Source organism: Dermacentor silvarum, chromosome 5, assembly GCF_013339745.2.
Source record: "Dermacentor silvarum isolate Dsil-2018 chromosome 5, BIME_Dsil_1.4, whole genome shotgun sequence".
Taxonomy (NCBI): Eukaryota; Metazoa; Arthropoda; class Arachnida; order Ixodida; family Ixodidae; genus Dermacentor; species Dermacentor silvarum.
Window position 1 is genome coordinate 170826756 of NC_051158.1, and position 288358 is coordinate 171115113.

At 46.9% G+C, this 288358-nt stretch overlaps 3 protein-coding genes across 5 annotated transcripts in view; 1 reads left to right on the forward strand and 2 right to left on the reverse strand.

The window, feature by feature from the left end:
• Window positions 1-25685: 25685 nt before the first annotated feature.
• LOC119453900 (TATA-binding protein-associated factor 172-like) lies at window positions 25686-221308 on the reverse strand. The gene is made up of 39 exons (XM_049667068.1): window positions 220610-221308; window positions 189935-190058; window positions 177753-177873; window positions 175144-175299; window positions 173268-173497; window positions 168723-169004; window positions 167521-167685; window positions 162878-162973; window positions 154032-154262; window positions 153690-153830; window positions 150750-150880; window positions 147364-147586; window positions 145542-145646; window positions 140094-140201; window positions 138811-138858; window positions 137699-137895; window positions 131746-131923; window positions 126039-126211; window positions 124072-124165; window positions 120347-120423; window positions 112923-113040; window positions 103982-104176; window positions 99290-99406; window positions 79960-80128; window positions 77839-77969; window positions 77103-77304; window positions 75539-75687; window positions 73893-74051; window positions 70568-70705; window positions 65070-65221; window positions 62924-63065; window positions 53683-53890; window positions 51911-52041; window positions 51109-51225; window positions 47616-47764; window positions 42492-42623; window positions 39952-40159; window positions 38372-38463; window positions 25686-28641 (listed from the first exon to the last, which is right to left on the reverse strand). Exons 1-39 carry the CDS (start codon window positions 220618-220620, stop codon window positions 28362-28364), a joined length of 5880 nt encoding a protein of 1959 aa, XP_049523025.1. The 5' UTR covers window positions 220621-221308; the 3' UTR covers window positions 25686-28361.
• Window positions 221309-227594: 6286 nt separating this feature from the next.
• On the forward strand, window positions 227595-257306 carry LOC119453901 (nucleolar protein 12). Its single transcript, XM_037715949.2, has 5 exons — window positions 227595-227764; window positions 230138-230243; window positions 246350-246395; window positions 253670-253871; window positions 257060-257306. Exons 1-5 carry the CDS (start codon window positions 227697-227699, stop codon window positions 257205-257207), a joined length of 570 nt encoding a protein of 189 aa, XP_037571877.1. The 5' UTR covers window positions 227595-227696; the 3' UTR covers window positions 257208-257306.
• An 18235-nt stretch (window positions 257307-275541) lies between these two features.
• Window positions 275542-288358, reverse strand: part of LOC119453904 (thioredoxin-like protein 4A) — a 13398-nt gene continuing 581 nt past the window's right edge. For all 3 annotated transcript variants that reach the window (XM_037715950.2, XM_049667066.1, XM_049667067.1), the window contains exons 2-3: window positions 279178-279355; window positions 275542-277625 (exon numbers count right to left, since the gene is read on the reverse strand). In XM_037715950.2, coding sequence (XP_037571878.1) covers window positions 277350-277625; window positions 279178-279330 — 429 coding nt within the window. In that variant the 5' untranslated portion in view covers window positions 279331-279355 and the 3' untranslated portion in view covers window positions 275542-277349. The remainder of the gene's footprint in view (window positions 277626-279177; window positions 279356-288358) is intronic.

The window sequence follows — 288358 nt, forward strand, 5'->3', positions numbered from 1 at the left end:
GCAAACTAACTATCGCCAAGTTAAAGAAAAGCGAGAAACAGTAACAAATTAACAACCCGATATTTGTAACTGAATCACGCTTATACTGACTCGTCTCACGATGGAACAACGCGGCTCATATGAGCAGATATGTGTGTTTTATTCTACGTCTTTCACATACCGTTTATCAACGGTATGTGAAATGCACGTGAATGACATGTGTCTCAGCATTGTTTTTCTTTCCAGTAAGTAATGCTGCGTCGCTCTAAAGAGAGAGAGGAGACCGATCCTCAGGTCACGTGGTTGCAAAAGTCACGTGACCAAGTAGGCTAGGCACTTAGGTATTTCTCTGCCTAAAATATAGGGAACGCCTAGGTACAACTGGTGCTCTTAAATATTCGAAAATGGCATAACTGTGGCTGCTGTGAAGGGATCGGTACTATAAACGCATCACTGTTTTGATGATCCAAATATAATCTCACTATCAGGGAGGGAGCAGTCTACCTGACTGGAGCAGTATTTTTTTCATATTTGGGGTGTTGCGGAGCGCAGCGTAGCAACACCCCAACGACCGCCGCTTCGCGTCGGCGCCCGGCACCACGGCTTCCGCCGTGGCACCAGGGTTCAAACGCGAGCAGTATCCGCTTGTGCAAGAGCGGACGCTTGCATCGTCGGCCGCCGGACGACTAATAAGTCTTGATACAAAATGCAAAAAAAACAAGTTTCAAAGTTGAAAAAAAAAGTAGTCAAAAGTAAGATTCGAACCCACCCCCAGAACCATCTGAACGCGTCGCCTTATACCGCTCGGCCATCTTGACAGCACGAGCCTTTCAGCAGACACAGCATCCCACAGGAAATCAGTTTACGACATTTGTGGCATTACGGTATTTTTAGAAGCAATCGTTTTCAGTTGTGGTTATGTGCGACAGGAGTGTTGCGGAACAATAACAGCCATTCTTATTGCTCCGTGGCCTACACTGCAGCATGCAAAGAGCGATTTTGTCGGCACGTCGTGCCACCATCGTCGTGCCACGTCGTGCATACAACTTGTCTTGTCACAAAATTTGCAGCAATGCATCACGACGCGCGAAGTAGACAAAGCGGTCCTAAGCGTAGCGCTTTTACAGCTGTCCAACTCAGTGCGCAAGGCAAGAGTGACGGCGGCGAACGTGGGCGACAGCATGCGAAGCTCTAGGTACAGCGTACCCTAGGGCGGCGTTGCCTTTGTTTTCCCTGTTCCTTGAAGCGGAGAATTCCCTGGAAAATGGCGTTTCGAGGATACTTTCAACTGACCAATGAAAACGAGGATCAGTCTCCTGTGGATACGGCCTCCGGGTAATGCTAGCGGCTCACGAGAAAAACATTATAATAATTTAAACATTCATTGGGGATGGAAACATCGCAACGTGCATGCAGATCATAAATACATACGTATAATTAACTTAGTAACCGAAGTGAGGCCAAGCCCGATTCACTCTAAATCAGAATCAATAGCAGTCATGCGCAGCAGAGCTTTTACTAGGACTCGGAACAAAAAAAAAAGAAGCTGCAGTTTCGCCGGCAAGGCGAAGCAGTATTAGCGATAGCGAAACATAAGCCAACGACACGAAGGAACATTCTTCCCGTCTAAACCCGTGTACGAGCCGCACCCCCCCGCCCCCAACTTGAAAGCTTATATATATATATATATATATATATATATATATATATATATATATATATATATATATATATATATATATATATATGTATAATTTGTTTTCAAGTTGGGAGGCAGGGGGTGTGGCTCGTATATATATATATATATATATATATATATATATATATATATATATATTATCCAACCGAGAAGCAATCGCGTTCAGCGCTGATTCCGATCGCGCTCCACTGCGAATTTTCTCGCGCAGCGTACTTTCGCGCGTCGCAACTATAAAATAAAAAAGTCTGTTACAACTTAGGACAGCAAGGCGCCCCGCCCTGATCACTGAAGCGCAGTAGCCGATTGCCACCGCGGGTAAAGAAATAGTCCTGCTAACGCGACTCGGCCCAGCTCGAAGCGCGGGCTGCCATGTCCTCCGTCGCCGGGGTCACCGGCCGTCCGGCTCATGACGTCAGTCTAGAATGCGCGCCCATTGGTGGATGCTCATGTGCATCCGCCTTTGCGGGGCAAATGCCGCTGCCTTCTAAAGTTGTACACGAATATATATGGCGAGAGGAGGCGATCGCGGAGGTTTACGGCGAATTTCATACTCGTAGTTGCAGAAACGAGGAGAAAATAGCCCGGTCCCATGTAAGGCTCGTGAAAATTGCGGCAAAAAAGTGCGGCCCTCACACGAGTCTGTACGTTGGTGTGATGAGGAAACGACAACAACAAACTCGCCGGTTTCCAGTTGGGCCCAGGATCCTTTAATAATGACACGGCAGACGGGAGCTTGCTACACGAAACACAGACTTTAACAGACACGCTAGCACGATACAGACTATTTACATACAGACGATTTACATGTACGTGGACTAGAGCTCGCGAATCGTTTGTCCTATATAAACATGTGCCTAGCACTCATGCGCCACCACTCGCCCGTGTGCCTCGTCGCTGCGGTGCCCGTGACGGTGGTTTTGGCGGTGGAGCGTCGTTGTGGCTACGTCGCTGCTGTCGCGCCGCACCTTGTCGCGACGTGGCAGCAGGAAGAAAACAGCAGGCCGGTAGAACACCAGGCCACTGCTGTAGCTGGCCAGTAACGCCTGGCCTGTAACGCCTCGGCCGCTATAACGTCGGGCTCGGTCGGCGGACAGGTAGCTCAGGCGCCCCGGTGGCCAGCAGGAAGCACTGCACCAGGCCGCTATCACAGCAGGCCGCTGGTACACAGGAGAGCAGAGCCACGAGCGGGATCTACGACCAGGTCCGCACGGTAGCAGGACGCCCGGTCGCCAGTCCTCGGGCTCGCTCAGCAGGCTGGTAGCTCAGGCATCCCGGTCCAAGCAGGAAGCACTGCACCAGGCCGCTATAACAGCAGGCCGCTGGCGCGCAGGAAAGCCCAGCCACGAACTGGATCCCCGACCAGGTCCGCACGGTAGCTGGACACCCGGTCGCCGGTACCCGAGCCTGGAGCCGCCGTTTTTTGAGCTTGCGTTCGAAGCTGCCCCTCGCTCTCACGCTCTGCGTGCTCTCGTCGCTTCTTCGTTCGTGGCACGTGTCGTCATCTTCCATTGTCATCATCACCAATCCTCTTCTTGGTGCTGCCATACAATCACCATCACTTCAAGTTGGCTTTTCACGCACTTTGTTTTGGCACCGCCACACGCCACTATCCACATCATCACAGTTGGTTATATCACCTATATGAATTGTAGCAACATTTACTTACTAGTTAAAATAGCAAACATCGTACAATGCACGCACCATGCAAACCTGTAATTATATCGCTGGATGACCACGAGCAGTCGCTATCGATCACAACGCTGGCATTATGAAGAACGTTGGCAGCGGGGGCGAACGGTTCGTACAGCCATGCGATTCACCATGACTCCGAAAATTAGATTCATCATCATCGTCATCGGCTTATTTTTATGTCCACTACAGGACGGCCTCTGTCAGCGATCTCCAATTACCCCTGTCTCTTAACTTAGGCTATGCGATCTCCAACACTTGGGGCGCGGAAAAGCAGCCTAAGAAGGAAGACAGCGCGCATGAAGTTAGCAGCCATCCCTGCTCGCCCTTTATCATTGCACCCCCCTAATGATTACCAACAACTGGATACAGAACGCGGGCCGCGTAAGCCTCAACCGCGCACAGTCATTCGCAGCTGCGGCAGGGCTAAATGAGAAGACGCCTGCTCTCGTCCCCATGCGCGCATTTGATCACGTGACCTCCCACTAACCCGAATATTGAGCGCGTGGGAAGACAATGTCCATCAAGCCGCCATCCTTTTCGGCTCACCGTTACGGACTTTTTCTCGTACCCCTGCAGTGTATGGGTCGCTCACTCATATGACTTTTGGACTTTATACGGAATATCACGGCGACGACGACAGTGAAAATTTACCTGGAGTGTCGATACAATTAATTGCGGTCGCTATAAAAGGAGAAATAGAAAACATGCGTCGAGCACGGTTCTACCGTGACTGCGGGCGTTGCAATGTGCACCGGTGTGGTAGGAGGACGGCAATTTAATGTTTGTGATCGGTGTGCGGGGCCGATATTCGAAATGCGTGGGCGTTTCGATGCTTGTGTTCGGCGTGCGGGGCCGAAAAGCGCGGGAGTGAGCGTCGCTGGTGCGCGTGGTCGGTGCGCGTGCCGGGAGAGACATCTGGAACAACGGGGCAGCGAAGCTGACAGAACGGGCAGTGCAGCGAGATGGAGCGGACCGAACGCCGGCTCACGTCCCGGCATCCCGGTCCTGGACTGCAAACCGGGCGCCGCCCCGGCTTCTACCATCGTCGCGGGTCCTGCTGAGCTGAGCCACGTCTCGGCTCGCACGACCGCTGCCGTGCTGCCGGGCTCGGGCTACGTCCCAGAGCCCTGGTCCTGTTCTCCAAACCGGGCGTCGTCCCTGCTTTCACCCCACTGCTGTGCTGGGCTTCGTCCTGGCTTGTCACCCAGCGCTGTGCTGCCGAGCTCGGGCTACGACCCAGAGCTAACGCTCCGGAACCGGGCTACGTCCTGGAGCCACCCGGAACTTCAACCGCTGCCCGTACTCACCGCCGTCAGAGCAAAGTCCGCCGAGCCGTCATCACGAGGCCGGACTCCTGATTAGCATTGTGAGTGCTCGAGCGTGACAGTTACCCAAGTTTATCTGTATAGTTTATGTGTTATCGTATTCGTCCCATGTGCCGTTCGTGTCATAAAGACATCTCTATGTGCCTCTGGTTGCCTTCTTGTGCGTCTGGCTGACCTGCGCCCACAACATAATCATCACAATTTTGGCGAGCCTGCCAGGATCGGCTTTAACATCTTGCCGACAGCTAGACGCAGGGGGGGAGATCATGGATATTGAGAGACTATACGCGATCGGCAAGCACATGGGCTTAGCTGGCGCCGCTCTTCGCGAGTGGATTGACGCGGAACGCGCGACAGAAAGAGGCGTCCGCGCGCAAGTTCGTGAAGATGAGCGCGTGATCATGGAGCTCAAGGAAAGACGGTTGCAAGTCGAGGAACGCGTTTTACAGCTGAAGCTCAAGCTTCAAGAACAGGCAACCAGTTGGAGCGTGCGAGATAGTGGACTACCGGTGAGTGGCCTCAAACTAATTGAGAAAGAAAGGAAACGCGTCGAGACTTCGATTAGCAGAACTTGCTGCAGCTAAACAAGCTTACGAAGGGAGGACGCAGCTCCAAGAGGAAAAACTCAAGATGCTGCCAGAAGAGCTGCATTCATTGAAAATGAAAGAGACTGAGGCTGAGACCAAGATGGAGAGTAGGCGCGTTTTCGTAGCAGAACTGCATGACATGAGAAAGATGCCAGAAGTTGGCAGATCAGATAGCGGCCGTGGCATCGTAGTGGAGAAGCGCACCACTGAGGAGCCCTTGATGCAGGGTGACGAGGATAACAGGATGGTTGACACCCCGATCAAGGTGTGCGTGAACAAGGAGCAGAGCACAGCAGAGAAAGACGTAGCTTCACCTCAGAACAACAGTGAGTCTGACATCGAAAATGATACCAGGGATCGCCAGGCAACACACATAATGATGCATTTAGATTCCAAGAAACAGAGCAATGAGAAAGCCAGCAGATACCCGAAGCGTCCCAGATGTAAGGCAACGTGTAAGGGCAGGAAGAACTTGCACAGAACGCGTAAGGGCAGGAAGATGTGGGCGACAATGAGAAAGTCGAAGAAGCCAGAGTTCTACCAAAGCCATTTCAAGCCGTACGAGCAAGCTATAGCCGTAGGAAAGAGAAGGAAACAGGCTGGAAGTAGGCAAGCGTGGGAGCTCCGAAAAAGGCGGAAAAAATAGTGCATATGCAACGGGTAGGATAAAAAGGAATAATATTTAGGAATGCCCTCGGACAATTGAATTATCAGTTACAAATGTGTGTTGTGAACAAGTGTATAGATGTAGAGTGTTTGGGACAATGAACTAGCGAACATCAACAGTTGAGTGCAGTGCATTATGTGGTGTGAAGTGAAATTACCAGACCACAAGAAATAACTCCGCACTCTGTGTTGTGTGTTACGCATATTTAGTCGACGCGTCCTACCTCACCTCCGCGTCGTTCTTGAACAGGGGGGAAGTGTGGTAGGAGGACGGCAATTTAATGTTTGTGATCGGTGTGCGGGGCCGATATTCGAAATGCGCGGGCGTTTCGATGCTGTGTTCGGCGTGCGGGGCCGAAAAGCGCGGGAGTGAGTGTCGCTGGTGCGCGTGGTCGGTGCGCGTGCCGGGAGAGACCATCTGGAACGACGGGGCAGCGAAGCTGACAGAACGGGCAGTGCAGCGAGATGGAGCGGACCGAACGCCGGCCCACGTCCCGGCATCCCGGTCCTGGACTGCAAACCGGGCGCCGCCCCGGCTTCTACCATCGTCGCGGGTCCTGCTGAGCTGAGCCACGTCTCGGCTCGCACGACCGCTGCCGTGCTGCCGGGCTCGGGCTACGTCCCAGAGCCCTGGTCCTGTTCTCCAAACCGGGCGTCGTCCCTGCTTGCACCCCACTGCTGTGCTGGGCTTCGTCCTGGTTTGTCACCCAGCGCTGTGCTGCCGAGCTCGGGCTACGACCCAGAGCTAACGCTCCGGAACCGGGCTACGTTCTGGAGTCACCCGGAACTTCAGCCGCCGCCCGTACTCACCGCCGTCAGAGCAAAGTCCGCCGAGCCGTCGTCACGAGGCCGGGCTCCTGATTAGCATTGTGAATGCTCGAGCGTGACAAATACCCAAGTTTATCTGTATAGTTTACGTGTTATCGTATTCGTCCCATGTGCCGTTCGTGTCCTAAAGACATCTCTTTGTGTCTCTGGTTGCCTTCTTGTGCGTCTGGCTGACCTGCGCCCACAACATAATCATCACAACCGGCTACAAACGCAGCATGAGCACCAACGACAAAACCAACAGTGGGCACCTCGCTTATCGCTACTTCGCCAGAACCCGTCTGACGCTGAAAAGGAAGATTGTTTTCCACCTTATGGGCAACTATACGTGCCCCCATTGCCTCGCAACATGCGCCCCCAACACCACACGTGGAGACGTAAAGCAAGGGCACAACACATGAACCAAAGTTACTCCAACGACAAGGAGGCAGTCTTCCCCGACGCAGCCCGTTATCGAGACAGGAAGAGTTTCGTGGCGGCAGTTACTAGCCACCGAGGTAACCACCTCACGAGCGTCACCGTGAACACGGCATATGCCGAAGCGGCAGAGGAAGCGGCCACATCACTGGCCCTCACACAAACCAAGGCTACATACGTGATCTGCGATTCGCACATGGCAATTCGCAATTTTGCAAATAGGCGCATATCGCAAGAGGCGTATCATACTCAAGCGACATCCCATACATCAGGGAGAGGCCGACGTCGATAACCGAAGGCACTTTCTATGGATCCCGGCACACACTGGACTGAGCACCCCCAACGAAGCGGCTCACCGCGTTGCTCGAGGCCTCACTCACCGAGCATCATCGGAGGAAGAGCCCCCGCGGGGTACTGCAAACGTCTGGGCATGGGAGGATCGTTTGACCAGGTTCCGCGACATCACGACAGAGAGTTACAGAGACGCGTATACCCATTCCCTCACGCTAGGTTAGACAGGGCGCAAGCAGTACACTACAGGCAATTACAAACTGATTCTTACGTAAACCCAAGACTCATGCACGCCATGTATCCAGACGTACCCTACAAAGAGATGCACATCCTGTGGCGAGGTTGCCACACTTAATCACATGTTATGGGAATGTCAGGACATAACAAACAATTCGGGCAGTGCGGACACCTCCGTCTCCCACCGCCAGCCTCCGCTCGCGTTGGAAGACCGCACTGCTCAGCTCGAACCTGACAGTACAGCTCTGGGCCGTCCAGCGAGCCGAGGAAGCCACTTCGAGACAAGGTCTCGGAACCGCGTCCGCGGCGGGTGCCCAGACCCACTAAAAATACGCCGGACTCAAATCTTGTCGATTTGACAATAAAGTTTACGTTCTTCTTCTTTCCACCTTATAAGAACCAGCGGATTAAACATAACACTAGGCGCGCGGGGAGACTGCGCACGCGAAGGGACCAGCTATCTCGGATGGCCCAAGCTTGGACTCGGCGCAGATGAACTCTAAAATAAAGCGCGTGACACGCGTACGCATGGCAGAGGCAGGAAAAGTAGGAGTTCAGGACCCGTGTTCTCGACGCCGCTATCAAGAAGGTTCCTCAGCTCAAGTGTTTCCATCAGCGAGTGACATGTACCGCCAGAGGTTCTATGAAGTACTTGACACAGTGCTGTCTTCGTTAAACAACAGATATCCACCTTATATGTGGCAGCATAAGTCCCACATTGAGCAGCTTGCCATAGGAAAGGAAGACGAAGCATTATAACATAGTTCTACGGTGACGACCTTGAACCAGGACGTCTGATTTTGCACAGAAATATGCTGATTGGCATTTTAAGCCAGCAAAGGTCGGCATCATTGCACACATTCGAGGACGTCGTGCACATGTTTACGGGGGGCAAGGGCGAACACCGGCAAAACATTTTGCCAGAAATGGCCAAGCTAAAAAAAATTGCGATACTGGTCTCGTCGACCACATCCGAGAGGTCCTTTTCTTGCCTTCGGCGACTGAAAATGCACTTGCGGTCGACGACTAGACAAGCCCGTTTGAACCATCTGGCAATTTTACGCACCCACAAAGAACTCTCCCGCAAAATCAAGTTGAATAAGATCGCTGACGACTTCATTTCCAGATCAAGAGCCCGAACGAACACTTTTGTAGCGTTAGCTACACTGGCCTAGCCAAGCCCGTTTCGCGCGGCACATCAAGAGCCGTGCTGCGCATGCGCAAGGATCAGTGATGTCACACGGCTTGCGCACCGGAGCCACCGGAGCCGGCACCTCTCGCGCACTCCGCCGCCGCCGCGCGCGACTCACCGCCGCCGGTCTGCGCATTCCAGAGGAGTGACGTCGTAGCCGTGGTAGACGCACTGGCGCCGGCGCGCGCTCGCTGTGCAGTCGCCGTCTGACACTGCGCTGGAGGCGCTGCGCTTCTGACTGGCGTTTGCCACTGTGGTATAGCCATGGAGAAGGAGAGCGCAAATGCTGCTCAACAGCGCAGAAGAACGGAGAAGCTTGATTCATCGGATCCCGAAGTAGTTGCCTGGCAATTAGCGGTTGAGCGTAGGAGACAACCAGGAAAGCTAAGAATAATCAGCTGAAGCTTTGCTAACGCTACGTATATCCTGGCATAGCCGAGCTAAGCCACTGCAACTTTTTTTCAATGATGTTGAAATCATCGCATCAGACAACGAACTGATGTATTTAATAGGAGAGAGAAAGGCACCAACTTACAAGCCAAAGTAAACCACCTGGCTTAGAAAACAACGCAAAACGTTATACAAGGGAACAAAAATGGGGTACATAACAGCGTAAGCAGAGTGAGGCCATTTAGGTAAGAAAAGACGCGTGGTTGGCAATTTGTAAAACTCCCTAGTCTATCTGTGCATTTTCCCTATTAATTTTTATTCGTCATATGCTGCATTTGCCGCTCAATAACACAACCCTCGCTGTAACTATATTTGCTATCAAGTCCTTTTGCCGCAATTGAGATATCACTGTATTATTTATTTGTTTGTTAATATTGTTACGAATAGTTGTGAAGAAATGGTTTTATTTTACAGGAGATGGGCGATGATCGGATCGTGATCGTAGCGCAGTCCGGCCTCTCGAGCTCTTCGTTCTCTTCGTCGTCTCTTCTCTCTTTTTGTGCCTGCCTTTCGTATCCGTTACATTTCCCCGCAAGCAGACAAAGCGCGTGGGGCGAGTCAGGATGGGGAAGCAGAGTAGAAAGGCTTCAGGCGAGCAATGTGAGTCAGCTGAGTTTTGCTTGATCGCCGACCATTGCACAGGAGGCGAGCTATTACGTAAGTGAGTTCGCTCAGGAGGTCCACAACTACAAATGGGCCTGAATATTCTGACAAGAGCTTCTGGCACAATCCACGCTTGCGTTGCGGTGTCCAAAGAAGGACCAAGTCACATTTTTCGAACGATACTTGTACGTGACGGTCGTCGTATCGCTCTTTCGAACGACTTTGCGAGGCCAGAGTACGAAGACGAGCTATTCGACGGGCTTCTTCGGTGAGACACAAAGTCTTCGATACAGAATCGTCATTGTGCAGAACGAAGGAGAAGAAAGTGTCCAGAGGGCTTCGCGGTAACCTTGCATACAGGAGATAAAAAGGCTTATAGTTCGTGGTTTCGTGTTTTGCCGTGTTATATGCGTAAGTGATGAAGGGTAGCACGTCGTCCCAGTTCTTGTGATTGGAGGAGACGTACATGGCAAGCATGTTGGTCAGCGTTCTTTTTATCATTTCAAAGAGGCCATTGGTCTGTGGATGATACGGCGTGGAATGCCGGAACTGTGAAGTGCACAAACGAAGTAACTCTTCAATGGCATCAGCAGTGAACTGGCGACCGCGGTCGCTGATGATGACACGTGGTGGGCCATGACGAAGGACCACGGAACGCAGCAGGAAGACCGCCACGCAAGCAGCGGTGGAAGAGGGTGGCTGCAGTTTCGGCATACCGTGTAAGGTGGTCGACGCAGACAATTATCCAACGGTTCTTGTTGTTGGATAACGGTAATGGACCCAAAAGGTCAATGCCTACTTGCTCGAACGGCGTACTAGGCGGTGTCAATGGCCGAAGGGGACCCGGGGCTGCGGTGGTCGGTCGCTTTGACGTTGGCACGTTTCACAACTAGCGACATAGCGCTTGGTTGTTTCGTACATCTTGGGCCAGTAAAAGCGCTCCTGTGTGCGGTGTAGCGTTCGTACGAAGCCGAAATGTCCGGATGTCGCATCGTCATGCATGGCGCGTAGAACGTCGGAGCGGAGACTCTCAGGGACAACAAGCAGAAAATGCGCTCCATGCCCGGAGTAATTAGTTTTGTAGAGCAACTCATCACGGACAGTAAAGCGACCACTGCCTTGAGAAGTACGGGCGGCAACAAAAAGCGGATCGAGGGTAAGATCATTCCGTTGTTCTCGCTGAAAGTCTGCCGCATCAGGGAACGTACAAGTAACAGCAGCAAGGCAGTCGTCAAAATTCTCAGCATCGCAGTCGGTAGTTGCAAGAGGAATCCGAGAGAGGCAGTCTACGTCAGCGTGACGACGGCCACTCTTGTACGACACCACAAAGTCGTATTCCTGGAGGCGCAGCGCCCGACGTGCGAGGCGACCAGAGGGATCACGCAAACCGACCAGCCAGCATAAAGAATGATGGTCGGTGATAATCTTGAATGGTCTACCGTAAAGATAACACCGAAACTTCTGTACAGCGAAAACAGCTGCCAGGCATTCGTGTTCCGTAACCGTATAATTGCGTTCAGATTTGCTCAGGCAACGGCTGGCATATGCGACAACATGTTCTGCGCCACTGTGACGTTGTACAAGCACCGCGCCTATCCCGATTCTACTAGCATCAGTGTGAACTTCAGTCAGGCAAGATGGATCGAAGTGACGCAAGAGGGGTGCTGACGTTAGTATAAACTTCAATTGAGAGAATGAAGCGTCACACTCTGGTGTCCAATGGAAGGCCGCATCTTGTCGCAAAATACTTGTCAATGGGTAAACGATGTCGGCAAACCGGGGAACAAAATGACGGAAATACGATCATAGCGAAGTTCTCGTGCTGACTGTGGTGGCTTCAAGGCGCTCACCCCTTCAATCTTACGAGGATCGGGTCTGACGCCATCCTTGTCGACTAAGTGTCCCAGGACCAGTGTTTGGCGTTCGCCAAACCTGCATTTTTTTTTTTTTTTTTTAGTTTAGAACCAGTCCAGCTTTTTCGAGGCAGGCTGAGGCGTTCGTTGTGTTCTTCAAACGTGCGGCCAAATATTACAACATCATCGAGGTAACGCATGCATATCTCCCACTTTAGACCACGTAGTACTGTGTCCATGAATCTTTCGAAGGTGGCAGGAGCATTGCAAAGGCCAAAAGGCATAACATTAAATTCGAATAGGCCATCTGGAGTCACGAAAGCGGTCTTTTCTTTGGGCAGGGTCCATAGGTATTTGCCAATACCCCGATCCCAAATCAAGTGTTGAGAAGTACGAAGCAGCGTGTAAGCAATCAATGACGTCATTGAGTCGTGGTAGCGGATAGACATTCTTCTTTGTCACTGCGTTTAGACGTCTGTAATCTGCGCAGACTCTCCAGGAGCCATCTTTCTTCCTGATCAGGATTACTGGGGCTGCCCATGGGCTAGACGACTCTTGAACGACACCTTTGTTCATCATCTCCTTGACTTGCTCTGCAATAACTTTGCGCTCGGAGGATGACACTCAGTAGGGATTCTGGCGTATGGCGTCTGCTGAGTCGGTATCTATTCGGTGACGAGCGCGGGACGACGGTAAAAGAAGGGGTGCATCTCCATGCGTGAAGTCGAATGCAGCCTCATGCCTGGCAAGGACCTGTACCAGTGCTTGCCGTTCCGATGTACAGAGAGCCTTGCTGATCATGCCAAGCATTAACTCTTCAGAATGGCGATTATCGCAAGGAGAGCAAGCTGTAGAGACGTCCGCAGTTAGTGCCGCTATTGAGCTACATGCGGCTTCATCGAATAGAGCGATTTTCATACCGCGAGGGAGGACAACTGGCGTGGATGAACAGTTCAGCGCCCACAATGTGGCGACTCCTTTCGTCATGCACACGACAGAGCAGGGCACAAGTATACTTTTTTTAACACAGTTTATGCGGAGAGGCCTAACTACAAGGTCAACACAATCAGCGTCAACAGTATTTGCAAAAACACGAACGGGCGTCAGGCACCATGATGGTGCAATCACTTCATCAAGAACATTGAGCGTGTCTGTGTCCCTGTCTTCACCACGCGAGCTTTGTTCAGGACGTGCTGATATAAATAACTTGTTTAACGATATTTCGATCGCCACAACCACAGTCCACGGAAGCACCGCATTGTTTAAGAAAATCGATACCAAGAATAACATCGTGTGAACAACGAGAAAGAACAAGGAATTCCGACACAAACACTTTCCCAGCCAACAAAACACTCACAGCACAAACACCAAGAGGATGAAGCCACTCGCCGCCTACTCCACGAAAGGTAATACCGTCGTTCCAAGAAAACACAACTTTGTGGCCTAGACGGTTTTATTGCGATAGCAATTATATGGACACTTCAACCGGATTTCTGCCGTCGGCGTCGCCGTCGCCGTGAGGTTCCGTATAGATTCCAGGGGCGATGAAATCGTCGCCGCGCGCCGTATGCGCTAGCGAAAGCGCGCGGGGGACGCGCGCTATCACGGAGGGCGAACTTCCCCGCTCGCTATCACGGAGAGCGAACGCTCGGCTACGGTGGCTAGAAGGGTTTGCTTTCCGCCGAGCTACGGTGGCTAGCCTCCGTAGCTCGGCAGAAAGCAAACGCGACCGTCGCGTGGGGGTATGGGAGGGAGGGAGGCGGGGCGGCGCTGTGCTCCGGCACCAAATAGGGTGCCTCGATGCCAGCGCCGGCGGCGCTGGGCATCGAGGCACCCTAGCACCAAAGGCGTATCTTGCCACTCAATCTCCCACGCGAAAGCAACAAAGCGGGAAGAGGGGGGGAGGGGGGGCAGCTTCTCCTCTGCCAACATTTTCTCCTTGGCAGTTTGCCCGGCGGTGCCCGTCGCCCGCACCGTCTTTATCTCCACACGGCTCTGACCTTTGCATGCGTTGTGCATTCGCCGCTCAGTTTCCGTCGAAGCGATAGACCGCGCGAACCTGCGCTTGCTGCCAGCGTTTTGACAGTCGTTGGCTGCGGTCATTCAGTGTGATCTATTCATGTTTGCTTGTGCGCGCTGACACCACGATTGTTAATTCAGTTAGTAAGCCAATGTCTCCAAGTTTATGCCGCCGATAAAGCTATCCCTACTCCGAATAGCTCTCTACTAATTTGCTATCGCAATCGATGCTTCGCCTTTCGGGCGAAACTGCGACTTTTTTTTGAAAGCGAGGCTCATCACAGACACAGTTGCTCCAGTATCAACTAACGCCATGGTCGGTATTCCGTCAATTAACACATTCACTTTGTTTTTGTGCATCACAAAGACCGTCCGGCGACCTCACCTCCATTGGCCGCGGATGCTAGTTTCCCGGCGGTGGTGAGGAAGAACGGCGCCGAGGGGACGGAGAGCGACGGAGACGGTTATTTGGTGGCGTCAAACTGCGCTCAGATGCTGGCGAATCGCTGCGTCTGGTCGCGCGCAAGAAGAGGTCCATTGGAAGCAAATCAGTCGTCCGCAAGTCATATGAAGTACGGGTTCCGGGTGGCGAGAACATCGGTGGTGTCCTTCGTGACTGACGGCCTTGGCGACAATACCGAGCAATATGGCCCGTGGAACCGCAGTTGTAGCACACGGGAGGGTCGCGGTTGACAGCATCTTCCTCGAAGCGAATGCTAGCCTGCTGCGGGCGGCGAGAAAGTTCGTTGTCATGTGAATAATGTGTGTCTGCTGCTCGCTGAAATCCATTATATCGATTGTAAGCCAGGTCGTGGTAGTAGGGCCGGTGCTGTTCTTGGCGCGGCAAAGAAGTCACAGGGCTTCGGGGGTAAAAACGCGGCAGTTCTCGTTGTGGCTGAGTGTCATAAGTAGGGACTCTGTCGTAGAGACGTGGCTGCTGTCGGGGCGCGAGTTCATAATCCTCAATGCCCCTTGCCGCAAGACACGGGGAGAAGGATGCCACGTTTGGCTCGAAATCTGGTGGTAAGCGGAAGCTATGAGTGCCTGGGTGTGTCACTTGCCCGTGCAGGCTGAGTTCTTCCCGAACTATTTGTCGGATCGTTGCTGCAAGATCGAGGGGCTGGTTGCTCTCTACGCTTGCAACTGTCGTCACATTGGCTAGCCTGCCAAACTTCGGCCTGATGCGCCTCGTCTTCAGTTGCTCGAAAGTGCGACAGTGCCGAATGATGTCGGCGACGGAAGCCAGGGTGTCTTTTGCGATGAGGAAACTGTAAACATCCTAAGCAGTTCCTTTTAGGATGTGCCCGACTTTGTCTTCCTCAGACATTCCAGAATCTACCATACTACACAGTTTTATTACTGTCTCAATTGTAGGTCGTGCAGGTTTCGCCTGGCACTTGCGCGCGTGCAGTAGCGTCTGTTCTGCCCTTTTCTTTTTCGTCGCGGAGTCGCCGAATCGCTCTTTGATTTCAGAAACAAATCTGCCCCATGTCGTTAACGTTTCCTCGTGATTGTCGAACCACATCAACGCAGTATCCGTTAGAAAGAACTCGACGTTCGATACCTGAGAAGCGCTGTTCCACTTGTTGGCGGCACTCACCCGGTGATAATGGATGAGCTATTCCTCGACGTCTTCGTCCCGTCTTCCGGCGAAGGGACGCGCATCTCTCAGTTGCTGAACGGAACTGGTCGGCGCAGCAATTGGAATAGGCCGTTGTTCGTCTGCGTCGTAGGACATGTTCAACTCCGGTGTATTCGGTGGGAGTCCAGCAAGGCGACGGCTCCGTCGAAGAACTTGTGGTTCAGCCTCCGTCTTCGGGTGTCGATTACCCCGCACCTTCCACCACAACTGTTACGAAGAGTTGTGAAGAAATGGTTTTATTTTACAGATGGGCGATGATCAGAGCGTGATCGTAGCGCAGTCCGGCCTCTCGAACTCTTCGTTCTCTTCGTCTTCTCTCTTTTTGTGCTTGCCTTTCGTATCCGTTACAATATGTTTATTTATTTGGGCACCTGATAATTTTTACTAGATAATCCTTTATTCATCCTCCGGAAAATAAACGAAACCAGTGGCATAAGGCATACTTTGACAAGTAATGAAACTATTGCGTTATGGAAGCACATTATACTTATGCTAATAATTCGCTTATGCTAAGAATCCGCTTGTCGCATGGCTTAGCCAACAGACGCCAGGCTCTTGGCGGTGCGAGGGGACTCAGGCTATAAAACTGAATTGTCTACTACTCTGAGGTCTTGCAAGTACTCACGTCAGTGAACAATCTTTTGAGGTCGCACGAAGTTTCCAGTGTAACATTCCAGTGTATTAAAGGTAACACACACACACACACACACACACACACACACACACATATATATATATATATATATATATATATATATATCCATACATAGATGGTGTTCGGAAAGCTGGTCAGGACCCAGCCCCCGGAAAAATGAAAACTTTCTGCCTATGGTCGAAGCAACGTTGCGCGTTCCCTCCTGGTAAGGCCACACTCTGGAAGTGGCCTGGGACCGTTGCTGTTGGCCACTCTGGCATCCGGGTGGACGGTTGCGAGCAGTTTTTTCAGGCGCTGCCTCGAAAAATCCGAGGAAGCGACTGCTTGTGTGAGCGGCACTTCAGGATGGTGGGCGGTTTTGGCGAGGGTGTCCGCTGCCTCATTACCGGCTATTCCCACATGGAAAGGCAGCCAGTGAAACGAGATGGTGACCGCCGCGGCAGCCAATGTCGAGAACTTCTAGCTGAGCTGGGCCCCCGTAAGTCCTGAGCGGCGGTGGTTGGTTAGGCTCTGGAGCGCTGGCTTTGAGTTGTAGAGCACTGCCACCGGTTGCCCAGGAGCACGACCTACTGAACTCCAGACCTGCACAGATCACCGTGCTCCAGCACGGCTGGTCTAGTTTACCCCTTTTGCCGCTAGGGACAGAACGTACGAGCAGAGTGGTGCTAGCTATAACCTGTTCGCTGTCGTCTGCTTCTGCGATCTGTACCAGCGCTCATGCCGCTATTTAGGCAGCCACAAAGCGTTTACATGTTTGTAAATGCATAAATTCATGAAAATAAAAAAGAAAACAAAATTTGCGAATGATTGCTTCTCATTTCAATCACGAGGTACAGTAGGAAGAGCGGTGCAAAGAAAGGAAAACGAGTACAGCCGGCAGACGATAACATTTCCTCCCATTGCCTTCGCAGTACCGGAAAAAAAATCTGATTACCAGAAGTAGAGTGACCTAGTTCTAGTACACGCTACCAGAAGATTCATAGGATAAAATATAGTACAATAGAGTAATAAAGGAATACAATAATAAATAACTTGATGTATTGATATGAACAAGGATATTTAAAAGAATCATGCAGACGATATGTATACGCAGACCACACACAAACTGCGTGAATCTGCAGACGCTGCAGAAGGCATGGAACTTCAGCCATAGCTAAATGCAGCTTGCTTGAGTTAATTACAGATGGGATAACGTAAACGATCACATTGTGATATAGTGCTGTGAGCGGTTATGCAAGTCAGAACAAAGCAAGGGATCTAGCATTAGTTTTCACAGTTTAATAAAAGCTTCGCGATGCATATTTGACGGGCCGAACAAACACGTAAACAATCACTCGATTGGTTAATTTTTATTTGTGGTATGGAGCGCCACGACATTTCTGCATAATGGCAAACCTAGAAAGAATTAGTACACAATTTGTGCACTTTTTATATGTTATTACATAGCAGTACAATGAGCACACTAAAACAATTTTGACATACAAGCTGTTGTCTTCGCAAGAAATTGTCACATGTGCTAGCAGTTCACCACAGCAGAAGAGCAGGTGCAGACAGACATTCGAACGCCGCCCAGCCGCCCGCCGAGTAGCAGACGAACAGGTTATAAAAGCGCCACCTATGGCCACCGGTTGACGCAAGAGCTCCCATAGAAGCAAGATATTTGTGCAGGTCTGGAGTTCCAGTAGGTCATGCCCAGGAGGGTCCTCAGCCAGGACATTGGCGGCTAGGTGGAGCCCCGCTAGTTCTGCCGCGGTGGAGCTCGCTGCGAAGGGGATCCGACATTGTCTGTTGACCGCCCTAGCCGGGATGGTGCAAGCTGCAGCGGCCGATCCATTCGCCAGGACTGATCCATCTGTGTAGACCAGCAGACTTCCTCCCAGATCCTCGTGCAGTTTGCAGGCTGCAGCCTGTTGCAGTGCTGCAGCTGTTGCCTGTCGTTTGTGCACTCCGTTGAGCGAGAGGTGGACGTCCGCTGGTCGAAGGTGTGGTGGAGGAAGCACGATTGTCACACGGGGGTCCCTGATCACCTGCTCGTACAGCAGGCACAGACCTCCCATCCCTGAGGTCGGCTGGATGCGGAGTCTAGCCAGCAGGTTTCCGCCATCTGGAGCACGGTGAACGCGGTCAATGTGTCCCAGGGCACGTTCGAGCATCCTCAGCGAGAGCGGCCATTCTCCAGCCTCTGCCAGTGTTGCAGTGACCGGTGAGCGCTTTGGAAGCCCCAGGATGCTCCTAATAGCACCTCTGTGCAGACACTCCAGCTGCTCTCTCCTGGCCGCTGTGAGGTTGACCAATGGAAGGGCATACAATAGCACGGACTTTGCTGCGGCCCGTTTCAGCCGCAGCGCCCACTTTGTTTTGCAGCCACGGCCATGTTGCTGCAGCTTGTGCTGACAGCTCCCTGCACCCGGCGCACCTTGGTAGTGGCGTCTTTGGCTGCAGGAATCCACGTGAGCCGGTGGTCAATGGCGAGCCCCAGGTAAGTGACCATTTGCTTCCAAGGTAGGGCACGGCCAGCAATCTTCAGCTGCTTTGTGTAGCATCGAGCTGAGGCCAGTGAATGAATTAGCATGGCCTCAGTCTTGGCTGTGGAGACGTTGAGGCCTATGCTACCAAGGAATGCGGTCAGCATCTAGTGTCCGTTGTAGCGAGCACTGAATGGATGGCATGGACTTCCTCGGCCCCCGGGTCCAGAGTGACACGTTGTCGGCATAAATAGAGCAGCGAACAGGGAACCGTGGGTCAACCGGGAGAGATGCGGGAAGGCCCGCGAGAGCCATGTTGAAAAGGAAAGGGCTGAGCCCCTGTCCCTGTGGGACACCAGTCGTGATATCCCTGGGCTCGCTAAGTTCCTGTCCAACGCGCACCCGGAAGGTTCTGCAGGTCAGGAATGCGGAAATGAAGCATCGGAGGCAGCCGCTCAGGCCGAGGCGGTCTAGGCAGGCCTCGATGACCGCGTGTGCAAGTCCGTCAAAGGCACTCTTGACGTCCAGAAGCACCAACATTGCCACGTCGTCCATGGCTTTGGCATCCTCCAGGGTGGCCACCACATCGGAGATGGAGTCTGCCGTGCAGCGTTGGCACCTGAGGCCTGTCTGCTGCTCCGGGAAGTACTGTAGTTGGGCCGCAATCCACTCTAGGCTTGCTATTGCCACCCTTTCCATCGCCTTGCAGGCGGGCAGAAGTGAGGGACACCGGCCTATATGAGGATAGGGCCACGATAGGGCCATGGCAGGCTTCCGGGATTTTAAGATTGGTGTCACCACTGCAACCAGCCAGCTCTCCAGGAGGACACCGATGTCCCAGATGGTGTGAAACACACGAGGAGCATCAGCCAAGTTGCGCAGCATTCGGAACGTGATTCTGTCAGCTCCCGAAGCACTGCGTCACCTGGTTCGCTGCACAGTGCATGTATTTGTGCAGCCACCCAGTCCGTGTGGTGGCGGAAGGATGGGATTGATCGGGCGGCTGGCTCTGGAGGTGGTGCCTGCAGGGCTGGGGGTCTGGCCGCGAACTGGTCCGCCAGAAGCTTGGCCAGGTTGCCCGCGCTGATACCCATGTCGACCGCCACGGACAGTACCTGGCGATGTGCACGGGGCACGAACAGGAGTGACGTTAGGAGGTACCAGGCTTGTGGTCCATTGGGAGAGCTCTGGTTGATGGAACAGCAAATGCCCTGCCAGCTCCGATCTCGGCGTCGCCGAGCATGACGCCTGCAGATGGCGTCTACACGGCGGATTGCTGTCCAGTGTTCCGGTCGAGAGGTGCGCGGTTTTTCACGCTATGAGAGCGAGAGAGATGCATTCACGGAGCGGGTCGGCTGGAACACGTCAGCATTGGAACGCAGTGTCGGTGTTGCAAGCTGCGCTATGCAACGCGCAGTGACGGCCGTAAGTCCGAGACGCGCGAAAAGAAATTATCATTATCATGAGTAATAAGATAAAAAGTTCGCGCGCACTTCCGGGAAATGCTGGGCTACGATCGCCCAGCTTCGCTGTTTCAAGCGTTGTGAAGCCGAGTGAAAGATTAAGCGTTTCTTTTTTTTTTTTGTTAATCAGGAAAATTTGACCTCAAGCCACCTCCTGAATTGTAATGACAATGTGAACAGAGCACTGAAGGTACACGTTGAACTGGTGGGGCTGGATGCGTGGGGGGGGGGGTTAACTCGGCCTCAGAGGGGGGTTACAACACCCGAAACCCCTCACCCCCCCCCCGCCGTCGGTGCACCACTGGTAAATATTCTATTTCCGAATCGAATTATTCGAACGCTCGCTATTCGATTCAATTCAGTGGCATTTGAGTACTCACACACCTCTAATATTTGTATCCGAAATGGCGCATTGACATTGGGACAGGATTCGGATGTCCTATGGACGAAGCGTTTCCACTGGGTAGTAGTAGACTTCAACCATCAATCTCATGCCCAGTATCAAAATGGTTATAAGCTTGCCATTTCATTTTGGCATGCAAACATTCACATAATTTAGTTGCATTAATTCACCCTCCTTCCTAGAAGTACAAAACACAGCGTCATATTTATCCCTTCTATAAAAATCCAATTCAAAGTAAATTTATTGCTGGCTTATTTGTGTAGTTTTCGTCATTATCTGTTTATTTTTAACATATCTTGTGTTATCCTTGTGTAGAAGCTTGTCAGTACACCATTTATTTCCGAGTATTCTTAATTACTTGCATTTTGCAGATTCATGTTTTCATGTGTACTGTGTTTGCGTTCCTTTACTCAATATTGCTGAAATAAATTCTTGTCTGCTATGTTATTGTTCTTGGCTGTCCAGAAATATGACTGATATTGCAGAAACATTACACAAGATTTATTTACGACACTTCCTTTCCTGTGAATTATTACAAGTGGAATTTGACAAACTATAAAGTTCTACTTCCTCAATAACACTTGGCATGACTGTTGCAGCTTCAAGCGTAATGAAAATGTATTTAAATAATACTGACATAAGGTGACACAATAACGTCAGGCGCTCGTCGTCACAACATGGAACCAGCTGCGCAAGCACCTGCATGAAACCACTCGATGGCGCTCGCAACGTTACTGGTCGCAAAAACAAAAAAAAATGTGGTTGATCCCTCTTATATAGGAATCGGTATAGAACACGAAAGTGAAACGTGTCTTCACAGAAGTAGTGTAATGTTTATTGCACATTGATATATAATGTCTATTGGTGTTTTGTGGCTAAAGCGCCCTTAGGCGTTGATGCACCCATGCTGACGCCTGGTGGCACGTCTCCTCCATCACGACTACCAACGTCGATGACCATGAGCAACCGTCGTGCATATGGAAGCTTCACTACGCTGCACACGCTAACACAACGCGAAAGACGAAGCACGTAACTGACACACTAATACAACGCGCAAGACAAAGCACGTAACTGAATCGTCACCGAGTCAAATCAGCGCGTACAGCGCGTCGTAATTGCAGCCTCCGCGATCAACTTCAGAAACATTTTCAGAGCTAATTGCGGAGGCCACGCTCCGCTGTGCTGAGTACGGTGAACGCCACCTATGTGGCGTTGGTAGTGCTTCTTGATGCCAGCGTCCCTTCGAATGCTGGCATCGAGGCGTCGTAGTGCTGAGACCACCGAAGCGTTCACTGTCGGTGCGCGTTAGTGTCATAATGCAGTACTTCTCTTTTCTGCTCGTAGGCGGCGGCACCGCCCCGAGCAAGAGCGCGGGTACACGGAGGAGTGTTAGATATATAAGGCGCGTCTGTGTAGCTCTCTGCAAATGCGTTTGTGGCGCAATGGGTTAAACGCTCGGCGATCTATCGTCGCGGACCGAGAGGTCGTGGGTTCGATTTCCAAATTTTGCATGTTTGTGGAACTTTTTCTTCTGGTTTCTTTCTTTGTATTATGTTCGTGTACATTGTAAGCTGACGTATTTCCGTGACGGAAATACGTCAGTGAAGTCTTGGTGGACCCCGGCATAAAACACTTTCGTGTTAAAATGAAGTCAAGGCCTCCAAAACTCGGCGGTGAGCGGCAGCCATTTCAAAGGCTGGTGTGTTTCACCGATTCCACTAGGTGCACTGAGAGCCAAAGTGGGCTGCAGAGGCCTATGGGAGTGTCCACTCTTACCATTTACTATATTACTCTATGGACAAAGTTGGTACCCACAGAGGCGGACCCAGCCGACGTGGCGGCATTCTGCAAATTGCGGCGTTCAGGCGCTGTTGTGCGTGCGACCCCCGCATCAGGCCCGATGTTGGGTAAAAATCGTACATAGTAACCATCTCTGCCACCACATCAGCCGGGGCAGCCCATCCACGGCGCTCCTTTTATACTGAAAGGCTCGCTTGGGTGGCATCGAGCATGAAGGGCTCTGCGGCGCATGCGACATGGGGCACTGCGCGGGTCTCCATATCGAACATAGCGAATATTCGAAAAATGAAATGGTAAGTATTTGATTTTCAAATTGAATTCAGGGTGTCTACCAAGTTGACATTTTCAGATTCCCTGAGTTTTCCAGGTTTTCCCTGAGTGATTTTGCTAAATTCCCTGAGTGAAACGGAACTGTCTTTTACATCAAGATGGGCTGACACCATGTTGCCTGATGCTGTCACTCTTTAGTAAGCATGTTAAAAAAATGCGAAGCATCAATTGCGATAGCAAATTAGTAGAGAGCTTTACGGAGTAAGGATAGTAGCTTTATCGATCAGCTGTATAAACTGCAGCAGCAGTTTATACATGCAGCAGCACCAGCAATGCGCCGAACTGTTGTCGACGCCGTCGGCGTTTTGCCCGCGTTCGCACCGAACGCGCACGGCGCTGGTGACTGTTGCCTGTGCCTCTGGGGGCGGCTCGGAAGTTTTCGACGAGATCCGAACGGGACACTTGTCGAGCAGCGTCCGAAGTCTTTACCACCTTCTCGCCTCACCACATTTTTATATAAATACGCATTTGGGGGCGCAGCTAAACGTCGCCTCCCCTCCCTCCCTCCATTACCACAGCTTTCGTTCCCTTTCAATTAAATTACAGCTAATTTAGGGACGGGCGAATAGTGGATTTGAGGTTCGAAGCGAGTATTGATTTGGTCAAATAATTTCGAATCGAATAGTTTGAACAGTATATATTACATATTACAGTAAAACCTAGTTAATTCGAATTTCACGGGATGGAAAAAAATATGTCCGAATTATCAGGGTATGCCGAAAACAATAAGCAAATGCTTACTACGTCAGCACGATTTTATTAGTATAATGTATGAGCAGTGTTGGGCTGCTGAGCACGAGGTCGCGGGATCGAATCCCGGCCACGGCGGCCGCATTTCGATGGGGGCGAAATGCGAAAACACCCGTGTACTTAGATTTAGGTGCACGTTAAAGAACCCCAGGTGGTCCAAATTTCCGGAGTCCCCCACTACGGCGTGCCTCATAATCAGAACTGGTTTTGGCACGTAAAACCCCATAATTTAATTTTTAATGTATGAGCAAATCCTTTCGCTATTTAGCACAAAAGCAGTGCGGAAGCTGCAATTCTCGTCATCTCGTGATTGATTAGCTCTCGCAGCGGCGATTGAGGCCTCGCGACTTCCTTCGCAGCACGTCTGCGGCGCGCGCCATCATTTCCGACACGCTTTGCACTACCGCGCGCACATCCCGATAATTTTTTCGCCAGTAAGCTCACAGCCAACGTATCGCACGTCCATCGTGATGTAGCCGGTGCGCTTCATCCTCGACAGCTTTGCCCCGAGTCAAACCGAAACAACTGCTTGTCGCAACCGCGGCCGCTATCGACACGATTATGAACGGCGACTTTGCCCACGATAGCGGCAAAAACGCCTGCGTCATGCCGCGAGCGGCAACGCATCATGACGCGCACGGCAAAAGCGGCAGGAATCGGGGGTTTTACGGCTTGCCGAGGGTGCCGAGAGCGACGAGGGTGACGTCACGGAGCCAATGGCAACCGGACCTCCGCCGCTCCGCGCCGGGTTATCAATCGACGATTGTCGTCTCTCGCGGTTCTATAGAGGGATTTCTGGACGCTGTCCGATCGCGCCCTTTTCGCTCACGGTGATTCCGCGTTCCGAGAGCGCGCGAGATCATATCGCGCTGCCGCGCGGCGAGACGCGATTGCCACGGTGGACTTCGCGGCAAGGCGCTGACGCGCGGCAACTTGCCGCTAGCGTGTCCGTACCCGGCCGACGCACGCACCGAGTCAGAACGAAACTACCGTTCACTGCAACAACTTCAGACGAAATCGCGGTCGCTATCTATGCGATCATGGATGGCCACCAGCAGTAGCGCACCCAGTATCTCTGCCGGGGGGGGGGGGGGGGGGGGGTTGACAGCTTGTCAATACCATCTAAACAGCACTAATTTCGATCTCTTCACGGGAAATTAATTGTAAAAAAAAATGCGCTTTTTGCGAGTGTGCAGACGATTGCGCGTCTTACATCTTAGTTGCAGCACTCAAATGCGTAAGGAAAGAAAAGGGGTTAAACAAAAGGGGGGGGGGGGGGTTAAGTCGGCCTCAGGGGGGGGGGGGGTTGCAACCCCCGAATCCCCCCCCTCCCCCCCTTCGTTGCGCCACTGGCCACTAGGCAGCTCTTTAGGCACGCGGCCGACGTGCGCATTGAGTCAAAACGAAACTAAACGAAACCGCTGCGAAAGAAACCGCGGCAGCTATCGACGCGATGATGGGTGGCGACTATGAAATCCCGCGGCCAACGCGTTGTTATGCGCGGCGGTAAACGCAATAAAGGCACAAATAGGCACGAAGCGTTGCGTCGTTGCTGTCATTCACGTACGATTTCCGCTGCTGACTAAGGCCATGCGGACTCCGCCGCTTCGTTTCGGTTGTGCGCTAGCGCCGTTTCTGCTCTTCTGCGTCGCACACTTCAGGCTCTTTAATGCAAAAACATATAGCCTTCGAGATTTATGGTTGATGTATGGTAGCCATGACGTGACGCAAAGCCTCCGAGATTTGCAGCGACCGTCCGTGGCTTTTGGCTGCCTATTCGGGACCGCTGAATAATTCGAAAATATTGAATCCATGAATTCGAATCGAAGCGAATAACGAACATAGAATTATTCAATGAAATATTTGACAATACCCTATATTCGCCCATCCCTAGAGTAATTTTCCCTGATAGAGGCACAAATTCCCTGAGCTTTCCCCGAGTATTTCCAGAATATTCAAAATCCCTGAGAATTCCCTGTTTTCCCGGTTTTCCCGGTTGGTAGACACCCTGGAATTATTCGAACATTCACTGTTTAATTCGATTCGGTGATACGAGTATTCGCACACCCCTAATTGTTTCCCGATAGACAGTGTCCATGGCATAGCCCCCACATGGAGTTTGTAATTACTCTGAATGTTCAAAAGTCGCCCTCGACCTCAAGTTTTCAATGAATTCAAGAACATTTTTTTCAAGGACTTCAAGGTGGTGTACGAACCATAGTTGGCTTGTGCAGACAATTTCGTCATTACGTGAAAGCCTCTTGAGATAAGCAAGAGTTTTCCAGTACGCAAAGTACTCAGCTCTGTCGGTGCATTTAAAATGAACACACACACACAGCCATTGTGAATGACATTTCATTTAGCCCGTAAAGAGACAAAAATCACAGTGAAATGGACATCATCAGAAGTTTACTTCCACCCACGAACTTGTATGTGCCGGCAATGAACTTGCTCACCATGCATACATACACATCGGCAATGCTCTCTTCTCCTCTCATGCACTGCACTTCCCTAGGGAAAAAAAAAATACTGGACAAATCGTCCTCGTAGCTTCACAAAGCCCAGATGGAAATGAAGCCTCGCACATCACTAAGTGGCACAACCCATCACGCATCTTGTTTCTAAAGTGTGACCAATTTCTATTTAACAAAAGAGAGACCACCGCAAGTGCCCTTGCGACTTATGAAGAACACTCACGGATGGAAAAATGTTTCACACAAGACGTGGCACAGACTACGTGTGCGAGGACACGGGCAAAGAACACGGTACAGGCATATGGCGTCCTACATGAAAAGACTCGACAACCACAAACAATCACACACAATCACACCACATACGAAAATGAGTATACATAGCCAGTTGAACTCACTGGCGGCCTTTTGGCAAAGTAGGCAGACAAGGGCTTTGCTGAGAGAACAAACACCCCGGTGTGTCCCACAGAGAGAAATGCATGTCAACTTGAACAATGTTCCTTTTTTTTTCCCATTTCTGGGTCTATCATTGGTCGGTGAAATGAGCTCATGTGTTGCACACAGCTGCCCAGAAGGTGAGGGCCTTTTCTTGATGTGGTTGTTTATATTGACGCATGTACTTGTTTATCTTTCTCGGGTGACCGCGTTTCACCACCTAACAAATGTTATCGCTCAGCGCAGGATGCGCCTACATGTATCGGAAGTGTACATATATATTACTATATGTGCTGTGTTCTTGTGTTTACTGCTTTAAATATGGTACGGCAGTTGATACAGTACTCAAAATGTTAAACCTAAGTTACATTACAGGCAGCTTAACGTGGAAGAGAGGAAATAAAACTAGCGCATTTGTTTAAAAAAATGTATTGAAATAAATACATAACTTAATACATTATAAAGCTATTTGCGAGCACTGGCATACACTTTTAGAACAGGTTTTACTACAAGTTGACTTTGGTAGACAATGAAGATATACAATGAGAAATTAAGATTCGAATTGTTACCTTTCACCCTTATATCTACTGCAATAAAAAAAAAAGAAAGCCTAGGCTCTATGTGAGACTCCAGCAACTTTTAGTGCTCATCTACACACATACTTTCCATTATAAGAACCTCAGTTGTTCAGCGTCCAGGTAAAGCAAGTACAGAGGTCAAGCTCTCCGAAAACCTAACCTTGTGGCAGACAATTCAGATCTCACCTTCTGATAAACAGCCCAGTCACTGCATCACTATGCAATAAGTGATCCAGATATCTGAATTGTCAGCTGACCATGCACACATGTAACCACCAATGCACTCAAGCTTCCCAGTTTAAGCATAACTTCAATTAAGTTTAGGCACAAGCTTCTCTGCAGTAAAATACCTTTGGCCTCCCAAGTAGCTGCATTCGAGTCTTGCTTCAGTGAAATGCAGCCCCAAGGAAACATGACCATGACAATGCAGAGATGTGAACCACTGACAAAGCTTTCCACGCTGTAACCTTGGTAAACTATTGCTGGACGACGAAACCATTCTAGTTGGTTACAAAGTGATACAAGCCAACAGGCACAACAGTTGCATGACATGGCAAGGACATGCAACAAACCTACCTGCTGACCACACATGCGAATTCGACAAGACATGAAAGTGCCCAGAGGGCTCGTTTTCGCATTGACATGACACTTGGCACTGCCTTTGTGCAAGTACGACAATCCCCGGCACTCACTTGTACGTACCACAATCGATGCGCATTAGGACAAACACAAGAATACATTAGGCAGGCATCCCTAATGCATACATACATTGGCAATCGGTATTGTTAATTACAAAGGGTATCGTCATTCTGGAGGCAATAAGAGAAGAAGCACATTCTGAATGTCACCACAGTTTATCCAACAAAAAGTCTGTGTTAAACCTCTGACCCGCGGAATGCAATGTCACGATTTGATGATGACGACGAATGCGAAAGTGCCGTGTCCTCTTGCACAGACTTCGCATCTTCCCGTTTATTGCCAGACGTGGTCATTAAATGCACCAACTTAGCTGGGAAAACCCGGAACAGACAGGCACAAACAGGTGATAAAGCTCACCAAGCCTTGCTTAGATGCACATGGCAACCCCACCATTCCACCCGGCACTTATTACTCAATGACCAATGTCGTAAGTTCACGCAAGTTTGCAACAAAGTCACGACAGGCCGTCTTCCACTGCTGCTCAGTTCAATAGGTGTGGCCACGAGACCATTGTAAAATCACAACAGATAGTCAACTGAAACTGTTAACACCACAAGACCACAGCGAAGCCACAAAAGGCAATGCACTGTGTTGCTTGCCTTGCAATATGGCCATCATAATCTACTAATGTATAATATGCATCGTCACTACACTGCAGACTTGTCTGACAGCGACGTACAGCAAACTGGGCAATCGCCACAACGCAGCCTGCAAATGGTTCAGCCATGGCCGCACGCAAATGTGTCCGCCAGGAGCCCCCCCTCGATCCCTCACGAATGTCTTTAGCAATTACTGTACAGCAACTGAATCCACACATGTGTCACACCTTCAATCACTTCGGCTTCAGCGTGCTGAGGAAGTTTCCCAGGTCGTACTCGGAGTCGTACTTGGAGGAGTCCCACAGCTCGGGGAGGCTTTCGAGCACCCCTTTCATACCGACACGCGATGGGCCCGCGGAAGAGTTCTGCGCGGTGTCCAGCATTGTGTCGGCCTTGGCACCGTCCGAGCCTAGCGTGAACAAGTCGAGCAGCTGGTCAGTGCCCATGGTGTTGAGGCTGCTATTCTCTTGCGTGATCACCGTGTTGGCAATGGTCAGCTTGAACTTCTGCAGCCTGCAATATACGACCCAACAAACAAGTTTTATTACTAGACCGTTTAAGCGTGTCTGTAAATGTATTGCCATTCAAGACATTCAATCGAACCTCAACATAATGAACAAGATAATACAAATTCTTGTATATGACAACCAAGTAAATATTATTACAAAATACAATACCAAGTATTCGTAGAATCGAATAGTAGATATTCGATTTGATAATCAAATTATTCGAATGTTCACTATTCAATTCGGTGATATTCAAGTATTCGCACAGCCCTAATATCGAACGCTGAGCTGTGCCATGCCCCTGCAAGTGCACTTCTCCTAATGAAAAAGTGATCAGTTCTCGCACTCTCAGCAATATTTAATGCTGATGAAATTGAAATGGTATATTTTTGCCAGATGTCATCAAACAAGACATCAAATCAACAGGGCAGTACATGCGATGGAGGAAAAATGAGCAGGCTGCATGTTTTAGTTTTGCTTGCTGCAGATATGTATGGCTCGTGCGAACTGCGGCCGTCCGTTGTCACCAAGTCGGTTGCCAAACTGCTTCAAGAATGCAAAGGGCCTTCTGGTCCAACACGCACTTCACAAGAAAGTGTGGATGACACTTGGTCTTTTCATCGCGTGGCTCAGGGCACACTGAACTAGATGCCTGTGCCACCAAGTTTGTCTTCTGGTAGACAAGGGCTTTCTGCGAACAGCGTTCCAGAGTTCTGCAAACAGTCAAGTCCAATTTGAGCCAATCCCCTCCTTGGACGGACATTCGCATTAAAGTTTGGATTTAACAAAACTACTGCACGCCACATGCACACTTTATGGAAGGACCATTGCAGCAGCAGCACGCAAGACTCATACGATTCGTGGGCTCACACACAGTCCACACTAAACCTGTGGAACGAGTTCCATTCATGCCCGCAGGGTGATCATGAGCAAAAAAAATTGGCTGAGGTTTAACTCTTGTAAACCTAGTTATCACGAGCGAAAGGTCTGTTTGACTTGGCTTTGCTAAGACTATGCGCACAGTGTTTCATTAATGCATGCTTTTGCGCTTGGTACCGTATTTACTTGAATCTAGGCCGACACCGATTCTAAGCCGACCTCCGAAAAGTTCGAAGCCAGAAAAAAATTACCTCGAATGTAGGTGGAACAAAAAAGTGAGGACAGCATTCGCAAAATGAAACAGCATTTATTAAATATGAACATGCCGAGCTCATTCTACGTCACCATCGCTGCTAGCCTCGTCGCTATCTTCCATCTTCAAACAGTGCACTATTTTCAGTACCATCAAGCGCATTAGAGATGCACTTTTTTTAAGGAGCGCACGATCAATGTTTGCTATCCTCGTTGCAGCGCATGCAAAAAGCATCTTTCGTGGCCCCCTCCGACGACAGATGTTTTTCTTATCGATGCCAACATCCCACCAGGCTTGAACGTTTGACACTGCCTCTACGGCACGCACAACTACCGTATTTACTCGATTCTAACGCGCCCTCGATTGTAACACGCACCCATTTTCCGTGACGACAAAAGGTCCTTTACAGTACCGCGCACCTCATGCTTTCAAACAGAAATACAACTTTCTGTCATTTGGAAAAACAGATTTCCTACAGATGCACTGAAGTTGCGTAGAATAAAAAAAGTCGCAGTTTCGCCTGAAGGGCGAAGCATCGAATGCAATAGCAAATTAGTAGAAGTAAGGATGGCAGTTTTATCGGCCGTATAAACTTGCAAACATTCGCTTAATAAATAAATTAACAAGAACGGTGTCACGCGCGCACAAGCAAACATGAACACATTTCGCTCATTGACCACGGAAACGAACTGTCAAAACTCTGGAGTGACGACGCGCAGCGAGACCTTCGTGCTAGCATGCCTCTCGCTTCAACGCGAGCTATAAGCGGCGAAAACACGACCAACGCCTCCTAAACAAACAATGCCTGGAACGTCGCTCTTTTTCCCATAGAGAGCTCCCTGCCGCGTGTTGTGACCAGGCGCCGTGCGAGAGCGCTCGCCTCTGTACTGCTTGGCCACGTGACACCATGGGCGTAGCCAATGGCGTAGCCGGGAGCAGCCGGCAGCGCGCTGTCCGCCAGCGGAGAGCGCGAGCTTCCGCCGGCGTCCCTCGAAAAAAAAAAAAAAACGCCGGGGTAGGTTTCAGCGCCGCCGACACCTCGCGGAAATTTGCAGCTCTGCAGCAAATTGTTGTACTTAAACAAACTGACCAGCGACAAAAAGCCCCGTCAGGTGACTCGCATGATCACAGAACAGCTATAAAGAAACCAATTGAGTGTCATCGTCTGCATATAGATAGCAGCAGTGACACCGCGCGGTTGGCAAGGCGTCGTCTGCTCGCGACAAGCCAGCCGCTCGGCTCCCGGCGGTCGTACCCTCGCATGTTTACAAGGATCGCCCGTCAGAGGCGCTCGCCTCCGTACCGGTGGGGGAGAGAAAAATCCGAGGGTAGGGCAGCTAGTTCGCAGCTCACGTTCCAGGCATAGTTTTTATAGGAGGCGTTGACACGACGCGCCGCGGACTTTCCCCGTCACAGATTGCGCTCAAGATAGTGCCAAGGCGATCGTATCGTCGCAGATTACGTCCTGCTTAGGTCCACTGAAACCGTTCCGCATTGCTTTAGTGGCGAAAATCCTCTCCTTCTGTTTGCACCAGTCCCGCACGCAAGTTTCACATTCTCCGAACACCCGTGATGCTGCCCAATTTCTGTCCGTCTCCACACGTACTTTCACTTTTATTTTAAATGCAGCATCATGATGAACTCGGTACTTCATACTGATAAGAGCAGACACAGAGAATGTGAAGACAGACAGTAGACTATTGCCTAAGCACGTGTACTGCAGCACACGGAGGAAGCTACGGTAGCTAGGCTCTATGCGGGTGCGAGGCGGCCATTTTGAAATGCCGACGGCTATATGATAACGCAGATGTAGGGTCGTGTTAAAAGTGCGCGTTAGATTCGAGTAAATACGGTATTCGTTAGAATGTGGCACTATAGTGGCATCGCCTGTTTGATGCCATTACGATAAGGCCATGCCGCGCGCCGATGCTACATCATACCAATACGACACAGGTTAAAATGGCGACGTCCCTCGTGTACTTCAGTTCGCTACTGGCGCGGCTAGTAGCAGCTGCGATACTGACTTTTCTAGACGGCGCCCTAACTATGCTCCATATTTACCAGTTTCTATTAAAAACTGGCACGTTTTTTAAATCCTCGAATCTAAGCCGACCCTAGAGTTTCGTATATGATTATTTTTAAAAAACTATCGGCCTAGATTCGAATAAATACGGTAAGCTTCTCTATAACGTGCTAATCTGGCCTCCCTTTGCTCCGGTGTTTCAGCAGCCAACTTTGCCTTTGCTTGAGATTTCACAGCCTGCCGTCTAGCTCATATCTACTGGATGACTGGATTCAGCATGTCGCTTGCGCTGAAGCACACGCACAGACAGTCCAGCCGGTGTGCCACGGCAAGACTGAACGACCAAGCGACGACGAAGCAGTCGTTAAAAACTCTCGCATAGTCACGTGGTACCGCAGCGGAGAGGCTGCGAGCGAGCGCAGCTGCGACGCCTCTTCGCAGTGGATGACGTGGCGTGACGTCACACCTGCCACACTTGCGCTCCAGCGGCTCAAGGTCATTGCGACGCGATGAATGACCTTGCGAGACATGGATGGCGCAGTAGAGCTTTCACTCTAAAATGCACTGCAATGTGCAGCGTGCTGAACAAAATCTAAGTGACTTTCGAATGTGCCAGAGTCTAACCAGTGTTGGCAGTCACAAACGCAGTGGCCGGAGGGGAAAGGCAGTGAACAAATAAATTGCGAAACGGAGTGCACGGCATGCAAGAATTGGCAGGTGGACTTGAGGTGGACAACGAATGAGGACAACTGGTTCCAACAAGAAATTGGCTGCAAAACTCACACTCAACACAACTGTCCCATTGTTGATCCATTGCCGATGCATGATGATCAGCTGTTTGGCGTATTGTAACAGACACACAGCCAGGCATGTTCACGCACAATGCAGTACAAGTTCGCTGATGGCAGCATGACACACATCCATACAGGCTGGTTTGCTTCTGCTCTGTGCCCATTTCTACCTTAACCAGAATGGAAATTCGCAACAAGTACTTCAATGCATGCAACAATTCCGAGTCACACGGGCTTTGAGGGTTAGCGATGCGATCAGTACATCAAAGACCACTCTGCAGTGCGAGTGACATGCAACATTTGTGTGCAAAAAATAAGTAAGCTATAGTGCAATCGAAACATTCTTCAGTAATCAAATTGGTTAATTCCCACTTCTCAAGCTCTCCGAGAACAGTTTGAGACATATGGAGGTTTCAGATAGGCTTCAGATATGCATACTTAATATTTTGAATTATTGATGTATCGAGCTATTTCACAATCCCCTTCGAGTTTGATATACTAATAACTAAGCACTAATACTAAGAACTAATACAGTAAAAGCTCGTTAATTCGCACCACGTTAATTCGAATTTTCGAATAATTCAAACTAAGTGGCACAGTCCGGCCATGCTCCATGGAGCCCCATGTATTGAAAAGCTAGTTATTTCGAATACTAATCCGGCCCGCCACGGATAATTCAAACTGCGCGCCGCCGTAGCCAGCTCACAGTCTCTGCTCTTAAGCGACAGATGGCGCGACATACACTGTCATCATCGCGTGTTTTTAGGGGGCAGCACTTGCGTTTATTCGCAAATGCTCTGGCGCATCGTCATGGACAACGGGATACGCAGTGCGTTCGGTGGCAACCCCGAGATTGGCCATTCTCTCCGTCGCCAGTGCAATCACAACGTCTAAGCCTATGAGTTCGCCGTTGCTCTCTTTTGTGCTGTACGCGTCCGTCGTAGACCGACACTGCTCGCATGCCGCTATGTCATCATGTGGAAAGTACCGTGCTAAAACGTTGAAGGACAAAGTGGAAATTCTGCGGGAAGTGGATGCAGGGAAACACAGTAAGAACGAAATTGCCAAAAAGCACGATATACCGAGAAGCACGCTGTCGACCTACATCCGCAATAAGAAGACAATTGAGGACTCCTACGCGGCTCAAACTTTCGCCAAGGATCGGAAAAGAACTCGTACAGCTAAGCACCCGGACCTGGAGGCAGCGTTGGTCATATGGATCAAGGAAAAACGGAGCCATTTAGTGGCCCCATCATCGTAGCGAAAGCGGCTGATATCGCGCAACGTCTGAACGTCTCCGACTTCGCCGCTTCGGACGGATGGTTTCACCGCTTCAGGGACAGACACGACCTCATTTTCCGCAGTGTGTGCGGCGAAGCCAAAGCCGTGGACACGGAAACCTGCACCGTGTGGCGGAATGGTGCGCTACTAGACCACCTCAACAGGTACGCACTGTCCGATATATTTAATGCTGACGAGACCGCCTTGTTTTTTAAACTCTTACAAGACAAAACAATCACCTACAAGGGGACGTGTGCGCAGGCGGCAAACGTTGCAAAGAGCGGGTGACGGTGTTGCTCGGGGCCAATATGACTAGAACAGAGAAGCTCCCCCTATTTGTGATAGGGAAGTCGCAGAAACCACGATGTTTTAAGAACATCCGCACGCTGCCGGCCAACTATGCAGCAAATAAGAAGGCCTGGATGACGGGCGAGCTTTTCAAGCAGTGGCTGAGGAAACTGGACCGAAAATTTGAGCTCGGCAAGAGGCAGATTCTTCTCCTCGTCGACAACTGCTCGGCGTACAAGGTGGAAGTCCAGTTGAGAGCCATTGAGCTGGCTCTTCTTCCGGCTAACACCACTGTGGCTCTTCAGTCTATGGATCAGGGCGTTATAGAAGTTTTGAAAAGCTTTTATAGACGCCACGTTTACGAGAAGTTGCTCCTGTGCTCCGATAATGAGAAAAGCTACACCGTGACTCTGCTCACAGCCCTGCACATGCTTGTGCGTGCGTGAAATCAGGTAACCACAGAAACAATAGCAAATTGTTTCCGGCACTGTAGTTTTGGAGCCCTTATTAAGGCAGACGCTAATCAAGTTGAAGAGGACGTCCGCGCTCCGGCTCATGTACGGGAGGTGCTCGGCGATGTGGACTTCAGCGACTACGTGAATGTCGACAGCTGTGCGGCGGTCTGCGGTGCCGTGAAATCATCGCCCAAGTCATCGGCGAAGACAAAAACCCAGCCCTGGACGATGACGATGCGAATGATGATGATGATGTTGGTGAAACAGTGGTACAACCTTCGATGGCTCAAGTGATGGACGGACTGAATCACGCCCAGCGTTTCTTCAGTTTCGAAGAAGACGATGCTTTCCGGCTCATTTGAGCTCTGGAAGATAAAGCAGCAGCAATCGCTTTTAGAGGCAAAAAGCAAGAAACCATTACGGACTTTTTTTGCAAATAAATGTACCCAGAGGTGCTCTACCTTTTTTTTTGTCATCAGATGTGGCTTTTTTTTAATCACTTTCGATTAGTTCAAATTTCACTTTCGTTAGTTCGAACTCGTTAAGTGTCCCCGTGAAATTCGAATTAATGAGCTTTTACTTATACCGGAATCTGGGGATTCTTAGATTTTGGAGTATCCTTCACAGCAGCCGAAACAGTAGGCTAGCAGACGACAAGGCGCAGAAAGCAGATGCCGCAGCGCATGGGTTTGGAAAACCTGAGACGGCACCGGAATATTTTTAAAAACGCCGGGAGGGGACCCCCCCCTTTTTTTTCTTCTATTGCAGAGGCAACAACATATCAGGTTTTGCAAGTGCATGCTCCACTCACACAAGTGTCACCTAGCAACGGACTCTTCCTTCTTTCCCCCTTTTTTGTGCGCACTCTTCTCCTTTCTTTCGCGCTTCTATCTGCGGCTGTACCAGCTATGCGCACGAAGAAATGCAACTTCCGCGCTTGCGGGGACACCACACGGTTGCACTTTCCGGACGGTGTCGTTTACATGCGCTTGCACTTTATGGTAGTTCAGGTGTACGCTCCATCGAGACAGTCGTGGTGTCCACGGCGAGGAATGTGAAAAGCAAAACAAAAAGAAGCATTATGCTTTTCAGCATCGGCATCTCTCTTGCGCACGCCACTCTACATATGGTGCTACGGCAGTGTGAGGTGGCAGAATTTATGGAAAATAGGAACAGTAAGTGTGCTTGTGCGGGCCGAGAGCCAACAGCGACGTTTTCCTGGATAGCTCATACGGTGACAACTGATAAATTGATGGGTTAATGGGCGAAATGGTTATTTTGGGAGTTTCACTACAACGACCTTTCAGAATAACAAACAATTTGCTGCAGTACCCTGAAGATCATTATATCGAGATTTCACTGTAGTGAGGTACGACTGTATTAGAATCCCGAAGACTTGGATAAGGCCACAGCAACACTGGTAGTGACATCTTGTAGTGTTTTGTTCAATTTCAGCACACTGGGAAATGTTCTTGTATGATTTTTCACCCTCTACAGCGCTTTTATCCCTAAGCTTACAACCGCTCTCAGATCGCCGACACACGGAATCACTGAAGTTTTTGCATTGCATTATTAACTCCTCTTGCCATATATCTTCAGATAATTATCTAACTCCTGCAAAACCATCTCGTACTAGAAGTTACCATCGCCTAAACATCACGCCTTATTTTGCCCGCACGGACACTTTTAAATACAGTTTATTTCCCCATGCAATTGAATACTGGAATTGTTTGCCTGGTACTACTCGTTCTCTTCCTTTAAACTTATTCTTAGCAGCCATTGAATAGTTTTGGTTTGTACTGTTCGTATTGCCTTTATTGTTTATTATTTATCATTCCTCTGCTTTTCACACCCACTCCTGCCATAGCCCGATAGGGCTGCAGTATGTACAAATAAAATAAATAAAGTAAGACATGATTGTTCTCACTGAAGGAAAAGAAAAAACAATAAATGTTAACAACTATGCTGCTGCTGACACCTTTACACAAACAGCTAGGTAGCACATAGTTCGTCACTGCAGTACAGTAAAACCAGTTTATAACAAATGCATTACCGTATTTACTTAAGCCTAACGCACAATTTTTGTGGGGATAAGACAGGTCCAGAAATTGCATGTGCGTTACAATAGAGTACGATCCCAAATTTGCGTTCCATATCACCATCGGTATTTTAAAGTGGCCGCCTTGTACACACTTCGAGCTTAGCTGCCGTATCGTCCTCCATGCACTGTAGTAGGTGTGCTTGGGCATTAGTCTACCGTCTGTAGTCCTGTTTTCTGCATTTGCTCTGTCAGCATGGAAGAGCCAACTGTGAAGACATGCCGAGTTCATCATGATGCCACATATAAAAGTAAAGTGATCATGTGTTGTGGAGACGGACAGAAATCAGGCCGCATCACGGGCGTCCGGAGTTCCCAAAACTTGCATACAGGACTGGCGCAAACAGAAGGAAAGGATTTTCGCTAGCAAAGCAATACTGAAGGGTTTCAATGGACCGAAGCAGGGCTAGAGCTGCTCGCAGAATATGTGCGGACCCTATCTTGAAACCAATCTGCGACGATGACAGAGTCCGCCGTGATCTGTGTTTGCACCACTTATAGTTCGCGTTGACACAAGAGGCAGCACGATTCCTCACTCCAGCGCTTTGACAGCACGCTTCCGCAGTCATCGAGTGAGATGTGTTCATGTTTGCTTGTGCGCACGTGACACCATGTTCGTTAATTTAATTAGGAAGCAAATACAGCAGAACCTCATAGATATGTTCCTGCTACGTATGTTTTCCTGGTGCCAACGTTCACAATTGAGAACACAAAAAAAATGGCCCAATTGAGTTACGCAAATTTTTTTACCGGTTCATACGTTCCCGGAAAACATAATTTTCCGCACCAACGTTCAGTACATCGCCAAACTGCGATCGTATGATACGTTTTCCGGCTGCTGGATAGCATGTAAACAAGAAAATGTGTCGGGCGCGCGTGATCGAGGACAGTAGCCGCCCGCTGCTACTGTCCTCTTTCATACTCGCCCACCCGTCTCGCATAAAAACGCAGGTGCATACTTAGTTTCCAATTCCGGTACACACAAATCTCCTCTTGGGTCATCGCACACCACATTCACAGCTATCACCACCAACCCTGTTGGTTGGTGGTGATATCTATTTTACAGGGCATGGGGCGTAGTTCCATTGGAAGCGTACTGCACACTTCCAGTATGCGGTAACCCAAACGCAGAGGTGCTTTCTTTCTTCGGGTCAGATTAGGAGTGAACTGAACCGAATTCTGGATACATCAAAACATGTTTTGCATCAAGCAATAACTTTGCGATAGCACTTCGACGGTGAGAAATTTTCACCAAGAAAAGCTACTGACTGTATAGTACTCAGCGACCCCCACACGGCAATTGGCCCGCATGGTGGCCAGCGCTTCCTTGCGCCATCCGTGGACACTGGGGACGCCTGAGCTGATGCACTGTGGTGTATTATGAAAGCAAGAGCCTTTGTTACTCATTGTGACTGCATCTGGCCTCCCAGTGATCACCCAGCACTCGCAAGTGGAAAAAAAAAGTGCCGGCTGCCATGTGAAGCAATTGCTGCATCTGAATCGCCAAGTATCGCCTGGCGTGCATGCTTTCTTTCCTTGTGTCACCCAAATGCATCCATGCCTTGTAACCATGACTCCTCGCAGTCGAACGAATATGGCGCTTTCTCCAACCACCGAGCTCCCTGAAGCCATCTCACTATCCCTGCTTAGTGCATGCCTCCCCACTCACCCCATGATCTTCTCTTCGAGGGTGCCCCTGGTGATCAGTCGGTAGACATTCACCACTTTCTTTTGGCCAATGCGATGGGCACGATCCATGGCCTGAAAGAAGGGGACACTGGAATGTCAGCAGCTGGACTACAGCACAATCAACACTGATCTTCGTTTCTTGTGACCAAACCTGTTGACATGCTTAAGAAGCTCCAGCTCGGAAGGCTAGCTACCTACATAAACTATATGGCAGCTAAGAAATTGTTTCTCTCGGCAACCAATGCATCGAACTTGATGAAGTTTGTTGCACTTAAAAAAGAAAAGTTAACATCCAGTGGGAAGAGTATTTTCAATTTATCCTGTCAATGCTTTTTTTCAAATTCTTGAAAATTGCAAAATTAGAAAATCTCAAATATTGAGTTTACAACTCTGCAACTAAGCAATAAAAGACAACATCACGATTCTGTAAACTGCACCTCCTAATAGATCTAAAGCGAACAAAATACACAGCGTACAATAAACTTTCGGTTAATTCGATCGTGACCGAAGGCCACTGTCCCGGTGCACCGATGCACAGTGTCCATGCATTTTAAGCACCTACACTTTTGTAATTTCGATTGTAATACTAGCCTTGGCCAGATAATTCGAACATGACCAGTCAGCAGCCTGACCTCTATAATGACCCCAATCCTTTAGTGGAATTGTCTGTATCGGCGGAGCTTAGGGGACACCGAATGCGTTGAACACGTGTCATATCCCACTGAAAATGCCTATTTCCGGCCTGCCCTAGGAAGATTTTCGATCAACAGTGGTAGCTCGCAATGTCTCTTTACGGTATTTACTAGGGGCTGTTGAATGTTGAATCGAATCAAGAAAAAGAAGCAGAATATCGAATAGAATTGAATATAAGAAATTTTTAAACAAAATTTAATGCTTAACATTTTTGGCAATAAAACATGGTGCTGGCACATGCTTGGGAGTTTCCCAGCATTGCATAACAAGAATGTAGCAAGCTATTAGCAACACAGGAAGGAAACACCAAATTAGCAGGCCTGCACAGCTCAGTTCTAGTATACGAAGGTCTGGAAAATCTGTTTTTTGCTGAATCTAGTGCTTTTTTTCTTCCTCTGAAACTAATGAATTAGTGAAGTTCTTTTGTACTACAGTTGGACTTGTGTTTTGCAGCAATCTTTATATTCATTGCATAGGAAGTTATGCTTTCCAGTTTTCCTCCAAAATACAGAAGGGCTATCCCAACTTTAGGCCAGGTGTAAGGCCCATCTGTGCGATAATTTCGCAAAGACCAGCCATCACGCGACTCGATCACCACTCCACACGTAGTCGGTGCTGATGGTAAAGAGCAGGCGCTCTACGTGCGGTTGCATTGTCAGATTCAGCGTGATTTGCCACTGGTAAAAGATTCTGAAATCTGGAAGGTCACAACAAGTTCACGTGCCTCACTTTCTATGTTACTGAAAGCAAATTCGTGCCTTTTCTACAGAGCAGATGTTTCGTGCAATTGTATGCCTCTGTATTAAGCATGACAATGGGGCAACTACTGAGCATTGGAAGAACACTGTATAAGTGCAAAGGGGGCACCTGTAGGTCCTTCATCGGGTTCCAGTCGTGCTCAACGAAGATGACGGTGTCGGCGCCAGTCAGGTTGAGTCCCAGCCCACCGACCTGAGTGGTCAGCAGCAGCACGTCGATGGAGGGGTCTGCGTTGAAGCGCTGGACCAGCGCCTGTCGCTGGCCCGGGGCCACGCTGCCGTCTAGGCGGAGGTAGCTGACACTGCTCATGTGTGCCCTGCAAAGAAGACAACACGTGATCCAAGAGTGGCACTGTGACGCTGTATTGTACGCACGCTGGGAAGTAGGAGGCTTCTTGGAGAGCCAGGCCCAGTACAGATATTTTTGGCTTGTTTCTATTCTTTTCTTATCAACTACCATTGATGATCGGCCAACCTTGGTGATAACACAGGCACAGCTGAACATACCGCTGAACAGACCAAACATGAAAACACAATGGCACTGAAATACAGTGGAACCTCACTGATATGATCCCGTTTCATACGATTTCTCGGCAGCAACATTCACAATTGAGAACACAAAACAATGACACAACACAGTTAAACTTCTTTTTTACCGGCCGCTACGTTCCCGGAAATCACAATCTTTAAGAACCAACGTTCAGTTTATCGCCAAACTGTGATCGCATGATACATTTTCCATCCACTAGTTCCCACTTAAACAAAAAAAAGGCACAAGGTGCGCGTAATTGATTAAAGTATCCGTGTGCCGCAGCAGCTTCCCTGCAATATTCGCACACCCGTCTTGCATGAAAATGCCGGTGTGCACTCAGATTCCACTTCTGGCACCAGCAAATCTCCTCCTCGTTGCACATTGCATTCACCGCTATCGCTGCCAATCCTGATGCATCACCCATCTGTTTCACAGTGCGTGGGGCGTAATGCCGTTAGGAGAATACTGCACGCTTTTCATAGGCGATAAACCAAATGTGCCGCCGTTCCCTGCTGCAGGTGGCATGAAGTGAGCGTCATGTTTCGATGAGGCTGCATCGTATTTTGGCGTCGCTCACTGCTCGATTTCGTTTGGTTTCCCATTTCTCCCCAGCTCGATGCACGTAGGAGCCACAACGATTCGCATCAAGTGAGCACATCAAACTTCCCACCAATGTGCTTCGCCCGAAGAAGCTGCTGACCCAGGCCAAATACGCAGAGCTTGCCGAAGCCGCAAAAATGACAAATGTGTGTTTTGGGTGGTCTGGGCCTCACCAGCTCAGTGTGCATCGGTCTCTCATGTTACGGTTCGTGCAATGCTTTGCATTACCTAGGTGCCAACTGCAGTTGAGTCTGCCAGATTTTTTTACTGACTTTGGATTGTGTGATTTCCCAGTTAGTAAGTTATTCCTCACAATTTTCTCTAAAACAAACAAGGTTCTACTCTATTACCCAGCTAAGGCCTCCCCAAATCAATGGTTCAGTAAGAAAACACTTGGCCAATGAAAATATATGGGCACCAACCTGGACCTCCATTTGGAATTGAATTCAGGAAACAAAAAAATTCAGTGCATCCTACATTTCCGGAGGAATTGGCATAATGCAAGGCTTTCTCCAATTTTTTAACGTTAAAGCTAGGGTTATGCAAAAATAACGCTAATGAAATAAACGTTCGTACAAAACAATTAAATTCTCTATAGCCAACTTTACTACTTCACTTTTTATTTATTTATTTATTTATTCCTCACAGGCCCTGAAGAGCATTGGGTGAGGGGGGCATATCAATAGAAATACAGTGCAAAATAATTCTTAGTATCTGCCTATTCAAGTATATCCCCATTGGCTCAAGTTGTTGTCTGCACGGCAAGGCAGCAGCCGGAAAGAGGGGAAGCAAGCTCACCTTTAAAATCGGATTAACTGGACCAATTTACCGGGAGTTCATTTTATCATGCACAGCCATTCAATTGGCTGATGGCAACATTAATTATGAGGCAATCAATAAACTGTTTCGTGGTGTACCCACACCTGGGCACTTTTATGATTTCATCATAAAATGCCGTATTTTTAGAGCTCGTTAATGATTGCTACATAGATAAATATTTTAAGAGTTTTCATATGTGTACAGTTCAGGGCAAAACCACTTTCAGAAAGGACAGATAGAGTCACCGAGTGATTTTTTATGGCCCAATTTTTACGACCCGTCGATTATAAGGACTTACCCATGCAGCAGTGGTTTAAAACTAACGTATAGCAGTAACTGAATCCTAAGCAATTGCTAAATGAATATTTCATTAACAAACCTCAGAATATTTCTGCTTGACTGTGGCACGGACCGGTGTCGCTGCAAATAAAGAGCGGAGTGCCTGTTCATAGTAACCCTACATAACAAAGTCAGAGAACCTGTATTGAACACTCAACACCTTGAAAAAAACAAACTAGTTTTAGTATCTTCCACCTAATTTTAGTATTTTTAGGCTTTCAGCGTGGCGCTCTTCAATTTCCAAGGTTGGCAAGCCCGTGCTCGCCAAAGACTAAAATTATCCGAGATGCTGTGATATTGGTAACAACATTGACAAGTAAACAGTGTTGTCCACCATCCTTTGGCGGCCTTGCACTCACATGAGCAGGTCCTTCTCGACGATGTCGAGCATGCCCTTGAGCTGGCAGAAGATGAGGGCCCGGTGGGCGTGCACCACGCTCTCCTGCTCGGGCTGGGCGGCTGTCCCAATGCCACAGTCCAGCAACAGTTGCCTGCAACACACAGGAGGACACATTGCTGGGCTGCTGCTCATTGAATGGGGGCCGCTGCACCTTTTGATGAATATGCCTTTCGATGAACAGTTTTACCATTTAAGCCCAGCATTGCTTTGACTTGTTCCTGTTATACCTTTCATTATCACCCAGTTTGCGCACTTGCCTTACTTCAGTTCTTCTTTTTTTTTTTTTTGTCAATTATAACGTGGTTGTTTGAGTTGTACAAATATGGTGCGCAAGGTGAATTTGCTCACAAGTGAGTGCTGAAAGTGCATCGACCACGACGTACACCAATGTCAACATCAATATGGTGAACATTTTCATGGAATTTACGGCTTGCCAAGCGTGCTGTGACAATTGAATCAGACACGTGGGAGTACGGCTAGCCGTAAAGCTAAAGATGCATTGCAACAGCTGTGTTGAACTTCGCTTAAGGTGCAGCTTGCAACGAGTTGTTAGTGCCACTAGCAACTGCAACCTGTTCGAGACCAACATTCGCGTGGCGCCTGGTATGCAGAGTACGGGAAATGGACAAACGGGGCCAAGCAACAAACCCGCGATAACAAAATCCCGAGGCAATGAAACATTTCTGAATCCCGGGCGAATGCCCATAGGAGTCAATATCTCACTACAACAAAACTTTTTTTGACAGCAATACCACATTAACGAAATTGTCAGCAACGGCAGTCCACATATCATTCACTCACGTAAGGATAACAGTGTCCAAAAATTGCTACAATGCATTGGTTGTACCCTTAAATTTGTGTAAACTACAGCCACAGCACGCTTGCGTGGCCGCCCCTTAAAAAAAAAAAAAAAAAGCCGTGAAGTTGTTGCACCTGGCAACAGGCGGCAGCAACGATGATGATGATCAAGGCTTATCTATTGCAATGGGTGAGTACTGCGTAGTGTCCTGTTAGGAAATGTAATATTTAAAAGAAAAAGACGACAAAATAAAGCAGAAGTGACCTCGCAGCAGGCACTTTTACATCCTGTGTGGCATCGTGGCATGGGCTAACGGGGAGCAGAGTTGCCTGCATGGCATGCTGATCCATAATTGCACATTAGCCAAATCAACATTCACATGTGAAGGCGCCGATCATGCTTTGACAAATTTTATGCTTAGTCAGGTTTTGTGCTTTGTGTACCATGCCCAAATTGGTGTGTGCGGTTTGTACTAGGGTGTGTCGGCTGTGAGAGTGGCGATCGGACCGTCTGCTTTGCCAGCCTGCCAGCCTGCCAAGCCTCCAGCCAAAGAGCACAAATTTCTCACACTGCAAGTATTGCACAAGTTGAAAAGGGCAGGAAGAAGATCGCCGACGAATTCAGAATTGCATGCAGCAAGCTTGCTGTCTACTATTTTGAAGAACAAGGCCTCCATCCTCGGTGTGGTTGGAAATGGTTAGAGCCCCTAACTTTATGCGGTGGAAAATTTGAAATTCTGCAAATCAAGATAGAGAAAGCTGCAAGATTCCGCAGAAACATTGAACAGACATAAAGTACATGTAACAGCCGCCATGTTGGATTTTCCGCTGGCTTGGCCGGGCTTGGCTTCCAGTGCCCCCCTGTATAGCCTTCAAAATTAGTAGCTTCTTGCAGTGTGAGGCCATGCCCGCTCTTTCTTGGCCGACAAAACGTTCCAAAAAGCGGCACTTGCTTTCTTTTTTTTTTTTTTCGGTCAGCTCAGCACTATCGTCATAATCACTTAGGCGGAATCCGTTTTTTTTTTTTTTTTTTAAGGTTCGGTTGCGCCGTACGCTGTGTGCAGGTGAAAGCTTGCGAGGGTCAGCCGGCAAGCGCAATTTAATCTCGTGCACGCGACAGAGTAAGGCGGCCGGAGGCGCGCGGACTTCGTTCGCTCACAGGGCATGGGGAGAAGGCGATGGAGATGGTGGGGAGTTGCGTTCAGCTCTTGCGGCTGCTGCCGACGGAGCTGCCGCGCTGGCACCGTATTTTGAAAGCGATCTGCGATGGGTACAAAGGGCGTGCGCCGAGTGCCAGTAGCTTCGATGCGCTGGTTTTTTTTTTCTTTTTTGCAACCTTCACGTTGAAGCAAGAGAATAGACAGCGCGAAGGTCAATTTGCCCACGGTCATCGAGCGAGATCTGTTCATGTAACCTGTGCGCGTGTGACACCGTGCTTATTTAGTTACTAAGTGCATATTTACAACTTTATACGGTCGATAAAACTAACATCCTTACTTCATATCGCTGTCTATTAATTTGCAATCGCAATCGATGCTCCGCCTTTTGAACGAAACTACAAAATTTTTCGTAAGCCGCTCTAAGCCTTCAATTTTTTTTCTATCGGGGGGGGGGGGGGGAGTTTTTTGGACTGTTCGGTTTTTCGGACTGCTAGATTTTTCGGACTACTTTTCAATCCCCGCGAAGTCCGGAAAATCGGTTGGCTACTGTAGTGCATCTTCTGAAAACTGCGAGAAACAGCGTTTCGCTGCTGCCTCAAAAAGCAACTTAGAAAAAATCGCATTTCCACTAAGAAACACCAATTCCGTGATTTTTCGCGGATTTCGCCGAAAGCTAGGGCCTCTAGAAATGGTTGACGAGGTGGAGCTCGGAAACCTGTGCTTGGTGTTTTTCCCACCAAACTGCACTTTTGTGCTGAAACCACTCGATCAAGGCGTCCTTCGCAGCATCAAGCGCGCCTACGGAGAGAGGCTGATTCAGCGTCTGCTCCCGAACCTCCAGGTCGGGCGTCCCCAGTGACGTGCACTTGTTCGTGGGGCTTGAGACGGTGGCCACCGCATGGGTTGCGACGCGCTCGGCCCTGACTGAAAATTGTTTTAAGCGTGACGGCTTCATTGCCACTCGCCGGGCATCGTGCGCTGATCCAGCGGCAGCGGAGGAAGATTTGCCCAAAGGTGTACTCGATAACAATGCCACCATTGCTGACCAACGCATGGGGGCAAACTTTGTGTCATGGAAAACCAAGTTCCAGATGGCCTTCGTGTTGACGAGTTCATTTGCGTGGATGAAGACATTGTTGTGCACGAGGAGATGACCGACGAGGCCATCATAAGTAACGTGTGCGAAGCCGACGATGCAGAGAACCACCAAGGACCAAAACATTAAGAGAAAGAAGACAAGAAACCAGCAAGCTGCGTTAGATGCCTTTGACACAATTCGTTCATTTTTCAGCAAACCTGACGACGATGTGGCAATGGACCACTTCTTGCAGTGTGAAGGCACAGCTGTCAAGTTGCTGTGACGCAATGTTCGGCAAAGTAAGCCTACCAACTTTTGGCCATAAATTTTAGTTTTGCAAGCAATTTCCTAGTTTTTTCAGTCTCATGCTCGCACCAACGAAATTCCCACGAAAGCGAATTTTTTCGCTTTTCCCGGCAATTTTGTTCTTGTGGCTTTCGACCGTTTTGTCCAGTGCCGGCTAAACCCAGCAGCAACAAAAGCCTGCACTGGACATTTGGCAAAATGTGCCAATGTAGTCAAGAACAATACAACCTCCACGAAGTTCCCAATTTTGGTTACCCAGGGAACAGTGCAGTGTCCTTTGATGGAAGTTGGCACCCTAGGGGACATGCAGCTGCCTGCAATATGAGCAAAGGGGTGCCATGCGTGTACAGCAGCGCCGACACACAAGAATTTTTTTCAATAAATACCAGCAATTGACCGGGTGTTTACTTGGCCAATTCTTCGTGTGTGGTTGCATCCGTGCACTGTTAGGACCCCTTCCACCACGGGCACCACGTTGCAGCACTGTGATCGAGATTTTTTTCTGAGTGGTATGTGACAGATTATGTTGTACTGTCAAATTTCTGTCTTGTATTTCACGTGGATGTGACCCTGAATATGCCGATTGAAAATTGTGGCATTCATGCCAAAACAACACCTTGTCCAAGGGTGGACAGACAGAAGTTGATTTATTTCGGTGCTCCTTTTCACTTCACGGCCTCAGACACACAACCATGGTCTGTGATGGTGACAGCTGGTCATACATCGCCATCAATGAAGCAAAAATGTATGGCTTCATACATGTGGAAAAAGAGGACTGTTCAAACCATGTACAGAAGGGGTTGCACGGCGGAACCTTGTGGAAAAAGGGGAGAGCAGAGTGGCAAAGGCTGGCAACCAAGCTGACAAGCTATTCGGGTTGGGCTCTCAAGTCCCATTCAGGAAATGTGGACCACATGCAAACTGCAGTATGGGCTACATACTACAATGAAATCTCTACTGACGAGAAGCCCCACCACAGCCTTTGTCCCCGTGGCCCTGATTCGTAGTGAAAATACAATGCAGCCATTGCACGGGACGAGTTTCCATCAAAGTGCAAGTCCAGTTTATCAGTGTCTGTCAGATAAAAAGGTTCTACAGAGAGCAATGACCCAGAATGGAAATAGCACACTGCATTCGGTCATCTTGAACTTGGCACAAAAAGACAAATGTGTCATTTTTTGCTGTTTGAGACAGCTGTGCAGAGGCTGTTATGCGTTGCAACCTCGGAAACCAAGAGTCTTGTTCACTTATACTGCCCGAGCTACAGTTACAGCAAGCATGAGAAAGCAGCCAGAGAGTAGTCAAGAAAGCTAACCGCCGGACAAGCAGCAAGCGTGCGTCCTCAGCAACATTCCAGGCACCCGCAAAAGCCTGCTTCAGATACTCCCCAGATACTCCCCAAGCATACTCCCCAGGGGTTTTGTAAGCTATTGCAATTATTATTTTCCAATTTTGCAGCTTCAAATGTACGCCTTTATTTGTGTTGCCTTCTCGTGTCTTTGTTTCCTGTCTGTGCTACAACTCGCTCGTTTCAGATTGAAACATATATTTTCTTCTCCAGTTTTTTTAGTTCACGGCGTTTCTCTCAAATATAATTTTCCAAGTCTCAAAATTTTGTGATCCATACCGAGTCCCTGCTAGTGATTAAATTCTCATCCTTTTTTACCTGAATACTGGCGAGTCAGAGAGCGCATGAAAACCATGACATAGTGTCCTATTTCATATAACATAACGTCCTGACCTGAGCGAGCGCAGCTTGGCGGCATGGTTGATATCCGAGAGGCAAGACTCGGACTGCTGGAGACCGGCCATGATGCGGCCGTACTCGGGGTGCTGAGGGTTCAACACCAGCTTCGGGTGGTTGCACACCTTGCGCAGGTACTGTAGAGCCTGCAACACACACACACATGGTCGTTTTATTCCACAGACACCCACGCATGCATCAACAACGTTTTGCCTGGAAAAAAAGAAATGCATTTTTTTGTTTCTCTGTTACCCTTTCTCAACACATGAAGCATTAAAGAGGCTTCATTCTTTAGCAATATATCTTTCCCTGTTTTGTAATAAACCTTTTAGTTGTGAGCACATTATCATGAAATTACTCTCTGGCTGCTGCGTCTTCTCTTCTTGCAGTGGTCATCATTGAGTTGCCAAATATAGTAAAGGCGACTATGAGAAAAATCTCAACACTTCAACAGTATGCAGTGGAACCTCGATTGGCAGAATCACAGACACACTTCACTCAAGAGAAACGAGCTGCGCACCTCGCTGTCAACATCAAGCTGCTGCAAACAAAGGCAAGATAGAATGCTAGTGAAAAAATTCACCGACGATTACAATGCTCCCTAATGGGAACTTTGAGCGCAGCTCTAAACATGTTTTCATTTCGCGTGACAATATTTTGTATTACGATTATATAGGTACACGGCTTATATTAAGAAGAGAACGCTGTGAGTAGCGTGCTTTGCGGTTTCCATACAGATGATGCACGCTACTCTGGCGCGATATCGTAGCCATAGTCGCCGCACAGCCCATCTTGCGTGGCACTACGCCTTCTTCGCACGCTTTCGTTCCACCGACGGCGAGAGCTGCCCTTCGTCGCAGCGACATCGTGCCACCAGTGTCAGCACCGACAACACCCAAGGGAGTGTCACATCTAGCCTTACTCGTAGCCGCTCGCCATCGCCTCTTGCAGGAGCAATTATCCTCATCACACACGCTGGTACCGTGAACTACCTCAGCAATTGAAGCCACGGACGAGTGTAGCCCTCCCCACCTCATGTCACCCAAAGGAACGCCCACTTTCCTCCTCGCGCGCTTCATATCCCACTGCATTCCACGTTCGCTTTCATCTTTCGTTGTGCTCGTTCACTCGGTTGCCGAGGCATGCCAACGCTCACCGCAGGAACGGGCGCCTAAGAGCTGTGCTCTAAAAGGCACTCCGCAGACTTCAAGGCAAGTAAGCACTGGGTGACTAGTTTTATGCGCCGCGCTGAATTTTCTTTACGTCGGCACACGTCGGCACACGTCGATATCACAGAAGCTGCCAGAAAGCTACGAAGAGCTGATTGTGCCTTTCATGAGGCAGAAAGTCGGTCAACTTTCAGCTGGGGCAGATCAGCCATGCTGATCAAATGCCAGTATATCTGGACATGCCCTCGGCACTAATGGTGCAGCAGAAAGCCTCCAGGCAAGTTTCCGTGAGGTCAAGTGAACATGAGAAGATGCAGGTCACCCTAATGTTGTCTTGCACAGCAGGCGGTTGCAAGCTACCATCAAACGTGGTGTTTGGCAGGTAGTGGAGTGCTGGCGTCGGCGTTGTCCAAGTGCAGCAGATGAAAGATGAGGTTCGAGTGTAATACGAGTAAATGAATTAAAATGGAATGAAGATATGTTTCGTCTGGTAACATGTCTCCACGAACTGCAAGAGCTATGCGCACTGCTGGCATCAGGGCATGCAGCAAGCAGACGACACAACAAATGTGCAAGCAGGCGTGGGAGCACAGCCAAGCATAGGCAAGCACGGCTGCATTCCTATACCAGCAGACAGACCCAAGTTTGGCACCGCCGCTCACCCACTCCATCAGTTGACTTGACTCTTCCACATCTTTCTCCCATGTGTAGTGCCATCTAGTGAATGCGCTGTGAACCGCCATGCACTGTTTCTAGGTCAGTGCCTTCCAGAGGAGTGGAGGTGGCGCTCCTGTCTAGTCTGGCCAGCAGAGCATGCCCGACTTTCAGGGCACCTGTGTCCTGTGCAGCTTTGCCACACATCAAGCTAGAGAAATCTTCGAGGCCTTGAGCATTAGCAACGAAACTGATAAATGTGTGAGTACACCTTCAATGGCCTCGCAAGTAAAGGCAAAAGTGTATCTCAAGCGGCAAAGGAATTCGTTTGAGTGACAACTGCGCCTTCTGGTTCTTTTAGTAGGTTTCTGCACAAGCATGTATGTTGCTGCTTTAGAGTGCAGCTCTTACGTGCCCGTTCCTGCGGCGAGTGCTGGCGTCGGCGTTGTCCAAGTGCAGCAGATGAAAGATGAGGTTCGAGTGTAATACGAGTAAATGAATTAAAATGGAATGAAGATATGTTTCGTCTGGTAACATGTCTCCACGAACTGCAAGAGCTATGCGCACTGCTGGCATCAGGGCATGCAGCAAGCAGACGACACAACAAATGTGCAAGCAGGCGTGGGAGCACAGCCAAGCATAGGCAAGCACGGCTGCATTCCTATACCAGCAGACAGACCCAAGTTTGGCACCGCCGCTCACCCACTCCATCAGTTGACTTGACTCTTCCACATCTTTCTCCCATGTGTAGTGCCATCTAGTGAATGCGCTGTGAACCGCCATGCACTGTTTCTAGGTCAGTGCCTTCCAGAGGAGTGGAGGTGGCGCTCCTGTCTAGACGCACCTTAAGGCGACATTCACATCTAACCTCCACCCCCCGCCTTTTGTGTTAATTTTTTTAAATTCTCAGTGCAGGTTATATGCATAAAAATAAGATACTGTCTCACCTGCCAAGGTTTCTTAGTTGCTACAATTTGCGCTGCTGCTTAAAATCTGAATCGCCGGAAACGTGGTGCTGCTGCTGCCATATTGAAACAGTAGCTGTATCTATCAGCCTCGCATAAAACGCAAGGGAGTGACAAGGGGGCCAAGGACTCGGGAAAAAAAAAAGAAAACTTCCCCTCATTCGAATAAATACGGTACTTTCGGATATAACAGACCATTCATGTCATTAGTTTGAACTGCACATACTATTCCAGCAACAAATTCCACTGCAGTATGACTGCAATTTGAGCGAGGGGGAACAGACTCGCCACGCATTCCCATAATTCTCGATACGATATGCTTCTCTTTACATGCGCTACTCAAAGACACATTTTCCATCTCAAGCCAACCCTGTTTGGTGCACTTGATCTAATACAATGTGCTTCTGTTGCATCCATGTAAATGCAGCTAGTTTAGTAAAGGGTTTAATTTGCCGTTGAATACACACAAAAGTTTGCGGAACCGCGGCTGCTCATTGTTTTATCCGATATATTGTTAAAACCAGTGTTGTTATAAGAGGGTTTGACTGTACCGCGAAATACAAATAAAAGCAAGCAAGATGACTCGACGAGTGTGCCTTTCCCTGCCTTTATTTTAATTACGCACTCATTTTCTCGAACATAAACATGAACATAGCATTCGAGACAACACGTGGACGTGACATGGAAAAGTGCGTCACCCACCTGAAACACATGAGCGGTGGCATGCGAGTTGACCGGCTGGTCCTCGGCAGCCCCTGCGACCGAGTCGTCCACCGACTTCTTGGCTCGGCTTCTGGCAAAATCCTCGTACAGTTGCACCTGTGGTAACACAAGCCTAGTGTTGGCAACTTCAACAGGAAACTAACGAGAAACACTAAATCAGCTTAGACTGACAAAGTACTCTTTCATTAATTTCCTGGTATGAATTTAAAAAAAGAAAAAATTAAGGCCACATTTTCACTATTCAAATTTTATAGTGAAAGCCCGGGCACTGGTATGTCAGTGCAACATCACAGTTCTAAGTATTTCTTTTTTTTTTTTCTCTCTTATTTGAGCTGTTGTGGGACAGTATAAATTCTCAGAGCTCGCAAAATTCAGTCTTTGGCTGCTTCTGAATACAATGTGGGTGAACTTTACCAATAAATTTACCAAGACGACATCAAAATCAATGACGTCATGATTGGCAGGTGCAAGATGTTCAAGGCAGTGTTGCCAGCTAGACTTTCATTTTTGTATCTTTTCTGGCTCATCAAGCCTCCTGCTCATGGTAAGCTCATCAAGCTCATGGTAAGAGTGCAAATCAAGAGTCTTGTGCTGAGCTAGCTAACAAGCACCACTATACATTGAGGGACACTGATTAATGACTCGCATACCAGAAAGGTCACGTTGCACCACTTGTTCACTGCCCCCCCCCCCCTTCCTTCTTCAGTAAGAGCGGCCTTCTTTAGTATTGTAGACACCTATACCAATACCGCTCCTCTCGTCAGTGTTAGCGAATACGTGCCTGTAGAGGACTCAGCTCGCAGTAGTAGTCCTGGATGATCTTGGGGGGCAGATCTTGCAAGACGTCGTCCTTGACCCTACGCAGCAGGAATGGCAGAACTTGACGGTGCAGGCTCTCCATGGCCAGCACTCCTGCATGGGCCATGATTCAAAACGGTTTGTCAGTCGAGCAATGGGAGCTTCGACAAAAAACAATCGGCTCTCGCAAAAATAAATGTGCACGAAAAAATATATAAGAAGAAGCAATAATGTTCTAACACAACCAATGCACCAACGGGACAACTCATATATACAGTGAACCTCGTTAATACAATCCCGTTCCAAGCGATTTCCCGGCTCCAAAGTTCGCGATCGAGAAAACAAAAAATTACCATCGAGAACACAAAAAAATTACTCGATACAGTCAATCCCAGATATATCCAACTCAGATATATAGAATTAATGTCTATATCGAACAGTTGTAAAATCCCCTTGAAAATATCATGCAAAAGTGCAGCGATGTACTGCATACATCAAATTCCTGTTCACTGCCACATTCGATATATTGAACACTGAGCCGTACCGCTCCCCTGCAAGTGTGCTTCGCCTAATGGAGACGCAATCACTCTCGCATAGTCAGAAATATCTATAGCTGAAAATTTTGAAATGGCACTGCTTTGGCAGATGCCATCAAACAAAAGATTGAATCTGAAGGGCAGTACAGGCCACGGAGTAAAAATGAGCAGGTTTAGTTCGCTGCGCATATCGATGGCTCGTGCGAACTGTGGCCGTTCGTTATCGGCAAGAGAAGATTGTTACTGCGCATCAAGAATGCGATAGGCCTCCCAATCTGATATGTGCTCCACTCAATCTTTTCAATGAGTGGCGCCTGGCATGGGACGCCGAACTAGAGATGCTACGCCGCCGTGTTTGTCTTCTTGTAGACAGGGGGTTTCCGTAAATGGCATATCACTAGGTCTGTGCGAATAGTGATTTTTGAGACCAAATCAAATACGAATCGAATAGAGGCCAGAAGTGAATCAAATCGAATAGTTTTTGAATAATGAACAGCTTTCATCACAGTTAATATAAAGCGCTCGTGTGTCCACCTTCACTGTGTCATTGCCTGTAGTGCGCGCTATATATTTCACCATGAATAAAACAATGTTCACATAGTAGTATTCTTAATGTTGGCAAGTTTGTCATTACATAGTACATAATGAAGTGTTGTTTATCATCAGAAAGTACAAACGATCACTGTATAGCCACTAAAGTATGGCTACCAAAGCGACGTAGCCTGCTCCACTAAGCAATTTCTCATGTTTCATGTTTATTCTATGCCCCCACGGGAGCAAAAATTTACCGTTTGATTTACCATTTGTTTGTTTGATTGGGTGCAGTTGACGTTTTGAAATATTCTAAAAGTATTCGACAGACATTCGCATTTACAAAAAGTGACCATTCGATTCGAAGACCGAATCGAATACAACAAAATTTGATTCGTTATTCGTAAGTTTCGAACATTCGCACACCCCTACATTTCGGGATTCTGCGAGCCGCCAAAACAAATCCGACCCCAACCTCGAACTGTTTAGATTTTTACATTTCAGTTTGAATTGAACAAAACCACCGCATGCCATATGCACGCTTCACAGAGAGACCCCCTTTGCTACAGCGGCACACAAGACTCATCACTTTGCGAACGCGTTTCCTTCGTGCTCACTCGCAGTTCTAAGAGTGCTCCGTCCATCTAAACTGTCCCAGTGCCCCCCCTCGAAGTGGTCAGAGACGCACCGGCCTCCTGTTCTCGGGAGGAGGACTTGGCGTCCCGTGACTGCAGAATGGGCCGGCTGAAGCGCTGCGCAAACTGGCGCTCGGTGCCCAGGAACCCTGGCATGAGGAAGTCGAACAGGGACCACAGGTCGAGCACCTGGTTCTGGATGGGGGTGCCTGTCAGGATGAGCCGGTGGTTGGCCTGCAGCTGCTTTAGGGCCCGCGCCAGCTGCACAAAGAAAAAACAAACAGAGTCACACATGCACATGTGTGGGCAATGTTAAGACAAACATGCCAGAAGCAGCTCAACTTTGCTCATTGGACTGATGTCTACCTCGTGAGGCCTCCCTTCATTAGACCGCAGTGAACATTTTTGCCTACTACAAATTCATTTCAGTTTCTTGCTTTGTCAGGACGATCAACTCTTGCGTCCCCCGATGTTTTCCTTGCATGGCCTTCACATCTCCTGTATAATGGCTTCTCCACTGGCACGTTCAGCGACAGAAGTCGGTTTAGTTGCACATTAGTATGAGAGATGGCACTGTGGTCCTATGACATGGAGGCACAGAGGAACGTTTTTGTTCTTCGTCAGCTTGGGAACAACATTCGGACTGCCCGTCTGCCGGCACGCTTTGTGGGACCGTGCCGCGATAGGTTTCAGAGCCATGACACTGGGATAAGCGAACAAACATGCCTCCATTCGCCGGACTACACCCGGGAACAACTAGGTGTAGGTAAGTGGCCGGGACAAACATTGCTCACTCAATATCGTTGCCCCATGGTGACACGAACTTCCTCGATTCCTCAGCGTGTTCCATCAGCATGCTACAATCATTGTGTATCGGCTAGCTGGCTCACTGTTTGAAAGGTGCAATAACTAGCCTTTTGTGTTTGCACCACTGCTGTGTTGTCTTTCCTTTGTTCCACAGAGAGCTTGAGAGCCCACAGCTTTTACCAAGTCCCTTGTTGCCATATTGTGCAGCAAAGTGCAACTAATTCATGTATGCTCTAAGATTACCAACTTAACAGGTCCTCTTGCACGGTCAACCTCCAGCTGGTTTGGCTGAAGCACATATCCATAACTCTTGCAGAAAATGAGTAGCCGATTCAAAGGCTACCACTTTTATTGTGAGGAAGCAATGTAACAGATGACGACAACTGGTTTTTGACATTGTTTCCAAGGAAGTCTAACACATTCATGTCCCTGAAACACAAATTAAAATGTAAAGTAAAAAGTGCACCTTAAATTTGAATGAAAAGGAATATTAAAACACTCATTTGGATGAAATGCTCTGCCAGCTCCAGGCCATTTTTCATCAGGTCACGCGGCTTATTAACCATTTTTTTGAGAAGGCAATCTGCTAGGTTGTCAGAATTTAAAGCTGGCCTGGTTCTATCAACCAGCCTGTTGACTCAGGTCTAGCCACTTGGTGGTAGCAACATTGAATCATATGCAGTCTTCTCTCACTCTTGCCTCAATGCCAGCTGGCCACCAGGAACTTGTGCAAGTGCTGTTGGCCCAACAGAGACCGTTAACTGAGACCATTACCCATTGCTAACTAATGCATTGCAGATATTGCATTAAGTAGAGTTAGCCCCAGCAATCTATGGCGAGAAGTCAACATCATCATAGTTATGCCTATGTAGTACAGTCAAACCCGCATACATATATCGAACTCGCAAAAAAAATGGAATTAGTTCGATATATCAAGCAATTCGATATTTTTTTATATTTTTTTATTTACACGATACTGCAGACCTCATTGGTCGAAGCAGGATGGGCAAAAATAAAACAGAATATTCGGAACGCCAAGAAACAATACTGCAAGTCAATAAAATACGGGGTTAGTCACTAACAGCAGACAGGCAGAATATGGAAAACATGAATAGGACACAATTTATACAATGTTGGCAATGGCATTTACAAAATTTTCATTTTGAAACAGATCTTCTGTAATTCCATTCCGTGATTGTTCGCGGGATATATGAATATGTATATTGGTTTGTCCGAGCAAAGTAGGGGGCTAAGGTGAAATTATGTTTGTGGCGGGTTTTCCGTGCAACTGAGGGCGTGACGTAAGGGTCTGGAGAAATTCCAAATTTCCTATGAAGAAGTGAATGAAGAAAGCTTAATCGAGAAATTTTTCGTCTTATGTGGAGGGGCTGAATTTGGTTAGCTACCATTAGAGCAGATGGAGAGTCGGTACTTCGAAATTTGTTGTAGATGAAACACACTGCACGTCTCTGCACTTTTTCCAGTTCTGCAATGTCTTTTTTGGTACAGTATAGACCACTTATAATGTAACCGCTTATAGTGCAGGACCGGATATCATCATCATCATCAGCCTATATTTTATGTCCACTGCAGGACGAAGGCCTCTCCCTGCGATCTCCAATTACCCCTGTCTTGTGCTAGCGTATTCCAACTTGCGCCTGCAAATTTCCTAACTTCATCATCCCATCTGGTTTTCTGCCGACCTCGACTGCGCTTCTCTTGGTATCCATTGTGTAACCCTAATGGTCCACCGGTTATCCATCCTACGCATTACATGGCCTGCCCAGCTCCATTTCTTCCGCTTAATGTCAACTAGAATGTCGGCTATCCCCGTTTGTTCTCTGATCCACACCGCTCTCTATCCGCACTATATCCACACTAACCGCACTATATCCAGACCGGATATAGTGCAGTCTTTTCAGACTCCCATTAATTTTCCCATAGCACTCCATGTATACACGTATCGCTTATAGTGCAGTTGCGGGAAACAAAATACCGGTTACAGTGTGGCTGCCTGGGAGTACGGAAGTCAGCGGAGACGGCGAACGCTCGCCTCAAACGGGCGCCCCAAGGAGTGCTCGAGGAAGAAAGAGAGACGAAGTGGAGGAGAAGGGCACGTGGTGCTAACGAACAGCCAGTGAGGCTGAAACCAGAATCTTGAGTACGAGTCGTGAAATGTCACGGCGCGCATAGTGAGCGAGGGCCACGAAACTGCCAACGCCGGCCAACGCTCGCTCCACGATAACGGCAGTAAACGAAACTTCAGGGAGCGGGCAGCGCTGGCACATCATGTCGAAGGGCGCACGCGGAGACCGTGGAATGTGAGGGAGGAAGGCGGCAGGGAAGTGGATTTCGCCTCGGCAACTCTGCCGCTTCGGTGGTTCCCCTCGCCCTCCCTCGTAGCTCCCTCACTTTCGACTGTCACCGTGCGCGCCCCCCGGCCGGCCCGGCGCCAGCTCCCCGAAGTTTCGTTTTCTGCCGTTATCGGGAAGCGGGCATTTGCCGGCGTGGGCAGTTTCGTTGGCCGGCCTGGGACGGCGCCGCTGCTTCCCTCTGCGCCATAGCCGCAGCGTGCAAGGTCAACACGTGACTAGAAAGTAGAGGAAGCATAAAGGAGAAAGAAGGGTTCACTGCCATTTTCTACGCGTGGCTACGGTAGCGTGGCTGAGACGTCGGCGTGTATACACGCATGTTCCGGCACAACGCAGAATCGGCGACCTTGCCATTTGAAAGAGGGTGAAATTTCCGCCGCGTTTTTGTTTTGTTTTGTTTGCGCGCAACATTGAGGGGTCTCTCCTAAGCTTTTACTCTATGGCGGTGCTGGAGCAATGCCGGTCGGAGGCGCCGCCGCGTGATTTGGTTCGAATTTACGAAATTCGACTGTAAATTGAATGCAAACGTTCTAGCCGCATTCCTCGACTGTTGCGTACGCGTGCCGGCTCGGTGCACATGTTTTGCATATGTGCGGGCCTTGAAAATTGTTGCTTTGGTTATAGTGCGGTACCGCTTATAGGGCGGATGTTCGCGACTCCGGCGTAGTTATAAGCGGTCTTCACTGTATGTGGATCCCAGACTATTTCTGCATATTCGAGTTTCGGCCTCATGAGAGATAGATATGCCAATTTCTTAATGTTGCTTGGCGTTCCTTTAAGTTTATGCCTCAAGAGGCCTAGGTTTCGTTTTGCAGATGACGTGATATAATTAATGTGGTTGGTCCAACTAAGCTGGGAATTAATCATAACACCTAAGTACTTATAACATGTAACATTAGAAATAGGTCTGTTTTCAAGAAAATAGTCAACTTTTGGTGGCATTTTCTTTCTTGTTATTCGCATGGATACCGTTTTTTCTGTATTAAGAACCATTCCCCATTTGTCGCACCAGTTCATGACATCATTTAGTGCAGTATGAAGTAAGGCTTGATCAGAAGGCGAGTAGATCGGTTTATAAAGCAAGCAGTCATCAGCAAACAGACTAATAGCAACACTGGGATCTATAGCAGAAACTATATCGTTCACATACACTAAAAAAAGTAAGGGGCCAAGTACACATTTAAAGAATTTGACAATGTACAAAACGCACCTTATTAAAAGTGTTCTTAATTTCCTAAATACGTGTGCGGCGGGCATATTAGCGCGAGAAATAGTTGCCGATCTTCTTCTGCTTTTTTCATTTTTAAAGTATTGTTGCGCATACACTTTTCAAGATTGTCCAGTGACTCGGAAAAGCCAAACCCACATCCTTCTATGTATGCACAGTGGCGGCCAACAACGCTCGGTGCATGAAGAGCATCGAACACGTGGGCGGGTCGGAACTGGTTGGGTCCTCGCAGTTACTGTCGCTGGCAAGATCCCTAGCCAGATCGGCAATGTCTTCGTCAGCGAGCTCTCCGGTGGTCGCAACATGGTCATCGACGGTGACGAAGTCTCGCTGCAGTTCCATCACAAACGGCACCCGGGAACTCAGACAGCTGGCTAAACAAATAATCAAGTTCTTTAATTGGTTCATCGCAATTTTCAGATGAGCTTGCGCCAGCCTAGCTGGAAACACCAAGTCCACAATGACGGAAGCAATTCTGGATTGTTTCTTTTTTGACGTCATTCCATGTTGCATTCAGCATTGTTATTGCCCCCAGGAGGTCAATTTTCAACTCCCGGCCAGCGCGAAGGTTTAGCAAAATCCGTTGCACAAGGCGCTTTCTATAGCCTGCCTTCAGTTCACGAATGACGCCTTGGTCTAAGGGCTGCAGCACTGAGGTTGTGTTCGGCGGCAGGAAACGAAGCTCAATATTTCCGACGCTTACCTTGCAATGATGCGCAGAGCAATTATCAACGAGTAGCAGATTTATCTGCCTTCACTTACTAGGTCATCGTCCCAGGACTTAAGCCAGGTGCCAAAAAGTTCGCTTGTCATCCAAGCTTTCCCGTTGGACCTGTAGATCACCGGAACAGAAAGTGCGTTCTTTAGGCACCGCGGTGATTTGCTCTTTCCGATCACGACAGGCCGAAGCTTGGTCGATCCATTGACGTTGGCGGCGAGCAACACCGATATTCTGGCTTTATTAACTTTCCCGCCGTGGGACTTGTCATCGCAACACGCCAGCGTTTTGTTCGGCAGCATTTGCCAGAACAAAGCAGTCTCGTCGGCATTAAATATGTCATGGGGATGGTACCTTGTCGTGATGTCACTCCAATTCTCTTCAATCCACTTCTGCACGCTGCTGATGTCCACCGCGCAGCTTTCACCGGTGACAGCCCGGCCGACAATGCTGTGACGCTCTTTAAAACGCTGCAGCCAACCTGAGCAGCCTTTGAAGTCGGGTCTGTTCAGAAGGAAAGCAAAATCCTTCGCTTTTTGTTCAATTATGGGGCCAGAAATCGGGATGTTTCGCGACCTAACATCCATGAACCACTTGTACACTGCTGCCTCCACGTCTTCATAAGCAGCCGTGCGTACTCGTTGGGCGCCGGCAGCATCTGGTCACTTGTCCGCCTTAGCCCTAACGTCGGCCTTATTTTCCAGTATCGTACTCGGCGTACTTGTTGGGATGCTGTATGCTACAGCGACATCCGACTTCTTTTTTCCGTGTTCAACTCTTCTGATGATTTCCAGCTTTGTGGATATTGGAAGGATCTGCCGTGTCACGGTCCCATCTCTTACGGAGCGGACGGGCGCTGCGTTCCGAGGACGCGACTATGCACACAATCTTGAAACTTCACGAGTTTCAAGGCGCACGTAGCGCACGTGGCCGTGAGTGCGCCTCTCCGATTATCAGGCCCTGACAGTCCCGGACTGCTTGGGACTGCTGTGCTGCATTCGATTTTGCTCAGACAGCTTCCGAAGCTCCACCCACTTGTCCGAGCATTGTCAGAAGCGCATTCGTTTTTTCACGGACCAGAAGTTCTGGACTGCCCGCGGACTGTTGGAGCTGTCAGCAGATGTTTGCTCGGACAAGCGCAAGTAGCTAGCAGACGACGGCTGTTTTAAAAAGATGCGCGCGGTGTTTGACGCCATGTTGTGAAAGATTCCGTGTGCTTCTGCGTACTTTGCACGCTCCAGACGGCAACTACTGTGCAATGAGTTATCGCTTCTGTTTCATCGGTGCTTTGTGTGCCATCATGCAAGTTTTTTACGAGCTGTCTAATTGTTGTAGCTTTAGTCTTCGTGTTTTTTAAAAAAAGAAGCACAGTGATCAGGCGCACATGCTTGCTTTTCTTAATGTGTTTCACGAAATCTGTCATGCTCATTGCTATATACGTATGCAGTAACCAGGTAAATTTTGCTTTTCAGGCAAGTGAAACTAGCGTACGTGCAAGGAATCATATATTGCATGCGGCTATTTCACGCCGGTAGCTGGGGTGGTATACTATAGGAGCTTTGAGGATTGCTGTTGACATATATGTTGATCCTTTCTGCTACCAAGTTCGAGCGTTTGATTTTTGACGTGCAGGATTAGCAGACGGTGTACACGCACTTTCTCATGCATCGTGCCTTTAATTAGCAGACGGTCTCGCGAGCTTTGAGGATGTAAGCGGGTGCTTTCTGCATGAATAGCAACGTGGCACAACCATGATTTCGGAGTCTTTCCACAGCAATTTGAGGGCCAATAAATATATTTCACCACAGCCACGATTTTGCTTACGTCTGTGTGGGAATTCCACCTAAATTTCTCAGGCAATGAGCTAGCTAGCACGACGTAATAAACTGCGCTTTGCAAAAACATTCTACGCACTCAGGCTACGATTACACTATGCTAGCTTCATGGTTATGTCGGCGACGTACGCCTCTGAGACTGCACCATTTTGGAGGCCACGCTAATAAAAACGCTGGGTAGGGGGCTATCTACGAGTAGCAAAGACCAGACGACGGTAGCCAGGAGAGTGACTTCCGGTCGCGGTGCTTCGACCGAAATCTCAGACAGTCTCCGACAGCCGGATCACGTGACTTTGACGCGCTCTTCTGTCAGGGCTAGTCAGACCGGAAGCCGTGGACGGTGTGCGAACAGTCCAGGACTGCATAATCGAAGAGGCCCAGTGAGAGTGAGAGAGAGTAGTCGAACCACTTTTTCTAGGGCGTGGCTGTCCGAGGGAGCGAAAGCAGCGGCGCACGCATACAGTTGGGCTAAACCACTTTGTCTGGAGGGTGGAGAGGGGTAATGTCGGCTCGCCCGATACGGCACTCGCCTCGCGGGAAAGCCAACTTCTGGGGTAGTTTTGCGCTGCTTGACGTTCGATATATCGATAGCGGCTGCTATTTTTGTTCGATGTAACAGTAATTTTTGCTATATATTCTCATTGTAACATTACGGTGTTCAAAAATGTTCGATATATGGGGTAATTCGATGTAAACGGGTTCGATATAGTCGGGTTCAACTATATACGAGGTGCATTTAATAAGAATACATTAATTTTTTTTTCTTTTTAAATTTCCTGTGGCACACCGCACTATTCTACTCCTTCAGCTGGTTCACTTGAACACACAGCCATTGCTTACAGGAGAAATAAAAATTAATGACTGAGTAATCAATAAAATCTTGCTAATTAAGTTTTAAGCTAATCACTTTAAGGGACTAACTGCAATTTGCAAGATTGAGCCCATGAGTTTGCAAGCCCTATGCACTTTAAAAACCTCAAGTAATTCACTGGCTTCAATTCCCCAATTGCAAGATGTGACCTCAAGTGATTAGCCGACAAAGTAATTCATAATATAGTAAACCCTCATTACAATGAATCCACCTAACTCAAATTATTGCTTTATTTGAAATTTCTCCCAGTCCTGGCCTAAATGCATGCATTTTAAACCACATTACAGTCAACGACCAATTTCCCGGACGCCCGATAATTCGGACGCAAAAAAACTTTGCCGTTCGATCTTCCGGACTTTTTGCCATGACTGCAGGACCGAAATGGCATTAATAGGAGCCACCATCGCCGCCATTTTTATTATCTCGCCTCCTCGAACCGAAGCTCTCGCATGCAGATCCGCTGACAACCGTAGCCACCAACGTGGCAACGCTAGGCCTAGCTTCTTCGACGTTCGCTCCCAAGCTTCTTTCTGTTCTGTTTTTATCGAAACAATTCGCCGCTATTAGCAATGGAGCTGATTCCGCCTTATGCAATCCTCGCCAATGTCTTGGAAGCTTGGAAAGCGTGGTGCGTAGTACAATGCTGGTTCCCAGAAGTCAGCTTCGCCTCAATACAGAAGTGTTATGCAATGAAGCATATGCAAAGTGCTACGGTGGAGCATACCAAGAGTGGGAATAGGCAATCGTGATGAGACACAGTATGTATTCGTTAATTACACATGCGTGCACCCGCCGTGTCCCATCACAAAATGAGCACTTGAAGCATGACAATACGCTGCTGCTTCGCTCAGAGCGAACTGTCAAGGGGCACATGAGCAGTCATGGCAGCACTCTGTGCCTTTCGCATCGAGCAAAGCATTCCGCACCGGGAAAGCAAGCAACCCTCTCCGTTGCCAGCTACGCCAGCTGTGCACCCTTCCCCTCCATGCTGCACCAGCGGCGAGCAAATGCGTACTCATGGCGAGCGCTCAACGCCTTTTTACACCTCAGCCCCGTGAATAAAATGACAGTAGAAACATTTCCCCTCTCCTGGCCTCTCCTCTCAAAATTGAAATTGAGCCACGTGACACCCGTATTCCACTTCCCCATAGCTGTGCTACTTCAGTTGTACTTTTTTTTAACATATCGAATGTTTTAGCCATCCCATTTACTTCCTTATAACAAGGGTTTACTGTAGGTTGGCAATTATTTGAGCACATACTGCGTTTTCTCAGGCCATCAATGTCTACCTCCTCAAGCAATCGCCTAATATTTACAGCTACTAAGAGAAGGGACTTATGAAAAGGCAATGATCAGAAAGCATGGCGCACAACTGACAGCTGCCACATATCAAGCGCATTATACAAAATTGAAGGTGAGTAAGGCCACAGCTAAAAAAAAAGGACTTGTCCCGTCACACACACCTTAGTTCGTCCATTCTTGATGATGTGCCCCTCGTCAAGGATGCAGTAGTTCCACCGGATGGTGCCAAAAAAGTCAATGTCGTTGCGCACTATGTCGTACGAGGCCACCACCAGGTTGTGCTTGCGTGCCTTCTCCTGCAGCCTAAGAGGGAACCAGATGCAACACTGTATTAACAATATCCAACACATACCATTAGAGTTCATACAGGCTCAAGCTTCAGACCTACACAGTGATCCATTAAGTGTCCCATAAACTTTCGTGCCCAATGCATACTGTTGGGCACAAAAGTTTATGGAACACTTATTGGATCCTGTGGGGTCTCACACGTGCTCTAGGGACAAAGGAACGACAACACAGTACTGCAAACAATCAAAAGGGCGTTTATTGCACCTTTCATGCACTAATGCACGCTAGTCGAATTACTACCCATAGAACATTCACATGGGCGCGCAACAAATCAAGGAAGTATGACGCACCGCGACCAGATAGCTAGCGAATACGTTCGCCCCATGCTATGACACCATCGCCTAGTCATTCACGTGTACGGTCACGTGAACAGTGGTGAGTTCGAGTGATCCGTGTTTGTCCATACCGCTGTCCTGCTCCTAAGCCTTCTCGGGATGGTCCCGCGAAGCGGGCCGGCGCACGCGCGAACAGCCCGTGCGTGCTGCTCGCCGACCCCTAAGCCAAGAGGAAGCGCCTTCGTCCTTTTGCGCACAAGTAACCCAGCCGCTAAGTGGCGTTAGCGCGCAGCACTAGCGCCATCTCTCGTAGTACGCTGCCACCATAACGCCACGTGGGGAAGCCGGATTACAGGAGACGGGAACCATGCGGCGAAAACAACACCGGGGATGCGTGAGAGACGCGCATCCCCACAATCCTTTTGTAGGTTTGAAACTTGCAGCTCGAGGCTATATGCCGAAGCTGTGCAAGAATTCAGCTTTTTTACAAATCCTTGCCCCGTAAGCTTTTGTGGATTACTGTACACATAATAAAAAAACAAAAAGTAATTCTCTCAGCTTTCTTTTCTGAACTCTCTTGATACTTCTTACGGAAAAAAAGGCTTGCCAGCTTAGAAAACAAAGGCTGAGATTCCCTTTTTTATGCTTTAAAGGTACATCATTTACAGTAGAATCTTGTTCATGTATTTTGGAAAAAAACACAGGTAGAAAGATACTAACCAGAAAAACATACAATCCGAAGTCACTAAAAAATTTGGCAAACAACGCAAAGTGTTGCGCCAAGCACGAGATGCCAAGGCACGCTAAAACATGCAGTGTCATTTCTTGCGGCTTCAGCAAGCTTACATTTGCATTCCTCGAATTCGGCTTGGGTCAGCAGCTCATTTGGACGGCCCATTTCGGCAGGAAGCTTTGATGTGCCTACTCAGCGATTATTGTGGCACAAGATGCCAACTTTTACGAAGTTGGTTTAGCCTGAACAAACTGAGACGCGTACTGTCATTTTCCTATTAAGTAGTGTTTCAACTTTTAAGACGGTGATGGGAAACCAAAATGAAGTTAAGCTGGAGGACGATACCAGAAGACGATACCACCAGGGAGAAACAAGACGCTCACTTTGCATTTGGGTTATCACCTATTAAAGTGTGCCGTACGCTTCCAACGGCACCACATGTGAAACACTTGTGAAATAAGTGAAGATGCCTATCGTAATAGGGTCGGTGGCCATAGCTGTGAATGCGAAGTGACGACTCGCAAGAAGATTAGCAGCTGGTATCAAAACAGGAAACAGAGTGTGTGCTGGCATTTTTACGTCACACGCGTGGACAAATACTGCGGGGAAGCTGCCGTAACGGGTGCCTACTGCTCTTGATCACACAGACCATGCGCCTCTTCTTGTTCACATGGGATCTAATGGCTGGAAAAATATCATACAATCGCAGTTTGGTGATGTACTGAACAATCGCGTTTCCTGGGACCGTACTAACCGCTGAAAAAGAAGCATAACTATATTGGGTCATTTTTCGGGTCCTTGATCACAACGGTTGCTATAGATATGTGTGTAGACTAGGTTCTTTCCGACAAATTCACCACAGCATTCTTGACCAGTCACTGACTGCCAAAGACTACAACATGTGTGGTGCCCCTGTCAAAAGTAATGAGGCACTCGCAGAGGCAGGTGTACCTCGCACGCTCCATGGGGGGACCCGTGTAGTGCAGTGGCTGCAGGTACTTGCTGTCGACAAACTTCTCCACCTCGTACACCCAGTGACCCGTCAGCGTTGGTGGGCACACCACCAGCGAGGGCAGGGGCTTGGCATCAGCACGCTGCGTCTCCTGCAATGACGGACGGCAAGAACACGGCTCAACAACAATGGCGGCACACATGGCTCTTGGCAAGCTAGACCCATACTTGCTTCAAGGGACACCAAAGGAAAATATCAAGAGGAAGTTGCAGCTCGGGCTCAAGTTTGAGGCCACCTATTCAGATTTAAAACGCAGAAATGCAGTTCCGAGATAGCCCCTCGATCGAGTATTGCAAAATTTGTAGCACTTATGAGAAGTGGCTAAAATATAGCAACTGCAAGAAGAATTTTGACTTGGGGCCTCAATGGTTTTAATAAATATATTGCGGAAAACTGGCAAGTTTGAAAATATAGACACAAAAAGTTTACAAATTTATAGCTCTGCACCAAAAAGAGATATGACAGTTCTGTAAACTACATTCATTGGAGAATCTAAAGTGGACAAATTTGGTATAAATTACAGTTTACACGAGTTTGTTACAATGCTTACCAAAGTTTTGCAATAGTTCTATTCATTAATTAGTAATATATTTCACAAGAGCGTATAATATATCAATTTTGTCTGCTTTAGTTGTACAGCACAGACCACTTAAAAGGTAACCGCTTATAGCACGGGAATGGTTATAGCACAAGCTTTCCTGACCACCGGCACTCCTCCTGTAGAACTCAATGTACAGTAGAACGCCACTGATGCGTTCATTGTTCACACATTTTCCCAGGTATAATGTCGCTAAGGGACGATCCCAGCAAAAGGCTCATAGACACCTATGTATTAGAATCCTCTCTGACATGTCCTTGTCCCCGCGAAGTTTCTGTGCAATACGTTGCAACTTTGGTGCATAATTACAAAAAAATATATACTTATCAACTGTACAGGCTAAAGCTAATAAAACTTTATACAGCTATTTTACTGATAAAATTAATTTTCTAAGTTGGAAGTAAAAATTACCTTGCAGTAAATAGCTTGCATTATTACACATGTATCAAGGTTATCAAAAAAAAAAAAAAAAAGTTTAGCCTGTAGTTGAGTTTTTATTAGAAAGGATGATACCAAGTTTGTTTAAATTCGTTCATGGAAACACCCCTCAAAACTTCTGTACTCAAAGTTTTGCAAAAGTTGAAAATTTTATCTATTGATTTAATGAAAAAAGAGGCATTTTAGAATGAAGCTCAGCTTTTGCTGAGAACAATGAAACCAAATTTATTGAAATCGGTACAGGGAAACATGAGGCACCTCCATTAGCTTTCTTTCTTTATAAAAATGGGCAAATTCCCTGCTCGTATGTCACAGCGTTGGTTTTCAAGGTGCAAAAACGGCATCTGCACGGCAACACTTGACACGTTTTAGGGTATGCACACGAGACCGACGTCAAGTTCAACACGAATCGTAAGCTCAGGATGCAGTCCCACGTCGTTTGCAATTCTAAGTGTTGCAAATGTGCTGTCTTTGCTAATGCTGACATTATAAATGCACCTAGTCTCAAACCGGGGTGTAGACTGCAAGAACCTGTGGCTACGCGGAGAGTCGGGCGAGCAAGCGCAGGTGCACCGTCTACGGCCCTGGTCATTGTGTCCTGAACAAGACACACTGAGCCCCAATGCGGTCCCATGTATATGATCCCGCGGGCACCGTGCCCACGGGTCCGTAAATATATAGAGGTTGCTTAACTTATACACGTTTGTTTATTAATTTTTTTTTTCTTGCAAATTATTTTTCCCTGGGCACATAATTAACTTGAAAAGACTTAAGTTGAGAAAGTTCTGTAGCAAGTTTTAAAGTGTTCGACGTAAAATAGAAGCCAGATTAGATATAAGTGCAGTCAAAGTTGCGGCAATATATACGGATCTTCCTGTTAAACTTGTGCTACAGTGCTTAAGAAGAAATTTTTTAAAGAAATTAAGGGGAACATCAGCGCATGTTCCACTGTTGTGACTATATTCTCGGTTTAATTACTATAATCGACCGGTAACAGCTGCTCCTGCGCCATCTATTGCAACGAAGGACAGCGTCATTGAGATTTTTCCCTGGCCGTTGCTTATGTACAAAAATGTAAACAAGGTTCTTGAATGACAAGGATTCATCAAAATAATTGTCCTCAACTTGTTCATTTCATGGCCTTTACGTTCTTCATATCAGCTACATGCACTGCTTTGCTGGTTTCGAACTGATATAGTTCTAAAGCTGGTGTGATATTTTCTTTACTTAGTAAATAGACAAAAAATGTTCGCCGCATATCTGCTTGCTTCGCTTCAAATGACGTCGAAAGGTGATAGTCTTATGCCGCCCCTGATACGTTACACCCTTTCTTCTCCCCCTCCCCTCTCACTCCTCCCATGATGGATGCAATGGAGGTTTTGCTGAATTCAATAAAAATTTCCCGCGTTCGCCCTGCTCTGGTGCCATCTGTTGGGAGCTTTTATTAATGTTGGCTTAAAGCCGGCTTCAGTCGTCTTGTTTTTAACGCGTAGCGCCTCTTCGACACTATATTAACACGTTGATATTTTTAATTTGAAGCGTTTCCTTTTTCATTTCTTTCTGTCTTTCTCTTTCTCTCTATCTGTGTCTCCATTTCTTTCTCTCTCTCTTTTTTAAATGTCTCTCTCTCTTTCTCATTTTCTCTTTTCCTCGCCCATAGCGAGTTCTGTTATAATCGTTGGTACAACGCAATCATATGATTCCCATAAATGCATGTACTACAAAGGTGGGTGTACAATCTAGTGGTTATGACGCTTGCCTTCGGACCGTGGGTACCCAGGTTCGGAACCCGCCTCGCCAAAAAAAGTTTATTTTATTTATTTATAACTCCCGCTCTCTGTCTGTCTCTCTTTCTCTCTCTGCACCTCCTCTCCTCATGCTTGGTTTTGGCCGGGTGGTTGAATCGAGTGACAGACAGACAAAGTTTTTCGCGTTTAGGTAGCCTAAGAAAGATTATCGTCTTTAAAAACGCGGAAGCATTGATATCAGTTATTCCTGCCACAATTTTCGGGATATGCGAATACAGTAAAACCTCGATAATTCGAAGGTCGCCGGACCGCGAAAATTCTTCGAATTAAGCGGATTTTCGAATTAACCGAAATGAATAATAAAAAAAAGAAAACAAGCAAGAACTTGCAGCAAAAAGAAATCACCTTTATTTTCCATGTCCAAGAAAAATTACTCAATGTAATTACCGATGCGGGATTACTTGGCGCGCTGGTTCGCCGCCCCTAGTGCCATGCTCTCCAGCTGGCTCAAAAAACGTAGCATACAAATATCACCCGCACTGCACTCAACAAAGTTGCGGACGATGTTCACGGAATCGATAACTGCTGCGGAAGCGGGCGTGGTGGTGCTTGACTCCAAAAATTTGGACTTGCTGGATATTCCGGACTTCAAAAATGCACCGTCAGGGTTCCCATTGAGTTCATGCATTTTCGCACCCAATTTTTCGGACGAATTGAGACCCCAAAGTTCGATTTTGCGGACTAAATCGCTCTTTCCGAGCCGCGCTACCCAATCTTTGAGGCCGCCATGTTGGATTTTGCACTGGCTTGGATTCCAGTGGCTCGCTGTGTAGCCTCCAAGATTGGAACGCGCGCTATCAATAGAGAGCTAGCGCAATCCTCCAGTCTCGGAGGCCATGCCCGCTCTTCCTTGGCTGACAAAACGCTCTAGAGTACTGCTCTTTTTCGTTTTTCTTAGTAATGCGCTCAGCACTATCGTTGTAACCATTTATTGTGGGATGTTTTTTTATTGCGACACCAATTATATGGACAATTCAAGCGGATTTTCGCCGTCGGCGTCGCCGCCCTGAGGTTCCATACAAAGTCCAAGGGCGATAAAATCAGCGCCGCGCGCCCGCCGTATGTGCTCTTCTACTCTTTTAACTGCGTACTTAGTGCCGGAGCGGTTTCTCGCGCGCACCGTATCTTGAAAGCGATCTCCAGACGGCTCTGACCTTTTGTATGCGATGTGCTCTCGCCGCTCAGTTTCCGTTGAAGCGATAGACCGCACGAACCTTCGCGGCCGCGCTCGTTCGTGCGCGCTGACACCACGCTTGTTAATTCAGTGAGTTTTTTTTTTTTTTTTCTCAAGTTTCGGTTCCTATTTTGAACGTGGCGTGTACACTGAGCAGGTGTCTCGGAGACCCATGTCTCAGTGATCGGCGCTACTTCCTGTACCTTCGCGAGAGCGAAGCGGTGCGAAGCTCGTTTCTTGGATCTTCGTGGCGAACTCCGTTGGCGGAGATCGCCAACGCGGTGACGTTCGTGTCGACTGTACACGGAGACGACGTCATTGCTGCGCAAATACAAGCAGGTCGATCCCCTCCAAGCGTAGTATGAGGCAGGGCATTATTAGAGATTTTTTTAAGCCGCACTAATAACTTTTTTTTTTTGGCCGAACGAGTTTTCCGGACTATTTTTCAGTCCCCTCGGGCTCAGAAAATCGGTTGGCGACTGTACAGAGAGCCCCAACCTAACCGCCGCACGTTGCTACTAGCCGGAAACTTCGAATTATCCGAATAGAGCCGCGCAGGCCATTCAAATTATCCGGTAGAATTTGCATTGAGAATGACGGGACCGCTCAAATTCTTCGAATTAACCGAGTTCAAATTATCGAGGTTTTACTGTATATATATTGTTGGCTTCTTATGATATGATAATAAAAATCGGGCCCCTCGGCTCCCTTTCTTCTCGTTCATTACATAACGAGGGCTCGCATTCGGCAACATTGATGCCTTTAGGTAGCATATGTGGGTTTATTGACCAGTTGCCATCACCCAAAAAGATCACGTGCTCGTGACGCCTGCGGCAGAAAGGATGTTCCACATCCGCCGCCATGGTTTGTGAGTGGTGGCTAACACTCCAGAAAGTGGATGGGAAAACGGCTCCTCGGTAGCTCAATGTTAAGAGCATCGCACGCGTAATGTGAAGACGTGGGATCGTTCCCAACCTGCGGACAGTTGTTTATTCATCCATTTTCATTTCCATTAATTTATCATTTCTTTAATTCAATTAGTAATTATAAGAAATTTTCCCTATGCTGTCCTTGGTGTCATTGTTGGCTTCTTATGATATGATTTATAAATATCTTGATTTCTATGTACCTAGGTAACTCATAGCTTGCTACATTCTTGTTGGGCAATGTTAAGAAACTACCAAGCATTTGTAGCACCGTATTTTCTTGGCCTAAATTTGTAAGCATTAAATTTTATGAAAAATTTTCCGATATTCAATATCAGGCATTTTTTTATTCGATTCAAAATCTACGGCGTAATCATAATCAGATCGTGGTTTTGGCACACAATTTAATTTTTTAATGACATTACTTAAACTGCACGAAATTGCCAAGTGTACAAAGTCCAGCGGCCAGCAGAGAGTGCAGCGCCCTCCATACCTTGTACAGCTGCTCCCTCTTGTGGTGGTCCGAGGCGAGTATGCAGATAGACTGGAGCGTTTTGCCCAGGCCCATGTCGTCACACAGGATGCCGTGTAGGCTGTATTTGTTCAGGAATGCCAACCAGTTCACGCCCTCCTGGAAAAGACATGGCAAAAGAGAGGCCAAGAGCTTAGCACTGCAAGAGCGAGACCACACTAGGTAATTAGCGGCCGTTAAGTGCTTTTGCAGAGGGAATTTTCCTTTTTGTAATAAATAGGTGGCGGCCATGCCACACCTTTCTCGCCAACCTTCCAGCAACAGCAACAGCAGAGTAATGAAAAAGAGAATTGGACATAACATCAAAAAGAGGAAGAAATACAAACGAACATTGTTTAATGAACTCTCATCTGACACAAAAGTATTACCTTCACTACATCCTATGTTTGTCCTAAGCATATATTTGTTACCTGGTAATATTAGTGACAAACATTTTATATTTGCTTTGTTATATAGTATCCATAACGTTCTGTAATGAAAAATTTACTCGAGCTCTAACGCAAAATATGAACAAAGTGTTATTTGTTTATTTATTATTTATTAGTGGACCGAAGCAGGAGGTAATCTGCGACAATCCACTTCGGCGATATGATTGCCTTGCCCTCATCTTGAAAGCAATCTGCGGCAGGGAAAGTCCACTGCAAGCCGTGTTTTCGTCGCTTATAGGCCCCATGAAGCGAGAGGCATGCTCGCACGAAGGTCAATTCGCTCGCCGCGCTTCGTCACCCCAGTGTTTTGACGAGTTTCCGCGGTCAATGAGCGAGATATGTTCACGTTTGCTAGTACGCGTGTGACACCGTGCTTGTTAACTTAGTTAGTAAGCGAATGTTTGCAAGTTTATACGGCCAATAAAACTGTTATCATTACTTCGTATAGCTGTCTACTAATATGCTATCACAATCAATGCTTTGCCTTTCGGGTGGAACTGAACAGCAACTTCTTTTTATTCATGGCAACTTTAGTGCATCGGGAGTGAATCGTTGTTTTTCCAAATGAAAGTTGTATGAAAGCATGAGGTTCGGGGTCCTGTAAAGGTGTCGTTCTTTTTCTTTTTTTTTTGGTCATAGAAAACGGGTGCGCGTTACAATCGAGGGCACGTTAGAATCGAGTAAATACGGTACTTCTCACTGATTTGCATGAGAAAGCCCTATAACTTGTCATCTTTGCTTGCTTTACGCTAAGATTGCCGACAACGTTCTCCCGCGAAGGTCCCTTGCGAGAACGACACCCCTGAGGGGCTCCTGCAAGGACAATGTTGAGGCAGTCTGCCCTACCGCGTCATCTCTGCGATCGTCACCGTCACTGTCGCCGTCACTAAATGATGCAAGCATGTTTGTGACAATCGCCTCATCGGTTAGCAACACTTCGTTTCCAAATTTATGGCAGTGCGTTTTCTTTTCACCTGCACATCGTGCATTGTCGATGATCAGCGGGTGGATCAGCCATCTTCTGTTTCGGCGGTGAGTCAAACGAGGCTGAGAAACCACGTGGCCAAGAGCGACTTCGACGCAACCAACAAAGACGAGCACGAGTGACTTAATCCGTTGGCAGAACTGTGCAGAATGAGGGGTGAGCAAGCAATCTGGGAGCCGCACAGTTGGTACGGTCCATTTGTGTTTCGGAGGGTAGCGTGGCATAGAGCTATGTTCGGAGAGGTGGAAGCGAAACGGGAGAGAGTTGCGCGAGGCTGGGATTTCAGACAAGGTTCTATTGTATGAGCAATACACGGCCGTTGGGGTGGCCTGGAAGGTGCAGCGGCTCAAATTTCTCTTTTTCTTTTTTTTCTTTTCAAGGATTTTGCATTCCATTACCTTCCCACAAGGACCCCCAGCAGCCAGACTTCATTATAACCAATAATGCGGCATGGGGGCATTGTAGTAAGCAGGTTATTCCACCACAGAAAACATACAAAACTTGACGGTGCAGCAGCTTCTCAGTGTTATCACCGATACACTGTTAAAACCGGTATGGTACATGGAATCATGGTTGCGCTGTTGTTTGGCTGAGAAGCTCTTCTGGAAGCCGTCCAGTACGGCTTCCTTATACTTCAGAATTCTTAATAATGTTGACGGTGGTATTCCGAATTGCCTTGCGATTTCAGACTTCTGCCGGTCGACTTTTTCCACCTTACGTATCTCACGTAACTGAACTTTCTGCTCAGACACTTTCGTGCGGGAACCGGCGGTGCCATTTTCACTTGTCAGCCACAAAAAGCACATGCGATGCACGTACAGGAAGTCACGCGTTCACACAGATTTCAGCGGACGACGCACACGCACAACAAGGAGTGCCACAGAAGAACAAAGAAAAAAAGTAGTGCATCTTGGTTCTGGCATTGAACAAGGTGCACACTGAGCGTGCGGAAGCTTAGCGGAGGGCTACATGGATTAAACATTTGTCTGTTGCACACTATTCCAAAGCACCGCTCGTCTCTGATAATGCGCGAGACTGGGGAAAGGGGGAGGAGGGAGGATCGCACGCATTGTGCATGTAGCAGACAGAGTTGTTTCTCTTACTTCACAAAGGAAAAGGGGAGAAAGGCACTTGGCTGGCGTGCCCACGTGGTGCACAGAGCATTCGGCGCGGGAAAGATGCCGACGCCGTCTGTGCTGCTGCAAATGTCGCTCGCTCGGCGTGGAAAGGGTCGCTCGGCACAAAAGGCGCCAAGCGTGGAGGAAAAAAGGCTGCAGCCACTTCACCGGCGACGGGGAAAGTCACTCGCCCACTCTGAGCACCGCCATGAGTATGCATGCACAATTTGCCAGTTCGCTCTAAGCGGAGCAAGCTATCGACATGTTTAGAGTAATCCGGTTTAAAATGCATACATTTGGGTCGGGACTGCGTGACACTTAGATAAAAAAATATTTCGAATAAAGCAACTTTGTTGTAACGAGGGTTTACTGTAGGCCTAAAATATTATTACAGCAATTTACTAAAATTAATAATTTGTTCACAGGCTCACCATGCGTTCTTACTATAAAGAGATTTACAAGCTATAACTTCAGGCCCCAATCTGACTAGAGTATTCATTCTTCTAGCACTGCAAAACTGATCATTCAACATTAGTTTTCTATGACAGTGTCCTTCATGACAACCAGCATTTCAGAAAGCTTATCTCCAAAAACTAGTCCCCAATAAAGACACACATTTCTCAACATCTTAAAAACAACCTGTTGCACCAACAAATCATTTGCATATTTGAAATGAGCATTTCACAATACTTAAGTAATGCACGTTCGACAAAACTGTACCCTGTTTTCAAGTGGTGTATGTAAATCGGCCTTGCCTGTTGGTACGAGCGCAGCTGTGCGTTGATGGGCACGCTCAGCTCGTAGTTGTCCGCGTGCCGTGCGTTCATGAGCTGCTCCAAGAAATGGCGCTCACTTGCTCGGCGCTCGCGCAGCTCAGCTGACAGGGGTCCTCCTGCCTCGTCAATGGCGCCACTCTGCAACCAGAGCAAGCAATGCCAAGTGCTACATTTCCAAACTGTTACTGACGCTTTACCTGAGGATTTTAATAAGGGTGTGTGAATATTTCAAATTTCTAACACAAATCAATAATTCTCGATATCTTATTCATACAGTCGAACCCACTTATAACGATCCCAAATATAACCATCTGTCGGTTGTAACGACCACATTTCAGTGCACTAACGATTCTCCGACCCTGCCTACTGAAACTGCTTCCAGATGTAACAAACGTTTTTTACATCGCCGTACTGTTACAACGAACGCTTTGAACCCTGTCACGGTAAAAAGAGGGGGCACTCCAAGTACCAAAGCATAAAAGTGGCACCAAACCGGGCTCACAGCAGCGCGCGCACCCCGCTCTAGTCCAACCGCAGCAATAAGACAGCCTTCGAGATGAGCTAACGACCGCCACACGTGGATTTCGGAAGCCACGAAGGTCACTTGCTTTCAAGGCACGCCGCCACGGGAGAACGGGTACAGCATAAACAGCAAGGCACGGGCATGCACTGGTGCGTGCGCCGGATGCCATGATGGCGACACTCTCATTTCTGCGCAATTTTCTCCCTGTGGCACCTTGTGCATCAGGGCTATTTCAATGATTTCAAACGACCAATGTCCTTCTACTATGTGAACAACGGCCACTCAAGCGTTCCTGTCATTACTGTCGATATTCACGCGAACCAAGTCGGCGCCACGCAATGACGCAAAGCATTGGCAGCTACTATGCCGTTATCATATCACGGTTAGGTGACGCTTCGTTTACGCATTGCCGATTGCTGATAACGTTTCGCTGTGACGTTCTACCTTTCGAACATTGCATCTTATCCACTGAAGCGACATAGATAAGGTTACTTAACGGCTCTTGTCTGGCTGACGCGCAGCCATGATGCCAAGACCACAACGTCCAAGACCTTCGCAGAATGGAGGCATGCCGCATTAGTTTTCGAAGTTTACATCCCGGCTAACTAGAACGCTTCAATCTCTTATGCAGAATACGGTCATGTCCCGCTGGTAGTAAAATATATTGCAAGCTTTCGAATAATAGATGGCAGCTGCGCTTGCAGTTTGAAAGTGACAGGTAATCGGAACTGCCACTTGCCGCAGATTACCTCCAAGATATGGCAAGTGGCCTGCGTATCGACAGCCATGGGCAGCCACCGCAAGAGCAGAGGAGGAGATGCGTGCGCTAGCAGGAGAGAGCCGACAGGCGCGCATGTCGCATTAAAAGAGCTGACAACCTTAAAATTTGAAAAACACGACAACGGAAGCAAAAGAATACCAAGTGCTCAGTGAAAATGCTAAAAACTATTTCATTATTCAATATGTTGACTGTTCATTAAGGATTCACAAACTTTATTTTGACCATTATTTTCTACCGAAATCATTTGTGCACTGTGAATGCCATCAGAACGAGAAGCACTTGCAGCTTGCAAAAGCGTTCATTGTACGTGTAGAGACTCACATCGAGGGGCATCAGGCGAACCAAGGCGGCAAAGCAGTGGGTGGCCATGAGCCGGACGGCCTCATTCTGGTCGCTCATTCGCCCCAGGACAGGCACCACCAGGAACACCAGGTACGGCACAATTCCCAGGGAGAGGCCCTCGATGACACCTGGCGGGGTTACGGGTCAAGGACAACAGCAGCACACAGGCTAGGGAATACACGGTTTTAGCGAGTCTCATGTACTCCAGCATGGCATTTGAATAATACTGGGTTACTAGAGACTGGTAGGGACGTCTTGTGATGCTTTGTCTAGCCGCAATGCCTCATAGACACATTTTTGTGTTGCGAGAGCATTATTGTTGGGAAAAAAAAGACGACTTAAGAAGAAAACGAGTTCATGATTACGCCGCTGCCGAAAATTTACACCAGCAGTGGCATAGAACACACATGGTTACTGCAGTGGCACCTCTGTGTTTGTCTGGCTAAGCTCCGAGACACAAAGTGGCACCATCAACCTGGCTTCCGGTAATCCGCAATGGTAAGAGTTTTGCGGACAGAACGCCACCACGGCAGGTCTTAAACGCTATTATCTGCATGTACCCAATGTCACATAAATAGGAGTGCCAAGGTGTGTACCTGCCTTTTCATGCTAAACCACCACTGGCTGATATCTCAAATTTCCGACAGGAATATCAATTTTCATGAAGTTTAGTTCAGTATCTCGCTGCTGGCAGACATTACTTGCCAGCAACGGCCATGATGAATTTGAAGCGGTTTTCATCTGATGCAATACTACTAAACGCTTTTCAATTCTGCTGCAACAAAACTGTTATCTGTCTTAAATTTTAGCGAAGATCAGCTAGCGTGTAGCAGGTAATGTCATGCACACGTGGCACTCCTATTTATGCAAAACTCAGTATGTGGATGATATTCAAGTGCCTGCTACAAAAAAAAAGGGATAATGGATTGGGAAGAAAACTCTGCAGGAACAAAGTAGACCTAGTGCAGGTAATAGTGATCGCCAGAAAACAATTTATGGGTTAATTGTGAAAGCTACCATTACCGTATTTACCCACTACTAAGACACACTTTTCTTTCAAGGGAAACAGGGCCCACAAACTGTTCATGCCTTATAAGTGAATACGAAAATGATGCTGCATTTGCAGCATTGTCAGCAACCTAACGTCAAAGCAGAGTTTACCACCTATCATCATCACAAGTTATGGACAGAACACAGACTGAAACTGGTAGTGATGCATTAACTGGCAAAGTCGGTGAGTGTGGACCTGCAGCTTGTTTACAGCGACTGCAAGTTTTTTCAAGAAATGAAGAATACCAAGTACAATACATTGATAGTGACAAAAAGTTGTTAGACAACTACTACAATGGACGTTACATGCGAAGAAATTTTTTTATGCAGATAAATTGTGCACCCCCCCCCCTTTTTTTTCGCACTACAAAAATTGACGACATGCCACTTGTTGGGTGAATAAAATTTGGGTGACCATCTGCTTCTAGGGCATCTCAGAGCCGGGTAAATACAATGCACCCATAAACACTGCTCCAATTTAAAGAAAGGATACAGGCAATGGCTTCAACAGCTCCCCGCCGCTGGACGTCATCATCGGATGCCCCGAGTTTGGCCAAAACTTTGTCGACCACAGTCGCCATGGTGGGCACTGTCCGCACTCGGGCCATCATGCCAAAGCAACGGGATGCAAGGTGACGCACCACTGGAGACGGGTGGTCCAGGGCCGCACACAGCGGTGGCAGTGTGGCATCCAACTGCAGAAAGAAGCGCCTGCTGCATGATGCTGCAACCTCTCCTCCCGCTAAGATACACGCAACCACACTGATTTATACATTCAATTGTTACTTCTCTGGAGTATTTCGCCCGCATATCATGTTCCTGCTGTTGTGGTTCCTTTAATAATTATGTGTAATGCTTCTATCTTTATGTTATCTCTATGTTATTATCTTTGTGTTCACTTGCACTTTGTGTGCCCCTCCCCTCTGTAATGTATTTATACCCTGAGGCTCCTGAAAATAAATAAATAAATAGCACAATCATTGATACAATAGCCTGGCATCATTCTTCCCATCAGGAAGGCGACTGGCATTTAATCATTGTAACTTCACACAGTTTATTGCATGTCCCAACATGTTCAACCGGATGGTTCCAGAGATTCAAGCACAACTGTTTTTTCCAGACAAAAGAAAGTTCTGCTTACATTTTAAGTGACTAGGAATTGCTTTTTCAGAAAGAAAAAGCTGGACAAAACTCAAAGGCACGTCATTCAGGTGTGTGTGTGTGCTCACCTTGGAGTAGAGCCCTGGGTGCAGGTGTGGCCCAATCACTTCCAGGGCCTGCAGAGCTGTGGTCAGCTCCTGCGTCTCGGCCAGTGCTGCCTCGCTCGAGGGTTCAGCTACGCCGTTGCGCACAACACCATCTGGGAAGGCATCGGGTGCATACAGGTGGTTGCTCGCTAGGCTTGTTGGTACAACAGCATCATGTGGCAAAACAGCACGAGAACGGGACCACAGACATTGCTAGGGGCACATCAAACCTCAATTCAACAAAGTCGTACTTGCAGCAAAAAAAAAAAAAAAAAATGATACCGCAAATCTCATTTAGTCTAGGTTTTTAAGCGTCCACAGTAAAAATTACTTCGCAACAGCCATCTGACCTTGAGGCACAACGTTGGCGCAGGCAAAAAGCTGATTTCGCACAGCAATAAGCCCTTTTGGCACGGTGTCGAAGGTACACCTCTACGCCGCATGGTCTCAGTATTAACCCAATGCAACGCATGTGACTCTGGAATTGTTGTCGTGTCTGCTTTATTGTGTAGCTACATAGCACAGGGTCTTGTTACAAGGTGACAAGGTAACAGTGTGACTGAAAAATCTGCTGTTGCTCCCAGCCTTGCAGTTGTCACAATCACTTCAACATATCCTACAGTCGTCGACCGATAATTCAGGCTTGACTGGGACTGCCAAAATGTCTGAATTATCAGAAGTCCAAAATACCGGATTCGCATAAATAAGTGACTACCATATGTATTCGATTATAAAGCGGTCATGATTATAAGGTGAGGATGTAATTGGGGGGACCCAAGAAAAAAGAACTCGAGTATGCACACCAATGTAAGACGATACAGAGTAGCCGACAGATCATCGAGACTCAGTGGGGATCGCCTGAAATACTGAATTACTAACATAGCCAAAATGCAAATTGGCGACCACGAAATGGGAGTGAAGGGAGCTTCAGCATGCGGAATGCAGGTTTTATGCAAATTTTAAATTTAGATGTGGCTTCACGGCAGGACGAATTCCTCCTTATGGTTGGCTTTACAGCACCACAGTGCGCGCTGCCGTAAAGCCACACCGTAAGCTGAAATTCGCGCAAAAGGCAGGGGGTGACTTCGAGGCTGAAAATTCTGGGAAAAAACCTCGCCTCATATTCCAATAAATGCAGTAGCTTATGTTCGTGCGTTGGGCCGGTATAACGTAACACTATTCCAATCTGTTTTTGTTCCGAATCGGCCATTAGCCCTCCGTGATAGGTCAAAACGGCTCCAGCTCTGCCCCATATGGGTGGCCGCTACACTCATGTGGGTAGAGCTGGAGCCGTTTTGACCTATCACGGAGGTCTAATGGCCGATTTGGAATAAAAACAAATTGAAATAGTGTTACGTTATACTGGCCTTGGAGTCTAAATTATCAGACGGAGCGCTGCAGAGTGTCTGAAATTTCGGTTGTAGTCTATGAGGCTAGTGGCGGTACCGCGGGGCCGTCCAAGTAACTAAGCATGTCTGAATTATCAGTGTCCGAATAATCGGTTGTTGACTGTATTTTTAAAAAACTAAGCTCAACGAAGATTTTGATGCAGTTGCTCTTTAACAAATGTTTTAACACAAAGAAGAAACCGACCAATCACGTTGTGCACCCTGCACTTTTTCGCTAGGGTGTCTGCTTAGCAAGCTATGGATGAAGTCTAAAATGCCAGCGCAATGCTGGCACTGTTTACATTTAGGTACTCATTGCACAGCATGCTGGGCCCATGGTTCACATAATAAGCTTCAGCTACAATGAACAGTGGTTGAACAAGAAGTCACTCAGGGTGGTACCAACATTTGAACAAGCTGACTCGACATGATCGAGACAAGTTGCCTTGCTTGGGCTTGGAAGTTGGCTCTAGCCCGACACATCCTTTGTTACACCACTGTTGAATAATTTGTCTCCATTTTCAACTGACACGATGCACGCACAAAGAAAATGCAAGTGATCAAAAGCCACGCTTACGAAATTGGGAAACAAATAAAATAAGGAACTAACAAAACCACGATGCCTATGCCCTTTAGCCATTCGTTTTGTGTTGTGCAAAATGTAGATTTGATGCCACCAACCCGCCCAAAAGTGCGTGCTGCACTCAAGTCTCACCCGAGGACGCTGCCGCGTTAGCAGTGCTGCCCCTCCGGAGTAGTGGCTCCACGGTGGCCTCCCAGAGGCTGGGTAGTCGGTCGGGCAGGGACGCCCCAAAGTGCTCGGTCGCCAAGGACAAAACCTGGGCAGCGCCTTTTCGCTGTATCTCGTTCTGCCGCTGAACATTCTGTGTCCAAACAAGAAAGAAGACTTTGATGTCTCATGAGTGAAATAAACCTAAATACATGAAAGTGAGAAGAACAAGCACCAACAGAGGAGGCATGGCATGTTAAAACTAGGCACAGGCGAATATTCGAAGTTTCTACTACCGGTCGAATGTTGCACACTAATTATTCGTATTCAAGAATGAATTAAATTCGGTATTTTCAAATATCAAAGCTAACAAATATTTCCCAACAACAGACAGTTGACGCCGGGTTACTGTTCTGCGTCTGCTAAACAAAGCGTAGATAATTATTGGAAGTGAAGCAACGACAAAAGATTAAAGAAACAAAATGGGAAATGCAAGCTTAGCTTTACTGCTTTGCGGAGGAAGCCAACGTGACGACCTGTGATTTTAGCTTGTCGTCATTTAGTGCTTCTTGAAGCTAGTCGTGTAGCAGTTTTATTTTTTAAGCTACAACCACTGGCGTTTTTTTTTTGCAATGATCCTGTTTAGCATGCGTCTGGCAAATCAGTTCGGCGCAGTGCAGCAAGATGGAGGAAGTATCATGAAGGGGAAAAATTGTCATCCACCCTAATGTGGCACGAAGCTACCAAAGACCAGAAGGAATGTTTCCTGAACTGTGAAGCGTCCTTTTCAGAGAAACGTTTCCTTTGTAGCTTCGTGCCACATTCAGGTGGATGACAATTTTTCCCTTTCATGAGGTGTCTGCGGCACATGAATCGTTCTGCAGTTTGCTTTTTTTTTTTCCCTTCAACCTTTGATCTTTTTCAACAGTTATTTATTTGGAGTGTTTGTAAAGCTAGTCATACAGCAGCCACTCATTCTTAGAAAGCTCAATAAAGCGTTTCCATTTCAATAAAGCTTTTCCATTCTATTCCATTGTTTGAAATTGGGCTCTAAAGATGTCAAGACAGCTATTCGTTCAGTTCTTTTAACGACAATTAGTGATCTTGTGCTTAAAAGTGATCCTAATTGTGTGTGATAGCTGTCTTCCTTGCACTAGCCAGTACAAGTGTGGTACCTAATTATACTGAAATAAATATTCCTGCTGTAAATATGTGCACCTGCGTTTGGCTATACGATATTTGATTCAATATTCAACACTTACTATTCATATTAAATTCGTAATCAAGAAAGCTTATTTGCCCTTGTCTTGTCAAAACCAATAAAAATAAAAGGCGGATTGAGCCATGCCAGACTGCAGGCCCTCAGGAAGACACCACAATGGAGAAAATGTTCTTGACACCACATGAAAGTGCAAAGAACCTTTGAAAGATAACCCACGCATATATATACTGTGTGTCGTGTAGCCGGCCCAACGACATGGAGTGAGCACGCTACACCACTGACGTCTCCATGCCGATCACAACCTTGATTCTGGAGAACGTAACATATACAAGAGCGCCGTGGCGCCATCTGCCGCATGTGACCTGCGTCACGTCAGCAGTGCCATCTGTTGCGAAGGCATGACACTACATCTAGCGCTCCCTCAACAAGAGAACGCAGGTTATATGCATACAACAAAAAAAAAACGTCACTGCTTGTGGCGGCCAACTAAATTATTGCGCTAACAAATTGATAGTAAAGTCACTGGTGGCTATTGCCTAATAAAGTCACTGCAATCAGTAATTTCATTGCACATAATCCCTGAACTCTGCTGGCGGTCTTCGCTCCTGTGTAGAACGGCGGAGCCCCGACTCTTCTGGCTGACGAGTTTCCCCAATTCGTCACCACGATCAGCACACAATCCAGAGGTCATGGTTCCAGCTAGTGGACTCACTGGTCCTGTAGGTGGGTTTGGCGTGCAAAAAGGCAGTGGCGACACCAGCGATTCTGGAGACTGCGCGTCATCAGGCATAGATGTTCTTTGGAATGTGGTGCTCTGTGTTCCTGTGGACGTTGTCCAAGTTCTGGCATTGCCTACCTGCATGTCTTGAGCCCCTAACTTTATGCGGTGGAAAATGTGAAATTCTGCAAGTCAAGATAGAGGAATCTGCAAAATTCCGCATCAATATTGAACGGACATAAGGTAACAGTTTATTTATTTAAAAACTCCAAACATGCTTGCATACTTAAAACTGAAAGAAGCTGTTGTGGCTGAGCATCGGACGATGGTTCGTACTCTCTTCACTGAGAGAATGGCGCTTGTGGGACACGTCACCATAGCTACTGAATGATCTTTCTGCATCTGTTAACAGAGTTGATCGGCATTGACAGGTATTTAAGGGCAATGGAAGAAAGCGTTGGAGTGAGCTGTTCCATCCCTGCCCAGAAAGCCAGAACGCCTGGATTTTCTTGTTTAGAAAGAAACGGCGCTAAGTCCCTGTCACTAGACTTGAGTTCTTGAGCAGACTTGCCATTCAGCAGCTAGCGCTGGCGACTCTTTCCCAAGTCCAGGCACACCTGCAAACTCTGACCTCTTCTCTGAAAGACTCCCGACTTGCAGAGGATCCCAGCACCTCACACTCCTGAAGAACTTCCAAACGTCAGATTTCTCCAAATATACTAGTGCTTTGCTAGCTGCTTTACTCATTGCAGCCTTCATTTTGTTTGCAATCTGATATGCCTCGTCATGTGCAATGTTTTCTTTCTTCAGTTGTTTCAAAATCTTCCTGTGCAGCTGCTTCCAAATATCCCCAGAGTACAAAGTATTGTACGCTTTATGACAGGCTACACACTAACTCTCAGCTGCTTTCAGCAGGCTGGCAACTTTTTTACCAAATACTGCAATGCATAGCATGCTGTACTTAAGCTCAGTTGAGTGCTCCTTCAAAAGTTCCAGAAGATAATCAACGCATGCGCAGGCAGGTAGGTAGATACCTGCCTACGATGTTTACTGTATGGGCTACACATGTAATGTGAACAGCACCTTCGCACAGTGGCTTTATGCACTCATTAAATGACTTCACCATATAAGCAGCGTTATCGCTTACAAAGCCTGTTACGTCCTCGAATTCCATTCCGTACTTTATCAGTGTTCTCGTTACAATGCGGCCTATCACAGATGAGTTCTCTTCATCCAGGAATCTAACTTCCACAAGTACAGGTTGTAGCGAAGCACTCGCGCTTCTGGCTGACTGGACGAACAACACGTTCACAACCGATTTTGATCGTCATCGGTGGTTTCATCGCTAATTACCGACACCGTGGTACCTTGAAACATAGCTTGCAAAGCTGTTTCGTGCTTCTCAAACAATTCTGGAAGTCAGCGGTGGAGCGCATCAGATCCAGGCACCGAACCGCTGTTCCAAACGTGTGTCTGCAGAAACGTTCTCAGTTTCGGATTGTCCACCTTCTCTAGGGGAATATTCGCAGATATTAACACATCCAGGAATTTGAGCACAATGTCATGCCTCGCCAGCGGTGATTGCGGATTCCAGCGTTTGCAGCCGGCTTTGCTTTCTCGGCGTTCCTGAACCCCCAGCGCCGCCTTTTGATGATTCCGCACCACTTTTTCGCTTGGAAGAGTCTCTTGCTTCTGCATTCTTATGATGGTTGCTCTCGATGTGCTCATCAATAGTTTACTTGCACCGATGGTCAACTGCTCTCGCACAAACTCGGCAAAAAAGGACTCCTGCATCTTCGTAAAAGCTGGCGTTCTTGTATTCTCGAGCACATTCTTTGGCTGTCTTCTTGCTCAAATGAGATCCTAGGGGAGCCATCTTGATTACCAACTCGAAACACAAAGCAAACGGTAAAATAACGCACTTTCTGTTGAAGCAAACCTTGGATGGATTGATGACTACGGCTACGGCTGAGCCTTCTGATTTGGGTGGCAGCTGCGCCACCTAGCCAATTTTTTTATAAGGAGGGAATATTTTAATATGAAAGTAAATTTCTTCATCAATAAAAGGTGCCAAGGCAATAGAAACTCTTTTACTATTATTTACTAAGAAAATAATACTTTTACGTCACCTCTGGCAGCTTTCACTTGATCTGTCATTTTAATATGCGTAGCACCATCTTGTGAAAATTGCGAGAAACAGCATTTCACTGCTGCTTCAAAAAGCAACATTTTTTTTTAATTCACATTTCCGCGAAAAAACATGAATTCCGTTATTTTTCGCGGAATCGCGGACAACGCACGTCTGTGTCCATGTCCCCCCGCAAAGATTCTTGTCTCACCATTGCTTCTTGTACAGCTTCGTGGGGCACAGCAGACAATTGAGAGGCGTTCCATGTCCGGGCATCCTCGAGGTGGAATGACCAACATCCTATGCGCTTCAGGATTTTGAGGGGAGCACCAAAACTGGAGGTGCCTTTCATTCCAGGTAGAGGACGTTTGACACGCACGCTGCCACCCACTTTGAATTTGGGCTCCCCGGTTGCTCTTCACTTGTCTAAATACGCCTTGTTTCTTTGTTGGTAGTCGTATACACGGCGCCGAAGTCTACGCAGTTCCTGGGCAGGGTGGGTGTCAAAGTCTGCGGTTGGCTGGCCGATGACATCTAATGATGTCCCCATGTGGCATCCATGGAGCAACACTGCTGGGGACAGACCAGTGGCGCTGTGGGAGGTGGCGCGGTAAATACCCAGGTATTTCGTAACGGTGGCCTTGATGAGTCACTGCTCCAGTAGAGAGAGTTGTACCTATATACGATTTAAGGAATCTGTTGAACCTTTCCACCGCACCATTGGCTTGAGGGTGGTAAACTGCAGAGAAGAAGTGTTTAATACCCCTGTCCTCTAGCAAACACTCGAATTCACTTGACATAAACTGTCAGCCGTGATCCGAGACCAGTTCTGTAGGGTAAACCTCTCATGCAAAGACACCAAGGAGGCAGTTGATCACCGTGAGGGAAGTGATGTGACTGCAGAATGCTATCTCCGGCCATCTGGAGAAGTAGTCCACCACCACGATGACAAATCGACAGTCAGTTGATGCACGTTCAAAGGGCCCCACGATGTAGCAAGCTGAGGATGGCACTGCTCGGTCATGTCCAGGATGGTACAGGCTCGGTCGTGTCCATTATGGGGGCGCATCTATTCCAAAGCCTGTTCAGCCACGAAGTACAGCTGACCAATTCCCACCTCACGCTGCTGGACTTCTCGCGCAGAAAAATTCCCGTTCTCGGGGCATTTCACGCTCAAGTCTGGTACAAAGGGAAAGCAGCCATGATAACATCTCATGTTACGCCATGTGGGACATCTCTCCTCAGCCTGAATGCGGTTCAAGCCCTCAACCTTCGCATTATAGGAAAAGAATTGCGCTGCCTGCACATGTCCACGGAGTGACATGAAGAAGTTCCCGACATGAGCCCCGGTTTTCAACCTCGAAGTGCCACACCAAAAGCAGCGCCAGGCCTTCCCAAATTTGGTATGCCGCCAATACTATGGATCTTGTTTGGCCATTTGTTTTTGCCTGGCTTGGGACTTCTCAAAGGGGTGCAACATAAGGTCACTATGAAAAACTTGGTCACACCGGTCTCGCAGAAGCTAATGCCCCTACCATTTTCTGTCAGCCAGCTGGTCTCTGACGAGATCAAGAAGCTACTTACAGCAGATGTTATCGAGAGAATTAACGCCTCCGAGTGGGTCTCTCAAATCGTAGTCGCTCGCAATGCAGACGGTAGCATTCGACTGTGCGTCGATCTACAATAGCCTAACAGAGCTGTAGTAGCACACAGTTTTTTCTTGCCTCCGATGGAGGAACTGCTCCATGCCCTCATGCCCACGCTGCTTCTCCAAGGTGGACCTAGCATTGGCCTACTATCAAGTTGTGCTCCACCCAGAAAGCAGAGACCTAACTGTGTTCATCACGCATGAAGGCCTTTTCAGGTTCAAGAGGGTCTGCTTCGGATTGGTGTCAGAACCGTCTGCATTCCAGCAGATCATGACGAAGATTCTTGAAGGCTGCAAAGGAGTCTTGTGCTACTTGGACGACATAATCATTTTTAGGAAAACTGAGAGCGAACACACACAGAACCTGAAGCAAGTCCTCGAACGAATAGCGGAAGCTGGGCTCAAGCTCAACGAGAAATGTGTCTTCAAAACATCGGAGCTGTTTTTCTTAGGACATCGGGCCAACGCAGAGGGTATAGCACCGCTCAAGACCCTGGTTGACGCAATCATTAAAGGGACACTAAAGGCAAATACTAAGTCAACATGGACTGTTTAAATACCTTTCCAGAAACCTAGAAACGCTCGTCTTGTGCAAAGAAATGACTTAGTTTATGAAAAAATTGCATCTGACGGGTTCAAATACCTTTATTGCAATTCAAATCTCCCGTCACGCCATCTGAGGAGTGGTGACCTTGCATACACCATTACCACCCTTTGCTGCCGTCGGTGAGTGAAATGGCGCCCGACAGAGGGCGGTACACTGCACTGCTGCAGCTCCTTTTGGTCAAGCGGCGTGGACCATTCGGGCATCCCGCGACGTCACATGGAAGTGGGCTTCTCTGCTAGTTGCAGTTAGTGCGAGGTTCACAAGCCAGAAAAACCAGAGCAGCACTACACAATAACAGAACAACTGAAACATGAAAGCTCAAGCGGTGCAGAGTCGAGTGAAAACGAAACCTTTCGACCGCCCGTGTCGTCGTTAACGGTGTAATATCAGTTAGTTCTTTTTTCTAAAAATGAAATAGAACTGGTTAAGTAGTATATTTTCTTTCTTCTTATAATACAATACATAGATGTTTTTATAACTAGTGGTTCAGCAATAGCGACAGAATTTAAATGAGGAGTGCCTTCGTCATCGGGCGAGTACTTGAATGTCCCGGGGGAGTCTTCTAATCGTGTCCTGCATTTACCTCAATTTCTCAATTACTAGGTATCTGTTTGCAATAATATTGACACCTTAGAGATACTAGAGCACTAATTCATCAATTTAGCTTGACTTAGTACAGTAGAACCCCGCTGTTACGTTCCCGGGTGCTGCGTTTTCCCGGCTGTTACGTCGTTTTCGGCCGGTCCCGGCACAGCTCCCATAGAACCCAATGCATTGGTAACCCCGCTGTTACGTTGCAACTGTGGGACCGTTCCCGCATCATACGTTGCGAACTGCCACACCGCGCCGGCCCGAGCGGCCATTTTGACTTTTCATGTTGCTTGGCTTGGTTGCTTGACGATGGCATTGGCCGCCCAAAGTGCTGGGGGCGACATTTCTTGCCAGCAAAAGTATGGCCTTTGATATCCGCTTTTGCTATCTAAAGATAGTGTCTATGACGCGTTGCGGCCCTAAAATTGGTTTTGGCTCATAGATGTTCCGTATAAAGTCCAAGGGCGATAACGCCGTCGCCGCGCGCCGTACGCTTTCTTTCGCGCGCGAGACGCATACGTCGGCTCCCCTCGCACGCTTTCACTCGCACATACAGCATACGTCGCCGCGCGCCGTATGCTGTATGTGCGAGTGAAAGCGTGCGAGGGAAGCCGCGCGGCCGTATTCTGAATGTGCGAGTGAAAGCGTGCGAGGGGAGCCGACGACCGCGTCTCGCGCGCGAAAGAAAAGCAGGGAGGAGGCGCGCCTCCTTCCGTTGCGCTCGAGCCACCAGCGAGGGAGCGAGGGGGGGGTATCGGGCAGCGTTGTGCTCTGGCATCGCGGCGGCGCGCACGCGGTCTCGCGGGCCTTATCTTGAAAGCGATCTGCGTGGGGGCAGATTCTACGCAGTGTAGGTGCGTCGGCGGCTCGTGGCTTTGTGCGTGCTGCGTGTTCTCGGCGCTCAGTTTGGGATGAAGCGATAGACAACAGCACGAAGGTCACTTCGCTCGCTTCTGCAGCGGCGCTTAACTGCGCGTGTCCGCACTCATCGAGTGTGATGTGTTCATGTTTGCCTGTGGGCGATGACACCATGTTTGTTAATTAGTTAATAACCGAATGTTTACAAGTTTATACAGATGATAAAACTACTATTCTTACTTTGTATAGCTCATCACAATCGATACTTCGGCTGTCGGGCAAAACTACTTTTTGTCACACGTAAGAATTAAAATAATATTGTGTGCAGTTCAACACTACTCCCATTTCTCAATTTTTCCTGTTTCCTGGATCTTGCGTTTCCCGCCTCTTACGTTTTTTTTTTTTTTACGGTCCCGTGAAAAACGTAACAGCGGGGTTCTACTGTATTTGCCTTTAGTGTCCCTTTAAGGCTCCTGCGTCTACAGATGCAGCCACGCTATGCTCTTTTTTAGGGCTAGTTGAATACTATGCCAAGTTCGTCCTACGACTGGTAGATGAGGTAGAGCCAATGCGCCGCCTACTACGCAAAGACATCACGTTCGACTGGGACGACGCCGCTAAAGAAAGTTTCACGAAGATACAGAGACTCCTAGCATCCCACCCTCGTCGTATATATATATATATATATATTGTCACGAGCCTCGAGAAGTAGTCTTGAAGGTTTTATGAACGGTATAGCAGCTGGCTCTTGGAAACCGCGACCATCGGGGCTGCCTCGAGCAGGGAAGGGGCGCACGCGGTCTTCTTTGTTCTCTTGGGCTCGACCCACTCTTGCCCTCGACCCAATACCTACAGGTGGCAATATCCCCCCTTCCGAACAAAAGCATCGCCTCGATGCTAAAAAAGAATAGGCGTAGAAGACAAAGAAGAAGAAGGCAGGCAAAGAGAAAGTACACAAAAAAAGTAAACGTCACGCCGACACAGTCAATGAACGAAGAAACAAGCTCCCGAAGATAAATGAAAAGTAGAAACAAAGAAGGGAATGAGAGGAAAAAAAACTACAAAAAGAAAAAAAAATGGTTATGGACGCGCAATGTACGGCTTCATGCGCACGACATAAACTATGTCTGAGCTCGATTGTCTTTGTGTCCTACTCCGTGTCTGCGATGTGTCTGGAACAACTTCGTAGTTTATGTCACTGACGCGGCGCAGCACTTCCTACGGACTGAAATACAGGCTCAGCAGCTTTTCAGAGGCCACGACGGCGAACGGGCGTCCACACCCAAACTTGGTCCCCGGGGTTGTAGGACACATCCCTGTGGCGGGTGTTGTAGCGTCGTGCGTCTGCCTGCTGCTGCTGGCTGATATGCAGCCGCACGAGCTGCCCAGCTTCCTCAGCACACTCTTCAAATTCCTCGGCGTCAGTTGTCAATAGGTCAGCGTCTTGACACGGCAGCGTAGCGTCCACCATCGTCTGGACTTCGCGACCGTAGAGAAGGCGAAACGGCGTGAAGCGCGTCGTCTCTTGCATGGCGGTGTTATACGCGAAGGTCACGTAAGGCAAGATCCGATCCCATGTTTTGTGTTGGACGTCGATGTACATTGTGAGCATATCTGTGACCGTCTTATTCAGTCGCGTCCACTGGTCTGCGGATGGTACGCGGTCGTCTTGTGATGCCTGGTGTTGCTTAATTCAAAAACTTCGTCCATAAGCTGCGTTGTGAATGCTGTCCCTCTGTCTGTTATTACAGTGGAGGGAGCACCGTGACGCAAGACGATGTGGCGCATGAAGAATTGCGCTACCTCTGAGGCCGTGGCTCGTGGGATCGCCTGCGTTTCAGCATAGCGTGTTAAATAATCCGTCGCCACGATCACCCATTTGTTGCCGTCGGCAGACAGAGGAAACGGTCCGAGAATGTACATGCCGACTTGGTCGAAAGGCGTGTGAGATGCTTCAATTGGCTGGAGTAAGCCAGCCGGTTTAACGGATGGTGTCTCGCGGAGCCGGCATTCACTACAGCCTTTAACGTACTGTTTGACGCTTCCCGAAAGCCCGGGCCAATAGTACATTTCGCTTACTCTAGCGAGTGTTCTTGAAAAGCCTAAATGGCCAGATGTCGCTTCGTCATGGCAAGCGAAGAGGACGTCGTCGCGCATGTCCCTTGGAACCACCAGGAGGTAAGCACGGCTGGTCGAATAAGCATTCTTCTTATACAGCGCGTTGTCTCGCAGAAAGAAGGACGTCAGCGAGCGGGACAGACGGCGTGGTATGGTTGTGTCGTGGCCCTCTAAATGATCGATGATCGGTCGAATCTCAGCGTTGTCACGCTGCCGTCTGCTCAAGTCCGACGAACTAATGGCGCCCAAGAAGCCGTCATCATCCTCTGTTTCCTGACTGGCAGGATCAATGGGTGCGCGGGACAGCGTGTCAGCGTCTTCATGCTTACGGCCAGACTTATAAATGATGGTCATGTCAAATTCCTGTAGCCGCAAGCTCCACCGTGCCAGTCGTCCGGAAGGGTCGCACATGCTTGCCAACCAACAGAGGGCATGGTGGTCCGTCACTACTTTGAAGGGACGACCATAGAGATAGGTGGCGAAACTTGATGATCGCCCACACGACGAGGCACTCTTTCTCCGTAGTCGAATAATTCGCCTCGGCACGGGACAGGGAGCGGCTGGCATATAACTCTTTCCACTCCATCTTGAAGCTGGACGAGCAGTGCGCCAAGGCCAATGCTAGTGGCGTCGGTATGCACCTCAGTATCAGCATCATCGTCAAAATGTGCAAGAACGGGTGCTGACTGCTGGCGCTGTCGTAATTCAGCAGAAGCCGCCTGTTGCTCATTATGCCACACAAATGGCACATCGTGTCTTGTAAGGCGTGTCAGGGGTTCCGCTATCTTCCAAAAGCCTTTAATAAACCAGCGACAGTAGGCGCACAAACGCGGAAAGCGCCCGACGGCCTTCTTATCAGCAGGAGCTGGAACCGAGGCCACAGCGGCAAGCTTGTCTGAATCGGGTCGGTCCCCTTTGGCGTTTACTACATGCCCGAGGAACTTGAGCTCTCCATAACCAAAGTGGCACTTTTCGGGCTTAAGTGTGAGATCTGCCGATCAGATGGCTTCTAGCACACTCCGTAGGCGGTGAAGATGCTGCTCGAACGTTTCAGAGAAGATGACCACATCATCCAGGTACGCAAGACAGGCCTGCCACTTCAGTCCAGTAAGGACAGTGTCCATCATTCGCTAGAAAGTAGCCGGGGCTGAACACAAGCCAAAAGGAAGCACTCAAAATTCATAGAGACCATCTAGAATCACAAAGGCTGTTTTCTCGCGGTCGCTTTCGTCTACCTCGATTTGTCAGTACCCGCATTTTAAATCGAGAGAAGAAAAATAGTGGGCACGCCATAGTCTATCTAACGAGTCGGCGATACGTGGCAGCGGGTACACGTCCTATTTAGTCACGTTGTTGAGCTTGCGGTAGTCGACACAGAAGCGTAGCGTTCCACCTTTCTTTTTGACAAGAACGACCGCAGACGACCATGGGCTGTTGGAAGGTTCGATGACGCCATCTTCAAGCATCTCCCGAACTTGCGTACGTATGGCTTCGCGTTCTTTTGCCGACACGCGGTAAGGCTGCTGGTGTATCGGGCGTGCGTCTTCTTACGTGATGATCCTGTGTTTAGTGATGAAGTCTGGCATACCTTGGAAGAATGTGCGAAGCAGGTCCTGAATTCAAGTAAGAGCTTTCGCAGTGCTGTCTGGCTCTCGGTGGACAGTTCAGAATTGATGTAGAGATGGCCCAGAAACGTGTCTGCTGTCTCCACTACTTCTGACGTGAAACAGTTAACGTTTGCTACTGCGTCTGCAAACACTAACGAAGTGCCGCGGAACAGGTGTCAGTGCTCGTAGCTAAAGTTGGTAACAAGCAATTGCGAATGACCAGCACGAATCTGTATAACACTTTCGAGCCACACAAACACCTTGCTTCAGTAGGTGTTCCAAGTTACTTTCGGTCACCGCTTCGCCATCGCGTAAGCCACAGCATCTGACGTCGACGAGGACACTGGCTCGTGGAGGAAGCGTTACACTGTCTGCCGAAACACGAAGTACGTCGTCGCGCCGTTGGCCGTCTTGCACGTCGATTGCTCGTTCGGCAGAGAAAGTGATACGACGCTCTTGCAGATCGATAATCGCGCTGTACTCCTGCAGGAAGTCAACCCCAAGAATAACGTCGCGAGAGCAATCACGTAAGACAAGGCAGCTCGCTACGAATGTAGATCCTTGAATCTCCACTCTAGTCGTGCAGGCGCCCAGCGGAGTAACGACGTGGCCGCCAGCCGTCTGAATCTGCGAGTTATGCCAGGGCGTGATCACTTTCTTCAGCTGCGTTGCTATTTTCCCCCTAAGTATCGTGTAGTCTGCGTCGGTGTCCACTAAAGCACTAACGGCATAACCGTCAACAGTCACTGGTATATCGAGCGAAAGCCGGTCGTCCCGTTCAGCTGCAGGTGATGGCGGATCGGTATCTTTCCGCAACTGCATCCGTCGGAGGTCTTCAGCGCTTCGACCGTCAGCGACCTCGCCCCCAAAGATCGTCTCAGTTAGTTTTCCCGGCAGGAACTGGTCGACCGCTCAGGAGAATAGCGCTGGAGCAGAGGTGAAACTTGTCTCGGAGACGGCGATCGCGACTGCCGCCTGGCAGGCGGTGGCAAGCACTGCTGAGAGAGGTACTCCTGAATGTCTCGGAGTCGCTGGCCGTATCGGGGCGGCAGCGAGTATGCGGAAAAGCCGCGAATCCTAAAGCACCGGTATGGGCACTGGCGATACAAGTGGTCAGCTTCACAGCAGTGGAAACACAGAGGCCAATGATCGGGTATGCACCAAACATCCGACTTCCGAGGGGGCGGCCGTCTGTCATCGACGTAGTGAACCGCTTGCTCTGAACGATGGGCAAATGGAGCGGCATGAACAACCGGCGGCAGTGCATACCCAGCGTCGTAGTATGATATCCGCTGCGCCGACTGAATTGACATCGTAGGAGGAGCACGAACGAACAGCAGCGGAGAGGGAGCAGGGCCCTTCAGGGCTTCCACGTAGGTCGCACGGTGGTATTCAGGAGGTACTGCCGCAGCGTTAGCAGGAGGCAAGGTGTCACAGAGCGCCTGGTGCAGTTCGTCCTTGATAATGCTCGCTATGGAGCTTACCGTAGGGCGCGGTGTTACAGCGCCCTTTTGCAACTCTTCACGCACTACAGAGCGGATGAGTTCTCGCAGACAGTCACCATTACTTCCTATGGCCGTGAAAATGTCAGCAGCAGACATGCTGTTCGCTTGCCGCTCATAAAGGTTCGAGCAATGCAGAAGCATCTTTTCCATGGTCACGGCCTTGGACAAGAACTCCGCAACCGTCTTCGGAGGGCTCCATGCGAGGCCAGCAGAGAGTTGCTCCTTGACCCCGCGCATCAGATGACGTAACTTCTTCTCCTCCGTCATTCTTGGATCCGCTCGTCGGAAGAGGCGAGTCATGTCTTCGACGTACGTGGTCACAGTTTCGTTTGGCAACTGGACACGGGCCTGAAGCGCACATTCCGCTCGTTCGTGTCGATCAGCACTGGTGTATGTCTCCAAAAGCTGACGACAAAGCTCGCGCCACGACGTCAGTTACTCCTCGCGTTTCTGAAACCACGTACGCATGCCATCCTCCAGGTAGAAGTAGACGTGTCTGAGTTTTTCCGTGTCGTTCCATTCATTCACGGAGGCCACGCGCTCGAAGTCGACCATCCAGTCTTCAACGTCTTCAAACAATGTGCCATGAAACGTCTTCGGGATCCGTGGGCTCTCAAGTGTATAACAGTTCGACATCATGCTTCCCGTACCGGTTGGGGCGGTTTGAAGGGAAGCGCTTGTCATACCGGTTGATGTGGTGGGAACCGTAGAGTCGACGACTTCTGAGGACAATCCCCTGATCCTGCGGCTGGCCCGACGCACGGGAGTGTCGACAGGCAGTGGATTCGTAGCGCGGATCCTTGGAGGGGTCTGCAACATCCGTGAGGACACTTACCCACTACCTCCACCAGTTTGTCACGAGCCTCGAGAAGTAGTCTTGAAGGTTTTATAAACCGTATAGCAGCTGGCTCTTGGAAACCGCAACCGTCGGGGCTGCCTCGAGCAGGGAAGAGGCGCGCGCGGTCTTCTTTGTTCTCTTGGGCTCGACCCACTCTTGCCCTCGACCCACTACCTACAGGTGGCAATATATATATACACACACACGAGCACTAAGGCGCCATCTGTCGCATGTGACCTGCGTCACGTCGGCAGTGCCATCTGTTGCGAAGGCACGACACTACACTGTGTAATCTCCTATAACAAGTCTCTTAGGACAGCCAAAAATCATTGGGTATTTTGAAATATTGATGTATCAAAAAACATGTAAATTCGCATTAAAAAAATGAATCTGACAAGAGGAATCAGCAACATTTGAAAGCAGTACATCCACAAATGTGTATATGCAGATGACAAGGTCTCCACAAAATAGAATGAGAGCGTGGCTCCATATGTAAAAAAGTCATCTTCGCCTGGTGCGCGCACAGCTCGTACAGGCCTCAGATCTGTAACACTACGCGAGTGTGTGGCTGGCTGCACTTTAAACACCATATCGAGAGTCACCGACAGCGAGATTACGTGGCACAATTCTGTGCCTGTTCCACCTGCAGCAGCATGAAACGCGACTCTGTAGAGCTACAGTGATCACAACACAGTGATGCTTCAGCAAGTGCCAACTGTGCCCCATGCCGCAATGTGCTTCTTCAGAGTGTACCTAATGCGCCTGGAGTGGTCGGACCCGTTACATCTAAATGCACTAAAGTGGCAGTCAGTAAAGTGCGCAACGAGCCCTTACATTGTTCACATATCTGAGATCGATGTAAGTTTCAGGTGGCGTTTAAGTGAACCTGCCTTTCATAGGCGATTTTTCTTTTGAATCCTTCACTATTGTCGCCATTGTGAACAATGCAATGGGTGCGATCTCAACTTCGCGGTTTGTAGTACCATCATGCTGTGCCAACGGTGCCAATTTGATTATTTTTCATTTCGGGAAGCTGACATTACTATGGGCAATGGCGATAGGGCTGCCACGGATTTGTAAATCAGCTGTCTAGGAATATTTTCTACAGATGTTGGTGCACCAAAATTTTCATAGCTTCGCAAGTCGAAAATGTGTGCGATACTTTGCATTACAAGTTGGTTATTTTCACATGCTACTATTACAGTAGACTTCCATTAGTTCGACTGCGGTAAACTCGATCTTTTGGTTACTTCGATCCTGACCGAAGGTTCTGGCCGACGCCCATAGATTTCCATGGGCCAAAAATCTTGCTATTTCGATCCTAAAATTAGAATTCACCAGATAATTCAAGCCTGAAAGGTCTGGAAGGGGTGCTCGCTAAGTGTCCACATAGTGGACTGTCCATTTCGGTGGCTGATGAACTGATGATTCAATGGGACGGGGGTACGAAAAAGGAGGAGGCAGCTGCCTACACCCAGTCTCCTTATCATTTGAGCAGCTCAAGCCAATCAGTGCCGGCCAAAGTGGACAATCCACCAGGTGGACATTTACAGAATAACCCCCAGCAAGCATGCCCCTGAACCCAATGGTGACCCTAATTGTGACCCCTTTAATCGCAGCGTGTGTCTTGGCCGGGCTTAGGAAGACAGTGAATGCGTCCAACACACACCATCCCTTGCCAAAAATGCCTATTTTCAGCCTGCCATAGGAAAACTTCCAAGCGAAAATGGTAGCTCAATGATTAATTACAGTGCAGTCAACAACCGATATTTCACACTACCTATACTTCGTTCCATACATAGCAGTCAACGCTGTGGAAGCTACGCAAGACAAGAAAAGCTAAAGAAAAGTTATCACTGTGCATGTTCAGTGCATGCTTCGCTGCGTGCCAACAGCGTTCGCTCGCACGAGCATGCACGTGCGGCTCCTCGTGACGGGTTGCAAATAAAAGAAACTGAAAAGAACAAAAATAAACATGATCTAAAATGATCTAAAACAACGCATTAGCAGCCGTCTACCACAGTGTGTTTGTTTCTAAAGATAAAAACTTGTTTCATTCAATACTGAGCCTACATAAAAACAGTTGCACACAATTGCGGTCAAAAAACATCGAACTGTATCCAAGTGCAAATGAAGCCACTGCAAGAAGTCTCTCTAGCTTCCACAGCACTGACTGCTATGTATGGAACGAAGTATAGGGGCCGTGAAAATGTCAGAAAAAATGAATGCATGCCTTTTACTGCCCACAAAGCCTCAAATCGCCACAGGCATGCCCAAAAAGACCTCCGAAGGCCTGCCTGCATACTTATTAGGCGTATCAGTGCCTGTCCTGTAAAAGGAGACAGCGAGTGCAAACGTGTGTTATCAACAAATACATACTGTGTCCCCTGCCAGTTGCCCCTTTCTACTCTTGATAGACTTCACCCCGTAACGGGGCTTTATTGCGGCAAAGCTGACTTTAGGTAACCAGCATTATGCAACGCAACGTGCTTTCCACGCTTCGAAGCCGTCAACAAGGATTGTAAAGGCGGAGTCAATGCCATTGCTGACAGTGGCGAAACCCTTCAAATGAGAAGTGTGGCACCAAACAGCAGCAAGCTTGGTGGCGAACATCAACACAGAGATGCCTAGCATTGCTGCGGTGATGGCTACGGCTGCCAGCGGATCGTTGCGGGAGAGCCCCACTTTGAGGCTGCGAGATAATCAAAATGGCAGCAGTGGTCGCTTCGAGTAATGCTGTTTCGGACCTGTAGTCACACCAGAAAAGTACCGAAAATAATAGACTGCAATCGCACACTCTCTGAGAGTTACGACAATGGACATAATGTGTAAATAAGCCTACTTTGCGAATGTAAAGTTGGTATGTTTCATGAATTGGGGGCATGCTGCATTTTTCTTAATAAATATTTGAGTGCAAGTTTGATTTCTACTTTGTTTAGGAGCTCTAATTTTATTTCTACCTTAATTTTCTACTTTGCACATAGAAAGTGTGTGTGTGTTTGACTGGGTTCTAATCAGGCAAGTACTGCCAAATGAATCAGCAATGTTTTCCGGGGTATTTTTTTTTTTTTTGTGCATGTTGTTTATTGCCAAATGACCCGCTGGATAATTCGACCAGTTTTGTCGGACCCCTCAAGGTTATTTTTAAATATTCGGTATTTTGAAATTTGTGGCACTGATATATCTATACATCAAAGCAATCTATGTTTGGCTAGGAATTTTTCACATTTTCATTCATCGGAAAAAAATTTTTAATAGAGTCGAATCGCGATAATTTAAACGTTCCCAAAATTTTGTTCCAATCAAATTGAGTTTGAATTAAAGTAAGCTCATTGAACAGAGGACGAATGTGCAGCACTGCGTTAGGCAGTTATGTGCAACTGAGCTAACCTCCAAGTGGCGACTTCCAGAAATGAGCTTCACGGCAGTGTGGTGCGAGCTGCAGCAATTAGGCGCAAATGGGGCAGTTGTTCCATCAATGTGTAATGGTGACTTACCGGTACAGACAGACAATGAGGTTAGAGAAAGCATAGGGAATGTTGACTGCGATGTTTAACCGAAATGTAGAAATAATAAGGGAAATGAAAGCGGACAAAAAGTTAACCAAACCCACACCATCTGCGCTATGTGCACAGTACTCTACCCATTAACCTTTTGTTGCCTGTTGCTGCGCTTTAGCGACATACTGAATCCGAGCTCATAAATCCAAATGAGACAACACTTCAGAGACGTAAGGCGCCAGCAGCACGTGGGCAAACAGCGCTGTGAATGGCAGCAGTAAGGGCACTGGTTTGTGAAGCGGACGACGGGGCGAAAGCACACACTGTGCTTCCAGTGATTTCGCACTGCGGTTTCTAAGGCCTGACGTACTGGAAAAAGCATTTTCTTGTGTTTGCTCTTCAGAAAGGTCACCGCTTGTACAAGGCTAGTGACATTCGTGGCATGAGGTAGCACATAAAGAATAAAACTAGTGCCAATAGCGATGCAAATGCGCCCCACAAACAGAGCTGCCTGTACAAGCTAGCTATCATGGCACAATCTCGCTGGGAAGTTGCTAGAGTGTACAAGATGAGCTCGAAGAGTGTTAGCCAGCGCCGCTGACGTGAAAATCCTGAAATAGTCAGCACTGAACTTGTATCCCCACAACTTCTATCACCACATAGTAATGCTTTGCTGCATTACGTAGTCTGGTAATCTGGAACCACCTTAACGTCTCTTGAATATCTTCGATTGATAGGCATGGTCTGATACTGACGTAAACATTTCTTTCTGTGCGCCAGTCTAGCATGTTCAAGAAAGAAAGAAAAAATTACACAAATCCAACATACACCTTCGAATCTATGTGAAGTGATGCTTTCTTCGTGAAGTGGTTAATCAAATGCTATGAAATTGGCCCCATTCATTCTAAGGGAACTGGCGTGCACGAATGTGATCTAGTGCACCTGTGCTACGCAATGTAACATACCGTATTTACTCGAATCCAGGCCAACTCCGATTCTAAGCCGACTCCCCAAAGTCAGAAAAAAAAAAAACTTACCTTGAATGTAGGCCGAACAAAAAAGTGGGCACAGCGTTCACAAAATCAGAACAGCATTTATTGAATATGAACATGCCGAGCTCATTCTACGTCATCATCACTGCTAGCCTTGTCAATATCTTCCTTAGAGCTGTCATCTTCAAAACAGTGCACTATATTCAGTACCATCAAGCGCATTAGAGCTGCACTTTTTGAAGCTGCGCACAATCAAAGTTCCTGGGTAAATGCCATCCTCGTTGTGGCGCACGCAAAAAGCATCGCCCGTGGCCCCTCCAATGATGAACATTTTTTTAAAATCGTTTTTCTTATCGATGCCGAAGTCCAGCCCGGCTTGAACGTTTGACGATGCCTCTACGGCTAGCACAACTATTCGTTAGAAAGCGGCACTATAGTGGCATCACCTGTTTGGTGCCATTACACTAACGCCAGGCCACGCACCGATACCACACCATACCGATACTACTGATACGGCACGGGTCAAAATGGCGACGTCGCTCGTGTACTGCAGTTAGCTACTGGGGTGGCTAGTAGCGGCTGCGATACTCACTTTTCTACATGGTGCTAACTATACACCATTTTTATCAGTTTCAGTTAAAAACTGGCGCGTTTTTCCATCTAAGCCGACCCTGGAGTTTCGTATATGATTATTTGAAAAAAACTATCAGCCTAGATTCGAATAAATACAATAAATACAATACGTGACGATCATCTCAATGAGCTAGTTGGCACTGGCACGATAGAGGCATAATTCAACCAAGTGTGACACGTTTCAGCAAGACAGCAGCAGCAGTCAGGAAAGTCAGGGAGGAGTCGCAAGAAACTTTCGCTTTAAAAGGGCAACCCATCGTGCACAACCGAACACCAGCTAAAGCCTCACCACTTTTGACACACTCACAGTGGAAAACGGGACATTCGATGCCAGACACTGCAACACAAACCTCATCCTCCGCACTGTTGGAGTCATCCGCGCTCTCAATCGACTGCGCAGCCTGCAGGGATCCCTTGCGACCGCCCGACACCGAACCTGAGCGCCGCACCGGCGCCCTCTCCGCAGACTGGACAAGAAGGGAAGGCGTCTGTTACACATAACGGCACTTTCACAACCAAAGGGGAAGGCAAAGAGCCTCTTCGAATCGCTCCTCTTGCATCACTGATTAGGCTTAGCACAGCATCTGTTTTCATTCTGATAAGAGAACTCGGTGTCACTCTTGTCCCAATGCCCGGTGCAATCATTTCCTCTTGCTATCACCATGTCGGTTTCACAGTTTCTGTGTCCACGTTTTCAATTTATTTCTGACCTCCAATTTCTTCAGCTTTGTTAACGAAGCACTTTTTCATTAGATACATTTCAGTCCTTTTGCGATACCTTGAGGATCACCCAATCACGTGCTAATGCTGAGATCAAGGCCTGGCCATAGTTTGGCTTTGAGATCCCACTTCAATCAATGTGAACAGCTTTTTTGAATGACAAGTAGTGGTGCAAGATAGCACTTTGACAGATCAGTGAAATTATCCATGGACTATTGGACTGATGAGAGATTGATAAAAGCTGGCCGCAAGCACATGAGGATGTGCTATCCAAATCAGCTCAATTGCACTACAATGACTTGGATTATTTTTATCTCCGCCACTTGTAGAGGGCATAGATCCAATTTCACCTGTTAAAGGCTTTTTGTACACATCCCCAAACGTCCTGTGATCTTTCAACTTGACTAGGTGATTTGATCTGATGTTGCACATGTGACATGGATGTTGTTTCTCTTTGTTTACAGTCTTCTTTTGATGGGTCCTTAACTGATTTTACCTACTTTCACTGTGTGTCAGCTTACATTCCTTTTTTGCAAGAAATAAATTTCCTTGGAGCTCAGCTTTGACCCTGTCCATGCCATCCTTGTCTTTGCTTGGCTGCGCAAGTGTAGGTCCGAAACCCAAAATAAAACATTCGCAAGCACCTCAGAAAATAAAAAAAGACAGCATGTGCATCTTAACACTCAAGATTCACAGTAGCACCACTATACTCATTTCTATGGCAACACTGAGCAGTGAAATATGCACAAGCATACCTGCCAACCTGCGAACAATAAAATTCGTAAAACACCGCGGTCGCAACATTGTAAGGAGGAAAGATGCCCGATTTTTTTTTAATAAAGCTTGCTCTGAACACATGCCATTTAAGGGACACTTATATTAATGATCATTAACCTTTAGATACATACACAGCCGCATAATTGCAACAGCAGAGATTGACAAGAAAAAAATTGTTTTTAGATTACGATGACTTTTTTTAGATCTTATGTTGCCGATTTCGCCTACTCCAGGCAATTGTCCGCATAAACTTGCTCGAAACAATTACAGTAGAACCCTGCTGATACGTTTTTCACGGGACCGTAAAAAAAAAAAAAACGCAAGAACCGGGAAACTCAAGAGCCGGAAAAAAGGAAAAATTGAGAAATGCGAGCAGTGCTGCACTGCACACAATATTATTTAAATTCTTATGTGTGAAAAAAAGTCGTAGTTTCGCCCGACAGCCGAAGTATCGATTGAGATAGCAAATTAGTAGACAGCTATACAAAGTAAGAATAGTAGTTTTATCATCCGTATAAAACTTGTAAACATTAGCTTATTACCAATATTAACAAGCATGGTGTCAGCGCCCACAGGCAAACATGAACACATCACACTCGATGAGAGCGGACACACGCTGTCAAACTCTGGCGTGAGGAATTTAAGCGCCGCTGCAGAAGCGAGTGAAGTGACCTTCGCGATGTTGTCTATCGCTTCAATGAAAACTGAGCGCTGAGAACACACAGCACACACAAGGCTACGAGCCGCCGATGCACCTACAGTGCAGACTCTGCCCCCAACGTAGATCGCTTTCAAGATACGGCCCGCGCGACCGCGCGCCGCCACGCAGTACGCAGTTGATGCCAGAGCACAACGCTGCCCGCTATCCCTCACCCCTCGCTCCCTCGCCAGTGCCTCGAGCGCAACGGAAGAAGGCGCACTTCGTCCCTGCTTTTTTTTATTTCGCGCGAGAGATTTAGACGCGGTCATCGGCTCCCCTCGCATGCTTTCACTCGCACATACAGCATAAGGTGCGTGGAGACGGCGTTATCGCCCTTGGACTTTATACGGAACATCTATGAGTCAAAACGAATTTTAGGGCCGCAACGCGTCACAGACATCATCTTTAGATAGCAAATACGGATCTCAAGGGACATACTTTTGCTGGCGGAAACCAAAAATACATCATAAGTGCCGGGGGCGACACGCCCCCACACTTTGGGCAGCCAATGCCATTGTCAAGCAACCAAGCCAAGCGACGTGAAAAGTCAAAATGGCCGCTTGCGCCGGCCCGGGGTGGCAGTTCGCAACGTATGATGCGGGAACAGTCCCACAGTTGCGACGTTTACCAGCAGGGTTACCAATGCATTGGGTTCTATGGGAGCTGTGCAGGGACCGGCCAAAAACGACGTAACAGCCGGGAAAACGCAGCACCCGGGAACATAATAGCGGGATTCTACTGTACTCCCTGGCATCGTTTACCACCAGAAGGCTTCCAATACACAATTCAAAGGCCGTCGAGTAAAGTGTTTTCTTGAACAGAATTTATTTTTCGTAAGACTCTCGATACAACACTCATAAAATTGTATAAGAAGCCGAGATTCATAAACTTTACGAAAAATTCTGGAGGATTGGCAGATATGCACAAGCATAAACACACTTTAGAAGTCGCATAAAATACAACAGACCCCTGCTGATATAGTTTCCTGGTGACACGTTCACTTTAACATGCACTAGATATGGCACTCACTAGTTAAAGAGAAAATACAGTAAAACCTTGTTCATACGTTTCAGAAAAAAATGCGAGGAAGAAACGTACTAAATAAAAGAACGTACAATCAGAAGTCACTCAAGATTTTAAAGAGAAAATACAGTAAAACCTTGTTTATACGTTTCAGAAAAATGCGAGGAAGAAACGTACTAAATAAAAGAATGTACGATCAGAAGTCACTCAAAATTTTCAAGAGAAAATACAGTAAAACGTTGTTCACACGTTTCAGAAAAAAGTGCGAGGAAGAAACGTACCAAACAAAAGAATGTACGATCAGAAGTCACTAAAAATTTGACAGACTCAAAAGTAGTTAACATCAACGTAATGTGAAGCGTTCCGCGAATCACTACAGCATCAGACGCCGACGTAAAGAGAGTTTGTGGGGTTTGAGTGGCACCGAAACGCACATTGTCATTTTTACGGCTCTGGCAAGCTCCTTGAATTCGGCCTGGGTCAGCAGCTTCTTAGAGCGGGGCATTTTGGCAGGCAGTTTTCACGTGCCCACTCGGCGCAAATCATTGCGGCACGAGACACGGACACACGTCGGGCTGGTAGGACCTAAGCGGACCGATACACACATTGTCGTTTGCCTAATTGCATAGTGTTTTGAAGCTGCAACTGGAAATATAAATGAAATCCAGCTGGAGGGCAGCACCTGAATACGATGCCTACGATGCAGCCAGAGCGACAGATGACGCTCCCTTTGCACCGCATGCAGCAGGAAATGGCAAGCTTAGGTTATCACCTATTTAAAATGCGCAGTATGCTTCCAACAGCACTACGACCCACGTGCTGTGAGACAGATAGGTGAAGACGTTTATCGCATTACGGTTGGCTGCAACAGCAGTGAATGCAGTGTGTGACACCCTGGGAGGAGATCTGCCGGTACTGAAATAAGAAACTTGAGTGCGCGACAGCGTTTTCCCGTGAGAAGAGCGGGCAAGTATTGCGAAGAAGCTGCTGCGGCGGGCGGCTACTATTCTCGATCAGGCGCACCTCTCGCCTTTTCTTGTTTACACGGGATCTAGCGGCCAGAAAACGTACGATACGATCGCAGTTTGGTGATCTACTAAACATTGGTGCTGAAAGATTGTGATTTCCGGGAACGTATGAACCGGTAAACAATAAGCGCAACTGTATTGGGTCATTGCTTGTGTTCTCAATTGTGAGCATTGGCGCAGGGAAATTGTACAAAACGGGATGTATCGGCAAGGTTCTACGGTGTTCGGCTGTCGCTTTTTTTCCCACTGAACACATGGCGCCACTTACAGAAAAGTTGCACTGAGCAGTGGTCACATTTTTTTTCTTTTTTAGGAGTTCATTAGGTAAATTGAGACGAGTAATAGATAGCCACACTTGTCATGCATACGGCGTACTTGAAATATTCAGACAAATAAGACCTCAATAAATTAATTTCAAATTCGGGCTGAAATCGTTCAGCACTTCAAGCAGCTTTTTGCGCAGTGTGCCATAAACACTCGGCGCTTTATGTAGGGCAATACGAAAGACCAGCATTCGTGCAACATGATGCAAGCAAATTTATAGCAGCAGCATCAGGCGAGGTTCTGCGCATGCCTCAGCGTAGCAGAGAACATGCCATACTTTAAGAGCGTTTAGCTCTTAAAGGGACTGACAACCGATTTTTAAGGACCTAGTTTTTTATGGCGTAACAAAAAGCTCACCCTTGGCCATGTTTGCACTTGCAGCGGTTACTTCCAAAAGCGCGTAACGATCTAAAAGCGCGTAACAATAATGAAAAACAAGCTGGCCAGTCCAACCAAGTCCCACCACTTGCCTTCTGCATGTTGGCCAGGGTGAGAATCGGTGCCGTTGATGGTGTCGCCGATGGGGTGCCTGGTGCTGCAGCAGGTGTGACACTGGGGTCCAAGCAGAGGTACGTGAGCAGGTTGCGCACAATCTTGCCATTCGGGCACGGGTTACGATCCACACAGCTGCCCATCAGGTGCACCAGGCTGTCTGCCGACTCACCCTGCACCACAACAGAGGCGGCAGAACGTCAGTCTACACCATCTAGTGCACAGCGAAATACTTAGTCGCTAGATCATCGCAACAAAATTTTGACTATGAAGAAGAGCCTACTTTCAGACGGTGCTGATATAGACCAGCCTTTGTGCAAATGTGTACAGCTTGAGCAGATGGAGACAGAGCAAGGAACGAGACAAGTCGCTGCATTGCCCGTCTCGTCACTTGCTCCGTCTCCATCTGCTCGCGCCCTACGCACCTACAATTTCGCACAAACTAGCCCACACAAATCATCCGAGGCCCGTGCAATCTCCTACACTTAAAATACTGAGTGAACACGTCAAAAAAGCTAGCGAAAATAGACATTTCTGATAGTGGGACGGCAAGAAAACTTGCTGTTACCACTCACCATATATTTCCCAAAATCCAGAATGGTGAAAACTTTCACTATGGCTACTTCACATGACCTTCAAGATCCAACGCTGTGGACCTAGAGTTCCCTACAAAAATTACTAGAGGGAATACTGGTGCTGCAGTGATTCAGCTGCCACGTATTGATGCATGACACATGGATTCGTCTAATCTTTATGCTTGTAGCTTCAGACTTCTCAATTTTCAAGAAAGCGTAGATTTATAAATGCAGCCAGGCATTTCAGTCTCTGCGCACATGCATAATTATTATGATCTGTTGCAATTGCAACATTTGATTGAATATGATTAATCTGCAAAGGTTCAGAGCCATTTCCAGCCGGAACAAATAAGTTTGGGAAAATCCTTGACCTGCCCATCATAAAAACCGAATAATGCCCTGCACTCTTTACATTATGCTGCAATACTTCACGTGCATGTGAAATCCATGTGCTCGCATAAAAACCCACTATACATATGACTGCTCTGTAATCTGAGCCAGTTTTACAGGCTAGAATACTTTGCTGAGTATTCTGGCCCGAGTCTCAGTAATTTCTAAACATTTCCCGAGTAGAAAAAGTGAAGGACCTGGGGGTGTCTGTTGACAAGCAACTATTCAGTCACTGATGTCAAGTCACAGTCACTGATAAGCAAGTGCACTTTCAGCAGCCAGCAAGCAGTGTTGCTATTGTGTTTGTAATGTTACTCCTAAATTAGATTTTTATTGCGATAGCAATTATATGGACACTCCAGGTGCATTTCTGCCGTTGTCGTCGCCATGAGGTTCCGTATAAAGTCCACGGGCAATAAAAAGGTCACCGCGCGCCATACGCTGTTATGTGCGAGGGAAAGCATGCGAAAGTGAGCTGGCAATCACGACTCGCGCACGCAAGGGCGGGAAGCTTTTGTCCACGCCGTTGTGTGCGCCGTTCTGCTCTGCGAGCACCCACCCACGTGGCTGTATCTTGAAAGCTATCTGCGGTGGGGGCAGAGTCCACCCTCCTTGTGTTTTTGCAGCTAAGGTCAGGTTGGTGCGAGTGCCGACACGAAGCTCAATTCGCTCGCTGCTGCTACTGTGCTGACTCACTCCAGCGTTTTGACAGCGAGCTTGCGCGGCCATCGAGTGAGATGCGTTCATGTTTGCTTGCGGGCGCGTGACACCATGCTTCTTAATTTAGTTAATGCTTACAAGTTTGTACGGCCAATAAATCTACTACCCTTACCTTGTATAACTGTCCGCTAATTTGCTATCGCAATCGATGCTTCGCCTTTTATGTGAAACTGCGACTCTTTTTTCCAATGCTATTAGCATTCTATCTATATAGCCACTTAATGCTAGCCCAATGGCCCCAGTTGTTCAACAGCTTAGGCCACTAGATATGTGCTCATGGTCATGGTGGTCCTCCCATTGTCATCATTTCAGCTTTATTACCTGACTCTCCATGTTGTCGGGGTCACGCCTTTTATGATAACTGAGTGGGCCAAATTGTCCACCGGGTCTCTAGCTTGTAGCAAGCTTGCTCTCTAGCAAGTAAGTGCTCGTGGTCAGGATGCTTGCGCATCGTTGCATCGTCATCATTCTAGTTCCATCATCCGACTCTCGCCATGATGTCATCATCATGCCATTGTCGTCATAGTTATCATGCATTCATTGTCATATACCGTCATGATCCTCCCACTGTCATCACCACCTTTCACGCTGACCCAGTGAATCAAGTTGTCTAGCAGCTTGGCTACTACCGTATTTAATCGAATATAGCCCCCCTTTTTTCCAGAAATGTTATACCCCTGATTAGCTGTTGATCTACATTCGTGATCAAAGCTAGCAAAAGTACTGAGCTAATGGAGTTTCACTGTGGTACAGGGCCCCCACCAGAGCCGTGAACGTCAAGGCCGCAAACCAGAATGCTCTGGCATGCATGTCGGTACCATACGTCGAAGCTGCAGTCGCGCAACACATAAATAATGCAAATAGAAAATTTGCACCAGTTAAAAGTCCAACAAAAGCAGTTGCGCAATTGATAAGTCACAACAACGTTTCTGGTTAAAGAAACACACTTGTTTATTGGTAGTCTGGTTGTTTTTCCCACTGCGTCGCCTTTTTGCAATCATTTCTATGTGACGGTTCGAATTTGCTGTTGCGCGGCCGTGTGACGATGTCACGTCGGCAGAGCTACACCTCCGTCTTAGAGTGTCAAGTGGTACTTTTTGCCGAGAACTCCAACAACTGCGCCGCTCAGTGCAAGTTCATCGTGAATGAAAAGCTGATTAGGGATTGGAGGAAGCAGTGGAACCGACTTCTCGCGTGCGATGGGTGTCGGCGTGCTTTTCGTGGCCCAGCAACCGGGAGGCATCTCAAGAAAGAACTGAGGCTTCGTGTGGAAGACAACTTCCCTGAAAGTTCTGACGAGGATGTGGCTCGTGGCAGCAACTAACAAGTGGCCGAGCCGAGCTTATTGTAAAAAAAGGTGTGTCATGTTCCAATTTTTTAGTTGCTCAAAAGATACGGGTCGCCCTATATTCGAATAATTTTTTTTAGTTTCTCAGAGAGCACAATATATAGGGGTCGACCTATATTCTTCCTCGACCTATTTTCAAGTAAATACGGCAGGTATTTAGTAGGGATGAGCGAATATTCGGTATTTTCTAATATTCGATCGAATCATTCTCTATTCGTTATTCGCTTCGAATCAAATTCAGGTATTCGATATTTTCAAATTATTCAACGCTCCCAAATAGGCAGCCAGAAGCCACGGAGGGCCGGTACAAAAACACATCTCGGAGGCTATGCTTTAAGTTATGGCTGCCATACATCAACTGTAAATCTCGAAGGCTATACGTTTTTGCATTAAAGAGCCGAAAATGTGCGACGCAAAAGAGCAGAGACAGCGCTAACGTCCAACCGAAACGAGGCGGCAGAGTCTGCATCGCCATAGTCATCAGCCGAAATCATACGTGATTTACAGCAAACAGCAATTAGGAACGCTTGGTGCATAGGTATCTGTGCCTTTATTGTGTTTACCGCTGCGCATCACCACACGTTGGCCGCGGGATTTTATAGTCGCCATCCATAATCGCATCGATAGTGGCCGTGGTTGCTTCCACAGAGGTTGCGGCAAAAAGTAGTTTTGTTTTGGCTCAATACGCACGACGGAGGCGTGCCTAAAAAGCTGTGTAGTCGCCATCTATGATCACATAGATAGCGACTGTGATTTTGTCTGCAGTTGTTCCAGCAAATGGTAGTTTTGTTCTTAAGGCACGCGTCGGCCGCGTGCCTTAAGCACCGCAAAGTCACCATTCATAATCGCGTCGATAGCAGCCGCGGTTTCCTCTGCAGCAGTTACGTCAAACAGTTGCTTCGGTTTGGCTCGGTGCAAAGCTATCGAGGAGGAAGAGCACCAGCTACATCGCGATAGACGTGCGATCTATTGGCGATCAGCTTACTGGCGAAAAAATAATCGGGATGTGCATGCGGTAGTGCAAAACGTGTCACAAATGATGGCGCGCGCCGCAGCTGTGCTGCGAAGGAAGTCGCGAGGCATCAATCGCCGCTGCAAGAGCCAATCAGTCACAAGATGACGAGAATTGCAGCTTCCGCGCTGCTTTTGTGCAAAATAGCAAAAGGATTTACTCATCGATTCCACTAATAAGAAGGTGTTAACAAAGTAAGCATTTGCTTATTGTTTTTTGGATACCTTGATTCGGTTCATTTGGAGATTTTTTTTCCGTCACGTGAAATTCGAATTAATTACGTTTTACTGTAATATGTGATATATACCATAAAAACCCACCTATAATACGAACCTGCATATAATACGAGGTGTTATTTGGGGATAGCAATAACAAAAAAAAATGTTTTCATCCTCACATAATGTGAGCGAGGAAAACTCACAGAAAGCATTTACAGTCGGTCGAATCTCATTAATTCGAACACGCTTAATTTGAACTTCCGGCTTATTCGAACTGACGCTGTGGTCCCGTCAAAGTTATGTGTATTCCTATGGGCGAAAATGCCCGGTTCAAATGCAAAAGCATTTGCGACGGTTAATTGGAACATACGGCACACCGACAATGCCCTCCAGCAGCGCGCCAAATCACGCGGTGGTGCCTCCGACCGGCATTGCTCCGACACCGCCATAGAGCAAAAGCTTAGGAGAGACCCCTTAACGCCACACGGAGAAAAAGAAAACGAAAAAAACGCGGCAGCAATTTTCCTCTCAAATGGCAAGGTCGCCGTTTCACCGTCCCGCCCGGACACGCGTGTAAGAGTCGATGTCTCAGTCAACGCTGCGGCGCAGAGAGAAGCAACGGCGGAAGCCCAGTCTGGCCAACTTCCCGGTAACAGCAGAAAACGAAACTTCGGGGAGAGGGCTAAGCTGGCGCCGGGCCCGCAGGAGCGGCAGCGCCAGCACGGCGGTGGGCACGTACGGAGACAGTCGAAGGCGGGGGAGCTACGAGGGAGTTGAGAAGGATGGCGAGGGGAGCCACTGCCACTGAAGCGACGGCATTGCCAAGGCCAAATGCGCTTCTCTGCCACTTCAGGGAGCGAGCGTCGCCATGCCGGCGCCGCCCGCTCCATGAAGTTTTGTTTCCTGCAGTTATCGGGAAGCGGGCGTTGGCCCATGTGGGCAGTTTCATGGACCTCGCTCGATACGTGCTTGCACGCCGCATTTCAGGAATCGCACCGTTCGTACATCGTGCACGAACACTTCAAAAATAAGTCACTTTTAATTCGAACAAATTTTCAGGCCCCTTCGAGTTCGAATGATCGATATTCAACTGTACTTGCATTGCAGTTAACGTTTAGTCTTCGTCCGTTTCACTGGCACTGTCTCCCGATTGCACCTTGTCGGAGATATCTTCCCACAGAAAGTCATCTTCAGTGCCATCAAGTGCATTGGCAATGCCGCATTTTTTAAAAGAACGACTGACGAGCTCGTCGGGGATGCTGCCCGTGCATCCGCAATCCAGCAACAAAGCACAGCAAGAGAGGCCCGTTTCAGCCATCCGGTAGCCGTTGCTTCCGGGTCTCCCAACCTCATCCACTCTTGGTAGCAGCACTTGATCCGGTCTTTAAAAGGCTTATTAATGCAAACGTCCAGCGGTTGAAACTGGAATGTCATCCCAGCCCTCGGTGACGCTGCCCTCGGTGACACCGAAGTGACGCCCTGCGGCGGAATTTTCGATGGCCTCGGCAGCTAATATAACTTTTCTTTTAAATGCAGCTGGGTACTGCTTTCGCGGTCCCAACATCGTGCGAGATAGACTAGCGAACGTGCCAATTCTTAGCGTGGTCAAAATGGCACCCATTCAAAGCAGCAGCAGCCGACCAACGCCACTGCAAGATGATGCATACTCCGCTATGAGTCTTGATGATAGCAGTGAGCAACAACGAAAACGAAACTGCAAATTGTAGGCTGAAAACTTTGGCATCCATATATAATACGAGGCAGAAATTTTACATGGTAAAATTTAGAAAAAAAACCTCGTAATATATGCGGGTTTTTACAGTACTATTCGAACTATTCAATTTGAAATTATTCGACGAAATCACTATTTGCTTCGAACCTCAAAATCACTATTCGCCCATCCCTAGTATTTAGTCGTAGTTGTGATGCCATCTTGGTAGTTTCATTTTTGTCCTTCCAGCTTCGTCATCCGACTCTGTTTATGTCGTCGTCATGCCATCGTAGTCTTGTCAACGTCATCATGCCATCATCATCATACCACTGGGATGCCATGATCGTCATTGCATCGTCATTCTAGCTTAGCCAGCAGACTCTCTCATGTCATCATTGTCACAGTCATTGCCGTGCCTTGTCATACCATCGTGATGGAGCCGTGGTTGTTCCATCGTACTAATTTAAGCTCTGTTACCCAACTCTTGTCATGCCGCCATCGTGGTCATGCCTTCATGGTCACACACTCTTCCCATCGTACCTGCGCCATCATCGTCTTACCACCTTTGTTTTTCTTTCGATGTAATTCCTTCTTCATTCTATCGTCGTCATGCCGTCTACTCACTGCCAACCTTAGCAAGCGAGTACCAAAGAAGCAAAGTGGGCCAATACCGGGGGGAACAGTGCATGCACTCATAACCAAGGCAATGGAAGTCCCAGAATGACCACTTAAGATTTTAAATATACGAGTCTTTTTCAATACGGTGAGCTGCTACATTGCTTCAATGCTAATCGCATTACCACTGACAGTCATTGTGAGATTACGTTTTTTTTTTTTTTCCTTTTTAACTACTGATTGTTAACACTGTTTCTAGATCGCCACCTGGTTACAAAAATGAAACGCTAGACAGCAATGCTGCACCATTTTGCAATGCCCCAATTTTGGATATAACAGAGTTGTAAAACGACAGACCTTTCTCGTCCAAATACTAGTGTCTGTTGTAACGCATGCCAATTGTGTTGAAGGGCATAGTAGTATGGGAATTGCAAACAGAAAAGCACTGTGCATATATCACGTGGCGGCAGTCGTGTTTAGAAAGTGGCCAAGTGCCTCGCATGGTGCAATAACAACAGAAATGTCAAACTTTGTGCACCTTCCCTCTCAGAAGAGCCCTGCTTCTTTTTAGCAAGAGAGACAAGCTTTGGCGCAGAAATGTCTCTGCATAAGGATACGCTGCCATGTGACCTTGGTAAATTATTCAACGCAGAGCATGAAATAGCACCACTGTGCCATACAGCAATAAGAGAAAGAGAACAAAAATGTAAGTCACAGTTTTGCCTCTAAAGGCAATCATCGATTGCAATAGCTAAATTATTAGACAGCTACACGAAGCAAGGTCAGTATTCTTATCGGCCTTATAAACTGCTAAACATCAGCTTGCTAACTAAATTAACAAGCATGGTGTCGTATGTGCACAGGCCCACATGAACGCATCTTACTCTATGACCACGGACATTCGCTGTCAAAATGCTGGCACGATGAAGGGCGGCAGCAGCGGCGATCCAATTCCCCTGTGTATTGCCTCTCGCTTCAACGCGAGCTAGGTGCACAAGGACACAGTGCACGCGAAGCCATCAGGCTTCTCGGGACACCTACCCTTGCAGCCAACACAGATTACCTCGAAGATAGAGCAAGAGCGGCCGCACTCATCCACACCCCATATGCGCAGCAGTGGCCAGAACAGACGCGAAGATGTGCTCTTCCCCACTTCTAGCACACGCACATCATCCCCCTTCCCACCTTGAGCTCGTAGGACACCGCCGCACCAAGCTGCCATCCTTCTCAGTTCACCCTCGCACGCTTGCCCTTGGAACTACTCCACACGGTAGTGCAAGTGCATTCTTATTGCACTTGCACTTTACACAGAAAGTCCCGGAAACATCAACGCTGACGGCGGAAATTTGCCTGGAGTGTCCCATATATAATTGTTATCACAATAAAAAAAAATGTCACAGTTTCGCCCTAAGGGCGAAGCAATGAATGCGATAGCAACACAGCAATGTCATACGAAGTAAGGTGAGCGGCTTTGGTAGCAACAACACGCAGAACTGTTGTCGACGCCATCGGCGTTTTGCCCGCGTTAGCTCAAAATGCGTGCGGCGTTGGTGACTGTTGCTGGAGCCTCTGATATAAATAGGCACTTGGTGCCGCAGCTAAACGTCGCCTCCCTTCCCTGCCCCTCCCCCACGGCCTCTCGCTCGTCGGAAGAAGGCGCGTTTGCTCTACATACATGGTGATTGTGAAGGAGAACAGAGACGCCTACTTCTGCAGCCCTTAAGCGAGCACGGCGCAGAACGCGCGTTTGTTCTCCGCCGTGCGTTCACTCCCCGTGAAAGACGCGCCCCTCGCGCCCTTTCACTCGCACATACAGCGTTCGGCGCCCGGCGACGATTTCATCTCCAAATGACGTCATACGGAACCTCACGGCGACGGCGACGGCGACGGCGACGGCGACAGCGACGGCGACGGCGACGGCGACGCCGACGGCAGAAATCTGCTTTTGAGTGTCCATATAATTGCTATCGCAATAATAAAAAAAAAGAACATAGCTTGCAACCTTGATATGACCCAGTCCCTCTGCTCCAGTATGGGAGATGACTTGGAAAGAAAGTTGCTTGTGGATGCTAGTCAAGCCAGAAAGAGAGAGTGTCAATGCTGGCAGTGAAGCTCACCTCCTGGCAGCATGGGACATATAGATTTTTCCTGCCCCCTCTAATAATGAACCAATTTGAAAAAATTCTTGCGGTAAAACGGTCTCTACAACTTCCAGTGTATAACCAAAATTTGCAATGGCACCTGGTGAGGCGAGACCCTTCAGGATACCAGTACCCCACACGGAGCCAACCAAGGCAGCTCGTGCGGTGCCAGCAGCTGGCCGTGCGCACCTGTAGCAGGGGGCTCTCCTCCCGGCGGATGGACTCCATCAGGGGACGGATGACCGGGTTGAGCTTCTCCGGCAACTGGTCCAGCCGCACCAGGAAAGTGGCCAGCGAAGACTGCACCCTGGAACGCAAGGACACCGACACTGTGTGGGCACACTCCTCAACATCCAAACACACTTAATGCAGAAGATTCAAAGTACGAGTCTGTGCAGCGGTGTTACAGGGTATACAATGAAACTCCCCTTTCGTACACTTCAAAGTGTAAGAAAAAACAAGACGGGACAGGATAGGATGCCAACTTTCAACTAACCTCTAACTAAACTAGCTCACTAATGCCATGTTCACATGGTTGTTTTTTAATGCTCTAAAGAGCTCAAAAAAAGTTGTTCGGATGGTCAAAACGGGGCGGTATAGCTGCATTTGGAGAGTCCTTTTTTATCACCTAACTCCAGACTAGAGTGTCGAGAGGCGCTCTCAGTACTGCTTTCGCGGCGGAGTAAAAAAATTTGGTGGCCTTACGGTCGCATGACCCCACCCGTTCGTGCGATTGCACTGGCAAAGGGGGACTCTAGCTCCATTCTCTGCAATGACGACGATCACCGGTGACGATTATTATTGGTGGCCAATTACAGTTGCATTACCGAAGTTCCCCTTAGCTTTCATTTGATTCCCTCTCACTGCTCCAAAAAAATCAGCCATTTGTTTGTTAGGCGCAGGATACATTACTAGACTAGCTTCAGTACTCGGCGGTGTTGCGCAGAACCGCCACCTGCCGGCACCTTCATGGCGCTGCAGTCGCACCCAGCTTCACTTCCCCACTAGCCGGCTACGCGGACTGGCCGGACGAAACACGGGGTGCAGCGTTGGTATATTCTGTGGTTGGTTGTTGATGGCGGATTTCAGGAAGCTTGTCATCCACGAAACTGTAGCCTTAGCCGCATTTGTTAAGGATATTAGCAGACGATGCCAACGTGCTGCGTTCCTGACTGCAACAAGCGGCTATCGAACGATGTCGACAGTTTGCCGTGCCACTTCTTGTGTGCTCTCAGCAATGAGACACTTCGCTCGGCGTTGAACAGAGCGATTCCTCGTGCCAACCGGGAACTCTCTGCGAAATCCATGGTGTGTAATTTACACTTTCATAAGCAGGACATCTTAAAGTGTTTGTGCATATTATCAACGGACAGACAGTTGAGGTGCCACAAGACAAGTGGACACTTGCCGAGGGTGCGGTGCCGAAAGTGTTCCCTAACATCCCCTCGTATCTGTCGAACCAACCGGGGGGGGGGAAAAAAAACACGAACGAAGAGAGATGTTTGGTGACCTGTTCTGCACCATCTTAGAAGAGCTGTCAGAGAATACGCTGAGTCATGTTGGGTGCCCCTTGCGCTTTCGGGAACTGTGTGCACGCATCATTAAATTTTTAACAGCGGAGCTGTTTAAACTTTTTGCTTCCCGCATAGTGTTCGCAAAAACTCGCCTTGCGATGACGTGACTGTGCACAGCTGCGCCTCGCATCACCTTGCGTTACCCAATCAATAGCTCATCGATAATTGATCAATACACAATAAACTCGGGAAAATGCTAGGGCTGACTTGGTAGTGCTTAGTCTAGCCCAAATAGGTGGCCAATACCTTGCGATAGCAAATCAATAGCCAATCGATAATCGCCAAATAATCAATAAATTCCGGGAAATGTCGGGGATGACTTGGTAGTGCTTAGCCTAGCCCAAATGCGTGGCCACTACCTTGCGATAGCAAATCAATAGCTAATCGATAATCGATCAATAATCAATAAATTCTGGGAAATGCTGGGGATGACTTGGTAGTGCTTAGCCTAGCCCAAAAGCTAGGACTAGCTAGGTGCCCATCAGCTCCGCTGTCTCTTTAGCGTTACGCCTCCAGTGCAAGCTACGCCAATTTTTTTTACTTCGTTTTCTTGAATAAAGCATGCTTTTTTTATTACGTCATCTTTGTTTAAGGGGAGATGCTCCTCAGAAATATTTCTTTTTAAATAATGATGCTGGGCGAATGAAAAGTCTACCACTTGTAGAGCTTGATCTCTTCATTCGAAATCTACTTTTAGTTTTAGGACATCAAGATGCTTTCATGTCCTAAGTTCCATCCATAAGTGAGAAGCAGTGCATGTTTGTGCAGCTGCTGGACATAGCAGTTAGCATGATAGAGCAGTGCAAAATTATTTTTCCTATCCCTAACACTCCAGTGAGTGCTAATAAGCAAGATAATGTGATTCCCTTTACAGGCAACATGTTAAGATAATTTCGTATCTGGTGCTTCATATTCAGTGGCTGGTGCCCGAGTACATTAAAAATTTTCATCCTTAAAAAAATAAAGTGATTGCATTATATCCTAGATAAGTGCATTCTACGTATCCTAAAAATTACGCCCATCAAATGTGGTCTTGATTGGAACACAATAAGTACATAAAATGTTGTGCACAAACACTTTGTTTTGCCCAAAATATGAAGTTGAGAAAAATGCTATTGAAAGTTATAAAAGCTGTTTACTTCTGTTAATTATTATTATTACTTCCCGGGGAGATTGTAATGCGGCAAAGCTAACCTTGGAGAGAAAAGGCTTAGGCCCACCACCTTGCACGAGCCCAATGGCGTGCGACACCGCGGTTTGACGCATCGCGCGCTTGAAAATGTGTCATATCTGTGCCTTTTCTTGCCACCTCGAGTGCTTTAACCGAGTTTATTATACTTTTCCCGATCATTTCTGGCTCTGATTTCATCATATGTGAAATAGGAGAGATCAATGTTGCTGAAACAACTAAAAACACAAAACCTGTTTCTTGAATGAAAATCGCCGTTTTTTGACCCGCCTCTCCCCTTAAGGGAGGAGGCTGCCCTCAAAACCCAACTTTTTTTATTTTTCAAAATGTCCGGATGAAACTTCCAGGGTATGTTCACACCACTAAAATTAGAGGAGCCGCAATGTTTGATGGTGCTGTGTTACTCAGTTGCAGAGTTACAGGGGTCTAACAAGGTGGTTCAATGCATTCCTGAGGAAAAGCCAGGAGAAATCCCAAGACACAGTAGGAAGCTGAAATTCTGTGTCATGGTCCCTTGATAGATAAACCAGGGTGTAACAAAGTCGTTTTTCTTAATTTCCACCTTCAAAACATTTTAACACTACTTTGAATTTCATATTGCCAGCAAAGTTGACAGTCGTTAGAAATGAACCAGTTATAATAATTTCACAACACTATTTTTGAAAAAAAAAAAAAGAAATTGTCAGGCCCTGGCAAATTCATTCAAGAACAGAATAAAGTAAACAGCACACAAATCTAACAAGCCGTTCTTGAGATATCGTTTTCCTCAGCACCACTACCAGCAAAAAAATCCATTCTAAGAAAATGGGCCTTGAAAGCTTTGCATTATAAGGCCCCTGAGCAGCAGCTGGAGTACTGTGGCACTAATTAAATTACCGCTCAAAGGCAATGCTTGCTTCTGTACGAATTGCTTGGAAACGCATATGCCTGTTTAGCCTATATAATTTGCACTTCTGAAAAAAATATTTAAAATGCTTTGACACGTAATCATAAGCGTGCAGATGGAGCATTTATTGCCATTTATTCCCTGAACAGTCTAGACCGTCTAGCTCAGCAATGTTCATCAAAGAAGGTTCTGCATTAGGAGAAAAAATTGGAAGAGCAGATACAACAGCGGTGCACATCACCCTATGCATGATGTTCAATGCAGTTCACTAACAGCAAACCTATCCTGAATCATGTGCATTCGTTTTCTGTACTTCCACTTGCGCGTACAGCAAACCCTCGTTAGAATGAAGCAAACAGTAAAAGTCCAGTTTTTCGAACTCCCTAGTGGCTGTGGAAACGTCCCGAAATATCGGGCAGTCCAAAAAAATGAATGCACGCCTTTTACTGCCTCCAAGGGCTCGAATAGCCACGGGCACATCCAAAATAGCTCTGAAGGCCTGCCAAAATGAGATTAAATTATGAGGTTTTATGTGCCAAAACCACAATCTGATTATGAGGCACGCTGTAGTGGGGGACTCCGGAAAATTTGGACCACCTGGGGTTCTTTAACGTGCACCTAAATCTAAGTACACGGGTGTTTTCGCATTTCGACCCCATCAAAATGCACCCGCCGTAGCCGGGATTCGATCCTGCGACCTCATGCTTAGCAGCCCTACACCATAGCCACAAAGCAACCACGGTGGGTGAAGGCCTGCCAGTGCATTTATTAAGCGTATCGGTGCTCGTACTGTGATAGGAGACGGCAGGTGCATGCTTTTATAATTAAAAAATACAGTATTTACTCGCATAATGAACGCACTTTTTTTTTCCAAAAAATAAGTGGTCAAATTTCAAGCCATTTTTTTTCTGCAGCCACCTCTAAAAAGTCGCAGTTTCGCACGAAAGGCAAACCATCGATTGCGATAGCAAATTCATAGACAGCTATACAAAGTAAGGATAATAGTTTTATCGGCCATATAAACTTGCAAACATTCCCTATGTAAATTAACAAGCACAGTGTCAGCACGCACAGGCAAACATGAACACATCACACTCGATGACCGTGCTCACTCGCCATCAAAACGCTGGCATGAGGAAGCACGGCAACAGTGAACGAAGCGACCTTTGTGCTGCATATCACTAGAACGCAAACTGAGCGGCAAGAACAAGCACGCACAAAGGTATAATCGGCCGTCGCACTGCTAGACTCAGCCCCCGACGCAGATCACTTTCAAGATAAGGCGTGCGCGGTTGCGCAATGCACAGTTGCTGTGCCGTCCCACTCTCTCCCCTCCACCCGGTGCCAAGCGCATGACAGAGTACGGCGCATTTCCTCCCCACTTTCCCTCGAACGCGGGAGATTGAGGCGCGATCGTCTGCGCCAACGGCAAAAATGCACCTGGAGTGTCCATATACAGTCGAGCTCGACTATATCGAACCCGTTTATATCAAATTACCCCGTATATCGAACAATTTCTAAACGCGGTAAATTGACATTGAGAATATATAGCAAAAGTTACTGTTACATCGAACGAAAATAGCAACGACAACCGATATATCAAACTCCATGTGCCTCAAAAGTGCCCCAGCAAATTGGCTTTCCCTTGCGGTGGCGGGAAAAACTGCCGACGCCACCCTAGAAAAAGTGGTTTAGACCCAGCTGTGCACGGGCGAACATCCCCCTGCAAAAAATTATCCTGGCCTGCTCGCAGCACTTACAGCCAATCAGAGGCCGTCGTGCTTTCTCCGAGACGCGGAGGCGGTACAAGTGAGCGCCACTTTTTCTTTCTTTATGCTTGTGTGCCTGCTGCTGCCTCTTTTCCTTGAGTCCTCATTCAGCGTGATCCGTGCTTCAGCAACATCGAGCTGCGTTTTTTTCCCCCAAACACTACGTCTGTCCTGCAACCACTGGATCAAGGCGCTATACGCGCACTGAAAGCCGGCTATCGGAAGCGCCTGGTGGAGAGGCTGCTGCAGAACCTTCGTGTCGGCAGGGAGCTTAAGATCGACTTGCTCGGAGCTCTTTCTATGCTGAGTAGATCGTGGGCAGATGTCACGAAGGAGACAATCCAGAACAGCTTTAGGCATGCCGGCTTCCGCATGCCTGGTGATAACACCCCAAATTCCGATGACAGCACTGAAGACACCGCAGGTGTTTCCACCGAAGTTTGGAGCGAGCTGGCAGAGTTCCCGGGTGCTATCGACGGATCGACATTCGACGAGTTCGTCAGTGTTCGTTCCAAAGTAGGGCACGCAAGTAAGCCACCATATTAATAAAGTACTTTTCTTATTGGTATGTGCCTTTGCGTCATCAAATCCTATAGCAGGCCTATAACGAATTATGCCATATATCGAACTAATAAACGTTTTTTGGCGAGTTCGATATACCCGGGTCTGACTGTATTTGCTATTGCAATTAAATATTCGGCATCTGATACGGCATCCGATACAATCGTACCTGCCGGACGCTATATCGGATGCCGAATCGCACCGTCTCTCCTCTCCTACTTCACGGCAGCAAGTTCAGGGTGCATTTTTTATTCGAGGAAAAGATAAAACACACTTCTTGATTGCAAAAGTGGGGGGGTACGTTGATTATGCGAGTAAATACGGTACATACCATATCCCATGATAAATGCTCCTTCCCACTCTTGGTATGCTTACTTTGCATATGCTTCACTGTGTAACACTGCTGTATTGTGGTGAAGCTGACTTTAGGGACCGGCATTACGCAACGCGTCATGCTTTCCGATCTTCGAAGCCACTGGCAAGGATTACAAAGGCGGGGTTGGCACCATTGCTAATAGCGGTGAATTGTTACAATGAAAAACACGATACCGAGCAGCAAGAAGCTTGGTAGTGAACATCGAAGTAGCTAGGCCTAGCGTTGCCGCAGTGGTGTATCTTGGAGGCTTTGCCAGAATTGTGAGGTCGCATCAACATCACGATCATCACATCCTATCTCAGCGCATGGCCCGCTCACTCTCGCCATTCTGTTTGTTTAGTTGGCATTCCAGATAGCGCTCTGCTGGCTCCAAGAAGTCTTTCTCGTGAAGTTATCCACAGGCCACGTCAAATAACACCAACAGTCCCCTCCCTCGCAGTCCGACTCCGAATAAGTCGCGAGTCACAGTCCGAATTACCCAGACTCCGCTACTGAAGAGCCTGATCTGCCAACAAGATCAGATGTGGACATCATTGATGACCTGCTAGGCTGCGGCGTGCCAATTCCTGCCGCCGTTACATTTGAAGACTTTGCAAACGTCAACAGCATGGTGTTGTGTGCCGAACTGAACGATGAAAAAATATTTGAGGAAGTTCTCCCACCGTCAAACAGCGACTAACTCGGATGATGATGTGCCGTGCGGATCTGACTCGAGCCATTGCAGTCACTGCATCAGCGTACGGCGACAACAGAAAACCAGCAGAAATATAAGCGTACGTGGTTGCAGATAAGCGGAAGTGTGTGCAGCAACGAATCGACCACTTCTTTCTAGCACAGGGGCATTAAAACGTAAATAAAATTATTTTTTAGGGCACATTCGTTTTTTCGGACATTCGATAGTTCGGACTTATTTACGTTCCCCGTGAAGACCGAATTATCGGTCGTTGATATAGACTCTATGGCGTACGTGACGGTGCCGCGAAGGAGTCTGAAATATCGGGCATGTCCGAAAAAACGGCCGTGCGGAAAATCGTCGTAGGCTGTACAAGCGGTAATTACATAAAAGTGACTATACTATAAAAGCTAATGAAGTAGAGCTGAAATAGCACAACTGCTCTGTGGAAGTCTGGTGGCACACGGCGCATTTTCGATCGCAATTGAGCTTGATCAAGATAAAAAAAAAAAAAAAAAAGGTAGGAACAGAAAGGAATGGATGGTCGAGCATCATGCCATTTATGCCATCAGTACACTTGCTTACCTGGTAGTTAATGAGATCTGGTCCTTCTGCATCTGCTGAGCTGTGCGCAGCAGAAACTTGCGCTTCTCCTCGAGATTCTGCATCCACACACACAACATTTCTTGTCAGCAAGTGCCCTCTCGAAACATTGAGCCACTTCCCCGTGCCTCCCACATGTCTAAGACCCTTCTTATGCTAAGCCCCGCATAGTCGTGACCTCATCCAGGAACAAAACAACGCAAGGCTACAGCAGAAACCCCACAAGTTCCTCACGAACAAAGCTTCATAGCCTAAGAAACATTTGTTCCGTAACCACGGATCGAACTTGGGACCAGTACCTTAACAGGTGGAAGACAGTACCAATGTATGCACACCCTTGGCCCTTTAACTGGCACACCTTTCACCCATTAACTTGGTCATTTTTCCTGTCCTCGCCTATTCCTATGGGTAGCCAGCTATCGATGGCTGTAAATTTTCATTTTGCTGCTTTTCGAGCATTCACGGACAGCTAGCACCATATAGCGGGTTATTTAGCAGGTATTTAGTCAGTTTTGGTTATCAGTTTGTTTTTTTCCAGCACGTGTGGATCTTTAATGCAGCTCCAAAGAAGGGGCGTGTGGCCAGTGTGATGAGGGCCCGTAGTTTCAAAAAATGGAGTACGCGCCACACGCCACTCATGCACGGAAGCATCACATTTCGACCAATTATAATGCATCTGCAATAAAGGTTTTGGATTTTGGAAGCAGCACTGACTTCATTCGTCAGATTTCACACCGTAGTTTCGCTTTCTTCGCCGAACCGCTTTAAAGCTGCCATGTACCGGTATAAAGATATCCTGCATGTTCTAAAGGTCACAGTTCTTGTCTGCAAGGTGTTAAAATCCTTCGGTCGGGATCATTTGCCGACGGCCGTGCAAGGAGCAGAGTTTCGCGTGAAACGACCGCTGGGAGTCGACTTCAACATAGCACTAGGGCAAGTCACTAGGGTTAATGTTTTCTTTTATATCTCAAGAAAAGTTTACATAGGAAGATGATACAGTAAAACCTCGATAATTCGAACTCGGTTAATTCGAAATTTCGGTTAATTCGAAGAACTTGAGCGGTCCCGTCATTCTCAATGCAAATTCAACCGGATAATTTGAATGGCCCGCGTGACTCTATTCGGATAACTCGAAGTTTCCGGCTGGTAGCAATGTGCGGCGGTTAGGTTAGGGCGCTCCGTACAGTCGCCAACCAATTTTCCGAGCTCGTGGGGACTGAAAAATAGTCCGAAAAACTCCTTAGGCCGAAAAAAAAAAGAAAATTATTAGTGCGGCTTAAAAAAAACTAATGATGCCCTGCCTCATACTACGCTTGGAGGGGATCGACTTCCTTGGATTTGCGCAGCAGTGACATTGTCTCCGTGTACAGTTGACACGAACGTCACCGCGTTGGCGATTTCCGCCAACGGAGTTCACCATGGAGATCCAAGAAACAAGCTTCGCACTGCTTAGCTCTAACGAAGGCACAGGAGGTAGCGCCGATCACTGAGACATGGGTCTCCGAGACACCTGTTCAATGTACACGCCGCGTTCAAAATAGTAACCGAAACTTTAGGGATAAAAAAAAAAAAAACTCACTGAATTAACAAGCGTGGAGTCAGTGCGCACGAGCGCTGCCGCCGCAGCGAGCGAAGGTCCGTGCGGTCTATCGCTTCTACGGAAACTGAGCGGCGAAAACACAGAGCATACAAAGGTCAGGGCCGTCTGGAGATCGCTTTCAAGATACGGTGCGCGCGAGAACCCGCTCCGGCGCTAAGTACGCAGTTGTTAGAAGAGTAGAAGTCGCCCTGCCCCCCCCCACGGCCTTTCGCGCGAGGGAGGAAGTCGCGATCATGCTCCGCCGTGCGTTCGCGCTCCATGAAAGCGCGCGTCCCCCACGCGCTGTCACTCGCACATACGACGGACGTGCGGCAATAAAAAAACATCCCACGATAAATGGTTAAAACGATAGTGCAGAGCGCATATACTAGAAAGGAAAAAAAAAAAAGTGCAGTACTCTGGAGCGTTTTGTCAGCCAAGGAAGAGCGGCCATGGCCTCCGAGACGGAAGGATGGCGCGAGCTCTCTATTGATAGCGCGCGCCTTCCAATCTTGGAGGCTATACAGCGAGCCACTGGAATCCAAGCCAGTGCAAAATCCAACATCGCGGCCTCCAAGATTGGGTAGTGTGGCTCGGAAAGAGCGATTTTTATTCCGGGAAATCGAACTTTGGGGTCTCAATTCGTCCGAAAAATTGGGTGCGAAAATGCATGAACTCATGGGAACCCTGACGGTGCATTTTTGAAGTCTGGTATACCCAGCAAGTCCAAATTTTTGAAGTCAAACACCCCCACGCCCGCTTTCGCGGCAGTTATCGATTCCGTGAACATCGTCCGCAACTTTGTTGAGTGCAGTGTGGGTGATATTTGTATGCTACGTGCTGTGAGCCAGCTGGAGAGCATGGCACTAGGGGCGGCGAACTACCGCGCCAAGTAATCCCGCATCGGTAATTACTTCGAGTAATCTTTCTCGGACATGGAAAATAAAGATGGTTTCTTTTTGCGGCAAGTTCTTGCTTGTTTTCTTTTTTTTTTTATTAATTTCGGTTAATTCGAAAAGCCGCTTAATTCGAAGAATTTTCCTGGTCCGTCGACCTTCGAATTATCGAGGTTTTACTGTATTTGCTGGAATATTGCACAGGTCCTTTGCGATGAAAATTTATCTTCCGACATTTTTAAAAGGTGTTTCTGTGTGAAGCAACAATTACATTTTTTATATAACTAAAAATCATATAACATAATTCTCGTTTAGATAATTCTCTTGCAATTTTTTTTTATAAACGTGTTGTTTGGGATAGCACTGTCGGAAATAAAAGTTCTTTCTCTTCAATTTGATACTATACACTTCAGTATCACCATGAGCTGTGATAGGAAAAAAATTATTTACTGGACAGCCCAAAAACTGCAGTTTTTCCCGCAGGCAGGAAAGCGTTAAAGGATGAGACATTTAAATGCCCAAAATAACTTTTCTTTTGTATCAAGCCTGCATCGCGCACCAACTCCCATAAAGAGTTGATAGTTCGCCTTAAATTTGCAAGACTAATGGACAATACACATAATCAATGAAAAGAAAAAATATTTAGCGCAACATTTTTTCCTGCAATACAGGGAGCAACAACAGGCAGAACACTGGAAGTGGGCCTCAGCAAAAGCCACATATGGCTTTGTTTGGAACTTATACAGACAGCTCTCGTCATACGTGAACACTTTGCATTACGCGCGTGACATCACTGCAGCCGGAGACGCTGCATCGGTCTGTCTCATCCGACCGTGCTCTCAAAAGAAAGCGAGTTGCGCACCGAAAATTTTTTTCCTCATCCTGGGTTTCTACTCTATATCAACAATTCATACTTGCTGCCTGTCACTCGGTGCTGGCCGAGGACATTTAGCCAGGAACTCCATAATCAATATTCAAACTTGGCAAGAAAAATTTTTTTTACTGGTGTGTTGCCTGTAGGCAAAGCTTATTTATAAAGGGTTAAAACAAGTTTTTGCCCCGAGATCTTGAAATTATAGAAACTGCGCAACAACATCACTTCACAAAATCATTAGAAAATATCTGTGTTCAACAGATGTTGGGAAACGAAAAAAGTTTGTCATGTCACAGATTTGGCCAAATCGAGCGTTTCTGTATCAAAGTGCACAAACGGAATGCAATGGGAGTCTCACCTCGAGAACCTTCGGCTTGACGCGTACCTCCTGCACCAGCCCATGGAACACTGTGGTCACCAGCTCTATCACTTGGTCCACTGTCAGCACAACGCTGAAAGAAAGACAAGAAATGAAGGTGTTTCAGGGTGACTAGTGAATCCCAAAGGTACAATCAAACTCTCATTAATTCAAACTGGTTTGGAACACAAGGACTTCTTTCTGGCATGCCAAAATCAGTTCTGATCATGAGGCACACCGTAGTGAAAGGCTCCGGATTAATTTTCCCCACCAGGGGTTGTTTAACGTGCACTACAACGCAAGCACACGGGCTTTTTTGCATTTCGCCTCCATCGAAATGCAGCTGCTACGGCCGGGATTCGATCCCTCAATCTCGTGCTCAGCAGCATAACACCTTAGCTGACTGAACCACCGCGGCGGGGATAAACACAAGGACGCCTTCTGATACAGTTGAGCAGGACCCAGCTGAAAGACACGTTGCCTAACTGTTTCCCTACCATGGGGAAAATAGGTGTTTTTTGTAGGTTACGCCAGATTTTTTTTTTTTCTGGAAGAACTGCTGCACTCAATATCTTACGTAATACATAAACAAAAAGCAGAATGAATACACTTTTCATGCATAAAAGTTTTATTAATGTCACTAAATGGTATGTCATTAAACAGATATAACTTACCAAAATCAAAATTGTGGGATAAAATTTAACAAAGCTTGTAAAGACATGCTTGTATCTACTAAGAAAAAAATGTAACAAAAATTGTAAGGTATACAAAATGTATTGCCATATAATAGCCACTATCTTCCAAAAAATCTAAATTTTTCAGTGAACAGGTATTCCGCTACAAAAATTTAACTGCAAGCACTACAGTTGGGCATGCCGGGCTGCGGCCCCAGATGTTCCAGGCTGGTTTGTGTCCTCGTCGCTTTGAGTCCGACGCAAAGACCGCGTCCTCCGACTTGCTGGTGCTCAATGCATTGATAAGATCAGTCACAGAGGCAGCGGAATCGCGATATCTGAGATCTCTCAAAGCGAGCGTGCCGCTTCTGGAGCTGGAGATTTTTGTGTTTAGCTTTAAGGATCGCAAAACTTTGAAGCGCATTTAAAAATCGCCACCTGGCGGGAAAAAAGCAAAGTGCTTAGAAAACAAAAATATAGTTCTCCTCCTCATGTTTTGTGGCGCAGTGTGTCTGTGAGCGGTGCGGAAAGTCTCGAAAGCAGCGTTTCAAGCCATCGACAGCGGGCTAACGATGATCAATTGGCACGGTAGGGAAAGAGTTAACCAAGTTCAAATCAACGAATGTTGGTTGCAGCGATAGCTATTGCGACAAAATTTCCCAATCAAATGAAGCACATGACAATACCACAGTCATAATCAGTCTAAGTGCATGTCCGCTAAAAGAAGACATTCACTCATCATTTACAGAGGAACGGGACTGCACCATGATCACAATTACGATCATCATTAGCCTATTTCATGGCTTTCACAGTGAAACTTCATTACTATGAACACCAAATTAACAAATGTTTCGGAAATCTCTTGCTGACTACTTATAGTTCCAATGCAAAAATATTTCAGTACTATGAAATTCGGAATACGAAACTTTCAGAATAATGATCGTTATATTCAGTTTCTAGGTCATGTTAACAACACTTCAATACTACGAACTAACATTACAAAAATCTGGGGATTCTGAAATTACGGTGCATTCTTCACGGCAGCCGAAACATTAGGCTAGCAGATGACGAGGCGCAAAAAAGGACGTCATGGCGGATGGGTTCGGAAAACCTAACGCACTTCTCTCGCATTTACTACTAAATTGCCAGTGAATTTTTCATTTTTTTTAGTGAACTCAGTTATTGTCGCAATACCTTTGAGACAAATTTATACCGGAATACCGGACACGCTAAACCCTTCTAACGACTGAACAAGTTGTTGTGTCAACACAAGCAGCCAGTGAAGTCGCTCACTTTGCGGGGAATCCCGCACCCAGGGGCAACTGGAAGTGTCGCAGAAGCGCAATGAAGTCCCGCGCGTCCTGCTGCAGGCGAGTGAAGCTGCTGGCCATCTCGTCAAAGTAGAGCGTCTCCCCAAGGCACTCCAGCACACGGTCACGTACCGATGTTGGGCACAGGTGGTCCTCCTGGGAATTGGAATTATGGTTGTACGGTCCTTTTTGCAGAAGAGTTCCTCGCAATATACACTCAATGCAAGGGTGATGCCAATACACGCATTGGAATGCCTTAGGGTTGGCATCGTTCTGTACAAGAAATTACAATCATAAAGCAAGTACAGTTAAACCTCAACCAATATCTCTCGGCTACATTCGCAGGAATTTTTCTAAAGCCCCACCCCATTTGAAGTTACTGCTCTACAAAACACTAATTAGACCGAAGCTAGAGTATGCGTCATCTGTCTGGGACCCTGGTCAAAAAACATTAGCAGACATCATTGAGTCAGTTCAGAACAGGACAGCACGTTCCATCCTATCAAACTATTCTCGCACAGCTAGCGTTTCTTCAGTGAAGTCAAACCTTGGTCTTGTTAATTTGCAGCTTCGAAGAAAGATTTCCCGTCTCTGCCTTTTTCAAAAAATCCTTTATCAAAATAACTCACTTAAACAAGAATTCATTTCTGAACCTTCGTACATGTCGTCGCGTTTTGATCATCGGTTTAAAGTGTTCATTCCTTTCTGTCGCACAAATGTTTTCTCCGATTCATTTCTGCCAAAAACCAGTGCCGAGTGGAACCGCCTTCCCCCCTCCATCACCTGCATCGAGCAGGCATCATCTTTCAAGATTGCAATAACTGATCATATTTTGAGTTATCACTCTAAATACTACTAATTGTTTGACCATGTTGTTTTGTTATCGTTTATTGTACCCACCCCCTCTGTAACGCCCTTCTGAGCCCTGAGGGTACTGTAAATAAATAAATAAATAAATAAATAAATAAATAAATAAATAAATAAATAAATAAAAGAACTTCAATATCACAAAATTATTGATACAACAAAGTAGTGAACTTTTCATAACTTCTAATCCATAGAACACCATGTATTTCGAACCTTGATATAACGAAGTATGTTGATACACGATTTCAATGTAACGAACATTCACTGCCACTGCGAAGAAATTTTCAGACAATAAATTGAGACTGCCGATGGCACAGATGGTCAAAAGATTGAATTACATGCAGCTGCCTGCGAACGCACCTCTCAAAATCGCACACTGCATGACAGAGAGCGACCACTGAAGTGCAGCAGCATCGCAACAATACCTTCCCATCGTCATGTTCCATATAAAGGCCAAGTGCCACAAGATCCTATCACTCTTTCCACACTGTAAGTGCAAGGGAAGGCACCCAAGAGAGAAACCGAAGGGGAAAGGAATGGAGGTTCACCAGAGGGGAAGGTCAAATTTGGTACCCTACGCTTGGGGGAGTGACAGGAGTAGAGAGAGGGGGAGAGAGAAAGTGTGATAGTGACCGACTGTGAAGGCGCCCAACGGTGAGCCCAAAAGGACGATACAGTAAAACCTCATTGCAATAGACACTCGAGGGACCCAGGAAACATGTCTCTTGTAACCAAGTTCTCTTGTAACCAAAAATTCTAAAACTACTAAGGAGTCGGACTAGATCACTTTATTACCATATTTATTTGATTAAAGGCAGTAACGATTATAAGGCGAGGGGGCCAGTTGGAGGACCCAAGAAAAAACTTAAGTATGCACACTAATGTAAGGCGATACGGAGTAGCCGACGGATTATTCAGACTCAGCAGGGGTTCTCGTAAATACTGAATGGCATTGCGGCACGCGCTGCCATGAAGCCACACTATACAGCCAAATTCGTGCTACAGTGAAGCCACACCTAAAGGCAAAATTCGCGTATAAGGCGGGGGGTGACTTCGAGGCTGAAAATTCTGGGAAAGAGCCTCAGACTATATTTGAATAAATATGGTACACATCAGCATCAAAGTGTGTTTAAACACATCTACAGGAAATTGCTCAGAATGGCTAAGTCACTCATAGTAGTTTTGTTTTTTAGAGACAACAGTTTATTGCCTTCCTTCCCAACTTCTTGAGGTAAAGCGCTTCACTTTGCAAGCCTTCCTGTCGCTCAAAAAACCGTTCAGTTCCGTGCCACCTAGTAAGTCCACGAGCGGAGAATGGAAGGCAGGGGGATGCGAACAGCGGATAGAGCGATAACGGCACGAAGCAGAAAGCAAGCGAAGATCGAGGTTCAAAGTCCCAACATGGCAAAGTTTCACAGCAAGATAACCGGACTGGTCGCACATCCGCCCACATCTGCTCGGCGCTGTTCCACTCCCTGCCTCACTACCTGCCTCATAGAAACATAGCGATGGCTCCAGAGCCCGACTACCGGCGTACAAAGTGACCAGTGCCGCAGACGCTCCGACGGAAATCCAACTCAATGGTACTCTCTCGCAGAATCGGTGTGGGAGTGTAACAGCTATTTTAAAAGCATAACGACAGAATGTTCAGTGCAATTTGTAGCCACAATCATGCAAGAAATGACATCCGGCTGCGGAACAAAACAGAATTGAACCAAGGGAATGAAAATTGCAGCGCATACCGGTTGATACGCCATCGGCCCCGTTGCGCGAGCTTGTCTGCGTTGTGTCTCTTCTAAATACAGTCGAACCAGTTTATAACGAACGGAAAAACGAGAGTGACGCCGTCGTGGCATACGATATCTCATCGGCGCATGCGCCTGCGCACGCTTCCACCCTGGAGATGTGCCTTGAAAACGCGTGACCACGCACTTTCAGCGCCTTGTCTGTCGTACTCACTTTGTCCCGTTCTAGTGCTGTTTGTTCCCATTTTAACGCGTGAACTGCTTCACGGCTTCCGAAATCTGCACCAGGCGGTCGCTCACTCATCTCGAAAGCCGTATCATCACCGCAGTTGGACTGGAGCCGTGCACGCGCTGCCGTGCGCCCAGTTTGGTCGCGCTTCTGTGCTTAGGCACTTTGCGTATGCCCTCTTTTTACCATGACCGGGTTCGAAGCGTTCGTTGTAGCAGTACGGCGATTTGAAAAACATTCGTTATATCTGGAAGCAGTTTCCATAGGGAGGGTCGGAAAATCGTAAATGCACTAAAATGTGGTCGTTATAAGCGATATATCGTTATGTCTGGGATCGTTACAAGTGGGTTCGACTGTAGTGAAGAATTTACTCTGGGACCTTAAAAAGTTTTCCTTAGTAACCGAGTGTCTCTTGTAACCATGTCTCTTGTAAACAATGTTGTTAACATGGCAAACATGGGAAAACCAACCAAACCATTTTCAAATGTCTCTTGTAGCCGTGTCTCTTATAACCGAGTGTCTCTTCTAGCCGTGTCTCTTGTAGCCGTGTCTCTTGTAGCTGTGTCTCATGTAGCCATGTCTCTTGTAATGAGATTTTACTGTAACTTGATCAGGGATGGAAGCGGCCAAGAGTGTTTTGGAGTAGCTCTGGGAGCAGCAAATTTGTTAGATTGGGAAATCATACGTAACGGGATCAGGCAATCACTTTCGTAGATAGTTTCGCATGATTCGGCAAAGAAAGTGTTCCCAACAAGTGTTTCTGGCGCTGCCCTAAGCTCGCTATCAGCGCTATCGAGGGGTTGGTTGCCGGGACGTGCCGAATCTCGTGAAAGCAAAACTATTTCCAAAAGTAATTGCCCGAGAATCATATTTGAGCCGTCGAGATTGTTTGAGGCTTAAGTACTTCTTAAAAGACTGCACAGTTATTATATGGAGGTTTAACTGTATTTGTTTGCACTTAGAGTGCCGGGCAACTTGCAGCAACTTCATTATTCATTTTCGTATTTAGCATTTCTCTAGTGTAAAAAGCTTTCCCTGCATAATTACTGCATGCCCCAACTACGCATCAATTTTCAAGGGAGAAAATGCAAAATATGCGAATAAGTACAGTACAGTCAAACCTCCATATACAGTGGAATCTCGATGATACGAATCTCACGGGGTCACGAAAAATATTCGTATTAGCCGAAATTCGTATCATCGAAACACAATTAAAACTAGCTAAATTAAAGAGTCGGAGGTGAACTCACTCAGGCACACGCACGTAAAAAGCATTTACAGTATACATTACTTATAACGTAACTGTTTATAGTGCAGAACTGGCTACAACGCGGCCTTTTCCGACTCCCGTTTACCCTCCCATAGAACTCCATGTAATGTATACACATACCGCTTACAGTGCAGCCGCGTGAGACGAAATACCGGTTATAATGCGGCGGCTTCCGCTGGAAAATCTCGCCGACAAGGGCAGCAGCGAGCACGCTTCTCAACGAGGTGCGCTCACCGACGGGAGAGGAGATCAACGAGGGCGATGCGGAGGAGGAGCACGAGACGTGAAGCACGAGTCCAAGGGCAATAAAATCGTTGCTGCATGCCGTATGTGCGAGTGAAAGCGCGCCTTTTTTCGCCTTCCCGCACGGAGAGCGAACGCACAACGGAGAGCAAACGCGACTTCCATCACGGCCGGGGCGCGCCAGTCGAGCCCGGCCCTGCTTCCGTCGCACGAAAGGCCGGCGGGGTATGGGAGGGAGGGAGGGAGGGAGGGAGGGAGGGAGGGGGGGAGGAGGGGGGGGGCGACGCTGTGCTGTGGGGCACCAAATGCGTATCTTGCAACCGGGCGCAAGGGTAACTGGCGACACAATCTCCCACGCGAAAGGAGCAAAGCGGGAAGGCAGCGCAGGAGGGAGGGGGCTTCTACTCTGCCAACAAATGCGTTCTTGTACTTTGCGCCTGTGCCGGCTGTCGGGGTTGTTGCGCGCACTGTATCTTGAAAGCAATCTCCACGCGGCTCTGACCTTTGTATGCGCTGTGCTTACGCCGCTCAGTTTCCGTTGAAGCGACAGATCGCACTTCCCCATGCCTGCGTGGGGAAAAGCGCAAAAGCAAGAAAAGCGCCACCGCGTCAAACTCTTCGCGTCCAGTCGCGGCCTCCGCGCTGTCTGGCGCCGCGTCCGCGCCTCCGCACCAAAAGAGAAAGGGAGAAAGTGCATAACTGCGCGCTGTTCTCTTTCGCGGCCATCGGCGGGTCGGCGTTTATTCGTATCAACCGACGCGGGTCGAAAATCGATTCGTAACAACCGTTCTCTAGCACATTGCAAAGTAATGGGGCTCGGCCGGGACCACAGAAAAATTCGTATCATCCGGAAATTCGTATTAGCCGTGATGTATCATCGAGATTCCACTGTAACAAACATGGATATGACAAAGTAAATGTAAAATGTTTCTCGTCTATATCAGTGTGTAGCAGATATATGTTTGCAACGAATATATGACAAAGGTATTCTTGTTTCAGATCCAACTTCATTACGGTGAAGTTGAACTATACAGTCATTTTGGACTGATTAAGGACCCCGATAACACCCGAAAAATCAGGTAGTCCAAACACTGAATGCATGCCTTTTACTGCCTTCGAAAACTCGAATCACTGCAGCCATGTCTGAAATAGCTCTGAAGGCTTGCCAGTAAGGGTGTGCAAATACCGGTGGAGATTTAGTAGAATAGTAGCACTGAACAGTAGACCGTATTTTGTTTGCCTTCCCTCTCATTACTTTTGCACTGGTCCGTCGCTACCGCCACTGCCTGCCGCTTACCCACCTCCCACCGAGGAGCGTGCATGAACCAGTACTGACCGGGTGCAGGGTGACCCAGTGTGCCATGACGGCAGCGGTCATCATGCGCTGCAGGGCACTCTTGGAGGCCAGGTGGAAGAGCACCAGCCGGGCAAAGCTCTCCACGGGGCTCTCCACGGGCGGCACCTCCAAGCCGGGCATCGGGCGAGTCACAAAACCAGACAGCAGGCCAAGCAGCCTGCACAACGACAAAACATGACGGGAAGAACTTTAACCATCATTGACAGAAAACTGGTCATCAACGCTGGTGTACACACAGTCGAACACCTCTACAACAAATGCTGCTACAACGAAACAACCTGTATAATGAAGGACTGATTACGTCCCAGCCAAATTTCTACCTTTAATGTATATTATGCATTCGACCTTTCATGTGTATTATGCATGCCTCTACCACACAACGAATATGGCTGTACAAAGAAGGAATTCAGGCATCCCTGACTGCCGATTTGTTTCTATACAGTGCTGTCGCCACTGCCCTATGCAGACATCACCAAGGTGTGCGCACAGCATTAATGGCAGCACTAGCGATGCACGTGACGAGCGTGCCCATACGCTGCTTGCTGCAACACATCAGTGGATGTGATGGCCGACAAATACAGTAGAACCTCGTTCATACGTTTTCAAAAGATACGCGAAAAATAAACGTACGATCCGGGAAAACGTACGATCCGAATCCAGTAAAAATTGAAGCTGACAAGCCCATATTGAGGTACAAAGGCAGAAAACATTTATTTCTTGCAAAACATAGTTACAGCCGAATCTCGTTAATTCGAACTGATGCTGTGGTCCTGTCAAAGTTATGTGTATTCCAAGGGGCGAGAACGCTCGGTAATTCGAACGCGAAAGCATTTGCGACTGTTAATTCGAACATAACCGCGCACCGACAATGCTCTCAGCAGCACGCCAAATCACGTGGAGGCGCCTCCTACTGGCAACGCTCCAACACTGCTATAAAGCAAAAGCTTAGGAGAGACCCCTCAACGCCGCGCGGAGAAATAAAAAATTAAGAAAAAAAATACTGCGGCAAAAATTTCCTCTCTCAAATGGTAAGGTCGCCATTTCAGCGTCGCGCCGGAACACGCATGTACGCGCCGACGTCTCAGCCAACGCAGCGGCTGCAGCGCAGAGGGAAGCAATGTGGAGGCCCAGTCCGGCCAACGAAAATGCCCACACCGGCCAACGCTCGCTTCAACGGCAGAAAACGAAACCACTGAAACGAAACTTAGGGGAGCGGGTTAAGCTGGCGCCGGGTCGGCGGGCATGCACGGACAGTCGAAGGTGAGGGAGCTATGAGGGAGTTAAGAGGGAGGGCGAGGGGAGCCACCGAAGCGACGGAGTTGCCGAGGCTAAATGCGCTTGCTTCCCTGCCGCCCTCCTCCCTCACCTTCGACGCAGTCTCCGCACGCGCGCATCGCCGAGCCGGCACGGCCCGCTCCCTGAAGTTTCGTTCGCTGCCATTATCGGCATGCGAGAGAGAGAGACTGTGGTTGTGAAGAGGAAGAGGCGCTATTGGGATGCGAGCGTTGGCCTGCATGGGCAGTTTCGTGGCCCTCGCTTGCGCGCCGCGATATTTAACGACTAGCACCGTTCGTATGTAGCGCTATGGTGCACAAATATGTCAAAGATAAGTCCTTCCTTTAATTCGAACAAATTTTCGGGCCCCTTCTAGTTAATTATCGAGATTCGACTGTATTTTCTGCTGGTGCGTCACACCCTTGGACAGGAACAACTCCTTTTGCGCACATTGCAGACCCAGGTGCCTTGTCCGCCACCACCTCTGCTACGATCTCGGTGAGTCGTAGCGTCCCGCCATTCGCATGTTTTTGCCGCTTAGTAGTTCGCGTTGAAGCGAGGAGCGAGGTAGCGCAAAGGTCAATTCGCTCGCCGCTGCTGCCGCGCTTCGTCACTTAGGACGAACGAGCACTGCAGAGAAGCTGCGCGGCGGCTGTCTGCGACTTAGCGCTTCACAAGCCTATGAGAGCGACCTTTTTGCACACCTGAATGATAATTTTTCACTGCAAAACGTATCATACGACCGCAGTTTGCCGCAAGGCTGAACGTTACTGCCGAATAAGCATATTTTCCGGGAATTTATTACCCGAATTACACATTCCTCTATGGGGTTATGTTCATTTTTCGCAATTGCGAACGTAGGAGCCGGGAAATCGTATTAAGCGGGAAGGTAACAGCGAGGTTCTACAGTATGTCGCAGATGATATGACATGATGATGTATTCGTAAGTGGCAATCGATGACATCATGAAGCCTCCATCACCAATCTTTGAAGCCATCTAGGGCGAAAGGACACGAATATCAATTAAGCAATAGGGATGAAAATACTGTAAACGAAAGAAGAATATTGATGGAAAAGGAGGCGATAGCGGCATTCAATGATCCGCAGCTTTACTTTGCGTAGCTCCTGCGTTTCGCCGCGGAGCATGCTGCGAACCTAGCTGCAATAGGTTTGGCTGCAGTCGCACATTCTGTCCAGCAGAGTGTGCCCAAAAAGAAATTAGCAACTTATTTCACCAATTCACTCTTGAATTTATGTTAAATAAAGGTTTTCGTTTGTTGAATGTACTTAGCCTGCTCTATGGAGAGTGGTACAGTGTGCGATCTCTACAACCAAGTGACCTGTATAACGAAGTATATCTCAGAGGACTCAAGCACTTCGTTATAAAGGCGACTGATTGTATATGCATCGACTCGTGCCGTAGGATAGGAGAGACATGGCCGGAGACAAAGTGTGCAAAACAAGCACATTTTCTATGGGCACCTTCGCACTTGTCTTTTTCCTTTAACTTCATTTAGTCAAGGTTTTCCACCACTTTAGACAAGGATGACATAAAAGGACACGAAGAGCTTTCGGTGCAGTTTCCACAATTTGGCTATTGTAAAGGTTTTGAGCACCTTAACACTTTCGTGACCGCGGGAAAATCGGTAGTTTTCGGGTAGTCTGGCTATTATTTTTTTTCCTGCCACAGGAAATGATTGATGTTGAAGTGTATGGTATCAAATTGTAGAAGAAGAAATTATCTTTTCAACGGTATTAATTTCAAACAGCATATTTATTAAAAATACTACGAAAAAAATTATCAAAACAAAAAAATCGCATCAAGAACGAGAAAGATCGATAAAAACATCAATGCTGCTTTGCACAAAAAAATTATTTAAAAAAATCGAAATATACATTTTCAAGAAAAGGGATATATGAAATCAGCCTGCAAATATAAGCTCTGTATCTACAAAAGTTCTTGAGGCACACGGGTACACACAGCACTTCGGAGCGCGATTCCAAGGTGCACTCCCGGCCGTCTTCGTGGACAAAACTCGACTCTCTGCGCGTCCGCCGGTAAATTATCCCGTCCGAACGACGTTTACATCTTGCAGATAAGAACTGTGACCTTTAGAACACGCCGGAAATCCTTACGTCAATACGCGGCAGCGATAACACGGTCCGAGAAGAAAGCAAAACTGAACGGCGGATACCCGTCGATGTTCCGGGGCGGTTTGCCGCACTTTCTTCGTCCGTAATGAAATCCGACAAATCGAAGTCGTCTTCCGAGTCTGTGCTGCTGCGATCATCCGCAAATTCGAGCCCAGATGCGTCGGAAACCGTCGAAACTCGCCGTTTCCATGGAGCGGACGCGCGCGACGTAGATGCCAAACGACGAGCGCTCGTCACCCCGACTATGCAGGCGCTTTAAAAATCCCCGCGCGGTGGAAAAGAGAAACACAAAACCGAAACCGATAAAATAGTCTCTCTTTTAACCCGCTCGATGGCGCTAGCTGTCCGGAGCGCTCGGAGAGGCGCGAAAATTCAACTTGTACCATCGACAACATACTGTCGACGGGAATAGGCGCGGTCACGAAAGTGTTAATCGGGATGGGTTCACTACAGCAGAGTGCTCTTCTATGCATACCTGCCAACTTGTGAACAATAAAGGATAAAGAAAAGGGGGTGAGAGGAGGGGGGAATTAAATTTTTGAAGTTTACTTTGCCCTGAACACACCTTTTGTGAGATACGTATGCATCTCATTAGCGATTATTTGTATTTAGACACTGCACACAAGCAAGCAACAAACTTGGGAACGCTGACATTGACAAGCAGCAAATTTGAGGTTTACAGTGATTTTTGCAGCAACATTGCAGTTACAGATTTTGCCTGCTGTATAAACTTGTCTAAATAAACTTGCTTGATACTTATATTGAATAAACTTGCTTTGGTATCCTTTCGCAATCAGAAATTTTCTAAGAACACCTTTGTATATGGTACAAGAGAAACTTTTCTGTGAACAAAATTTTTCATACAATTTGATGCTTCATTTATAAAATAGTAAACGAGCCCAAATTTATGAACTTAACAATATATTAGGATGAGTTGGTAGGTATGACTATGGCCTCTGCATCTCATTTTGCATTCAATAAAACAAACAGAAGACCTAATGTACACGTGCAGTGCTCTAGCTTACCCTATTTATTTGGCAGTCACAATTATAAGGCAAAGGTACCAGATGGGGAAACTGAGAAAAAAACCTCAAGTATGCACAGTAATACAGTCGAATCTTGATAATTCGAACACACTTAATTCGAACTTCCGGTTTATTCGAACTGACGCTGTGGTCTCGTCAAAGTTATGTGTATTCCAATGGGCAAAAAAAGCCCGGTAATTTGAACGCGAAAGCATTTGCAACGGTTCATTCGAATATACTGCACACCGACAATGCTCTCGGCAGCGTGCCAAATCACGTGGCAACGCCTCCGGCTGGCATTGCTCCGACACCGCCATAGAGCAAAAGCTTAGGCGAGACCCCTCAACACCGTGCGGAGAAAAGAAAAGAGAAAGAGAAAAAAAAAGAAAAAGGCAAGGTGTCTGTTTCTGCATCATGCCGGAACACACTTGTATGTGCCGACTAAGCCGGCGCCAGGCCCGGCGGGAGCGGCGGCGCCAGCACGGCGGCGGGCGCACACAGGGACAGTCGAAGGTGAGGGATCTACGAGGGAGTTCGAGGGATCTACGAGGGAGTTCAAAAAAAAAAACACCTCGCTTTATATTCAAATAAACATGGTAATTAAGCAAGGCCATCTTAATTAAGGAAGCGACTCACTTGGCAGCCGTGCAGCGGCACTGCAGGACCAGCGCAAGGGAAGCCACTGAAGCCACTGCCACCAAAGTGACGGGGTTGCCTAGGCCAAATCCGATTCCCTGCCGCGCTCCTCCCTTACCTTCGACGGTCCCCGCGCACGCCGGCGCCCTGCCAGCGCCGCCCGCTCCCTGAAGTTTCGTTTTCTGCCGTTATCGGGAAGCGGGCATTTGCTGGCGTGAGCAGTTTCGTGGTCCGTGTTCGCTATGCGCTTGCGCACCACGATATTTCACGACTCGCACCGTTCGTACGTCATGCAATTATTTTTGAATACTTCAAAATAAGTCCTTCTTTTAATTCGAACAAATTTTCGGGCCCCTTCGAGTTCGAATTATCGAGATTTGACTGTATGAGGCGATATAGAGTAGCCGAAGAACTATTCAGTCTCGGCAAGGATTGCCTGGAATACCAAATAAGTGGAAGCCGCCAGAATAATTGGTGTGAGTTATAAGCGAATTTTTCCTTGTGATGCGACTTCACAGCAGCCCAAATTTCAGTTCATCGTGCAGCTTTGCAGCAGCACACGCATGTAACTATCACCCTGCCATTCTTGGTAATATTTTTCGAATTCTCCGAACAGGTTATAGTACACAATAAAATTGCATGCTGTCAAGAATCTAAATCACCGGAAATGTGACACTGCTGTCCCCAAACTGAAACAGCAGCTGAATCTATCAGCCTCGCACCTAAGGTGGGAAGGTGACTTTGAGGCTAACGATTCTGGGGAAAAAAAAAAAACACCTCGCTTTATATTCAAATAAACATGGTAATTAAGCAAGGCCATCTTAATTAAGGAAGCGACTCACTTGGCAGCCATGCAGCGGCACTGCAGGACCAGGCGCTCCCGTTCCACGGGGCTCTCGTTCAGCGATTCTGCACCCGCCAGGTACACCTCCCCCCCACCCAACACTGGGGTCACACCGGGACCACCTTCGGTCGAACATGGCGGTAGTAGTGGCCCACAGCCCCCGACACTGCCGGGACGCCGCATCCTCTTGTCAGGCTGCACAGGCAGCGTTCGACCATCTTCTTGACACTTTGTCCCAGGGTCACCGAGAAAACTGGATACATGCTAAACTATCTATCGAAAGGTACACAGCTCTAAACTAGCTCTTCTGGGCTTGTGTTGGGCATAGAAAGGATCTTTGGTGCGTACTGAACGTGTCACAGTTCTTACAATGTACTTGCTTGTTTAGAACCTAGGTTTTTGTTGTTCTCTAGTTTTTTAAGCAAGTGGATGCACTGAATTGAATTCTGGGGTTTTACGTTCCAAAATCACGATTTCATTATGAGGCACGCCGTAGTGGGGGAGACTCGGGACTAATTTTTACCATCAGGAGATCTTTAACGTGTCCCTAATGCACGGGACACAGGCGTTCTTACATTTCACCCCTATCAAAATGCGGCCGCCACGGCCGGGATTTGATCCTGCAACCTCGTGCTTAGCAGCGCAAATGATAGCCGCTAAGCGATCGCAGTGGGTGCACGTGGACGCACGTCATATCATGTCTGTGTATAAGACTTCACCCTTCTTGCCAATAAAAATTAAGCTGAAAGTCCGTGCTTGTGTGTCTTGTCTCTGTCATGTTCCCCTCACTTGTGCGCAAAAACCTACCATGATCGAGACACACTGGGAGCTTTCCTTTTTTGCCACAGATGAGAGACTACTTCACTTTAGATTGTAGCACTCTATTCACTCAACTTTAAGTTGTTTTCATGAGAAATATGGTACAGTAAAAGCAAAAATGTAAGTTATTAGTGAAATGCGCAGCCTCACCTTTTATTTGAACACTGCCCGTTACCTGAAGCATGCAGGCAAGGCGATGAGAACCACAAACTTGTTATCACGAACCCCGTGCATACAATAACAAGCTCGGTATGCCATCAATATGCAACGCCACACACATGCTTCACGTACCTTGAGGTTAGGTGGAAGAACCAGCCACTGCAGGGCCACGACATCAACCTGCGCGTGTCGAGCAGACAGGAAAACAAAGTCAGAGCCCAACCAAGCTGGGCCATTTATTCGCTCAATCTGGAACAAGTGGACCACTTACCACAACCAAGCAGTGTCCTTATAGAGCCACTAAATGTGCCAACAAAAGAATTCACTACTAGAGCAAACTCCGCAACCATACATTTAAGTTTCTTAGAAGGGTGAAGGTTTGGGCTAGTTGGTTTTCCATGAGGCTACGTGGTGTAGCGCGAAGCAGGACGAGGACAAGCGCTTACTGCCAACTGAAATTTCATTGTCCAATGCAAGGTATTATATAGGAAAGAGCAGAAGGAAAAATGACATAGAAACAAGATACCATCAATGCCAACTGTACGCGCTGGCGTTGCCCAAGAATGCCAACTCCTTTCGTGATAAGGCCAGGGATGGCTTACTAATGCACGGGCAATCTTCACGTGCCATGCAGGCTGATTCAACAATGATGCGCGTGTGCTCAGACATGTACTTAAAGATTACTTTTGATTTATCGAACACAGATTTAATGCGCTGCAATGGAGGGCTAAAAAATTATGTTATCTATGTAATGCAATGTTCTGTAAATAAATGCAAGGTCCAAAAGGTAGAACGTCACTGCGAGCCATTATCAGCAATCAGCAAAGCATAAAAAAAGCGCCGCAAAACCATGATTTCCTGATAACGGCCTAGTAACCGCTGAACCTTGGCAACATTGCATGGCAGCAGTGCGTAGTGCAGCGTTTTCGCCGAATTGGGCTGCATGAATATCGACAGTAAGGACATAGACAGTCCTTCCAAATCGCTGAAATAGGCGTAATGCACAAGGTGCCACTGAGAGTGCCGCTGCCATGGCATCCAATATCGCACCAACACACGCCATTCTGTACACCTCCTCCCTCCTTAAAGATATAACAGCGAGACTTCTGGAACGAGGGCACAAACCAAGGAGTACAGACAAGGACAAGCGCTGTCCTTGCCTGTGCTCTTCGGTGTTTGTCCTCGTTCAAGAAGTCTAGCTGTTACATCTTAATCATGCAGGTTACTGACCAATGCCAAAAAACAAAGCTTGATGCTTCGAGCACAGAAACGGGAATGTCCGATTTAGTTTTTTGATGCCAGTCAGTGACCTGCTGTATTAATGAAGCCAACTGCACATAGCTACTGCCCCAAAGGATAAGAAAACAGAAAACAAGTTCACGAGATCAGTGAGCAAACACAGGACATTCAGCTACCTGCAGGTGAGCTGGGTGCATGAGCAGGCAGAGCCAGGAGCTCAGGTAGGGGCAGGCAGTGGTCAGCAGGGGACCCAGAGGGGCACCACGCACCACCTTCTCCCACACCTGCAAAGTCAGGTCGGACGAGCATTGGGAACACCGCATCACAGGGACAAGGGACTCCCGGTGGGAACTGGAGAGCAGGGGAGAGGTATTCTGTAAGTGTCCACCTAGTGGACGTGTCCATTTAGTCTGCTGCTGAAGTGCTGATTGACTGAGGGCATCTGTCCCTTTCTGATGCGTGCCCCAGCCCAGCGAATCAGAACTTCAGCCGCAGACGAAATGAACATGTCCACTAAGTAAGCAATTACAGACTACCCCTCCAGGCTAACCTCTGGTGAGATACCACAGTGCTTAAGAGACGACAATCCACAAAACAATATTGTCTGTGTGTAAACCCATTTAACAGACGTGCACAAATGACAAGAGATTGTGTGCAAAAGGACATTTACACACTCACAATGCTCAACCAACTCACACAACTACTTGTGCTAACAGTACTGTCATCAACCTATTTTACATCCAGTACAGAATGAAATCCTCTTCCACGTATTACCACAGCGTTGTCTCGGAAAACTCTATCCTATGTTGCCTAACCTACCAACCTTCTGACACCACCTAAACCTCTGCCATCACTGACTGCATCTTTTTTGTCCCTCGAAACTTACAAAAGGTCTCGGATGGCATGGCTAAAGGCAATCACTTTTCCAGACAAAGGCGGCGGCACCCAAGGTGACATCCACATGCACAACCACATGGAGTTAAACCTCAATACAGTCAGCGAACAATTATTCGGACACCGGTAATTTGGACGGGGCAGCAGCAATGCCACTAGCCCCATAAACCTAATGTACAAGAACAACCAAAATTTTGGACACCTTGCAGCACGTCGTGCGATAATTTGAACTCCCACTACACGACCGTGTGCTAATATAGTCACCGAGTCAAGCAAAATATGGCTATTTTTGAGACGTTGCTGGCCGCCAGAGCTCAGAGAACCCAAAACTAGCAATGCCTAATCAATCCAGTCACTGCCAATGAGAATTCGGTATATGCATTGAGTGTAGTTTCGTCTATCCATAGCGACAGCACGATAGTGGTCGAGATACGGGCTGCAATGTAGCTAGTGATGATCTCCACTCGATTCTATGCCACTCTTATATTCTTATAAATTCTTATATTCTTATATAGACTATTCGTGGATGGCCGATCCCATTGATAACGCGTGCAGAGCATTGCTATTAGCACTTGTCACGTACGTTATTTATTTCGAGAAATCCTCGGCGCACGCAAGCACACACAGTCTGTGTTCAGTCCAGCCACACCACACGCGGCTTGTTCCACCGACTACTTCCCTCACTCATTTCGCCATCACACACTCCCGCCACGCTGACCGCACACACACATTCGAGAATACAGCACATTTTTTTTTGGCCACTTGTACATGAAATAAAGTCACGCTGACCGCACACACACATTCGAGAATACAGCACATTTTTTTGGGGCCACTTGTATATGAAATAAAGTCACTTATTTTTGGCTGAATCTGGTATTTCGGACTCTCGATAACTAGGACGTTTTGGAGGAGTCCGAATATCGGTCAGTGACTGTATAACGAACTTCAATACAGTCGAACCCACTTATAACAATATTCAAGTACCATGAAAATTCCGTTGTTATAACTGATAATTGTTATAAAAAGGTTGCGTGAAAAAAAAAAAATATAGGCGAACGGCAAAGCTGTTGTGAGAAAACTACAATGGCAGGGAGGCCAGTGACCCTCCCCACCACCTTCATCCATCCGGCTATTGATTGTGTTGACTCGTTTAACTGTTTAACTCTGCTTTCTGCGCACTCTGATTGCGTGTAAGCAGTCGCCGCTGTTGGCGTTGAAGAATGGCACTGCTATAGTATTGCCTCGTTAATTAGGATTTCAAGGGACCGAAAAAATGTCCAAATTAAACGAATATTGAATTATCGAGGGACCAAGAAAACAAACAAATGCTTTCTACGTCAACACGCTTTTATTTAGGGAATGAATCAGCAGAATCCTGTTTCTATTTTGCACAAAAGCAGGGCGGAAGCTGCAGTTCTCGTCATCTCGTAACTGTTCAGCGCTAGCAGCGGCGAAGGCCTCGCCACTTCTGTAACAGCTCGGCCGCGGCATGCGTCTTCCGAGAGACGTTTTTCACTACCGCGCGCACATCCCGATTATTTTTTCGCCCGTTGCGATGTACACGGTGCTCTTCATCCTCGACAGCTATGCACCGAGTAAAAACGAAACTATTGTTTGCCGCGGCCGCTTTCGACGCAATCATGGACGGCGACCTTGCGGTTCTGAAGGCGCGCGGCCGATGCACGCACCGAGTCAAAACGAAACTACCGTTTGCTGCAACTGCAGACGAAACCGCGGTTGCTATCGACACCATCATGAATGGCGACTACGCAGTTTTCTTTAGGCACGCGGCTGATGTGCGTACCGAGTCAAAACAAAACTTCTGTTTGCCGCAACCACTGCGGACGAAATCGCGGCCACTATCGACGCGATTATGGATGGTGACTATGCAGTCATAAAAACACGCGGCCAACGCGGTACTATACGCAGCAGTAAACACAAGAATAAAGATTTTAAAAGCATAAAGCATTCCGGCATTGCTGTCATTCCAGTACGATTTTCACTGATGACTATGGCAATGCCGCTTTGGCTCTTTTGCGACGCTGATTTGCGACGCTGATTTGCGACGCTACGCCAGCCCAGCGCAGTTGGCTCGGTCCATTCGTGTTTCGGAGAGTGGCGCGGCGTAGAGCTATGGGCGCAGCCCATTCGTGTTCGGAGCTATGGGAGGGCAACAGGACAGAAGCGGGCGAGGCTGGCGATGCGGAGAAGGTGGAAAACAGCGCACAGCGGCATGCAACGGCTCAAATTTCTGTAATTTTTCTTTTCAAGAAGTTCACATTGCATTCCCTTTTGGCACGGACACCCAGTAGCCAGACTTCATCATTATAATCGATAATGCGGCATGGGGGCATTGTAGTAAGCGGGTTATTTCACCACAGAAAACATACAAAAGTTGACGGTGCAGCAGCTCCTCCCTGTTACAACCGATATACAGTTAAACCTGGATATAACGAAATTGACAAATTCTCAAAAAACTTAGTTTAAAGAGGATTTCGTTATATGCAGGTTCAGCACAAAAATTCGAAAAAGAAACGCTTACCGTATGTACTATAGCTCAAGATTTACTCCCAATACACTACAGTTGCGATGAACAATAAAGTCCCAGTTTCGCTCGAAAGGCGAAGCATCGATTGCGACAGGAAATTGGCAGACAGCTATAGGAAGTAAGGATAGTACAGTCAAACCTTGTTAATAGGTACCCGTTTAATGCGTAATTGCGGTTTAAACGTAGTCGCGAATATTCCCCCACCCAGCCCCCATTCAACCTCATGTATTGGCTAACCGCTTAAGCCTTAGTCGCTCATTGCCAACCAAACGATTAGTGCGTACTATTTTTCTTGTTCTACACGCACAGGCACAAAATCAGCAAAATCTCATGTGCGCAAACGTTCGATTCTCGAGTTGCGACGCCCGGACGACAGTCGCCAGCGCTAGTGAACTTCCAACTTGGCCACCATGACGTATTTCCTGCTCGTACAGCTGTTGCCGATTGCCGCGCACAAAAGCATGGCCTTTGAGATAAGTTCCCGGTAACGCGGAGAAGCTGTCAGTAGGGGGTGCGAATTCGCTGTCGCCGTCGGAGTAGTAACCGCGCAGAAGCACATTTTATGGCAAAGCGCATTTGTGCCGTCACCGTGGACGTCGCTTTGGGGTTCCGTGTAAAGACCAAACACGGCAACATCGTCGCCAAGCGCCGTACGCTGTGTGTACGTTGGAGTGAGCTGTGCACGCTGTACGCTGGAGTCAGCCGACTCAATCACGCGCACGCGAGGGAGAAGGAGGGGGGGTGGGGGGGGGGGGGGGGGGGGGGGGGGGGGCGGCAGCGCGCTTCCGCGCTTGGTACGGCGGGGGAGGCGTTTACTTTGACGGCGGCCGCCGTATCTTGAAAGCGATCTGCGATGTGGAAAAAGTGTGCGCCCGCGCGGGCTTATCTTCAAAGCGAACTGCAGACAAGGTCAATATCTTGCGTTTCTTCATCGAAGCACTCATCCTTGGAATGTCACACCAGGTACTGGATGCGTGGATGCGGGTCGTTTCGCACAAGCGCGAGGCGTCGGAAACGAAGAGCGAGCGACACGATAGCGTCGTAGCGTCGTATAGGGTCGCCTAATGTCAGGTTAGTGAAGTGAAGTGCAGAGACTTGCGCAGTAACCAGAGTGTGGCGCTGCCAGCACGTTGAAAATAAAAAACTTTTTTTTTTCTTCGGCAACATCAACAGGTAAAGGAGAGAGTGCCAGCCAGCTTGGCGGGCTAGGCCAGCTGCAGCACGCGGCGGGATCAGGTTTGAATGAAGGGAGGGGGAAAGGTAACGCCTGCAGCGGCAAGATCGCCGGGTCGAGGGATGCAGGCCCGCCTCGCGCACGCTCGCACATGTGCGCTTGCTCTCACCTCGCAGTCGCCGTGAATTCAAGCGCGCCAAGCGCGACGCCGCCGCTTCGCATTCCGTCGCGGCGGAGAAGGTGCTTCCGGTTGCTGCTCGCGCAAAAATGACAAAACTTGGGGTGAAATTTCTAGGTTGTCGACGGCGAAAATTCGTTATTTCGAGGGGGTCTCCCGCAGCCACTTCGTTACGTAGAGGTCTGAAATACATGTGCTTCTATGAAGTAACGGCGGGGAATAGAAAAACTTCGTTATATCCAGGAATTCGTTATATGGAGGTTCGTTATATGGAGGTTCTTTATAAGCAGGTTTAACTGTATTGTTAAAAAGAAAGGTATTGTTATAAGTGGGTTCGACTGTATACAGTAAAATCTCGGCGATACGAATCTCGCAGGGTCGCATGAAATATTCGTATCATCAAGACATACACAAAATTTTCTTAAATGGATATTTTTAGAAGAAAAGATTTTTAAGTAACGCCTTTGCTTGCCGTGAAGCGTAAGAAATCGAGGCTGACTGACTTCTGGAAATAAAACTTCCGGTAAGCATAAGCTAAGCTTGCTGACTGTCATAAATATGCAGTGAAATTGCGGTAATGCAAACCGCTTCATTGTGGCGGTGCATGTGCGGCAAAATGATTGTTTCGCAATCGGCCGGGCATGCGCGTTGAGTTAGGCGTCGCCCGCAATGTGCGAAAAATGCTGTAACAGCGGCGCAAAATGCATTCTCTCGTGAAGTTGACACTTTATTGACCACCTTCAGTGAGGAACGTTGCAACAGGTGCAACTGTGCCTCGGAAAACCTGCTCGAGGGCAAGCCCACGGTTGGTGCAAAAGCTCATCGTGTACCTGGTAGATGAGATCGAGGACGTCAGATGACGTCTCCAGCAGGCAACGCTGGTACAGCAGACGCAACATACACGGCAACAGACCCGGGATCCACTCGCTCAGCGGCTGCAAGACAGAGAGACCAAGCAACCTCAATGGACTTAAAAGCGGCCTTCCACATTCTCAGTCCCACCTTCTCTAGCATTCTGTCCTGAGTAATTTTGTCCCAAGGCAATTTACTGGCTACACACGAATAAAGGTTAGCATTTTGAGGCTAATCTTGCCCCCAAACAATAACCGTCATCTACCTTGCGTGCCTTTCATTTTCCTTAACGCTGTGCATACGGTACTTCCAGGTCACGAACAACATGAACAATGTCAGCACGACACAGCCTTCTTGACAGAAAAGTAGCGGGCGCAGAATTTTCAAAAAAGAAAATGCAAGCAAGACAGATGACAGTTATTATTGGAGACAAGATACTGCCATAACGGTGTAAGGTTTTTTTAAAATGCATTTACATCACATCTGACATTTCTTCCCATATTACAACTAGGGCTGTGCGAATGTTCGAATATCGTCGAATCGAGTAGTGAACATACAAATCATATTTGCACGGGAATATGTGCAAATCAAATACAGTAAAACCTCGTTGATACGATCCCGTTACGTATGATTTACCAGCGCCAACGTTTGCGATCGAGAACACAAAAAATCACCTAATTGTATCACGCTTTTTTTTTTTTTACCTGGTCATACGTTTCCGGTAAACACAATCTTTTGGCACCACCGTTCGATACTTCATTAAACTGTGACCGTATGATATGTTTTCCATCTGCTAGATGCCATTCAGATCTTTTTACGCTTTCACTTTTAATTTGTGGTCACCATCTGATGACAGCTGCAGGTATCAAGTATGGTACCCAAGAATTACAGCGCCACACGACGCACATAAATCTCCGACGCCATGAGCCACGATAATTCATTGCTCTCGATACGATTTGCACCGCATGCACTAGAGCCCATAACTGCGCTGTTATAGCCCCGACCTCCTTGCAATATTTTTATAAGTTCTCTGTGATAGGATACTATCCACCATAAATTTGCTGGGAATTTGTAAAATCATCTTTACAGCTTAAGCTTTAAAAAACCACAACATATTGAAATTTGCAATTTAAGGAATGTTTGCTCTCCAAGCACACCTTCATTATATAAGGGTTTGACTGATACAGAATGAACACAAGCAAACAATGAAACAAGTTGCAGTTTCACTTCAAAGCCGAAGCATCACTTGCAATAGCAAATTATCAGACGGCTATACAAGTAAGGATAGTAGTTTTATTGGCCATACAAACTTGTAAACGTTCACTCACTAAGTCAATTAACGAGCATGGTATTGCATGTGCACAGGCAAACGTGAACACATCTCACTCGATGACAGCGTACACTTGCTGTCAAAACACTGGCACGAGGAAAAGCAGCAGCAGCGACGAGCCAATTCCCCTTTGTACTGCCTCTCGGTTCAACGCGAACTAGGTGCACGACGCATACTAAGTGATCGGACCACGGCTCACCTAGACTCTGAACCCATCGCAGATCGCTTTCAAGATTGGGACCGTGCTCAGCCGTGCCATACACAGCCATCGGCAGAGTAGAACACTGGTGACTTTCTCACTAAGCTGCCAACACTGACCTGTAGCTGCCAGAGCTGTATAATTTTAACAATTTCGCAGACTCAACTGTAGTCGACACCTATGTAATGTGAAGAATTACAAGCGAATTACGGTGGCTTGCATGTGGGAAATGCTTAAAGAGAACAAAAAAAGCGAGGTAGCTGCAACCCACCAGTGGCGCGCTTTTGTCCGAGCAGAGGATGAGGAGTGAACGCAGCACCGACAGTCGCACGGCGACCGCATTGTGACCCAGAAAGGGCCACAATCGAGGCACCCACTGGGCCAAGGGCACACCATCACCGGCAACGCAGCTGTTGTTTGTGCTCGCCGTGTCGTCCGCGCTGTTCACCAACTTCTGCTGCTCGCCGTCGTGTAAGCAGCCGACAGCGTCGGTCCTGCACGTGACGAGCAAATCAACCACAAATGGTGTTAACACTCCTGCCAACCTCAGAATTCAAAAACCATGGCAGTGGAAGTCAAAAAATACTAAATATCATTAATTATTCAATATGCTGACTGTGAATATACTAAAGATTTGAAAACTTTATTCTGTAGGGATGTTGTGTACGCTGCTACACAGCGACAATGATCCACACCGCAGACAAGTAGATGATTTATGAAGTTCATTAATGCAATATTCACGTAATGGCTGTAGAAGATTCAGTCCTACCCAAGGTGGCAGTGACATCAAGTGATGGTGCCAATGTAGTTCCAGGAAATCGGGCCACAAGAAATCACTCAGCAACTGTATTTAATTTCTTTTTTTTTTTCATTGGTTTTACCCTAAACTATACCTAAATAAAAAATTGTTAAATATTCGTGTCAATATAGCAATCGTAAACTAGCACTAAACAACTGTGGCATATTACAATACAATCGTAAAATTTGGCACCTATAAATTAACCTACCGAGTTCTATAAAACCCTAAAAAGACTTATCAAAATTTGACATCCACCCAATCACAGCATTAATTGGGTTGCTTATTCTTTACTAAGCGCAAGGTTCTTAAATCAATTAAAATTAACCCTAGTTTAAAAATTCAAGTGCGAAACTACTGAATGAGGATGGTATCAAGTTCACTGTTGACACCCACTGCAGTGCTGTGTCGTGCCCCTCCTGAAACGCTAAAATATTTGAATAACTGGCATGCTTGTCTAGCGCACATTTCCCGTGTTTCAAAGATTGAATTTTAAGCTCTGCCTGGTTATCGCACATTTCTTTAGTTTCTCCGTTCTAGAAGCTGTCCGATGGTGTTTGGGCAAGATAAGGCCATCTGTTTACTAGAGGTCTGTGAATACCGAAGAGAATTTTGTATCGAAAATCGAGTCTCATCAAGAAAGAAAAAGCCAAGTATCGGATCAAATATCTCGAATATCAGAAAATTTTCCATAAAATTTATTGCGCACAAATTTTGACCAAGAAAACACGGTGCTGCAGATGCATGCGGGTCTCCTAGCATTGCGTAAGAAGAATGTAGCAAGCTATCAGTAACAAAGGTACATAGAAATCAAGATACATATATACTGTAGTCTACTCATAAAAAAGGGAACACCATATTAGTATGCCAGTACTTGATTACGGCTCGGTTCTAGTATACAAAGGTCTGGAAAATATTTTTTTTATTGCAATAGCAATTATATGAACATTCAAGGCACATTTCTGCCGTCGTCGTCGCCATGAGGCTCCCGTATGAAGTCCAAGGGCGATAAAATCGTTGCCGGGTGCGCCGTATGCTGCATGTGCGAGTGAAAGCGTGCGAGAGTGAGCCGGTAATGGCGGCTCAATCTTACGCACCCAAGGCAGGGGAGCGGGGAAGAAGCGCGCTGTTTTCAGTCACGCGCAACACTCCGGGGGAGGGTAGGGAGGCGGAGCGGGGGGGGTTCTACTCCGGACCACTGCATCGTGAAAGCCATCTGCATCGGGGACACAGTCCGTTGTGCACGGTGTTTTCGTGGCTTAGTTCGCATTGATGCGAGAGGCAGTACAAAGGTCAGTTCGCTCACTGCCGGGCTTCCTCACTTAAGCGTTTTGATCGTGAGTTTCCGTGGTCATCGAGTGAGATGTGTTCACGTTTGCTTGTGCGTGCATGACACGATGCTTGTTCATTTAGTTAGCGTGCCTATGTTCGCAAGTTGATACAGCCGATAAAGCTACTATTCTTACTTCGTATAGCTCTCCACTAGTGTGCTATCTCAATCGATGCTTTGCCTTTCAGGCAAAATTGCCAACTTTTTTTATCAATATAATTTCTATTTAGCAGAATCAAGTGCTTTTTTTCTCTCTGAAACTAATGCATTAGTCACAGTCTATTGTACTGAATACCAATGAGGTTCTCAGTTTAATAGTGAACCTGTGTTTTGCAGTAATCTTTTATTCATTGCACCGAAAGTTTTGCTTTCCAGTTTTCCTCCAATATACAGAAGGGCTATGGCAACTTTACAGCAGGTGGGTTATTGTAAGGCCAATCTGCACAATAGACAAAATGGCCGTGCATCCCGTTACTCAACAAACCGCTCCACACGTAACCGGCGCCGACGATAAAGAGCAAGTGTCATCCGCACAGTTTCATTGTCAGGTTCACCGTGATTTACCACGTGAATGATTCTGAAATCTGGAGGGTCACGCTAAGTTCGTGCGACACTCACTCCTCCTCCCTCACTTACTTCTCCTTAATCTAATTTTTCTGCAATAATTAACAAAAATAGTTTTTATTAAAACATCCCCCCTTAACATGTGTTGATATACCTAAGCGCTTTTTCTTTCAATGAGCAAAGTGGCTCCTTACTGAAACGACCACAAACTGGCTGAATTTGAATGACTGCAAAGGGTTAACTTGGGAGTTGTGGAAGCTAGAACACACCGTATTGCTAATTCTACAACACAATCCAGTTTAGACAGCGCACAATTTTCCTGGCCAAAGAAAAAAAGAATAGAAGTCAACTGCACAACATTTCAAGTGCATGTGGAAAGCGTTCTTCCTGCTTTCTGCAAGCACAACAGGGTGCTTCTTATCATGCGCATAACCATGAATTACTTTTTATGTAGACCCTTTTTATGCCAGAAACAGCTGCTGCCTCTACCAGAAAAAAAAAAAGAAAGATGCACGACACATCTGTGATGGAACCTGCTCTCCAATTAGCCTCGTAAGCCCCACATGGCTGACGTCAATTGCGGATGTGATGCAACAACCAGCCTTCACTAGCTGCACAGTCTCGCCAGGCTGATTAAACTGTGCAACAGTGGGTAATCAATGACTGCTCTCAACTTTTAGAATGCAAGTTATGGGGGAATAACACAGCTACGCTGTCTTATGCCTCTATTTGACACGGTAAGATTTGGCAATGGTAAAAGCCATGCAGTGCACCCTGTGCCTCTTAACACACATATCCATGCCGGGACAATGACCCACATGTCCAGATGTACATGCCGAGTTCAATACTCTATTCGAACATAAACATCAGTAAATGCTTCTGGAAATAAAGACGTTGGATTCAAGGCAAGGCGCGAGATCGATGCTGAGAATTTTCTAATAAACACAGTACAGGGAGGCTTGCTCACCCTTTAGTTGGCCGAACTGAGGCGGAGTGCGAGAGCAGTGCGGCCAGCAGCATGAGAATGCTGCTCGTTGAGGAGGTCAGGTCGTCCAGCTCAAGCAGGGCGTCCCACAGTGTCCGCACCACCCGTGGAACCTGGGGGAAGGGGGGGACCATCGCAGGACGACCGTCTCGGTCAGGGAATATTTTTCCCGGTAGAACGGCTCAGGCATGCTGCTAGTGGTTGCCACTTGCTAATTATTCAATTAATCACAGCACACTGGGAGGTGTGCTGTGACACTGTATTGCCTCCAAGATTGGCTCACATTACAAGAAACATTAAAACCCTCGCTAGGGCATGTACTCAAACGCACACATTGTTTATCTTTTTCCTGTGACCATTGCGCATTGGTTATCAACTGCTACAAATTTATTACATGGCACAGGGCGTGCCCGAGAAATTTTTCGAATGCTGTCACAAATTCTATAGTGGAAGACTCTTGTCTAATGATCAGACTCTGTGCACGACATGAATAGTGGTATACACTCTGGAACATATGTGAGCACCAGAGATTGTGTTGGAAGGTATGATGATGATCCATGCACAAATAGCGGAAGTGCTTGACCTGTACATCATATTTCAACAACTAATGGCTGTGTTTACCGTAATCATTGTGCTTGAGTTCTGGGCACAATATTGTGACACAAGGATGAAAGTAACAGTAAAATCTATTTACAGGTGATATTACAAGAGACAGGCAGCGCAGGCAAGTCCCTAACGCTGTTGTCTTCCAACACCAGCTCGTGCCCTTCTTCTTCCACCTTGTTCCCAGCGTTGTAACAATATCACCCAATGAAGAGTTAGTTGTAACTCCCAGCTGTGCCACTATTCTTTGTCATCTCTTTAGCGAGATGTCGTACAGTCATACAGTGAAACCTTCTTTAAAGGGCCCCTCACCAATCCTGGCCATTTTGAGCTGACAAGCGCTGCACATATAACGCACGCTAACGATCGTGTCTGCGAAGTATTACATCCTTACGCGCCAAGAGCTTAAATTTCAAACCAAACGCCGCTTGCCCTTTACCTCGCGGGCGCCGCACTCCCAGACGGAGAGCCGACGTCTATCACACAAGTGCACCTACGCAGTGCTGTGACGTCACTCATAGTAACACACGATTTCGAAAATTGTTCAAGGCTACATCATTTATTTGTTTAATCTGTTGCTTCAACAGAAGAACTAAAGTTCAGAGAAATGATAAAACATACAAACTGAACATCTGCGAGTCTTCGTTCTACTTCGCAAGAGAGATGCACTTCCGTTTCATCTGCTTGTTCCCACGCTTGCGCGCAGACGAAACTGTCATTTTCTACTGTGTTCCCCAGTGCTGTGATCACGTTCTTTCATCCTCTTGCACCTGCCTCAGTGCTCGTGTTTGTGGTACTGACTTATACCGCTAGTCAGGCGTTCTTGCGCAGAGCGTGCAAAACGAGTCAAATACAACAGCACACATGTGGGACCCTCACCGAATGTGCACTACTCAGCACAAATGCGAGAAAGAGGAAAAAAAAAAGAAGGCGGGGCACCTCACGCCATCCACCAGGTCCGGTATGGGAAAACACGCGCAAGGAATTTAGCTTACGAAGGCTAGACAGGGCAAGAGGAGAGAGTGTCTGCGTGGCCGGTGACGCTCAACGCCTGAAAATAGGGGTTCTCCGCACTTCAAGTATTTTTGTCTCTGCTATTAGTGAACTAATTTGAAAACTTCTTGGGGTGGAACATTCCTCAGAGGGCAGGTAACAATTTAGGTAGCAAGACCCGACATTTATTCAAGCGCTGCGAGGGTACAGCCATCGTGTTTCTTACCGTATTACCTAGAGGGAAAACTGGTGCCACCGCCTCTGCGAGTGTCCCAACAGGTGCACAAGGCTTGTGTTGAGTGAAGCTTGGCATAAAGAATGGATATGGCTTTAAAGATAAAGTGTTATAAACAACATCTGCATAGAAGGTTCTCATTCAGCCATATTACATTTTTCAATAAAGTCCACTCACCTGCAGTGTATAATCAAGCGATGTAAAGCAAGAACAACAGACGACAAACTGACGCAAAGCGAGAGCAGACCTTGTCATCAGTCCTCCAACTTTAGTGGCCCACTGATATTCGCTGAACTTTCATCCACAGTAAAGCCTTGTTATAAACAAATTGAAGGGGGAGGCCAAATAATTTCATTCTGTCCAATAATTCCACATAATGCGGTATCAATCTCTATGGGGATTTCAAGGGGAATTTCACTTCCTTCATTATATCCATTATTTTGTTATATCCAGTTTCCCTATAAAGAGGTTTGATTGCAATTGTACATACAAGCACAAACCCTCATAACTGAATAAAACATGCCCTTGTGCAATATTAAAGAAAATACAGCTTTTTACGAGCCTATTCAGCATAAAATGAACCACTGTAACAGACGGAACAGGTGTGCCTTCAAGGTGCCCTGGTTCTCCGAGAATGATGCCAATCCGAAGCAACCCCATCCCAGCATTTCCATTCATAGAACAGCGCCTCAGCGATACTTTTCCCTCTAGGTAATATTGCATGAAACTGTATGGGTGCAGTGTTTCACAAGGTGCCATCATCAAGCACGTACAAGGTGCCACGTGGTGGCGCTAAGCCAATTGAAAGCAAGAGCGTAGCACAACCACATTCAATTCCTTATTAGCCCCGTCGCCGTGACTAAACTGTCTCCTCACTGTGTCTAAAACAATGCTAAATACATAGAGTAAAAAATGAGTTTAGGCGGGCTGGTGCTCTTGTGTAGAAGCAGTGATGAATGCTCTTCTATAATTGTACTGCTGTGCTTTCGCTTTCGCTGTTCCCAAGAGCACTTGAGACTCCAGAAATGCTAGCAACAACTCCTACATTCCTCCATAAAATGTTCACACAAAAAGGGGTCGAGAGAACTGACCTCGTGTGGCAAAGTCTTGACCAAGTCCTCGGTGACCGGCACCAGCGCAGCGGCCGCAACGGCACTCACATCGTCATTCTGGTCCTGGAGCCCTTGAAACACGGGCTCAAAAACGGCTGGGATCAGCACAGATGTCAGGTCCTACAGGCAAGGAGACCCCCATCTGATTCCATGGTTGCTCCAAGGCAATTTGAATGCATATGTTTAGACTCAATTATTGAATTGCAAGAGTGTGTAATCGGTCATCTATTCAGTTGCAGATTAAGTTCACAGTCCCATATATTCATGGCACTGACCCTCAAAGGGTTAACTATTTCACTTTAGTGACAGACCCCCACACACCTTGCGTACGGCCAGCAGGTACTTGATGCCCAGCAGGCCGCCATGTCGAGCCTCCCATTCGGGTCGCTGTAGCAGCTGCAGCAGCACCCGCAGCACACCCCAGACGCCCACCCCTGCGGAGGAGTTAGCTGCACCGTCCGAGTCAGAGTTGCAGTCCCACTTGTCGCTCGTCATCAGGTTTAGAACGTGGCCCAGGGTCTGGGCACAGGTCTCGCGGACTGGTGCCACAACCTACGATGGCAGAAGGCGGGGAGAATGCACAAACAGCCACTTTACACCAGAGTCACACGGGCGCATTTCAAAGGCCCGCATTTCAAAGGCCCCCAAATACTGTCAAACTTGAACAACTTGTGCTGCTGCCAGAGAGCAGTTTTCAACGGCCACCGAGAGTTTCACTTGTGTCACATTACGCACAAGTGCCGCGATGGTCAGCATACCAAACCCGCAAAAAACCAACAAAAAAAGAACAAACTGATTGTTTGTTTGTAGCAATATAGGCGCATATATAAATTATTTTTAACTCAATGCCGACAGATAATGCCAACAGTTTTTAGAGATTGTACTGGCAACAGACATTTCTTCTTCCTGATGGTTAGAAAACACTGCTACGAGAAGGTGGACAAAGCACCACTAAAAGCACCACTAAATTTCAAGGGAGTTCCCTGAAACTCTGCCAACTCGATTGACTTTTGACTTGATGGTTGTCACATGCACCCACGTAGCAGCACCCAATTTGCCACTGAAGTCAAAACGCTATCGGTCCGAATGCCTTCAACGTGCCAGTGTGACACCGGTGTTGCCCAACTCGAATGTCCTTCCTGCTCGTGCATACCTGGCGACCTCTTAACAACATTCACATAAATCCGCCCCCCCCCCACATACGGGGGTGGAGGGGCAAAATAGCATGCATTTATTACCAAAGCTTGTCCTCGGCCAGTGCACTCAAATTTTTGAGGGATACATACACACTTTATTAACAATGATTTACCTTTAGATACAGCATGCACGAACTGCAGCAAACTTGGAAGTGCAGAGAGCGACAAGCACCTCATGTCAGAAGAAATTTAGGCATGCAGACACAAGAGGGACACAGACACTACACATTGTTTGTCACCCGCTTCCCTCCTCCTGTGTCTGCACACCTAACATGAATCTCTACTCAATTAGCTCGACTTTCTCTCGTGCTAAGCAACCCTCTGTTTTTAAAATACAGTGACTTTTTCTGCAGCCTTGGTATTGCCGATTTCATCTATTTGTCGTAAAACTTGCTTGAATAAACGTGCTGTAAGCAAGTACACCTCTTGCACCATGAAAACCCTTTCAAGGGTGTGCTACACTTGAGTCCTGTTTGCAGTGCCAAATGTTCGGCTGCATTCAGCATAACTATGAGGAAATGGCACGATCCCCAGCATTATCACTATGATCACGTGGAACCTCAGCAACCTGTCCACAGCTTATACTGCTTCATTTTTATACCCGTAATTTTGAATGCTTTTGCATCTGGAATTTTTTAATGATCTGCCCATCGCACAAGTAAGCCTACTTCTTTTTGAGGTATTTAGCAGCAAAAACAAATTTCAAGTTTGTGCTTGCTGCTACTTTACTCGCACTAAAATTGCACAACCAGATCACGCTTTCCTGTCGAGACCAGATCACAAAACACACTACATCAGGGGTTCTCAAGCATGTTCGTTCCAAGGAACCCTGCTAAGCTCCATGAAGCGCCAAGGAACGCCCCCCCCCCCCCCCAATTTAACCGAAGTAAACTGTCCTAATTAATCGAACGTCGAATTATCCAGGGTACCAAGAAAACAATAAATGAATGCTTACTACGTCAACACACTTTTATTTACTGAATGAATTAGCAAATCTTGTTTCTATTTTGCACAAGAGCAGTGGCAGCACCCGCCACGGTGGCTCAGTTAGCTAAGGTGTTGTGCGGCTGAGCACGAGGTCACGGGATCAAATCCCGGCCACGGCGGCCGCATTTCGATGGAGGTGAAATGCAAAAACTCCCGTGTGCTTGCGTTGTAGTGCACGTTAAAGAACCCCAGGTGGTCAAAATTAATCCGGAGCCCTCCACTACGGCATGCCTTATAATCAGAACTGGTTTTGGCACGTACAACCCTAGAGAGAAGAAGAGCAGTGCGGAAGTTGAAATTCTCTTCATCTCACGACTGATCAGAGCTAGCAGCTAGCCTCTCGACATCCTTCACAGGGCGGCCGTGGCGCGGGTCTTCACCTGAGGCACGCTTTTCAATACCGCGCGCACATGCCGATTATTTTTTCGCTAGTGAGCTGGTCGCCAACAAATTGTCCGCCCATCGCGATGTAGCCGGTGCTCTTCATCTTCAACAACTTTGCACTGAGTCAAAGCGAAACTACTGCTTGCCGCAACCGCTGCGGACAAAACCACGGCCATTATCGATGCGATCATGGATGGCAACCTTGTGTTTCAGAAGGCAGGCAGCCGACGCATGCACCAAGTCAAAACAAAACTACCATTTGCTGCAACAAGTGCGCACGAAACCGCGGTCGCTATCGACGCGGCCATGGATGGTGACTACTACAGTGTATTAGAAAGCCTTCTAGTACACTGTACGGCTACGCAGTTGTGAAGGCACGCAGCCTACGCGCGCACCTAGTCAAAACGAAACTACTGTTCGCCGCAACCACTGCGGACGAAACTGTGGTGGCTATCGACGCGATCGCCTACGCACTTATGAAGGCACGCAGCTAGCCGCCAACGTAGCGTTACGCGCGGCGATTAACGCAAAAATAAAGGCTTTGAGGGCACAATTAGGCACGAAGAGTTCCAGTGTTGCTGTCAGTCACGTATCGCGTACAATTGCCGTTGTGGGGATGCGCGACTCTCGCGCGTCTCCTGTAATCCGGCTTCACTGCGTAGCTAGGCCCGGCAGCGGTCGTGGTGGTTGCGGCGCATTGCGGGAGATGGCGCGAGTGTCGCGATACTAACGCCACCGAACAGCGGGGTGATTTGGGAGAAAAAGGTCGGAGGCGCTCTCTCTTTGGATTGGGATCGGCGGCCAACACGCACGAACGCTTCGCGCGACCGTCGCGCGAGGCTAAGAGCGGGACACCGGTATGGACGAACACGGATCGTTCGAGCGCGCCACCGTTCGCGTGACCGTACACGTGAACGACTAGGCGATGGTGTCATAGCATGGCGCGAACGTATTCGCTCGCTATTGGGTCGCGGTGAGTCGGACTTCCTTGATTTGTCGCGCGCCCGTGTGAATGTTCAATTGGTAGTAATTCGGCTAGTGTGCATTAGTGTATGAAAGGCGCAATAAATGCCCTTTGATTGTTTGCACTACTGTGTTGTCGTTCCTTTGTCCCAAGAGCCTGTGTGAGACCCCACATCTGGCTGCCCAACGTGGACCTCTTGGGGCATCGGACGATAATTTTAACAGCTTTGCTCGGTTTGAGATGTTTCAACCGAAGCGTAGTCCTAGCGTGGATTTTGATCGCTAGTGTCGGCGGTGAGCTTTCTTGAGCGAGGCGACGGTTGCTGTAGCGTGTTTGAACTTTTCAACATGCTAAGCCTTTTCGCGAGTGTTTTGAAGTACACTCGTCGGTACGAGAGCCACGTGGTCTGCATCCTGGGAGAGCGAGGCCTAGCGCCCGCGGAGCATTGGCAAGCCTGAAGCGAGTCAGTACGGAAGCCTCGTGGGTGGTCCGAATTTCTTATTTAAATAGCTTCTTCCATCTCTTTCACTTTGGAAGTCGCGGCTCAGGGAGCCGGGTGGCCGCAGGCCACGGGTGCCGCTACGGGCTGACTGGTATTGCGGCCTGGCACCGGGCGCTCTGACACCGTCTGGGACGGTGGGCGCCGTCAAATCGGATGCTGTGTGCACCGAGTGGGGTAGGACCACCTCACAGAGCTAACGTCTCCTCGCGGCTGCCTGTTCTTGTGGCCATTTTGGGTGATGTTTTTTTGGGGGGGGATGCCGGTTGTTGTCATTGTAGCGACGCATTAGGCCTAAGGCTTTACAAAGCCGCCTGTCGCACGTTGAAGGACACAATCTGGCGGACCGTGGTGTTGAGGTGTCGCACTTTGCTTCCCTCATTCTAGTTAGCCTCGCACGAATTGAAATTACTCGTTCGACTCAAGAAAGCAAGCTTTGTTCACGTGAACTTAGCATCTGGAATGCCGTCCGAAATTTCGCTAGCCGAATTGAACATCGTACCACGTGGGCGATGCGTATGCCGAATTCCTCTCCCTTGCACTACTTTAGTGTTTGTCGAGTGCGTTGAATGTACACAGCGTGAGCGGAGTCACCCCTTGTTTGCTGTCACCTGCACATCGTCAGCACTACTGCCCCGGACTACAATCGAGCTACCCCAGGCTTTGGAGATGCCTGTGGTCAATTCGGCGCAGCGACTTCGGCGGCCGCCAATGTCCGGCTCGCAACCCTCGGCAGCTGGGAAAAGAGCCGGCAGTCACCAACGGCTACTGCAGCTCTCGTCAGCAGGGCGCGAGCGACGCTTGCTCGTGCCGACTTCTGCGTCGCCGTTTCCGGAGTCCTGTGCTGGAGTCATGCCATCAAATCTGCAGAGCTGGTGCTGTGACCAACGGACGCCAGCGGTGTACCCCAGAGACCATGTCGGCGCGCACGTTGTGGATAACGCGTGGACATTTACTCGGCGGCGCCACTGTCACATGTACTAACTTTTGTTCGCGACGAGCGGGTTGATAGGCCTTGTGACATGTTTTGCCGGCGTATGTGTAGTGATTTAAGGTTGGGGGGATGTGGGGATGCGCGACTCTCGCGCGTCCCCTGATGTTGTTTTCCCCGCATGTCTCCTGTAGTCCGACTTCTCTGCGTGGATAAGCCCGGCGGTGGTTGCGGCGCGTTGCGAGAGATGGCGCTAGTGTCGCAATGCTAACGCCACCGAACGGCGGGGTCACTTGGGAGAAAAAGGTCGGAAGCGCTCTCTCTTTGGATTGGGATCGGCGGCCAACACGCACGAACGCTTCACGCGACCGTCGCGCGAGGCTAAGAGCGGGACACCGGTATGGACGAACACGGATCGTTCGAGCGCGCCACCGTTCGCGTGACCGTACACGTGAACGACTAGGCGATGGTGTCATAGCATGAGTCGGACTTCCTCGATTTGTCGCGCGCCCGTGTGAATGTTCAATTGGTAGTAATTCGGCTAGTGTGCATTAGTGTATGAAAGGCGCAATAAATGCCCTTTGATTGTTTGCACTACTGTGTTGTCGTTCCTTTGTCCCAAGAGCCCGTGCGAGACCCCACACCGTTGAGGACCATAGCGATGTGGACTGCGCCGCTTCGTTTTTAGACGCTAGCGCCGTTTTTGCTCTCTTGCGGCGCGCATTTGTGGTGCTCCGCGCATTAATTTTTTTATTCTTCCGAAGTATTCGTCAGTGCGCACGCTATCAGCACCTACCCTATCTACAAACGGGAGAAATGCGCATGGTGGTAAGTTACGGCCTCTGAGATTCAAGTGCGAAGGCTTAGGCGCACTGCCAATGGCTGTCCGTTTTTGGAGGTTGGGTGGCTACAAGCTGCTTGCAGATTTATTGCGCAGTTTGCGCGTTGCCGTTACGCACTGTGATGTGCTTTTTGACACTCGGGCATGGGTAATAGAGGTTCTGTGGATCGAGCACACCTTTTATTCGCCGTTTTAGCCACTTATTTGGCAAGCGCGGGACCACGGAAAATTTATCAGTGGCTACCGGAACCCCGAGCAGGGGCATGCGGAACCCACTTTGAGAACCCATGCACTACATCAACGTTTGCCTAGCTCTGTACAAGTCTTTCGTGTTGCCAATGGTGGTACAGCCAGATCATGTCTTTGCAAAAAGCTCATCTGACCAAAGGAAAGGTGCAAACAGCCCAAAAATTATTTATGTATCTCCTTTACTAACCAGACAAGCAAGGATTACAAGATCATTGAGATTCGTACGTTATAACATTATAATTATTTTTTGTAGTCCTCTCCCACCATCAAGCCACGCCCTTATGACTAGGATAGAAGCTTGATATGGTTGGTTCAACATTATGGATTGCAAAGCAGGGCAAAAGACATGAACGAAAGGAATGTGCCCATGTGCATCTTGCCTATCATCCATGTCTTTTGCACTGCATTGACATCCTTAACGCTTTCCCTACCATGGGGAAAATAGGTGTTTTTTGTAGGTTACAGCAGATTTTTTATTTTATTTTTTTGAAGGAACTTCTGCACTCAATATTTTACGTAATACATAAACAAAAAGCAGAATGAATGCAGTGTTCCAGCATAAAAGTTTTATTAACGAGATATATGTAATAAAAAAAGAAATAAATTGCCAAAATTAAGATTGTGGGAAAAAATTGAACAAAGTTTGTAAAGACACGCTTGTATCTACTAAGAAAAAAATCTAACGATAATTATGAGATATACAAAATGTATTGCCATCAAATAGTCACTATCTACGAAAAAATAAAAATTATCATTGAACAGGTATTCCGCTACAAAAATTTAACTGCAAGCACCACAGTTGGGCGTGCCGTGCTGTGGCCGCCGATGCTCCGGGCTGGTTTGCGTCAGCGTCATTTTCAGACTCAAAGCCTAACGAAAAGTCAAAGTCATCCGCCTCGCTGCTGCTCGATCCATCGATAAGGTCAGTTGCAGACGCAGCGCAATCGCGAGATCTGCAATCTTCTGAAGCGCATGTACTGCTTCCGGAAACGGACATTTTTGCATTCTGCTTTGACGATTGCAAAACTTTGGAGCGCGTTTAAAGATCACCGCCTGGCGGGAAAAAGCCAACTGCTTAGAAAACAAAAATCTAGTTGTCCTCCTTCACGTCCGATTGTGCAGTGTCTCCATTAGCGGCGCGGAAGGTCTCGAAAGCGGCGTTTCAAACCATCGAAAGCGGGCTCAAGATGCCGCATGGGCACAGTACGGAAAGAGTTAATGCTCTTATGGCTCCCGCCAGAGGAACGGTGCAAGTCATAACACAGAGATGCAGGGTCGTGACCCCAGTGAGGCACTCACAACAGAGTCACTGCCCTAGACTTGCCTGTCCTCAATCAAATTTCTGCTAGCCAGACAACTTGAAACACCCTCCTTTTCATTTAGCTGCCATATTTTGGCTACACAGAGGTACAGTGAAAGCTCGTTAATTCGCACCTCATTAATTCGAACTTTCGGGTTAATTCGAACTGATGGTCATGGTCCGGCCACAATATATAGGCGTCTATGGGTTAACCAACTCGTTAGTTCACGCGCGCATCGGCTCCTCTATCGATAATTCGAACTGCGCGCCGCTGCGTGGTGGTATTTTATACTGCCGCCGCAAGCTTTCAAGGCTCAACGATAGATGGTGCAAGCGCAGCGGCGTCACTGTCGTCATTGCGCTCGCTCTTCGCATCGTGTGATGGTTCGTGCCGGACGTGTCTGCGTAGTCTCTGTGTCCTTTGTGTGCCGCACATTCAGTCGCTAGGCCTCGTGTACGTCAGAGCTACGAAGTCGTTCGGTGCCGTGTCGCTACGATGTGACGCTGCTCACGGCCTTGCAAATGTTGGTGCGGGCCTGGGATCAGGTCACGGCAACAACTGTTGCCAATTGCTTCCGCCACAGTGGCTTTTGTGTGACCAATAGCTTGCGAGCCCGACGAGCGCGAGGCCGTGGTCATTCCTGCCGGATTGCGGGATGCGCTGAAGGACGTGACCTTCGACGACTACGTCGATGCAGATCCCTGTGCAGCGGTCTGCGGCACAATCACCGACGATGATATCATCGCGCAGGTGACTGGTGGAGAAGCGCCCGTCGTCGATGTAGGTGCAGATGACGAAGAAGATGATGCACCCACGCGGCCCTCAGCTTTGGAACTAATGGAGGCTATGCGTGTCGCGCGTCTATTCTTCAGCTTCGAGGAAGACGCAGAGGATGCTTTCTGCCATGTTCGCGCGTTGGAAAACAAGGCTATGGCGATCGCATTCAAAGAAGAGAAACAGACAGTGATCACGGATTATTTTCGCAAGTAAATATTTTGAGTGATTTTCCAACAACCCCGGTCTCAATTCCTGCTGTTTTTTCAATGAATTTCGTTAGTTCGAATTTCGGTTTAATTCGAACTCATTGGGCGTCCCCGCAAAATTCGAATTAACGAGCTTTTACTGTATAACTCAAAAACACTCAAGGCCAAAGAATGAGTGTTGTTTGAACAAGACCAACGCATCATACACTACTGCCAGCGACCTACATCCAGCAGCACTAACTGCAATGTGATGATGACACGCCTCGTTGAGGTGCAGCGCTCAAAATAAAGCACAGCCTCATTTATACATTCCTGGTTTGCACAATTACCCAGTTTACATTATCTGTGCAGATACGCATTCTGAAGTGGTATTCTCGGTCGATAACCTCCGGGGTCACCTTCAGCACATTCAGGAATCACATTTAGCAACTACGTTCAAAGATGACTTTCAGGTATCGCATTTCAAGATAAACTTCAGAAATCGCATTCGGGTATCATTTTCGGGGATCTGCCCAGATGCCTGAACATCTACACAAAACAGCACTGCTCAGCACTGTGCAATGAACTCTGTTGCTTTTAGGACCCAACGCATCTTGTGCCAAATCACATGAATTCTCACAAAACGTAACAATATTGATAGCATCCTCGATACTGACTGACCAAGAATATTCCCAGATTATGCCCAGAATGTTGACAAGAATAAGCCCAGATCATTTCTGAGGATCACTGGGATCAGGATTATTTGCTACTTCAGGAGATATATTTTTTCCTCGCATTTGCGTCGCCTAAAGGTGAACACACATACTAGCAGAAGTGAGGCCTCGGGACTCACCTGGTCGGACACAAAGTCCCCAAACTTGTCCAGAGCGAGGACACAGAGCAATCGCAGAGACAGGTCTTCCAGGAACAGCTGGTTGGAGGTTTCCATCTGCACAGAGGGGTCAGGTAAATCAGCAAGCGGAAAACAATCTGAATCACATTCCTCCAGGGTTTACAGGACAGGTCAGCCAAGTACCGTACTTTCCGGTGTATAAGACGCATTTTTTTTTCTGAATTTTTCGTGTGCGTCTTATAGAACGGTGCGTGACTTATCTACGTTTTTTTTTTTTTTTCTGGGAAAACCGCCGTCAAAATCGGATTCGATGTTATGGTCACGCGAAGCGTGCTGGTTGACGTAATTGCTACGTGTTCTGTGCGCGCTATTGAGGTGCCGGGCTCTTCTCGTGATCGAGCTCCCGAGCGCCGTGCGAGAAGGACGGAGCAGCAACACAAGCAGCAGCAGGCCAACCGGGAATCGGCCGACCCCAAATTCGACGCATCTGCAGATTGCTGTCAAGATACGGCGCGCGCCGCTGCGCGAACTACGCGGTTGTTACCAGAGTACAAACCGCGCCTCCCCCCCTCCCTCCCGTGCTGCCTTCTCGCTTTCCTCCCTTGTGCGCGATTCGGCTTACCATCGGACGCTTTCACTCGCACATACAGCGCATGGCGCACGAGGACGATGTTATCGCCCTTTATCGCCCATGGACTTTGTACGGAACATCGCGGCAACCACGACAGCAGAAATGCGCCTGGAGCGGAAATATATGGCACCCATACGCTTGGGCGTCACCCGCCCTGCGTTCACGAAAAGAAACGTCACGATTTTTTTTTTTTAATCGCTTAGTGAACAAAGAGGTGCGACTTATACACCGGTGCGACTTATATACGTTTTTTTCCGGAAAAGCTGACAGTTTGAGGAGGCTGCGTTTTATACAAAGGTGCGACTTATAGACCGGAAAATACAGTATGTGGATACACTCACACACACTTACTCACCAATACCACAACCTACTCCTGAATTCCATAGACGTTCCTGCTCCATCACAGCTGTTCTAGTTTACCCCGTTTTTCCACTGGGGGCAGGACGCGTGAGCGACATGGTGCTAGTTAGAACCTGTTCACTGTTACCCACTTCCGCGGTTTGTTTCAGCACTCGTGCCATGGTTTCAGCAGGAACAAAGCGCTTTTGTTGTGTCATCATCATCATCACCATCAGCTTATATTTATGTCCACTGCAGGATGAAGGCCTGCAGTGGACATAAATATAGGCGCCAAACCCTTAAAGGTTATATGGACGGCAGCGCTCTTGGCACTGTGCAAAGATAGTAAGCTTGACACAGTGCCAGAAACACTTGCCGGGGATGTGTTCGGTGCCGAGTCATGCAAAATTTCCCGAAAGTGAAACTATCGCCAAAAGTGATCACCTGAGAATACCACTCAAGGAACCCAGGAATACCACCCTCCTCCTCAGATGACAATGATGAGTGAAGAGAACTCGTTTTCAAATTGTCATTTCTTGAATAAAGGTACCACGTTTTTTTTTTATCTCGCACTATATTCACGGCCTTATTATTTTTTTAATTCGTGAGGCTGGAAGGTTGACCCTCAGGTTACAATTGCGGTCATACTACATTCGAGTAAATATGGTACTAGCACAGATGTGCAGTTCAGGGCAAGACAGTGTCATAACATTTTAAACTACTCTACAATTTTTATATTCAACATCACATGCACACTGCCATATAGCACCACACAGTGTGCTGTTGAAATAATTTAATAATACGAAATAGAAAGTCTAAACTAAAAATCTCAGACTGTCGTGCCCTCAAACACATCTCGGGGATTACAATAAAACAAGCAGGATAAAAATCCGTCCAGTCGTTATAATGCTATGCTTTCTGCCGTCAAGATGGCAGACACAAAAAAACAGTATTGAGAAAATGGGCCTCAAAGTTTTGGAAGCAGTTGACCCGTACTAAATTATGTCAGGACTATAATACTACTTGCTGTCTTTGTCAGTAAACAAACTTTTGGGCCTGTTTCTCATTTGGCGAAGTTTGGGCGTCTCTTTAATTCCCCACAGATGCCTTTGAGCAGCGCTTAGGCGTGCAAGAGCACCCGGCTGTATGTCAACATAGAACATGTTGAATGGTTGCATAATTTTTTTTTTTTTTTTTTTGTCCAGACCCGAAGCGTCTCCGCAGGCAGCCTAAATAGTGTGGTATTGGTTTGGCGAAGCTTCGCGGTCATCTCTGGTAGCTACTTACGTCGAAGCATTAATTTTCAGATGCAAAAAAACCACACCCACTACAAAACTGACGCCGCACTCTGTGGTCCTGCCACATCAACGTCGGTTTCACACAAGCTATGCCGCAGATGCTGTTGCATGCTGTTTGCTTTTTTAAGAGCTCCCCACTGCCGGTGCTTTTCATGACAGCGTCATCCCACCGCGGGTGACACTATCAGCCGTGGGGCTGGAGTGGATGCAAAAGCGTGGCTGGCTTCGCTTCATCCCGCCAATGTGCAGATATTGTCGGCACTGCATAAAACCGTATCTTTCTTCACTGACTATCAATTTCAACAAAATGAAGTTCTTTGTAATTCAAATTTGCTTTCTTCAATTGCCCGATAATTTGTAAAATGTTGTGGCCAATTTCCGTGTAAGAAAAGTCGATTGGCGACTGCACTTATTGGCATAAAATGTCAAACTTTCATACAATGAAATTTTTATATAAAGTAAATTGCCGATTTCATCAACATCATTATATCAATGTTTAACTGTATTAATTGTTTCCATGAACCATAGACCAGTAGAATAAGTTGCCAGCAGACGTGGTTGGCCGCAAGACTGTCAATTCATCTTGTGATGCTTTGTACCCTCTGGAACGATGCCAAGAATGGTGCTGCAGGTAATATTAAATAAAATTCGTCGGCCCTTCCACTCCGTGAAGACGGTTAACCAGCGAAGCTGAAATGCGCGGCCCCGGTGTTTATCACTGGGTTAATTCCAACGGTTCATTAAAGTATTTCTCAATTATAAGGTTACACACACGTTCCGCTGCGACGGAGATCGACGTCATTGAGGGTATATGTCCCCAGCCCGCTGTTGCCGCTTATGTTCGATGTCTCAAGTTTGCTCGGCAGCGTGGTTCAAATTGCTTCAAAATTAAATCTGTCCGTTACGTAACACAATGAATGGCTCATACCCTCTTAAGCAATGGCTCATACCCACGTAAATGCAGCCTCCCGATTATAACAGACAAGAAGTGAAATTCTACGCTGGAATGATTAGCGGCAACGCAGCCAGCTGTGGAAGCAGACGACGACGCTCGAGCCAATGCTGATGATGATAGTTCTCTGTACACCGGCAATTTCGCTTAGACACATCATCATCATCAGCAGCCTATATTAATGTCCACTGCCGCACGAAGGCCTCTCCCTGTGATCTCCAATTACCCCTGTCATGCGCTAGCTGATACCAACTTGCGCCTGCAAATTTCTTGACTTCATCAACCCACCTAGTTTTCTGCCATCCTCGACTGCGCTTCCCTTCTCTTGGTATCCAATCTAACTCTAATAGTCCACCGGTTATCCATCCTACGCATTACATGGCCTGCCCAGCTCCATTTATTCCGCTTAAATGTTAACCAGAATATCGGCTATCCCCATTTGTTCTCTGATCCACACCGCTCTCTTCCCGTCTCTTAACGTTAGCCTAACATTTTTCGTTCCATCGCTTGTTGTGCGGTCCTTAGCTTGTTCTCGAGCTTTTTATTAAAGCTTCGCTTTCATTTTTTAAAGAACGCTTAACCTTGCACTCGGCTGGGCAACGCTTGAAACAGCGAAGCTGGGCGATCATAGCGCAGCATTTTCCGCAAGTGCGCGCGAACTTTTCGTCTTATTACTCATGATGATGATAATTTATTTTCGCACGTCTCGGACTTATGGCCGTGACTGCGCGTTGCATAGTGCAGCTTGCAACGCTGACACCGCATTGCAATGCCGACAACGCATTCCAGCAGACCCGCTCCGTGAATGCGTCTCTCTCTCTCGCTCTCACAGCGAGCAAAACCTCTTCACCTCGCAGAGCACGAGCGTGCGAACGCGCCAGCTGTGGACGAAGACGACGACGCTCGAACGCAATCATATGGTTCGCATAAATGCCTCCTCTGCAAGCATGGCTATATAGCCTAGTGGTTACAACAGTCGCCTTGGGACCGGGGGTACGCGAGTTCAAATCCTGCCTCAGCAAGAAAGCTTATTTTCTTTTATTTCTTCATATTTTTTTCATACGAACCACAAATTTACGGCTGGCTTAAACAGCTTCGCTGTTAAAAGTGAGCCGCACTGTACATGCTGCTTGCAGGACACAACCAGTAACACTGCACAAACATAGAACAGCATTTTTGTGTCACGTACTGACCTTTTTATGGATTCTACATATGGCAGCACTTAATAAAGAACAATCTGTGATTGCTAGGATCTGTGACTGCTGTGACTGCCCCTGCAGCCATCTTCACGCTGTTGTAGAGCACACTGCCGATAAGCCGTTGCATGTAGCTATGCCTATGGCAAATTGTTGCCCCAATGCCAGCAGCTTGGCCTAATTAGGACACGCACAGATGGCCAGGAAGAAAGAAACAAAGAGGGCACCTGTGCAGCGGGTGTGCTGAAGGAGCGTCCTCCTCCGCGGCCGTGCAGCCGGACCACCTCGCGCAGTGCCGTGGCCGCACCGTGCCTGATTTCCCAGGCGGCGCTGAACAGGTCCTGGCAGAGGGCCTCCACAAAGGCCTCCAGGGGCCACTCGCCCGAACACTGCTGCAGCAGACACACCACTGTCGAGTCAGCTCAACAGAGACACAACTAAAGTAGGGCCGTGCAAACCCTTTGTGCTTGTATATATTGAGGAGCACTGCCTTACAGCATAGTAAAAAAAAAGGAAAAAATAAGCATGAATTAGGGGTGTGCAAATATCAAAACTTTCAAATACGAATTGAATACAAGTACATAGCTTCGCATATTGAATAATGGATTGCACACGCTAAGGTTCAGCTGTGTGCCATTGTATATTATGTAAGATTGTTTCAACGCTGTATGCGTCGACTCAGGTTTCCTTACTTGATGTGCGTTGTAGAATCAGCACATCGTTATTTCTTTTTAGGGGCGAAGCTCCTTATAGCGGCACCCGTTCCGTCCCCGTCGTAGTAGTAGTAGTATTGTGTAACCAGTCTGAGAAAAATGAGAAAAAAATTCCGAAGTTGTGTCCGTAGCGCGGAATCGAACCAGGGACCCCTCGCTTCCGAGCGCGCGGCATTAGCCCACTACGCCAAGAAGCGGACATGGACAAACGCACCACGATGGCTATAAATACCCAACATTAACGAAAGGCCGCGTTTCTAGCGCGTTTCTAACGCGTTTGTGCTAGCGCGTTACGGTCCGTGTAAGAAGCTGGTGTAAGACGCTGTGGCCTCTCCACCTTACCTTCAACGCGTTTCGAACGCGCTGCCCAAAGCGGTGGCAAGTCAAGTTCAAGTCGAGGAGCGTTTATGAATACGGGGGGTATACTCTCTCAGCAGTCATGTGATGGCGTCGGCAAACGCGGTGCACGTTCCGGCATGTGTAAATGGCTGCGTAAGACGCTGTGGCCGCTCCCCCTTACTAGAGAGTACTGCACGTTTCTAACGCGTTTGTGCTAGCGTCCCCTTAAGCGGGAGATCCGATGATTCCCTCCGGAGCTTCGCCCACTCATCATCATTCACCTCGTGGATCTGCTGTCATTTTTTTATATTTGGCCAGCAATGTAACAGCAAGTCACAACCAGTGGCGCGGTAGAATCGTGCACATACGGCACTTGCCTCTTCCCAGAGGTTCTCGCCCACACTGCCATCGGATGGTGCCTCTTCCTTGATGGCCGTAGAGTTGGCAGCACCTCCTCCGCAGACCCTCTTCGACAGGCAGGGCCCATCCTTGACGAGACTCGCACGTCGCTTGGGGCCACGGAACAGGCCCGGCGAGGGACACGGCAGCGGGGGAGCGGGGATGTGGCCAATCACCGACCCCACCATGCTGGAGGGCATCGGGTGCGGTGGCAATGATGTCACCGGGCTAGGAGGAACGCCACATTCTGGATAATATCCCTGCAAGTATTTGTTAACCGATGAATTTGTGAACACATATATTCGTAACTTAACCAGCAGCATTTATGTCCTGCAGTGGACATAAATATAGGCTGATGATGATCATGAAGGGCAAGGACAGAAACGAACAACACAACACTAGCATCAACCTTCGCTTGAAGATTGATGCTTGATCTTCATTTAGATATTGAATTGTGAAGCAGACTCATCCGATAACATCCGTAAAGTAAGTTACAAGTATAAAAAGACATGAACACCCGAAGAAAAAGAAAAGACACTGACGCATAGACTGCTTTCCAAGACGCAGAACACACCTTTCTTCAGGAATTCACTTTGTCACAGCACACAGTTTTGCATGACAGCATTGTTTGCCGCCAGTTACCGAAGCCAGCATGTCACATTTGCTGACACATTGTTGCAATGTTCCGGTCGATTGGTGCAACGCGCCGGTCACTTGTTGCAACGTACAAGCTGGCTGCACGGCTAAATTTACGTGACCGCCACATTCAAACGCACCGTAAGAGGCAGGAACATTACAGATAGGTAACACATAAAGGAGAGCATAATACATAGAAGTCAATGGTATTTAGGTCAGGACAGCAAAAACAAGACGTAGCAGCCAGGAAAACGCAGCAGCATGGAATGTATCAACGGGGTTCCACTATTAGGAATCTTTCCTGCCAAAAATAAATTTATTTTTTCTTGATTTTCCTTATGTTTTGATGATACACATTCTGGGTGTTATTAATATTTCACGCGACCCCGTGAAATTGGTATCCCCGAGATTTTACTGTATTGTGTGTTCCACAACAGCGACCGGTTTTTTAAAGTCAGTTTTGCCATAATACATCTCTGTTATGCAGTAAAGCCTACAAACAGCACGAAGGCTGTTAAGGTATCGTGTCCAACTGCACCGCACAGGCAATTTGCAGCCCAATTTCCTTTAAAAAAAAAAGGTACGTGTTAGCATCAGATAAATAACGTAATCAGACATTGCGAGCTACGGTTATTGCTTGAAAATCTTCCTAGGGCAGGCCAAAAATACGCATTTTTAACGGGACAGGACGTTTGTTCAACGCATTTACTGTCCCCTACATTGCCACTAAACTGTCACTGAACGGGTCACTATCGGGGTCATCATAGGGGCCAGGTGCATGCGTGCTGACTGGTCACGTTTGAATTATCTGGGGAAGACCAATTATACGTTCGAAATAACTCATGTTTGCGCCCACAGAAATGCATAGGCGCCAGCCCGGACGTTCGGCCTAGATCGAATTAACCGAAAAATCAAATTAACTGGAGTCAAATTAAGGAAAGTCTACTGTACTGTGTGTTGCAGAATAGGCGGCGTCCAAAAGATGGCAGCATGATGCACCACCTTCAAGCTCCCGGCAAATTGTCTATCTCGCGCGAGAGTTTCACTTTTGGATTTGACAACTGTATGACGGCTTGGCAAAATAATGTGTGTGGCTGCAAAATGCACGAGCTCACGCAGCACAAGACGGATGTTTTATATACCTTGGAATAAGGAGCAACGGATATTATGGGTTGTTGCTATCCGTTGGCTAGAGAAGGCTCTGCTCCAAACATTCTGAGCGGTAAAACATTAACTGTAATCATTTTGCATGACAGCGTTTTGCTGTTCAGAATTGTTCTCTTGTTGCAGAGGAACCGAGCTGCAATAGTAACAATGTCGACTACCGTATTTACACGATTGTAGGTCGACCCATTTTTTCAAATTTGGCAATCCAATGTTGGGGGTTTCGACTTAGAATCGAAACCGAACCGTGTACCGCTAGTAACGGCAAGAGAAACGAGAAATCAGGGGTGCTACGGCGTGGTTACAACTTTGCACCTACGTTTTTATGGTTACGGTAGAAGCGTAGCGTAATAATTTACTGTATTGCATACATTTTGATTGCGCGCACCACGAGCGCACGGCTCTTGTGGGAGCATCGATCATGGAAGAGCCGCCGTTTAGGGGGTATTGGTGGATGGCGGAAGAGCCACCGTTTGGGGGGCATTGGTAGCTGGCGGAAGAGCCGCCGTTAGGGGGGTATTGGTAGTTGGCGGAAGAGCCGTCGTTTGGGGGGTATTAGTAGTTGGCGGAAGAGCTTTTCTTTGAGATACGATTGTTTTCGATGGCCGTGTGCATCTGTCATTTCTTCTGTAGTGCTGAATCGTCGCGCCTGTCATGAGTGCCAAGAACTTTCAGCGCTCGTTCTCAGCAGCGTTCAAACGGGCTGCTATCCTCCATGTTGAGGAAACTAACAACTGCGCAGCGGGACGCAAGTCTGGAGTCAGTGAACGTGTGTTGCGGCAGTGGCGGCTTCAGCGCGAGAAAATTTGGCCTCTCTGGCTAATGTGTGCGGGTGGGTCCTCTCTGCGTGGGGGGCTGTACCGCGCGATGTCGTGGTGCAGTCGTTCACAAAGTGTGGACTCGCACTTGATGACGACGTGCTGTGGGACCGCAGCAGCTATGACTGCAGCAGTACCAGTGAGGTCAACTCTAGTGACGATGAGTAGTCTTAGCAACCCCATCAATAAATTTCCCTTGTGTGAAATGCACTCGCGTGGTTTTTCTCCCCCCCCCCCCCCAATTTCTTTTTGAGACATGCAATTTTGGGGGGGTCGACCTACATTCGAGTCGACTTACAATCGTGTAAATACGGTATGTGCTGCAGCTGATTTCGGGCACAACGATGGCAGCACAGCCTGGTTTTTTCGCATTCTTTTAAAAGGTTCGTCTGGCTGCAAACAGATTTTCGAAGTTGCGATCGCGTCGCTATGCTATAAATATGATTTTCTCCTGTTCCTGTAGTGACAACAATTACTCTCACGTGGCGTGGTCACAGTCTTGCGGCCAAGACCTTTAACGGACTTAGTTGAGTACAACAGTGCTCACAAATACAATGTGTACAGAAGACACTACAATAATGAACTATATTTCATTCACTTATCTTCCCCCCCCTGCCCCCCCCCAATAGTATTGAACCTACATATTGCTCGGCTTACGCACAGCAATGCCGAAGCTGCCTGCAGCTGGCCGTCAGGCAATCCAAGCAGGCGCTGCTGCTTATGGGTTTAGACACCACCTATTATACCGAGCACATGCCTGGCATTTTAGTTTTTTATCCTTGCAAACTGCAGTGTAAGTCTTGTTAAAAATTCTCAGCCAACAGTGAACTCTGATTACCAAAGTTTACTCTGTTGCAGTGAATAGCATCAACAGCACATACTGCCACATGCCTGTTTTACTTTGTGCTGGCATTCACCTTCAGTGGATTATTGCTGTTGTTAAAGTCTCTAGGCGTAAGATGTGCTAACAGCATCTGAAATTTCTCGAACATTGTCTTCAATGCTATAGCAAAGGAAGCATGTTTGATCAGACTATGCACACACTGCAAATACTGCTGTACCTTCTGAACGTATATGGGCATCAGCAATTACTGTGGAGTGTGCACACCTATAAACAATGTGAGCACATGTGCTTAGATTTGAAAACTCAAAACTGCGCTCGCCACTGCCGTCCCAATTTTCGTGTTGCTCAACTTCCTGGGCAAAAGCTTTCTCAATTAAATGTTTGTGGGGGCGCTAGACTCTCTCACGTCCCCTGATGTTGTTTTCCCCGCATGGCTCTTGCGTCTCCTGAAACCCGGCCACCCTACATCGTATGTGCAGCGTTGCTGGTAGCACAAATGTACGAGATGGCACGTGATCCACTGCTAACGCTACCCGACAACAGGGATACTCGGGCAAGCAAGTAAGTAGCCTCCCCTTTTTAGTTACTGGAACTCGGCACACGCAGACAGACCAGGAATGCACTAGACAGGAGGCTCCGCAAGATTGTTTCGTGGATGCCTTCTCATTTGCTCATTCGCGAGACTTCACCTGCAAACCACTTTGGCGTTGATGTATGGCATGGGGCAAATATAATCTCTCTATATGCTTGCACGGTGAGTCAGACTTCCCTGATTCGTCAGCGCCCACCAACATGTTTCCATTTCTTGTAATTTGGCAAGCTTGCTCATTTTATAAAATGTGCGATAAATGCCCTCTTGTTTCACTGTGTTGTTGTTCTTTTGTCCCAAGGGCACGCATGAGATCCCACAAGTTACATTGTTAATTAACACTTATGGTAGTCTTCATTTCTCACCATTACTGCAATGTGACAATACTGATTGTTGTACTCAAATTTCGATGGTTGTCCTTGGCTCGCATAGTTTTTCACTAACACTGACAAAAACTTGGCAATGGCCTCACCGATGTGGTGTTACACTCCAGCTTGACATATGGTGGGGACGCAGCATTGGTGCCATCCGGTGTCGTCCCTATCCGCAGCCCCGCTCCTCCGCTGCTGCAGTTGAGGCTGAGATCCTCAGCAGAGAAGAGCTCGGAGGTGTCGAGGCCAATGTGCTCGGCCATCTCGAGGCCCAAACGCCGGTTGAGCAGGCGTCGCTGCTGCAGCAACACTTCCTTGGAGTGCGAGCCGCCTGCCAAGGAGGGCGGCACACATAACTGGGTTACAGGACCAAACACAATGCTCGAGCAGCATTCTGAATTAAACAGGCAACTTAGAGCTGACTGCTATTTCTTTCTTCAAATACATGTGAAACATACAAATGCTCTCATTACATTCAAACACTGCAGCAATTTTAAAGACATTTGTTGCAGTTAAGGGAGAAAACAAAATTCTATCAAGTGTAGAAAGCGGAGTTCTCATTTGGGGACGCAAATTTCTTACAAGCGTAACTGAAAATCCGCAAATATAAAAAAAAAACACAAGATTGAAGCATAGAGTTAACAAATCTGCAACTGTGCAACAAAAAGACACATCATATTTTGTGGGGATGTGTGTCTCTCATGCGCCCCCTAATGTTGCTTTCCCCGCATGGCTCCCGTCTCCTGTAATCCGGTTTCGCCGCGTGGCTTTACGGCGGCAAAGGTCAGTGTGGTTGCGGCGTATTGCGAGAGATGGCGCGAGTATCGCACTGATAATGGCACCTAATTGCAGCAATGCTTGGCCTCAAAAGGAAGAAGGCGGTGCCTCTTAGACGTGGGATCGGTGAGCGATGCGGATGTTCCGCGGGTGTGCTGATCCACGCTTCGAGAGACCGTCTCACGAGGCTAGGAGCAGGACACGGTAATGGACGAACTCGGATCATTCAAACGCGCCACCTTTCGTGTGACCATACACGTGAACGACTAGGCATTGGTGTCTAGCATGCAGGCGAACATATTGCTCGCTATCCAGTCGCAGTGAATTGGACTTCCTCGATTTGTCGCGTGCCCATGTGAGTGTTCTATGGGTAGTAATTCGGCTAGCATGCATTAGTGTATGAAAGATGCAATAAATTCCCTTTTGATTGTTTGCACTACTGTGTTCCTTTGTCCCAAGAGTACGTCTGGAGACCCGACACCGTATATATTTAGGTATATGTATATGCCACATTGCTATATGACATGCGGTATAAGCGGGTTACATTGCCACATGGGGAAACGGAAAACGGGGAAACGCGGGCAGTGTCGGCAGCAGCTCTGCGCGTTGCCTCGTTGGTGCTGCTACAATTTATTTCACTCTCTATCTCGCTCTCATTTTCTCTTTCCCTCTCCCAAGCATTGTGCGCGCCACGCACATGCTCTCCTTCCCTCTCCTTAACGTCCCATGTCAAGGCAACATGTGCACGGCACAGAGAGAAGGCGAGGCACACGCCGCTCCGCGAGGTGGTTGCTAGGCAACGCAGTGACGTCATAGCTCAGCGAGATTTTGCAACAGCAGACGCCACTTCTTACAGTTAGCTAGAACAGCTTCACTGTGAAAAAAAGTGCAAGAAAGAAAGCAGCAGACGACAAACAACACTTGCCTGCAAACATGTGCCTGCACTGCGTTATTCACCGTACACTGCTTTTCTGTTGAGCTTGCCTTTTTTTCCCGTAAAGAACACGTCAGCCAACTAAACAGTATCACACGTCTGCTTGGGCAGAGAAATGCTTTTGCTCAGCGTGGACAACCAAGCATTCGTCCAGCACACTTCTTCCCATGTCCTACCCATATTTGTTGCTGATTATATCACAATGCTTACGCTCTTCACGGAGGAGAGACCCACGCGGCACAGCTGAACCATCTGGGTGCACTCACCGAGAAGGTCGTCATCGAGGTCAAACTCCGAACCCTCGGATGCGAGGAGGTCACCGCCATGCTTCAGAACTTGGTGGAGGTCAAAGTTCTCAAAACGCATCCAGTGTGATGGAGACTTCGCATTCCCTGCTCCAGGCTTTGCAGGCTCGCCGTCTGCTGCGTGTACAACAAGTAGGACAAATTAATAAAGCACTCCAAATGAGGGCCATGAAATGCCTCTCAAAAAACGCTACGTGACTACCCTCTAAGACCCTTGTTTACCGGAAGCACTCTGGATACGAGGGCACAGGCTCGATTAAGCATGAGCAACAACAGATAACACTTGCATGTTAACAGAAGTGGCTACTCTTGGGCATGTTGGTAATATACAGTATAACCTTGTTGATACGAACCCGTTGTTTACCATTTCCTGGCACCAAGGTTCCCGATCAAGTACACAGAAAATGACCCGATGCCCAGTTTACCAGTAGATACTTTCCCGGAAAACATGATTTTTCGGCAACGACGCTCAGTACATCGACGAACTGCGATCGTACGATACGTTTTTCGGCCACTAGATCCTATGTAGACAAGAAAAAATGACTTGTCCCTCATCTGTGTCGCGCTACACATATGTAAAAAATGTAGCATGTTGTACTGCAGTGACCTTATCAGTGTTGTGTATGTGCGTGGACTGTTTGACAACTCTCGAGACATGTGAATGAAGAATGAAGAAACAGAAGAAGGCGAGCCAGGGACAGCTTGCGCTTTTGGCAGCGTTCAAAAAAAAACAAGGAACAAGAGAAAACGGAAGAAGTGAGGCGGGTGCCAAACGGGCAGAGGGGGCTCGAGACTTGAAAGACGCAGGACCAGTGCGCTGTTCCGGGAGCTCTTGCCACGGTACCTGAGGTGGTCGTGAGGACAACGCTCCTGCCTGTCGGTGCAGACGCGGAGTGGCGCATGGTGTGACGCCGTTTGGAGCAGGCCTGGCTGTTGCCTGCTCGTAGCTACCTGTTGGAGCAGCTTCAGGCTGTGTCCGGCTCGTGGCCTAACCGAGGCCTTTGCTCGAGGCCTAACCGAGGCCTCTGCTTTGAGGCCGCCTCTTGCTCGAGGTGGCACGTGAAGTTGTGGCGGTGGAGGCCACCCGCCAGACACTCGTTCGAGTGCTCTGGCCACGGTAATGCAGCCGTGGGCAGTCGCCTGCCTCATCTTATGACCAGTGCCGTCATCCTGCCTTGGCTCGCCTCCCACGAGGGTCGTCGTGCCTTGGCTTGCCTCCAACGGGAATAATCACGACAGCTCAGACAATCTACCGCCGATCGACGAGACCATCAGGACTGAAGCTGTAAGACGTACTCGCTTTTTTCCTTGAACGTTGCGCGTAGGACTTAGTGTAGACAAGCGTGTTTTATGAACCTTTGCTCTGTATTCTGTGTTTAGTACTTGTCTTGTTTCAGTTATGTTAGATAAATGTTCGTTTACATCCGTTCGTGCGTCTCTGACGTTCATTACCGCCTGACTGCACACAGACATACGTGGCGAACTATTCCATCACACATGTATACAGGATGCCGTAGCCAATGGAGCCTAGGTTTCAAACACTGTCAGTGCACACTATAGCGGGGCCAAAGTAAAAGCACATTGTAGGCCACTCTATAAATCAATTTACACTATTTTAGGAGCGAAGCTCCTTATAGCGGCACCCGTTCCGTCCCCGTCGTCGTAGTAGTAGTGTGTAACCAGTCTGAGAAAAATGAGAAAAAAATTCCGAAGTTGTGTCCGTAGCGCGGAATCGAACCAGGGACCCCTCGCTTCCGAGCGCACGGCGTTAGCCCACTACGCCACGAAGCGCACATAGACACACGCACCACGATGGCAATAAATACCCAACATTAACGAAAGGCCGCGTTTCTAGCGCGTTTCTAACGCTTTTGTGCTAGCGCGTTACGGCCCGTGTAAGAAGCTGGTGTAAGACGCTGTGGCCTCTCCGCCTTACCTTCAACGCGTTTCGAACACGCTACCCAAGGCGGTGGCAAGTCTAGTTCAAGTCGAGGAGCGTTTATGAATACGGGGGGTATACTCTCTCAGCAGTCATGTGATGGCGTCGGCAAACGCGGTGCACGTTCCGGCATGTGTAAATGGCTGCGTAAGATGCTGTGGCCGCTCCCCCTTACTAGAGAGTACTGCACGTTTCTAACGCGTTTGTGCTAGCGTCCCCTTAAGCGGGAGATCCGATGATTCCCTCCGGAGCTTCGCCCACTCATCATCATTCACCCCGTGGATATGCTGTGATTTTTTTTGTCTTATGTATGTACAACTCCATAATTATACAAAATTAAATAATCACTTTTGAAAGCATTAAATGTGGTGAAAAACTTCCACTGAGAAAGTTGGAGAGCATATAGGAATTGTCAGAAGAAAAAAGTTACTTTTATAAATACTGCAATGTGCATGCTCTCAGCATTTACAAACCGAAATGCAGTCAAAACACAAATCATAAGAAATCAAGCTTCACACATGCTTGCACATTTGTGATCCCAGGTCAGAGCCCCCAATCATCTGGGTAACGACAGTTCCACGATCGCAGCGCTCTCAGACAGACGATGAAATGGATGCAAAATGAGCCTCACCTTGTTCCTCCTTAGACAATCCTGGAGGGTCCCACTGAGGCACATGGGATATGATGGCCTCCACAGCTTGGCTTGCTGCTATGCGCGTGTCCCATGATGAACTGTGCAGGTACTTGCGGACCTGCATCAGAACATCACAGGGAGATGGATGTTAGGACTTGCTGATAAGACATCCACACACGATTAGAGTGCGTTAAACCCAAAGATGGACCAAAACGACACAACCGTAATACTTCAGGCACTTTGTGCATGTGTGTCCAGATGCACAGAACAGAAACACGATGAACCTACGAGCATAAGCAAAATAATTGCGCTGCTTTCTGTAGGCAGGCATGCATAAGAGCCTTCGCCTATACATGACCCTACTGCTATAACTTGCTTCCAACAGTAGCGGGTGTTGGGGCTAGTGGAATAGCAATGGCGAGAAGCAGCAATGCATAGTTTTAGGACACGGTACACAATGGGAAATGTTTGTTTTTCCGTTGCACTGCCTCCTAAAACTATGCAGGGACACCGATTTCAGCAGTAGCGACCGTCATCCCTTCACACCGTTTTTGCCTTCATACCTCTCTGCTTTTGTTTTTCTTTCGCTTCTGCTTCCAGCACAAATATTTCAATTTGAATTGAGTCTCCTTCATTTACATGCAATCCACATTGCCCATTCAGCTCATGTGTAGCATGCACATCGTAATATTTATAAAAGTAACTTTTTTTTCTTCCACACTTAACTGTAACTATTACCACACTACTTCTGGCATTACTACTAACTACATCTGACCTCAATGCTTGCAAATACTAAGGCCCAAGTGAATGGCTCCATGTATAGACCGCAAAAGTGACTCAAGCCTTCCCCCATATGTCAAAATGCCAATTCATGTTTGTATCCTGTATGAGTGCTGACCCATTTTCATGCTCCAATTTGTGCCCCACATGTCACAATACATGATCCTATAGTGGCTTCAAGGTGCACAGTAGAATTCCTCGGCAGAATGCATGTACGAGTGCCGACTCATTTTCATGTCTCAATTTGTGCCCCACGTGTCGCAATACACGATCCTATAGTGGCTTCAAGGTGCACAGTAGAATTCCTCGGCAGAATGCATGTACGAGTGCCGACTCATTTTCATGTCTCAATTTGTGCCCCACGTGTCACAATACACGATCCTATGGTGGCTTCAATGTGCACAGTAGAATTCCTCGGCAGAATGCATGTACGAGTGCCGACTCATTTTCATGTCTCAATTTGTGCCCCACGTCACAATACACGATCCTATAGTGGCTTCAAGGTGCACAGTAGAATTCCTCGGCAGAATGCATGTACGAGTGCCGACTCATTTTCATGTCTCAATTTGTGCCCCACGTGTCACAATACACGATCCTATGGTGGCTTCAATGTGCACAGTAGAATTCCTCGGCAGAATGCATGTACGAGTTCCGACTCATTTTCATGTCTCAATTTGTGCCCCACGTCACAATACACGATCCTATGGTGGCTTCAATGTGCACAGTAGAATTCCTCGGCAGAATGCATGTACGAGTGCCGACTCATTTTCATGTCTCAATTTGTGCCCCACGTGTCGCAATACACGATCCTATAGTGGCTTCAAGGTGCACAGTAGAATTCCTCGGCAGAATGCATGTACGAGTGCCGACTCATTTTCATGTCTCAATTTGTGCCCCACGTGTCACAATACACGATCCTATGGTGGCTTCAATGTGCACAGTAGAATTCCTCGGCAGAATGCATGTACGAGTGCCGACTCATTTTCATGTCTCAATTTGTGCCCCACGTCACAATACACGATCCTATGGTGGCTTCAATGTGCACAGTAGAATTCCTCGGCAGAATGCATGTACGAGTGCCGACTCATTTTCATGTCTCAATTTGTGCCCCACGTGTCACAATACACGATCCTATGGTGGCTTCAATGTGCACAGTAGAATTCCTCGGCAGAATGCATGTACGAGTGCCGACTCATTTTCAAGTCTCAATTTGTGCCCCACGTGTCACAATACACGATCCTATAGTGGCTTCAATGTGCACAGTAGAATTCCTCGGCAGAATGCATGTACGAGTGCCGACTCAATTTCATGTCTCAATTTGTGCCCCACGTGTCACAATACACGATCCTATGGTGGCTTCAATGTGCACAGTAGAATTCCTCGGCAGAATGCATGTACGAGTGCCGACTCATTTTCATGTCTCAATTTGTGCCCCACGTGTCACAATACACGATCCTACGGTGGCTTCAAGGTGCACAGTAGAATTCCTCGGCAGAATGCATGTACACGAGTGCCGACTCATTTTCATGTCTCAATTTGTGCCCCACGTGTCACAATACACGATCCTATGGTGGCTTCAAGGTGCACAGTAGAATTCCTCGGCAGAATGCATGTACGAGTGCCGACTCATTTTCATGTCTCAATTTGTGCCCCACGTGTCACAATACACGATCCTATGGTGGCTTCAAGGTGCACAGTAGAATTCCTCGGCAGAATGCATGTACGAGTGCCGACTCATTTTCATGTCTCAATTTGTGCCCCACGTGTCACAATACACGATCCTGTGGTGGCTTCAAGGTGCACAGTAGAATTCCTCGGCAGAATGCATGTACGAGTGCCGACTCATTTTCATGTCTCAATTTGTGCCCCACGTGTCACAATACACGATCCTATGGTGGCTTCAAGGTGCACAGTAGAATTCCTCGGCAGAATGCATGTACGAGTGCCGACTCATTTTCATGTCTCAATTTGTGCCCCACGTGTCACAATACACGATCCTATGGTGGCTTCAAGGTGCACAGTAGAATTCCTCGGCAGAATGCATGTACGAGTGCCGACTCATTTTCATGTCTCAATTTGTGCCCCACGTGTCACAATACACGATCCTATGGTGGCTTCAAGGTGCACAGTAGAATTCCTCGGCAGAATGCATGTACGAGTGCCGACTCATTTTCATGTCTCAATTTGTGCCCCACGTGTCACAATACACGATCCTATGGTGGCTTCAAGGTGCACAGTAGAATTCCTCGGCAGAATGCATGTACGAGTGCCGACTCATTTTCATGTCTCAATTTGTGCCCCACGTGTCACAATACACGATCCTATGGTGGCTTCAAGGTGCACAGTAGAATTCCTCGGCAGAATGCATGTACGAGTGCCGACTCATTTTCATGTCTCAATTTGTGCCCCACGTGTCACAATACACGATCCTATGGTGGCTTCAAGGTGCACAGTAGAATTCCTCGGCAGAATGCATGTACGAGTGCCGAGTCATTTTCATGTCTCAATTTGTGCCCCATGTGCCACAATACACGATCCTATAGTGGCTTCAATGTGCACAGTGGAATTCCTCGGCAGAACGCATGTACGAGTGCCGACTGATTTTCATGTCTCAATTTGTGCCCCACGTGTCACAATACACGATCCTATGGTGGCTTCAAGGTGCACAGTAGAATTCCTCGGCAGAATGCATGTACGAGTGCCGACTCATTTTCATGTCTCAATTTGTGCCCCACGTGTCACAATACACGATCCTATGGTGGCTTCAAGGTGCACAGTAGAATTCCTCGGCAGAATGCATGTACGAGTGCCGACTCATTTTCATGTCTCAATTTGTGCCCCACGTGTCACAATACACGATCCTGTGGTGGCTTCAAGGTGCACAGTAGAATTCCTCGGCAGAATGCATGTACGAGTGCCGACTCATTTTCATGTCTCAATTTGTGCCCCACGTGTCACAATACACGATCCTATGGTGGCTTCAAGGTGCACAGTAGAATTCCTCGGCAGAATGCATGTACGAGTGCCGACTCATTTTCATGTCTCAATTTGTGCCCCACGTGTCACAATACACGATCCTATGGTGGCTTCAAGGTGCACAGTAGAATTCCTCGGCAGAATGCATGTACGAGTGCCGACTCATTTTCATGTCTCAATTTGTGCCCCACGTGTCACAATACACGATCCTATGGTGGCTTCAAGGTGCACAGTAGAATTCCTCGGCAGAATGCATGTACGAGTGCCGACTCATTTTCATGTCTCAATTTGTGCCCCACGTGTCACAATACACGATCCTATGGTGGCTTCAAGGTGCACAGTAGAATTCCTCGGCAGAATGCATGTACGAGTGCCGACTCATTTTCATGTCTCAATTTGTGCCCCACGTGTCACAATACACGATCCTATGGTGGCTTCAAGGTGCACAGTAGAATTCCTCGGCAGAATGCATGTACGAGTGCCGACTCATTTTCATGTCTCAATTTGTGCCCCACGTGTCACAATACACGATCCTATGGTGGCTTCAAGGTGCACAGTAGAATTCCTCGGCAGAATGCATGTACGAGTGCCGACTCATTTTCATGTCTCAATTTGTGCCCCATGTGCCACAATACACGATCCTATAGTGGCTTCAATGTGCACAGTGGAATTCCTCGGCAGAACGCATGTACGAGTGCCGACTGATTTTCATGTCTCAATTTCTGCCCCACGTGTCACAATACACGATCCTATGGTGGCTTCAAGGTGCACAGTAGAATTCCTCGGCAGAATGCACTCATTATGTAAAGGAATTGAGATGAATTCTGGGGTTTTACGTGCCAAACCTTGATTTGATTACTAGGCATGCCGTAGTGGGGGACTCCGGAATAATTTTGACCAACAAGGGGATATTTAACACGCCCCCAATGCACGGGACGCTGGCGTTTTTGCATTTCGCCCCTATCGAAGTGCGGTCATGGTGGCCGGGATTTGATCCCACAACCTCATGCTTATCAGTGCAATACCATAGCCGCTAAGCCATCGCGGCGGGTATGTAACAGAACAAGAGCAGCTGTACCAGGTCTGCTATGACAAAAAAAAAAGAAAGGAAAAAAAATAGCGCAGTTTATCCCATTCTTGGCAGAAAGAAGATGATTGGCATGAGCCAAGATGTGATGTTGTTTTCCCCACATGGCTCTTGCATCTCCTGAAATCCGGCTTGCCCGCATAGCTAAGCGCCACCGGCAGTCGGTGTAGCTGCAGAATAGTGCAATGAATGGTGCAAGTGTTGTGCTTCTAGCCGCTTGCTCTTGGGCTTGGGGTCCGCAGAGTGCGCAGACTTGTTGCGCACCCGTCCACACGCTCTGCAAGACCTTCTCGCAAGGCTTCAAAGCAGGGCACCAGGGTGAACAAACTAGATTGTTCGAACGCGCCACCGTTTGTGTGACTGTACATGCGAACGATTAGGCATTGGCGTATTAGCATGGGAGCAAACATATTCGCTCCACATCCTGTTGCGGTGAGTTGGACTTCCTCGATTAGTCCACACCCATTGGCATGTTCTATTGGTAGTAACTCAGCTAGCTGGCATTGGTGCATGAAAGGTGCAATAAATGCCCTTGTGATGGTCTGCACTACTGCGTTGTCATTCCTTTGTCACAAGAGGCATGTTTGGAGACCCCATACAATGTGGCAATGTTTGTAAAGCATTTGATCATAACAACACAGAGAGAGAGAGAAAACATTTATTTGGATCATCTAGGTCATTGATTTAGAGGACGAGTGGGTGGTGTCCTCATTCCAGGACCCCACTGGCCATGGCTGCTCGACATACTTGCTGGACGAGAGCTTCTTGTCCCGCCAGGGTATCGCCGGTCAGCTGTACCTCCCACCACTCAAATGACGTGCTAGGCGTCTTTAAGTGTTGAGGTTTGCCCCCGCACCCTATCAAAGGCATACTACACAACTTAGACTGTTAGCAAAATGGCAAGTAACTTCTGCATCTTTTTCTACAGATGTTCGTGGATGGCCTACAAGCTTCTCTGATGCTCACTGTAAGTGTCTGCAGAGTTGCGAACCTTATAAATTGAAAAATACCATTTGAGGAAAAATACTTTCGAAAATTTGACTACTCAAGGTGCTGAATGTTTATTGAAGGTTCGTTCTGTAGGCATGCTCTAAACAGTAAGAATTATCTCTGACAAAATTGTTTGCACAAGTTCTGCACCATGCACACAGGAGGAAGACAATGAAAAACTACTTATCACAGACACAGCTGTATCATTTCGTTATCAATGAGGATAACAGATGGCTGGCTAATGCAGCTTTGATTCTTCCTTTTTTTTTACAGATAACACCTCCATAATTTCTTATGGGCCACTTGGTCTTGGTGCCAGTAGTAAGTACTAGCACTTTCTCAAATTCTGGTATGCACAGCTCCAGCAGTGCGGTTGAGCAGCATACTGACATCATATGTTATCATAACTGATATGACTTCGACTGAAATGATGCTGTAGCACCCCACCCACCACAAAGTATCTGCTAGTGTCATTGTGAAGGCTACAAGTCACTGCAAGCGAATGGACCAGAAGTCTAACAATACTTGGAACAATTCATGGTGATAGTCTCCCGTCTGCTACCCGCAAGCTAAGACAATGCTCACAAGGTGAAGACGTAGGCAAGTAGGCAACATGGAGGGGAAGTTAGCCACCTGACAGTGATTAACTTCTTTCTGGCTACCAATGAACAAAATTGCCATATTCTCCGCATGAAAAAATAGTCAAAGTGGGGCTCTCAAGCATGCACTCATACGCCTCAAAGTACACCTGTCGAAGGTGCGCTCATGGGAAGAATGAACTGCAGTATTGTTGCATTGAGGGCAGTTAGGCATCCATCACTCAAAGAATGTAGCGCTGACAAGGTTAGAGGTCAATAAAGAATGAAAATGAACAAAAAGATGTACAAAAGGTCAACGCTAGCTCTGAACTGTCATTTATCAGCTCTGCCCTTTCTGCCGAGTATTGCAGTCTTGTTTCCATTTGAGAAAGCCAGAAATAAACACACACTTTTGCTCCAGACAGATGCTTCCCACTATGACTGTCAACAAATCTGCTCATCCAAGGCACTAATACCAAACAGCAAGCAACATTAAACATCAACGCCTGAAAGTTATTATTATGCAAACACTGGTCATCAAAGGTTCCTAATGACATGAAAAGAGACAGCTGGCATGTTTGTGCCTTTGTGGTAGCAACAAAACCTTCACAATAGCTTGCATGACTTCACTCGACAAATGTACACTGTCAGGAGACATCTTTCATGGCTCAAAAGTCAGTTTGCCTATGCTTGTAACTTGAGCTTGTGATGAAATTTCACTGATTCATTTTAACAACCAAAGCAGTGCACAGGCTAAGGAATATGCTGTAGTAGAGAGCTGTGGATAACTTTTGACCACCAGGGGTTCCTTCAAGTGGACCCCCCCAAGCTCCTGTACACGAAGGTTTCAGAGCTCTGTCCATGACGTCGTGCTGATCAGTCAACATCACAGTCCCCGAGCCACAGTGGCAGTTATTTGCAACAAGGCACATGTTGTAACGCGTCACAGACAGTCGCTGTCTCGCAATAAGTGCCATGCGCAACTTTGTGCACAGAGCAACAGGAAACCAAATTAATTTTGGCATTTTTAATAAACTGTAAAGTATGTGCAAAAATTTGTGCACCAGACCAAAATATCCCCATGGAGTTTACTGACATGATAGCACTACAGAGATGATGCACTACTTGACAATTCATGTGTCACACTTGAAGCAGCCGAGTGGACAGGCACTCGGCAAATCAAGATGTGCTTGCAACTCCAATGACGTTCAGCAAAGCTATACATATAACATTCATGCAATAGAAGGGGCTCCCTGTGCCTGTGTCTAAACCAACTGTGGTGCGACCTGTCTTTCGAGCCACAAGATGCACCACTCAGTTTCATACTTGGCATAGCAATGCTGTGGGAGCTATGCAAACAGTGTTATCACAGAGCTTTCGCTCTCTGTAGTTGTTTTTGATTCAGAACACTTTTTACAGAATAACTACCTCAAAAGTTACAACTACAACTTGTGGATCGGATCTAAGGCCATGTAAATTATGTGCCATTTGTTCACTTTTGTGCTTCCAAAATGCAATGTACCATGTTTTGTTTGCAAGCAGTGAGATGGCCGCTGGTCACAGAAACGCGTTACTCCACTTGTTCAGCCGTAAGAAGCCTCAGATCCACGACACCTTCCATGTAATAATTACGTCTTCATGTCGCTGCCTACCATGCACGAAACGGAGTATAAATACCAGAATTATAATGCCTGCCCTCAAAAATGTGGAACACTGTTGGTCCTTCCCTCACTTGCATGACAGTAAGGAAAGGTTGAAAGGTGAACGCATTGATGTGCCCTCTAGGCCGTTACAACCACATTCGCACAGTAGAAAGGGTCACACGCTATGGCCAGAAGAGGGGAAACAAAGGTCTCGGTCCTCTCATCCGTGGAACCAATTAGCTACAACACAGCCAGAACTGCAATGTTTACAGAGCATACGCTCTGAAAGATTCTGTTTAATCACTTCATGGACCTCAATTGGGTAGTGCTAACACCATACAGTGGACTCTAAATAAACAAAACTCGCTTAAATGTAAATGCCAGGTAAAAAGAATGAGGGCGCCAACTTTGGTTGGCTGTCCGCAGGCACAATATTAACAAACCTTGGCTTCTTTATATGAACTAAATGGAACCGGAAGCATAACCAACACCTACCTCATTGGCTATTATAGCCCGCACAAAAGAGCAGCAGTCCAACAACCACGTCAAATAGTGATGCTAAGCCATCAAGCAAATCGAATCCATAAAGCATCTGTGCTGCTGAGGCCTCAACAGCTGCTCTGCGCCATTCACATTGCCCGATATCTGTGTGCCTTCGTGCCTAGACAAGAAGTGATCTCTCAGGAGAAAGGCAGCAGTATGCAAACAGAAAAAATTTAGCCACACTGCTACAACTTCTGCATTCACAGCGCAGGAATCCGAGTGAGAATGTGAGGAACAAGGGCATCACTTGTCACCTGCTGCAACAAGGCCGTTAAAATATTATCGTGAATGTTCACGGTGAAGAACATGATTTTAGTGACGACGCAGATATTACTGTTCTACGGCGTAATCATTTTTAGGTTTTCCAGAATGTTTAAACATCGCCTGTTGCTGATAACATAATTGTAGTCCTGGCACTGGATTATTTAGAGAGTCGGACTTTACTTGCACAAGAAATAAAGACATACTCAATTAGTCAAAATTATTCACTAATTAACTTCTTTATTACTTTATGGCACATATTGCAATTTACGAATTGTAGCAGGTATTGTTTCAAGGCATATCCACTTGAAATGGATGTCCAGAATAACACAAGTTTCGAGATATGCACCATCAAGCTTAACCATAAATTCACTGGGGTTCCGTGCTTTTTTAGTGTGCGTCAATAAATGTGCATGTGCTCCTGAATTTGATGCAAAATTGCTTAATTCTATGCAAAATCTTATACGTCTCATCACTTGGATATGCATTTTCAGTAGATTAGTTATCAGTAGGCACCATTTTCAATATCAGTAGCCTCTCAGGTAGGTAATAAGGGTTTCTCAAAGATTTGCCACTGGGCGACCCGCGTCGGCCATGTGTACGCTCACACCGCCCTCTCTTTGTCGTCGTCCCAAGCACTTGCGTGCCTAGTTTCCTTCGACTCCCCCGGCGTGGCGGTCCCATCACGCATGTCTAGTTTCCTCCGGCTCCCCGAGGTGGCAGTAGTCTTCCACACAAATGTATGCCACCGATCAAGACTACCGATCAAAATAAAAGTGTGTGTGCATGTGTCTTTCTTCAGGATGACCGCCGTCACCACTCAAGAGAAATAAAATTAGCTCATACTTTTGATCTAAATTTTGTGTCACCTCGTATGTCGTCTGCTAAACTGCTTCGCTAGTAATCCACTTTCACAGCAGTGGAAGGGCACGCGATTTTTAAAAAAATTAAATGCCCTTTTATGCACTGAAGCACAAAATTAACTGAAATGCCCATGTATTTTGTCCCACACTTCTGGAAACATCTTAAAACTGGTGTCATCCTGAAGTTTCATTTCAAGTGGATGCGTCTTGCAAACTCACTGGCTACAATTTGTAAATTGCATTATGTGCCATAAACTAATTAACTATGAAGTGATCAGTGATATTTCTATTAAATAATTCAATATGTATTTCGATTTCTTGCGCACGTAATGTCTGCCTCTTCGAATAATCCAGCTCAAGGACAATTATGCTATCTGCCATAGGCAATTTTCAAAAATTCCATGAAACTTGGGAATGATCACCACAAGTGTGCGTTAGGACCAGATGGAAAAAGACGCAGTTGAATATCTACAACAGTATTTGGAACACAAAGGCTTTTTGCGACTTTAATCCTCTAAGTGTTACTGACGTACTGGTACATTTTATAGAGTTTCTGTCCTGCCATGGTCACTGTCGTCCGACAGGAATGTCATGACTATCCCAAGAAAGCCTTTGCCATTATCCTTGTCAATTTCTTCTTTCTGCATAACCAAAAATAAACCGTTGTGTTTGTCCTATAATATCCAAGAAAGAAACCCGACGTTGAGGGTGTGTCACCTCCGAGAAAATCTGACACTGAAAAGGTTAAAATGTGCTATGAAATACACTGGGGTTTTCACCAAACACTTTCCCAAAAATGTCCCTCTGACAGTTCAGGATGATCTTAACTAAAATGCCAAGGCAATATTTTTTGCAGATTTTTGAGCTTAATATCTGAAAACTGGTGCTAGCCTTAGGATTTTCGAAAAATATTCGTATTAGCCGAAATTCGTATCATTGAAACACATTTAAAACTAGCTAAATTAAAGAGTCAGAGGTGAACTCACTCAGGCACACCTATATAAAAAGCATTTACAGTATAGACCACTTATAACGCAACTGTTTATAGTGCAGAACTGGCTACAACGCGGCCTTTTCCGACTCCCATTTACCCTCCCATAGAACTCCATGTATATGCATACCGCTTACATTGCAGCCGCGCAAAACGAAATACCGGTTATAATGTGGCTTCCGCGGGAAAATCTCACTGACAAGGGCGGTAGCGAGCACGCTTCTCAACGAGGTGAGCCCACCGATGAGAGAGGAGATCAACGAGGGCGATGCGGAGGAAGAGCATGAGACGTGGAGCAACAGTCCAAGGGCAATAAAATCGTCGCCGCGCACCGTATTTGCGAGTGAAAGCGTGCGGGGGGGGGGGGGGGGGGGAGGGGACGCGCGCCTTCGCGGAGAGCGAACGCACAGCGTAGAGCAAACGCGACTTCCGTCGCGTGAAAGGCCGTGGGGGTATGGGAGGGAGGAAGGAGGGGCGACGTTGTGCTGCTGCACCAAATGCGTATCTTGGAACCGGGCGCAAGGGTAACTGGCGACGCAATCTCCCACGCGAAAGGAGCAAAGCGAGAAGGCAGCGCGGAAGGGAGGAGGAGGGGGGGGGCGGCGGCTTCTATCTGCCAACAAATGCGTTCTTGTATTTTGCGCCTGTGCCAGCTGTCGGTGTTGTCGCGCGCACCATATGTTGAAACCGATCTCCACACGGCTCTGACCTTTGTATGCGCTGTGCTTACGCCGCTCAGTTTCCGTTGAATCGGCAGACCGCACGAACCTTCACTCGCTGCAGCGGCCGCGCTTGCACAAAAGCAACAAAAGCGCCACCGCTTCAAACTCTTCGCGCCCAGTCGCAGCCTCCACGATGTCCGGCGCCGTGTCCGCGCCTCCGTACCAAAAAAGAAAGGGAAAGTGCGTAACTGCGCGCTGTTCTCTTTCGATGATTCACTACTCCTTGGCCTCAAATACACCATTTCAACATGGGCCCTAAAATGAAGAGTTAAATGACAATTCGCATCTTTTGGGCAATTAGCAAAACTCTTTGAACTCAATTTTTCTTGCTGCTAATTTCCACCTAGCCATTTAGCCTATATGCAAAAGCGGTAGAGGCCTAGGCATGACAGCTCTCTTTTTTTTAAGTGTTCCCGTAACAAAAAACACCTCGCATGTCTTTCTTTCATATGCGATGCACTATTTTTTGGTTGTGAATGCATGCAGCGAGAAACGACTTTGTAGCCTCCATAGCATCGCCTGCCATGAATAAAATGGAGTATAAGTTCACCACGACCGCGCTAGGTAACAATTTGCATAACAATGCAACTGTGCCGAGAATTCCATTCTTCCTTGTTTAATTTTTTCAAAACTGAAATTCCACAAAATTCCAGGTTTTACACAATCTCAGCTCCTCCCTGGAAATGGGCGCCTCCTAATAGAGCAACAAATAGAACAAACAGTGCGCGCCCCCCGAGACACAAACCTTGGCCAGCAGGTTGTGCAGCTCATGTGGGTGGAGCTTCTGAACCTCGCCCAACTGGACTGCGGCCGCTCGCCGTGTCACAGGTGAGGAGCCCGTGTCCAGGAGGAGAAACAGACGGTCGAGCCTGCACAGAGAAGAGCAAGTGTTAAACCACACTGCCTTTGAAAGTTGCACTGCATCTGCATGACCAACACTTACTCCACAGCATCAAGGAAGTTGCGCTGGTTGTAATATATACAAGGCGATGTCAAACACACGCAAACCGCACCACAATTTCAAGCACCGGTCACTCCGATCAGCCATTTTGCCCATCGCTAACCCCTTAAATACACTGTAACATTTATATGCCACCTGAATTGTTTTAAATATTCTTTTCTTTCTTCAATCCAGGAAGCTGTAGAACAACTGCACACGGCACAACTTACCAAATGAAGCATTTGTTAAAGAGCTACTCTTGCCACATTTCCATGTGCGGGTATTGGTGTGCTGCTGCTTTGCTGTTGTATTTTCATCTAACACTGCACTTGATATTTTATTCTGTACACACTCCTGCTCCTGCTATGTCTTGAAAAAGGACATTATTATGTGCAAATCAAATAAAAAAATATATTTAATAAACTGATGATAACACTTGTGGTTAAGTCGTCACACGTAGCAGTGGTCCCTTGCAACAGACATTAAGATTCATTAACGCTGACCAACACAACAGTGCTAAAACTGTGCATCAGTTCTGATCCACCCTGGTTAAAACATTGACTGTGGCCAGTTTCATACAACAATGAAAGCAGCTAGTCACTAATACACAAAGAAAATTTTCAGTCACCTATTTCGTATGCCCACTGGCAAAAAAGCCATCGTGATGTAAGGGGACATCTTGCTTCCAGTTGTTTGACAAAGAATTTTTACATAAATAACACGCTACCTCGGTTAGCCCAATGCAACAGAACAGGTCTTGAGGCTGTGTATTCACCATTTTTTTAATAAGCAGTGGAAATGTGATGGCAACCGCCACAAACCATTTTATGCATACAATACTAGCCATTATATGCATAAATGTACAAGGGCAAAAGTTCGTACCCTTCAGAGATCTTTACCAGGCTCTAGAAATGCTATCACATTAGTCGCTACAAATGCTGTTGGACTAGCTAAGCAACTAGAAACCAAAATGGAGCAGTTTCTTTCAACAAGAAATTCATTCGACAGTTGAGCCCAAGCTTTCTTGGTCTAAGCAACCTTTAATATTTACATGAGTGCCAGATGTATCCCTCTTTTTTTTTTTTTTTTTTTTTTTCAGTAGTTGCAATGAGAATGAGGGCAAAAGCATGGTTCTGTGCACAAAGTGACAGCAGAGGGTAGGCAGCAAGTCTGACACCTAGTATGTAAACAAGCAGCTGACAAAAATGGCCCTGAGCCTTACTGGCACCTTTGCCCGTGTTTCAGAACCTGCCTGAACAGCTGTACCGGTGGCTGGTCGAGCCAAAATGCGTACTTTCAAGCAAGCTAAGTAAACCATGTAAATTACATTACATTTTTTTATTTTATTTGCGTTACTGCCAGCCTCAGTGAGACCAAAGCAGGTGAGCGTTATATTGCACGATTTTACACAAAGAAACAAACAGCTAATGCTGCATGATACAGTAGAAAAAAGGTACATTAAGTATTGCAAAAATCACCAATGGCAATTCAAAGTACACCTGGCCACAAAATATTACGGACCATGGAAACTGAGAAAAAGCTGAATATCTCTCTGCAGCCTCACAATGCAGCCAGATGTTTCCGTTTTGAGCTTCGACTGGAATATTCTAACATTGTTGTATACAGATTTGCTGACGTAAACTTTTGTGGCCGGGTGTACAATACTTTTGGTTAGTATAAGAACACCAGTATTACTAAAAATTATACAAACAATACCAAATAAATGACCCATGCAGAATTACAGTTGTAAGGACAACAGAATACAAGTGGCTTAGTTGCAACTTGAGATGCATAACTATTATGCACAAGAAACACAAATGCGAGTGTGTTAAGTGGCACCTTTTGTGTCCGATGCTCTTGAAGATTATTGAATGATGAAAGTGACGGAGAGAAAACTATTTCTAGTGTGAGAAGGCTCCATTATATGACCCCACGTTCACTGAGCGGGCTGTTCACTTCTTTTTGCATCTGTATGAATTTGTGATGCATAATAGGCATCACAAAGGACACACAAAGGACAAGCAGCTGCTATTTATTTACATATTTATTTACTTTACCCTCGAGGTACATAGGTACAGTACAGAGGGGAGAGGCAATAAGATATGTAAATATCAAATGAAACAGGCAAATTAAAAATTAAGATGGTAACATGAGGTTAAACGATCAGCACCAATATGTAATACAGAGAAATACACCAACTATTGAAAAATACATGCAAAAATACAAAAAGCAATATTGCACAATGGTTACAGACCACCTATCAAAAAAGGGCACATACTGTATGTCTTAAATGTATGGGGGTGACTGATGCTCGTTGGAGACCCTGGATATTTCAGTCACAAGCGAGAATAATGCGAGTGTGCAACCGCGTTACTTTTGGGTATGCCGATCTTTCAAGGATGACTAAGATGCACAGATATAAAAGACGTGGAACGGGTCCACAAAGGAAACAGGTATTGGCTATGATGGCACATCTTGCGGCAAAGGCATGTACAAGAGTGTTCTTTGCAATGGCGAGTAAAGGAAGCTGCAGTAATGGTTGTAGGAAAGTTTTACCCCTGGATGTACAATTATAGTAGGACAAGATGACATGGCCTGCACAGTTTTGTGCGGAGAAGAGGGTGGATACACAGACTGGTGCAAACACGAAAATTGCAGGTGTAGTAAAAAGACAGCCAAATTTGCTGGCAAAGTTCAGTATGTAGTATGCAGGAGAGGCACTCAACATGCCCAGGAGACAGCCTAGCATGCCTAAACATCACTAGCACTTCTAAAGGCGCTAGATGTTTGCATAGGCAGAAGGCGAGATATCTTGCTCGGCTAGTAGCAACAGCAATGTGGCTCACTAAAATGTTTATTTCCGAGAAAGAAAAACAAAACATTAAAGAAAGGGCATGATGTAGGAGGACTGCAGCTTCATAAAGCTCATTTGCTGGGCTGGTTGGTTCATCATCAGCATTAAATCAGCATGAAAACAGACAAGAACCAGAGGGTAGAGAAACATACACAAACACAACACAACCTGCAAGTAATTATGAAGTGGAATACGCTCAAATTTCGTTAATTTTAGTGTTTCTGTTTAGCGTACATTTAAGCCTACATTGGCATCAAAATTTGCAACTAATGTACTTGCACAAGCTTCAACTGCAGTAAGCACAGATGCAACATTTCCGATTCAGAACAGCCAGCCCACACACACACAGTTTCAAAAGATACACAAGAAAACATGCCAAACCAACAGCCGTGCGTTTAGATTACAAGCCTTTTGTTTCTGGCCAGCTGTCACGAGTATTTATCCTTTATGTATCTCTATATTTAGTTTTTCTCGATGTGAAGCTAAGAAGTAGAGACTGCACACAACAAAACAGCTGCTGCTCGACACTTAGGTTTAAGGCCGTGTCATCTGAGAACGAACCGGTAAGAACTGCAAGGATATGAAACAAGGCTAGCTTTGTTTGTAACAGAGCTAAAGGGGGAAAAAATATTACGAGTAAATGCAACTTCAAAAAGAGCTTTTCGCATCTTTGCCAGATAGGTATATAAGTGACTTGGAATAATTTCTTTTTCATGTTAAGGAATATTATAAAATAAAAGAAAAATGCCTGCTCAGGTGCAAGAAAACCTAGTCTCAATTTACTTGATTCTGAGAAAAAATAACGAAAAAAAAATTCACGCAGAAACTCTTCTGCGAGTTGTCCAAGCAAGCGTAAGCTTTGTGCCACTTGCTCAATCTCCAACGCAGTCCGGTGTCATTATCAACGTTATGCAACTTGATCCGGCCAGTACAAAACGACAGTGCTGCAGCGACACAAACTGGTGCGGACGGCGGCGCAAGGTGAATTGACGACGCAAGCGAACTACTGCAGGTGGTGGCACTGATGACATTCCGATCATTATAAGCCAGTATCGCTCTTTAGCGCCTTATACATCTGTGTCGAACCATTATGAACCGTGATGAACCGTACTCCGGCGGCGGCTATGTATGGCACGGTCTCGCAGACCGTATCTTGAAAGTGATCTGAGATGGGGACGCCACTTCGCGTTGAAGCGAGAGGCAGCACAGACAGGTTTCCTCGTTGGGTAGGCATAGAAATGATTACGCATTTAAATAATAATAACTAAATGCCCTACATCACATTCTATACTTATTACCTATATGCAGTACTGCAACAATATATTTACCACTAAAGGCAATCCAAACATAACATAAGCTGAGTAATAAAAAGAAAGCACCGCACGGAAGGGCTGAAGAAAGAAAAATAAAGAGCATGTTTCCAGTTTTATTGTTTTCTTTTAAACATTTCTGTAACATTCCAGTGCTAGCTTTTATTTCGAATGTCAGTGGTGTCAACATTAGTCTATAAGAAATGCCCCTTTTGCAACATTTCCTTACTTCAGTACCATTCACAAAATTCCGCAGAACCCAACTCTCGATGGCTGTTGACGCATCACCAATATAGCATTGAACCAATATAGCTACACGATGTGTTGCCACCATCGAAATGAGTTATGTATGAGGCGAGGATCTTAGTCAACAAAGTTTAAGAGTAGGTCTGAAGATTAATACGCAGATGACTCGGCTAATGTTCAACAGCCTGGCAAGTGAACAAAAACTCGTGATTGGCAGTCAGCCTCTATAACCTGTAAAAGAGTATGTTTATCTAAGCCAATCACTCACAGGGGACCTTGACCCCTTAGGCAATGCTAAGGGCAGACGGTCAATGTATATTCACAGAATGGGTGCCAAGAGAAGAGACTGCAAAGGCCAGAGAATAAGGTGGCGCGATAAAATTAGGAAATTTGCAAACATAAAATAGAGTAGCTGGTGCAAGACGGGGGTAATTGCATCGCTGGGAGAGGCCTTCGTTCTGCAGTGGACATAAAAACGGGCCAATGATACAGTACATAAAGCTTATACTTCAGATCAGCTTTCCTGCTATGTTGCAGTTACCGTAAACCAACATCACTCTATACGCTTAGCTTTGCGGGGCAATACAAAGACATTTCAATGCAAATGCAAACTTTAGTACCGTTTGTGTAGTTGCAGGTGCACTCGCAATTTCATAAACAGGTTGTTCGAAGTGACAAATTGTTCCCATAGAATGACATACGTCGTGCGACTAAAGCATAAACCTCGATTCATAGCATACATCTTCAAGTGACGATCGGTATTTCCCGAAATTCACAAAGTCCGATAAGGAAAAAAGGGCACTGTAAATAAAAGCAAGCACAGAGAGAGTTGCCGAAATGTTGCAGAATTCTTCCAACGAGACCCTTTTATGAATCGCAGCTGTCCATCCGAGGTGTGCCTCGTTAGCCCAGACTTGTTAGGAAAGCTTGCAACAGGCATGAACGCGAATTCCCGTACGATACTCCACGCAAGGGGCCATCAAGTACACCCCCTGCCTATTCCAAGCACCATGATCTATTCGCATAAAAGCACTTCTCACGTACAGCCTAAAAGCTGCATCGTTTCTTTGGCAAACTGCCGAGCAGCTCCAGCCCGACGCCCGTCGAAGAGAATGCCATTCAACAACCCCACACAAGCCATACAAAGCGTCTCCACTCACGAACCGCAAAGTACGGAGGGGAAAATGCGGATGCGAGCCTCACATTCATGGCATCAGTTGTGCGACCGAGCCACATCTACCCTCGCACCTGTGTCATTATTTGCAGCCAACTGATGCCTCATTACCTGCTTCCATATTTTCTTCTATAAACGCAGGTGGCCTGCGAAAGGGCTCCTTTAAGGCAGCATACATTTTAACACCTCTAGATGCCAACTATTTAATAAGGAGAGTAAACTGTGCAAGTTGGTATCGATTCCTTTGGAAAATTTAGCTCTAAAAACAGACAAAGGGAGAGGACACACAACAAGGAGTCCCTGCGGTGATTCAATTTTTGACATGCACCAATTTATCTGATAACAATCAAGTTTAGACATATTTCTTGCATCCTCAGCATCATTAAAAACAGCAGCAGAACAGATTTAATTTATCAGCGCATCTTCTTACGACCACATATGTGAACTCAATGCCCTTAACTCAAAAAAAACTTTAATTGTGACAAACAATATGCGCTAGTTCATGCCAATCCAAAAATTTAACTATGGCAAGTCATTGCATTAAAGAAATAAAATGTGCCACTAGTTAATCTGGCATCGCAGCAACAATGCAGACTGCCCGCTAACACAAGTTGGAGTAAAAGAAATGAGATATAGACAAACAAACACGAGACATACTGCAAACTTAGGCAACGTTCCCAAAGAATGCAAATCACATTAACAACTCCACTCCATTCTGTTAAGCCGAGCCAACCAGCTGACCGCCGTTATCAAACATGGCCAATGAAAGTATTTCGAGCCCTTGTGACCCCTGGTGCGTGACAGCAGCCAGTATGCACAAGGTGGACGCACAGGATGCTTCACTCTAAAATGATGCCTGTGCCAAGCCAGGTTCAAACTCGCAACTACTCAGTTGCGAGACAGGTGTTGCGACTAGTGAAGCATAGTAGTTCCACTGAATTCATGCACGTGTAGTTCACGCATGCACAATGAGGCAATGAGATGTGCCACTTCACACTTGCTCCGCAGTAACAAGAACCTGGCACTGCAAGAATATTATGCACAACAGTGAAAGGACTGCAGAACACAACTCTTTCAAAAGCTAACACTGCTCCAAATGATCGATGACATTTTTATTCACTTTCATCACTCGGAAAACTGCTTTGCTATTATCAACATTCCATCTTCTTCACTCATTAGAGGGACAATTCTGTGTGTCACGGAGCGGCATATTTTCGAATGATTTGAACGCTGATTAACGACACGCCGAATTACGAGCGTCAAAAACGTAGGCTCCTGACTGTGCAGCGTATAATTTATTCGACATCGACACGCCGAATTACGGGCGTCAAAAGCGTCGTGGCCGCTCGGGCTGCCACCTCGATTCCAGACGCGACACGCCGATTACGGACCCAGAAGTGTGCGTATACGTCTGCGTGGTATGCCGGGTTCCACCTTGGCCCTTGACATTGGGAGAGAGGATAATCTGCGGTTCTTCGTCCATGGTGAAAGGGACGCGGCCAAGATTGTTGGGAGCTAAGAGCCCCGAATTCGGAGAACGCTACATAGCGGCAGTTTCCCTACATAGGGAACTAGGGAAAGGAGAGGCTATTTAAGCGCAGGTTTTGGGCCCTGCTGATTAGTCTGGAAGCTGAACCCATGCGCTGCTGAGAAGCCGTCGGGGGGCTAGTGCCGTCCAGTATCGCCTGGGCCGCCTGGCCACGTCGGAACTCCGAGGAACTTGTTGACGTACGAGACGTCAAACCAGCGTCTGCAACGAAGCTCACGGTAGTTCACCTCAAGTTAGCTCAACCTGCTTGAGAGAAGACGTCAAATCTAGACTCCCGGGAAACCCAGCTCAGCAATTCGCATCCACCTCGACAAGATCGGACCGCCAGCATTCTTCGGGAAAGCTTTGTGCACCGACTTCCACGGTATATGGACTTGCTGCTGCTGCCCGGCCATGCGTATGACACCATTTGTTTTCTTTTGAACTTTGATTGCTTTTGAACTTTGTTTTAGTGAAAACTGCTAAGTGTATTCTTGTGTATTTGATCCTCGCACTGTTTCATTTGTATATCTACTGTTAATTGCTCGTAGTTATTTGCCGTCAAGATTGTGTTATATTAAGTTCAGGTGTATTAGTCTGTATTGTGTTTCTTTATTATTTGATTTTATTAATTTCTGTATATTTATCAGCCGATAAATATCTTGTTTTTTTGTTTACTCCCGACTCTGACTCTTTTCACTGTGTTCGCTCGAGTACGGAACGACCAACCAGCTTGTCTACCCCGTCGATCGACTTCGCGCTCTGTACTGCTAACCTGAGTACCACACACTAAGCAGGAGTGGGAGATGAGAAATACAGAATCACAACAGCATAGCGAGGCTGAAATTAAGAAAAAAATAACTGCATAACGTAACAATATAACATAAGAAAGATTGCTTTTTGTCGTACAATTAAATTTTCAACATTAAAAAAAATTAACCCATAGATTCGTTTAAGTACTCCACTGTTTCACATTCTATGACTTTGAATAAAAAATGACGACTGTGGCCATGCACTGCTCCGGGAAAGATGCAACTTTGAAGGTTTAACTGTGGTGTTGGTGATGTCAGTAAAATTAGCGCACTTGTGTCCATGTCTCATCCACAGTTATCACCAACAACAAGAAATAAAAATAAATAAATGGAATTAAATGAAACTCATCTCGTGCACTACACTACAGCCTGTACTATCGCTCAACCAACAGGACCGGAATCTCAAATAAGAAGTGCCATCGCATGTTTGTGATCATGGCACACAGGCAGATGGCAATACCAAAACAGATGCCTTTTATACTGCTAAGGACGAAAGTATGTGGCTATTACAATGCACATATAGGGTTCTATGATAAATGAAGCTATCATGAAGTGGCTGATCAAATGTTACAAAGTTGTTTGTATTCTGCAATGCTTGTCTTCATGCCCCCTTCTAGTGCGAGTGTTTTTGTTGCTCTAATTGCCCCCACCGGCTCTGCAGCACGTTTTGCAGCATAGTGATTGCACGCCTACCCAGGAAATTATCTAGACAATGGAAAACCCCACCGCACAACTTTTCATCACGCCATCTCCAGGATCAGCCCCGTTTACTGCTGCACGGTCTCCAGGACCAGTCCACGTCACTCCGTGAAAAGCCAACCGAGCAGATGCAGCAATCCTTTGAAAAAAAAGACTGCGGCTCCAATCCACGCTGTGAAGGTGGTTGGACAGCGAAGCTATAAACGACACCCACAACGATTACCCATTGTGACGTCATTTGAATTCACACACATGGCTCTACAAAGAGTGAAACCAGAGACAAATGAAATGTACTTAACCACACCCTTTATTACTTCACAACAACATTATATTCACACTGTTCTTCTGGCATCTTTACTTTCCGCAGTCTACCCATGGTAGCCTGGAATGAACTGAATGAGTTGCTAGACCATGGTGACATCATTACATGATTTCTATGCTGTTGGGCACTTTTCCCACTCGGAGTAGCTTAAGCAACCGTAATCTTTACCGGGAACACACGTGGGAGAAGGAACGTGCTTCGCATTATTCGCAGACGTCATTAGCCATACATTTATACGGTTTGCACTTCACAAGAGGGTTTTGAATGATGTCAACCCCTTTCGAAGCAGCTGCAAACCTAATCATTACCGGAACCCGTCGGAGGGTATTCCCATTGTTTACACGCGCCTTATCATCCATCATGTGATTTTGATGCTTGTTTTGTGGTTTTTCTTTTTAATATGAGTGCAGAGCTGTATACTGTATACCTGATTTCAAAGCAGATAAGCTGCTTGTATTCAATTTTTAGCCTGGCATTTTTTGCTTACACCAATGACACGATAATTTGCTTGGCTGGTAGAGGTATACAGCTTCGCTGTAAAAAGGCATAGAGAGCTTTGCTTTAATAATGAAACCATGTGCTTGAAGGCTTATTGGCCTCGTGAACATACCGTGGCACCAGATCTCATTGTAACGTAGAAAGCGACATCAGGTGATACAGGCTGGGAAGTGTTCGGCATCTCCAGCAGTGCAGCCACGGAAGTTAAGTGTTTACATGTTTTAAGCATTGTATGTGTGGTGTCATGGCTGCAAAACAAACTAGCGCATACATTCCAGTCTGATGTGTAGGGCAGCAAAGCCTTTTATCGAGCAAGCAACCTGAGGCTTTCACATTGGTTATTCTTTTCACATGATATTTCATAAAAGTAGCTATCCGCACTTTTGCCACAATAACAGTACTGTTCATAGCATTCGTCATGTGGAGCATGGCTTGCCACTTTAGCCAGAATTATCGCAGGATGATGATTTATAACCAATCTATTATAATACAGGGAACTTCGAACGCTTATATTTTTGCCCCCTCAATCCGCCGTGTATGCACATCAAGTCGCATGCATGCCTGCGCAGGGTATTTTGACTGCCGTCAAGTCAAGCAGGCCCACTACAAGCCCTGTGTGCATCGCTTGCTCAACTTTTAAGATCAGCATATTATTTCGTTTTTGGTGGCTTATCAGCCAAGCTACTTTGTTTTGGGGTACGTATGAAAACTTGCATCGGGCTCAGTCGAATGTATCCGGCACTGTGGCACTGCGCAGTAAACCATGCCATAAGAGCAGGCAACTAAACTGCTGCCTCGGGAATGAAGCACATTATCAACAATCCTACAACCAAGGCTTCAATCGTGCAGACAGCAAGTTTGTGGGCTTTGGCAAAGGCGTGAATGCTTGACCCGAGATGTCAGTTTCTAAGTCATTGCGATAGCAGTGCCGGTCTGTCCAGCGGTGGCCCTCGAGACCAATATCTGTTGTAGCGAGGTTATTTATCTGCCATTTGTTGCTTTGCTGCAAAACTCAGTAGAGAACCAAGCTGGCCATCGGCACATCTGCAGGGGTCGCACAGACTGCTACATGACAACATCCCGATTCGTTATGCGAGTAGCGTCCTGCGTGTGAGCCATTCAGCAAGACAGCAGCAGCAGCCCCCGTCCACGTAGTCACCTAGAAGGCTTCGCTTTAAAACAAGCAACTCGGTCACAACAATAACTACTAGCAAAGCCATCCCTTGTTGAATAGAATAACACTGCTTGCAAGCAAACTCTATGTACAAAGCACACTTGAGAATTCCAGATCTACCAAAGGATGATCACAATAACTTGGAAGCTTACGCACGCCACATACCATCTGATAAGGTAGGCCTTTCCTTTGAAGTGCACCAACGACAACAGCAACATAAAAATGACTGATGCACCTAGCGCGTCTCATGCGAAGACAGAAACATAACGCTATTCGCTGTGTAAAAACTAAAGAAAACAAATGTGAAAAAGAAACACGTGGCAACAGATCTTTGCGAATCACAAACTGTAGAACGATAGCAGTGCTCTGTCTATAGTAACGAGCATGTGCAGACACACTTCAGGAGAGATACGCATTTCGCAAGAGCAAGAGGTGTGCTCACTAATGGCTGTCTTGCCACATAACACTGCTGTAGACGAGTTGCATACCTGCCACACTGTGAACGCTAAAATTCATAAGAAATGGCACAGCCATACATACACAATTTATTTGGCGAGAAGCTAAGAACTGCAGAGACTGAAAAGTTATGCATTGCATTTAGATGACGGCAACTTTTGCGATTTTGACACTTTCAGAAAGATGTCTGAATAAATGTGCTCAAAGCAAACATCCGAGATCTGGGGGTGCGCGCTGTCACATTTTGGAGGCCATAAGGACTGCACACTGACTGGTTATTTACATGCACATTTTGCAATCTCGTGCCGCCCTATCCTTCGACACCTCTAGCATTTTTTCACGAATAGAATTTACTTTTCATAAAACTTGACGAAATATTAGTAAATTTATAGAATGATCACAAATTTGTACACCTTACAAAAAATTTGGGAGCATCAGCAGCTGTGAAGTTGAAGCGGAAATGTCTTGCTTTTTTTTTCTTCAACAGCAGTCTCGCAAACTGCAAGTTTTCTTTTCTCTCGTACGAGGGTGCCAGAAAAGCACAAATGGCGGTACTCGGTGGTTGACCAAGGATACTTTGCTAATTTTTATTCTTTCATTTCTAAATGCACGATGACTAATAGTGTAATATAAATGTAACGGCGATGAATCTTTATTTCAAGGAATAAGATATGTATTACTATGTAAGCAAAATGAATTTGCATACCTAATGAATGGCTAGTTGGGATACGCGTACAATTACATAATGCATGCAGAGAAAACGAATAAAGTGGCATGATTACACACATACATTCAAACTCCGGCTTCAATTTGCACGATGCTGAATTTTCACGTTTAAATCATTAATGCAAAATGCTATTCCAGCCTTTCACAACAGCACACCACACCAGAACACTTGGAGCATTTCGCTTAATGCGTCAAGAGAACAAAATTAATGCATACCAGGCAAACACAGAGAAACATTTTTTTTTTCTCACACCTGTTCATACAGCAAGCTCATTCTATTCACACTGCAGCTTTTTAACTCAACACAACAAATACGGGGGAGTAGCATGCTTTGAGTCAAAGCATGTATGTTGAATCTGCTGACAGGTCTCAAATTAAAACCATCCAAGAAGGTGTTCAGTTCAAACCCGATGAAATCCCGGCAACCAATGTCACCTTAGAGTTCCTATTCATTGCATCAAGGCTTTTATTCACCGTTGGCTACATGCAAGCCAATGGCAAAATTAGGAAGCTTTAACCACACTTTGCATTAACCCTTAAAGGCGTTCTGTACACAATTGTGCACGACAAGAAAGTGCATCAACAACAAAAGCATTGATGAAAGTAACGACATTTAAAATGTCTCACATATATCCTTAAAATCTTCCGATTTGATTCGTGGTGCAAGTTTGAATAATGTGTGCAAAATGTTTTAGTAAAACGAGTGGAAAGGTAGATGGTTGGGTGTCCTTGCTTGGTGCAAGTATTTCGTTGAATGTACTAGTGGATTGATTTCTTTCATTAGTTTCCACAATGTGTTGCACCAGTCATAACTTTCAAGTGACTGGATAGGTGCTTTTCAATCCTACTAGACATTAAATAGTTGATGTCCTCATATATGATGTTCCTGTAGCGAGTTTTCGAATGAACTCCACATTCTGTAAACTTGACAAAACTCGCTAAAGAACTCGCACTGCTTTGGAATTCCCACACCAGCTAGCCGTGCCGTCATGGGTTTTGACGTCCGCTCAGACCTGGTTAATTTTCTATTGGTAAAAATTGACTGCATTGTATTCTAAAAGAGCCAATGACTGAACTTAGAAAGTTTTAAGAACATTTACCGAGCCACAGCCAGTTAAAATGCAACAAAATACTTTCACATCTGTGATGTCCCACTGACATACCGCCTCCGAGGTTTTGGTCTTGCAAAATTGAACAAAATGGAGTTTCTAAAGCATACTTTCTAGGTCTAAACGGATTTAGTGCCCCTTTAACTCTTACAGACAACTAGAAACAAATTTTTTTCAGTTGAGTTTCGGTACTGAGTATGAAGATTCTGGTTAAATGTCTCTGGACAACAATGAATGAGAGGCAGCAAGCGTCACTTTTTGGACTAGAGCAGGAACATCGCTCGCTTTCTTTTGAGAGCACAGTCATAGGTGACAGACAAATGCAGGATCCAGTGCTATGACACTCATGACGTAAAGTAAATGAAAGCTGTCTGTACAAGTTCCAAATGAAGCCATGGGTGACCTGAGGTGAAGCCCACTTTCAGTGTTCTGTCTGCTGTTGCCCCCTCCTTATTGGTGAAAAAGTTCACGCAGAATGTTTTAATGAATATGCTCATTCTCCATGTATACTGCCCATTTAGATGAAAAATAAACACCTCTTCCACATATTTACATGTCTTGTCCTTAAAGGGTTAAATGGTTCTGCCAAAGAGTTGAACTAGAGCTATGCTGTGTGCCGATGCACTCCGTGTTTATATGCCTGGCCAACACTTTGCCAACACATTTTGCATAAAACAGTAACTGCTGCAACTGCAGAGCATTAACCAAATTAAGCTTTGGAAAAAGGTGGTGGAAGGATTTTCACAAAAGAAGAGTTTGCCATCCACGTTCCTTGTAGCAGAACACTACCAAGGAAACCTCAAGAAGAAATCTTCATAGGTGGACCAGAGTACCACAATGACAAACTCATCATTCAAAAAGTGACCTCTAGAACAACAAAAAAAAAAAAAAAATGTATACAAAAGTTTGCTTTTCAAAGAAAAACATACGGATTTCTCTTTGTAGTGTTTTCCCATTGGCAGGAAGATGGCAAAACCTTTTGCACAACTGGTAGAGACATTTATTGCTGAGCTGATGGTATCTGATAGAGAGTAATAGATCCCGTGTTATGGTATGACAATGTAATTCAGCAAGGTACAGTTGTGAACAAAAATATATGATATATTGCATTATGAGGCCTGTGAGCTAAAGCGCTCAGAATGTTGGTGCTGAGTTATTCCAGAGCATAAGGCAATAGCCTCTTGAACACTCACTCGCATGCTATGCTATTCACACTGCACAGCCCATCCATTGTACATACAACTTGCATATTCCAATAATGCATCACAAGAAAACCGTATACATCAACTAACGTATGTACACACTGGTGAGAGCAATTTTAATGATGGGTGGAGAGATTAGCTGAACATAAGGCTTGGAATGCTACTACGGGTTTAATATATAACACAGGGTAAAACGAACTGTGCACTGGCGTAACCAGAAAGGCGCAATTGGGGGCTCATGGCACGCCTCTACCTAATTCCGGATCGTGTTAACCATAACTGCCTAGGGGAGATAAGCGCTAAAAAGTTCCACACACATATAAAGATGGGACGAGCGTGCGCATAAAAATTGTGGGCATTGTTGCTCTCCACCAGGCCTTCGTGTCGTCGAAGAGCTTCTTAGTTCTGGTACTTGACCGAATGGTCGACCACACTTTGCGGAAGAAAAAGCATTCCAAAAATATTGCGACTTGCTCGTCTAGGAAACGCATAACAAGCACATCCCCCCACCCTTCTTTCTTCTTTTTCTTTCCCTTGTCTCCGACATTCCTTATGTTAAGAACTTTTGCTGTTATAGGCTAGTTTGTACACGCTGTTAAGAATTAAAACTGGGCAAAAAACGGGACAAGAAAGAAATAAATACCTAGAGAACGCTGATTTGCACACAGCCAGCAAAAGCACAGCACAGCAAATCGAAGGACGGGGGTGCTGGGCCAGGGAAGTTAAGAAACTGCCACAACAAACAGGTGGGAGGGCAGGTAAGTGAATGGCCGCGAAGTTCACAAAGAAACAAAAATATAGGAATGTTAGGGGCAGCAGAGTGCGACAGTGACCAACGGACAATAATTTTAAGAAGGGACTGGGATGACGGATACAAGTGGGGGGAGGGGGGGCAACGCACATAAATGGCCTCAAGAACGAAGCTGGTGGATAATTATGTACACTGGGAGAGCGTGTCATCATCCTGCCCAATCACTCAACACCAAACGGCCATGGCCAGTCACCTAGCTGAGGCTCACCTACCCCGCCGTAACACGTGCTGCTTGCAGCGAAGAACCCACCCTAACTAAACGCCTTGGCAATTTTCAGAATAGATGGTGTCAGGAGAGACGACACTTTCAAATCTCTCGGAGGTACTGGCCCTTATTTTACTGTGAACTACCGATGTCGTAGTTTTCACAAAGGCTTCTAAACAGGACGCCCTGCTTCGAATGGTCTGCCTCAGCAATTCCCGAGTGTGATCAAATAACAATATCCATCGCGTGATGACTACCCCCCCCCCCCCCCCAATACCATGATCACAAATTACTTCTAAACATCTCTTCAAACAAGTCTACACCAGGTCATCGCTGGTCATTGTCATCAGCTAGGCCATCGACATACACTATATAATATATGCATCAATTCATAAACGAAATTTTACTTTTTGTAATATCATTTTGAAATATAGCATAATGTGATAACATTTGACAGAAGTTAAGCAAAGTGTTGTTTCAGCAACGCAAAAACTTGCATTCTTGTCCGGGGAGTGCTAGGAGTTTGTCTTGAATGTGGATTCCACATCATTGAAGGCACTTGGGATTACGACGACTAGCTTAATGCAATGAGCAAGAACAATCAGGGGTTCGGAGGGGACCTATCATTTGGTACTTACATTCTTGTGAGCATAGCAGACCATGAAGCAAAATAATGGCAAAATCGCCTGTGCAGTTCTTAAAACTAAAATGCAGAAATAACACTGAGAAGGGAAATCAAACTGGAAGAAAAATTAACTTGCTGCCAATGATGTTCGAACCACATGACGCACGTAATGCTGCACAAATTGAGCAGCCGTCCAACATATGGCTCAATAAGACCCCACGCACGATGGGAATCGATGCTGTGCAAAGCATTTCGCGACTAGCTGGGTATCCAGCATAGTCTGAGGTTCTGCAAAGTGTTACCCACATGAATCCACATGTTTATTGATGACAGAAGCAAGGTGATGGTGATAGAGTGACAGCAACAGCCTGACAAAATAACTTTCTGTACTGCAATGAAAAAAAGCTACACTGTCCCATTACACAAGTGTTAGGTGCAATGAGGACAAGTAACACAGAAGCTATGACAGCTGCTGCAGCAAATGACACTGGATGAATTTTATCTACCCGAGCTTTATCATAACATCCAACTAATGCTTGGAACTGGAGCATTTTTACGTTAGGCCCTCATTGAAATGGCACTGCCACCTGTGGGAATGAAACCACTGTCGTGCAGGAGATAAAATGACACAGAAATGTCATAGAAATAAAAAAAATATACATATATTTATGCACAAACCCATGCACTGGTGGAAGGTTCGTGAAAAGAAATCTGCATTCACCAGACTGTAGTCTGCAGCTGCAACAGATGCCCAGTACAGGTGAAGTTACCGCTTCATCAGCCAAGAAAGGCCACAAACATGCATGCCAAGAGATAAGGAATAGTAAAATATATTTTTACAATTTATTCATAGCTATTATGTCTATGCTTTCAACCTGCTCTGGCCAGCACATTCAGGGAGTAAAGATGATAAGTAAGAGAAAAACTTTTCTTCTCAAGCACACGTTTGACAACATGCTTTAAATTTGTAGCTTCAAGCGAACAACCTTGTTGTGTAGGTTAAGCTAGCAAACCATTTTTTTTAATTGATGTGCTCCTAGTGCATTAGAAACGGACAATAGAACGGGCACAAATAGCGTTGATAATGTGATGGGAAAACAGATTATGCAGCACCAACTGGTCTAACCTCGAGGAACCTCTTTTTCTAACCCTTTGAGAGACAGAACAAGAGGACACAAATCCCATTGTGTCTGAATTATGAATGTGTTAGTAATCACATATTAATTATGAAGAAGCTGCCCAAATCTGAAACCCCAGAAACACTTACTTCCTGTGGGAGAAAGAAGTGCGACTTATATATTGCACTACCTACTCAGGTGACTTGCCTCAAATGGGACTACTCAAGTGGTCAGCCTGAAAAACATGTATTTAAGTCATGAAGCACTCAAAAAATAAAGAAATCGGATAAAGGCTGCTTGAATCACCATCAGTTTATATACAACACTATGAGTGCCTTTCCAACTTGAAGGGACACTAAAGAGAAAAGTACCTTAGAATGATAAAGTATCCTTTCAAAACTATTTTTGTTCACTTTGTGACAATGGGTCCCTGAAAGAAAGCTCAAAGTTTCATACTTTAGAATTTCCCAATAAAACCCAAGCACTGGTACACATCGGTGCGACGTCATATTTAGGCTGCTGTGGCTCAGTAAAAGGTTTTAAGATATGCCAAGTTCCGTCATTGTGGCTTTTTTTAGAATACAATGCGGGCTTTACTGACAAAAATTAACATCTAGACCCGAGTAGACGCTATCAAAATCTACGACCCCATGGCAAGTCAGTGCAGGAACTTCAAGGTAGAAAGGTCCCTAGTGCTTTGTTCTCGCATCCCTCTATTTTTAGGGGGTGGGGTGATTATCAAGCTTCTCCTTACGGCGATCTTTTTTTTTTCTTTTTCAGTACTGTAGAAGGATAATTTATAAAAGCAGCTTTAAACGGGCACTCTGCAATGCCAGCCAAGCATGCCCTTTCAGACTGCACGGTGTTCATCAAGGCATTGTCTCGTTATGCATGGAACTAAGCTGTTACGCAGGCTGGCAACACTGGATACTGCCAGTGTGGTGAGCAAATGCCTATGCCTGCAGAGCCCACCGAGTGAACAATGCAAGCCTTCCATGACGTGACACCAGTGTCTGTGGAGTCATCACCAGACAGACTTTATAAACAAGAACAAATAACTCTCAAACATGCTGTTCCCACATTCTCCTTGGCGGTAACTCAACAGTTTGGTTACTTTTGACAACACACCTGTGCAAAGTGATTGAGTGAACATTGTAGCACAAAGCAAGAACGATACCCAGATGTCTGCGCTGCTTACAGGAAATGAGCCAGACTAGTTGGCAGGTTTTCATCATTGAAGGATTCAGCAAGTGCAAAATGAGGAAGACATCATGAAAGACCAGGACAACACTTCATATATAATTACAAAAACAACCTTGAGCAAGCATAGTCGAGCATTAGTAAAAGCCATTATCACCAGTTGCCTTATAAAAATATAAAAGCCAAATAAACCCAAAGAGTCTAAGCATGTCAGATCTGTAAGATCTATCAGGTTAAGCAAACTAAAACACAATGTGTGCTTGCCACCTCTCATTGTGGCTGTACATCAAATACTGCATTTGTTTAAATTCTTAAAATGTTTAAACGTTACCTACAGCAAAAAAGGAAAAAGGCCATGCATAAACACCAACGGCACACAAGACTTTTTCGTGAAGAGTAGTAATCAGGCAGTCGGGTATGGTAAGCAAACTAGAATGCTTTGCAAGTTCACACAATAGTCATCCATAGTGTGATCAAATACAAGCGTATTACAAATTCCAGACATACGAAGATAAAAAGCACTACTCGGCTGAGTAGAATGCATTGCTGGGATTCTTGGAAAAAGGCAGCAAAACTTGGAAAAAGGCAGCACAGAAGATGAGACAAAACTGGCTCACAAGTGTCGGTCCCGGACAATGTGTCGGCATGCCACCTCTTAGGCTCACCAATAAAGAATGAAAATTTGTACACAGACAAAGTCAGATACAGTTGGAGCCGTCTGGCAAGTGTTTCAAATGCTTCCTTTGGATACAGTAACAATTGTGAGTGTGTGTGTGTCCTGCTACCTACTTTGTCCCTGTCCTCAGTGCTTTTACATTTAATACCCAGGTTAGCAGCACTCTCCATTCATTTCCTTTGTAGTTGTGCTGTAACAAAGTGTAGCAGGAGGGGTACTCTCAAGGAGTCCACCTAGTGGACTGTCCAGTTTGGTTGTCCAAATGGCTCCAACAGCACGAGCGAGAAGGAGCCAGCCAGTCTCCTTCTCGCTCGTGCAGCTGGAGCCAACCGGCAACAGCCTTAGTGGACAGTCCACTAGGTAAACTCTTACAGAATAGGCCCTCTGCACACCATACTTCAGGAATGATCACGTCTCACAATGTTGTCTATGGCAGAAACTAGATAAAAGATAGCCTCAAAACACAGTTATACCCCAAACTTCTATAAACAATTGTTTTTTTTCCTTTAATTTAGCACCTTTATTGATGAATGCCTCACACAATAACGAAAGCCCTTTACCCAACGGGGAAAAAAAACAGCATGGGCAACTTACATGCGTGCATCCGATTTGCATTATAGTGGCTCTCCCTAGTATCAACCAACTTCCCTAACAACAAGCTCTATTTCACAAATTTTACCATGCAGTTTAGAGTTCTTTCCATTTCTCCAGGAATACCTATTTGCAACACTGTCTAGTTGCACACTTTCACTAAATCCGTCTTCCTGCTCACACTTAAACCTGAAGCACTTCCTTATGGTCATTTTGCTAACCAGCTGGAGGCTGCAGTTAAAATGCAATATCCATTGAAAGTCCTACTAACAAACCATGATATCTATTAATCTAGCAGTGCCCTTGCCTCTCTCATCCTTCAGATACACTTTGACACACTTCTGCGCCATGCTCAGGCTTGTCGAGCAGCACTTTCACGAATGAAGCCAGTGGCTCTGGTCGCTGGTCTGATTGGACACCTACACATCTGCCTAGCAGACGAAATGCATTACGGTTATAGGACCTCACTACAGTCCCTATAACAGTAAACACGGGCATTTGCTGTGCTACAGCAAGTGGGAACATAAAACATGACATGCATTAAAAGGCTCGCAAGGCAACAGAATATAGTATTCAGCACAGTGAATTCGTCATCAGACTGCAGCTCTCGGAAACAAGAAGTTCACTGGAAAGCTCGGAATTGTGCGCAAGGGCCAGAGTACGTAAACAAATGCAAAGTGCACAACAACACAGCTAAATATGCAAATGAGGACCCCAAGCATCGAGTTCGCTACCCACCAATATCCAGATGACGGGCAGCATTCGATGCTGCTGCCTTTCCTGGTTCATTGCCCTCAAAGACTGCTGTGTCAACGCCCCTGAAGTATGTGTATCAATAAACCTTCAAAAACTTCAAACACTTATGCTGCTGTCACTCAGATATGTTTAACTAAATGAGGTGATATTGGGGGAGGGGGGGACCAAGACACAGCAGCGTATTTCTCCAGCAACCTAAATATCATAACGCCCGGAGTCATTGCCTGCCCATACAACAGATTAAGTTCATCGTTAAAGAGGGGGAGGATCAATGCTTGAAAGTGCTCAGAAAAGGTCGCAAGCTTTTATTATTCTGAATTAGTCATCAACGTTTTTTCAGTGGCATCGAGGCAAACTTTCTTTACTCCATCATTCCTGCAGATGCCGACGAACAGGACATCGGCCTCTCGTGATTTGCATTAGGTATCCCGGAACAATGTGTTTACACTACCAGCAAGAACATCAAAAAACAGTTTCAGCCTTTTCTGCTAAAGGACAAAACAGGCCTCCAGTGAAGCTGAATGTATTTACAAACACACCGTCTCGGAGTGCAAACCTTCGGATTTCAAAAGCAAATCATGTCAACTTATCGCACCTCATAGAACTATCAGTGCCTGCAATCTCTGCGCCCGAATGGCTGTTTGCATGCAAGACCATAGCAGCATTCCACGCAAATAGCCATTCACATCATGAAAGGCCGTCTGCAAGTGACACAGCTGCCAAAGCAAGCTGTCTATTATTCACTGACAAACACTGATGGTCTGATCTTGCCACAAGCTTGTATAAGTAAACAAACAAAAAATCGACAGATCCCGTGCTTATGTAGGAATCGTTGCTGAGCAAAGCCTTCTTTGATGTTGACTGAAATGGCGTTCACTTCTCTATGGCTGCACACTCCTTGCTCAGTGCAAACTCTGGTACCATTTCATTCACACAGCTTCTTTCTCTGCACTTGGCTGCTTCTGCTGCTAACTTCGTCCCTCCTTGCCTCTTGTTCTGCTCGTTTACTTGAGCGCCTAGCCAGCGGCACACACCCGTGCTTCGCGATTGGCCAAGAATGTTCACATCCCCAATGGCACACAACCAGTGAGTGGCCTAAGTTGCTGTATACTGGGCAAGGCACCTCCAACGAAGCAAGGGGAACAGGCAAGAAGAAAGCTTCACTTTAATAAAAACATGCACGCACATATATTGTTAACTACCATACTCAAGTGTGGGTAGTGGCTCAACCATCATCATAAGCCTATTTTTATGTCCACTGCAGGATGAAGACCTCTTCCAGCAATCTGCAATTACGCCTGTTCTGCACTACCCGATTCGAAGTTATGCCTGCAAATTTCCTAACCTCATCGCCCTCACCTAGTTTTCTGCCATCCTCAACTGCACTTCACCTCCCTTGGCCCATACTCTGTAACTGCCTTACATGGCCTGACCAGCTCTATTTTTTCCTCTTCATGTCAGCTAAAATGTCGGCTACTCCCATTAGCTCAATAATCCACACCGCTGCCTTCTTGTCTCTTAATGTTACGCCTAACATTTTTGTTCCATCACCGTCACACAGTCCTTTACTTCTCAAGCTTCTTTGGTAAACTCAGTTTCTGCCCTAGCCCGCGACACTCACTAGACGAAAGGAAATCCCCGAACAAGTGAGACTCATGCATGGCACGGAAAGGGCTTGAACATCAGTGATTTTTTTAGAGATGGCTGTAAATCTACGAAATAAGAAGGATATACAAATTGATTTACTTGGAGAAACTTTTTTCAATGTACACTTTCAAAGTTTGTCCTCCCATCAGTGTTTACAAAGAGATATGGCAATTACCGTAAATTTTTGCACATAATACAGCTTCTAACGAAAAAAAAATATCTGCTTCGTGGACAAATATAAAATCACCAATAAATAACTGTACACTTCAGCGTATACCGTAGAAACAAGACAAGTTGCAAAATGACATGACGAACTGCATTCATGGAAATATGTTCCAATCAATAATTTTCTTGAACAGAGAGTAACAATGACCTTGGTGTTCAAAGTAGCGAGTGCTACTGCCTGACCATCTGAGAGAAGCCACAGGTTATCTCAACTTTTCAACCTCTTCAGACATCTGCCATTGTGCAATAGCCTTATGAAATTCATGTCTTTTACTGCACTAAATTCTGAATCCCTCAAATGCAGGCCATTGGCTAAGGTACCCAAGGTAGCATATTGCAGATCTTTTGGCTGACCACCAAAGTGCTGTTTCTTCCCCCTCAAAAAAGTTTATTTTCTGGAAATCACAGTCACTGCATTTTTTTCCTCTTAGCAGTAATGCAACATATTGTGCACATGCATTTCTGAAGCATAGTTTGCATGAAAGCCTATCATGTCTTCATTTTACTTACCAAATCGATTTAGCATTTGTTCAAGAAAAATCCCCGAAATGTAATTTAGACAACATATTTCGTGCCAGTAACATTTTATATATATATATATATATATATATATATATATATATATATATTGTCACATACAAACTGTTTTTTGCTTTTTTCTGGTTTCCATTTTTTCACTTGTTTCTCGTTATTACACAGTTATCACTCAGTGCAAGACGCGCCCTACTGTTATCCAAAATTTCTTTGATGTTGCTGCCGATTCTACGACAAAGGAGCACTGGCTGATGAGATTGCATGTGTAATGCGACTAGCATTGTATATATACTCGATTGTGCGCAATTATAAGCGATCACTGTGGAATGCACAACAATGCACGTATAAATAACCAACGCACTCGACCTGTAAGTTCAGATTCGACCACCGAGGTATGTGTTCGCCGATATTGCAATTTGAGTATTGACAGTGATCTTTCATCGTCATCACAACGCGAGCATATTCAAAACTGAATATAGTTCAATAATGATAGCAACTCACATACTGGCCAAAACCAGCCTCATCATAAGTGACCTCATATACCGCCGAAAGAAACTGTCACACTGTGCTACCGGAACCAGATTTCATGGAAAACATAGGCCAGCAACCACCATCATGCGCACTTTCCAATGTGTCACAAGTATGCACATAAACTGGTTATTTGCTCCTAATGCTCTGTCATGGTTCAAAAAGGGAAATATGGGAAAGGAGAGAAAGAAGTGAGAATAAATAATTTTTTTTAAGGAAAAGAAATTAAATGGGAAAAAAAAGATGAGCAAAAACACATGAGGGGTTCAGAGGAAGGACATAATAGAAAGGTGAAAAAATAATTAAGTGGCAACAGAACGGAACTGTGAAGGAAGAGAGAAAAACGCATGTGGATCCACGTGGCAGAAGGAACGAGCCCAGCTATGGTCTCGGAAGGCAAAGGGGAGGGCGAGCTGGAGACTGGAAGAGGCGGGTGGCCTACGAAGACAGCGCCCCAGTTTTGACGGTTGCTATGACCCGCGGACTGAGGACAACACTAAGGACAACCACGGCTACAACATGACATTGGCATCGCCACGAGCTCCTATGCTCCACAGGCCTGGGATGTTTCTCTTATGTGCATGGTTCATCAATGTGTGCAGTGTGTTTATCATGTCCCTATTTATTATGTCTCCCATAAGCCGGAATCTGCAGCATGCTCCAATTGTGCTTTAAATTAACAGTACATCATGTGCCAGCCAATCACAGAAATTTGCTAATATACTAGGATGTAAAGACTTTTACAATTATGGAGAAAACGGCTGCTCACTAGTTAAAAAGTATTCGATTCGCATCTTGCACTATTCAATTTGGTCTCGAAAATTACCATTTCGCACATTCCCAAAAACTTCACAAAGATGGTTGCCAGTTCTATAGTGATAAAGACCCACCTAATCAGACCATACGCACATCACTAAAAGTGTTGTACATTCTCGAAAGTACATGAGCACGAATGATAACTCTGGACCATATGTTGATGCATGTATACTATAGCAGACATGCTTGATCCGTAAGTCTAGATGGGTGAAGACCAATGACCATGCTCACTGCTAATGAGTGTGCTGCTTGTCTTTCAGAGCACAAGTGCACCAAATAAAGTGTTAGGGCCGTCCCTACTAGATGTGACAATGTTGAGCAATACTGTACTCAAAAATATTTTTTATAAGATCAACAACCCAAAACTGCTTTTTATGTATGCCTCAAGTCCACAGTCATACATCTGTTCCCTATTTTTTTAATTATTTGCAGCACAAGGTTACATTAAAGTTAAATCAGAGCAAGTTCCAACTGCAACACTGCTCCCACAAACCGATCAGCGTACTTCTCAGTGCGTCCTTTTCTTTCCTGCTGCCAGCACTTTTTGCAATCAGCGCTCTATCAACACGCTTCCAGTACGGTCCAAACAAACAAAAAGACAGCAGTGCTGCATCGTCAATACGGCATTAAAAAAAAAAGCTACCTCGCAGAGCTGATAAAACCACGTCAAATCCTGTCACGCCATCTGCAGCTGTTCCTTTCGTAAGATATTTATAATCGCAACATCATTGTCACATATGGGTCAGGCCAGGCTCTACATTTCATGTCATTTATTGCTTCAGACACATCCCCAGCTTAGGCTACAAGCATACAGCCCTGCCAGAGCAATTGTCGCCGCATTGAATGTGAACAACCCATCGTAGCCTCTCTCGGCCCGTTACCGCTAACCCACATATGTCTCCCGAGCGCACCAGCCAGCTGAACTGACTGGCAACTCGAGGCACTTGTTCATTATTTAGCCTCTTGTCCCAATATTTCTGCAGCAAAGAAAAACATAAAAGGCCAGACTATCTCTGCTCCCACAAAGTTATGCTAATGCTCTAGAAATGCTTCCAAATGTTGTAAACGTGCAAGTACCACACATTCAAGATTTTATCGTGCTCCAAAAACGAAGCTTCAAAACGGAGACAAAATAATGTACACGAACAGGCTTGACTTTATTAAGAGGCACTGAGCATACATAGATGTTACTCGGAATAGAGGTTTGCATGTGGCAAGTTTGTCAACCCAAACTCGGCTACTGAGTGCTGTGCAATGGCTAAACTAAAAAGAAGTGGGTGGCCTTAAGTAATATGTAACCTGGCATCCTTCTGTTAAAGGAAACAAAGATGGCATAATAAACCAGACATAGCCAAGTACTTGTTTTACAAAGAGTATGCTTTCCTGCAAGTCCCAATTAATCTCTGAAAAAGCAGGACAGATAGATAAGTACAGCGGAAGTTTAGTATAGTATAGGGACTCGCTGCTTTTTCTCATAATCAGCGCAATAATTTAGAGTGTTTATTTAGTTCTTCTATACAGCCTTTCTCCTGTCACACCCAACCACAAATGCACATTTCCCATGTGGTTGAATAAACTCAAACTTATAAAGCCCCTACCCAGACATTTCAAATATATGCCCAATGTAAAACTTTGTGAAACCAATGAAAGAAGTGAATCCACTACATGAAGACAAAGTGACACTAAGGGCAAATATCTAGCCAGTCTACTTTGCAACTTTTTCTAAAGTAGTTTTACACTTATTATTCAAACTTTAAGCAAAGGTACAATCAGAAGTGTTTGAAGATTCTTGCGACATATTTTAAATATGATGATTTTAATCAGTGCTTTTGATGCACTATCTATGTGAGCACAATTGTGTCCATAGAGCCCCGAAGCGGTTGTTAATAACACCACGACGAAGTTCTTCATTAGCACCAGGTTTTGCATGGCCTCCGAGATTGCCACAATCTCGGAGCCCATGCTTTTGGTAAAGTTGCTGCTCGTCCTTGTAAATCACAGACATAGGTTCGCAAGAGCAAACTTCAAAACGCCCGTTGGTATCAGCTCATCACGGCAGTGATACGACACAGCATGTGCCAGAAGAATGGACGACCAAATGGCTGGCAAATTTTGGACAGCACCCACAATCAAACTTTTCTGCCTAGCAAGTGTAAATAGAAAATACTTTGACAGTGTGACCTTAAGTACTACTGCTCTTTACACTTTTTATGCTACCATTTTTTTTTCCTTTCCTGTTCAATCAATCAATCATTTTATTTCAGCATCAATGAAAATCAATGACACTTTTTGGGTACAGACACAAAGCCATTAATCAGGCCTGACAGGGTCTGATCTGCACATACTTCCATGTTTCCTAATTCACTTGTATATAATGTTTACGCTATGCACTACACTGGAGCGATATTCTTGGTCACTCACTTTCGCGAGATTTCGCGTGACTTGGCACTGACACATTGGTGTCTATGGGCAACGTCATTCCTGGCACTTAGTCAAGAGAGTACGCTTCGCACAGTGCGGCAAACACTGTGAATCATAAACGTCAATGCATCTGGTTCCGAGTCATGCAAAAGCTTGTTATCCTATCCTCCAAAGTGATCTAAGGAAAATATGGCATGTAGCATCGGTTGCACATAGGCTTGTGGGTTCTTGATCATGGATGTGAGGTTCAAAGAAGACAAACGAACAAACACAGCATGATGTGCAACTAACAACTCTGACATTCACATGCCAGAGCGTATAGGGCATACGGCTACAAAAATGTAACAAACAAATAAAGGAAAGGGATGTCAAACACCCATTCTCTTTCACAATCGGGGCTGCTTCCTGGTTTTGTCTAGATTAGGCAATGTTACTTCCTGGCCACCTAGCAGTACAGCAGTCGTGCTGTGCTTTTCCGTGGACGCATATCCTACATGTATATTTTAGTCAAGCAGTATAAAGCAGTCGTTAGCTTGCACATCACACAGTGTGCGTGACTGTGTTCATTTGTATCTTGTTAGAACAAATTATTATTTTAGGAAAAACTATGCAATGCAACATTGCATTCGTAAGGTCATAGTCGTGAAGAAACTTTAAGAGGTGTCACCGCCGTTTTCCCTAGTTTTTGCTGCAGACGCTCCGGTTTCAGCAAAAACGCCCACAAAGTGTAATCAGCTCATTCAGCTCAACTGTTTAGTGCACTTTGGTGCTCCTTTGGAGCTGCACAGAACAGGCCAAGCCCCATTCTACCTAACTGATGTCAAAGATGAAACATGCAACACATCTCGACTGATTGAGTTTCTGGATTTAACACTGCAAAGAAATGCTCAAGTTATTAAAGACAGCCCACTGCAGAGCTCCCAGTAAATTCCAAACTCCCAAGGTCAAGTGCAAGGAAATTCCTCTTTGGCTAAATTTGTTACAAACGACTAGTATGCACAACTTAAACAATCTTGGCAGAGCTGCAGGGATGAGTGTCTTATTTTTACATTAGCAGCCTTTAAATAGCACCTCGGTAGATCACATGCGCATCTGATGGTTGCCAGTTATGAAGCAAGTCCCAGCGCCTCACCTCCAAAATTTTTCAACATGGCACTGGAATCCACAGGCAACACCTAATCTCGAAAGTTGTGCCAGGGAACCAGGCATTCTTCGTTACGATAGAGTGTACTAGATTGGGGGGAGTGGGTCCAACTCGGGCTCCCCGCTTCTTTTATTGAAAAGTTAGGTGGCGCCACAGTCGCTTTCTCCTGAATGAGTGGCCCCGCTCACCGGCCGGACGCTTGTCGCGTCGGAGACCCTACCACAGCTGCATCGAGCTTTGACAGGCGGATACTAGATGACGGTAACACTGATATTATTCCCCACCGATCTATTGTAAATAAAACGGAAAAAGAGCGGTGGAAAAAATGCAAATGACTGCAACAACGATGGTGCATCGAGCAGACGACAGCTACGCAGTCCGTGGGCTCGCCTCAACCAATGAGCGCTGCCAAAACAGCCGGCGCCAACGTTTATTTGCCGGAGATTCAGAATAAGGCGATGGCAGCGCCGCCACAATTTCAACGTTTTTTTTTTCTTCACCCTCGGCGCTTGCCAAAGCATCCACTGGACCCACTCCCCCATTCTAGTGCACTCTAGTTACTGAGTCGCTTCTGGCCAAGTGGTAATGGCAGCGTTGTCAAGTGACAAGATGCCATTAAACTTTTCACAAGCAACCTTATCAAAAGTCTGCTTTATGTATTACTTAATTTTGCCCAAAATGTGAATACATGTAGGTATGAGAAATGAGCTCGGAAAATAACATATACATTACAAATCATTCAAAATCATTATGGTCGGGTAATCCTGACTAGACATAACGAACAGCCAGCATGAACTGCACAAAATGTTCGCCACAAAATGTAGCCCTGGCCTGGCTACAGATATTAGCACACGATCGTAAAACTATTCTTCTCACATCTTTTTCCACACATATTTCATCATTCTGTGTATGACGAACAGAATATGCCTCTCCATCATATTGTCACGAGCGGCTATCCTGTGGTCGGTGCTTGGACGATGATGACGACGTGGCTTTCTGGTATGCACGCGCTCTCCTGAACGACTGCTGTAGCGTTGTGCGCCTTACCTTGTAAATATATCCATTGTATATATATTCTCCCCGTAACATATTATCTCAGATATATTATTGTCACTAGGGTCAGCTATGATGACACAAAACTGCCTTTTCTACTGTACACATAACAGTAGAATCTTTTCCCTGCACATACTGTTACCACAGTGATGAGCATTTCAAGAATTACATTGTAACCTTTTTTTACAGTATGCCACCAATTACAGACCTCTAGCTTTATTTTCTACTGAATGACATGGCTTCCTTTATACCTTTCAAGAGCACGAACACATTAAAACTACTTAACCTGATAGGCAATCTTAGTTCGGTAGGAAACAGCAATAAAATTGGCCAAACTGTGCTACCTTTCATGTTGAAATGCAATGTATTTGACCAAAAGTTGACCACAAGACCATGGTTGACCACAAGTTGCAGGTCATGAACAGGCCATGCGACACCACAGGGGAGCTGCTGCCACTAGCAATCCCGTCCTGCCTTTACGTCCTTTTCTCACAACAGCATTTTGCTCGGTAGAAAAAACACTTACGGGTAGTAATTAGTTACATTAGCTTGACTTAAAATTAAAGAATCCCAGCCCTGCGCATCGCTATTTTGTGCTTTAACAGTAATAAATTCAAGCAGGCTCTTTCCTTCAGGTAACGAACTTGAGTTTAAGTCTGTGGCCAAATTCAGAAAGATTTTCTTTTATAGGTGCTCCTTGCACTGGCCATCAGTAATGGTATGTCTATTATTGGCTGTTATCTGCTCTTATGAAGTCTAGCACAGCAGCTCTCCATGAATAGAGGCCATAGTGGTCACTTTGAGCAGAAAGCATTTCTGACATGTTCTTGCAACACTAAGGCCACTGCTATACCTTGCGCATTGTTTGCCAAGTTCATTTGGTTCCTCTGCGTCATTTCCTCTGCCCCAGAGAGCAGGAGTATTCAATCCAGCCTGACGACACAGAAGATGGCCAATGGACATGCAATAAACTCATCGTGGAGGAATGCTTTCATTGGACGCTCATTGACTATCCCTTTCCACTTTAAGCTCCTGAGCACTGAATAGACACACAGCTAGAAGTGTTTCACCTGGAATTTATGGCTACAGAAGAACACAAGGCACAGCATAACATGCTCAACAAATAATGCATCTGTGAAGTAGACAGGCAGCATTTGAAAAAACAAGACGCAAGAAATTCATCCTTCAACACCATGGAAACACACTTTCACCAAAGCGTCAATCGCTTGGGTACTAGAGAAATGCTGTTGAACAAGGTGTTCTTCGTGAGAATTTGATGCACCCGAGCATTCACGCACAGAAACGGAGGCACCAGGTGAATGTTATCCGAATGGTCAGCGCATCGCTCTCGCTTCGGCGTAGCAGCAGCGTGCAGTGCTCCCCATCGGGCAAGCACCGTTATCGCGCCTATGTTTACACCGCACGCAATCGCTGCTACGGCGACATCGAAGGAAGACGCCGATCGCTCGAGAGCCGAGGCACTCGCGTACTTAAAACGAGCGGAGATGCGACCTAATCGAGACCCCCCGGAGGAAAATTGGCGGCGCAATGCAAACGACGCGGCAACTTTTTCTTTCTTTCTTCTTGCAACCGTTCCTTCGGCGCATTTCGCGTTCCGAAAGAGCGGAATCGCGCCGCGCACTTGGCTGGGTCGGCGGCGCGCTGACCCAACTATAGAATACCGCTCCGACGAGTAAAACGAGATTAAACTGCGGCGAGCTGATGAAAGAAGGGCGCCCATCCCGCCGCGCTTACACGTTTTATGCATCGCCAAGAACAATAGACATAGACCGACGAGTTTATCCTCTTACTTTCTCCCCTCCGTCAGCAGATGATCGTCTCGGCATTCACTCGAACGCAGCCACGATGATCGACTGACAAAGCGAAAATAAAAATAATACGACGATCTGCGATTCCCGCTACAGCGATGCATCGACGGCTTCGCGATTTGCATTTCTCGGCTCCTTCCGAAACCACGAGCGTCTCGGAAGCAGGTGATGATGAAGAGGGGCCACAGTACCTGCTCGTCATGCTGCCTGTCGATCAATTCCGAGTGAATCAGACACCGCAGAAGAACGCCGGAGGAGACTCCATCGTCACTTCAGCGTCGAAACATGCACCCCACACAACTCGGACGCGCGGCGTGAAGCTGGATGCAGAGTGGCCAACCGAGGCACGTCTTCAACGGCAATGTGTCACAGACGCGCGGTTCACGTGTTCCTTCGGCGGCAATCGAGGCTGCACGTACTTTGGTCAGGCACTAAGGAATACACGTTGCGACCTCCTCGCGGACGGTCAGCGTTTGTCAAAGGCGATCGCCGCTGCCGTCGAAACACTCGCACGCAAAGCACTTCACGCAACACAATCGTTCCGATGGGTCGCCGAAATCGAACGTCGGTGGCACTGGGAGGTGGCGAAGCCGAGCGACGCAGCCAACAGCTTCCTCGGTTCCGAGCAAAACGCGTGTTTCGGCTCTGCCTCGTGCAAATGGAGTCGGGCCGTTCGCCTTCGTCGTCGACTTCGGCCGGCACTGATTTCGGGCCGTTCTGGTCACGTCCGCGTACCCTGGATGCGCCTAACCGACGTCCCACTGCGAGTAGATTATGTTTCCGGTGGGCAAACACGGCAGAATCCGATCGGTCCGGTAATTAATCGAGGCTGATGTGGAAATAGCTGATCTTATATTTATACTGAGAGCCATCTTGCTTCAAATGCCAGATATACCAGGAGGGGGAACTCCCATTGGTCCGCGCCCGGCGTAGCCTCGAAACCGGGGGGCTGCCACGCACCGTAGACGGCGCGAAACTCGGTCACGAGCAAGGAGGTTTAAATAAAACTTGCTGGAGTGGAGGGGACGCCCCTGAGCTGAAGCCGCGCGCCGCCATCTTGCCATAGGCAGAAAGCGCGCCTTCCGCCGCGGCAGCCGCATTGCTTAATCAGCGTGGTGGCGTACGGGCGTTGTAATAGTCGCATAGTGCGTTGCGTACGGCTGCACAAGTCGAGCGAGAAAGGACGATGGCATTACGTTTCACTTGCAAGTTGCACATGTTAAGCTTCATGAAAATTTATTTGCCTGTCGCAACACATGCTGACAGCTCGCAATCTGTCTGCAATTTCACATCTGACGTTCATTGTTTTTTTCAAGCACGCTTCCTAAGGACCCAAATGTGCGAAGCACATGGGACCGGGCTACTCGGTGAGAAGGCTGCAAACCAAAAGACGGGGATCACATATGTTCTAAGCACTTCACACCGGGTTGTTTCGACCGTACCGGGCAGACGATACGGCTGCGACTGGCAAGTTGTCCGACCGTGTTTGACGCATTTCCAATGCACCTGCAAAAGCCGATGAGTACACATTCTTGTTGATATCGCCGGTGCGGAGCGCGAATGGGAAAAGAACGCACTGATTGCTATTCGCGGAAAATAAATCGATGACTCCCTAGATTTCGTCATCGGTTGCTGTGGTGTCTTAAAAGGGTTGCTCGCAACTCCGAGGTGTTAAGTAGCGTCGTTTGGGCAGTATACGTGCAGCTGTTTTGTTTTACATTTGTGCCTTTTCTGTTCTTATATTTGTAATTGCTTTCGGCAATGCAGCGAGTAAAGCTAGCTGCAGTATTTTTAAATTGTGCAATTCTCGTTCCAGCTGAAAAGAAAGCTGCTACCAGCGAGGCCCCGGAGTACTCCAGCTGACAGAGGTGTAGAAGTTGACAAAGTTGTTGAAGATCTGGCACGTGCATCACCTACAAAGCAGCATTACAAAGACATGCTCCGTGTTTCTCAAGATGGGATAACACAGCTTAAGAAGAAATCTAACCCGCCTTTTTCATTTTCCTGTGCTGCCCTCTGCCGCGCGCGGCTGGAAACTTTTTGGTAGGGTGCTGGGGCTTTCGCCGGTTGATTTGTGAACCTGCGCCCGTGTTAAGTGCGCATCGGTTGTGCGTTTCGTGGAACGCGAATAATTATTAATGGCTTCTGGGGGGCAGCATGTCGTTCCTGGAAGCCATGTAGCACTCACCAACTATATACATGTAGGGTGAGCAGGCCTGAGTGTGCTGTTTTGCTTACAGTGCGGCCGATAAAGGCACGCTGAGTTCCCTGCTTTGGAGTTTGTTGGTGCTAACTCCTGCACTTGCACCTCGCCTTTTTGTAATTTTTTCTACACATTCTTTAGAAATTTCACATAAATAAGATGTTTTCGAGTGCGCAGCCTTCCGCGTCGGATTTAGCAAAGCGATGCACTTGTTTACATCGGCATCTACAGCCACAGATCGTTGTTAGCGTCAAAAAATAGGGGAAAGGTGCATATATGAAAAGGCGCTGGTATGAAAGAATGTCAAAACGTAGAATAAAACACACATATCTGCTCATATGAGCCGCATTGTTCCATCGTGAGACGAGTCGATCAGTATGAGCGGCTGAGTCACTTAAACAATGGCGGCTGTGATCCAGTTACAAATATTGGGCTGTTAATTTATTACTGATTCTCGATTTTCTTTAACTTCCCGATAGTTCGTTTGCACGTATCATAAAGCATCATTAGAGCAAACTGTGCTCGCATAAGCGCTCATTTACAGGCCGTGTTGTTCTCCTCCAAAAACGCGGATGCCATCGCTGACACCGTTGGTATATAACTGAGCGAAGCGGCTGTTTATGCTGCTGTGTCGAATGTACCGTCTTTTGTTTCGGGTTTGACGCAGAGATAAAGAGTACATCTCAGGAATTAAGAAATGTGTCAGCATGCCAACACGTAAAAACCCACCCATCTACGTTGCGAATACGACCGGCAGCCTACGGGAACGGTGACGTACAGATGTTGGCACAGGCGTTGGGCACAGCGCTGTGTCCCCGCTTGCAGCTTATTGTGTACGCGGTGATCGAAGCGAAGGGTAGTTTATTTCAAATCGCTAAGGCTAAAATTGGACTATAAAAGCAGTTTCCTTCATTATAACTTGCTTACTTTTCAGTACCGGTCCGCCGGTAGCGGGTGTGCGAACTCGACGGCGCCAGGCCTAATTAACCTTCGCTGAACAGGATCAATTAACATTGGCTCAAACTTATGTGCACGGATTCTTGTGCATTTCAACTTTGTAGGCATGTCTTGACTCACTTTGAGCGCGATTATTTATATATACTAACGAAGCCGTTGCGGCTATCGCGTTATCGGTTCGACGGCTGATCGCGCGGGGTTCGGTCGAATTAATGATGGTCGGCACGCTGATTTTATCGGTGCCGTCGACAAGAAAGGCCGTCGCGCAGTACGACAACTCGCGCTCGTCGGTTACGTCTTGTAGGCCTGGTATGATAAAATGGTCTTAGCGACACAGTGCTGAATGGTCGGCCAATCGTAGGCGTCCGCGTCTTGTCGGTCTCGTATCGACTCAGTGTGACCGCGCCTTGAACGAGTACGTGAAGTCGGGCACACGCTGCCACTACCAGCAAGCGAGGACCGACGCTGCAAGAAGTCTTCGTCAGCAACGTGTTTTTAAGTGTCGTCCAAGTGTAACGCAGGGGTTTATCGATAAATTTACTATTACAGCCATCAATGCAAGGCGACAACTACGTGGTTCCCTGTGCAGTCTAGACGAAGCCCTCACCGCTTTCTCTTAAAAGTGGAGTTACAGACTTACGCTACGCACGTTTTCGGTACCGCACCGACGTCGAGCTACCAATCAAGTTTCAACGAGGTACACAGCACGAGTTTGCACTTGCAGTAGCGCGCGTGCGAGCGCATGTTTTCTTTCTTTTTTTTTTTTTTTTTCAGGGGACGTTTCCCCTAGACGGGGCCGCACGGCCGCGCGCGCGACCCTTCCAAAACGTTATGCGACTAATCCGCCAGGGCAGGGCGCATGCGCCGTAGCGCCGTGAAAAAGGCGGGGATCGACCCAACAAGAACGAGGCTTCTCAAGAGATAATCAAAAGCTCATGTCTGAGGAGGGCATGGGGTGTTCACTGCAGCAACTCCTCAACAGGAGAGGAAAAGACCAGAAAGGAACGTACCCATCTGAGCTGCGTGCATTTGCGTTAACGTTGCGCTTCTTTTTAACACGAAAGTGTTTTATGCCGGGGTCCACCAAGACTTCACTGACGTATTTCCGTCACGGAAATACGTCACACGAACATAATACAAAGAAAGAAACCAGAAGAAAAAGTTCCACAAACATGCAAAATTTGGAAATCGAACCCACGACCTCTCGGTCCGCGACGATAGATCGCCGAGCGTTTAACCCATTGCGCCACAAACGCATTTGCAGAGAGCTACACAGACGCGCCTTATATATCTAACACTCCTCCGTGTACCCGTGCTCTTGCTCGGGGCGGTGCCGCCGCCTACGAGCAGAAAAGAGAAGTACTGCATTATGACACTAACGCGCACCGACAGTGAACGCTTCGGTGGTCTCAGCACTACGACGCCTCGATGCCAGCATTCGAAGGGACGCTGGCATCAAGAAGCACTACCAACGCCACCTAGGTGGCGTTCACCGTACTCAGCACAGCGGAGCGTGGCCTCCGCAATTAGCTCTGAAAATGTTTCTGAAGTTGATCGCGGAGGCTGCAATTACGACGCGCTGTACGCGCTGATTTGACTCGGTGACGATTCAGTTACGTGCTTTGTCTTGCGCGTTGTATTAGTGTGTCAGTTACGTGCTTCGTCTTTCGCGTTGTGCTAGCGTGTGCAGCGTAGTGCAGCTTCCATATGCACGACGGTTGCTCATGGTCATCGACGTTGGTAGTCGTGATGGAGGAGACGTGCCACCAGGCGTCAGCGTGGGTGCATCAACGCCTAAGGGCGCTTTAGCCACAAAACACCAATAGACATTATATATCAATGTGCAATAAACATTACACTACTTCTGTGAAGACACGTTTCACTTTCGTGTTCTATACCGATTCCTATATAAGAGGGATCAACCACATTTTTTCCGTCAGCTTATTAGTATATGCGCGCTCGAAGTTTAATGGAGCACTGCCAGCAGAGCGCACTATACGAGAATGGTACAGTTCCATCAACGGGGATCCTGGCTTCACAGCTCAGTCACTGCCTTTCTTGAAAAATGTGGTTGATCCCTCTTGATCCCTCTCACCATCGAACGCTTCGGTGGTGAGACCACCGAAGCGTTCACTGTCGGTGCGCGTTAGTGTCATAATGCAGTACTTCTCTTTTCTGCTCGTAGGCGGCGGCACCGCCCCGAGCAAGAGCGCGGGTACACGGAGGAGTGTTAGATATATAAGGCGCGTCTGTGTAGCTCTCTGCAAATGCGTTTGTGGCGCAATGGGTTAAACGCTCGGCGATCTATCGTCGCGGACCGAGGAGGTCGTGGGTTCGATTTCCAAATTTCGCATGTTTGTGGAACTTTTTCTTCTGGTTTCTTTCTTTGTATTATGTTCGTGTGACGTATTTCCGTGACGGAAATACGTCACACGAACACGAAGTCTTGGTGGACCCCGGCATAAAACACTTTCGTGTTAAAAGCTTGTCCAATGCCGCACGGAGACTCTATACTGTACTTTGATTATCGATGACATGTCAATCAGGAAACATTTCGAGCTTGTGATCGACAAAGTGGTTGGATATGTGGACTTCCGGACTGGAATGCATGATGACAGTGTGCCCGAATCCAAGAATGAGTGTGCTCGTTGGCTCGAACTTTCGACTTAAGTTGCCAGTTTGGTATATTTTTAATTCATTCATTGGGAGGAGCAGTGAGAGCCGAGCTAACGAAACAGCTTATTGAAAAGGTAACATCAACAGATGTACCGTACGACCCAGGATCTTTGCCAGGTGTTGACAGTTTGGCAATACCATCTAAACAGCACTAATTTCGATTTCTTCACGGGAGGTTTGTCAAAAAATGCGATTTTTGCGAGTGTGCAGACGATTGCGCGTCTTACATAGTTGCAGTACTCAAAGGCGCAAGGAAAGAAAAGGGGTTGAATAAAAGTGGGGGATAAGCCAGCCTAAGGGGCGGGGGGGGGGGGGGATTACAACCCCCCCCCCCCCCCCCCAGTCGGTGCGCCACTGAGATGTACCTTGTGCAGCTTCGTCAACTGCAGTTTACAAGCTACCCGCCGTGGTTGCTTATAGTGGGCGATGGTGCTGGCCTACTACTTAAGCACGAGGTCGCAGGATCAAAACCCGGCCATGGCGGCCGCATTTCAATGCGGGCGAAATGCAAAAAAAAAAAAAAGTGTACTTAGATTTAAGTGTGCGTTAAAGAACCCCAGGTGGTCCAAATTATTCCGGAGTCCCCCACTACGGCGTGCCTAACAATGAGATGGTGGTTTTGGCACGTATAAGCCCATAATTAATTTTCTTTCACTGACATTTGATGGCGCTGCATCAAACATAATTTTGGCCGAGTGGCCGAACTCCACATAAGCATCAGACTCCATCACATTACGAATGAAAGAAACAGGGAAAAGAGTGCCGAAAACGTGAGGTCTACTCTTACGAGGCTCTTACCAGTGATACAGACCCTTCACCGGTGTTCAAGCTTGCCAAAAGAAACAAAATAAAGTTGATTGCATTGTTATCTGCTATTTGACATCTTATTATTGACTACTTCCTCCGTAGTACTCGCCATAACCGTTAAAAACCACGGTGTGGAGGCGCAGTCAGTGCGGCGGGTGCGCTGGGGCTCCCGCTTCTTGCCTATGGCAAGATGGCGCGGCGTGGCTTCACCGCCGCCCATTGGTAGGTATAGGCATGGGTATAGGCGACCTCCGCTCCAGCAGGTTTATTTAAACCTCCTTGGTCACGAGCAGACGATTACCAGTGGCGCTAGTCACTACTCCACATCAAGGTAAAAACACGACGACCAACGCGGAATTTCTTTTTATCGATTCGGCCCATTCGGGCAGACAAGATGGTACCACTTTTTATTGGTAACACTATATTTATAATTCTGAATTAAATTATTTACATTTGTGCACTCGTAATAAACCAGTCGAGAACAACATCGAGATGGTAATAACGGTAATAACCCTATTGTCAAATCCCACTATTTGTCTAGCATTTACCAACAGTTTCTGAAGGCGCCTGCGTTGGGCCGTGTGGTGCGAGTTGTGATTTTGTTGTCAAAGTGTGGGGATAGCTACATTTAAACCATGAGGAAAAAGCGGTCCAAGAATCCACCGAAGAAGATTCATTTAGTTTTCGATGAACGAGAGCGCCGGTGAGTGCAAACCACATCCCATGACCTGGCGAAAAGTTTCACGAAATGTTGCCACTGCATTGCAGAGACTACGCACGTGTTCGCGTTGAAATGTTTGCTGTCATCTCTGCGCCAAACATAGGACGTAGCGATCGCTCTCCTTGGTACAACATGTTCCCGGTTTGCGACCTTGTTCTGTTGCCTCCGACGTGAACCTGCTTGCAGCATTATGTGAAGCTGTCAATACGTCCGCTACGTTTTATTGCGATAGCAATTATATGGACACTCAAAAGCAGATTTCTGCCGTCGGCGTCGCCGTCGCCGTCGCCGTGAGGTTCCGTATGACGTCATTTGGAGATGAAATCGTCGCCGCGCGCCGAACGCTGTATGTGCGAGTGAAAGGGCGCGAGGGGCGCGTCTTTCACGGGGAGTGAACGCACGGCGGAGAACAAACGCGCGTTCTGCGCCGTGCTCGCTTAAGGGCTGCAGAAGTAGGCGTCTCTTTTCTCCTTTACAATCACCATATATGTAGAGCAAACGCGCCTTCTTCGGACGCGCGAGAGGCCGTGGGGGAGGGGGAGGGAAGGGAGGCGACGTTTAGCTGCGGCACCAAGTGCCTATTTATATCAGAGGCTCCAGCAACAGTCACCAACGCCGCACGCATTTTGAGCTAACGCGGGCAAAACGCCGATGGCGTCGACAACAGTTCTGCGTGTTGTTGCTACCAAAGCCGCTCACCTTACTTCGTATGACATTGCTGTGTTGCTATCGCATTCATTGCTTCGCCCTTAGGGCGAAACTGTGACATTTTTTTTAGTTTACGATATGCTCGTCCGATTGGAAACACCGAGTATACGGGTGTCACACGGCATCTCCTTTGATCGCGATCGAATTTCTGGTCGCGATTGACTTCCTTGCTCAATCTACGGAAGGGAGCTAATCGCGGTCGAAATTTTCGATCCAGGGGCCGTATTCTGAAACGTCCGCCTAGGTGAAATCAGCATGCGCGCTGATTGGCTGGTTGAGCAAATTGAATGACGTCGGTCTCAACCACCCAATCAGCTCATCCAATTTTGCTAAAACAGCCAATCCGCGCACGCCTGAAAGCGAAAAAAGAAATTTCGCCTAGGGGGCGAACGTTTCAGAATTTGGCCCCTGATCAAGCTCGATCGGAATAGAAAGTGGCCGTGTGACAGCGGTATTGGAGAAAGTTTGCCCTAGTAGCGCAGGTATTGCTCGACCGTGACAGCTGTCGTCGTACGCAGTACATTACCTTAGCAGTTTTGCTTTTCATTGCCGTCTTCGTCGAACTTTTCTGGCGTATAATAGCACGAAGCTTAAAATCGAAGTCGAGTGCGCTTGATGGTTGTAGCAGTGCGTTGGCACTTCATAACAACACAACTGGACCCGCTTTGCATCACGCATACATACAAATTTTTATGAAAAGAAAGAAAAAAATACTCTTAAATAGACATGATCAAAGACACGCACAGCCATGCAACATTTCTTTAAGAACACTATAAGCACGGGATTTCAAATAGCAAGATATCATATATAGCAGTCGATAAATTTATAAAATCCAACGAATCATTGTTAATGTGTGCGATTGTATCGGGCACAGGTAAGCATTATTTCACATAAACTTCGAATTTCCTCCACAGCTTTTTTTTTTTAGATAAATCTGAGCACATGTTTTATAATCACAATGGCAGCACTATAGTTTAACTTTAAGAGGTGGCTGTAAGATTTTCAGTTGATAAGTAATAGTAAGTATATGAAATGTAAAGTAGCGGGACAAGATATGCCACTGCAGAGATCGCAAACTGTACATGTTGCTTGGCCGTCACGTGATCTGCTCGATCTGTTGTGGCACCTTCTGCAGTAATGTGTTGACTGTGTTTGAGCATTGGGTTTGCTCGTGTCAAGTTTTAAAAAAATGCCGTGACCCCAAGAAGGCCATCTGCTTCTGTGGAATCCCAAATGGCGCCTGGGCCGGTATTTTGTAACGATGCCTTTCCGGGGATGCTAATGCCTTTTCGCGCTTTTCGCTCTTGGTCAGTGGTCAGAGCGGCGGTCCGCTCATGTTATCAACGAGATCAGCCCGCCGTGAGTGGTGGATGATAAGCCTAGTATAGAATAAAGCATAATGCATCGCTACAAAATACCGGCCTTGGTCTGTCTCCGTAGTACAGACACACTGCAACCTACATGAGAGAGGTGGCACTATCTGTTAGTAGGTGTAGAGGAGCCAACGTGTGTACCCCGCCACCTGTACATCACAGCTTACCTGACCTTTAGACGGGCATCGTGAGAGAGTTGTCTTGAATCCGGTCAGTCTGTCGACTTCCTCGTGATGTGCATAGTCGGTGCTGACTGTCCCTTGCCCTTTTGCAGTGAATTCTTGACTGGCTTCCAAAAGCGCAAGAAAGAGCGTCAAAAGAAGGCGCAGGAGAAAATCAAGCAGCAGGCCCAAGAAGAAAAGCGACGCCTGAAGGCCGAGGTGAAACTCACTCAACTACCGTGGCTATGGCATTGCGCTGCTGGGGTCAAGGTCGTGGGTTTTGATCCTGGCCCCATGGGGACAGAATGTGGAAAAATGCTTCTGCATTGGGTGCACATTAAAGGGAGACTGAATCAGTTTAGGTTGATAAAGTATTCTTGAAGAATGCTACTTTTATTGATTTTACAGTAATAGGTTGATTATTAGAACAGAAAAAGCAGTGAAAGCTTTATTTTTAAATTTCATGTGGAAACCACAGGGCCACTGTCAGTGTGGTGTCATAGATTGTGGAGTATTTTTCTTTTTATTTCGGCCATTATAGTTCAGTAAATGTTCTCGAAACTTGCCAAGTTCAGTCTTTGGCGCATTTTTAGAACACAATGTAGTCCATTTTTACTGAAACAACATGACTAGGCTCACGCAGATGACGTCAGAAATCTGTGATGCCGTGGCGAGCTGGTGCAGGAATTGCAAGGCAGTGTTGCCACCTGGGTTTGATTGTTGCATCTTTTCTAGCTTACCAAGCACCTTCTTGAAATTAGTGTAGGGCTAGAAGGGTGATTCATTACCACAGCTCAAGTCACTTTTGTTTTTGGTTTCCCTTTAAAGAGTGGGCAGAATTAATTCACGGCCCCCCACTTTGGCATGCCTCATAACCACCTTGTGCTTTTGGCACCTAAGCCCCATAAGGGTTTTATTTTTGGGTATTACTTGGGGAATATTGTCAGCTGTACTTGTTGGTGAGAGGTCGTACTGGAAGACAACAGTGCGTGTTGGTTGATGGTGTCTAAAGTGAAAGCTTTACCGCACTGTCGGCTCCAATTTCTGTATTCAAATACACGGGAAATGCAGAAACACTCTCGTTAGGCCACCACTCGACTGACTTGAGTGACGGTTGTTGCATCATGGCAAACATCTGTTTAAAACCACCGGCTTACGTATCACGGCAGCCTAACGGCGGAAAAATCGAAGAATTTCCTTCGCATACGTTGGCCAACAAACCCAGACTCTCCCCGTACTGTCCACCAGTGGAAGAAACTGCCAAATGCAGTTGTTACAGCAGCTCGTGATGCTTTCCCCACAGTGCGTCTTACAATATTGTGTCGGCGACAGATGCTCCTCTGCTTGCAGCGAAGTATAGGCCTGTAATTTCATCATTCTGTAAATTACAGGCTAACTTGTGCAGTAGATCTGAACAGTGGTGCTGATAGGTTTGTGTTTATGAGTGCCTATGATATTCTTGTTAAATATGTTGCAAAATTGCATAACTTCCATTTTTACAAAAGAAGGTTGAGGGGGGGGGGGAGGATCTTGTGCCACAAAACTTGTTTGGTAACTCGTGATATGTATGACTTTTTTTTTCCCCGATCTATCTTATTGCACATCATTGCACCATCAATATCGTACAACATACATACATACATACATACATACATACATACATACATACATACATAGATACATACATACATACATACATACATACAGACAGACACACACACACACACACGAACGAGGCGGGGGGGGGGATTTATTCTATTGTTAATTTTTTTATTACGATAGCAATTATATGGACACTCGAAAGCATATTTCTGCCGTCGCCGTCGCCGTGAGGTTCCGTATGACGTCAATGGAGATGAAATCGTCGCCGCGCGCCGAACGCTGTATGTGCGAGTGAAAGGGCGCAAGGGGCGCGCGCTTTCACGGGGAGTGAACGCACGGCGCAGAACAAACGCACGTTCTGCGCCGTGCTCGCTTAAGGGCTGCAGATGTAGGCGTCTCTTTCCTAGGGGGAGGGAAGGGAGGCGACGTTTAGCTGCGGCACCAAGTGCCTATTTATATCAGAGGCTCCGGCAACAGTCACCAACGCCGCACGCATTTTGAGCGAACGCGGGCAAAACGCCGACGGCGTCGACAACAGTTCTGCGTGTTGCCGGTGCTGCTGCATGTCCAAGTTTATACAGCTGATAAAGCTAATATCATTACTCCGTATAGCTCTCTACAAATTTGCTATCGCAATTGATGCTTCGCCTTTCAGGTGAAACTGCGACAATTTTTTAAATCAACCGTGCCATATAGCTCATTTCTACTTCTTGAGCAAGATTACTCTGAGACAGGCAACATTTGCACGAAAAATCGAAGTGAATATTTGACTAATTAACAATGTTTTGTTAATGAACTTTTAGACTAATTACTTTATAGCACATATTGTCACGTAGTAGTGACGGTAGAGAAAACAGTCACAAAACTGTGTATGACGAAACTGGTTGTTTATTGGGCGAACCTGTGCCCACAAAAGCAAGCTACACTCAAAGCACAACGATAGCGGCGAACACAGTCGGCGATCGTAGAAAATCTGATCAGCGGCAAAACGCGTCGGCTTTTATACCTGAGTCATCGAAGGTTCCAGATTAATCCCTGATGCCCGCGTGTCTTCCAGAAAGTTCTAGACAATTCGCGTCGCTCATACAATCAGATTACATGGGCGTCGGTGACCACAGACGACGGATAGAAGCATTGATAACGTCCGAGAAGCTTCCAATGCAGGCGCGTCCTGCGCCGAGCGATAACGTTTAACATTTGTCAGCCAATGTTGAAAGCGGCTACCGGTGAAAGATAAACATGTGTACGTGTCAATACCCTCCCCTTAAAAAGCATCGTCCCGATGCTACAAACAAACACGAAAGCGAAAACAAAACCATGTGTAATAAACAAAATAACAAAAAACAATAACAAAGTAACAAAGTACCTAAGTTTGTCAGCGGGCGTAGAAAGGCTTAAGACGCACCACGTGGATGACTTCAGGTCGTGCCCGGCGCCGCTGTGATTGCGAAATGCCGTCTGGCACGACCTCATAGTCCAGTGCGCCAATACGTCGGGTGATCTTATATGGTCCGAAATAGCGACGTAACAGCTTCTCGCTAAGTCCTCGTCGGTGTATCGGAGTCCAGACCCAAACACGGTCACCGGGCTGGTACTCGACGTAGCGTCGTCGAAGGTTGTAGTGTCGGCTGTCGGTCCTCTGCTGGTTCTTGATGCGCAGGCGGGCGAGCTGTCGACCTTCTTCGGCACGCTGCAAATAGGCGGCAACGTCGAGATTTTCTTCGTCGGTGACGTCCGGTAGCATGGCGTCAAGCGTCGTTGCCGGGTTCCTTCCGTAGACCAGGTTGAACGGCGCCATGTGCGTCGTTTCTTGCACGGCCGTGTTGTATGCGAAGGTCACGTACGGAAGGATGGCATCCCACGTCTTGTGTTCGACGTCGACGTACATTGCCAGCATGTCGGCGATGGTCTTATTTAGGCGCTCGGTGAGGCCATTCGTCTGCGGGTGGTAGGCGGTGGTCCGGCGATGGCTTGTGTGGCTGTATCGCAGGATGGCTTGAGTTAGTTCTGCCGTAAAGGCAGTACCTCTGTCGGTGATGAGGACTTCTGGGGCACCGTGACGCAGGAGGATGTTCTCAACGAAGAATCGGGCTACCTCGGCAGCACTGCCTTTGGGCAAGGCTTTTGTTTCGGCGTAGCGGGTGAGGTAGTCCGTAGCTACGACGATCCATTTATTCCCGGACGTCGACGTCGGAAAAGGCCCCAGTAAGTCCATCCCAATCTGCTGGAACGGTCGGCGAGGTGGCTCGATCGGCTGTAGAAGTCCGGCTGGCCTTGTCGGCGGTGTTTTGCGTCGCTGACAGTCTCGGCATGTCCTTACGTAATGGGCGACGTCGGCAGAGAGGCGAGGCCAGTAGTATTTTTCTTGTATCCTTGCGAGCGTGCGGGAAAAACCGAGGTGTCTAGCCGTTGGGTCGTCATGGAGAGCTTGCAGAACCTCTGGACGCAATGCTGAGGGTACCACGAGGAGGTAGTTGGCTCGGAGAGGCGAGAAGTTCTTCTTTAGGAGAATGTCGTTTTGCAAGAAAAACGACGCCAATCCTCGCCTGAACACCTTCGGCACAGTGACGGTCTTGCCTTCCAGGTAATCTACAAGGTTCCTTAGTTCCGGGTCGGCTCGCTGTTCGGCGAATTCGTCGGCACTGATGGGTCCCAAGAAAGTGTCGTCATCCTGGTCATCCTGTGGCGGCGGTTCGACGGGGGCGCGAGACAAGCAGTCGGCGTCAGAGTGCTTTCGCCCAGACTTGTAAACGACGGTGATGTCGAATTCTTGAAGTCTCAGACTCCATCGTGCGAGGCGACCTGAAGGATCCTTCAAGTTAGCTAGCCAACACAAGGCGTGGTGGTCGCTCACAACTTTAAAGGGCCTGCCATAGAGGTAGGGGCGAAACTTTGATGTAGCCCAGATGATGGCGAGGCACTCCTTTTCTGTTGTGGAATAATTTGCTTCCGCCTTCGATAGCGACCGGCTAGCGTAACTTACAACCCTTTCTAGTCCATCAGTCCTCTGCACAAGCACGGCGCCGAGTCCTACGCCGCTTGCGTCGGTGTGGACTTCGGTATCGGCATTTTCGTCGAAATGCGTAAGGATGGGCGGCGATTGTAGGCGTCGCTTCAGTTCTTCAAATGCTTCGATTTGCGGCATCTCCCACTTGAACTCGACGTCGGCCTTCGTGAGGTACGTCAGTGGCTCGGCGATCCGTGAAAAATCCTTGACGAAGCGCCTGTAATAGGCGCACAGTCCCAGAAATCTACGCACTGCCTTCTTGTCAGCGGGCAGAGGAAAGTTGGAGATGGCCGCAGTTTTCTGAGGGTCGGGGCGCACTCCAGACTTGTTGATGACGTGGCCCAAAAACAAGAGCTCCTCATATGCGAAGCGGCACTTTTCTGGCTTTAACGTGAGTCCGGAGGTTTTGATTGCTTGAAGAACTGTTTCAAGGCGCCGCAGGTGTTCTTCGAAGCTTGAGGCAAACACAACGACGTCGTCCAAATAGACGAGGCAAGTCTGCCACTTCAAGCCTGCCAGTACTGTATCCATGACGCGTTGGAAAGTCGCAGGTGCCGAGCAAAGACCAAACGGCATGACCTTGAACTCGAACAGTCCGTCTGGTGTTATAAAGGCCGTCTTCTCCCGGTCCCTCTTGTCGACTTCGATTTGCCAGTAGCCGGTTTTAAGGTCCATCGACCAAAAATACTTTGCGTTGTATAGTCGATCCAAGGCGTCGTCAATCCGTGGAAGGGGGTATACGTCCTTCTTCGTGACCTTGTTGAGGCGACGATAATCGACGCAGAAACGTAGGGTTCCATCCTTCTTCTTCACTAACACCACGGGGGACGCCCATGGACTCTTGGACTGCTGGATGATGTCGTCGCGTAGCATTTCGTCGACTTGTTGCCTTATGGCCTCGCGTTCGCGTGCCGAAACTCGGTACGGGCTCTGACGCAGTGGGCGGACATTTTCGTCGGTTATGATTCGGTGCTTGGCGACAGGGGTTTGTCGAACTTTTGACGACGACGAGAAGCAATCCTTGTATTGCAGGAGCAGAGCTTTTAGTTGTTCTTTCTTATGCCTGGGAAGGTTCTGATAACGTTGAAAGTTGCTTCAGGTATTATAGTCGTCGTTGCGGGTGCACTGGAATCCGTGAAGGCGAAAGCACTGCTGGCTTGTACTATTTCGTCGATGTAGGCAACCGTGGTGCCTTTGTTAATGTGCTTGTATTCGGGGCTGAAGTTCGTGAGCATCACCGTTTCTTTCCCTGCACGTAGTTCAGCTATGCCTCTAGCGACGCAAATTTCACGGTCGAGCAGTAAGTGATGATCGCCCTCGATGACGCCCTCCATGTCTGCAGGCACTTCGGTACCGACGGAAATCATTACGCTGGAGTGAGGCGGAACGGTGACTTGTTCTTCAAGCACATTCAAGGCATGGTAACTGATGCATGTATCCGGCGGTATCGCTTTGTGTGTTGAAAGCGTTATCGACTTGGACCTTAAGTCGATGACTGCACCATGTTGGTGTAGAAAGTCCATGCCTAGGATGACGTCTCTGGAGCAGTGCTGCAGGATTACGAAGCTCGCCGGGTAAGTGCGGTTGTTTACCGTGACTCGCGCTGTGCAGATTCCAGTCGGCGTTATTAGGTGGCCTCCCGCTGTCCGTATATCGGGTCCTTGCCAGGCCGTCTGCACCTTCTTTAACTTGGCGGCGAAGGCGCCACTGAAAACTGAATAGTCGGCGCCAGTGTCGACGAGAGCGGTGACGTTATGACCATCGATGAGCACGTCTAGATCGGTAGACCGGCGTCTGGCGTTGCGGTTAATTCGTGGCGTCGGATCACGGCTGCGTCGGCTTGCTCTGCTGCTGCTACGTCGCGTCGGAAGGTCTTCGTTCGGCGGCGATGTGCTGTCAAGGCTGTTGCTAGGCGGCGTGCTGATATCTCGTCGTGATGATTCGCGAATCGTCGTCGGCGGCGGCGGCGGAGGATCTTCGGCATTGCGTCGTACAGCAACCGCACCTCCATCGGTTGCTGCTTTTAGTTTCCCGGGTATGGGCTGGGAGATCGGCCCCGGGTTGGGCCGGCATACAGGCGGCGATGCGGCGAGATGTAGCGGCCTGGTGACGGCGATCGTGAGGGCCGTCGTGGTTGCCACTGGGCTCCGGCAAGGTAGTCGGCGATGTCACGTGGTCGCTCGCCAAGCTGTGGACGTGGCGCGTTGACGGCGAACCCTCGTAGGCCCATCTCGCGGTATGGGCATCGGCGGTAGACATGGCCGGCTTCCCCGCAGTGATAGCAGAGCGGGCGGTGGTCGGGGGCGCGCCAAATGTCTGTCTTCCGCTGGGAGCTGCGCTGGGCGACGGGCGGGCGTGCTGGCGGCGGCGGCGGTGGACGACGGAACTGCGGCGTTACGGGGCCCTGGCGCGAGTGCGGAGGGGGGCCTTGACGACGGGCGACGGCGGCGTAGGTCATCGCTTGCGGCTGTGGTTGAGGCGATACCGGAACTTCTGGCACTTCTAGTGATCGCTGAACCTCTTCTTTAACTATGTCAGCGATTGAAGTCACCTGAGGATGCGATCTTGGGAATAATTTCTGTAGTTCTTCCCGTACAACCGCTCTGATCGTCTCGTGCAGGTCGTCGGCGCCTAGAGCTTGAGCTTCGGCGTAGTTTTATCAGTGCACGGCGGTTGTATTGCCTGGCTCGCATTTCAAGGGTCTTCTCGATGGTTGTGGCCTCCGAAACAAATTCTGCCACAGTCTTGGGCGGGTTGCGCATCAATCCAGTGAATAGATGCTCTTTGACGCCCGGCATCAAGAACCGAACTTTCTTTTCCTCTGACATATCGGGGTCGGCGTGGCGGAAGAGGCGAGTCATCTCCTCCGTGAAGATTGCGATGTTCTCGTTCGGCAATTGCACTCTGGTTTCTAATAAAACTTCGGCCCTTTCTTTTCGCACGACATTCGTGAAAGTCCTCATGAAGTTCTCACGAAATAGGTCCCACGTCACCAGGGTGGTCTCTCTGTTCTCAAACCAGGTCCGAGCAGCATCATCTAATGAAAAATACACATGGCGCAGCTTGTCGTCGTCGCTCCATTTGTTGAACGTCGCGGTCCTCTCGTATGTCTCCAGCCAGGTTTCAGGGTCTTCAGCCGATGATCCACGAAAAGTCGGTGGCTCCCGAGGTTGCTGCAGCAGGATGGGGGACGCTGGGGCTGCCATTTTGGTCGTTGACTTGGCCTTGATTGCAGTGGTCTTTTCGGGAAGAAGTCCGAACTCCGGCACAAGTCCTTGCTGCCTACGGCTAGCTCGCTGGTCCTTGGCGACGTTGGTCTCGTTCTCCGGTTTCGGGCTTGGGTCGCGGCTTTGCGGGGGCGTTCGGTGCATGAACGAACTAGCACCTCCGCCAGATGTCACGTAGTAGTGACGGTAGAGAAAACAGTCACAAAACTGTGTATGACGAAACTGGTTGTTTATTGGGCGAACCTGTGCCCACAAAAGCAAGCTACACTCAAAGCACAATGATAGCGGCGAACACAGTCGGCGATCGTCGAAAATCTGATCAGCGGCGAAACGCGTCGGCTTTTATACCTGAGTCATCGAAGGTTCCAGATTAATCCCTGATGCCCGCGTGTCTTCCAGAAAGTTCTAGACAATTTGCGTCGCTCATACAATCAGATTACATGGGCGTCGGTGACCACAGACGACGGATAGAAGCATTGATAACGTCCGAGAAGCTTCCAATGCAGGCGCGTCCTGCGCCGAGCGATAACGTTTAACATTTGTCAGCCAATGTTGAAAGCGGCTACCGGTGAAAGATAAACATGTGTACGTGTCAATATTGTAATTTACGAGTTGCAGCTGGCAACTTCTAAAGTCATATGCACATAAAGCAAATCCGCCTTTTTCACGGCCCGACTGCGCATGGCGGATTAGTCGCGAAACGTTTTGGAAGGGTCCCGCGGCGCTGCCGTGCGGCCCCATCTGGGGGAAACGTCCCCCGAAAAAAAAAAAAAAAAAAAGCGCTCGGACGCGCGCTACTGACAATTCGTGCCGTGTACCGCGTTGAAACTCCACTGGTAGCTCGACGTCAGTGGAGTACTAAAAGTGTGCGTAGCGTAAAACTGGCTTTGGTACTGCGACGGGCTTTCTTGTTGACGGCACCGAGAAAAATCACCGTGCCTATACCATCGTTCGACTGAAACCTGCGCGATAGGCCGTCGAACCGATAACGCGATAGCCGCAACGCCTTTGTTGGTATATATAAATAATCACGCTCAAAGTGAGTCAAAACATGCCTACGAAGTTGAAAGGTAGAAATGCGCAAGGCTTCGACCCTCTCAAGCCGTGCACATGAAGTTTGAGCCAATGTTGATTTCAGCGAAGCTTAGGCCTGGCTACGTCGAGTTCGTGCACCCGATACCGGCGGACCTGTACTGAAAAGTAAGCAAGTTAGGACGAAGGAAACTGCTTTTATAGTTCAGTTCTGGCCTTAGCGATTTGAAATAAACCACTCTTCGCTTCGCACGGCGCGTACACAATAATCTGCAAGCGGCGACACAACGCTGTGCCCAACGGCTGTGCCAACATCTGTAGGTCACCATTCCCGTAGGCTGCCGCTTGTATTCGCAACGTAGATGGGTCGGTTTGTACGTGTTGGTATGATCACGCATTTCTTAATTCCTGAGATATACTGTTTATCTCTGCGTCAAACGCGAAACAAGAGACGTACGGTACATGCGGTACAGCACTATAAGCAGCCGTCTTGCTCAGTTATATACCAACGGTGTCAGCGATGGCATCCGCGTTCTTGCGGGAGAACAACACGGCCTTTAAATGAGCGCTTATGTGAGCACATTTTTCTCTAATAATGCTTTATGACACGCGATGATGAAGTTAAAGAAAAGCGAGAAGCAGTAATAAATTAACAGCCGATATTTGTAACTGGATCACAGTCGCCGTTGAGTAGCTCAGGCGCTCATACTGACTCGTCTCACGGTGGAATAACGTGGCTCATATGAGCAGGTATGTATGTTTTATTCGACGTTTCAACTTTTTTTTTCATATCAGCGATGCACCTTTTCCCAATGTTTGACGCAACAACGATCTGTGGCTGTAGATGTCGATGTAAACAAGCGCACCGCTTTGCTAAATCTGACGCGGAAGGCTGCGCGGTCAAAAACTTCTTATTTATGCAAAATGTCTAAATAATATGCAAAAAGAATTGAAAGAAAAGCGAGGTGCAAGTGCAGGAGTCGGCAACAACAAACTCCAAAGCAGCCGCGCCGGCAGAGGGAACTCAGCGTGCCTTTATCGGCCGCACTGTAAGCAAAACAGCACACTCAGGCCTGCTCACCCTACATGTATATAGTGGGTGAGTGCTACATGGCTTGGAACGACATGCTGCCCCGCAGAAGCCATTAATAATTATTCACGATTCACGAAATGCACAACCGATACGCACTCAACAAGGGCGCAGGTTCACAAATCAACCGGCGAAAGCCCCGGCACCCTACCAAAACGTTTCGGGTGGCATGCGGCAGAGGGCAGCACAGGAAAATGAAAAAGGCGGATTCTGAGGAGGACACCAGATTCGAGATATGCATTGGCATAGTTTACGACTAAATGCATTAGTGTCCCAGTAATTTTCTAGCTTCAATGCATAAACCGGAATTTAGTTAAAAAAGTAAATGGAGCAACAGTGCATTTTTACCCCAAGTTTGTGTGCACTTATCTCAAAGCTGGTGCTAGTTGCACCATTCATTTCAACTGGATGTGCCTTGTGAAATTATTCCATTATACATATTCATTCATGGTGTGTGTAATGTAGGCCGTTTCGAGTAATCTAGTTCAATTAGTAGGTTTCTGCTGTATGCCACAGGTGATTTATAAAAATTCTGTTAATGTTAAAATAACACGCTCAGTATATGCCTGTGTATATGTATTTATGTTTGGAAAAAAAACAAAAACCTTTGGAACAATACCCTGCAGGGCGAATGTGAATCGTGAAATAATTAAATCAACACTGATAAATTTTAGTGACTGCAGAAAGCAGAATTTTCTTTTAGGACCTCTATTTTTTTGCAAGAGTGGTTGAAAATCGGTCTGTAAAAAAAAATTAAAATAGAACCACCAAGTTCACAAATTTCCAACTACACACCAAAAACAGGTGTTGTAAACTGCATCTGTTTGTTAGAGCATCTCAAGTGGAGAACTGTGATGCACAAATTTAGAGCTTACATCAAAGCTATAATGTTTACGAGGGTATTGAAAAAGTCCTACTCATAACGTAGTGGTACATTCGAGGGTGGTGTGCAATAACGAATTTAGCCTGCTTTAAATGTCTCTGTATGCTGAATTGTGATACCATTGTTTATTGAGGAGTTACAATGCTGTAAACTGAATTTCTTTAACATTCTTTTTTTTTAAATTCTGATAACCTAAATAAAAAGAATCTTCCTATATTAAGTAAGTTTCAACTTTTTCTCCTAAATACAACAAACCTCCTCATAGCTGGTGCAGTGGTTGTCATGGAAAACAATTTTTAAAATGTGCTTTTTATATTCATTAAATTTTAAGGAAGGGGTGATTTGATGAGATTTGGGCAGCACTGTGTACTCGTTATCTCGTCGGGTTTTTGTACACTGATGATTCGCCATTGTGACTGTATTCGGTGTATTCGGTAGATCTGTTTAGTGTCCCAGAACAGGACACAGACTGTGATATAAGCTTCAAATTAATTATAACGACCTGTGAATCCTTAATGTCTACCTAAATTTAAGTACATTAGCGTTCTTCCATTCTGCTCCTATTGGAATAGCTGCAACTGCAGCAGTGTGGATTTGAACGGGCTATCCTGTGCTTGGTAGCAGAATGGCCATGGCCACTGCAGTATGTGTGTCTGTTTCAGATTGATGGGGTTTAATGTTCTAGTGCAAGACCTGTGGCCTGCACCACGGTGGACCAGCTGGTGTTTTAGGTGCAGGAACACGGGCAAGCACAAGGGCACGTAGGGAACAACACATATCTTTACCTTGGTCCGTGTTCGTAGCACTGTCACCGCACGAATATGAATAACCAGCTAGCCGATGCTTTCGCTTTTATGCACCCATCGAATCAGCACCTTCTGCGAAGGTCGTGGGTATGGCTGTTGGGGGTGGCAAGTTGTTTTTTCATCCACTTTTATTTCCCGTTAGCTTACCTACACTTCAATTAAAACAACCACTAATTTCCCCTATGCCTCTTTTGGCTTCTGTTAGTGTTGGCTTTGTATGCTTTGTGGCTAACAAAAATCGTGCCCTTCAGTGTCCCTTCTTTTCCGTTCATTTCACATTCACCTGGGGGGGTTCCTTGAAATGCTCCTGTAACGGAATAGCTGGATTTTTTTGCATTCTCCTCCCACATGTCCACCAGCGCATGGAATTAAACCAGGCACCTCGTCAGCAGGAGACAACTGCAACGACTACTGAACAACAACCACAGGCACTGTGCGTGCACGCGCTCCGAGGAAGGTTTCACCATCTGGGGGGAGATGCAAAGCTGTGAAAAGTAGCTTTGGAAGGAGCCAGCATGAATGTGAATTACACTGTGCACAGTCATGCACTAGAAGACGGCGTGTGTTCCTGCTCGCGTCAAAGGAAGAATCATTCACCGTTGTGAAGGAGTTTCCACAGTGCAGAGAAGCTGTTCTGGATTTTCAAGCTGCCTTTCACATCTGACAGATATTGGTTGTACAGTAACCAGACATACAGTTCCCAATTTTACGATGTACAAAGTGTATTGTATCGGAAGCTTTTTCTTTTTGATTTGGCATACGCAACCTTCTCTGTAGATTCTGCATATATTGCTTTGTTTAGTGCTCACATTTGCTCTACGTGATCCAAGTGCTGCAGGAGGATTAGGGTAGGCCCAGTCAGGAGATTTGCAGCTCTCCTCTTGGACGTTTCTTGAAATGTCCACACAAAAATGAAATCTCCAGTTATGCTCCCTTTTCCCAATTACCTGCACACAAAGCAATGTGCAATTCATTGCGATTTGCGTGCTTACTCCAATTTCAGTTTGCATTTCTGATTGCTCTTCTTCCTGCTGTGATTCCAAATTCAAGACGACGCAACACTGCACGTTCCGATACACTAATCTAGGGAAGTTTTTGCTGGGTACTCTTGCTTCTAACGTGCATTTGCCTAGGCACTGCGGAGGGAGATGCGTTTTGGTCTGCTTGTCCCTAGCCAAAATGCACTACGTGATGGCGGATAAATACTCTGCTTAAGCATTTCACTTATGACTACGAGGCCATCAGTTCGAATAGCGTGTTCGATGTATTTTTTTACGTCTGCATTATTATATTATTTCGAGTAGATGTTCTTTTCTCTATGTTACACCACCCGGCCTGACATGGGGAGAGTTCCAGCCAAGGGTAGCGAAGCACAGGGTTGAGGGGATTGGCAGATGCCGCTTTAGCAGCCACAGACTGATGAATGTTATTGCAAATTTGTTTATTGTAAAAAATGTCCATTCTAATTGACACTAAGAGAAAAAAAAAGGGGAGCTGCGCAGGGGGCCATGCAATGCGTAGGGCAGATTAGAGTGGACCATTAGAGTTACAGAATGTGTGCCAAGGGTAGAGAAGCACCGTCGAGGACAGCAGAAAATTAATTGGGGGGATGAAATAAGGAAATTTGCAGGTGCAAGTTTAAATCAGCTGGCGCAAGATAGGGGTAATTGGAGTGGAGATCGCTGGTAGAGGCCTCTGTCCTGCAGTGGACATCAAAATAGGCTTAAGGTGATAATGATGATCAATTTCCAGTTTATACTTGACTTCTTGTTCATGGCTATGCGGCACATGCGCCGAGCGTTCCCGTGTGCCACGTACTCCTCCCGTCGCCGACGGCCCTGCCACTGGCAGAGCACCAAGGGCGCACTGCGAAGAGGCACACCTTATGTTACATGTGCCCCAGTGGCATAGGCCAACTGCTGCTCACAACAAACTTACGCTTTGCCATTACGGACTCTGTATCGGCCACTATGGCTTCGTTTGAACAGAAGTTTAAGCGGCAGTTAAACGAAGCAAAGCGTGTCGTTCTCCATAGTATCTAGGCAAACACACATTAGAAACAAGAACAGCCCCCAGCAAGATGTCCCCAGATTACTGCAGCGAAACTTCCAGTGTTGTGCCACCTCCCCCTTATTTTGATGCCAAAGTGGTGATGTGGGTACATAAATAAAAAAAGAAAGACAGGGACTAAGAAAAGAAATGGATGTGACGGGCACTAACTTGTAACCAAGATTTATTCAGAAGCACGCATATATTATATAGTACACATCTCATCCCAGCGATTTGACACAAGCCAAATGAAAAACAAAAACAAAATTATGAGGAAAAAAAGAACTCTAATTCATGCCTTTTTACTGTGCAAGTGCACATTTTAGGATCAACTAACAGTGAGCAACATGAACACTGGTGTGATAACAAAAAAAAAGTTAATTACAGAGGCTTATTGGGGCCTATATCCCACAGGAACGCTATAAGCGCTTTATTAGGGCCAGTTGAGATTCTGAACATTGCCACAGTTCAAGCACATCCCACAGCTCAAGTCACATCTCACGTTGCAAGTGTAAAGCAGTCTTGAAAACAGCCCTTCAGGGTGTGAAGCGACTACAAATAAAAATTGTGAGTGCATGCAATTTTATTGCGTGCATGAGTAGGAGTGACAGTGAAGGGAACATTCCCTTCGTGTATATTCATGGCCTTCGCATCATGGCGAAAAGACTGTGCGACACAACACTAAGGTCACCCCTCCCCAGTGCAACTCTGTCCGCCCCTCCACGTATTTTGAAGGGCTCTTAAACGCTGTAGCCTGCCACCATCCCCCATCAACGCTCTAACGAAGGAACCGAGTTGGTTCCAAAATGTCAGCTCTAAAAAATTCACTTTTAAATGCGAAGCATTTCTTGGCGAACATGTGCCACTTAGACAGTATCTGTCTAGCCGCCTACGTCTTGGTGCTCTCATGGTTGCTTCGTTAACTTGGTAGGTACCAAAGTTGGCATAGTATGACAAGAATGTATGATGAATATAAATGGTACGTCATGGCATGAATATCATGACATGCGTGCCATGTAGGTCATGAAACAGCCGTCTACGTCTTAGTGCTTTCATGGTCGTTTCGTTAACTTAGTATGTAACCAGAATGGGTTCGGACGTGGGTACTAAGTGAAGGAAACACTGAAGGATGATGGGAGAAATCATAGTCATGAGCATGACTCAGCAAAAATGACAATGACACAACAAAAATTATTATTATTGAAAAACCACTGGAATGGGTTCGGACGTGGGCACTTAAAGGAAGGAAACACTAAACGATGACGGTAGAAGTGATAGTCATGAGCATGACTCAGCGAAAAATTAACACTTAAAAACCCCTGTAATGGGTTCGGACGTGGGCACTAAGTGAATGAAACACCAAAGGATGACGGTGGAAGTCATAGTCATGAGCATGACTTAGCAAAAATGACAATGACACAACAAAAATGATTATCATTGAAAAACCACTGGAATGAGATCGGACGTGGGTACTAATGAAGGAAATACTAAAGGATGATGGTAGAAGTCATAGTCATGAGCATGACTCAGCAAAAATGACAGTGACTCAGAGAAAAGAGATTAACACTCAAAAACCACTGGAATGGGTTCGGACATGGGCACGAAGTAAAGGAAACACTAAAGGATGATGGTGGAAGTCGTAGTCATGAGCATGACTGAGCAAAATGACAATGACTCTGCGAGAAAAGGTTAACACTCACATACCACTGAAATGGGTTCGGATGTGGGTACTAAGTGAAGGAAACACTAAAGGATGATGGGAGAAATGATAGTCATGAGCATGACTCAGCAAAAATGACAACTCAGTGGTAATGATTTTTTTTAACTGGAATGGGTTCGAACATAAATGATAGGTCATGACATGAATGTCATGTCATGACATGCGTGTCATGTAGGTCATGAAACAGCCGCCTACGCCTCGGTGCTGCAGTTGTCGTTTTGTTAACTTGGTAGGCTCCCAGCACACTGGTTCGCATAACATCGATTCCCACGGGGGGGTGGGGGGGGGGGGGGGTAGGGTAGGGATCTGCCGTATTTTTTTCTTTTTTAGTTGGAGTTGCTGCTAAATTCCTAAGTAATATTCCCAACCAGACAAGCAATTCTGTCGACATGTTTAGCTTCCAATTAAAGTGACTCTTTGATTGATAACTGAGGGATGTCTCTAAATGTCCACTAAATGCTCAGTCTGAGACCAATGCTAATTGTGTTGCATGGCTATGCGTCTTAATTAGGGATTCTGTTTAATAAACCTAAGTAACAGTCATCCTAGTCTACCTTTGATCTGCACTCCACAGATCGCTTATGTTGTGCATTTCCTGCTTATGTAAATAACTCACTAACACTCGGCTGCGTACTCGAATAATTCTAAGCACAACATTTGGCTTTGCCTTACTCTTATGCTAGATGGACCTGCCAACCAGCCCGGCAGCGGGCATTCTTAGGCTATTTTTAAACACTGTTAATTTAGAAAAAAAAAATTATGCACTTACGGGTCTGCATTAAGGAACAAAATTAGCCAAAGTTGAATTTAGTTTTTCTCAGGTGTTCCTAATCATTAGTGCTACTTATGAAATGTTGTTTTTTCACAATTTGCCAAGTCTTTGCTCATTGTTTGCTAATATCATTGCAGAAGCGTGAAATTCTGCAGCGACTTCTCGGAGACAAGCCTGTGGCAGGTGAGATTGCTTCACGCACATTTTTGATCTTGCACTGTGTCAAACCATGGCCAGAACCACAGGGTTCGTTTAAGGGGACACTAGGGGCAAATATTAGGTCAAGCTGAATTGATAGATTAATGCTTGAAATATATCTAGTGCATCACTATTATCCAGAGCGGAGCTTTAGTAAGCCATAAATTGAGGGAAATGTTAGAGACAATTTGAGAGCCTACTGAGACATTGTAATACTAGCCCGACGATGTTGTAACGCCTCACCATAATTGTGTCCCAAAAATATCATTGCATTGCATTATAAGATGGCAGAAAATGCTCCTTTGTCCACTTCTATTCAGTCCTTAGAAAAAAGAACTTGTTAAAGCTACCCTTGACAATGACACAAGAGGTCAAAAGGTTTCATTTTTGCTCGACCCCGCACCACCTGTGCTCTCACCGTTTGGTAGTTTTGGTATCATGAAGTGCTGCCCTGGCTTGCAAAGGTCGTACTAACTGCAAGCAGCAGAAAATACTGCATCTTATGTTGGCTCTGTCTTGGCTTATGTTTTGGCTGCGCTTTTGCGTTTTACGTAAAACATCCTAGAGCTGGCTCTTGAGTGCCATTTTATTCACTGACAGCAGTAAGTGACGATGATGTATGCGGTGCCCCATTGTCTCACTCGTAGCAGGCGATTTGAATTGCACTTGAAGAATGCAGCCCCTTCAGTGACGACTTTCACTGCAATTGAAGTCTTTTCTTAGCATGAAACAAGCGCTGCGAGGTTTCTGAAATAGTATTTTAACAGTCCACAATAACATGTTTGCCTTTAGTGTCCCTTAAAGGGCCTCTCACCAATTTCGGCCAGTTTAAGCAGACAATTGCAGCGCACACTTCACATGCTGATGATCTTGTCTGCAAAGTATTACAGCGCTGTGCGTCACAGAAACAGCTGCAATTTCAAACCAAATGCATGCGTCCTCTCTCTCTCTCTCGAGGAAGTGTGGTCCCAGCCAGTGGGTCGAGGTAATGCACACGAACGCCTTGACGTAAAACACGGTGCTAGCAACGTCACGCGGTAAATCAACCATTGTGCAGTGCGCAGTGTTGCCACTGGAAATGTTCCACGCAGAAAAAAAGGAAAAGATGAGAAAGAAAGAAGGCTTTAAAGCTTTCATTTCTTGCATCTTTTCTAACTTTCAATGCTTCTTGCAGTAAGGGTAGCCTTTTTTTAATGTCGTTGTTGTCTTAAAAAGGGTAGTTTACTAATACAGCGCAGATTAAATAAAGTTTTATTCATTCATTCACTCACTATTTTTCTCTGTAGTGTCGATTTAAAAAGCATGCCTGGCGTTTATCGAGAGTACCGGTTTCGGTGTGCCACTTCATGGTGCTTGACGGGAAGCTGTACTCACAGCGTAGCAGTTATGAACTGCTTGATGAATGTGGAAGTGCGAGTTGGAGATGAAAACAAATGACTCTGAATGACTGTGTAGCTGTTGCACAAAGTAAACGAAATCATTCTGTCGTCTAGACTCTGATGGTCGCACACCAATTGCATTCTTCCACCACTGTGCAACCTTTCAGTTGATAGTCGGCAGTTGTGTTGTCCTTGTCCTTCTTGTGTCTGTGGTCTGCATGCCTGGCGTTCCATACCATGAAAGAAGTAATTTGTGACCAGTTCATGAATTCCGAATCGGGAGACAGTGGTGACGATATAACAGATTTTGTGTAGCATGGATATTCACTGTACCAACATGGAACAAATAGAAAAGAGTGGCAGGGGCTGTAGAGCGGTTAAAAAAAATAACACTCAAAGGGTGAAGTACAGCACACTGCAGCAAAGTTGTGAGTGTGGGTCAGGTTTTGCACAACCTCAGGGAGTGCAGCAGTGATGTGCCACATTTGCAAGGTTGCACTTCGGCGTGCTTGTCCTCAGATGACGACACACTGCGTGCAATCTTAAATGCGTGGGTAAATGTGAATTTATTCTACCGAAATGAATTTAGATAGACTGTCAGAAATGCGTATAGTCAATAGCCAAATCCAAAACAGCCGTTGTATCAATTTACTAGGCCAGTGGCGTAAAAAAAAATTTCAAACAGACCAGCCACGCTCATATTGGGTAGGTATGGAAAAGAACTACGGTTGCACTGCGATGAAAAAAGACGCGAATTCAGAAGCACTTCTATCTCATTAGAAAAAAATGTTGTTAAAGTTATTATACCAAACTGTTTAATAAAAAATTGGGAATTGATACGGACATTAACCTAAAATTGCCAAATTATGTCTTCTTTTTTTACTTGCTAGAGTGCATTACTGATGGGACTTAGATGAAACATGTAAGATAAAAATGATGTCTTACATGATTCTTAGTCCAACTCCCATTGGAAATGCGCTTAAGCAAGCTAAAATGGATTACCAACTTGCCCAAGTTCACGCCCTATGAAATTATATGTCTGCAATTGCTGATCACATGTGAAAAACTGTGGAATACCAGGCCACGACGAACCTTTACACAAACTCTTTTAATGCAATTAGGCACTGTTCAGGTGCTAACTGTGGATCTATATATCTGTCTAACCATTTTCCCACCAACCTGGGTAGTTCATGGTCAGATGGTTAAAGCATTGGGCTGCTGTTTTGAGGGAGCAGGCTTCAAAACTAGGCTTGTGCGAATATTTGATGTGTTCGAATAGTTGAATGAATAATGTGCTATTCGATATTCGCTTCGATTCGAATTTTGTTATTTGGAAATTTCAAAGTATTCGGCTCGAATGAATAGCCACACGCGGCAGGGAGAAGGGGTTTTCGGAAGTTTTGGTTTTGGATTCAGTAATACTTTTCCCAATGCAATCCAAACCAAGCCAGGAAAGCACAACTATACTCAGAACAAAGGCGTACAAAAACGCATCTCGTCGGTGGTGTGGTCGATTGCGTTTAGTGAGTGACTCTGTCTCTGCTGCGGCGGCATTTGATCAATCCCAGCCGCCTTGGACCACTCCAGAGAGCACCATGCGGGACTTGCATGTGGCCAGCAATTCGATTTGGAACTTTTTTGTAAACATTCCACCGGGAACGGAAGCTCGACATCTTAAATGCAAGGCAGCCCTGAAGACCCCGACAAGTACGACAACAACCCTAGCAACGCATTTAAGGAGACAACCAGACTTCCACAAGAACTACCAAGAGAAGCGGGACGCACATGAAAGGTCCTCCAAGCTCAAGGGGGCAAGCAAGGCAAGTGGTCAACAGCCATCCATAGCCGACAGTTTCAAGCCGAAAATTAAAGCGTCGGCCCCAAAAGCCCAACGGATGACAAAAATGATAGCTCGCTTCGTAGCTCGTGGTATGCACCCCTACAACATTGTCGAAGAACCAAGTTTCCTCGACATGATGAAGTTCGCTATGCAGGATTATCCCGTGCCGTCTCGGACAACGTTCTCGAGAGCCATTATTCCAGACCTCTATGCATCCAACAGAGAAGGTGAAAAAGAAGCTCGGGAACATTTTTGCAAGGGGAGTGGAGTCGCTTTCAATCACAACTGATGGTTGGACATTGTGGGCAAATGACAGCTACGTTTGTGTAACTTGTCTCGTCATGGACAGTGACTTCGTGCAACACGTGCATGCATTGGCTTCCACAGAGATGACAGACTCTCACACAGCAGCAAACCTGGAGCTATTTATCGCAGGTGTCATCGAGAAGTGGGAACTTCCAGCCCACGATACTGTGCGGATCTTCGTCGTTACAGATAATGGAAGGAACTTTACTTCTGCGTAGTGCGGTCGTCCTGGAATGGTGTGCAGTGTTTTGGACACACCCTTCAGTTGTGTGTCAGTGATGCCAAAAGAGAAGTGTCAGGGTTTTTGCAGCTCTTTGCTAAAGCCAGAGCAATTGTGGCTAGATGCAAACGGAGTGCCAAGGCCCGAGGACGGCTTCAGGAAATTCAGAGAAACATGCAGCTGGACCCCCTCGAGTTTATACAAGACGTCCCGATGCGATGGAACAGTGAGCATGCCATGATGGCCAGGCTCGTGAAGCTCCGTACGGTCATCACTGAGGAACTTTCAGAATCTGACGCAGTTACAAACTTGAACGCAAGTGAGTGGAAGCTTATGAATGCAGCAGTGCAAGTCTTGAAGCCACTTGACCATGCCACAACTGAACTGTATGGGGACAGATATCCCACGCTGTCACAAGTCATTCCCCTGTTGCATTGTACCAAGGCGGTTCTAGATGAACATGTTTCCAAAGGTGCTGAGGCAGCATTGCATAGCATCAAGACGAGGTTCCCCGATATCAAAATGTCACGCCTTCCTGCATTGGCAATGTTGGTCGATAGTAGACACAAAGATGTCTATTATGCTGAACGACCTGCAAAGCAATAGGCGTTCACTCTACTCATAACGGCAGCAGAAGAGACTGTGCCAGTTGATCAACATGGTACTGCAACAAGTGAGAACAGCACCTGCTCTGCCGACCCATCAGGGGACTCTGTGTGGAGTGTTTTTACACACTTCAGTTCGCGTGCACATCATCAGTCAAGCCGCAGAATCTCGGATGAGGTTGCTGGGTACTTGAAGGCCCCCCTTCTTTCCCGGTCCAAAGACCCCCCCCTTGTGTGGTGGAAAAGCAAGGGCAGCCACCTTTACCCAACCCTGGTTGCAGCTGCCCGTAGGTATCTTTCGATACCAGCCGCCCAGACAAGAAGTGAAAGGCTTTTTTCTACTGCAGGAGCCGTTGTAAGCTGCAGAAGGGAGCACCTCAAACCCCAGCATGTGGAATAGCTAGTGATCTTGCACAAAAATTTGTAAATTTTCATAAATAATCAAGTTGTTTACTTTCCTTGAATAAATCCCAGACCTTAGCCCTCTGCCGTTTTTTTTTTTTTTTTACCTTTACTTGCTACAATTCGAAGTATTCGCTTCGAACCAAAAAAGCACTATTTGCACAAGCCTATTCAAAACCATCTGTTGAAACTAGCTTGGATCAGTGAGTATGTGGCTTGGTTGGTTTCAAAAAGCTCTTTCAGCACAGCAGCATGACGATCTACCCATGAGGCCATGAACTGACACAAGTTGACAAAAAATGGTTATGCATGGACATGTAATTGCCGTGCTAAACTTGGGGCTGTTTAGATCAACTTTGTTTATGTTATTTATTTGAACGTACTATCGGCCCTTTATACAAGGCCAAGATAGGAGTGAGTACAATAACATATTACATGGTGTACAACAATAAACACGCAGCAGTGCACAGGATCAGGTATACACAAACAATATTAACAACAACAATTCGTGACACTCGGTGCATCAGCATGTGGCACTTGGTACAGTACTATAAGGCAACAAAGACTCTAATCACGCGCCGTTAATAAGAGGATTGTTGAAGGTGGGTCCGAAACTGCACGCAATCAGTCGCACTCGCCACTCTCTCCGGCAGTTTATTCCATTCTCTTGCAGTTTGCAAAACTTACCATCCTTCCTATATGTTGTAGTTGATCTGCAATAAACACTGGTTGTAATGCAATTAGCACTTCACATACTTTTCAGGAGCTAACTGTGGATCTATCTATCTAGCTAACTAACCGTTTTTCCACCAACCTGGGTCACTGGGTAGTCTGTGGTCGAATGGTTAAAGCATTTGGCTCTTGTGCTCAGGAAACAGGGTTCAAAACCAACCGTTGGACCAACTTGGGTATGTGTACCTATGCGTTGCTCTTCAGTGACGTGTGCCATTGGGTATGCATCACTCTTCAATGGATCTCTTTGATGCCGACTTGGAGCACTGGGTACGTGCTGCTTTTCAGTGAACCTCTTTGATGCCAACTCGGGTCACTGGATATATGCCAGTAGGTGTATGCTGCTCTTCGGTGAACTTCTTTGACGGGAACTTGGGTAACTAGGTGTGTGCCGCCGTACATTGACGCAAAATCTCCTTTGATGCCAAGCGGCATCGTACCCTCGTCACAAGGGTTCCTCAACAACAACCCGACGCATTAGCAGGCTGCACCACAAATGCTACTCTGCAGAAGTAACAGGGTTTGAAACCAACCATCGGAACAACTTGGGTCACTGAGTATGTGGGAATTTTCTGCGAAATAGAATGACGAGAACTGGCAGCGGCGGCCGGTGCACGTGTTAGGCCATCGCTGATGGCGAGTGAGAACGTGCTGCTGCATTGGCATTCGCCATCGATGCTGAACACAGAGTCTTGTATCAGACGCTGCCAGAGCTGCGAAGTGCAAGGAAGGAAAATATACCCCAAAACAAAAAAGACTAAGCCGCTGAGAGGATGGCAAAATGACGTCTACAAATCCGCATGTTCGCCTTCGAAGCCCAAGCTCGGGAGCTATCGCACTTGCGGAGGTCAAGACGACATTTACGTGGAACGTGAAGCTCTTGCATATGAACGGCTCGTTTATTTATGCAAGAACAACTATACAAAAACAAAGCAGCGTCTATGCACGTACCGTTGCCTACGAACCGCGCATATCCAGGCTTTTCGCTGTTCCATGTGTGAGGCCACGACGAAAACCGACAGAACTGAATGGCCTCACCACCTTCACTTATGTTCGTGCACACAAGAAAGCAACACATTTGTTCAGATCTGGTTCCACGTGGTATTTTGGCAACACAAAACATAAGCAACAACGGAACTTAATCAACCAATGTAGTTGGCGGCTAAGCCCCGGCCCAGCATTCACGTGCCATTACATTCACAGTGCCACCGCGCAAAGGCGTAACCGGTCGAAGCTCACCCCATGCCTGGTGCCTACGGCTAAATTGTTCAATTCTGTCTAGCTGGCTTCTTCAGTTTTCTCTTACCAACATCATCTCCCCTTCTCTATAGCTCAATGCTCCTCTCTTTTACACTCTTGTCCCATTCTGTTTGCTTCACTTCACACTCGGCTGCGTTTGATGTCGACTTCTTCACTTCTTGCCTTTTGCTGTCTGTATGGGTTCAGTGGCACATACCCATTTCGGAGGATTGGCAAAGAATGTTCACATGCACAGTTGTGCAGATCCAGTGGCCCAAGTTGTCCATTCTAGCACATCCCCATTTGCACATATATACCCAAATGGGCCAAGTTGTTTATTTGGGAACATACCTACCCATTGGCCCAAGCTAGCATGAAGGAGGTTAGAAACAGACATCGTACGGAAAAGTGCATCGAGTTCCCAAAGAATGCTAATCGTATTAGTCGTTTTTTCCCATCTGCATGTTATCAGAATAGACTGCAGTGTTCTGTAACTAAATAAATAAGTAAACAAAACATTCTCGCATGCTTTTCAGGGAGCTCAGCTGATGTGGAGAGGGAGGAGCAGCCAGTGACGTACGACATGCCCGATCACACGGTGACCGTGACCAACCTTGAGAGTTCCGACCTGTTTGGGGACGTCCGCATAGGTAGCAACCAGGCAGCCGATGACGACGACGAAGGTGGCCTCGATGACGAGATTGAAAGGGGCCGCACCACAGACAGCGACAAGCACAGGTAAAGAAAGAGAAAATGGAGAGAGAAACTGTGGGTGTGGCTGGGCAACCACCAATTTCTGCAATTCGTATGTCAGAAATGCAGGGCACAGGGACCAAAAGCTTTGTCAATCGACAGCTTGGCGGGGATCCCCTGTACCCTTACAGACAGTCAATGGCAGCGCCGCAGTCGTAGCTATCAGTAGTGAAGCATTGTGCAAAGCACGAGAACTTCAATACTAATGAGAATGCAAAGATCATCATTTGTAGAATGCAAAAAAAAGAAAATAATGTGACCAGGTAAAGAGCATACATAGCGAAGTACAAAAAAGAGAAAAGCATACCGCATTTCATAAAATTATTCACGTTTTACCACTCCGTCGCTAGTGTGTAATCATTATTGCAAGCCTAATTGTGTCCACTGCAATCAAAGATCACTGGCCGAACATCTACAATTGCTAGGAGTCCGTGAGTGCCATAAATTGAGCTCGAATAGCATTGAGTAATGTCCTGTTAGTAGTGCTAATCTGAATAATAATGTCAGAAGGCCAAATGGTAAATGATTTTGAATAAGTTATATATTCATTTATTCAATGTACCCAGGCCATCAACGTGATGGTACTTGCATAGGAGGAGTTGCATAACACCACCATAAAAACATCCAGCTTTCATGGAAACAAGAGAAAAAAAAAGGAGTGACACTAATGCCAGAGTAACAATAGAGTGAAAGGGGAAAAAACATTAGTGACATTAACTCTCAATGAAAACAAGAATTGAGCTGCAAGCAATGGAACAGAGAGTTTGCAGGAGCCATGTCAAAAGTACAGAAATGACAACATTTCAGGGAAAAAAAAAAAAAACATGCATTATAAGCTGCACTTGTCACTGGAAATGCTAAAAAGCAAACATTGGCCTTTGTTCTCTCTGATCGTAGTGAAGCCTTTACTGCCAAATAAAAAAAAGGGAGTATATAATTGATACTTGACGATTCCAAATTGTTTTAGTATCACTCTTTAGTATCTGTTTAAGAGTATTTATGATAAAAAGTGCACTTTCAATTATTCCTGCCACCAGAGGAGCAGCTATGGCAAAGCGAGGGAGAATCAGAGTCTGTGTCAATTGCTTGGAGGAAAAGCAGTTTCTTTTCCTGCATGGTTGGAAAAGACATGGCATTGGAGCAAGTAGTGTAGTGTCCTCAGCACTATTATTGTACGTCCCAGAGATCGCACCTGCATTGAGAAATGTACACGCTTGACAGCATTTGCAGAAACCTTGCGGTGGCTGGAGGCAATTGTAAAATGTTGAAAGTGTCTGTGTAAGCTCTCCCAATTTTTGTGTCTGTCTCTGTTAGTTATCTGTTGACTGTTTCTGCATTGCAGTCATTTCATTGTAGATTGCGGACTAGCCTGGTTTGTTTTCACAAGCTTGGTGTTCTTACCAGCAAACATTTAGGACTTTATTGTAAGGCTCTGTAGCGCTCGTTTGTGGTTGTCGTATTGACAGAAGCATATTACGATTTTTGATTTGCATATAGTGTAAGACAATAGTAACTTTTAAAAAATACAAATACAGTTGCTCAGTGAATTTTTATGGCCAAAATTTTGGACCCATTGGTCACGCAGTCTTACTCGTGTAGCAGCGATATCAACTGATAAAACCAATGTATTACAGCAGTCGAATCATCAACAGCCATAATGTGAATACCTATTGCATTGATACACTTCAGAAACACTTCTGCTTGTCTGCAGCACAGATCATTGTTGCTGCCTGCTCACAGCATCGCTTCAGAGCAGTCTGCAAATCTTGAGTAGTAAACATATTGAATAATCGAACTTTTTTTTTGTGTTTTTCAATGAATTTTACTATTTCATCTCTTCCACTGTTGCGTTTTTCGAATTATGAAGTTGGCAGGTGTGGGCATTTCATGGCAGTCGCCCATTATTCAAAGAGATCCGAGGACTACAGGAGAGGGGGTCTAGTTGCACTGTCTAGTTGCAGGCCAGTGGTATCCAGCTTTGCTTGTAATTTTGCAAGGTCAAACAAGTTTGTCGAATACTTTTACCAACACAGCAATTGTACAAAAAGAATAAGAAGGCCCCACTAAACTGCTGCCAGTATACAGTGGGTTCTGATGCTGATAAAGGGGCAAACCTCATCAAGGTTGGTTCAGTGGGTTACCTAGCTTTCTACATTCCCATGCATATTTATATCGTCATCATCATTATGTCCACTGCTGGACGAAGGCCTATCCCTGCGACCTCCAATTACCCCTGTCTTGCGCTAGCCAATTCCAACTTGCACCTGCAAATTCCTTCATTTCATCGCCCCACTTAATTGTCTGCCGACCTCGACTGCGCTTCCCTTCCCCCTGGCACCCATTCTGTAACTCTAATGGTCGACCGGTTATCTGCCCCGTGCATTACATGGCCTGCCCAGCTCCAATTCTTTCTCTTGACCTACTAGTATGAGATAGGAGCGTAATATTTAGATAGCAGCTGCTGATTCCTCCCCCAACTGCCGATGCAATGATGAGTGTGAGGAGGCCCTAGCTATGCTGTGCCTACTACAAAACAGGTTCAATAAATACGAAACAGGCAGATTTTCTTTCCGTCTTTGTTAGCAATGCAATTTGCGTGTTGCAGTCTGCATAAATGAAAAAGTGCAGGCCACTTGATGCAACATTATCAAGGATGATGACGTCTAAAATGTGTTTTTTTTTTTTGCCGTATTTTCTTTATTATAAAAGGTTGCCTCGAAGGCGTATTGGTTGAGCTACGAAAGGTAGGATATATTCAGAGTCGTCCTGGAGCTGTGCATCTTTGGCAAAAGCCAATAGCGGGTCTAGGACGACCCTAACACAGTGCAATGCACAGGACAGATAGCTCAGTTCTAGTTTAGTCTGGATGTCTAGTATTCTCTAGACAAAGCCAGAATTTTAGTCCAGGGCCGCGATTTTCTAGCGATGTCTTATGACTTGTTCTATACTAGTCTTATCATCCACCGCTCACGGCTGGCTGATCCCGTTGATAACGCGAGCGAACCGTCGCTCTGACCACTGACAAAGCGCAATAAGCACGAAAAGGCATTATTACCGGAAAGGCATCGCTACAAATACTGGCCCAGTACTCTGTCCTGTGGCCCGCGCACCCTCGACAGTGCTGCAGTCTTGCTGTTTGAGTTCCTAGTGTCTCCTCCACTCTCTGGCTGCAGGCTGAAGACCCTGGACCGCAAGATGGGCGACTGCAGTGTCCAGCTCCGTGCAGCACTGCACAAGGACAAGAAGGAGCGGGGGAAGATGCGCCGCATCAAGCTGCGCACCACCAAGAAGGCCAAGCTGGCACGCACGCACCGGCGGTAGAGACAGCGCATTCCCATTTTGTACATAGCCTCCATCACAAACAAGCACAACAGTGTCTCGAATAAACCTCTGCCATCTGTGGTGGCTTGTTTAAACTGATCTTTTGATGCGATTGGCATATTGCGTTTCTTCCACCAATTTGGGTCACCGGGTAGTTAGTGGTCAAATGGTTATACTACCATTGAGCTGCCGTGCTGAGGTGACCAACCCTCAAACTAATTTTGGTCGTTAGGATACTGGCTATGTGTTCAGTGAACCTCTTTTCCATGCTAACACTTGTGTCACAGGCTTCTTTCAAATTTCTCTGCTGCTGGGCGGAAAAAGTCGCCAGATCTCACATATTTAGACAATTCGTGCCTGAATACAGTGAAATACCACTTAAACTAGCGTCATTTAAACAAACTATTCAGTTGTACAAACTTGTTTAAATCCCCCAACGAAGCGCCATTGAACCCAATGCAAATGCCGTTCAGTTTAACGAAATTCAGTGCAGTGCACATTTCAGTTCTACGAACATATTCCGTGGCACCATGCTATGTCTACCCTGGAGGTCATATTGATCATTTCAAGTACAACCCACATTTTTGTAGCATATTTTTACATTGAGAACTGCGATTCATAATCGCGTGATGAATAATGGGCCCTATTTTAGCTTTGAACTGGATTGGAGTTTCCTTGGATTAGCTACCTAGATAAGCTCGTAGCCAGCCATAGCCACAGCTACAACTTTAGCCCTACAACCACAAACAAAGGGCATTCGCGTGCTGGTTAACCATGAGCACCAAACGAAAGTACCCATCTCTAGTCAAAAACAGGGATGTTTTTAGGCTGGACTGCAGGAAGCTGAAGTCACCATTGCGAAGGAATTTGGGATCCTGTCGTCGTCATTGTCTACAATTAAGAGCCAGTGCCAAGCAATTGCGGCCGGAAAAGGTTCACGAGAGCTTGGACACAGTGAATGAATTCATGATCACTGCAGTCCTAAGTGCACAAGTGCAGCAAAAGATTACTGCATTCTACACAAGGTGCTAAGTAGTGGAAATCCACTTGCAAGTGAGCAGAGTGACAAATAAATGGGTTGAAGTATCATTTGAACACCCAATGTTTCCTTTAGCTCGTGATAACAAGCTTCAAACTAACTTACTTCAGTTGAGTGAACTTTCACTTTAACAAACTTTTTTCCTGACGTCCCTCGAAGTTTGTTCACATGAAGTTTCACTGCATCCTATATGCTGTACCAACAAGGCCCTCATTATACATGCGCGGACTTCACAGTGGCGCTGCTAGATGACACAGCATGTCCAGAGGAATGCACAAGACAGGAGCTTCTCTGTATACACGCCTCGTACATTTTGAGTTTCTGCAGCAGCAGTTCGGTGTGTCGCTATGTTGCTTCAGTGCTAATCACATCGACATCATCGTGGAATGGGTTCTGCTGGAATTTTAATGCAATTAGCATTCTTGGGATAATTTAAGCACATTCCAGGGACTATCTGTGCATCTATCTATTTGTTTAACCATTATCCGACCAACTTAATTGGGGTACGCGCCGCTCTTCGATTAACCACTGTGACGCCAATTTGAATGACTGGGTATGCCTTGCTCATGAATGTATGCCTTTGACACCATCGTGGGTCGACTTGCACATGTTACAGAAAAAAATGTAACTGATTTCAATTACAATTACTTTGAAAAATGTAATTGATTACACTTAGCATTTAATGCCACATGAAAGCAATTTGGCAGTTACTAAAAACTAATCTATTTAATGTTACTAACCTCTTTTGTTAACATTGCGCAAATACAGTGAATAAAACGAGCTGGCTTGGCTCTTTCAATGCGTCTGCAGCACTTGACATGTTTATATGCACTAAGAACTGTTTTCAAAATATTTTTCCGTAACGTTCCCTTCTTTTCTTGTGAACACACTTGCAGCAACACTGAAAACTCGCTTCGTGTGCACGCTGGAGAGAAGGGGTATGTTGTAATGTACGAACACCTTGATAACAATATTGTGCAAAGTTACTTAATGCTGCAGTGCTCAAATCCGGGTACTCTATGAAGTGCAGCGCTTCACTGTTGCTGGAGTTACAGGAAGGCACTCCCAACGAGGCCAGTAAAAACCTAAATAAAAGTAACTGATTCAATTTGACCATATATAATTCCCTGCCATCATTGTCCAAAGCCATGTAGAAAAAGGGTAAGCTGTTTCAATTTGCTAGCCAACATCTGGTGGTCCTCCGAATGTCGCACTCTCTAGAGAAGGTTGTCGACAAGTATGAGGTCCCAGCTGTGCTGATGGTTCCAAAGAAGCTGTCTAAGCTTTGTTCCCCTCTTAAGGATAAAAGGGAGCTACTTTTGACAAAAGACATGCAACACCCGTCGTGAATTGTGCCATTGGCATGGGGTACCAAATAACCACTTGTGGTAAGCTCTAGAAAATCCAAGTTGGACACTGCACTAATGATAAGTTAAGATATCATTTGTAGAATATAAAAAGAGGAAAAGACTAATGTAGGTGAGCATTGCAACACCTGCATTTGTCATCCTCGACTTGATGAGATAAAGATTTTTGGCAGAAGTAGGAGCACGAATGCACACTGATTTTGTAAGTTTTACTGTGAAGCTGTTATAGGCTAGGTTCCAGGAGATCGTGTCCGGCAATGGAAGTAGATGGATCAACAATTTTGGACGCGTCAGGATGGCTGCGTTTTTAAACTTAGGGATCGTAAAACAATTTCAGACGCAACGCGCCACCTTGTGGCGTCGTAGGAAAATGTCGGGATGGCGGCGTTCGCACCACCTTGTGGTGTATGAAAACATTGGGACAGCAGCATTTTTAAACTTCGGTATCGTAAAACTTGTGCACCACACTGCGATTTTCACAGGAACTTACGTTTGCTTCTCATTCATTACATGACGTAGCTCACCCTGGTGGCCACGTGCATGTGGACCGTCCATGTAGCTCCGATCCCGCAAACCTGGAATGTTTCACCGGAGCAACAGTCAGTCACCACATACACAGCTTCGCTGGTCATCCACCTTCACAGAGTGGAGTGGCACTGATTTTTTTACAGAGGAGCTGTTAGAACCTTGCGTAATGATCATTCCGTTGTCCCCAGCTTCGCCGAGCTGGGGGAGAGAGAGAGAAAGCAGAGTATAAAAATAGCATCGCGCAGCATAGCAGATGCAAGCTGGAGAGGAGGAGTGAGGCAGGTGGTAGTGAGACACGTAGAGCTGCTGCCGACGCCGAACGCGCCCGGTGTCTGTGACTGCAGCCGATGCCTCTGGCGGCGGCTCGGCAGTTTTTGACCAGACAACTGGACACTCGTCGCTTCCGAAAGACTGAAGCGACAGATTGCTAATCTTAGCATTCTCAATCTGCTCTGGTATGTCAAAAAAAATCACTAGCCCTTCCCCTGTAGAGAAAATGGGGGTAAGCGAAGCTTGTGTGTGTATCTGACCTTCGTGGTGATTCTTTCTCTCTCTCTCTCTATCTTTCTCACTCTCTTTCTTTCTCTCGCTCTTTCTTCATTTCTTTCTTCATTTCTCTCTTTCTTTTTTGTCCCTGGTATGTGCCATTGAGCTTGGACCCTTTCTGCACTATCGCCAGGATTGGCCCACTTTTCAGCGTGACACCACCACCACCACCGCCGAAACTTGTGAGCCTATAGGCACCCTGCGCTAAAGCTTTGCAGAGTAGGCAGCAGCGCCAGAATACACAGCCTAACGAGTGGTGGAAGCAAAACTGGAGGGACGCTGTATACATTCGCCGTGACACTTTTGATCGCTTATCACGGGGTGAAAAATGAAAATGTCGTAGCGCCCTCTGAACAGTGCAGGGTGCCCATAAAGCTTCGCTTAAAAAAAGATGCGTGGCTGTGCTATATCGCAAACACCACAGACCAGCGGATATGGGGGAAGCCCAGCAAAAGTTGGTGTGTGGTTTGCCACTACTAGGTTTTCCCCAGCTGCGCTGGTCTCTGGTATACGTGTTTGCGATAGTAGAGCCACGCATAATTTTTTTTTTTTATGGCGAAGCAAAATCGCTAGAATCATCAGCATTGGCTCGAACGTCGTTGTCTTCTTCCGCAGCTGGCTCATAGAGCCCCTCGGGTTGCGCTTGTGCTCGTGCTCTGCACATGCTCGTGCCACTGCTCCCTGCGTTCTTCCTCGTCTTCTTCCACAGCTGACTGCATTGCCGCTCATCATTCCAGCGTAGAATTTCACTTCTCTTCTGTCGTCGTAATAGGGAGGCCGCGTTTACGGGGGTATGAGCCATTGCTTAAGGTGGTATGAGCCATTCATTGTCGGGCAGATTTAATTTTGAAGCAATTTAATTTTGAAGAATCGCAAGCGGCACTGGCGGACAAATGCTCCTAACCATGCCGCCGAGCAAACTCGAGACATCGAATGCAAGCGACAACGGCGGTGTAAGCCTGCTGCTATAGAAGCGCTAGTTAGTTCCTTAATTGCTGCTCGGAGGGCTTAAGATCGGCGTTTTGTTTCAACCTGGTCTCACCAAACGAAACGGCTGCGAAGAAAGGGGCGAGAAACGGCTAGCGGTGGGTTGCCGATGGTCCTTGCTTGACAGGCAAAGCACAATAGGATAATTGGTCGGCGGCGAATGCCTGTCATGGTGACTGCGCCGAGATGAGCATGCGCAGGGCTCATGACACTGCCAGGTTAAACCCGGCACATGGAGGGGCGATTAGTGGCAGCAAGTCGTGACGCGTCAACGACCCTTGTCGGTTGTGGCACACGGTTCTGAAATTCATTCGGAGACACACTTTCAAGTGGTGTCAAACATGACGGACGCGATTACAGTTGGCCAGATGTACTTGCATAGACTGGCTCTGGCGGTGCGTCTCGGACGCCCAAGTCAAGGAGTGGTACAGAAGAACCTTGGACTTTTGGCGCAGTCGGCAGGATAGTCGCAGGACAAAGACTGACGAGCCGAACACAAAGAAGACATCGCCTCGGGCGAAGCAGGAAGTTACAACAGAAGAAGTTCGATCTCTGATCGACACCGTCTAGACGGACTTTGCAGCAGGAAGCTGGAGTGGCTGGAGGCCACAGATTTAAGTGCCTTCTCTGAAGACAACGAGGCGCGGCCGGTTTAAGGCAGCCCTCTACGAATCACCACCAGCGGACCGCGGAACGACCTTTCACCACACATGGCGGAGCTGCCGATAACGGAGACAGGCGGGCGAATGGGGTGAGTTGCTTTCGTCTCATTTTCGCTTGCTCCTGTTGTCGTGTTCGAGCCAAGGGAAATGTCGCTAGGATGGTCAAGGACGCTTCAGAGGTACGTGTGGCCAGAATGGATGAGCCAGAGCTGCGTGGGGACAGGCGAGCTCTCGGAGATAGAAATGCAGCGCACTTTGGAAAAGGCGCAGGAGTACTGCCATCAGCTGGAACGTACGTTAGAATTGGCTAAATTAAAGCAAGCGAAAGCTTTGCAGCACGGCCAGGGAATTGAGGAAGTGCCGTCAGAGCTAGAGGGCAGACCTCAGGCATTTGAGGGCGGTAATCTTCCCGGTTTCAGGATCGCACTGGATCGGGATGATATGGGAAGTAAGCCGCCCTGGAGCAGGAACCTCCAGCAGGACTCGCACGCTTCCGCTGATATGGTTTCGGAAGAGGCACCAGCGGCGTTGGTTGGGGCGTGCGATACCGGTCGTGACAGCGCAGTGGTAGTAGAGGCAGAGATCGAGGCACTAGATGCGCTCGGCGCAACACAGGCCGTTATGGGTTTCGAAGTGTCGGATCCTACTGCTAGGGCCGAGGAGAGCTCTCATTGTGAGAGCGCTTCTCTAAAAGAGGAGCAAGATCCAGAAGCACAACTATTTGCAAGTTCCGACCCAGACCGTGATCGTTATTGTGCCAATGAGCTAATGACAAGCGTGTCACCTCCGAAATCACCTGTTGTCGTGGTAACCGACCTTGAACATGAGTCGCGCGGAAGGGACGACGATGAGGGTCTCGCACCCGGGGTTGGTTGTATAGCTCCGTCCTTACAGCCTGCTGACGTTGATTGCACAATACTGCGGCAGGAGGCAATCGGACTTGGAGCGGGGACAGCCTTGCGATGGCGGGCTGTACGGGAGTTGCCAGCAGGATGCTGATGCAACGATCCAGACAAGCATCGATGCGAGCAACGCCCCGATAGTTTCTGGTATGAGCCCGCCGGCGCGCCGTGGTGAGGAAGGCACCGCGAGCACCAACCGCGCGTTTCGGGGACACAGAGGGTCGCAATCGCATCTGCACGGCAGGCGGCTGTCGAAGGACGACAGAGAATCTTGCCGCTGTTATAAGGAAGCAAAGCTAGCAGCCAGGGAGAACTGTAGGCCACTAGCGTTCTTGGGCGGTCAAGGTGCCTGCGATGATCTGAGTCCTCGGTTAAATACTGCAAGGCCCGGCGCACCGGGAGTTCATCCGCAGGAAGGAATAGGCGTGGTACGATGGGCGGCTCACGGCCCCACATTTTTTGCCATTTTGGCGGTACATTTATTTGACCCAGGGGGCCAATCAGGTCGCTGTCCTGCGTAATATGCTAAGGAAGCGGCCAACGGGACTGCAATCTCACCAGATTTCCCCAGACCAATTAATTGGGTCTATCCAGAATTAGAGTGCCAGTTTAGGCATGTTAAGGCTCGACCACGATCAGGGGCGAGTGGTGAGACTGGGGCAACTTCAATGTGTGTGAAGTGGATACGGGAACATTGATTATGCCCACAATGTGCGCATTCTTTTTTTTACTGAGTCCAACTTTAGCGTTGCTTACTTCACTGTGTATTTACGAGTATGTGGTGCATGATATACTGGGCGCATTTTGAATTAGTTGATTAATAGGGAGTTTTAGTGTAGCGGAAAACAGCGAACGCAAGGATTTAGCATTAGCGTTGCGTGCTGCAAACTGCGCATGCGCAGAACGTAAACGTAGCCAGAACTCTTACGTACGTACGCTATTTCCGGAATATAGCGTTCAACGCTAACACACGCAAGGGATTCCGTACGTAAGGCAAGATGGCGGCGCCTGTTGAAGCGACAGCTGTCCACTTCGGATCTATCGAGTCGTCGGCCTGCACTGTTTGGCTCATTCGTTCCCCACTAATGCTCGTGTTTGCTTTATATTTGTGTAATGATGCTTTGACATCGGCGTACAGGTGACAAATGGCCGTTGTTTTCGATATACGTTCTCGATTAGCGGCGGAGTAGGCTTAACGAGAGGGTTTGCTCATGTTTGGTGTATCCGCCTCGAGATGGTGCCTAAGTGTATTTGCGTTAGCGTTAGCATTTTGCTCCTTTCCGCTATTCTAAAATACTACCTTGTACCGCGCGGTGCAACCTTTCTTTGCGTTAGCGTCGCATCGCACACTAACGCTAACGTAAGCGTTTTCCGCTATACTAAAACTCCCTAATAACTTGAATGTCTGCGTGGGTTCTGTGCCTAGTTGTGCTAGCTTAAGTGCTTACTAGAGTTCATTTGCAATGTGTTTTTGAGAATGCAATTTTAATTTGTTTATCCGCGGGGGTAGTAGAGGTTTGCAGCGAGCAAGCAGGCGCCGTGTTGCATGAGACAAGTTTTCATGGGTCTCGCTGTATTTTGTTGGTTTGTCTGTGCAGTTTAGCCTTATGGTATGGCTATTTATAATGTGGGGAGTCCTGCTGCATCAGCGAAAAGGTTCATTTGTGTTTCGTTCTTGTTTTGTTGTTGTTTTTTTTTTTTACTTTTAACTGGGGGTGTTGTTTGTTCTTGCAACAAGTAGCACGTGAACGTTACTGGTGCTGGCAGCATGTGCTTCCCCTAGCTGTGTTATTGCGTATGCACTACTTTGTCGGCTAAGATTTTTTTTTTAGATTTTCATGTACTGCATGACATGTCGCGCATATGAAGTGTTCCGTCAGCGTTAGAATTCAGCTGTTATTTTTTTTTTGTAAGCTAACTAGTGCAACAGGTAGTTTTTGTTTTTGTTTTTTTACACCCCAGGTGTAGCACCTGTCACATGGTTAGTTCGGTAGGAAGGAGCTAGTCGTCATACTAGAATGTTTACCTACAGCACTCTTGTTGTTTCCTTTTTTTTTTTTTTTTTGCTGCTGCATAATTGCTATATGTTACCTGCAGCCGGCTTTTTCTGGTTTCCGCTTCGGCAACACTGTGGGCAAGTTGTTGCCTTGTCTTGGGTGGGGGGTGTAAGCCTGCTGCTATAGAAGCGCTAGTTAGTTCCTCAATTGCTGCTCGGAGGGCTTAAGATCGGCGTTTTGTTTCAACCTGGTCTCACCAAACAACACGGCTGTGAAGAAAGGGGAGAGAAACGGCTAGCGGTGGGTTGCTGATGGCCCTTGCTTGGCAGGCAACGCACAATAGGATAATGCCTGTCATGGTGACAGTGCTGAGATGAGCATGCGCAGGGCTCATGACACTGCCAGGTTAAACCCGGCACGTGGAGGGGCAATTAGTGGCAGCAAGTCGTGACGCGTCAACGACCCTTGTCGGTTGTGGTGCACGGTTCCAAAATTGATTCGGAGACACGCTTTCAAGTGGTGTCAAACGTGACGGACGCGATTACAGTTGGCCAGATGTACTTGGAGACCGACTGGCTCTGACCAATGACGGGGCGGCACATGACGACGCGTTTAGTACCCATTAGTGGACAAAGCGGATCTCAAGAAGAGGGAATATCGGTGCTTTGTCACATACATCGCAGTGCGGTCGTCCTGACAGCAAAAGCTAAGAGGTCCCTGACTGCCGCTGTCTACTGATGTGCACGTGCCGGGCGTGTAATCGGCACCGAAAGGGTGAACGCAGTACTCGGGCACCTTTCCCATTGTAACCGTTCTTGCATTGCGTTTCAGAGACCGTTGCCAATTGACCATCGTGAAAAGCTTCTCTGAGGAAGCATTTACTGAACAGAGCCTAAAGTTTCGCTTGACAGCTTTCATTGACGTATGACCTGCAGCTACTACGCTATCGGTTTTTCTAATAAGTGCAAGCTGGGAAGGGGTCACACCAAAGGTCAATCACTTTGGCTTGCAGGTGCTGCCTGCTTATTAAGATTTTATTGAACCCATTGTGCTGGGCGCTGTGGCTTTGCGCGGGAACACGCATGCTATGCATCTGTCACCCCCCCCCCCCTTCTTGGAGCATTGTTTTTATTTGTATGTTGTTTTGAGGGAGAGGGAGAAAGACACCGTAAAGGGTGGTGGAGAAGAGGGCGCTTGGAAGAAGCGAAATACTGGTAGTGCCGGCGAACAAGATGATCCTAGCACAGGATTCGTGATTGGTGCGTCGGCGGATGACTCATAGCCACTCGGTGGCGATTGGGTGGTAAATGCTTGGGGCGGGGCACCGAAGGGTTGAAAATCGTGGCCCCGTTGCTCCGTCCAAGCGTTCTGGACAAACTACGGTGCTATGCACCATCGGCTCTGCCAATATAGGGTCGCCTTATGCATACCAGTTCCGCCTTGTATGTGTACTTGTATTTGTAAATTCTTGTAAATAGTTGTAAATAGAAAGTGTTTTTTTTTTTCTCTCGTCATCTGTGTCTACTTCAACACAGCGAACCTGTCGCCGCTGATTAGCGGCAGTACATCCTCTACTTGCGTATAGACCGGCTCTGGCGGTGCGTCTCTGACGCCCAAGTAGAGGAGTGGTACAGAAGAACCTGGACTTTACTGGCGGACTGCGGGCATACCGTCAGTGACGTCGTCCTCTCCGTCGCAGCTGCACGTGTGTGTAACCTCATAATTGAGAAATACTTTAATGAACGCTTGAAATTAACCCAATGATAAACGCCGGGACCGCATGTTTCAGCTTCGCTGGTTAACCATCTTCATGGAGTGGAAGGACCGACAATTTTTTTTTTCCATGGCTTACCTAATGAACAGGTGCGTCTAATTATACACCAGTATGACTTTATACATTTTTTTCGAAAAAACTGCCGATTTTAGGGGGGTGCGACTTGTAGACGTTACAATGGTAACGAACGCCAGTAAATATTCACATTCCTTGAAAAGGTGCCCAAGTCTGTAATGTAATTTCATAATGGTTGCTTATTTTTCAGCCCTAATTATATTTTTCGTGTCTTACAATCACCAAAATTGTGGTATATGAGTCGCATATATATATCAAACAGAAACATGCATTTAATAACCAAAACCTTGTGTCTGTACCAGAGAATGCATAGACTGCACTAAGCAAATATGAATTAAGTAGCAGTGCTTAGCTGCTATGAAGGCCACTTAAAAGTGGTTGCAGGACAGAGAGAAATTATAAGAGAAAAGCTCAGAAGTCGGACTTCCAAGAGGTGTGCCAATTGGCAAGTCGGCCACATTCCGGTGATCGAGGCATAGCTGCAGTGCTCTGAGCGTGAGAAAGGGGTGACATGTTTTCATTCCTTTGGACATTGTAGTTTCAACCAAAGTTAAGTGCTCGAAGCTGCTTCGCCCGTTATAACTTGTTTTGTCAAAAAATGCAACTGGTTACATGTAATTTGTTACTTAAAATGTAATTGAATTACAGTGAGGGTTATTGACTAAACAAATTGTTCAATTAGAAAATTACCAAAAAGCATAAATTATTACAAGCAACTCCATGTAATTAATTTGTTACAAACAAGTCTGCCTGGGTCACTGTGTATGTACCACTGTCGAATGACAAAAAAAGAAATCCTTACAAGTTTATTTGGTGTCAAGCAGAATTGAACCCACATCTTGTGTATTCATGCAACCTTGTCTAAATACATCTTCACACTCATGCCACGTGTGGACTTCGTGGCAAGGCCATCAGGTGACACAGCATGTCCAGGGGGAAGTGCGAGAGATGAGTCCAGTTGTATACAGCCCTCATCCATGACGTGTTTTAGAGTTGACAGTCCAGATATTAGACATTCTTGTCCGACTATACGGTGTGGTCATTTTTAAGTTTTCCGGAATTTTTAAAAATTGCCTGTAGACAAGAATTAAGCTATCTGCCACAGGTGACACTTTAAAAATTCCTGAAAACTTAAAAGCAATCACCCCATTTATTCACAGACACACCGTGCGCTTACTTCGCAGTCGTGCCAATAGGTGGCACAGCATGTCCAGAGATAAGTACAAGAGGAACCCTCCTGCAAACATGCCTCTTACCTGACGCGTATCTGCGAGTGTGTCACTACATTGCTTCAATGCTAATCGCATTATCGTCAACATTCATCATGAGATGGCTTCTGCTGGAATTATTTCTTTTTTTAATGTTTGTGCGTAAATGTACTGACAGCATACCAGTAGCGCACCCAGGATTTCTGCCAGGGGGAGGGTTGAATTTTTGTGGTGGGGTGGGGGGAAGCAAGCACTTTGCATAATATGCAATTTCCTTGCTTTAGCCAGAGGAATCCAACAGCAAATAAAATGCCTAGTAATTCTAATGATAGCAAGGATGTTGACGATGTTTAATTCTTCAGCATTTTACTCAAAGTAATTTAAGAGTGAATGAATAATTACAAGACAGTAATAGAGTGTTTGTGTTAACCAGGGAAATTTGACCTCAAGCCACCGCCTGAATTGTAATGACAATGTGAACAGAGTACTAAAGGCACAGGTTGGGCTGGTGGGGCCGGACGCGTGGGGGAGGGGGGTATTAACTCGGCCTCAGGGGGGGGGGGGGATTACAACGCCCGGAACCCCCCCCCCCTCCCCCTGTCGGTGTGCCACTGCAGCATAAACACCCATAGCCTGCAACTCAGTGCTGCTTAGGTGAGGAATGCATAGGGCTATGAGAGATGACTGTGAACTTGCTTGACAGGTACTGATGGGCTACTAGTTAGTAATCCATGATTTTGGTGAAGTAGCACACTTGAAAAAACATGTTCACACAAACATGAATGAGGACAGGGGCTGTACCTGTACCACCATTCATGTTTGTGTGAACGCTTTTTCAAGTGCGCTCCTTGACCGAATGACAGTGCACAGTAGTGTGGGAACATATAAAGTGGACACTGCAGTGATGCTAGCTGTTGCATGAGGCAGCAATAAAGAACAAACACACACTCGAATCGTAGCATGGAGCTGCAAAGGAAACCTATGCGGGTTTTTCAGAAAGGAAGCTTCGCTGTTGAGGAAGAATTCATTCTGGTCTGGAATTTTCTTTAGACATAGATGACTGATTGTAACGGATGCCAGCAAATGTTCACATTCCTTGAAAGTTCGCTTAATCTGTAATGTAATTTCATATATATTTGCGTATTATTCAGCCCTAATTATATTGCACAAATATTGGCAGTTATAAAAGTGGCTGGTGCATTTCAAGCAACTTGTTATAGCCAGTTAAACTTTGTCCATGCCTTATTTATCACCCAAGGGCATGGACTTGCTTCCAATAATGAACGAGGACAGTCAGAAATTGTATTGTACGCAGCAAAATGCCTGTAATATTGCTTACCAACAATGCAGCGATGCTTGTGTTGAGAAAAAATTTTTTCTTGTACACAAATGTTTTTCAGTAAGTGTTGTGCAGACAAGCAGATGAGAAACACATTACTGTAAAAACTTATAAAATAGGTTAAAGGGGCACTAGAGAGAAAAATTACTTAAACTATGTCATCACCCTTCTACAGTGCTAAAAAAGCTGCTCTTAATTTTAGGAAAGGCTTGGTAAAAGGGAAAGATCAGTGACCTTGAAGTTCGCACACCACCTAGGCAAAACGCTGCGAATTTTAACGCCGTTTGCTACGGCCCAGTCAAGTCTTTATTGGCACAGATAGGCAGCATTGTATTCTAAAAGAGCCAAAGACCAAACGTAACAGGCTTCAGGAACTTTTACTGAGCTTCAACTCCATGTAATCCGTTTGAAATAAAAAAAAAATTTTATTTGTAATCCTGCGACATCACAGTAACACACCATCACCGAGGCTTTGGCATGAAATTCATGAAATGAAACCTTGACCGTCAATTTCTCTTCTAATAATCAACCTCTTTCGACCAAAATAATAAAAATAGTTTTCAAAGACTCTGTTATCCATCTAAAGTGATTCAGTGTTTCTCTTGATTGCCCCTTTAACCCGCCCAACAAGCAAAAATATCTGTCCCGGTCAGATGTCGAGTACCACTCGACACACGCACGTGCTTACTTTCGCCAGTTATTTGGGTTGGTAGCGCCAGCTTTCGCAAGATTTCTCAAGTAACAAGTGCACTTCACAATGTCACCAAACGAGGGCAGCACATTTTTTTCTTTTCGCACAATTTCTGACATTAGGCCCCAACAGGATGACGGCATTTTCAGCACGTGTGTTTCATGGACGAATTTCAAATTATTTCAGTGAATCAGAAGACCATTTTAGTGCTCTAGATGAATATATTTTGCAATCACCTGATCAGCAAACGTCCTCGGATGAAAGCACTTGAGAATACAGCGACGATGAGGACCCTTTTGGCCAGCCTTACTGAAGTCAGTGAAAACATTCCAGTGATGCAGGATGGTCGACCAGAGCTCCAAAAAGTTCACAACAGATTCTCTCAAAGGAACATTTGCATGCTTCGGGGCTTACGTTCTGTGCAAACAACAATAATCGTCTATCTTGCATGCCTTCCGTTTTTTTTAATGTTGCACGTTCAGTACTCCCAGTTTAGTGATGGCACATGCATTCCTGACCAAAAAATAGAGTGCGAAATGGTAGAGAATTCACACTAGATGGTGGTAATAGGACAAGGTGATCCCTAACGGGTGAAAAAAGTATGCTCGAGTTTTGAGTAAAATGTGGAAAATGGCACTGCCAGCAGAGCAGAAATGAAATTAATCATCACCATTCAGCCTGTTGATTGTACGACAAAGGCCTCGCCCAGAGATCATTGCCTTCATCAAGTGAACCACTGTTGTACCTGAAAGTTTCTTACTTATCACTTCTGCATAACCCTTTGACAATGTTTCCTTGCGGAACAATAAGCATGCAGAAAAAGGCACACCTGCTGTCCTATAGCAAAATACAATCAAATCACATTGTGGAGTTTACTGTGCAAGTACAATGGGCAGCCTATGAGCGAGACTGCGATGATGGGCTCTGGATTAATTCTGAGCACCTGGTGCTTTCAAATGTGCATGTTTAACATGGCGTTCGTAAAGTACACAAGCATTTTTGCATTCCACTCCCATCAAAATGCAGTCGTGGCAGCTGGGAATCAAACTCATATCCTTGCACTCATCAATAGAACAGTGACCCACCGTGGCCATTACGTACAGATACCCGCATGAGGAATAGCACGATGCACACAAATGTTTCATCACAGCTGTGCGTGTCTTTATTCTTGGAGGGCCTGTAAAGAATGTGACTTTGTTACACAAGGTAATTGGGTACTACCTCACACAGACCAAGTACCTGAAAATGTTCACACTGAAAAGCACAGGTGAATCAACAATGCGTCGTAGTGGGCCAGTTGGTTTTCTGACGTGATGGATGATGATTAAAACATATTTATTGACAGGTAAGGGGCAATCGGGAGGGGGCCCCTAGTCCGGGGCTCCTATGATGTCTTCGGCGATGGCCCGTGCCCGTCGGATCAGTGCGCGGCAGAACTCAAAGGTATCACGCAAAGGACGCCCATGCCCACTGGTCTGTGGTATGGGATGCAAGAAGGATACTGAGAAGGGACGGGAAGCAAGGAGCGGTGCATTGTACCGCAACATGAAAGGTTGTGAGGGAAACACCACATCGTGGACAAGTGTCGGGGTAGCGCGTGGGGTATAGGACGTGCAGGAAGTGGAGATTAGAAAATGTGTGGGTCTGCAATTGGCGAAGTGCCTCCTGAGTGAAAGACACCAGTGGAAATTGGTATAGCTGACGCTGTGTAACCTCGCATTATGTGAGGAGGGGGGAATTGTGCTCTGTGTTGGCCACCTTAATGCGCGGGGCTGCTCGGAGGGTTAGTTCTCGAGCGGCACTGCGGCAGTGTGCGTTGTGGGTGAGGTGTGCTGTTACTTCGGACGCACGTGAAAGAATGCAGTGTGCGGTTTTTGGAATGCCACGACCTGTCAAGAGAGCCCTTAGAACCTTGTGTTGTGAAGCAATACTATGAACAAGGATGCAAAGAACTGAGACACTAGACACGCATACAATTATTTACCCACATAATGAAGGCACTCGCGTAATGAACGCACCCCCACTTTTCCAATCAAGAAGTGTGATTTTTCTTTTCTTCGCATAATGATCGCACCCTGAACTTGCTGCAACCGTGAAGTATGAGAGACACGGTATGCTTCGGCATCTGATATGGCGACCGGTGGGTACAATTGTATCGGACACGAAATCAGACAGATATTGGATGCCGAATTGTACTGTGTGTCTCCTACTTTTATTGCGATAGCAATTATATGGACACTCCAGGCACATTTTTGCCGTCAGCGCTGACGATCATCTCCCGCATGTTCAAGGGAGGAAATGCGCCATATTCCGGCGCACATGGCACCAAAGAGAGGAGAGGGAGTGCAGCAACTGAGCATTTTGTGGTTGCACGCAATTTATCTTGAAAGCAATCTGCATCGGGGGCCGAATCTAGGTGCGACGGTGGCTTGTACCTTTGTGCGTGCTCCGTTGTTGCCACTCACACTCAATTTGTGTTGAAGCGATACACAGCACGTAGGTCACTTTGCTCGCTGTTGCTGCCGCGCTTCCTCACGCCAGAGTTCTGACAGCGAGTGCCCGTGGACATCGAGTGTGATGTGTTCATGTTTGCCTGTGTGCGCTGACACCATGCTTGTTAATTAATATAGTGAGCGAATGTTTGCAAGTTTATACAGCCGATAAAACTTCCTTACTTCGTATAGCTGTCTGCGCATTTACTATCGCAATCGATGGTTTGCCTTTCGGCCGAAACGGCCACTTTTTTAGGGCTGGCTGCGAAAAAAATAAAGCTCAAAATTTTACGCCATGTAATAAATGCACCCCCCAACTTTGTGCATACTTTTCTGGAAAGCAAGTGCGTTCATTATGCGAGTAAATACGGTAAGTGCAGGCTATTAACAGTGTAACGACAGCAACAGAAAATATGGACATACGTGACAATATGGACGATACGTGACAATATGGACGATAAGCAAGATGCACGTAGGCTCACATAACATTTCCCACCAAGTGCGATTGGTGTCTTGGCTCTTCACATCCCTTGCCCATGGTATTTGCAGAGCTGTGTTCCACCATGTCACAGGTGTATCAAATACAGCATCAAATACAAGTGCGCCCCTGGTAAAATTTACGTACAACATACTTCAGACAGAAACAAATAGGCTTTGAAAGTGATGGCCGGTGAGGCCCATAATGCAGTGGTCTGACACTGCTTTAGTTTGTCTCACCATTCTCAGTATTCTTTTTTCTGCACAGAAAAAACAAAATAAAGGGTTCATTCGTTGATTGGTTGAATCAAGTTCAGCTATCCTCGATAGCAGAGAGTGCTGGAGAATAGTATGACTTCTGTTTTTGCCAAAGTGCATCAGTGACTGTTCACAGTATACATGACAACATATCATTATGATGATATGTGATGAATGATCAGTTTGCTGGTAGCTTATATCACAACACCACTGCAATCAACCATGGTTGTTGAATGTCCGTGATGCTCTGTCATGCAGCATTCCTAAAATGGGTAATGTAATGCTCTACATTGTACAGTTGAGTTGCAGTAATCATGTATTGAAGAAGTGTGAAAATTTCCCAGGGTAAAACTCATTAGCAGGAAAAGAGTGGTGACGAGATGACATGTCCTCCCAGTGGTAAGTTGAAGAAGAGAAATTACTTGCTTTACCTTCCACAACTGTTGTGTGACCACTACACCGACTTCCTCTGTGTGAACATGCACCATTTCTATATTCGTTTGAATTATTCCACGTTCAGAACAAGGTTCCTATATTGTATAGACACTTCTTGCTTTTCCATTTCTGTTCTCATAAAGTGAAGCAGGATCAATAAGCATTCTGCATAGCTTCATTTACAGTTATAAAACAGCTGAACTTACAAGGTTTTGTGTAAAACTTTTGCAATGCCACAGTTTCCGTAACAGTGTTCTACATTGATTTAATAGCAACTGCCATGTTTTTCTGTGATGTCATTAACACATCACCTTTGTATTTGCAAAGAAAAAGCCATCTTACCTGCTTCAACAAGTACTCACAAAACATTCCTAAACATTAAAATGACTGAGACTGCGTTTGATGAAGAATACCTGTAACTATACATTAAACAAACATAACCAGAAGATCAGCTGTTTGTCAGTACAATATCGCAATAAGAAGACAAAAACTACACCTTAAATCATATGCAGCACTGAGAGACAACATATTTAACTGGATGTTCCTCATTTGCACTTGGACCAGATGAAAACTTGACCACGGTTTTTAGGAGAAAGGGGTACGTTTCCAACAATAAGAAAACTCTAGCATGAAGTACCGCTGAAGTAATGAACTGTTCTAACCAGAAGCAGTATCCTTGATGGTGATCCTCTGCTTGCCATCACAGAATTTTGTCATGGCACGACCAATTAGACTTCATAAACCTGGAAACTGAGCCAACTGTTATCAATGCGAATTTGAGGCATAAAAAATTCAAGGACAGCTCTGACACAAGCAGTTCAAAGCAGCGTTGATGTTGTGATCCTAGTGATACTTTTTGGCGGTGTGAATTTTGTGCAGGCCATTGGCAGCAATGCAGAGCCGATTGCAGCCAACAATAAGCCAACTGCAGAGCGATACCACGGTGTTCAAAGCTGTACATTTTTAAACTGCTATAGAGAGATGAAGCCAGAGTTAAATACAGAGTTGGTTAGCATTTTATGAAATCGCTGCAGTGCAAATAGACAACAAGCGATTCTAGAGGTTGCTCAGGCAGCCAGATATGGCCGCCTCAAGCATCACCGCCCTCTACACATTTACACGGATTCGCAAGACGCCATACGTGAACTTAACAAGATTGACGCACACCCACTGGCAACCGCCATCCACGAAGAAGCAACACTTCTGCGGCACAAGGGAACTGAGCTGCACATTTATTGGACACCGAGTCATATGGGTGCAGGAGGGAATGAGCGAGCGGACGCGCTCGCGCGGGGAGCATATTTACCCACCCCCTATTCTCCTTGCCCCGTTTCCGTCACAGCTCGATCGGCAGAAGATGTCGACGCTGTCGATGCTCACCTGCAGCTCCGACAGCATAGAAAGCTTGCTCTACAAGCGCTTCTGCCCGAAGGCCATGACCCCCTCCCTCCTGGGCTTCCACGCCGGGAACGCGTGGCACTCCGCCGTCTACGCACCGGCACGGCAGTCACGCCTGCGTTCAAAGCCCAATACATTGACAAGTCGCTTGACCAGTGCAAAATAGGACAACGAACCAGGCACCACGGGCACTACACTCACCACTGATTTATTTGTTACCCCAGCCGAGCAGGAAGAATGTGCAGAATAATCGCATGCATACAGGTTTAACATGGCAAAGAGAAAGAGCGGAATCTCGTTTTCAAATATACAGATATGGACGTGTCATTGACGCAATCAGTGCCTTTTTTTCTTATTTGAAAAACTTCCAGAAATTCACGTGCAGTAGTTTCTTTGTTTCTGTCTAGAATCAGCTCTCCTAAGATCCTGTACTCATGCAATGCAGGCCCGTTTTGATCAATAACTGGCAAAGCTCCTCGCAGCTGGCCATCTGTGCTTGGTCTTGGAGACAGTCTCCGAGATCCTGCCAAAGAAGGTGAAGGGCACGAGACGTATAAAGGGTCCGTCTCGGCCCAAAAAGAGATCAGGCCCAAAGTAGTGCCCTACGTCCCCAAGCTGCTGTCCCACAACATCAAGAATGTGGTCGGTTGGCATGACGTACCAGTTGTATTTTTGGTGCCGCGTAATCTCGCTGGCTTGTGCCTACGCATCTTATGTGAAAACAGAAAGCGTGGATGCGAAAAAACGTATGTAAAATGTGCAACTGCTGTGGTTCACCAGATCCTGCTGTCAGGTAGGAAGGCCTATACAGGTCAAACAGGACAATGCGTTAACGACCGAACGCGAGAGCACAAACTTTCAATTGAGAACAAAGGAAGTGCGCATCTACCCAAACATTGCCTGGCCTGAAAGTGTGAGCCACAGTTTCTCGAGATCAAGATTTTGGGCAGAAGCAAAGAAAACTACTGTACGTGAACCTTTGGAGGCTTTCCATATCAGAAAAAAAAAAAAAAAGAGGCATGGATTGTGTCGGCAGCACGTCTATATCTGTCTATTTGCAAGCGAGATTCGACTTTTTCTCTTTGCTGTGTTGAACCTGAACCCATGCACATTATTCTGCACGTTCTTCCTGCTCGACTGGGGTAACAAAATAAATCAATGGTGAGCGTAGCACCTGTGGTGTCTGGTTCTCTGCTCGTTGTCCTATTTTGTACTGCAGTGGCTTCACCAAATGCTCACCAACTTGCCCAAGAACAAGTTATATTGAGTGTGGAACAATAAGAAAAGCCGAGGCAGAATTTGTTTACACAACCAACAGCAAAACGGAGTGATGCACCATGACCAAAGTTTGCATACATCTGCACTGTTGTGGTATGCGTTTTTCTCATACACACTTTTTTCTGCCAACTAAAACAAACAAAACGAGCTCAGTTTCGCACTATTGCACGATACAATCATTACGTACGTTATTGCACCTTGCTCGGCAACTTATTTGGTTCCTTAGCTGATTTCACCTATACTCAAAATCAACAGAATTCAGCGATTTGTTCTCATCCTCCTGAGAACAAAGTGCCTACAGGCAAAGCATGTTGTAAAGCAGACACCGACGCTTTTTGCAAATATGCAATCCTGTCCTGTGTTGGCGCTTTGCTCTGAAGATGAAGGTATACCGACCGGCTTTTGCTTCTTTTACAAGAAAACAGCATTTATAGTTTATTTACCTATGACAATGCCAGAGGAAATCACATGACCACAGAGAGCTGGCTGAAGAGAGCCAACTTGGCTAGCCCTCACAAAACAAGCACAGTCCGGCAGCGATACCTGAACAAGTTGTCCTCGGGTGAGTTGAGCTCAAGCACCAGAGGACAGAAGGCGCTTGGCAATGGTAGACAGTCAATGGCAATAGTAGGGAGAGTCACCAGCAGTGCTTCCATGACAAAAATGATGGCACGAAACGAAGCACACACTCAGTATCGGTACTTGGTGGAGTAGTCCTTGGGCGAGACGACCAGACCACGTCCCTTGCGAGCTCCTCGGTACACGGTCTCGATGATGTCAATCATCTCCTGCTTGTCCTCCAGGGCCCAGTTGATCTTGTTGTTGTTGCCCGTGCCCAAGTCGATCATGATGTGCTTGTTGCGGAAGAAGAACATCACCGTGCACGGGTCGTACAACTCGTACATCTTGTTGAAGTCCGGCACTTCGGAGATGTCCACCAGGTAAAGGGCGGCAAAGTTCTTCACCTGCACGTTGACAACGAGTACCCGATTAGCATAAACCCAATAGGTTGTTTTCTGCTCGCATTTATTCTTAGAAAACTAAATGCCTATTCTACATAATAACTTCTTCAGACAATGTCCACCTCTGTGGAGAAAAGTTCTCATCACTTTTAAAGTTACACCAAAAACGATAAGCTAAAATAATCTGGTGCAACGTAAAGCTAGACAAAGGTGACACTGTACATCTCATCATCATCAGCCTATTTTTATGCCCACTGCAGGTCGAAGATTTCTCCCAGTGATCTCCAATTATCCCTGTCTTGAGCTAGTCGATTCGAAGTTGTGCCCGCAAATTAGCCAATTTCATCACCGCACCTAATTTGCGGCTGTCCTCGACTGCACTTCCCTTCCACTTGTACGCATTCAGTAGCCTTAATAGACGACCAGTTACCTGCTCTTGCCAAAGTTAATTTTTATTCGAGTCCCAGTGTGCAGTATGCCTCTCTCTCTGGGTGTGTCTGCACGTATGTCCACGCCTAACCTCTCCCCCGCCAACTTGGTTCACTGGATCCATGGTCAAATGGGTAGAACATCAGGCTGCTGTGCTGAAGGAATCGGGTGCAAAAACAACCGTTCCACCAACTTGGGTCCCTGAGTTTTATGAAACATTAGGTATGTGTCGCTCTTTGCGAACCTCTCTGACCCCAAGTTGGGTCACAAGGTTCGTCTTTAACAAACGTCTGTGATGGCAACTTGGCTCACTGGCTATGTGCAGCTCTTCACTGGGAAAAACTCAGCGGCAGTTTTGCAGTAAATGCGACAGAAATGCTTTGCCATTATGTCGCACCAGTTTGAGGTCCCGGATCCATGACTAAAACTGCGATCACCACGTTGCAAAGTGTTGTTCAGGAGCTCACTCGACACAAGTTCCGCCTCTTCGAGGAGCAAAGTGCAACTGATAGCAGTCCAGAGTCAGTTGCACTACACATACACCCTCTTCTAAGCACTCTCCCATCCCCTCTCTACCTCTGCCAAGTGACTGGCTTCCCACACATACACCTTTTTCTACGTTGATGCTCCAAATTCAAATACATTAAAAAAAAAAGCTCATTTAATTTTTTGGGTACTAAGGAGAATTAAACTTAATTCAATTTGGGTCATAGACATTCAGACAATCTTGTCTATGTATATATATTTACACACACGCTACGTGCAGACCTTGTGGCAGCACTGCTAAATGCAACGCAGTTTCATGCGTGAGAGAGAAGCCAGACTGCACACATGCCTGATACGTGACGAATTTCAGCGGTGGCAATACCGTCTGTTGCTACACTGCTCCAATTGCATTAACGCCAACATTCATTGTAAGATGGGTCTCAATTGGTGGAATTCTTTTTTCTAGGCTTTAGAGTTCCTGGACCTTCATTCAATGCAAAAAGAAATACTATCGTGCCAGCGTTCCTTTAATGCACATCTTTTGGCAGTGTCTGGTTGGTCCCCGTCACTGCAATGCGACACTATCACGATTTTGGGTCTTTTGAGCCTTTCTACATCAACGCCAAGATGCTGCGCCCACCTTCTCAACGATGGAGTAGAGGACCTCGTCCATCTTCATGCAGGTGGGGTCCCAGTCGTGGCCAAAGCGGATGACCACCACCCGGTCCTCCTCCGACAGGATGGCCTGGTCCACCTGCCAGCCATTGTGGAGATGCTGCAGCATGTACGACATGGCTGCTCCTCACGTCTGCTTGCCCCTGGGGGGGAGGGGGGCAAAGAAAGGCATATGGGTGCTCACGGATTTGATAATGCATACCTACCAACCGGTGCAATTTTATCTTAAATTGACACAATTTTAAACACTTCTTTAGATTGTCCTAGTCACAAAAAGAATTTACAATTTTTTTATCTGCGTATAGTTTGGGGCAAGACCAAATTAAAAACAACACAAATATAGCCGCTGATTGAGTTGTTATTGCCCAATTTTTTGGATGAATTGATCATAGAGACCTACTGGGGCAGCAGTGACATGTACTAAAAAAACTAGTATATTCCAGCATTCGAATCTTCAACAGCCCTCACATGAATATTTCATGAGTAAGCTTCATAAACATTTAGGCTTGTCTGCAGCACAGATCATTGTTACTGTGATTACGTGCAGCAGAGTGGCTGTACACAGCAGTTATAAAGAACAAAGTCTGCGAATCTTGAACAAACAGTGAACATATTGAAAAATCAAATAATATTTTTTGCATTTTTTTCACACAATTTTAGTAGTTTCTAGCTTCGAGTGTCACGTTTTTTCTTTTCTTTTTAATTCTAAGGCTGGCAAGTCTGGCAATGCGTTGTGCCTGCCCATGTGCTGCCATGTGTAGAAGAGGGCCTGTATTTGTAACTGTTCTCACATAAGAGCATTCCTAATAGGCTGGCTTATGGGTCTCCACCATTCGTGATAGCAATCGGCATGATTAGTGGCCACACGGCAAATCAGTTCCACTGAAATCATCAAGGTGTTGTTGTAGATGCTGCCACCTAATGCACGAGTTGCTAGCTGTGGAGCCGGAAGGGGCACCTAGCAGAAGCGGTGCGGGATAGTCGCAGGGTATGCTCAGTCAACTGGGAGCACGCGACTTTTGGCTTCAGACAGAACATGTTGGAGACATGCAATAAATAAAGGGTGGGGTTACGCGATTCCTCGTGCGGCCGTCTCGCTCCTCTGGGCTGGCTAGAACTGGAGAAGCTTTGTGAAGGGAAATCATTTTAATCAACTGAACAGTCGCACGAAGCTATAGTGAAACCCCAACGTGTACACCCCTGTAATTTTCAAACTAGAAGGCAAGAGCATGGACTGCCTGACACGTCGGCGCCTTATACGGGCGAAAAGCAGCGAGTTTGGCAACAGTGTGCACATGTGCTCAAAGTAATGTCCAATTTGAATAGGTGTGCATGCCTTTGCCATCTGTGAGGCCCCACCGTGCACCGCCGCAAATAGCCCTCTCCAAGCCATCCTCGCTACTGTGCCTTTTCTTTAAGACAACATACTGGCACACACTCGTGAATTTACTTTTTTTTTTTACCTTTATTCCCTGGCACAAAGTGCATTTTGATCTACTCTTATTCTCACACCGGTTTTTCGTAAGCAGGTCTGCACAGGCAACTCTGGCAGCCAGCTGTCCTACTGACGCAGGTAGCAGGGCACACGATGCTCGCAACAAAGAGTACTTTGTGCATTTGCGCACACTGTTGCCTATCTCAGCACATTCTGTTTAAAAAATTGCAAGTGTGTAATCAGGAAACATGAGTCGGCTTCATGGTGCAACTGTCCACTGCATACGTGGACATAATCTATGCAAAGCACGCGAACAATGCACAATACAGCCACGTTACTGAACTACCGTTCATTTCATCACCCATTTCCAAATACAACCTTTGTCTGTAAAGTTTTGAGACCGATTTATTTTCTTCTCTAGAAATGATTCCCCAAAACAAATGCTGGTGCGCATGTGTAGCGCCATCTTTTCGTCCTAACCTATGGCAGCCACTAGGTGGCACTACATGTAGAAAATTACGTTGTCACTAGTCATCTGCGCATTTATTTATTTATTTACTCTCATGCCCACAGCGCCATTTAGGCATTACAGTGGGGGGGGGTTACATACAACAATGTAAACAGCTTATGGCATACGACAAACAGCACTATACTATACAAAAAAGGCAAGAAGCTGCATCATACAACCAAATAATAAAGCACTATGTAATGATAGCAAACTCTACAATGACTATATACTGTAAAATGAAGAACAAAATTTCAAAGAGCATTTGCTAAAAAGTTCATTATTAAGTATACCAACCATGGCAGCAGGCAGTCGATTCCATTCTAAAATGGTTTTGGGGAAAAAAGTGCTCTTGAAAAGCTTAGTTCTACAACAGTATTCCCTAACCTTGAGCTCGTTATCTGTCCGTCTGGATATATAATGTCGCTGAAGAATATACTTATTGCGGTCTATTCCAATTTGGCCATGAAATATATTGTGAAAAAGTTTAAAGCGTAATGTCTGCCTTCTTTTTTCTAAAGTGTCCCATTTTAATGTTTGTTTTGCAGTAGTAATGCTAAAGTTTCTCTCATAGTTGCCTATTACGTACTGTGCTGCTATATTCTGAACTCTCTCAAGTTTATCTCGGTCGGTACACGTAGGAGGGTCCCATACGGTGCATCCTTATTCTAAAATGGGTCTAATATAGCTTTTGTACAGAAGATCACGAGCCAGCTGGGGAAAGAGTTTTGTATTGCGCCGTAGAAATCCTAACACTTTGCATGCCTTTGCTGTAATGAAATCAACGTGCCTGTGCCAACACATGGACGGTGTGAGAAATACACCCAAGTACTTGTACTCAGAAACAGTCTGCAATGGGGAACCGCGTAGATAATATACTGCTTCTGGCATACACTTTTTAGTAAAGCGCATGTGGACAGTTTTCTGTGTGTTTATTTGCATTTGTGACTCTCTGCACCAGTTTTGCGTTTGAACTAAATCATTTTGCAAAATAACAGTATCAGCCAGGCGCGGATCCAGGGGGGATGTCCGGATGTCCTGACCCCCCCCTCAGATTTCTGTATCGCCCCCTCGCTGATAGAGGGATGGCCCTGTCACAAAAAATATGGCCACCAGCATTCTTCAAAATTATTTTTCGTGAGTACCAGTGGTATCCTCCATTTAGAAGTAAAGGTAGCTCGCTCACAAGCTTAGTTGTACTCCGTAGGGGTGTGGTGTCGCGAAGTTGCCGCAGTTAATTTTTCTCATGAACACCTTGGACCTCCTGGCGCCGGCCGTGCCTTACTCGTCCCGTCGGTGGCGTCGACTGAACGAGGGGACGTCCCTTTTGCCAAGCACGCCGATGTCTGCGCGATCGCCTTCGCGCCTGATCAACTTAGTTCCGCATTGGGGTGTCATCGGTTGCCTCATTTGCTGCCATCGGTTCCGCGACCAACCTGCTTAATCAAAGAGACCTCGCTGAAGCGTTCATATATAAATAATAACAACTAACAGCTAAACTAAGAACTACGCATAGGCAACTTTTTTTTTTAACTGTAGCACTCATTGTGATCACAGTTACACGTTGACAACATCCAATAGAAGCATATAGCACCGCTTCATACGCTACAAGTTTTTCATTTTAACTTCGCAGTTTCATTGTCGTACATTAAGCATAGGAAGCTCAAAGCCGCCGGATCCGTTTATCTGAGTGGGCGTTCTCGCGGAGCTGGGCGATGCCTCGAGCAGCGGCTGCGAAGTGGGGGAGCGGCACGTCAGCGGCCAACGCCAGCGCGCGGGCTTAGTATGTCATCGCGTGGTTAGAGAAACAAGAACAGATGCACGCCTTGTGTAAAAGGATGACATCGCGTGGAAAACAAAACATGAAGATGCTGGCTCACTCCCTCGGCTACTACGCCACATTGTTCTTCTTGTAGGTGGCGTCGTGAGTCTTCATACGCGGTTGATTTCCTTCAATGATTTCCGTTAGGGAAATCATTGATCATTACAGACTAGCCAGGGCTAGATATCCCGCAGCACATTGTTCATTAAACAAGTGGCAATCAGTGGCTTGGTGGCTAATACAAACCAATACTTTCCCCAACCCCATTGCCTTCAGTCACTATCACCCAGACGTATACACAGACATATGTAAACATTGTAACAACCGAGCAGATCTTCAACACATAATCTGGGCATGCCCAAAGAAACAATATAACAATAACTGTTCGAAACCACAACAACCCAGTTTAATAATAAGAAATGAGGAGCAATGGGAGACCGTGCTGCTCAGCTCGGACCCGGATGTTCAAGCAAGAGTAGTCCAAATGGCTGAAGACGCCGCCGCGGCTCAGGGGCTGCCGGCCGCCGTCTAAAGGGGGGACGGGGGAGGCTTCTAGTCATTACCCCCTTCTCTAACCACATTTTGGGCAAAATTAAGTTATTTCTCCCTCTCTCTCTCTCTTTCATACGTGGTGATTCACATATCGTAAACAACCAGCGTAGTGGTTGCCGCGTTGGAGCGGAGCGTTACGCCCGTATTCAAGAACGTTCTTCAAGTCAACAACACCTCGACTCAAGAGAGAAGATAGCACCGCCATCCCTCCACAGAAGTGGTCACTGAGCTTCATGATCATTCACGGGAATTCTTCTGAATTGTAACGTCTTTATCACTCGAGAGGCGGCGCTGTGCTCAAGAAGGTGGAGTGGAGGAAGGCTTCGAGTCGAGGGCTGTTTGAGAATAGGGAAGTTAGTCCTCCAAAGCAAACGAAGGTGTCTCAGTCGATCACAAATAATCTTCTTAAGGAAATCAGGGTGTCCCAACAGAACTCCAAAGATGGACCCGTGCTTACGCATATATAACGAACCTGCGACAGATCATCCCAAATTTTATTTTAAGAAACAATACAGGCTAGATATACCGGGTGTTCAAAATTAAGCTTTATGGGTTTCTTAAAATTAGGCACTGGGAGGCACGTGAAGACCACCTGCGCAAATAAGTTGTGTGGCCAGGGGGACACAAAGTGAGATAATTATCGCTGTCAGCAGCCGAATTAACTAAAATTGAATAATTAGCTTTTTATTGACAGCAGTAAGTGTGTATGTTTGTATTCAAAAGTTACAGGCAGTCATGTTTCTACACAGTTTCACTTGGAAGAATTCTTCTAGTATGTCTATGCTCCCAGATATCCAACTCCAAATTTTAATTGTCGTTCGCATGATTACGCATGCAAGAGAGTGAGGATCAGCGCAAAGCTCCTCCCTGATGTGACGCGGCTGTTGAGTGTGGCGTTTAGTCTGACAACGCGGCGGAGGCATTAGCAAAGATAATAACTGCCCCCCTTCCCCTCACGGCTGGCGAAATAAAAAAAAATCGAAGAACCCGTAACCGCTGTCGTAACACGCGACCGCGAGGCCTGTAAAGATGGTGGCAGCTGCCATGCCGAGATAATGGCGCGAGCGGAGAAGCCGGAGGGTAGTGCGCGTGCGTAATGGTGACTAGAGGACCGGGCATGGTCATTCTTGGCATGATCCTTCCTGGGCTACGCAAATAAAATGACTGCTGATTTCCAAGTATTGTAAGTTTTATTGAAATCAAAAGCAACAACTGCACCATCAACTGCAGAAACATTTTTAGCTATGCTAACGAATATGTCATACTGCCGCTTTAATTTTGGTGTTGTCATGCACAAATCTCATGACAACACTTCACCAATCAAGATGTTAATGGCCTAAAAATGTTCAAAATGCCTCCCTTCCCCAGCAACGCAAAGCATAAACCGCTCTCGCGTCGAGTCGATAACTCTGCGCAGTACAATTGAAATTTGGAGTCGGATATCTCGGGGCACGAACCCGCTAGAATAATTCTTCCGACTGATACTGTGTATAAACAAGACTACCTCTAAGTTTTCAATACAAACATACCCACTTACTGCAGTCGACAACAAATAATTATTCAATTTTAGTTATTTAGTCTGCTCACAGCGAGAATTATCATCTCACTTTGTGCCCCCCTGGCCACATAACTTATTTGCACAGGTGGTCTTCGCGTGCCTACCAGTGCCTAATTTTAAGAAAGCCATAAAGCTTAGTTTTGCACAACCTGTATTATCAGGCACAGCCGCCAAGCACATGGCTGTATTGGGTAACGTCCTTTTCCTATAAGCTCGGAGAAACCGATACCTGGCTTCGTTATAGGGCTTCTTCCTCTTTCTGGGGTTTTACGTGCCAAAACCAGTTCTGATTATGAGGCACGCCGTAGTGGAAGACTCCGGATTAATTTTGACCACCTGGGGTTCTTTAACGTGCACTACAACGCAAGCACACGGGCTTTTTTGCATTTCGCCTCTATCGAAATGCGGCCGCCGCGGCCGGGATTCGGTCGCGCGATCTCGTGCTCAGCAGCGCGACGCCTGAGCTGACTGAACCACCACGGCGGGCTACAGGTGTTGCTCTAGCCATATAAAACGCGGGTTCATCGTGAGCAGAAACGGTGAATTTCGGTAAATGATAAAGGCTACTATCATCATCATCATCATCATTGACAGAAGCTGAGCCCCCCCTCAGAAAAAACCTGCATCCGCCCCTGGTATCAGCAATGCTTGTAATTTCTCTATATATTATCAGATCGTCAGCAAACAATCTTACGGAAGAAACAATAGTGTTGGGAAGGTCATTTATAAATATTAAGAAAAGTGATGAGCCCTGGGGGGCGCCAGACGTTACGCGGGCCGCACTAGATTTTGCACCATTTACCACTACATGCTGAAACCGCAAAGAAAGGTATTCCCGAATCCAAGCAATGACTTGTTCATTGATATTAAACCAACATAGTTTACATACAAGTAATGTGTGATCCACCAGGTCGAAAGCTTTTCTAAAATCTACAAACACCGAATCAACACAGGAACGAGCATCCAGTGCACCACAAACTTCATGAACGAATTCAGTTAATTGAGTTGTACAGGAAAGCCCTTGCCTGAAACCATGCTGTTTCGGATTTAGGAGGTTATGATTGGTAATGTGTGTCATTATGTGACTGCACAAGACGTGCTCTAATACTTTGCATACAATACTTGTTAGAGATATCGGTCTGTAATTGTTGACTAGCTTGAGAGGCCCCGATTTATACACTGGCACAACGCACGCCATCTTCCATTCGTGTGGTAGGACCCTGGTGCTCAATGACTTCGAGTACAGTACCTTTAGAAAGGGTGGAATAAACGACACACACAATTTGAGAAAAGCCCCTGTCAATCCATCCAGCCCCCCGGCTTTCCTGGAATCTAAACGTTCAAGAAGAGACCGTATTCCACTTTCATCAATAACTATATCATCCATGTTTTCAATAACCTCATTAGCAGACGGATGCGGAATTGCGCTCGAGGCACTGTGTGCGAAAATGGAAGCAAAAAACTTGTTGAAGCAGTTGGCTTTTTCTAAGTTATTTTCTATTTCCACTCCGTCATGCTGAAGTGATGGAATACATACTTTGTCTTTTCTGTTACATTTGACAAGATTCCAGAACAGCTTTTTCGTTGTTTGAAGTCGAGAAGGCAAAGTGTCAAAGAATTCTTTTTTTGCCTGGCGGATTTTTGTTTGCATGATTTTGGTTATAGTCGCAAAGTTGATCGCAAGTTCTCGAAATGGAGTTTCTTTTATATTTCCACATTCTACTGTGAGTGAATGTGGAGAGATGGACGTTCACCTCAGTGTGTAAACATAAAATTCTGTGTGAAGCTTGGCAAGACAGCCACACAGACGTATGATCTCCTTCATGGCGCTTAGGGCAATGAGACATTATCGCAGGCGCGAGTTTTCAAGTGGCACAAGAGGTTCGTTTCAGAGAGAACATCGGTGGAAGACTATACAAGGCAGGAGTGCCCTGCAACCTCACGGAATGAAAACGTGGCTCGGATCAGGGAGATCGTACAGCAAGACTGCACCATTACAGTCCGCATGCTATCGGATGCTCTCGACATTAGTAAAACAACATGCCACCAAATTTTGCTTGAGAACTTGGGGAAACAAAAGCTGAATGCCAGACTTGTGCCGCACTCCCTCACACAGGACCAGAAGGACACACAGGCATCAGTGAGTGCTGATTTGCTCTCCGAGGTAGAGAAGGATGCTGCATTTGTCGACAGCATCATTGCTGATGATGAAACATGGTGTTTTCAATACAATCCTCAAACAAAGAGGCAGAGTGCCGAATGGCAGTCCACAAGCTTTCCGGCGTCGAGAAAGGTGCGGCGACAGAAGACCAAAACAAAGACGATGCTGATAGTTTTTTTCGATGCCAGAGGTGTCATACACAACGAGTTTGTCCCACAAGGGCAGACGACGAATCAGGGTATATCCATGTGCTCCAACACATGCGTGATGCACTGCGACGCCGTCGCCCTGACTTATGGGCATCTGGACAATGGGGCCTTCTCCACGATAACGCAAGACCGCACGCTGCTCTCAGCGTGACAAAATTTCTCGCCAAGCACAGCATTACTGTACTTCCCCATCCGCCATACTCGCCTGACTTCTGCCCATGTGATTTTTTTCCTGTTTCCTCGTATGAAGAGCGCCCTAAAGGGTTGCTGGATGGGGAGCGTGGAGGCAATTCAAGACGCCACGACAAAGGAGCTGACAGCCCTGCCAAAAGAAGCGTTTTCCAACCGTTTACAAGACCTCAAGAAGCATTGGAAGCTGTGTATAGACTGCAAGGGAGACTATTTCGAAGGGGTGCTGCACAAATGATTTCAATGTTAAACTCATTTTTTAATGGACTCAGTCGCGGAACTTTACGGACAAAGGTTATATACTGACAATGTTTCATATTTCTCAGACCAACGCGATCTCAATTAACTGCGGCCTATTCTGCATGGAATGCAATAAAGAATGCATTGTGAAATGGCTTCCAACCAAATCTAAACCACAAAACATATAATTAGCATATCTATAACCAGAGCCCTGGTAACTAGGCCCTTTACCTTAAAGTCTGAATGGAGCTTATCACAACTGAACTGACAACTTCAAAATTTCTAGAGATAAATTAAGAGAAGATAAAACCAGCACTCGCAGGCAAGAATTGAGAAAAACTATTTTTTTAATTACTCATTACTAAGTACTTTAGACAGATAGGAGCTCATGGCAGTACATTCAAAGTAATGACAAAGCATTGCAAAAATACTTGTAAGCACAACTGTTAGTGTACTTCTGACATTTTGCACAGAC

Bases quoted from the DNA above. Each gene is read 5' to 3' on its own strand.
- LOC119453900 (XM_049667068.1), bottom strand. The intron at 162,974-167,520 runs GTGCCCTCTTTG...CCCTCTGTGCAG, and splicing joins TCAGCACACCCGCTGCACAG to ATGGAAACCTCCAACCAGCT. The intron at 120,424-124,071 runs GTGAGACTCCCA...GTGTGGATGCAG, and splicing joins TCAAGCCGAAGGTTCTCGAG to AATCTCGAGGAGAAGCGCAA.
- LOC119453901 (XM_037715949.2), top strand. From the start codon at position 227,697: ATGAGGAAAAAGCGGTCCAAGAATCCACCGAAGAAGATTCATTTAGTT. The intron at 246,396-253,669 runs GTGAGATTGCTT...CATGCTTTTCAG, and splicing joins CGGAGACAAGCCTGTGGCAG to GGAGCTCAGCTGATGTGGAG. The intron at 253,872-257,059 runs GTAAAGAAAGAG...CTCTGGCTGCAG, and splicing joins ACAGACAGCGACAAGCACAG to GCTGAAGACCCTGGACCGCA.